The 226,203-nt window shown below is 43.2% G+C and overlaps 2 protein-coding genes and 1 long non-coding RNA gene across 5 annotated transcripts; 1 reads left to right on the plus strand and 2 right to left on the minus strand.

Moving 5' to 3' along the window:
• Positions 1 to 97,197: 97,197 nt before the first annotated feature.
• On the minus strand, positions 97,198 to 202,683 carry mthfs (5,10-methenyltetrahydrofolate synthetase (5-formyltetrahydrofolate cyclo-ligase)). 3 transcript variants are annotated; one of them, XM_072278387.1, is made up of 3 exons: positions 187,646 to 187,794; positions 178,856 to 179,117; positions 97,198 to 98,921 (listed from the first exon to the last, which is right to left on the minus strand). In XM_072278387.1, the coding sequence occupies exons 1-3, from the start codon at positions 187,754 to 187,756 to the stop codon at positions 98,722 to 98,724; spliced, it is 573 nt and encodes a 190-aa protein (XP_072134488.1). In that variant the 5' UTR covers positions 187,757 to 187,794; the 3' UTR covers positions 97,198 to 98,721. The 3 variants fall into 3 exon arrangements, with proteins under 3 accessions (XP_072134488.1, XP_072134489.1, XP_072134487.1); XM_072278388.1 differs by lacking the exons at positions 97,198 to 98,921; positions 187,646 to 187,794 and adding exons at positions 144,038 to 145,427; positions 202,597 to 202,683; XM_072278386.1 differs by lacking the exon at positions 97,198 to 98,921 and adding an exon at positions 144,038 to 145,427.
• Positions 149,357 to 158,724, plus strand: LOC140209481 (uncharacterized). The gene is made up of 4 exons (XR_011888994.1): positions 149,357 to 149,443; positions 149,525 to 149,602; positions 154,175 to 154,265; positions 157,097 to 158,724. It is a non-coding gene; the product is annotated as an uncharacterized lncRNA (long non-coding RNA).
• LOC140209838 (bcl-2-related protein A1-like) lies at positions 202,474 to 204,252 on the minus strand. The gene is made up of 2 exons (XM_072278389.1): positions 203,732 to 204,252; positions 202,474 to 202,753 (listed from the first exon to the last, which is right to left on the minus strand). The coding sequence occupies exons 1-2, from the start codon at positions 204,152 to 204,154 to the stop codon at positions 202,640 to 202,642; spliced, it is 537 nt and encodes a 178-aa protein (XP_072134490.1). The 5' UTR covers positions 204,155 to 204,252; the 3' UTR covers positions 202,474 to 202,639.
• Positions 204,253 to 226,203: the final 21,951 nt, after the last annotated feature.

Consider the following 226,203-nt stretch of genomic DNA (forward strand, 5'->3'; position numbering starts at 1 on the left):
GAGAAATTTGGTAACCTTTTGACCCAAGAATTAAAGTCATTCTTTACCATCTGGACATCCCACCTTAAACATGTCAGCGCAGTCTGATCTCGTTTATGACTAGATCAACGTGATGTGGAGAAGGAGACCTCACGTTGTCAGTGCAGGGCTTGTGAATTTGCCCCTTTAATATGTGCAAATATGGAATACATGCATTTCACCATAGTTATCGATCATTAGCTGTGAACTATAAAGTGTGTTCAGTCCTGCAATCCCACGTGAAAACTGTGAACTATTACAACTGAAATGAATAATTTTGCATATAATCAGAAAATAAACAGAAATGAATGTAATACCACTTTGAGCATTATAGTGTATAAAATTATTCAAAATCATTCCAACTGCTACTCTGAAATGGTACGTTATCTGTGTAAATCATCAAAATAATAGGTGACAAGCTGATAATAGGAGCAAATTAATCTGTCACACAAACTTGAAGGAAAGTCCATCACCAGTCCTTTGCCGCAGGAAAGCCCAGATGAAAATATGCTGAAATATTGAAGTTACTTTCCAATTCATACTCTACTCTGACTGGAGTAGGATGATCAGCACTTTACAGCAAAAAAAGCAGGGCTAGGATGGTTTGGATAAGGACGTATGGGCCAGATAAACCTGAATTGTGGGGGTGAAGTTGCTTCCCCAGCGACTGTACCACCTGCCTTCATTGAATGAATAAGCATTCAACAGTCCTGAAGATTCAATCAAATGTGTGGAGCAAATGGCCCGCTCTACAAACCTGCGAGGCCTGCACACCTGGGACAATCCCCTGAACTGGTGGTTCCCACAAACCCTGACTCAGGGAATAACCCCACGAGGTTACCCTGCAGCCCCACGGGAGCAGGGGGAAACATGTCAACTTAGCATCCTAAATCAAGACTCATAATCCCCACACTGCCCAGTACCAAAAACAGAAAAAATGCTCGCTTGTTATTCCTTCCATTGCTGGGATGGGAATTCAGCACGCCAATGGGAATTTAGAATGCCTATGGGAATGGGTTAGAGTGAGTGTGGTGTGAGGAATGGGAACTTTACCGGCTGTGTGGGACAGCCTCAGACGTGCCTAGGATACACCCTGGGATACCCATCCAATGGATTCAGCTAGTGACGCTACACGTTGTACTGGGACATTGGCAGGACGTGGAATGGTGGGGATGAAAGGGTCAAAATTAGGAATGTAGAGCCCCCAGAGGAGCAGAACCAATGTTTTTCCTTTCCTAGGGTTTGGACACTTCAGCAGATCAGTGAACACTATACAGCACCCCCTCTGCTTAGCAGATCAGGCAGCATCTATGGAAAAGGGAAAAAAAACAGTCGATGGTTCAGGCCAAAATCCTTCAGCAAGTCTCGCCACATATGTTGCCTGACATATTGAGTTCCTCTAGTATTTTATGTCTGTTACTCTGGATTTTCAGCAACTGCAGAATCTCTTGTGGTTATGACTCCCTCTGCTCTCCTGGATGTTTCCATAATTAAATGCATTTCAAATGGCGGTAGTCCGTCATTACTAAGCTGGTGCCTTCATTTGGAGTCAACTCCTTGTGTAACGCTGAGCTCTCAGTTCAGGGCCACTGGCCAGCATGGTCTAGAATAGACACATACACCGGAGGTGAGACTGCACTCTCCTTCATTTGAATTAGATGTAATTATGGATACCTCATTTGTGTCCAACTTAATCAAATAGCCCCTTCTCCTCTCCAATATTATCTTGGTTAATGTAATATTCTAGGAAAATGGAAAAGTAATGGATAGCATTTTAATACTCTGTTATTTTCCCTGTGTTGGCGCGTGGCCAAGTGGTTAAGGCGTTCGTCTAGTGATTTGAAGGTCGCTAGTTCGCGCCTTGGCTGAAGCAGTGTGTTGTGTCCCTGAGCAAGGCACTTAACCACACATTGCTCTGCAACGACACCGGCGCCAAGCTGTATCGGCCCTAGTGCCCTTCTCTTGGACAACATTGGTGTCGTGGAGAGGGGAGACTTGCAGCATGGGCAACTGCTGGTCTTCCATACAACCTTGCCCAGGCCTGTGCCCTGGAAATATTCTAAGGCACAAATCCATGGTCTCATGAGACTAACGATACCTATTAAAAAATATTTCCCCTGTGAATTTTTTGCTGCACCATTCCAGACATCTGTCTTGAATGACACTAAACAAGAGGTAATTACTTGGTTAGATGCAGAGAATTCAACTAGGGCATATATGGGACTTGGTTTTTATCGGCTGCAACCTTCCCCAACCCCATCTCTCAGTACAAGGTGAGTAAGAAGACAGTAGATTTAAAATGCTGTTTTATAAAAGGTTGGAATAGATGTCTTTATCCAGCTGACTCCAAGCCTTGACCTGCATCTACAAAGACACAATAGAAATTTCTTTGGATTAGTGAATTTTTAAAGATCAGCTCTGCAATATATAGGACTGAATTGGAGCAGGGTATAGGAAACACGCGGAAAAAAGCCTATGGAATATTACAGGCAGCCCACTGAGACAGAAGTTCCTCATTTATCTTCTCCATGGACTGCTCCAGGTTAAAGCTACAACTAACATGGTTAACAAGGGAAGGGAAACTAATGGAAATAGCCAGTAATTTAAAACAAATTCTCTACTGGATGTGGCTGTGTGGATGATATTTCTCAGTCAAGGCATCAGGGCCAGGGACACAGTCATGTTCGGGGAGAGTTGGTGAGACAAGACATGACACATGTCAGAGAGAAAGATAAGAGCAAAGGGTTTCACTAGGATTAGTTTAGTCTCCCCTTGGCAGAGGCCAAAGAGAGCCCTATTAGAAGTTTGTAAAATGATGAGAGGTATGGGTAGGGTAGATAGCTGGTATCTATTTTCCTCAGTCAAATGCTAGAGAGAGCGCATTTATGATGAGAGAAGCCAAGTTCAAAGGAGATCGGCATGGCAAGTTTTAGTGCAGAGAATAGTGGGAGCCTGGATGTGCTTCCAGTGATGTTAGTGGAGACAAATATGATAGAGGCATTTATGTGGCTCCCAGATAAGCACGTGACTATGCAGAGAATGGAGGGATATGGACAGAAGGGATTAGCTTAGGCATTTAGCTTTGAGCCTAAGTAGTTGAACACAACCTCACGGAATGTACTGTTCCACGTCTATGTTGAAACGGAAGGCTCCACCGAGCTGAATGACAATCTCTTGAGGCTGTGGTAACTGTGACACATTTCTCATGTGGAGGAGCCACCTGTTTTGCTGAACACTTCGAACCTCTCACCAGCTGTTGTCACCAATAACTCACATTCTGCTCTTTTCTGCAACTAATCACGTTTTATTTGCTGTTATGAACGGGGTCCTTTGTACATTGTGTAATAGTACATGTCAGCAGTCCACGGCACAGCTCTCCTCAGAGTGTGGTTATTGGCCGCAGTGAGCAGCGGGCAGGCGCTAGCTTTACAGCATCCGAGGGCTAACACGGCGACTCAGACATCTACTGTGAAAAATCTGATTTCCACTATTGTAACTTTCGATAGCAGCATCCAAACGATTTTCAGCATGTCAAAGGTTACTGAGAGAATAGACCTGTGGAGCACAAATGATTTCTGGTCCCTCAGAATGACAATGGTCATGTTGCCCCACCGTCCTCATTTCCAGTGCCCTTGTTTGCATAAGGACTTTCCAGGCTGCTTCAGGCCATTGTCAGTTTCACAGCAAGTAAGAAGACAATGCAGATAGAAATGTCTGTGCACCCCAGCATCTGCCCTCAAGGGGCGTGGCCCCAGCGAACTGCTAAAAGTGTTCTGTCTCGGTCTTCAGCAGGATGGAGAGGCCCTGGGCAAGGGAATAGGTGCTGGAGGCCAGATCAGCAAGCAAGCTTGCTGGCAGGGAAGTAAGGGGGAACTGCAAACAGGGTTGTCGCTGGCGAGAAGGTCTCCAGGAAGAATCACGGCCAATATGTGTAGTAGTACCCTGTTTCCCAGGGCAGGAATAGCAAACACCAGAGTGCATTTGTACAAAGTTAAGGGAGAGAAGTTTAGGGGAGACATCAGGGGTAAGATTTTTACACAAAGGGTTGTGGGTGCCTGGAATGACTTGGCAGGGATGGTGGTGGAGGCTAAAACATTAGGGGTATTTAAGAGCTTCTTGGACAGGCACATGGATTAAAGAAAAATAGAGGGTTACGGGGTAGTGTGGGTTTAGTACTTTTTTTTAAGGAATATAAAGATCGGCACAACATCGAGGGACGAAGGGCCTGTATTGTGCTGTAGTATTCTAGTGTCTAGTGTCCAGTGTCTAGTCTTAGAGGTTTTACCCTCCCTTGATATCTCAGGATCACAGCCTGTGATCAGAATTTGGCTCAGACTGAATAAAAGGGCTGGGAAACTTGCTTGGGCCTTAAGGGATCTTTTAGAGGTATTAAAAACCAATTGTACAGGGAATGTCCATTGATGGCCACCTCCAAAGCAGCTTGGGTGTATTTTTACCCAAAATGCTCCAGAAAGGTTAGTTGCCTTGGAACTGATTGATAAGAAAATCACATTCAATATTAAAGTCTGGTCAGATTTCCAGAGTGGTGTGGGATAACCTTGGGAATAGTTGTTATTGTGCCTCACAGGGATAAAGTCAATACTAAGACTGGAACATTTTGCAAATCAATCTTTCTTCTTAGATTATTAAGTTTGACTTACAGCTCTCCAGCTTCAAAGGAACAACCTGTTTACCACTTTATTCTATATCACTGACTGCTACGTCTTCAAGAGCCTTCTACTCCTCATCACTTCGTCAAATCAGTAAAGTCCTTAATGTCCAGTGTATCAAGAACAAACTGGAATATGGGAGCAGGAGTTGGCCACCTCGGCCCTTAGACCTGCCCAGTCTTTCAGTGTCAGCATTGCTGACCCACAACTGCCTCATGTCCTTTTCTGTGCTCGTTCCCAATAGCCATCCATTCCTCGATCTTTCAAAAATATACTGTATCGTCCTCCACTCTAAATATTTCCAATGACGCAGCCTCCACAATCAGCTGGGGCAGAGAATTCAGAGTCTCACCATCTTCTGCATAAAAAAAATTCTAAGGCCAGTCTTGAAACTATGACTTGTGTTTCTATAACCTATGACCTTGTAACTCTGCCCCCTCACTTCGGAGTATCCCATGATTTGAATGAGGGTGACCTCATTGAAACAACACATTCCAGGAGCCACAATAGGACAGATTTGGCCCCTGGAACATGTTGTGTCAATGAGATTACTCACCAAACTTCCAAAGAATATAGTGTGATTTCGACCTGTTTAGTATTTCTTTATAGGATAACCCTCTCATCCCAAGGATTAGCCTAGTGAATCTCCTTAACACTTTGTCCAGTGTGACTATATTCTTTCCCACTTAAGGGGACCAAAATCATGAACAGTCCTCCAAGCCTGGCCTCACTAGCAATTTATACGATTGTGAGAATACTTCCCTGCTTCATAACTTCAAAGCCTTTGCAATGAAGGGCATGGGACCATTTGTCCTTTCAACTACCTGCTGCACCTTCCTGCTTCCTTGTGTCTGACTTGTGATACAAGTATTCCTCTGTACTCCACTCATTTACAGTTCTGCTCCATGTTGACAACAGTCAGCATCAGGAGAGAGGAACTAATGCTTTTTATTAAAATCTTTAAAAATTTTTAAAAATAATACCTACACTAAAAAAAACAAAACAAAACAAAACAGAGGCTAGGCTGCCATGTTTCATTAGTTAAAATCATTATTTGTCATTAACTCCACTCCTCTATACACAAACAAAAAGTTATTGAAAAGGATTCGGATTAGTCAGCATATGAAAACGTTGAATAAATGGCCTCCGAGTTTCTTCAAATTTAACCGAAGAATCGATAGTGCCACTCCTAATTTTTTCCAAGTTTAAACATGTTATAGTTTGGGAAAACCATTGGAATGTAGTAGGAGGATTAGAATCTTTCCATTTAAATAAAATGGATCTTCTGGCTATTAATGTAACAAATGCAATCAAACGCCAGGCTGAAGAGGATAAATGATTAGAGTCTATCACTGGTAATCCAAAAATTGCAGTAATAGGATGAGGTTGTAAATCAACACACAAAACTACTGAAATAACATCAAAAATGTCTTTCCAATATTTTTCCAAAACAGGGCCAGACCAGAACATATGTGTCAAGGAAGCTACCTCAGAATTACATCTGTCACAGACAGGATTTATATGGCAATAAAAACGAGCTAACTTATCCTCGGACATATGGGCCCTATGAACCACCTTAAATTGTATCAGAGCGTGTCTAGCACACATTGAAGAAGTGTTAACTAGTTGGAGAATTTTCTCCCATTTCTCCATGGGTAAAGATGCCTGAAGTTCTCTTTCCCATTCATTCTTAATTTTATCAGATATACCTAGATGTATTTTCATTATTAAATCATAAATAATTGCTATTAAACTCTTCTGATAGGGATTTAAACCTAAAATTTTTTCTGTAATTTCAGTTTGATGTGGTATCAGAAAAGTAGGTAAAATAACATTCAAAAAGTTTCTAATCAGTAAATATCTGAAAAAATGTGATCTGGGCAAATTATATTTATTAGACAACTGTTCAAAAGACATGAAACAATTATCCATGAATAAATCATGAAAACATTTTATTCCCTTCATTTTCCATAAAAGAAAAGCTTGATCAATTCTGGATGGTTGGAAAAAAATTGGATATAATAGGACTTGATAGGATAAATTTATTCAATCCAAAAATTTACGAAATTGAAACTTTAGATTCTATTATTGGGCAATTAATATTCGATATCTAACGTTTTGGACACAAGATTTGGATGAAATTTAGTGTCCACGATGGGTGAACCTGGAGGGCGAGTCTGTACAAGGGTTCTCATTGGCTTCTATTTTAGGGGCTTCGCTTCCCTTTGCACTTACTAAACTGAATAAACAAACGATTAATCCAATAATTAAACATACAATACGAATATAGTTTCAATTTCGTAAATTTTTTGGAACTAATGCTTTCAGCCAGAAACGATTTCCTTCAAAGAATTAGTCTCCAGAGATCTCACATCCACATGATGGTTAAGTTCCACATCATTCGCCCAGGAATTCATACACAGGAAAGCTAAGGTAAAAATATCATTTTGGGTAAAAACTAACACAATTTATTGAGAGCACCAGTCAGTAGAAAGATGTGACATAGGACTGGAAGATATTGAAACCTTGTGGGTTGAGTTCAGAACCTGCAAAGACAAAAGGACCCCGATGACAGTTATATACAGGCCTCCTAATAGTAGCTGTGATGTGGACTACAGATTACAACAGGAAATAGAAAAGGTGTGTCAAAAGGGCAATGTTATGATAGTCATGGGAGATTTCAACATGCAAGTTGATTGGGAAAATCCAGTTGGCAATGGATCTCAAAAGAGTGAGTTTATTGAATACCTACAAGATGGCTTTTTAGAGTTTTTATTGTTGAGCCTGTTAGGAATCAGCTATACTGGATTGGGTGTTAGATAATGAACTGGAAGCAATTAGGGAGCTTAAGGTAAAGGAGTCAGTGATCACAATATGATTGAATTCAACTTGAAATTTGATAGAGAGAAAGTAAGTCTGATGTTGTCATGGTCCAGTCTGTGAAGTCTGCATTCCGGTTCACAGTTCGGTCCGTTGATTCCTTATTCTGGGTTTTCCTGCTTTCCCTTGTTCCATTGGGTGCCTTAATTGAGGCACCTGATTCTCGTTTTGGGCTGGCACATAAATACCTCTCAAACCAAGGATTCCCTGCCGGACTGTTCCCTTCTCCTTCCTTCTGAAGCCCCGCCTGCATCCCCGTCAAGTTCAACTGCCGGAGTGAGACGGGAGCCTTGCCACAACAAGATAAGGAACTATCTATTGTTGAGTTTGGAACTATCTCTTTGTGTCCCTATGTTTAGTGTCCGTGTCAAAGAAGAGTCCTGGCCCTAGGTCCTGTTCCCAAGGAGGGGTCATGACTCTGTGTAAAGTCCCAGCCCTAAGTCCTGTTCCCAAGGAGGGGTCCTGGCTCTGTGTTCTGTGTTCCAAGTTCCAGGCTCCATGTTCCAGTCCTGTCCAAGTCAAGGCTTTGTGTTCTCGTCCTGTCCATGTGCCTCGTCCAGTCCAGGAGTCCTTCATCCAGTCCAGGAGTTCTTCGGCAGTTCCCTCGGCAAGAGTCCTCAGCAGTCATCCCGGCCCTGCATCCTAGAAAGGGTCCTGGCCCTGCGCTCCAAGGAGGAGTGCTGGCTCCATACCCAAGAGCCTAACCAAACATAGTCCAAGAGTCTCGTCCTACCCTGGAGTACCTTGTTCAGTCCAAGGTACTGATGAGGGTTGGATATAGGACTGCTAGAAAATGAGGCCAGAGAAATAATAACTGGGGACAAGGAGATGGCAAATGAACTAAATAAGTATTTTGCATCAGTTGTCACTGTAGAAGAGTCTAGAAGTGTGTCAGATGTTGAAGGGTTTAAGGGAAGAGAAGTGAGTGCAGTTACGATTGCAAGGGCGAAGGTGCTTAAAAAGCTGAAAGACCTAAGGGTACGCAGACCTGATAACTGCATCCTAGGGTTCAGAAAGAGGTAGTGTAGAGATTGTGGAGGCATTAGTAATGATCTTTCAAAGATTATTGGACTCTGGTGTCAGAGGACTGGAAAATTGCAAATGTCACTCCACTCTTTAAGAAAGGAGGAAGGCAGCAGAAAGGAAATTATAGCCCAGTGGTTCTGACCTCAGTGGTTGGGAAGATATTAGAGTCAATTGCTAAGGATGAGTTTATGGAGTACTTGGTGACACAGGGTAAGATAGGACAAAGTCAGCATGATTTTCTTAAGGGAAAATCTTACCTGACGAACCTGTTGGAATTCTTTAAAGAGATTACAAGTAGGATAGATAAAGGAGATGTAGTGGTTGTTGTATATTTAGACTTTCAGAAGGCCTTTGTCAAGGTACCACACATGAGACTGCTTACTAATTAAGAGCCCATGGTATTACAGGAAAGTTACTGACATGATTAGAGCATTGGCTGATTGGTAGGAGGCAGCAAGTGGGAGTAAAAGGATCCTTTTCTGGTTGGCTGCCAGTGACTAGTGGTGTTCTGCAGAGGTTGATGTCGGGATCGCTTCATTTTACAATGTATATCAACGATTTAGATGATGGAATAGATGGCTTTGTTACAAAGTTTGCAGATGATAGGAAGATTGGTGGAGGGGCAGGTAGTGTTGAGGAAACAGGAAGGCTGCAGAAGGACTTAGATTAGGAGAATGGGCGAGAAAGTGGCAAATAAAATACAATGTTGGAAAATGCATGGTCACACACTTTGGTAGTGGAAATAATGTGGATCCAAAAGTCTGAGGTGCAAAGGGACTCGGGAGTCCTGTGGAGAACACCCTAAAGGTCAATTTGCAATATGAGTTGGTGTTGACGAAGGCAAATGCAATGTTAGCATTCATTTCAAGAGGTCTAGAATACAAAAGCAGGGAGGTGATGCTGAGGTTTTATAAGTCACTGGTGAGGTCTCACCTTGAGTATTGTGAACAGTTTTGGGCTCCTCATCTAAGAACAAAATGTGCTGGCATCGGAGAGAGTTCAGAGGAGGTTCACAAGGATGATTCTGGGAGTGAAAGGTTTATCATACGAGGAATGTTTGATGGCTCTGGGTCTGTATCTGCTGGAATTTAGAAGGATGAGGAGGGAACACATTAAAACCTTTTGAATGTTGAAAGGACTAGACAGAGTAGCTGTGGAAAAGATGTTTCCCATGGTGGGGGAGTCCAGAACAAGAGGTCACAGCCTTAGGATAAGGGGATGTCCATTTAAAAAAGAAACGTGGAGAGATTTCTTTAGCCAGAGGGTGGTGAATTTGTGGAATTTGTTACCACAGGCAGCTGTGTAGGCCAGGTCATTGGGTGTATTTAAGGCAAAGATTGATAGGTACTTGATTGGTCATGGCATCAAAGGTTACAGGGAGAAGGCCAGGGAGTGGTGCTGAGGAGGGGAAGAAAGAATCAGCCAAGATTGAATGGTGGAGCAGACTTGAAGGGCCAAATGGCCTAATTCTGCCCCTATGTCTTATGGTCTAAATAGATGTATCCAAGGAGTACTTGGGACAGTTTCTCCATCAGCTCTGTAACCTATCCTGTGGATCTGTAAGTTTACAGGTGCCTTCTGAGGTGAAGTGGTAAGTTTAGTTAGTTAGTTCAGGATCAGTCCTGGCTGTATTCTTTGTCCCAAGGCTTAGAGTCATAGAAGCATAAAGCAGGGAAATAGGCCTTTCAGCTAACCATTCAAGCTTCAGTTGGTTTAACTGTAAACTCTCTGGATTAAGACAAAAAAACAGCGTGAGCTTTTAGGGCCAAGACTTCATGGTGGGGGTGATATCGACAGAGGTTTTCAATTGTGAGCTTTCATAAAGAATGCAGCATACCAGAGTTATCTCCTGTTAGCTCTCTTAAATATAAAAATGTAGCAGTGATAGCATCACAACGTAATTCTTTAAAGTAATCTGGAAGATAAAGTAAAAAACTGATACAAAATATTTTTCTTATGATGCAGACACTGATCGGTGATAATAGGATGGTGAGAAACAGTCTAGTCTATCAGCAACAGACACCATCATGGAAGTAATGGAGTCTGATAGTCCCATGGTCCGATAGAGTCTGTTAATACTGTATTCATCTTCCTGGGTGGTTGCCATTGTCTATTAGTTACTGAGATGTAAAAATAGGGGAGATTGAAAAACAATGTTTTGCTAAAGATAAAGTATGTACTAAAGAGAATTAGTACAGCTTCTGATGCTCTCAAATCTGGAAATGAAAATAAATTGTGTTATTTCCTTTCCAAAGGGGCATTTTTACTTTAGCTTTTCTACACAGGGGTGAGTGAATGGAACTTAACCAATATTTCATTATCATGTGGATGCCAGTATGTTCCTCTGGAGTCTGATTGTTTGAAAGAAATTGTTTCAAGTTAGCAGTATCAGTTCTTGTCTCCTGATGCTGATTTTTCTCAACATGGTGCAAAACTGCAAATTAGTTTTTTTTTAATTTTGCTTTTGAAGACAGTTCAGTGTTGCATAAGTAGAAACATTCCCTTCCCACCTCTTCCTCTACCAACCTAGAAACAGCTCTGATGAGGTATCTTATTGTACTCAACATCTTTTTTTCTTTCTTTGCTGGGACAGTAGGCTGATCTTTAGCTTAATAGAAAATAGATTTATCTCTGATGACAAATCACTGTCCTATCGAGTAATTACCAGTAAACTTCCATAATTCACTGTCTGACCATTAGGAAATGCCAATGCAAACACGAGGAAATCTGCAGATGCTGGAAATTCAAGCAACATGCACAAAGTGCTGGTGGAATGCAGCAGGCCAGGCAGCATCTATAGGAAGAAGCACAGTCGACGTTTCAAGCCGAGACCCTTCATCAGGACTAACTGAAGGAAGAGCTAGTAAGAGATTTGAAAGTTGGAGGGGGAGGGGGCGATCCAAAATGATAGGAGAAGACAGGAGGGGGAGGGATGGAGCCAAGAGCTGGACAGGTGGTTGGCAAAAGGGATACAACACTGGAGAAGGGGGAGGATCATGGGACGGGAGGCCTAAGGAGAAAGAAAGGGGGAGGGGAGTGCCCGAGGAAGATGGAGAGAAGGCAAGGAGTTATAGTGACAGGGACAGAGAGAGAAAAAAAGAGAGAGAGAGAAAAAAGGGAAAAAAATTTTTAAACGAAATAAATAAATAAATAAATAAATAGATAAATAAGGGATGGGGTACAAAGGGGGGTGGGGCATTAATGGAATTAGAGAAGTCAATGTTCATGCCATCAGGTTGGAGGCTACCCAGGCGGAATATAAGGTGTTGTTCCTCCAACCTGAGTGTGGCTTCAGCTTGACAGTAGAGGAGGCCGTGGATAGACATATCAGAATGGGAATGGGATGTGGAATTAAAATGTGTGGCCACTGGGAGATCCTGCTTTCTCTGGCGGACAGAGCATAGGTGTTCAGCCAACGGCTCAGTGCCTGACTCACCAACTGATGTTTCCTACCATCTTCTGTCCACTAGCAGCAACTCTCAGTTCTCATCCTCACTTGAAACTTCCTGGTTCGTTGGAATGTTATCCCGTACTATATAAAAACATGAAGCAAAATTGCTGAAATAATATCTGATGGTTTGGAAATCCTATTAGTCTGGCACCACCAAATTCCCATCTGTGCTGGACTAACAGTGTTGGGCTGTGTTTGGAGATGAGGAGCAAGTTACAACTATCAGTTACATCAATTCATTAAATGCTGCAAAACTTTTTAGCTTGATTGGTATTGGTTGTTTCCTGAAGGTTCCCATTGCATCTCCTCATTGTGTAAAACAGTCCATACCTGTAGGCAACAAAGCCTAGACAACATTTGGACGTGGGTTGATAAGTGGCATGTGACACGACTAAGCCCCTACTAAAAACCCCTACTAAACAAGAAAAACCCATTAGGTGTTGAACCCCAGAGCCATGCATCATACAAAAAGCTTCTAAAGATGAACATTAAACTGCCAGCAAGAAAAAAGATGTACCAAAAATTTACAATTAGATCGTGGAGGTAATCTATCAATTAAGTCAAATGATAATATCAAGCAAATGAACCCCATCTTCTCTCAAAATCAAACATAGGTTCAAAGGTTCAATTTCTAATTTTCTCCAAACTAAGACATAGCATCACTTGAGAGAACCATTGTGACAAAGTGGGAGCCGATGTATCCTTCCACTTCAACAAAATGGCCCTCCTAGCTATCAATATAACAAATGCAATAACATGTTGGTTAGACAAAGAGATACCACGGATATTTTGAGGAATTATTCCAAAAAGCACAGTTAATTTGTTAGGTTGTAAATTAATTTTAAGTGCTTCATAAATTGCTGAAAAAACTGACTTCCATGGCGGAGGATTGGATGCAGATTCTGAAGCTGGTTAACTCTTCTTCGAGCTGTGCTAGTCATTCACTGATTCAATTTAAAGTTGTACATCTTTACCATTTGACAAAGGAGAGACTGTCTAAAATGTTTCCTAATGTTGATAGTTATTGTGATAGATGTAAAACTGAGACAGCTACACTGACACACATGTTTTGGTCTTGTTCTATACTGGAACAGTTCTGGAGGTCAGTTTTTTTTTCGGACAATTTTTTTTTTGAGTCCCCACATTCTATGGGTCACCATTCACCAGACTGACCCAGCTACATAAATCGCGCAGTTCTAAGGCCAGATCAGAAGCTGGATGTCATGACTGATCCTCACAAAGCCTAAGTCCCTTCATGATGTAAGCCAGAGCCTGAGCTCAGCATCAGCAGCTCTCGAAAATTTGACACTGTCCAGGTCGAAGCACCCCTTCAACCATCCATTCACTGCCTCGAACTCTGACGCATAGTGTGTGTGCCACCTGCAAAATTTACTGCAGTTTCTTGCCTAGGCTGTTCCCACAGAATCTTTCACACCTGTGAATCTCTCCCTCCAGGAAGATGTAGGAGAGATGTCATCCACATATTCCCCTGCAAGTCACACACCATCTGAACAGTCCTCCCTCACCACTGAGTCAACACATTGGAAGAGCACTGTGGGAGGGAGCCCTTCCAGCAGGACTGTCGTGGTTTGGGAGGGTAACATGTCCCCACTTTGACGGGCAGCAAACGTTGGCCTTGTCAAAGATGCCCAATCCAAAAGATAAATCAAACAGAAACCTTTTGCTGAGCCTGGCTCCTGATACCCCAGCTCGGGCAAACATCTTGCCAGCGAGTAATTTGTCAAGCGTCATCGGTATTTTGTACCTGCAGTAAACTGAAAGACGGTGTTGGCTCATTCCGCTGAATTACCCTTCATCAGGTAATTACCACAAACTCCTCGCCACCAACCCTTATCCCACTATCCCCTCCCCCACTAACCCTTCTCCCACCCGCCTCTTCCCCACAAGCCCTTCCCCTGTAAACATCAACCCCACCCCGTCACAGGAATTGGAATATCTTGATAGTACTCAGCAGGTCGGGCAATAACTGTGGAAAGAGAAACGCAGAGATGGGTATCTAATTCCACCTCCTTTGGCACTAGATGTGTACCAGATAAGAACCACTCTCCGGGAAAAATCTTAGTTCTACTGTCTGAGTGTCCCCAGAATTCCCTGATTTTATTTGAATACATTTAGTGACTTGTCTTCCAGTGCTATCCATGACAAAAGGCCGCCCCAGCCCCCTGAATCCAGAAATCCTCTTGATCTGTTTGGTCAGGATAACATATAAATTGATACTTAAGACATCAGGTTCCTGAACTGGCAGGAATAACTTCAATAACCACAGCTTTGAGCTGATTCTATGACCTAAAGACTCACTTTCAAGGGCTGTTTACAACTGGTGTTCTCAGTATTATTTACACAGCTTGTCCTCTTTTACACATTGGTTGCTTGTCAGTCTTTGCTGTTTGTGTATAGTTTTTTGTAAAATTCAGTTGCAAATGCCTGTAAACGCCTGCATGAAAATGAATATCAGGGTAGCATATAATAATATAAATATACATTTTTAATTCAAATTTTTATTATTACTTATCCTTATTTTACAAAGCAGCACAGCATATCACAGAGCAGAAACAGTACAGCATATTTACACAGCCATCCCATGAGAGGAAAACTTATAAACAGAATAAATAAAACTTAGAAACAGAAAGAAGTTCTAATTTAAGTTTAAATTAACATAAAACCAAAACCGGTCCCACGTGTCTTGCACTTTCCCCTCACTGTTAATCCTTCCCAACATGTGTTCATATGATGAAATCTGAATCATTTCCTCAGTCCATTCCTTCACAATGGGACATCTGGGTTTTTTCCAGTTTTGCAATATAATTCTTGCAGCTGTGATGAGACCCACCTTTAAAATAGTAAATTGTCATTGTTTACATTAAGTATCATTGTCCTATCATCCAGGAGACAAAGTCGTGGACACAAGGACAGTGTGGAACCCGACCAACTCCCCAACAGATCAAGAACTTCAAGAACTTTACACTAAAATGGACGAACCATAGGGCACTCCCAAATCATGTGAAGATATGACTTTCACTTTGGGGTTCTCGCGTTTGGCTGTCATTCATTTTTTGGGGCACTTCTCTGTTTGCGTGGATGTTTGCAAAGAAAAAGCATTTCAGGATGTATATTGTATACATTTCTCTGACTAAATTGGACCTTTGAACCTTTGAACCCCTGTGTGAAAACCTTACCCCTCAGATCTCCTTTACACTTCTCCCCTCTAACCTCAAACCTGTGGCCTGTAGTTCTAGACCCACCCACTCCCCCTTGCCCTAGTAAAAAGATGAAGTATAAGTTGAGAAGGGTAGAAATTTTACAGGTTGAGTGAAAAGTTTTCTACACAGGGAATGGTGGCTATCCGGAGCAAACTGCCAGAAGAACTGGTAGAGGCAGGTTCAACAACAATTTTGAGAAGACATTTCTCTAGGTACACGAAGAGGGTAAGGTTTAAGAGGATGTGGGCCAAATGCAGGCAAAGGGGACCAGCTGAGGATGGGTGAGGAGCCTGTTCTCATGCCATAGAACTCCATGACCTGCCAAGGTTGCCCCTCAGGCTCCTACATTCTGGTGATGGAGGGGGCACAGCAGGGGAAAGTAGAGGCAACAGCAGTGGGGATGGGCACCATCTGTATCATTGGCATCAGAAACCTGCCAGAGAGTAACGTGAGCACTCATTCCTGGTCTCAACCTCCTGCAGCACAGTCTGAGAATTATGTTTTGCTTTTACAAAAAAATACTTGGATGCTTGCTAAATATCCCAGTCTGGATAGGTTCATTCCAAATGCAGCTTCAATCTGTGCCTCACCAGGGATCTCAGACGTATAACCAGGTCCCCCATAATCCCTGGCTACACCCCAATCCCCACCACCACCACCATATTCCACCTGACCCAGCTTGAAACAGTGATCACCGAGATAGACAGTGTCCCGATCAGTAGCTGCAGGGCAGGAATACTTTCAACCCTGGACCCATTGAGAAACTCTTAATAATTCCCATCCAGCCTCAAGCATTGAGAAACAGACAGGCAGAATATCTGCAGAAACAGTAGCTCCTGAACAAACAAGCCTTTCAACAATGCTCATTTGCAGTTTCTTCTGTAAATAAATACATTTTGCACTTTTTACATTTTAATTACTCTGGAGGTAGTTACTGGCTGGCAGGTTTTTAACATAGATCAGAAATGTTCTGCTGTCGGGGAAACTTGTATTCATTAGCTGAGCACTCAGGCTGTGACGCTATCACCCTGTTTCAAATTCAACTGATGTTCAGCTGCAGAGAAAATTGGGCTGTGTCACGGCTGGAGAAGAGAAACTTGTTTGTAAGAACAGAGCAAAGTGGTTGGAGAACAGTATGTGAAATATAATAATTTGTTCTAAATAATCCTCAGCAAAAATTAGCCTTGGAATGCATTGGCGTCTAACCCTGGGCACAAACCTGATTGTCAACAGCTGACCAGCAAACAGACTGCACAAATTACGTTGTTGAAGCGCACTGGAAATTCCAGTGCATCCCCAGAGAGTACCAACACACCAAAACTGCCAGTGTATCCCCAGAGAGCACCGATGCACTGGGAATGCTGGTGTATCCTCAGAGAGCACTGATGCACTGGGAATGCTGGTGTATCCTCAGAGAGCACCAACACACCAAAACTGCCAGTGTATCCCCAGAGAGCACCAACACACTGGAAATGCCCGTGTATCCCCGGAGAGCACCGATGCACTGGAAATGCCGGTGTATCCCCAGTGAGTACCGGCACATTGGAAATGCCAGTGTATCCCCGGAGAGCACCGATGCACTGGAAATGCCGGTGTATCCCCAGAGTGCATCAGCGCATTGGAAATACCACCAGTGCACCCCCAGGCAGGAACAACATCCTGGGAATGCCAGTGCATCTCCAGTGAGGACCAGCACTTTGAAAACACTTTCCGTGCACCCCTAGAAAGGACTCATACACGGAAACACCAGTGTGTTCCCACAACTGTTGACACAGGTGGGTGACACAGAAGATGCAAACTGAACACCATTAGTGGAGCAAACAAGTTCACTGTGTGTACTTACAGGTTGGGCAGAGACACACAGTGACAAAACACATTCGTTTTTAGTTTTTACAAGTAGCCTTCAGCAACCTTTTAAGTACTCCTTCCAGGTAAGACACTTCACCTGCGAATCTGCTGAGGTCATCTATTGTGCCTGGTGCTCCCAATGTGGCCTCCTGTACGATGCTGAGACCCATCGTAAATGTAAATGCCAAGATGAGGTTACCCTTAGGGTGGAGGAGCAACATCTTATATTCCGTCAGAGTAGCCTCCAACCTGATGACATAATTATTAATTTCTACTTCCGATAAAAAAAAATTTCCTCCCCCATCCCCTCTTCCTCTATTCCCCACTCTGGCCTTTTACTTCTTTCCACCTGCCAAGCACCTCCCTCTGGGTCCCCTCCTGCTTCTCTTTCTCCTATTGTCCACTCTCCTCTCCTATCAGATTTCTTCTTCTCCAGCCCTTCACCTTTCTTCATCTATCTGGCCTGGCTTCATCTATCACCTTTCAGCTAGCCTCCTTCCCCTCCCCCACCTTTTTAATCTAGCGCTTCCCCCTTTTCTTGTCAGTCCTGAAGAAGCGTCTCGCTCCAAAATATTGACCGTCTATTCATTTCCACAGATGCTGCCTGACTAGCTGAGTTCCTCCATCATTTTGTGTGTGTTGTTCTAGGTTTCCAGCATCTACGGAATTTCTCGTGTGTATGACTTTTGAAAGACTGCTGTTTAGCTTCTGTCTGCCCGGAAGTGTGGCCTCAGGTTTCACACACACGCATCTACCGACTGCAATTCAGTGGCAGCTTCAGGTTTCCAGTCATGCTGCCCATGGGCCTCACCGTGGAGAATCCGATCAGTTCAGCAACAGAGTGTGTCAGTGTACTGTCGATGCCAATGAGTGTGTCAGTGTACTGTAGATACAAATGAGTGTGTCAGTGTACTGTAGATGCCGATCAGTGTGTCAGTGTACTGTAGATACAAATGAGTGTGTCAGTGTACTGTAGATACAAATGAGTGTGTCAGTGTACTGTAGATGCCGATCAGTGTGTCAGTGTACTGTAGGTGCCAATGAGTGTGTCAGTGTACTGGAGATACAAATGAGTGTGTCAGTGTACTGTAGATACAAATGAGTGTGTCAGTGTACTGTAGATGCCGATCAGTGTGTCAGTGTACTGTAGGTGCCAATGAGTGTGTCAGTGTACTGTAGATACAAATGAGTGTGTCAGTGTACTATAGATGCCGATCAGTGTGTCAGTGTACTGTAGGTGCCAATGAGTGTGTCAGTGTACTGTAGATACAAATGAGTGTGTCAGTGTACTGTCGATGCCGATCAGTGTGTCAGTGTACTGTAGGTGCCAATGAGTGTGTCAGTGTACTGTAGGTGCCAATGAGTGTGTCAGTGTACTGTAGATACAAATGAGTGTGTCAGTATACTGTAGATGCCGATCAGTGTGTCAGTGTACTGTAGGTGCCAAGGCCAATGAGGACCTGAAGCACTTCTGCCTCTGAATAAACAACCATTGGGTGCAAATTTGAGGGCTTGATTAGTCTTTCTAAAGAAAATCCCTTCAATGCAGTTTGTCCAACATCTTCTGCCTGTGGCTCTTCTGTTAGCGTGAGAAACCCAGATGAAGAAAGAAGACCTTTCCCACAGTTGCAGCTTAATGAACTGGATCTGACTTGAGCCAGCCCACACCCCAAGCTCACCCCAAACCTATGCGCAACTTCCTAAGCTTCCTTGATCTATTCTAATTATGCAAATCCAAAACTCAAGACCTGTTAAGCATCTTGTGTGTCTGGCCTACACAGGCAGGCACCACCCAGTCTCCACCTGGCTAAAAGGAGTCACCTGCCATTCATTTTCAACTCATCACCTGCAGCCTATTTAAACCCAGCTCCCATCCAAAATCCCTCTTCACTCATACAAACCAAGCAGCCTCAACCATTTGCTCCTGGACTTCAGTTACCTTGTTGCCTTGTCATGTTAAGTATCTGTCCTCTCTGGTTTTGTGACCCCTTGATTTTCCACCTTCTGGCCAGACATTCCTTCTCATCTCTGTTTTAATTTTCTCTAATAACTGGAGACAATTAAAAGCCACTGAAGTAGATTTAAATATTACATGCAATTTAAAGGAATATATATATTTTTTTAAGTATAGTTATCTTACATATAAACTCTTCTTGGGCTTCCAGCCAGGTACAGGTATCAAGCTTAACAGACATTTTGATGACAAACTCGGCCATCTTCGTCAGGGATGATGCCTGGCCACGTCTTGTCTGATGGTACATATACCCCTGATATTACATCCTTCCTGATTGGTTGAGGAGTAATCAATCAGGTTTCCACTGTTCCACTTTGGTTACAAAGGAATTCCAGTTCTTACTTAGAACAAGACTTCATCTCTGTTAAAATTCTTGTTCTCAATTCTTATTTCAATGGCTTCCTACAAATGGCAGTCCCAAAAGTTACTGGCACGCCACAGAAGTTTGGTGTTGTTTTAGACAAGATATTTATCTTGTCTAAATTAATAAAAGTCCAAAATATAAATTAGCATTAAGAGAAAAAAGTAAACCACCTAAATTTTGCATCAAGATCAGTGACTGCATTCACATCAGAGGGAGTTCGCCAGGTTATCAGCCTGGCTGGGGTTGACCAGAAGGACTGTCTTGCGTTGAGGTATTTGAAGGAGGACAGATGCTCTGGCATCTCACTTCCATCATCTCCTGACCTTGTACGTTACAATGCTCACTCATGGAATTCAGAATGCACTGACACCCACACTGCAAGTGGTTCACCCAGGAGCACTGGCCAACCAGTGCACAAGAAGACCTGTGATTTTCTGCAGTGGAAGCTTTTGTACTTAAATAAAGTACTTTCAGCCTCAGGTGTGTGCGGAGTAGTCATCGGGAAATGTTCCTGAGTCACTGTTGTTATTCGTTGGTTTCAAAGGACATTTGTTATCAAAGTATGTAAATAGTACACAACCCTGAGATTCAGCTTCCTCACAGACAGCCACAAAGCAAAGAACCACAGAACCTGTTCAAAGAGAAGACCTCAGGCACCCCTCCATGTGCAAAAAAAAAGCAACAAAAAATAAATGAGCAGAAACACAGAATATAAAGCACAAAATCAAAAGGCATATTTAAGTTCAGCTCAGTGTTTATTATCTGTAGGCCACTCTGATTCAAACATCGCCCAAAAAAATGGCAACAAAAAAAAGGAGCGATCAGAAACTAGAACACATCATAAATGTGAATTAGTCCACAATCCACAGACCGTGCCGATTAATCCTTGCTCCGGCATCATCCTCCGACAGCACTGAGGGAGAGAGAGATCACTCAGTGCAAGGACCTTCCCTCGGCAGCAGCGAGGGAGAGGCTGGTAGAGAGTGCTGAACACTCACTCGCCCTCAGCACCTGCCTCCATGATTTCAATCTTCCTTGGTTCTTTAATCAGTGAGAGGTGGGGTCAATCATGGGCTCCTGCCCTGCCTCCAGGCTTCCTGAGCTCCATGCCACACACAGCCTTGTGCGATCCTCTCAGAGGCAGCAAGGCCCGAAAACTCACCAGCAGAATGTAGATAACAGGTTCTAACAGTGGCAGGTCCATGGAAAAAATAAAAACAAGACATCACAGAGGTGCAGGGAGTTGCTCCGTGAACTGTCTTGAGGATCTCTCCTTTGCTAGCGTTATTCTTCCGGAAGAATGCATACATCCTCGGAGACGTTTCTTGTCGAAGAAACTAGTGAGGGAAGATAGATTACTCTACAGAGCTAAAAATCTGCAGTGCTTGAGGTGCTTTCCTCTAGTCCTAATTCTGACGTTTCACCAGATAAAGACATTACATGAGCTTGCAGTTTACAATCTCAAAAAGCAGTTAACTTTGTTCAAATGAATTCTTTTGGGAAGAGATCCAGCATATTTCTACATATGATAAGAACATAAAAGACTGTCCGGCTGAAGAGAAGTATGGATTAATTATCTTTCAAAGGGATCCTGATTCCACATTACTGCACCATTCTCCCAGTTCCCTCATTCATTACTTCCTTCCTTCCACCTGTTGTGTTTGCCCCACCACCACTCTCCTTCTCTCTCTCTCTCTCTTTCCACCCACCCCTCATTCTCTCTCTCCTCCCCACACACTCTCTTTCTCTCTCACCCTCTGTCTCTTTCGCCCTCTCTCTACCCCTCTCCCCTCTGTCTCTCTCCTCTATCCCCCTCTCTCCCCACTCCCTCCCCTCTCTCCCTCCCCCTCTCCCTTCCTCTCTCCCTCCCTCCTTCTCTCCCTCCCTCTCTCTCTCTCCCTCTCTCTTTCTCTCTATCACTCTCTATTTTCCTCTCTCTCTCTTTCCTTATCTCTCTCCCCTCCCCCTCTCCCTCTCCCCCTCTTTCCCCTCCATCTTTACCCCTCCCTCTTTCTCCCCCTCACTCTCTCCCTCCCTTCTCTCCCTCTCTCCCTCTCTCTCTTCCTCTCTTTCCTTCTCTCTCTTCCTCTCTCACTTTATTTTCCTCTCTCTCTCTTTCACATATTTATTCCTCTCTGCAGATCTCATCAATACCACACCAGTACTGTGTTTCTGTTTTTCAAATTAATCTACAATATGTGTTAATAATTTCTTATCGAGGGTTGCAATTAGTCAGGCAGATAGCAAGCTGGCTACCAAAGAGACAGTGGATGATAAATGTAAGTCTCATTCTGGCCGGAGTGCAGAGATTAGTAGCACTCAATTTGCAAAAAGAGAAAGTGTCAGAAATTGAAACTATTGTTTCAAAAGGACACCTACCTCAGGACTGTCTGAGAAGGTGTAGGATAAAATGCAACTGTTCAGCACAGCATGATTTCAGCATGGAGTGAAAACTTACGTAGAAAGATGATAATACAGTTTTCCTGTGAAGAATTCATAGGCTGACATATTGGCCTCATCACTAGCCACAGGTGAGGTGCCAATAGACTGGAGGGTAGCGAATGCTGTGCCTTTGTTTAAGAAGAGAGGTAGGAGAAACTTGCATCTACAGACCAGTAAGTCTAACATCTGTGGTGGGTAAGTTTCTGGAGAAGACACTGAGGGATAACAAATGGACTTCGTCAAAGCCTTTGATAAGTTTCCACATGGCAGGATGCTCTGGAAGTTTAAGTCACATGGGATCCAGGGACAGACAGCTAACTGGTTTGATGGTAGAAAGCAGAAAGTAATGGCTGCTTCTCAGACTGGAGTCTCGTGGTGTGCCCCAAGAGTCAGTGCCGGGCCGTTTGTCATTTATATCAGTACAGGGCATGGCTAGAAAATTTTATAGGTAATATTGCAGAGAATAAAGAAGGTTATCAAAAATTAGAGGGGAATCTTAATCAGCTGAGTTAGTGGCCGAGACAACTCATATTTATCTGGATTAAATTCCAATTGGAAGTGTGAGATGTTGCATTTGGAAAGTCAAATCCAGATAGGACTTTCACTGCAAAAGGCAAGGCCATGGGGTGTGTTGTAGAACAGAGGGACCCTGGAATACATGGTTCCCTGAAAGTGGAGTCACAGGTAGACAGGATAGTAAAGGTGCTGGCCTTCAACAGTCAGAGCACTGAGTATAAAAGTTGGGAGGTCGTGGAGCATTTCTACAGGATGTTGGTGAGGTTATACTTTCAGCATTGTGTTCAGTTATGGTCACCCTGGTTTAGGAAAATGTTATTACAGTAAGGTGGAAAGAGTGAAGAAAAGTTTTACAAGGATGCTTACAGCCTTGTGGGCCAAATGGCCTATTCCTGTACTGTATTCTTCTATGTTTCGTGTTCTTTGCAGCCAGAACTTGAAGGACTGGGTTATTGGGAGAGGTTGGGCAGCCTAGGACTTTATGCTTTAGACCATACAAGACTGAGATGTGATCTCACCAAGCTGTAGAAAAGCATGAGAGGCAGATAAAGTGAATGCAATCAGTTTTTTTTTCCCCAAGAGATGTGAATTTGAAGGTTGAAGGTGAGAGGGAATGATTTAGACCATGTAAGACCATAATATATAGGAGCAGAAGTAGGCCCATCAATCCTGCTCCACCATTCAAACATGGGCTGATCCAATTCTTCCAGTCAAACCCAATCCCCTGCTTTCTCCCCATACCCTTTGATGCTCTGGCTAATCAAGAACCTATCTATCTAAATGCACCCAATGACTTCACCTCCACTGCCACTCGTGGCAACAAATTCCACAGATTTACCACCCTCTGACTAAAGTAATTTCTCTGCCTCTCTGTTCTAAATGGACACCCTTCAATCCTGATGTCGTGCCCTCTTGTCCTAGACTCCCATACCATGGGAAATACAAACATAACTTTTCCATATCTAATCTGTTCAGGCCTTTTAACATTCGGAATGTTTCGATGAGATCTCCCCTCATTCTCCTGAACTCCAGGGAATACAGCCCAAGAGCTGCCGGCATTCCTCATACGGTAACCCTTTCATTCCTGGAATCATTCTTGTGAATCTTGTCTGAACCCTCTCCAATGTCAGTATATCCTTTCTGAAATAAGGAGCCCAAAACTGCACACAATACTCCAAGTGTGGTCTCACAAGTGCCTTATAGAGCCTCAACATCACATCCCTGCTCTTATATTCTATACCTCTAGAAATGAATGCCAATGTTGCATTCGCCTTCAGCACCACTGACTCAACCTGAAGGTTAACCTTTAGGGTATCCTGCACAAGGACTCCCAAGTCCCTTTGCCTCTCTGCAGTTTGAATTCTCTCCCCATCTGCCCATTTACTTCTTCCACCAAAGTGAATGACCATACACTTCCTAATATTGTATTTCATTTGCCACTTTTTGCCCATTCCCCTAAACTATCTAAGTCTCTCTGCAGGCTCTGTGTTTCCTCAACACTACCCGCTCCTCCACCTATCGTTGTATCATCGGCGAATTTAGCCACAAATCCATTCATCCCATAGTCCAAATCATTGACATACATCATACAAAGCAGTGGTCCCAACACTGACCCCTGTGAAACTCCGCTGGTAACCGGCAGCCAGCCAGAATAGGATCCTTTTATTCCCACTCTGTTTTCTGCCAATGCTCCAACCATGCTAGTAACTTCCCCGTAATTCCATGGGTTCTGATCTTGCTAAGCAGCCTCATGTGCGGCACCTTGTCAAAGGTCTTCTGAAATCCATGTACACCACATCTATTGCATTTCCTTTGTCTACCCTGCTTGTAATTTCCTCAAAAAATTGCAGTTAAGTTAGTCAGGCAGTATTTTCTTTTCTGGAAAGCATGCTGGCTTTGGCCTATCTTGTCATGTGCCTCCAGGTACTCCAAAATCTCATTCCTAACAATCGATTCCAACAATTTCCCAACCACTGATGTCAGGCTAACAGAACTATAGATTATTTTCTGCTGCCTCCCACTCTTCTTAAATAGTGGAGTAACATTTGCAATTTTCCAGTCATCTGGTACAATGCCAGAATCTATCAATTCTTGAAAGATCATTGTTGATGCCTCTGCAATCTCTCCAGCTATTTCCTTCAGAACCCAAGGGTGCATTCCATCAGGTCCAGGAGATTTATCCACCCTCAGACCATTAAGCTTCCTGAGCACCTTCTCAGACATAATTTTCACTGCACATACTTCACTTTCCTGACACTTTGAATGTCCGGTATACTGCAGATGTCTTCCACTGTGAAGACTGATGCAAAATACGCATTCCGTTCCTCTGCCATCTCTGCATCTCTCATTACAATATCTCCAGTGTCATTTTCTATTGGTCCTATATCTACTCTCGACTCTCTTTTACCCTTTATATATTTAAAAAAGCTTTTAGTATCTTCTTCGATATTAGCCTCCAGCTTCCTTTCATAATTCATCTTTTCCTTCCTAATGACCTTCTTAGTTTCCTTGTGCAAGATTTTAAAAGCTTCCCAATCCTCTATCTTCCCACTAGCTTTGGCTTCCTGGTATGCCCTCTTTTTTGCTTTTACTTTGGCTCTGACTTTACTTGTCAGCCACAGTCTTGTCCTTCTTCTATTTGAAAATTTCTACTTATTTGGAATATATCTGTCTTGCATTTCCCTCATTTTTCACAGAATCTCCAGCCATTGCTGCTTTGCTGTCCTTCCTGCTGGCGTCCCTATCCAGTCAACTTTGGCCAGTTCCCCTCTCATACCATTGTAATTTCCTTTATTCCACTGAAATACCGACACATTAGAATTAAGTTTCAGTAAACTTTAGTAAGAAGAATACGTGGATAGGCAACTCTCTTATACAAAGAGTGGTATCTACTGTATCTGCTAGAGGAGGCAGTTGAGGCAAGGGCAATTTTTAAAAGGCATTTTGACAGCTACATGGATCAGAAAAGTTTAGAATGTTGTTGGCCAAATGGTGGCAAATACAGCTAGCTTGGATGGGGCATTTTACTCCACATGGGTCAGATGGGCTGAAGGCCCATTGCATGATTCTATTACTCTAAAGGGTTTTTTTGGGCTTGTAAACTGGAGTCTCCTGTATTTATTGTAAACAAAAAGGAATGCGGCTCTTGATAAATCCTTCAAGCTCAGTAATATTTTATTTCTCTAAACTCATATGTCCTCCAGAAAATATCGATACACAGATAACCGCACCATGAATGGTCCCAAGCCTGGCTGCGAAAGGAGGTGGGGAGGAGTTGGGCATGGGGCTCGCAACCCCATCCCGTCAAAGCCCAGAGCTGCAGGAATGGCCTCGTCCCTGGGAGAGGATGAGCTACGCCTGGGGTTACTTGAAAGAGTGGTCCAGGATGGGGCCCTCTGGCGATCTGCTTTCGACAGCTTGAGCCCCAATAAGGGTGATAGGCTAAAGCAGGGTGTAGATCTAATTCAGCTCAATTACAAAGTTAAGAAACGAGAATTAGCCAGGGTGAAATAGGAAACTGGATCAAAAGTTGGGGGTGGAAGAAAAGCAGTGGCAGACATTTAAAGAGATATTTCACAATTCTCAGTAATGCTGCAGTATTTTCCACTGAGGAATAAGGACCTTGAAAAGGATAATCCATCATGGCTAACCAAGATGGCATCAAATTGAAAGTGCCAAATAACACAAAGGTTAGTGATTGGTTAGAAGATGGGTAACATTTTGGAAACCAGCAGGGGGTGACTAAAAACAAGAAATAGATTGTAAGAGAACAAGTTAATGAGAGCTTCCCCAGTATAAATGACAAATAAGGTAATTCAGATAAACATCACGGTCTCAGCCCAAAAAGTTAACTGTTCCCCTCCATAGATGCTGCCTGACCTGCTGAGTTCCTCCAGCATTTTGTGTGTATACTCAAGTAAACACTGGTCCTTTGGAGTATGAAACTGTGGAATTAATCATGGGAGGTAAGAAAATGATAGCGTCTTTAAGCAATTCTTTTTACATTTTTTTTGGTAAGACATTAAAAGTATCAGAATAAGAGCAGAAATTCAAGGGCAAAAGGAACCGAGGAACTTTGACCAATCATAATTACCAAAGTAAACAGTTCATCAAACTAATGGGACCAAAGACTGGTGTGTACTCTGGGCCTGGCAGTCTGCACTTTAGAGTGTTAGAAATGATTCTCACACTGGTTGTGATCTTTCAATGTCGAAAGGTCTTGACCCGAAACATCGACTGGCTGTTCCTCTTCACAGATGCTTTCTGACCTCCAGCAGTCTGCTTGTTATTCCAGATTCTAGTATCAGCCATCCCTTATGTGAGTTGGAAAACCACAAATGAAATCCCCACCCTCCCCAAACGCCACACAATGAAGACAAGGGCAGAAAATGAGAAATCCTGGATCAGTAAGTCTGATGCTTGAATCCATTATTGAGGAATTGATGGCAAACGATTCACTGAAAGTCAACATGCCCTTATGAGAAGAACATGGTTTTCTGAGGATTTAATGAGCAGCATGGATGCAGGGGAACCAGCAGATGGAATTGGATGAAAGTATATGGAGCACTGTCACAAGAAAGCAGCACCCATCATCAAAGCCATATTCACGAACAGTATTACCACCCTACAGCCATCAGGCTCCTGAACTGGCATGGATAACTTCAATCAACACAACTTTGAACTGATTCTACAACCTACAGACTCACTTTCAAGGACTCCTTACAACTCATGTTCTCAGTTTGCCTTTATTTGCACTTTGGTTGCTTGTCTATTTTTGTCAGTTAGTGTATAGCTTTTCATAAATTCTATTCTATTTCTTTATTTTCCTGAAAATGCCTGCAAGGAAATTAATCTCAAGGTAGAATGTGGTAACATAGAGATACTTTGATAATAAATTTAATTTGAACTTTGAACTTTGGATTTCCAGAAGGCAAATCAGTAAGATGTAAAATATGCCACAGAATACCTCAGGATGCTAAGAAGTAGTTAATAAGGGCAGGGAATTAGCTGTTGGAAAACAGAATTGGGATAAATGGATCACTTACCATTTGGCAAGTTGTGATTAGAGGACAAAGGTCAGTGCTTGAGGCTCTACTACCAACAATCTATGTTAATGACTTGGACGAAGGAAGCACATTAGTTGACAGGATGTGAGCTGGGTGGGTTAGCAAGTTCTGGGAAAGACATGAAGTGGCTACAAAGTGATACTGAGATCTGGCAGGGCATAATATTAGGTTATAAAAGGAAATAGATTATAAAAGTGGAAAGGCCTCATTGCTGTTGTACCTGGGGTGCTAAGATCTTACCTGGAGAACAGTTTTACACTCATCCTGTAAGGAAGAAAGTATTTTTAGTGAAAGCAGCTCAAAGAAGATTCAAAAATTTGACTCATGGGAGAAAGGATTGTCTTCTGAGAATGATTATGAGGTTGTGCCTGTACACCAGAGAATTCAGAGGAGGGAGGAGCTGATATGTCTGAAACTTAAGGGGTGCTGAGATTACCTGACAGGCTAAATGTTGAAGAGCTGTTTCTTCTCATGGTGAGAACCTAAAAGCACGCAGGCATAACTTCAGAATGAAGGATCACCAATTAAAGAAACATGCAGAGGAATTTCTTCCCTCATAGGGCAATGAATCAAAATTCTCCAACCCAGACAAGGTATGCAAACTGAGCCACTGAGTATACTAAAGCAAACACAAGGAAATCTGCAGATGCTGGAAATTCAAGCAACACACACAAAATGCTGGTGAATGCAGCAGGCCAAGCAGCATCTATTGGAAGAGGTACAGTCGACGTTTTGGGCCAAGACCCTTCGTCAGGACTAACTGAAAGAAGAGGTAGTAAGAGATTTGAAAGTGGAAGGGGGAGGGGGAGATCCGAAATGATAGGAGAAGACAGGAAGGGGAAGGATGGAGCTAAGAGCTGGTAAGTTGATTGGCAAAAAGGATACCAGGCTGGAGAAGGGAGAGGATCATGGGACGGGAGGCCTAAGGAGAAAGAAAAAGGCTAAAGACTAAAATACTAAAGACTGAGATTGACAAACTTTGGTCTATGGGGAGGTGAGGGAATCAAGTGGAAGAGTGATGGTAAGTTCGAGATCAATCAGCTGAGCTCTTAGTGAATGGTGCAGCCAGTTTGAGGGCCCTCGCGAGCTTACTCTCAGTCTTATCTTCTCACATTCTGGTAAGAATTTCAGAAATGAGAAAAGGTCAACAGAGAAATAAATAGATAACGGCAGAATGCAGTATACAATGGAAAGGGAATGTTCAATCCATATTCTTATTCCACTTGACTTTCCTTCTATCCTTGTTCACCTAATTCCACCAGTGCAAATTTATTTATCTCTCATTTCCTGTTTAGTCTTTCCTTAAGTGCACCTGCATACTTCACCTCAAGTATTCCCTGCTGTGGCGGCAGATCCATATTCTCATCATTCTCCAGGTAAAGAATGTTCTTCTGAAATCTCTACTTGTTTTTCAGTGCCTAACGTATTAATACGTATTAATAGTCTGTTGCTATGACACACCTGAAAATGTTTCCTCTGTCATTTTCTCCATCAACATTAGTACTTTAAGGATCTCAATGTTTCACTTCTCTTGCAAGGTGAAGTGTAACCCAAACAGTGCCCTTGCACTGGTGTCAATGTTTATCTTGTTGTTCTGGTGTTATCCCTATATCTCAGCTTCCATCCCCTCCAGATCTTATAAATCTATTTTAAAATGTGACATCCACATGTTTCTACTGTTCTTGTCAAGAATAAGATATAGGAGCAGAATTAGATGATTTGACCTATCTACGTTGCCATTTGAAAAAGGCTGATTATTATCAACCTCATCTCCCAGCCTCTCCCCATAACCTGTAACCTCCTTGTCAATCTAGAATCTATCAGTCTCTGCCTTAAAGACCCCAAATGCCTTGCCTCCGCAGCCCTCTGTGGCAACAAATTTCACAGACTCATCACCTTGTGGCTGAAGAAATTCCTCCTAACCTCAGTTGTAAAGGGGTATTGTTTTTTCCTGGATCCTGGAATCTCCTACTAATGGAAACATCCTCTATCTGTCCACTCCATCAAGACCTTTCATTATCCAGTAGGTTTCAATAAGATCTCCCCTCATCCTTCTGAACTTCATCAAGTACAGGTGCAGAGACATCAAACACTTCTCATATGTGAAAACTTTTATTTCTGAGGACATTCCTGCAAACCTCCTCTGGACTCCTTTCAGGACCCAAAATTGTTCACAATATTCCAAGTGTGAGATTTCCAATGTCTTATAAAGCCTCACTGGTAGGTCATTATCTTTCAGCTCAAGTCATCATTAAAAAATGTTAACATTGAGTCCCACTGGAGAGTTTCAGCCCGAAACATCGACTGTTAACTCTTTTCTATAGATGCTGCCTGGTCTGCTGAATTCCTCCAGCATTTTGTGTGTGTAACATTGCACTTTCCTTCTTTACAACTGACTCAACCTGCAAGTCAACTTTAAGAGAATGTTGAACCAGAACTACCAAATTTCATTGCATCTCAATTTCTGCATTGTCTCCCCATTTAGAAAGTAGTCTACACCTTTATTCATCTGAGCAAAGTACATAAGCCCACACTTCCCTACGCTGCATTCCAGATGCCACTTCTTTGCCACTCTTCCCCAAACCTGTCTAAGATCTTCCACAGACTCCCTCCCTCTGTGACACTATCTGTTCCCCCACCTACTTTGGCATCATTTGCAAACTTGGCCTCAGGTGCCAACATTTTCCTTCAACCTGATCGTGAAAGCAATAAGTTCAAAAGCAAGGCCACATCATCATTCCTCCCCCAAAGCTTCAGCTCAGCTTCAGTAGGCTCCCAGTTAGAGTGGGGTCTTCCCAATTAGTCCATCTACTTGACTGACCAAGAACCATTCAACCTGTGTCAGTTCCTTGCTCAAACCACGGTCACCCAACCTCATTGGTGAACTATAGTATTCAAGGGGCTTTCTGACATATGTGTCCTTGGAGCCAAGCTCCAATTTATCATCAGCAACTAAAGAATCTCTTGTGTTGCCAAGTTATCATCAACCATTTACTAAAGTGATGTGAGGATGACCTCCAATCAACATAGAAACATAGAAACATAGAAAATAGGTGCAGGAGTAGGCCATTCGGCCCTTCGAGTCTGCACCACCATTTATTATGATCATGGCTGATCATCCAACTCAGAACACCGCCCCAGCCTTCCCTCCATACCCCCTGACCCCCGTAGCCACAAGGGCCATATCTAACTCCCTCTTAAATATAGCCAATGAACTGGCCTCAACTGTTTCCTGTGGCAGAGAATTCCACAGATCCACCACTCTCTGTGTGAAGAAGTTTTTCCTCATCTCGGTCCTAAAAGGCTTCCCCTCTATCCTCAAACTGTGACCCCTCGTTCTAGACTTCCCCAACATCGGGAACAATCTTTCTGCATCTAGCCTGTCCAATCCCTTTAGGATCTTATACGTTTCAATCAGATCCCCCCTCAATCTTCTAAATTCCAACGAGTACAAGCCCAGTTCATCCATTCTTTCTTCATATGAAAGTCCTGCCATCCCAGGAATCAATCTGGTGAACCTTCTCTGTACTCCCTCTATGGCAAGGATGTCTTTCCTCAGATTAGGGGACCAAAACTGCACACAATACTCCAGGTGCGGTCTCACCAAGGCCTTGTACAACTGCAGTAGTACCTCCCTGCTCCTGTACTCAAATCCTCTCGCTATAAATGCCAGCATACCATTCGCCTTTTTCACCGCCTGCTGTACCTGCATGCCCACTTTCAATGACTGGTGTATAATGACACCCAGGTCTCGTTGCACCTCCCCTTTTCCTAATCGGCCACCATTCAGATAATAATCTGTTTTCCTATTTTTGCCACCAAAGTGGATAACTTCACATTTATCCACATTAAATTGCATCTGCCATGAATTTGCCCATTCATCCAACCTATCCAAGTCACCCTGCATCCTCTTAGCATCCTCCTCACAGCTAACACTGCCACCCAGCTTCGTGTCATCCGCAAACTTGGAGATGCTGCATTTAATTCCCTCATCCAAGTCATTAATATATATTGTAAACAACTGGGGTCCCAGCACTGAGCCTTGCGGTACCCCACTAGTCACCCCTGCCATTCTGAAAAGGTCCCGTTTATTCCCACTCTTTGCTTCCTGTCTGCTAACCAACTCTCCACCCACACCAATACCTTACCCCCAATACCGTGTGCTTTAAGTTTGCACACTAATCTCCTGTGTGGGACCTTGTCAAAATCCTTCTGAAAATCCAAATATACCACATCCACTGGTTCTCCCCTATCCACTCTACTAGTTACATCCTCAAAAAATTCTATGAGATTCGTCAGACATGATTTTCCTTTCACAAATCCATGCTGACTTTGTCCGATCATTTCACTGCTTTCCAAATGTGCTGTTATCACATCCTTGATAACTGACTCCAGCAGTTCCCCCACCACCGACGTTAGGCTAACCGGTCTATAATTTCCCGGTTTCTCTCTCCCTCCTTTTTTAAAAAGTGGACTTACATTAGCCACCCTCCAATCCTCAGGAACTAGTCCAGAATCTAACGAGTTTTGAAAAATTATCACTAATGCATCCACTATTTCTTGGGCTACTTCCTTAAGCACCCTGGGATGCAGACCATCTGTCCCTGGGGATTTATCTGCCTTCAATCCCTTCAATTTACCTAACACCACTTCCCTACTAACATGTATTTCGCTCAGTTCCTCCATCTCACTGGACCCTCTGTCCCCTACTATTCCCGGAAGATTATTTATGTCCTCCTTAGTGAAGACAGAACCAAAGTAATTATTCAATTGGTCTGCCATGTCCTTGCTCCCCATAATCAACTCACCTGTTTCTGCCTGCAGGGGACCTACATTTGTCTTTACCAGTCTTTTCCTTCTTACATATCTATAAAAGCTTTTACAGTCCATTTTTATGTTGCCTGCCAGTTTTCTCTCATAATCTTTTTTCCCCTTCCTAATTAAGCCCTTTGTCCTCCTCTGCTGAACTCTGAATTTCTCCCAGTCCTCAGGTGAGCCACTTTCTCTGGCTAATTTGTATGCTGCTTCTTTGGAATTGATACTATCCCTAATTTCTCTTGTCAGCCACGGGTGCACTACCTTCCTTGATTTATTCTTTTGCCAAACTGGGATGAACATTTGTTGCAGTTCATCCATGCAACTTTTAAATGCTTGCCATTGCATATCCACCATCAATCCTTTAAGTGTCATTTGCCAGTCTATCTTAGCTAATTCACGTCTCATACCTTCAAAGTTACCCCTCTTTAAGTTCAGAACCTTTGTTTCTGAATTAACTAATCAACATCCATAAAACTAAGATGCTTCACCAATCTGCTGCTGGCTCTTTAACACGTCCTTGACAATAAATGTGCACGATATGACACCAGAAAATGTGGATCATGTCAGTGAAGGTAGGCAGCCATAATGAAATTTACCATCGCCTTCATTGCACCTGGGCAGCCTTTAGCCGACTGAGGAAAAGTGGGTCTGAAGATGGAGAAATTGAGATTAGCACACAGCTCATTGCTAGCAGGCTGCTGAAATCCGCACCACTGGAACACCTGACAGATCTATCTGCAGGTGCAGCCTGGAAGATGTGTGTCTTCGGGGCGCGGCCCCATGGATGATCCAGTTCCTCGCCAATGTCACCGACTAAAGCATCGCAGGAGATTGAAACATCGAGATAGTGCTGCTGTTAGAATACCCCTGCGCTCTCTCGCGCGTGCTCTCTCTCTCTCCTTCCCCATCCCCCTCTCCCTCCCTCTCCCCCTCTTCCTCTCCCTCCCTCCTTCTCCCGCTTTCCCTCATCTGTCAGTCCTCAAGTCCGGGGAGTTGCACAAGTAACGCGGCAGATTGTAACGCTGATATAACGAGCTGCTGTTCTTCCGCACTCGCTGTTGCAAGAACCATATCGCTCTCTCCTTCACTAGTGAGGAAGAGCCTATCCGAGATGGCGAAGTGTTGGGATGGACGGCAGTATTTTGACGGACTCTGGATCATGGTCTCTTTGGGGGCTTTGCGGTTGCTGGATGGTGGGTGGTGGGGGCTCGGTGCTTTGCTGGAGCACATGGTGTTGGGGAGGGTTTATACTTTTGCTGATGCTTGTGCGTGGGGGGGGCTTGGGGTTTCTTGTAATGAAGTTTCTGTCATTCATTCTGTGGGGTTTTTTGTTCCATGGATGCATGTGAAGAATAAAAATTTCAGGTTGTATACTGAATATATTCCCAGATATTATATTAAACAATTTGAGCCACTTGCAACAGGAACCTTGTAGACTCGTGGGGTCATAGAGGGAGAGAGATAGTATAGAAACAGAACCTTCAGCTCACTAAATCCACACCGACCATCAAACATCCATTTATACCAATCCTTCATCAATTCCATTTTCATCCTGCTCACGTTCCGGACTGCAGGCTGACCCCTCCCCCCTGTATATCAATGGCTTCTCAGTAGAGACAGTCAGGAGCACCAAGGTGTGCACGTTACTGTCAATCTCACCCCGACCAGCAAGCCAGCAAGAGAGGACACCAGTGGCTCTACATCCCTGAGGTGTCTGACGAACGCTTCCACTCACCTCCCATCCTCACCACATTCTACTGGAGCATCACTGAGAGTGTCTTGACCAGCTGCATCACCGTCTGGTATGGGAATCGCCACGTATCAGATTGCCAGACCCTGCAACAGGTAGTGTTGACTATGAAAACATCATTGATCAGAAGCACTGCATATTCAGTGCCTCCACCATTGTCAGTGATCCCTCCCATCCTTCCCACAATCTCTTTGAGCTCCTGTTATCAGGCAGAAGAGACCACAGTAAAGGACCCAGTATTATCAGGCTGGGTAACAGCTTCTTCCCTGAGCTGTTAGACTTCTTAACATCCTGATGGCACCCAGCACCAGTGCACCTCCTGTCTGGGTGCCTTGCCCACCAGACTCCCAGACTCCCAGACTCCCTGACTCACTGTCATCCTGCACTGGGCTCTTCTCATTTTTTGGTGCTACTGTTTCACATTTTGATATAATTGCTTGTTTTATTACAATAGTGCCAGTAATGTGTATCCTCTCACTCCAGCTTGTACTCAAGTCGCAATGGAGCACAGAACTTAAACCTCTAGTTGCCTGGATTGATGCAGCCCCATTGACTTAACATATGCAAACATCTCATGGTCACTTTATGCAAACCATATCTCAATCTGTTGGCCACCTTGTGCTTTCAACTTCAATTTATTGCTTGCAATTTACAATAACAACTTAAGACTGGTTCTTGCATGAGTTAATATCTGATATATTCAAATAACTCCAGGACACTCCCTAGATGCTGGAAACATTCAGCAGGTCAAGCAGCATCTGCAGAGAGAAAGCAGTTAATATTTCAGGTCATAGACTCTTCATCAGAAATTGACAAAAGTCCCCAACCAGAAATGTGAACTTTAACAGCTGCTGCGTGTTTCAGGATTTCGTTTTCATTTCAGACTTCCAGCACTTGCAATATTTTTGATGTTCGCAGTCAATTGGCTCTTTTAGGCAGGCCACATTCCTCACATGCCTGACACAGACTCCTGAAACAGGGACTCTGTTCTGATCTCTGACATGAGAAGAGGTTATCAGGTGGACAGAGGAAAAGATACAAGGATGTCTTGAAGAAATGCAACATCCACACGAGCCCCTGGAGATCCCTGATTAATGACTGCTTTGAAAGTGGAAAAGGCACCTTGAGTTCATGCCTTGGAAGTATATGAGGTGGTGGAAGGAGGGCAGAATCTCTCAATGTTCTTATCCTGCCTCCCTTTTGGGCATCTGCCTAGACTATGGGTTGACTCTGCACGTCTCATAAGGCCTCATTAGCCACTTTAGAACAATAGAGTCAGGCTAGAACTCTGTGGAACAAGAAGAAGATATGCTTCTTCAGGACTGGTCACTGTTTTCCATTTCCATCCCTTCAGAAACAAACGGTCATCTTTGTTTGCTATTTTATAGCATTAGCAACCTGTGGTGAAAATTTGTGTACTGCATCCATTTTTTTTTCATCCCCCAATCTTATTTTTCAAGTAATATCTGACCTCTGAGAAAAAAAATTACTCTGAAGTGTGTTGTAATTCCAAACTGAGCAGTTAATGCATGCCCGATACCACTTCCTTCCGACCTCTAACTGAATGGCTGGCTTTCAGCACCCCTACATCCAGTTCTACAGCTGTGATTTCCACACAACCACCTGACTATCCTTTAACACCAACTCTCTGCCACCCTCACCCACTGTATTTTTAAATCACTTCCAAATTCAGAAGCACAACCAGCCTGGTTTTATGTCATTCATGTCAGTTATATTTCTGTTAATTAAAGTTCCTTTTACAAATTCTCTTCCAATGTGTGAATTGGTTGTAATTGCTCATCAAAAAAGAATTCCAAACCCTGATCAACTGCAGAGTTTAATGAAATGCTGTCAACAAAAGTATCTCAAGCACCAATCTGCTTTATTTAACCTATTTCCAAAAAGAATACACATTGCCTTTAGACCTGAGCAGAACCTTTGAGTACCCCTGGTCAGAAGAAGGTATCACACCTCCAAACCTTTTCTGAAGCCTGATACTGTATTTTGGCATAATCGATTAACTGGACTCTGAAAACTCAAGCTCATTCCTCGATCATAATTTACTTACTTGTGCACAAAGACAACACAGTGAATTCTGAACAGAGAAATGCCACTTTTATACAAAATTGACAAACAGTTACAGATATTGACCATTTAGTAAGCTATGTACAGTACGTTTGAATTGCAAGATTAATCGCCATTCACAATGCACGTGTTAAAAGTCAAAAGAAACCACAAGCTAACAACCGATTATACTTTTATGTTAATAAAGTCATTGTCCCTTATTTGGTGGATGTGTTTCATATTTTTCTGTTACATTCTTACTCCATCTCCAGTAAGCAGAATGGCTCCAGTAACCTGCTATGCAAAGGGAAGCTTAGCTCTTCAAAGACCTTTCTTGCCCAGGCTGTTTGCACTCTGTCAGCAATCTATCCTTGCCTGGACATTGCGTTAATCCTTATAACCATATAACCAGATAAAAATTACAGCACGGAAACGGGCCATCTCGGCCCTTCTAGTCTATGCCGAACTCTTACTCTCACCTAGTCCCACTGACCTGCACTCAGCCCATAACCTTCCATTCCTTTCCTGTCCATATATCTATCCAATTTCACTTTAAGTGACAACATCGAACCTACCTCAACCACTTCTGCTGGAAGCTCGTTCCACACAGCCACCATTCTCTGAGTAAAGAAGTTCCCCCTCATGTTACCCCTAAACTTTTGCCCTTTAACTCTCAACTCATGTCATCTTGTTTGAATCTCTCCCACTCTCAATCGAAAAAGCCCATCCACGTCAACTTTATCTATCCCCCTCATAATTTTAAATACCTCTATCAAGTCCCCCCTCAACCTTCTATGTTCCAAAGAATGAAGACCCAACTTGTTTAACCTTTCTCTGTAACTTAGGAGATGAAACCCAGGTAACATTCTAGTAAATTTTCCCTGTACTCTCTCAATTTTGTTGACATCTTTCCTATAATTCAGTGACCAGAACTGTACCCAATACTCCAAATTTGGCCTTAGCAATGCCTTGTACAATTTCAACATTACATCCCAACTCCTATACTCAATGCTCTGATTTATAAAGGCCAGCATACCAAAAGTTTTCTTCACCACCCTATCCACATGAGATTCCACCTTCAGGGAACTATGCACCATTATTCCTAGATCCCTCTGTTCTACTGCATACTTCAATGCCCTACCATTTACCATGTATGTCCTATTTTGATTAGTCCTACCAAAATGTAGTGCCTCACATTTATCAGCATTAAACTCCACCTGCTATCTTTCAGCCCACTCTTCTAACTGGCCTAAATCTCTCTACAAGCTTTGAAAACCTACTTCATTATCCACAACTCCAACTATCTTAGTATCATCTGCATACTTAGTAATCCAATTTACCACCCTATCATCCAGGTTATTAATATATATGACAAACAACATTGGACCCAGTACAGATCCCTGAGGCACACCACTAGACACCGACATCCAATCTGACACACAGTTATCCACCACTACTCTCTGGCGTCTCCCATCCAGCCACTGCTGAATCCATTTTACTACTTCAATATTAATACCTAACGATTGAACCTTCCTCATTAATCTTCCATGTAGAACCTTGTCAAAGGTCTTTCTGAAGTCCATGTAGACAACATCCTTGCCTTACTGCAGCTTCCACAAATTCAACAATCTTGGGAGCCACATGGAATCTGTTATGGGAGCTTGGAGAATGATACAGTTGGACCCCAAGTTTCATTGATTCATGTGTTTGCATATTATATACCACGAGAAAAGTTTCAGCTCACACGGTGCTTAGTGTCCATTGAGGTCTCAAAATCCAGTCAATTAGTCACCAGCCTCATTTCTCATTAGAAAGGCATCGAAAAAAGCTTATAACATTGTGCCCAGAAGAATGCACGAGAATTGGCCCAGGACACAGAAATCCCCGAGAACTTCAGAGAAAGTTGTGCCCATTGCTCACTGTTACTTTTTAAGTAAATTAGCTGTTTGTGCATTTAATAGAAGTGTACAGATTAGAGACTTCACAAAACCAACAACTCCAGGGAATTTGGAAATACTGCTGGTGACAGGTATTCCTCACTTGGATAAAGTACAGAAACTGCTTAACCTTTGGATCAATGAAGTGTCCAATCACTTCAAAGCCTCCCCCAGTCAAACAGTTGGGACAAGTGGAGTTTGAAGGTATCAAGGACGGGGGGAGTGATCAATTGATTAATTCTCTCCATGGATACAAATATACATGGATCTTGTGCAGCTTGTCACGTCCAGCATTGACAGAGAGGCAGAGGAAGAAAGAGCCAGATGAGAAAGCCATCATCTCAACAGCCAAAGACCATAAACTTGAGTGAAGAAATTGTGGACCATAACCCCATTGTTTCTATCCCCAAACTTTCATGAAATTGATTCTTCCAGTTACACTGTTTCAATTTTCTATTGTTTTTCAGGAATTCATTGTCCATATAATTGAGGATTTGATTAAATTGGCAAATGGGAAAGTTTGAGAGGTTGGAAGATGACAGAGAATGGATTGAAAACTAGGGGTATAGAAAGACACTGGAAGGTTCAAGAATGATCAATAATAGATCTGGGAGGTTGTAAAATAACAGAGACAGGCCTGGAAGTTGGAGAGTAATAGGGAAAGGACAGAGAGGTGAGTCAATATTAGAGCTAGGATTGCAAGATTGAACATTAGTGGGGAATGGATTGAAAGAGGTGAAGTGATGGAAATTTGGAAGGTTTGAGTATGATGAGAAATTGTATAATGGTGTCAGAATTGGGTGGTTGACCAACGTTGAGGAACTGATTTAGAAGCTGCAGAAAGGGGAACAAATTGGGAGGCTGGAGAATATTGGTAGCAATTTTGAAAGGCAGTGAATGACAATGGCAGAATTGGAATGAAGAAGATTTGAAATGATGGAGACAGAACTGGGAGCTTGCTGTGTAATAGAGATGGTCAGGGGGTGAATTGGAAGATGGGGGATTGTTGCAAAAGAGTTTTGTGAAATTTTGAGGGATGATGCAAGGAATGGAAAACTCTTAGTATGTCACATAATTAGTAAACCATTGTAAACTTTTGTAATCATTTCCATTTACAGATCAAAAAACCCACTGCTACCAAAATAATCCGCAAAACCTGGATGGAATATTCATTCCTCATGCCTTTTTATCATTTGGGCACAGATCATAGGACATGTACTGTATCATAACCTCTTGTGTCTATTTATAATGTTCTTGGACACGTTTGTCAAATATTTGCTGCCTATAAGGAGATCTAGCATCAGGTTAAATAACATCGGTGGTCAAGCAAGTCTGTCTCTTTCTCTGTCTCTCTCCATGGACACTGCCCAATCAGCTGAGTGCTTATATTGCCAGGTATTGTAGGATTCTCCATCAAGTTCAGTCTCCATGGAACGCCAACAGCCTCAAAGTTTCTAAGATTCAAAGTACACTTATTATCAAAGTGCATATGCAGTATACAAATCTGATATGTGGAACAGACAGTCACGAAACAAGGAAGAACCATGGAACCAACCCGTTCAAAGAAAAATATCAAACACCAACACTCCTCCCCCGACAAGCAAAAAACACTTGCACAAACGGCAACAAAAAGAACAAACAAAAACACAGAATTTAAAACACAATATAGGCATACTTCAGTTCAATTCAGCTCAGCGTTCATTATCCGCAAAACACCCCAGTTCAAAAATCGTCTAAAAGGAGTAACAGAAAAGAGCGACGATAACTAGAACTAGAAATAGAACACATCATAAAAACTGCATTATAGTCCAAACCTACAATCTGTGTCAATTAAACCTTGCACTGGCACCATCCGCTGACAGCATCGCGGGAAAGAGAGATCAGTTGAGTGAAAGGACCTTCCCTTGGGATCAGCGAGCAACTTCACCCACAAACGCAAGGAAGGAAGAAGACATGTACAACACTTGCCCAAAGATTATGTAACTTGATGATTAGTTATCATGCATTTGGCATATTGCATACATCAGCATGTCTTTTTTAGAATGTTATCTTTCTGCAAGGATCAGCCAGCAGTGGTCAACAACAGAGGTAAGGCGAGCCGTGGTTTCCCAGTTATTAAGATTAGATGAATTCCATCATGGACAGGTGGTGTCAACCCAACATTTTGTTTTGATCTACAATACTTCAGGCAGGCATTAGGTAATTTTCTTATCAAGATGGCAGAAGATACAACTTAACCACAATGGGTGCACCCCTAATATTATTACATCATTGAATTAGTCTAAGCAAACAAATAAACAACTAATTCATTGTGAGATCATCCAAAATGGCCAAGCTCTGTGAGTAGCCATCTTTTTATTAGTGTTGTTGGATAGTTCTCCAGGCAGCAGGTGGTGCTATTTCCCAATGTAAAGGTGCACTTTGTGGTATTTAAACAGTGTGCATGGGGTCCGAGGGCCCCAACGTTACCACAGTCAAATTGGTCCTATCACTGCAACCAAATGAAAAGGAAGTGTGGAGCTACATTCTGATACCTAAGACATTAAACCTAATGTGATATTGCAACGACAAAGTAATTGTAACCACCACACCCTGCTGGGTCTGCACAGCAAGCTGGATATAAATGAGCAGGCAGGATCTAAAGATCCAAGGGTGACCTTAATGACTTCTCAGACTTGGGGAAGAAGTGTTCCTCAGGGATTGGTACTGGAAATACTGCCATTCAAAATTTTCTCTAATAATCTGAATTTAGCAGTCAGAAGATGTTTCCAGAGTTTTTGGGCTGGTGTCAGATTGGAACATACAGTTAATTTTAAAAAATGTCATTTAATTTCAGGAATAAATAGGACTCTGTAATGTAATGCAAAAATGTAATATTTGAACTAACTGTAGCATTTCACTCACTGATGCAGAAAGCACACATTCTGTCTAGGTAACACATTGTATATTCTCCAAAAGCAAATCGAATATGAGCCACAAGTCTTACAATGTAATTAAGAATATGAACTCTGTGTGTATTAGGAGTAACACAAACTAGAATGTGACCAAATAAGAGTAACTATTAATAACTTTATAGAATGGACAAGTAATTGGCATGAATTTAAATAAAAATATAGAACAGTTAGGCAGACAATTCTCATATTGTTTTGGTAATAAAAGTCAAAATGGGTAGAGAAACAGTGGGATGTAGACTCACAGAAACATACGTCAAATAAAACAGCAGTTAATGAGGCTTAACAAGGCAATGAGCTCAAGCACAAGTATTCATTTCTAGTGGGACAAAATGATCAACAGGGAAGTTAAATTGGTGTCCAACTTCAGTAAGACAACGCTTGCGTCTAGTGCATAAATGCAAATAAGGTTCACGGGGTGGCCCGCAGAACAGAAAATTCTCAGCAAAAGAGAACAGGTCAAACAGACCATGACATGTAGAAAGAGATTGGTGATATCAAGTCCAAGTTTAGTTATAATTTAACTGCATACAAAAATAGCCAAACAAAACAGTATTCTTCCAGGGCCAAGGTGCAAAACACATTACCAACAGTATACAGCACACTGCACATAAAACATGGCACAAATAGCACATATTTCAGAAAAACATGCAATCACAAAGGAAAATATATAACCCAAGTCCCTGGGAGGCACACATGTAGACTGGCCTGGTCCAGCCTGTTCTTCCACTGTGCGAACACTGGAGGGCAGCAAAAAAAGGTGATTTTGATAGATCATCACAGAAAAAATGTTTCCATCCAAAACCAGTGGTCATAAATATAGTAAACACAAAAAGTGAATTCAAAAACAGCACAGCATACCGAGAATAGTAGGGAAGTAGGATGTGTGATCTCAGGCCATACAGACAGCCTGTAATTTGGTCTGCAGAAAGTGAGAGGAACAGAAGGAGATAATGTTCATGACACACTACAGGAGGAGCTGAATGCTCTGGAGAGGGTGCAGACGGGATTCATTGGGATGGTGTTCTGGGAGGATTTTAACTGTGAGAAGATGATTTGTTCTGCTTTGAGCAGAGGAGAATGGAGGGGAGAGCTCTGGCTGAAATCTTCAGCATTGGTGTTTCTAATCAAAGGGCATTGATTTAAGCAAAGGAGTAGGAGATTTAGAGAGCATTAGAGATAGAACATCTTATACCCAAATGATAAAGTGCACTGTCTGAGGGTGTGGTGGAGGCCAAGTTCATCACAACTTTTGAGATGTACTTAGATGGGCACTTTCCTGTAGCATTTATGGCTTCAAAGAAAGAGTGCCAAGACAAATAAAGAGTGCCAAGAACTGGGATTAGTACAGTTAGGTAGTTGATAGCCAGCTGGTACACAGAACTTTAAGGTCAGCTATTGGTGGACAGGATTTGGTTAGGCTTCTATCTAAGGGAGAAATTAATTGGACCATCCTGGGTGAGATGGTGGAGCAGACAGATTGTACGTCCAATGTGAAGATGAGTTGGTTGGGACCAGGAAAAATTATCTGTTTCCCACGGTTGAAATGTCTAATACCACAGGGCATGCATTGAAGGTGAGAGGGGGCAGGTTTAAGGGGGCTGTGAGGGATAAGTTTTTTACTCAGAAAGTGGTGATGCCTGGAATGCACTGCCTGGTATGGTGGTAGAGGGAAATACATTGGAGGATTTGAACAGATGTTTGGATAGACACATGAATGTAAAATTTCTATTTTAACTTCATCAGTCCACAGGGCTTGTTTCCAAAATGCATCAGGCTTGTTCAGATGTTCCTTTGAACCTTTTGAATAGAACTTTTTGGCCGCAATGAGCAAAGGTATGTTTGGAGAAAAAAATACACCTCAAAATCCACAATAGACTACCTCAAGAGACGCAAGCTGAAGGTTTTGCCTTGGCCCTCACAGATCCAGACCTAAATATCATCAAGAATCTGTGGATAGACCTCAAAAGAGCAGTGCATGCAAGACAGCCCAAGAATCTCACAGAACTAGAAGCCTTTTGCAAGGAAGAATGGGCAAAAATCACCCAAACAAGAATTGAAAGACTTTTAGCTGGCTACAAAAACCATTTACAAGCTGTGATACTTGTCAAAGGGGGTGTTACTAAGTACTGGCCATGTCGGGTGCCCAAACTTTTGCTTCAGGCCCTTTTCCTTTTTTGTTATTTTGAAACTGTAAAAGATGGAAATAAAAAAGTTTTCTTGCTTAAAATATTAAAGAAATGCGTCATCTTTAACTTTATGCCTTTTGGAAATCAGTTCGTCTTTTACTCGCTTAGCTACTCACAGTAACATAAATTTTGACCGGGGTGCCCAAACTTTTGCATCCATTGTATTCTGATTTTATTTCTGTTTTCCAGCATCTGCAGCTTTTTGCTTCTCTTCCTGCTCTTGAGCCTGAAGTACTTTCCAACTTTGACACTGTAGCCAGGGGTTACGAGAAGATAATGCTTCATTTAACTCTGCTGGATGCAATGTTGCCACCTTCTATTTATATACAAAACAAGTACAGTTTCTGGTCATTAATAAAAAAAGACAACTGATGGTGCAGTTAATCCTGATCAATTTAAAATAGGTCAATCAAAGGTAAAATCCTACAAAGACTTCATGTGCTTCATCATCAGGAAGAGCAACATCTCATATTCCATCTGAGAAACCTTCAACCTGATGGCATGAACATCGATTTCTCCTTCTAGAAAAAAGGAATTCCTAACACCTATCCTCTTCCTCTATTCCCACTATGGCCTCTTACCTCTTCTCACCTGTCAATCACCTCCCCCAGGATCCTCTCCACCTTTCCTTTCTCCTATGGTCCACTCTCCTCTCCAATTAGATTCTTTCCACTCCAGCCCTTCACCTTTCCAACCCACTTGGTTTCACCTATCATCTTTCTTCCCCTTGCCCCATTTTTTTATTCCGGAGTCTTCCCCCTGCCTTTCCAGACCTGAAGAAACTCTGACTATTTATTCATTTCCATAGATGCTGCCTGACCCACTGCGTTCCTGCAATATTTTGTGTCTGTTGCTTTGGATTTCCTGCATCTGCAGACTTTCTTATTTATGCTGAGCTTCACGAAGATGGCTTAATTTAGGTGTTTGGGTAAACAGCTTCTCAGGACTAGGCAGCAATCTCTTTGGCCCTGCCAGCTGGCACCTCACAAAGCTCGAATGGCTTTGCATCTTTTTCTTCTCTGTCTCTTATTCATTTCAGCTCCCACGCCTGACAGAAACGTTCAGCTCCCCGGACTGTCAATAGTGTTGGTCTTTGCCCTAATTCTCAGAGAACATGCACTTGAGAATTAGCATTTCTCCAGAAAGTACATTTGTCTGAGGAACAGCTTTTATTTATCCTTTACTCTTGTAACCAATATGGTTTCTATACACCAGAATCAAATTCCATATCATTAATAATTGAACAGCACATACACAGGTCTCAAAAGTACTTCACTAAAATATCTAAAAAATCAGAGTCAAGACAAGGAAGATACTGGGAAGAGGGGTGGAATTTTTTAGGAAAGAGACATTGAAGGGATGGCCCTCAAAGGTGAGTACGGGAGGGGGGTAGGAAGTACAAGCATTTGGAAACTGACCAGCATTGGTGACACTGATACTTAAAGTTAACTTGCTCGAGTAATAATGACATGCCCACCAGTGCTCAACAACATCTGTGAAATTCCAAAGGAATATTCTGCATGACTGGCCGCAGTACCAATAAGCTGGAAACTTCCGTTGAAGTGAGATGTGCAAGGGATACATTGCTGCAATCCTAGTGATCTGGATGAAGAAGCTGAGCAGATCAGAAGGCCCAGGTAGTGCAAATGTTCTTATGATACTTCATCACACTCAGCGCTCTGCAATAAAACCATTCACTCACATCAGGTATTACAATGAATCTTCAGAAAGTAAACTGCAGTCAAGCCATCTACAATGATTTTAATTTATGTCTCCAAGAAGGCCTGTCCAGAAACAATGAAGGAAGGAGATTAACAAATGGCTTTCAGTAAGGATCATTGAAGAAATTGGGGTAAAGAACGCAGAGTCTTGGCCAGTCCCTTAGATCCCAGAGACCTGCTGGTGAGTCTATTTACAGATATCCTTAACTTCTCCCTACTCCAGCCTGAGGTTCCCACCTGCTTTAAGAAGACCTGGGTCATGGCAGACACCATCTCCCTGGCTTGGAGCATCTGGACAACAAAAGTTGCAAAATACACCTGCTGGCGCTACTTGGACACGTCTTCAGTGATGAACCCGGGGTCATAGGGTGTTTCAGATCTTTAATCATCAGACACCCCTCCCCGGTCGACCCAGCCGGGGGTGATCAGCCCCCGACTTGCATCCAAGTGGCGCACTAATACACGGATCCCCCCCTCCGGATCCACAGCCACCGCAAGGCCTTTCCAGCAGCCTCCAGAACATTCTTGGTGGCTCTTCTGCACTGCAGTCATTTAACTCCAAGGAGTTTTAGAGTCGGCAGTAATGAATGGCCAGCAAAGCCCCGGGACCCAACTTCGACTGGCTCACAGCGAGCTCTCCAGCCATTGCTCCAGCATCCTGTAACGAGATCTGTGTATCTAGCCCTCTTGCACTCATTGGCCTCTTCAATCCGGTCTTCCCAGGGGACAGTAAGTTCCAGCAGGACCACTTGCTTTGTAGACTCTGATATTAACCCCATGTCCGGGTGGGGCGAAGTGGCTGTGATGTTCTCTGGGAACTTGAGCTGCCTCCGTGGGTCGACTTGGAGCTGCCAGTCTCGTTCAGTGGCAAGAAGCCCTCCCGAGGAGCTAGGCCAATGTTGAGCCTTCTCCCTCGCTCTAATAAAGGTGATGGACTGTTTGGGAGCGTGCTGATTTTTGCCGTCTTGAATCGCTGTGCTGATTGTGTCCACCATAGACCTTAGGACTTGGTCGTGGTGCCAGCGGTATTGCCCTTCCCCCAACGCCTTTGGGTTGCAACTTAGGATATGCTCCAAGGTGCCCCTCTTCTGGCACAGTTGGCATGCTGGAGTGTTTGCCATGCCCCACCTGGCAGGTTGGCCGGGCTTGGGAGAACGTCGTAGGCAGATTGGATGAGAAACTTGATGTGCAATGGTTCGGCTCTCCAGAGCTCTGTCCAGGTGAACCTGAAAAGATTCTATATCAGATAGTTATTTACTTACTATGGCTTCTCTTCCAACGCAATAATTCAAATTTACCTCACCTCCATATTTCCATACCACAACTCTGCATCCCCTCCTAGGTGTAAACATCACTAGCAATCTTTTCTAGTCCAGCCTTCTGCATGCTATTTCCAAGAAAGCTCACCAATGCCTCTACTTCCTCAGAAGGCTAAGGAAATCTGTCACAACCCCAGTGATTCTTACCATTTTTTTTCTGATGCACGATAGAAAGCATCTTATCGGAGTACATCACAGGCTGGTGTACCAACTGCACTGCCCAAAACTGCAAGAAGTTGCAAAGAACACAGCCCAGTCTATCGCAAAAACCAGCCTCCCCTCCACTGGCACCATCTATACCTCCTGCTTCCTTGGGAAAGCAGCTAAAATAATCAAGGACCCCTCTCAAACCAATAATTCTCTCTTCCCCACCCCCCCATCAGGCAGAAAAGTATAAAAATTTGAAAACTTGTACCAGTCTCTTGAAAGGACCTCTTAGACATTAAGGATAAACTCTCGATTTCCATATCTATCGCATTGTGGCTCTTGCATTTTATTTGTTTACATGAGTTGTACTTTCGCTGTAACATTATATTCTACAATCTGCTGACTTTTTACTACCTAGATGTACAGATGTATGAAATGTTTTGAAGAGATGGCATGCATACAAAATCTTTTCACTGTATCTTAGTACATGCGGCAATAGTACAACAGTACCAATCTGTGACTTCCGAATGCCTCACATGAAGGTGGGGCTCACTGTCATGTTCCTCACTCAGAACCACTCCAACAGGCTGATGACTTCCGCTGAAGGTGAGAGCACTTCATAGAGTCACAGAGTTACACAACTTAGAAACAAGACTTGTGGCCCAGCTCAAGCTTGCCAGCCAAGTCACTGAACAGAGCTAGTCCTATTTGCCTGTGTTTCACCTGCACCCCTCTACACTTGCCCTATTGATCTAACTATCCAAATACCGTTCAAATGTAGTAATTGGTCCTACCTCCACCACTTCCTCTAGTAGCATTCCATGTACTCACCAGTTTCTGTGTGAATAAATTTGCTCCTCAGTTCCCTTCCACTCTTAGTTCAAATCTATGCCCTTTAGTTTTGGATTCCCCTACTCCGAGGAAAAGGGCTTTGGTTACTCTCGCCCTGGATCCCATGTGATCTAACTTTCCAGCTAGGCCTACCATAAGTATCTTGTCAAAGTCCATGTAACGTCTATTGCACTTCCCTCAATAATCTTTTCTGGTCACATTTCAAAAAACTCAGTCAAATTTGTGGAACATGTTTTCCAATGCACAAAGCCATGCTGACTACTCCTAAACAGCCCTTGATATTCCAGATGATATAGATGCTATCTTTGAATCTCCTCCAATAATTTACACACAGCTGGCTTAGGCACTAGTCTGCAGTTCCCAGGCATTTTCTTGCAGCCTTTCTTAAACAAAGGCACAACATCTACTGCATGGATTTGGCATTGGCTTGCCCACATAAAGCAGACTGAGGCAGTTGATGGAGACTATTCTGTCTGGAGGTCAGTGATTCACCGTCTTCCACAGCGATCTGTTCTGGACAAGGAAATGGAAGGGTGGGTTCAAACAGCAAGATCAGTGGTGCTGTTGATAGTGTTGTAGGTTACAGTGGCATAGACAAGATGCAGATATGGACAGAGAAGTGACAAATGGAGTTCAATCTGGGTAAATGTGAAGTGATGCACTTTTGAAGGTTGAATTGAAGGCAGAGTACCAAGTTAATAACAGGATTCTTAACTATGTGGGGTCAATGTCTACAGATCCCTCAAAGTTTCTGAACAGATTGATAGGGTGGATATGAAAGCATATGCTGTTTTGCCTTTCATTAGTGTGGCGCCCAAGTTCAAGAGCTACAAGATAATATTGCAGCTTTATGGAAGCCTGGATATCATACTTGGAGTATTATATTCAGTTCTGATCAACTCATTATAGGAAGGATGTGGAAGCTTCAGAGGAGGGTGCAGAGGAGATTTACAGGATAATGCCTGGATTAGAGAGCATGTCTTATGAGGATGGGTTGAACGAGCCAGGGTTTTTCTCTCTTGGAGCTGAGGAGAATGAGAAGCAATTTGATAGAGGTGTACAAGATGACATGAAGCATAGAGTATATAGCCAACACTTTCTTCCCTGGGCAGTAATGGCCAATACCTAAAGACATCCATTTACAGTGAGTGGAGAAATGTTTAGGGGAGATGCCAGAGGTAGGTTTTTACACAGAGGGAGCTGGCTGTCTAGAACAGAGTACCAGGGGTGGTGGTAGAGGCTGATACAGTAGGGACATTTAAGAGACTCTTAGATAAACACATGGAAGTGATAAAATTAGAGGGTTGTGGGCTGTGTAAGGAAGAAGCATTAGATTCATCATGGAATAGGTTTATATCGGTTGACAAAATATCACAAGCCAGAGGATCTGTACATGCTATACTGTGTGTTCTATATTCTATGTTCTAAAATTAGCCACCCTTCAGTCTTCCATCACCTCACTCATGGCTATCGATGATACAAATACATCTCTACAAGGTGACCCTCTTTTTTCTGTATCTTCCCATGATATCCTATGATACACTTGATCAGTCCCAAGGAATTTATCTACATTAATGTGTCCTATGGCTTCCAGTATCTCCTCTTCTATGGCGTGGACTCTCTTCAATCTCCATGTCTTTCTCCATGGTAATTGCTAACTCCCATCTCCCCAGACAGACTCTTTACTCCCAGTTGAAGGAAGGTCAGTGAGCTCCTGTTAGGCAAAGGAAACGCTTCAAAGACATCACCAAAATCAGTCTGAAGAAATTCCATGTTACATCTAAAAACTGGGAAGACATTGCACTCAACAGATACAGTTGGAGGAAATCTGTTCAAAAAGGAGCTGTGCTACATGAGAACAACCTCAGAGAGCAAACAGCAGGGAACAAAGAGTAGCTGCGAATGGAGAGACAGAACAAAATTAATCATCATATCCAGGCGCCTTTGGCACCTTTGGCACCTTTTGAGGACCTGATCAATGGTTTGACCATGTCAATGTGGACCCTGTTGGTCCTCTTCTCCCCCGCAAGCCCCCACAGTTTCACACACCTCCTTACCGTGGTAGACCGTACCACCTGGTGGCCAGAGGTCAACCCTCCAGCACTGATGATGGCCGCAGAATGATTCGGGCGTTCCTCAACACCTGAATTGGTGGCCTGTGCAAGCAGTTTCACCTTTCCTTAAAGGAGGATGAGTGTTGGCATGATCGTCTCCCGTGGGTCCTGCTGGGGCTCAGAACAGTTGTCCACAGCTGAGCTGGTATACGGGCAGCCATTATGAGTGCCAGGAGATTTTATTCCAGATGTCGCGGCTGCCTGGTTAGACCCTCAACAGCGTTCCATCCTCCTCGGTAAATACAGTTCCTTTGCAGCTATTCCTACCTCCCATCATGGCTCACTGTTCAGTTGCTGTCGACCTACATCCTGCCTCGTTTGTTTTGTCAGCCGTGATGCTCACCAAAAGGCCCCCTTTCAATTGCCCGTTCCGTGTTCTCATGGAACGTAACCTGAACATACTTCAGTAGATCACCTTAAACTGGCCCACCAACATTTGGAGTATTCCTCTGCCACACTCCTGCTGTCACGGCGTGACCATGAGAGTGTTAACACACCCCTGGACGAGCCAGGGGCTCCTGCTGTTCCTCCACCGGTGGAACACAGGACCCGAGCTGGGCAGATCGTCCAAGCTCCAGACAGGCTCACAGCGCCAGTTTTAGTGAATTCTGGGGGAGCCTGTGTAGGGTGACGCAAATGGTGGAAATGTACCTAATTCACAACCACCAACATTGAGTTGAGATTTCACTTTAAGAGGCTTGTCTGACGTGATGATGTAATTACTAAAAGGGTTTTAGAGCACTTTGTGTTCAGGTTTCAGAGTTGAATAAATACGTTACGGTTTTTTCTTAAACATGAAATGCCTCACGCAGTTTTGTTTGCAAGGACCTACAATATTACCACTGTTGTTCTGGCTGTGTTGTGCCAGCGCTCAGCTCGAGCGGGTGAAGAGCACATTGGATTCTCCTGGGAGACGTGCACTGGAATCTCCCTGCAGGGTGATTGAGACAGAGGTTCCACCCAGGAAAATGGCACGGCGTTTGCTGATGGCCCAAGTACACGGGGAAGGCAAAGCAGCAAAATGAACAGTTTACTGAGTTTTAATAAGGACCTTGCAGAACAGGGCTGCTAACTAAAACTCTCAAACTACAATGGTACACCATCGCTGAGGCTCGGAAGCAGTAAATTAATACTAAATTAATATTAATTTACTTGACTAAACTGAAACGAAAGGAAGGGTGTTAAATACAAGCACAAAGAACCCCTGATTGGCTGGAATGCGCATAGTCACGAATAGGATTGCTCAACCCTTTCAGCTGCCCACCTGTGAGGGCACCCAGACTCCACGGCACGGTCCGTGGTTGTGACAGGAGTTGTGCATGCACCTCCAGGACCTTCTTCTCATCTTTCATGTTGAGCCGCACGTTGAGAGGATAGAAACCTTTGCTGTGGCAGGGAAGTCCAAGTTCCTCCATGGACCTGATTACAACAGGGCAAGGGGAGTCCCCAGCGGAGGAAATCCAAGCAACCAAGATGCCATCAGCTCCACACTGAGATCAAGTCAAAAAAAACTCCCTGAAATTACAGAGTCTGGGTGTTCTCACTGATGCAGTGTGAACTCAAATGTTGGGGTGTCAAGCAAATGAATGATAGGGCCCTGGGAAGTGTGGTCGAATAATGAGACTTAGAAGTCCATGTACGTAGCTCCTGGAGTGATGTCACAGCTGAAGAAGATTTTTAGCCATGACAATGAATATAGAAGTTGTGATGTTATGTTGCAGCTGTAAACATAGAAACGTAGAAAATAGGTGCAGGAGTAGGCCATTCAGCCCTTCAAGCCTGCACCGCCATTCAGTATGATCATGGCTGATCATCCAACTCAGAACCCTGTCCCTGCCTTCTCTCCATACCCCCTGATCCCTTTAGCCACAAGGGCCATATCTAACTCCTTCTTAAATATAGCCAATGAACTGGCCTCAACTATTTCCTGTGGCAGAGAATTCCACAGATTCACCACCCTCTGTGTGAAGAAGTTTTTCCTAATCTCGGTCCTAAAAGGCTTCCCCTTTATCCTCAAACTGTGACCCCTCATTCTGGACTTCCCCGACATCGGGAACAACCTTCCTGCATCTAGCCTGTCCAATCCCTTTAGGATTTTATATGTTTCAATAAGATCCCCCTCAATCTTCTAAATTCCAACAAGTATAAGCCTAGCCGTTCCAGTCTTTCATCATATGAAAGTCCTGCCATCCCAGGAATCAATCTGGTGAACCTTCTTTGTACTCCCTCTATGGCAAGAATGTCTTTCCTCAGATTAGGGGACTAAAACTGCACACAATACTCCAGGTGTGGTCTCACCAAGGCCTTGTACAACTGCAGTAGTACCTCCCTGCTCCTGTACTCGAATCCTCTCGCTATAAGTGCCAGCATACCATTCGCCTTTTTCACCGCCTGCTGTACCTGCATGCCCACTTTCAATGACTGGTGTATAATGACACCCAGGTCTCGTTGCACCTCCCCTTTTCCTAATCGGCCACCATTCAGATAATAATCTGTTTTCCTGTTTTTGCCACCAAAGTGGATAACCTCACATTTATCCACATTAAATTGCATCTGCCATGAATTTGCCCACTCACCTAACCTATCCAAGTCACCCTGCATCCCCTTAGCATCCTCCTCACAGCTAACACTGCCGCCCAGCTTCGTGTCATCCGCAAACTTGGAGGTGCTGCATTTAATTCCCTCGTCTAAGTGATTAATATATATTGTAAACAACTGGGGTCCCACACTGAGCCTTACGGTACCCCCCTAGTCACTGCCTGCCATTCTGAAAAGGTCCTGTTTATTCCCACTCTTTGCTTCCTGTCTGCCAACCAATTCTCTATCCACATCAATACCATACCCCCAGTACCGTGTGCTTTAAGTTTGCATGCTAATCTCCTGTGTGGGACCTTGTCAAAAGCTTTTTGAAAATCCAAATATATCACATCCACTGGTTCTCTCCTATCCACTCTACTAGTTACATCCTAAAAAATTCTATGAGATTCATCAGACATGATTTTCCTTTCACAAATCCATGCTGACTTTGTCCGATGATTTCACCGCTTTCCAAATGTGCTGTTATCACATCTTTGATAACTGATTAGCATTTTCTCCACCACTGATGTTAGGCTAACCAGTCTATAATTCACTGGTTTCTCTCTCCCTCCTTTTTTAAAAAGGGGGGTTACATTAGCCACCCTCCAATCCTCAGGAACTAGTCCAGAATCAAAAGAGTTTGGAAAAAAGATGTTTGTCAGGCAGCACTTGTCAGGCACACACATAAAAGTTGCTGGTGAACGCAGCAGGCCAGGCAGCATCTCGAGGAAGAGGTATGAGTATTGTCTTTTGGTCTGTTGTTGTGTGAATGAAGTCACCGGAGAAAAGTACGAGTAGATACGAAGCAGCCTCTTTATTCAACAAAACAAGGTACAGCAGGCATCACATGGAGACACTCTCAGTCGAAAGGTCCGCCTATGTCCAGCATGACACACATTTTATGTGCTAAAGAACAAAGAAAATTCAGGACATCCATTTACATTCTTCCCACCACTACACCCGAAACAAGAGCTCATCATTACCGCGTCCATGCCGTGGAAGGTTGACTGGACTCGTGCATATGCAGACAATCAGCTAAGTGCCTGTTTCCTGCTCAGCCTGGTCTGTGAATCTATTCAGAGCTGCATTAAAATCAAATCCACGTCACATATTCAGGTGTGAAGAATAGTAGACAAAGTCATTTGTTAAATGTAAACGTGCCAAACCCAGAAGTCACTCTAACAGGTCACCCTGAGGGAGGGAAGATGCCAGTAAGCTTGAAAGAATGCAGGAAAGCTTTACAAGGAGGTTGCCAGACCAGAGGGACTGAGTTACAGGGAGAGATTTTGCACAGTAGGACTTCATTCCTTGGAGTTTTGGAGACTGTAGAGGTGTATAAAATAATGAGGGGCGTAGTGTAGGTCGGGTGAATGCACAGAGTTGAGGAATCAGTGGGCATAGGTTTAAGGTGAGAGGGGAAAGATTTCAAAGAGATTTGAAGGGCAACTTTTTCACATAGAAGGTGGGTACATGTATGGAGCTGGTTGCTAGAGGATGTCGTTGAGGCAGTACAATAACAACAGATAAATATATTTGGGTAGGAAAGGTTTAGACTTTAGAGGGGTTTGGGTCAAACACTGGCAAATGGTTTTAATTGTAAGCAATCTCCACTGGGATCCACATGATCCTCTACAGTGCGGGCATCTGCTAGGCACTGCATTCAATGCATTTCTCTTCAGTGTTATCCAAGGCCACACTACATCAGCATGGTGAAAAGTTGTTGCTACGCAAGGTTGTCCCACCGGGCATTCAAGTGCCCCCTCCCTTGGGGAACTTCACATGCGGCAGGAGGAGCTAATTGGGGGCAGCATAATGCATGTCATCAGAGTTCAGGCAGCGCAAGACAGCAGATCTTTGGAAAGCTACCCAGCACAAAACTAGTCAACAGAAGCAACAACAGATAGATGGTAAAAAGAAAATCACAGAGCACTGCAAATTTATTCTTCAGCTAATCGCACGGCTCGTTCATTTCCTTCGATTTGTGTTCATGTGCCAGTAAGGCAGATGTTCAAACTGTAACTTACGTATTAAACTCTTGATGCATTAGCTTCTTCAAAGTACTTTGCACAGCAAATAATTCAAACACAACTCACTGACACATCGGTTATCACTGTGGATGTGCTCAGCAAATCGAAAATGAATAAGAGGGCTTGTCTAAATGTACAAAATATCTCATAAAATAGCACAACAAATCAGAAACGCAAAAGAAAAAAAAACATGCTAGAAAGCAGAAATAAAAACAAAATATGCCAGAAAGACTGAGGAGTCAGGCAGCCTCTGTGGGGAGATAAACCGAGCTATGGTCAGGTCAGTGACCCCTCCACCAGAGTTCTGTTTTTTTTCCCACAGTTGCCGCTTGACCTGCTGACCATTTTGAGCATTATGTGTTTTTGTGTTGGTAATAGATCAGAACTAAAAGGAGAGCCAAGATTATAGTAGTTTGGCTCTTTTTAATTATCTGGTCCTGGAAATTCTTGCCTAGAAGAGCATGCAGCAGGAAGAAGATAAGACTGACCATGAGCTTGACCATTGTTTCACTTTGGTAATGCCCTGCCCTTCCCCACAGGCTGATGCAAATTATGCATTCAGCCATTACACACAGTATGCAGCAATGCAAACTCTGTCCAGGAACCTAAAGTATAACTTTAATTTCCTGTCTAAGCTAACAGGCCTGGAAGACCTATCAGTCAGTCTTCTAGTAGCCTCATGGTCCAATGTCAGTCAGCTACCATAAAGGTTTGCATGCAGCAATGTACTCAGCAGGAAGCAGCCCCACAGCTGAGTAGCGTTCTGGAGGAAAAACAATGAGGAGGAACCGAAAGCTTATGTTTGCTGTTCTTCAGTCGTTTAGTCGAGTCCGACTCTTCGCGACCTCATGGACTATAGGGTCCATACAGCACGATACGGAGGTAGAGTGCGAGGCCTTTCTTCTGTGCAGATACTGCTACTGGGACCCGGCTGGGTTTGAAGTCAGGACGATCTGTCTTGAAGTCTACTATGCCACCAGCCGCCTTTATGTAGTTCTGCTTTAGTGGTATTGGATAAATGTGTCATGTAGCTGTTGTCAGTCACTTGGTAAATGAAGGCAATGCACTGGCTGATAATTGCAGAAGTTATCAGTGCTCTGATGATGTCTCCTCGTATGGTGATGAAACGTTTGCAAATGGATTGTCAAGATTGAAGAACAACTCATCCCAACAGCAGATGATCTTTAAGCCAACCAGACTGGGTGAAAAATCATTCGAATTAAGGAAGATGTTCTTAAAATTGAGTGATAATGCTGTAAACTGGTTGCAATTGGCCCTGCAAAAGGAGGAATTATTGTATCCCTATCAGGCAGAGCAATCAAAGTTTCAAAAAGACGTGACGGAGAAAGGGGCCATTTTAGCACAATATATTTGCACTTGCCCACTTTTGTTCTTTAAAGAATTCAGTACTTTTAACTACATTTGTCACTTCAGCTCATTTGCAAAAAGGTTTGGGGTGATAATCAGAGAAAGCACATTCCTGAAGTTAACCACCTCAAGTCCCCTGTAGATAAACTGGTGTTGACTGACAACCTTAAACTCACCCTTCTCTACAAAGTGAGATGCAGCTTTAGGTAGGATTATGGTGGGAATGTGCAGGGTGTAGAAGGGGTGGAACAGCAGCTAGAAGCCACAACTCACTAACCTGCATGTTCTCTTATTTCCTACTCAACCCTTACATGCTGGGCACAGGCCCTGGCAAGGAGTGGATGGGGTTAGGGTGATGGGGTCATTCCTGGGACTGGAAACGGAGGAGAGAGACACTGCTGTAACTGGGAGAAAGGTACATAAATCACAACCACTGACACTGAGCTGGAGCTCCGCTTTAAGAGGCTGGTCTGATGTGATGATGGCTATATGTAACGGGTTTTTTGCATGCTTTGTGTTCAGATTTTGTGGTGTTCAATAAAAGAGATGCTATGGCTTTTCTGAAATACAAAACACCTCCACCATTTTATTTGTGAAAACCTACACAGTGAAAGTCTTTTACAGCTACAAAATGTAATTCTGCATTTGATTACAATTTTAAACCAATTGGCCATTTGAAAGTTTAGAGATACTCAGCTGATACAAGGATCTGTTAGCCAGTACTAAGTTCAGTGAAGTCTGGCATCGTAAGTCCCTCAGGTTTATTGTCCACATCCCGCACCCTGACATAAAAGAGATGGAACTAGCAGGCTTTTTCCACCTTTACCATCAAAAGGTTAACTCCACTGGGACACCGGAGGCGAAGCAGGTCTCTTTGTGCCCCCTGAGTGATGGACGAGCAGGGGCTCAAGCTGCTTCCTGTGCTTCCTGCCACCTGTAGTGTTTCTTGGCAGTCTCAGGATGAATGTGCCCTCCCGATCCCTGATCCAGCCTTAGTGGTCCTAGGAAGATGGTCCAGTGGATGAGAATGTGGTTTGTTTGCTGATGGAATAGTAACATAATCTAGGAATGAAGCCCTTCAAATAGAGATAACTAATTTTATGCTCTGGGATTGTCAGCAGGGCTGGGGAAACTCTGGATTAAGAATGAAACAATGAAGAATGCAAGTCTTTCTTAAAATCCAGTTTTAGTTCACAGTTTGATCTTGTCTGGTGTTAATGAGGATCCAAACTTTGCTATAGGTGCTAAACCCACAGAAGTAACACCCAAAACCGTTTTGGTGCAGTGGTGTCTGTGAGCTCCTCACACCCATAACACTGAGAGCTGTGGGGGTCAGGGTGTAAGGAGAAGACATGCGGGATGTGGGACACAGTCCAAGAGATTGTACTGAGGCAGGCCAGAGGAGAAAATGCCTGGCCTGCTAATCCACCAAGAGGAGTTTGATTTGACCTCCTCACGTACACACTGCCACTCCTCAGCCAGGCTTTGTGACTCTCCACTCCCTGTCAGATACCGGGGCCCAAAATGAGGCCCTCCTGGTGGTGCCTTGATGTGTCCAGGTAAGTGGAGCAGTTCCGATGAAAAGCCTTCAAACTGAAACATTAACTCCATTTCTCTTATCACAAATGCTGAATACTTACAACAGCTCTAAAATTCGGTGAAGTCCTCCCATAATTTTAGCAATGAACGTTGCTTAAGTGTAACTGAAGTTCAGGCAAGGAATGTTTGAAGGCTTTGTCCAGAACCTCAGCAGAACAATGGCCAGGAAGGATGAAAGTCAGCAGATTATTACAGATGTAAAATCTTAGCAGCACCTGTAGAGTGAAACGGACGATCAACATTTTGGGTTGAGGCACTTCATCTGGACTGCCAGATAGAGGGGAGATGTCCAGTATAAAAAGGAGGAGGGAAGGGATGGAGCATAAGCTGGGAGTGATAGATGGATCCAGATGAGAATGTTTGCTTGGCCATGTTCTCTTTCCTTTGTATACAACAGCATCAGAAGCTCATCAACTATGGGCCAAAATTCCTTGAACTTACTTCAACTATAGTTATTGAGGACTCTGATGTTGTCCACCAGCTCCCACAAGACCTCAGCTGTGTTGCCCTGTATGTTACAATTTCTTTTATTTAATTGTGAACGAGTTCTTACAACCTGTTATTCAAGTGACTGCTTCTATCCCAGACAAAGCAGGATCTGCCAGAAACACTCAGTAGGTGAGGCAAAATTGATGGAGAGAGTCATCATCTCAGGTTCATAACACTTCATTTGAACTTTACTTTCAGATGGGCAGTAGCATCCCCAGCAACTAGGCCACCTTCAAGAAGTGATGCCTCAAAAAGGTGGCATCCATCATTAAAGACCCCCAGGACATGCCCTCTTCCCATTGCTACCATCAGGGAGGAGCTACAGGAGTCTGAAGACACACGCTCAACGATTCAGGAATAGCTTCTTCCCCTCTGCCATCAGATTTCTGAAAGGACGTTGAATCCTCGAACACTACTTCACTAATTTTTTTTCTATTTTTGCACTACTTATTTACTTTAACTTCTTAAATATATATGCTGCATATACTTCTTGCAGTAATCTACGGTTTTTATTATGTCGAGGAAGTTGTAACATTCACTTTGCCTCCTCAAAGTGTCCGTGTGGATTAGTGGACCTAGAGGGAGATATTTCAAATGATGAAGGTAAATGTTACAGATTATTTTTCCATTTTGGGAAAGGGTAAAGCTAGAGGCTGTAAATGAGAGGGAAGTGAATAATAAAGGAGAGAACTCAGAGGAAACTTTACACATGACAGTTGTGGCTGATCTCCCTCAGGCCTTGATTTCTCTTTTATGCCACTTCAGCATAAACCTCAATTCCCTGATCTTTCAAACATTTATCTACCTTCATTTTAAATACTTGCAGAAACCAATCCTCCACAACCTTTTGTGAAAAGTAATTTCTGTGTGCCTTAGCGTTAAATGATCACTTCCTAATCTTGCAACTGTGATCCCGCTTTCGAGATATCCCCATAAGTGGAAACATCTTACATCTACCCTACCCTAGGCCATTGGGATCTTCAGTGTTTCATTTAGATCAACCATCATCCAACTAAACTCCAAAGAATACATACCCAATATCATTAGCCTCTCATGATAGTACACCCCTCTCATCCTAGGAATTAGTCTGTGAGCTTTCAATGCTACTATATCCTTTCATAAAAACTGCAATACTCAAGTATGTCTTCACCAACACCCTATATAATTCTAGAAATGTCTCCCTTTTTCTAAACTTCAAACCCCTTGTAATAAAGGTCAATATGCCATATGACCCTCTAGCATCTCCTGAATCTTCTTTGGCATTCATGAAAAAGAAACCCAGCTCACTCTGTGCTTAACTCATTCATTAGTCTCACTCAACTAAGCTAAGGGTCTGCCTTTTGATTTCTCTTATCAAGTTGCATGACCTCACACTTGCCAAATTTTTACCTACTCACTCAGTTTATCTTCATTTTGTTATAGACTCACAAAATCCTTAATGCAACATGCCCTCCTGCCTCCTTATGTCATTGGCAAACTTGGTCACTTACATTCTGCCTCCTTCCTGCAGGTCATTGACAGAAATGGGAAAAAACTGGTCTGCGCTGGCCTATTAAGGACAATACTTATCATACAGAACACCAAATCCGTATTTTCATCATGTCACTTTAATAGTACAGAATCCATTATCATTCAGACACAACCCTATGATTCATGTGATTTTATCACAGATTCCAACCAATAAGTTTGCAACAGTGCAAAGGCTTTAAACTGGCTTCAGTAGACCTGGAGCTTGGAGCTGGCCACTTCACAAAACTTAGTCTCGAACGACACTTCACCCTGGAAGGTTAGTGAGTTTGGGGCAGGACAGAAGATGACACTTACACAATTCTCATCCTTATTTTCAAATCTGCCCAACTGCCTTGCTGTAAAACCCCAAACTCAGCATGATAGGGTCACCAAACAAAGCTCAAAGCTCAGTGTGACACAATCAATAGTAGGTGGAACAAGGAACTTGGGAATACTTTATCCAAAGGTGGTATGCATGTGGAACTGGAAACACAAAGAGAAATTAACTTCATTGGTGTATCTAAGCGGAAGCTGATAAAGAGCTTGAGGGAGAGGGGAACAAATGGAGTTACAGAGCAAGTCAACTGAACTTGAGTGGGCACAGGATGATAACTGGAGCAGTTTGTCTTGATGAATGAATTTGACATCTGGGTCTTCCTTTAATGAAACTGTGTTCTCCAGCTTGGCACAGTTGCTCAGGTACTTGGGTCAATGGATCATCATCATCATCATCATCATCATCATCATCAGGTGCCGTGCCCAGTTTGAGCTTTGACTGCCATGGCCCACACACTCCTGTTTTGGGTCAAGTGGATCAATTCATTGGTATTCATTTCCAGTTCTCTGGCTGCTGTCTCCATCATCATTTGTCTTTGCCTTCCTCTTGCTTTCTTTCCTTCAATCTTTCCCATAATTACCATGCATTCTAACTCCTCTTTCTTAATCACATGTCCAATGAAGTTACGTTGCCTTTTCATGATCTCATACACTATTTCTCTTTTTGTGTTTGCTCTGTTCATGACATCCTCGTTAGATATTCATTTCATCCATAATATTCTTTGCCTCCTCCTCAAAAACCACATCTCTGCTGCTACAATACGTTTCCTCATGTTACTAGATATTGTCCAACATTCTGAGCCATATAACATAACTGGATAAACATAACATTTCAGTACTCTGAGGTGGGTTGTCATGCCTAGTTTAGTGTTGGTCAGTATACTCTTCATTCTCGTAAAGGTGTCTTTTGCCATCCCTATTCTTCTTTTGAAGTCCATGTCACACCTGCCATCTGACCTCACCCAGCTTCCTAAGCAGTAAAAGTTCTGTACTTATTCTATGCCTTCCCTGTTTATTCTCAGCCTGCAGATAGAATTCTCCTTTTTTTTGGATATCGCCATACATTCTGTCTTTTTGTAATTGATAGATAGATCCATTTTTGCACTTTCTTCAACAATTATATCAATTAAGTTTTGTAGTTCTTCCTCCGTACTTGCAATTAACACAGTGTCATCTGCATATCTGAAATTATTGATGTTTTCACCCCCAACTTCGATTCCCAAGATGCCTCTTACTTTTTGTAATATTGTTTCACTGTCCACATTAAATAAATGTGTATTTATTATAAATAAATGTATTATTTATAATATAAATATATACTTATGATAAATAAAATATAAATAAAAAGGTCAATGGATAGTTCTTCCAAATGTGATCCTCACTGTTAGTTGTTCTCTTGGGCCAGTTCCCGTACAGTAGGGCTCCTGCTCTGCAGGATTAATGATCCAGCCTCCAGCATTTCTGAGGCAGTCGTCCTGAGATAGCAAGTGGTCTTCTTCTTGGAAGCATCCTCTTTCATTATGACCACGTGTAACTTGGTGTATGATGGTATTGAGACAACACTCCCTTCCACATGTCGGTGTTTTGCTGATGTTGGCTTCATCTTCACTCCATCTCCAACACTTGGAGGTGACAGGCTGCTGACACTTCTGCTGTCACAGTGTGATTGTCTGGCCACCCAATTACCATCCTCCATGTCTTCACACATAGTTCTGGCAGCCTTCCTGTTGCTAGAAGCTGGATTATTGTTCATCTCGGCACAGGAGTGCTCATTACCTTGTGGGCTGGGGCGTTAGGGAAGGATAGTAAGCTCAAAGTGGGGACTTCACAGCATTCTCTGCCTTCCTCTACTCCGTAGGTGGTGAGGTGATGCTGTGTAGCATTATCAAAGTGGCCTGTCATTAGAGCGTACTGTGCCCATTATCCATGGTCTACACATCTACAGCTTCACTTCTCTAAACGGCTCTAAGAGACCATCAATGATCTTGAAGAATAGTCAGCAGACAACACACATTCTGCATTCTTGTTTTTCTTCTCATAACTTGATGTTCTGATGTCTGACATGATCTGACCAGATGGCACACAAACAAGTATTTTCACTACCTCGTGGTACATTTGTCAGTGATAAACTAATACCGATAGCAATGCCTTTCCTTCCGTTGCTCGGGCAGACCAGATCCACCTCTTCCCCAGGAATGCATCTGAGTGTTGAGGAGACTGAAACATTTTCTTTGGATTGCTTATTTTTAGATATCTGCTGGTGTCAAACTTCTGTACATGTTGCTATTGTCCCCATTCAACCCTAGCCAGGAAATGCATCCCTCCTCCTGCGGAAGCAGCTGTTCACCTCCCTGTACGAGGAATGCATGCACTCGATAATATTGTTCCATTACAGCGGTGAATGACCCTGCTCCACCCGCCTCTGACGTGCAAATGTGGTCTGAGGACATATTCAGCCGCACACCATGACTCTTTCCATCCTGTCGAAAGAATGCATTTCAACCGTTGTACTATTCCGTCCTCCAATAGATTCCTCAGCCTCTGCTTCAATGATGGAGATACTGGGATATTTTTCACAAATTCTAAAAACAGCTGTCAGACAGCATCCAGAGAACTCCTTATTTTAGGTTTCCAGTATCAGCAATCATTCTCTTTTCATTTTAATTTACTGTAACATCTACTACCCTGAGATTCATTTTCTTGCAGGCATTCACAGTAGAACAAATAAATGCAACAGAATCAATGAAAAACTGCACCCAGTGGATCTCTGTGAAGAGTATGAATTTCAGGTTGTATACTGTATACTTTCTCTGATATTAAAAGGATCCTAAAGACTGACGAACAACCAATAGTCATTTGTTACTTTCATGGTACAAATCTCTGCTGAAGGGAATTAAGGCATAAACTGGGAAATGTCATTGTGGTAAAATATCAACCATAATCATCATAAATAGAAGGCCTAAAAGGCTGGTAGTCCTCAGTAAGTTATAATTACCCATAACATTTCAACTACGCTGACTCTCAACACTGATGTTCCCCAGGGTTGTGTATTCAGTCTCCAGCCCTACTCCCTGTATACCCATAATTGTGTGGCCCCAATACAGTGCCATTTGATCTTCATGTTCCTCAGTTATCAACTAGGTCAACAACAACGATTAGCTGGTGTGCTGGATACTGAACCTCTATGGAGGAGAATAAACAGTCAATACTTCAGGTCGAAACCTTTCATCGAGGCTCACGATCGTCCAGCTGAAGGGTCTCGGCCCGAAAGGTCCTCTGCTTATTCATCTCCATGGATGCTGTTGTGCAAGATTTCTAGCATCTGCTGAATCGCTTGTGTTTAAGATAGTGAACCTTGTGTCAATGGTACCAGTACAACAACCTAACTGTTAACTGCAACAAGATAAAAGAGCTGACTGTTCACATTAGGTAGCCATAGTGGTGAACACAACCTTGTCCTCATTAATGATGCTGCTAAAGAGATGGGTGACAGCATCAAATTCCTTAGCATCCACATCACCAGCAGCCTCACCTGGTCCCTTCTCAATGAGGCAGTGATCAAGGAGCTCATCGGCATAATTACTTTCTTGGGTTGTGTTGTGTATTTAATATTGCAGTAATATTTGAGCAATATTGTAAATATTTTGCTCGATTAAGCATTCTTTATTGTTTACATAATTCATTACAAGTGACATTAAAAGTACGTTGTGACATGCGCCATTGCACCACTACATCATATGAGTGTGTCTCAGTAACATAATTAAACTAAGCATGCACATTCTCCCAGTCTCCCTGTGCTTTTGTGCAATTAGTTTTATGTTTTGTCATTACAAAACAGAACAGTAGTGAAGAGTAAGCTTTAAACAAACCCAAAATGACTACCTGCCTGTTAAAGAGCAGCAAGACATTTGAGTTTTTAAAAAAAGCAGACGCAGATGAACTTAGGTTCATAAACTTTAGGTTTAAATGTGAAACTTCCAGAAAATGCAACAAAGTAGGACTATAGAGAAAGCATGTCGGGCAGACAATAATAAATGGACTGCACAAGGTACAGAAAAAGATAAAAAGTCAAGTTGCAGTTTCAAAAAGAAAATGTGAAACCCAACGTCAATTAGTTATATCAGACTGCACTACCCTTCTCTCAAAGGGTAACGGGTCACCCCGTTGTCTAGTATGTAACAAGCATTGGATAAGTAATATGGCTAATATCAGAAGAGAACATCAAATTAATTAAACTGGAATCTGACACTGCTTGGCTGGTACAGTCATTCCACAAAATGGGGTTGAATGACATTTAAAAAATACTGAACTGAAGCCTGCAGATATCCAACAAAGAATTTATACTCAGAAAGGATAACTCCTGTGGGAATGACAAACATAACAGTGAAATGCAATAACCAACAAGTCACATTAGGCTTGTTTGTGGTAAAAAGATGAGGGCCATCTTTATGGGGTCATAACTGGCTGAGCCAACTATAGCTTGATTGGAGATCCATCCACCATTTACATGCCACAACACTTGCAACAGAGTCAACTGAAAGCGAATTAAGAAAGGTCCTGGATGGTGCCACAGTACTGTTCAAAGATGGCACTGGAAAACAAACAAATCAAGGATAAAACTGTGCTAAATGGAAGTGCCACATCGACATTTTTAAAAGCCTATAGTGTCCCTTATACCATCTGTGATAAAGTACCCAGTGAGCTAGATCAAATGGAGGCTGAAGGAATTTTTTCGAAATTTGAGTGGAGCCTATGGGCAATGTCAGTTGTCCCAGTAGCCAGGAGGAATGGGTCTGTCAGGATCTGTGGTGATCTTAAAGTCACCATCAACCCAGTACTGAAAGTAGATCAATACCCTCTGCCCAGGGTATAGGATATCATCCTTTCTGGAGGAAAACACTTCTGCAAAGTGAACAGCTGAGGCCTACCTACAGATGGAGATGGTCCAAAGTGTTTCTCACCATAAACACTCACAAAAAGCATTATCACTATAACAGGTTTATTTTTGGAGTAGTATCTGCGCCTGCACTCCAGCAGAAAGCTAGGGACCAAGTGCTGTGAGGCTGCCCAGGCACTCAGTGTTTCCTAGATGACTTCATTGTCACCAGTGAGGGTGACAAGGAACATCTCCAAAATCTCAAGACAGCATTAAAAAGATTAGAAGGCTATGGCCTCAGGGAGCAATGCAACAAGTGTGAATTCTTTAAACCAAGCATCACTTACTGTGATCACACCACTGACGCAGGAGATTTAGATAAGTGTGCTGAAAAAGTTCAAGCACTGGTGCATGCCCCAAGGCTAAAGGACATGTCATAGTTGTGGTCCTTTTGGGATTTGTCAAATACTATAACAGGCTCTTGCCAAACCTGGCTACTGTTCTCCATCTCTTGAACCAATTATTGGAGGTCGGGAAGAAATGGCAATAGAAAAAACAGTGTGAGGTGGCTTTTTAAAAGGTAAAGGAAATGCTGATACCTGACACTGTCCTCACACATTATGATCCACAGCACCCAGAGAAGCTTGCCTATAATACTTCGCCTTATGGTATAGATGCAGTCATGTCACATGTTATGAGTGATGGAAGTGAATGCCTCATTGCCTTCGCATCATAGTCCCTTTGCAGAGAAAAATTTTGCATAGATTGATGGAGAGGCCTTGAGTCTGATTTGGGGTATAAAACATTTCATCCAGTTTCTTGTATGGAGGAGAGTTTACCTTCATTACTGATCATCAACCACAAGTGTTCAATTTCAATCCACAGATGGGAGTTCTAACAGTGGCAGCGTAAGTGCAGAGATGGGCTCTATTTCTTGGAGGACTCAAGTGCGAGATCGAATCCAAGAGGACAACTATCACGAAAATGCTGATGGATTGTCCTGTTTACACTTGGAAAAGAAAGTACCTGAAAATTTTGCAAAAGAAGACCCTCCTCTTAACATATTCTTGAGTACAGTGTCAGATGTCACTATTTCCTTTGGAAAGCCACCTCACACTATTTCTTCCATTTTTTTCCCAATCTGTAATAATCACTTCAAAGGGTGAAAGACAGTAGTCAGGTTTGGTAGGAACCTGTTATAGTACTTGACTTATCTTACAATGGACCACAACTGACATGTGCTTTAGCCTTGGGGCTTCCAGCACTGCTTGAATTTTCTCAGCACACTTGTGTAATTCTTGTGTGTCAATGGTGTGACCACAGTAAGTGATGCTTGGTTTAAAGAATACACACTTGTTGCATTGCGCTCTGAGTCCATACTTGTTCTAATTTTGAACACTGTCTTCAGAATTTGGAATTTCTTTGTCACCCTCGCTGGTGACGATGAAGTCATCCAGGGGACACTGAGTGGCTGGACAGCCCCACAGCTCTTGGTCCATAGCTTTCTGCTGGCGTGCAGGTGGAGATGCTGCTCCAAAAATAAGCCTATTATAGTGATAAAGCACTTTCTGAGAAGCATTTTGGTCTCTTCTTCCTTTTCCATTGGTAGGTAGGTCTCAGCTAAGTCCACTTTGCTGAAGTGTTCTCCACCAGAAAGGTTTGCAAAGATATCCTCTATCCTGGTACTGATCTACTTTCAGTGGGCTAATTGTAACCTTAATATCGCCACACATCCTGATAGATCAATTCTTCTTAGCTACAGGGATCACTGGCATTGCCCATGGGCACCAATGCAACCAGATGAGCTTTGCAAAAATTGGCTGTGGCATTTTCATCTAATACCATTTTACCCTTTTGAGTTTTCCAATCCCATCCTTGAAGCTTGTTGCATCATCTGGTACCTTTATTAATTTGTTTTGAATTGGGCCTAGTGCAGGGGTGTGGCATTCAAATGGTGGATGGATCCATTCAAATTGAGGAGGAGGGAGGAGAAGATGGCAACGCGACGCAGCGCACGCAGCCGTTCCGAATGATATTGTATGTATTAACTAGGGGCCATGCACAATCCTGATTTGATGGAGACAGCCATGAGAAGCACGGAGGAACACCTGAGGAAACTTCTGAAACGCCCGTTTCGCTGCCGCTGCTACTGTGCAATCCAGGATCTCTGGAGGGGAAGGCCCCAAATTCTCGGCTTTGCCTATTGCCTATTGCCTATTGCCGGGGCCTGGGTCGAAGCGCTAGGCAGAGATGGTGCTCAGTGCTCGGTGTCGGAGAGCTGGTCGGAGGCGCGGAGTTTTCGGACAGACTTGGAGTCGGACTGTGGTCGGATGCTTCCAGGATGCTGCATCGGCAAGTTTGCAGCGCTGGAGGTTCACCGTCTGCACGGGATGATGGGACTTTCGAGAGACTTTGAGACCTTCTACCGTGCCCGTGGTTTGTTCTTTATCAAATTACGGTATTGCTTTGCACTGTTGTAACTATATGTTATAATTATGTGGTTTTTGTCAGTTTTTCAGTCGGTTTGTCATGTGTTTCTGTGATACCATTCTGGAGAAACATTGTATCATTTCTTAATGCATGCTTTACTAAATGACAGTAAAAGAGGAGTGTGTGTCCTCATAATCTTATCTAATCTAATCTAATCTTCACTGTAGTTTTAGATGTCTCTGCCAATTAGTTCCCCACAATCCTGGCTCTCCTGATTTATCACATTCAAGTCTAATGTGACTTATTGGTGGTTGTATTTCACTTTTATGAATATTATTCCCAAAGGAGTTATCTTTTCTCCAGTATGGGTTCTTAGTTTGATATCTGCTGGATTCAGTTCGGAATCCTTGAAGTGCCATTCAAACTCATTTTGTGGAATGACTGAAAGATCCAAGTCAGTGTCCAATTCCATTCTAATTAATTTGCTGCTCAATTCTGGTGTAAGCCATATTGCTTGTCACTTGTTAGTTTGCACATAGTAAATCTCAAGGCTACGCAGTCCTGTGTCATCCACATCATTATCAGTTTTTTCATCAATAGTATGCAAAACTGCAGCTTAACTTTTCATCTTTTTCTCTTCCCTGTGCAGTCCATTTATTTCTGTCTGCCTGACATGCTCTTTGTATGTGTCCTACTTTGTTGCATTTTCTGCAAGTTTCACCTTTAAACCTGCATTGGTCTGGTGTATATGAACCTCTGCCATGATGGTAATGCAATTTGTTCGAGCAGAATGGCTTCTGTTTAGCTGTTACAATTTTGTTCACGCTCACTTGTAACTGACTGCAACTTGATTGTATCTCCATCTGCTGTTTCCATTGAAACAGTGATTTCAGCTGCTCTTTGAAATGTGAGTTGTGCTTCAGTTAGGAGAAATTTTTGAATGCTTTCTTGTAAAATTCTACAAACTAAACAATCTCTCAGTGCATCATTAAACCTATTATAGAACTGACAATGCTCGTACAATTTCTTCATCTCAGTACGTAAGCTGAAATGGTCACCTGTGCCCTTTGCTTCCTGAATTAATATCAGGAAAGCTCATTTCAGCTAGTTTGGTTGGACCAGCCAAACCTCTATGTAAACTGCATGCCTTTCAAACTAATGCATTCAGCAAAACTGGCACTTATTTTTCATTGGTTATTTTATTTGCTTCAAAATACCGCTCAATTTACTCAATGTACATCAGCCAGTTATCTTTTGTGCACTCATACGAGTCAATCTTTCCATTGTAGTCAGCCATTTCTGTGTTTTTATTTATTATTATTATCACCCAGGACTCATTGTTTAGGAATTGAGAATTTCGTCTATTTTCTGCCCTTTTTTTTCTCAAATGTTTCATTGCACTTCAACAGGTAGGTAGTTATTTTTTGTTTGATTAAAGATTCTTCGTCACCACTGTTATGTTTTGTAACTCCAAAACATAAAACCAATCAAAAGAAAAACATGGGAGCCTGAGGATAAAACATGTCTACTTTGCTTTTACATTTCTCAGGCACTCAAAAATAATGTAATGGTGTAGTAACATATGCCATTCACTTACTTCGTACATATAACCCAAAATGTGTTATGTAAACAACAAAGAATGCTTAATCAAACAATATGTTTACAATATTTTTTAAATCTTACTGAAATATTAAATACACAACAGATGCCTGCCACCCTAGCCATTATTTTACCTTCTGGGAGAAGATCCAGGAGATTGATAGCTCAGACACACAGACCAGGAGCTTGATAACCCAGACATTTGATTAATTTTATGTCTTGGGGTTATAAAACATAGCAGTGGCATTAAGGAAGTTTTAAATGAATCTGAGACAACGACCTAGCTGTTGAAGAGCAGGGAGATGGTCAAGTTTTTAAAAAGTTCAGGGAGACTTCTGAATTTTAAAAAAGTGCAGCACATGTTTCTTTAGAAACGGTCGAATAAAAAAAAGGCAGAAAGCAGATGATACTCATGGGATCAGAAACAGTGAGTACCAAGTGATAATAATAATAAATTAAAAATGCAGAAATGGCTACTAAATCAGAAAGATAGACTCATTCAATTGCACAAAAGATAACTGGCTGAAGTATACTGAGTGAATTGAACAGTATTTTCAAACAAATGAAACTGTTTCTTTCTCACTTCCACCAGAATTCTGAAACAATTACCTCTCTCACAAAGTAATCAGATTCAATTCTACCCCTCTCAATTATTCCATTATTGACACTTTTGCAGTTCTTTTTGCACCACATCAGACTTCGATTCCACCTACTGTTTCACACTCATTGTATCTGTTATTACCATATATACTATTTACTTTATGAGCTTCACACATGCGAGGAATTGCTTTGCTATCTGCTACATATGATTATAAGCCGATCTAATCTAATCTTATTCCTAAACACAAGAGATTCTGCAAAAACTGAAAAGCTAGAGAAACACGCACAAAATGCTGGAGGAGCTTAATAAATCAGGCCTACTCTTATTTCTAATGTTCTCTTGGAAACAGAAAGATGCCACACAGACAATGTCCAGTGTGGGAGGGGAGGGGGTGCAGGAAGAAAATTATTAGTTGTATTCTTTACTGAAGTGATCTATAAAATAACCTTACTTCTGTACCCACTACGGTTTCCTACCATAGACCACTGTTGGGATTTCTCAAATGTTTCGTTAATTAACAAACTCTGTCATTCATATTTAAAGAAGTACTTTTACTTCATAATCTTCAAAAGGTCAGTAAAATTTATAGCCCTCATAACAGCAAAGATTCCTCATAATTTTAACTAGATAGCCACTTTTATCATATTTTGAAATGTCACATTGTCCATAAGTATGTATGAGCTCATTACTTGCATGGATCCAAACCATTCCTTGCCTGGCCACCTGACCAGATTGATAGCATGGCAACCACTTGAACTTAATTTATGGGGAATTACAATTTATGCAACACATTAAAATTGCCAGCAATTGAATAAATGAACTTGATAAGCACATTTCTTCTAAGCATTTTTCCTACTAAAACCCTGAAAATGGGTTTTTTTTATTTAGGATCAAAGAACCCCAAGTCATTGTATACATACTTCAAGAGCCAGAGGATAACTAGGGAGAGGGTGAAACAACTCAAGGATAAAGGTGGCTGGAGGTGGAGGATATGGATATGATCCTAAATGACTACTTCACATCAGTATTCAACAAGGAGAAGGACATGGGGGATAGTGAGATCAGTGCAAAGCCAACTAATATGTTAGGGCATTTTAAGATAAAGAAAGAAGTTGATATGTCCACATGGATTTTAGGAAGTTACTCGACAAGGTTCCTCATGGGAGGTTCATCAAGAAGATTAAGATGTATGGGATTCACAGTGAATTGGCCATTTGGCTCACTCACAGAAGACAGAGGGTAGTGCCCAAAGGGTTTTATTCTGGCTGGAGTCCATGAGGAGTGGTGTTACACAGGGGTCCGTACTGGGACCTCTGCTGTTTGTGATATATACAAATGACTTGGATAAAAAAATGGATGGGTGGGTTAGTAAGCTTGCTGATGACACATAGACTGGTGGTGGTATGGACGGTGCAGAAGGTTGCCAAGGGATACAATGAAAAATACATTGTTGCAGATATGCACAAGAATTGGCAGATGAAGTTTAATCCAGGTGTTGCACTTTGAGAGATCAAGTGTGAAGGGAAAGTACAGCGGGGCCCTTACCAGTGTTGATGCGCAAAAGAAACTTGAAGTCCAAGTTCATACCTCGCTGTAAGTGGTTGCACAGGTCAACAGGATGATAGAGAAGGCATATGCCTGCCTTCGCTTTATTGGTCAAGAGGTAGTCAGTTACATTGCAGTTTTATAAAACTCCGGTTGACCACATTTGGGTATTACATTCATTTCTTATAGGAAGGATGTGGAGCCTTTGGAGAGGGTGCAGAAGAGTTTCACTAGGATGATGCCAGGACTAAAGGGCATGTGCAGTAAGGAGAGGTTAGACAAACTTTTTTTTTCTGGAGCAGCAGAGGCTAAGGGGGAACCTGATAGAAATTTATAAAATTATTCGAGGCACAGATAGAGTAGACACCCAATATCTTTATCTCAGGGTTGATATGTCCAATATTAGAGTGCAGGTATTTAAGGTGAGATAGGAACATTCAAAAAAGATGTGTGGGGCAAATATTTTTTCATATACAGAGAGCAATGGGTGCCTGGAGCAGACTGCCAAGGGAGATACAATAGTGTCTTTTGAGATGCTCTTAAATAAGCTGATGAATATGGATCATATGTGGGCAGCAAGGATCTGGTGTCATTAGGGCAATTGTTCTGGCACAACATGGTTGGCCAAAGGCTTGCTCCTCTGCTGCAGTGTTCTCTGTTCTAGGGTTCAGCCTGACTCACCGAATGTCCCTAGCATTTTCTGTCTTTAGTTATGTAAATGTAGATCCTGTTCCTAATGAGTGTTTCCTTAGTGGAACTGAACACACAGGTTACCACGACTGGTTACTACATGGCACCCTTGAAGAAACGTAAAGCTGGCTAAGAAAACAGCATTTTCTGTTTTTATCTCAAAAGCCTTAAGTGCGCATCAGTGCAAGTAAACGTGTGCATTAGTACAGGTGAACTGCATGTCATGTAAATATTTGTTGAATTTAGTGCATATTAGCCAGCTGGTGGCGTAGTGACATCAGCGCCGGACTTCGGAGCGAAGGCTCTCAAGTTCGAATCCAGCCAGCTCCCTTGCACGCTTTCCATCCGTGAGGGGTTGAGCGTCGAGCTAGCAACTTGGCCTCGTAAAAGTAAGAAAGCTTGCTAAAAAAACAGCGTCCTGATGGCTCCACTCAGAGTTAAGGGTTTTCTTCTTCTTCTTCTTCTTCTTCTTAGTGCATATTGCACCCAAGAGGTTGGGTTCTCAAGTTACATATTTGATAGAACATATTTAAGGATGTAAAGTTTTGGAATCTCTGGACCTTCAGCAAGAAATTTACTGGTTGTTCTTTGGGTTGGGAATTTTGTACTCTTCCAGACTACTGCTCTTTAAAACTGTTGAAAAAGTGCGGCACATGCAGCTCGTGTCTGATTTCTGCCCATCTTCCACGGTAGGAGCAAAGGAAATTCCCGCAGGAACGGCAGATCCTGGAATAAGTCACCCTCGGCGAGGATTGCTGGGGATAGGAGGAAGATTAGAAATTCATCCAATACCAGAGGGAAAACTGAATTTCACAAGTAGTGGGAGCTGGAACAGATGGCTCCTGACATGTGGGCACTGTGTAAGGATATTAGTTGCTGACACACATGCTGCATAATTAATAAATATTGGATTTATTTAAATGATCATAATCCCCAAGGAACTGACAGTACAAATCAATGTGAAATGTACAACCCAGTATTACGTTGCACTCTGAAACCAGACAGAGTGTATAGCTGTTAATTAAGAACAACATTGGCTTTAAGATTTTCAGGGCATTGGAATATATCACTTGCAATTAAACATGTAATTTTTTTAAAAAGATACCCTGGTTTTCTTGCTTAGGTACAAATAGAGTTGGAAATGCTGCTTTTCACAAAGTGGACTAAATTTAAGTCAGAGACCATACAGTTAGGGGTCATTATGAATTCATTTTGACCAGTCTGCAGTTTATGTGAAAACAGAATTCTGCAGGGGTGGTGCGGATATAAAAATTTTGCTTTCAAAGTCAGGGCCTGAGAATATACCGTCCTGTTTTTAACACAGATGCCATTTACAACACAGCCACTTTCAGAAATAAATACCACAATAAAATGACTATAAGGACCCCCTTTCTCTGTGAGACTGCCAAAGAGAAATGTGTACAGAGAGTGATCTGTCATGTCAGAAGAGAAACATAAAAGACAGTCTTCAATTAATGGATGAGCCAGATGGTGCCAAGGAGAAGGCGGTGAGAGGGGATTTGATGTATTAGCAGGAAGTAATAAAATCATCCCTCGCTGTTCGGACAGCATGAGGAGCTACAGAAAGCAATAAGGACACAGGTGGAAGCAAAGAGGGAAAATAAGGTGCTGACAGTAGAAATGAGCAAAAGAAAATGACAGAGTGGGGCAGTGATGCAGGATATGATGGAATGACTGAACAAAATGATGTGGATAACCAAGAAAAGCCATGAGTTTCAGAATTTCTACATTTTACATGGTTTTCTTATGTATGCACACATATATGTGATTAAATCAGCAATTGAAAATTAGCACAATATTACTATCGTTATAACCATGGTCTTAGATAATGTGCAACACCACAAAGAAAAAAATGCCTGAGGTCACCTGATGCAAACTTTTCACAGTTCATATATATTAACTCACCTATTATTAGCAACAATTTAAGACAAAAAGAGCAGCATCAAGGACACTACCTATTTCCAAACTGCACTAATGCCATGCCTTTAATACAGTAAACAGTCCCAGATTGATATACAAGAGTACTATCAACAGCTGTTTGACACCAAGTACATGAGGAAGGGTAATAAATAGCTGAAAGCTTGGTCCAAGAGGTAAGTTTTAAAGAGTATCTTAAAGGAGTCAAAATAAATAGAGTGACAGTGGTGCCTTAGGAATTCCAGAGCTTGGGCCTTCAACAACCAAAGGCAAGGCTGTGAATGATAACATGGTTAACACTGCATACAGTCACCAGGACACAGATGGAACAGAATCAGGTTTATATCACCAACATATGTTGTGAATTCCGTTAACTTTGGACTAGCAGTACACTGCAATAGTGATAAATATAGAAAATAAAACTGAATTACAGTTCATATATATATATATACACACACATCTATAGATCTGTACAAAAAAAACAGGTATGACTTGTGGAGGGCTACTTCAAGAGCAAAGGTACAATTCCGAGTAAGGTTGGAGGCGACATCGGATGCACGTCAACTCTGGCAGGGTTTGCAAGACATTACTTCCTACAAAGCAAAACCCAATAGCATGAATGGCAGTGGTGCTTCATCTCTAGATGAACTCAATGCCTTCTATGCCCGTTTTGAAAGGGAGAATATAACTACAGCTGTGAAGGTCCCTGCTGCACCCAATGACCCTGTGAGCTCTGTCCTGGAGGCCAATATTAGGCTGCCTTTAAGGAGAGTGAACCCTCACAAGGCGGCAGACCCCACTGGAGTACCTGGTAAGGCTCTGAACTCGAGCCAACCAGCTGGTGGGAGTATTCAAGAACAATTTCAATCTCTCACTGCTACAGACAGAAGTTCCCTCCTGCTTCAAAATGGCAACAGTTATACCAGTGCCTAAGAAGAATAATGTGAGCTGCCTTGATGACTATCGTCCAGTAGCACTCACATCTACAGTGATGAAATGCTTTAAGAGGTTGTTCATGACTAGACTGAACTCCTGCCTCAGCAAGGACCTGGACCCACTGCAATTTGCTTATCGTCACAATAGGTCAACGGCAGACGCAATCTCATTGGCTCTTCACACAGTCAAGTCAAGTCACTTTTATTGTCATTTCAACCATAACCGCTGGTACAGTACACAGTAAAAATGAAACAGCGTTCCTCCAGGACCATAGTGCTACATGAAACAACACAAAACTACACCAGACTACCTGAAACAACACAAAACTACATTAGACTTCAGACCTACACGGGACTACATAAAGTGCACAAAACAGTGCAAGACAGTACAATAATTAATAAACAAGACAATAGGCACAGTAATGACTTGGGGGAAGAAACTGTTAACACAGTCTGGTCGTGAGAGCCCAAATGTGTGAAATAAAAGGTTTATTAGTCTATGTTAGTAAATACACTGCTGTTAGTATTGTAAGATACAATGCAGAATACAATACAAAAAGTTAAGGTGTTTTTTTCAATTTATGTCATGATTGTTGCACTGTAAGAAGAGCATACCTAGAGGTATTGTTTTGTTAATTCACAGTGTTGTAAAAAAACATCTTGAGAAGGGGTATGTAATGTATTGTGTGAGTATTCGTCGTGACAGAGTGCGTATGACGTCAGGACCTGAGAAGTAAAAATGGAAGTCTGTTGAATAAATGTGGTTGTTCAATCTACAGCGCTGTCTGAGTCACATCAATATTACATTTTGCCAGATGGCAGGAGGGAGAGGAGTTTGTATGAGGGGCGTGTGGGGTCCTTCACAATGCTGTTAGCTTTGTGGATGCACTTATATCAGTTGGACAATATGACATCTATGATAGGATGCTGTTCGTTGACTATAGCTTGGCATTTAACACTATCAGAGGAGCGGCGCGACGCAGCGTGCAGCGGCCTCTCCAGTGATGAATATCTGTTATTTGTCAAGTAGGGTGCTGTGCACAATTCTGATTTGATGGAGGTAGACGTGAGAGCACGGAGGAACATCTGGAGAAACTTCTGAAATGCCTATTTCGCTGCTGCTGCTACTGTGTGATCCAGAATCTCTGAAGGGGAAGGCCCCGAGTCCTCAGCTTTGCCTGTTGCTTGGCAGCCGGGGCGGGGTGGAAGCGCTCGGCAGAGGTGGTGCTCGGTGCTTGGTGTTGGAGGCTCGAAGTTTTCAGACGGATTCAGAGTCGGCTGTGGTCGGGTGCTTCCAGGATGCTGCATCAGCAAGTTTGCGGCGCTGGAGGTTCATGGCAGGGAGAGTTTCTCCCTTCAACCGTCTGCATGAGATGATGGGCTATCGAGACTGTGAGACTTTTTTTTACCGTGCCCGTGGTCTGCTCTTTATCAAATTACAGTATTGCTTTGTACTGTTGTAACTATATGTTATAATTATGTGGTTTTTGTCAGTTTTAGTCTTGGTCTGTCTTGTGTTTCTGTGATATCATACTGGAGGAACATTGTATCATTTCTTAATGCATGCATTTCTAAATGACAATAAATGAGGACTGAGTGTCTAATCTAATCTAATCTAATCATTCCCACAATCCTGATCAATAAACTACAAACCTGGGCCTCTGTACCTCCCTCTGCAATTGGATCCTTGACTTCCTAACCAGAAGACCACAATATGTGCAGATTGATGATAACATCTCCTCCTCGCTGACAATCAAAATTGGTGCACCTCAGGGATGTGAGCTTAGCCCGCTGCTCTACTCTCTATATACCCATGACTGTGTGGCTAGGCATAGCTCAAATGCCATCTATAAATTTGGTGAAGATACAACAGTAGTTGGCAGAATCTCAGACAGAGATGAGAGGGCATACAGAAGAAAGATATACCAGCTAATTGAGTGGTGTCACAGCAACAACCTTGTACTCATTACTAGTAAGCAGAAAGAACTGTTTGTGGACTTCAGGAAGGGTAAGACAAAGGAACATGAAGCAATCCTCATAGAGGGATCAGAAGTGAAGAGAGTGAGCAGCTTCAGGTTTCTGGGTGTCAAGATCTCTGAGGATCTAACCTGGTCCCAACATATCAATGCAGCTATAAAGAAGGCAAGACAGTGGCTTTACTTCATTAGGAGTTTGAAGAGATGTGGTTTGTCAACTAAAACACTCAAAAACTTCTATAGATGTACCGTGGAGAGCATTCTGACAGGCTGCATCACTGTCTGGTATGGGAAGGGAGGTGCTACTGCACAGGATCGAAAGCTACAGAAAGTTGTAAAACTAGTCAGTTCCATCTTGGGCACCAGCCTCTGTGTTATCCAAGCCTTCTTCAAGGAGCAGTTACTCAGAAAGGCTACCTCCATTATTAGGGACCCCATCACCCAGGACATTCCCTCTTCTCATTGCTACTGCCAGGTACATTAATCTGAAGGCACACACTCAGCAATTCAGGAACAGCTTCTTCCCCACTGCCATCTGATTCCTAAATAGTCTTCCGTTTCCTTCTAGAAAATTGACCTAACAATTTCTTCTCCTCCACCACCCTCCTCTATCTGGCAGAACTGGCTCTCACCCTCAACAATTTCTTCTTTGGCTCCTCCCATGTCCTTCAGCTCCATAGAGTAGCCATAAGCACCCACATGGGCCCCAGCAATGCCTGTGTTTTGTCAACTACGTGGAACAGTCCATGTTCCAAGCTGGTAAGGCTCTACAACTCTATCTATGCTACATTGACAATGGCATCGGTGCTGCTTCCTGCAGCCATGCCGGGCTTGTCAATTTCATCAACTATAACTTAAACTTTCACCCTGCCCTCAAGTTTACTTGGTCCATCTCTTTCTCCATCTCCCTGTCCTCTATCTCCAGAGACAGACCATCTACTGACATCTTTTTACAAGCCTATTGACTATACCCAGCTTGGGAAATACCCAGCTTCCCTACTTGGGCAAATGCTACCCTTTTATCTCAGTTCTTCCATCTCTGCCACATCCGTTGTCAGGATCCGGCTTTCCATTCCAGAACATCTGAGATGTCCTCCTTCTTCAAAGAACGGAGTTTCCCTTCCACCATTATCGATGCTGCCCTCACCCGCACCTCCTCCATTTCCCAGACATCTGCCCTCACTCCATTTTCTTGCTGCTATAACAGGGATAAAGTTCCCTTTGTTCTTACCTACCACTCCACAAGCCTCCATATCAAACACATCATTTGCTGTAACTTCCACCATCTTCAATGGGATCACACTATCAAACATATTTTTACCTCCTTTATGCAGGACACAACACTTGGCTCTCCCCACTGATCTCCCTCCTGACATTTATCCCTGTAAGTACTACAGCTCCTCCCTCATCATCATTCAGAGCCTCAAACAGTCCTTCCAGGTAAGATGATGGCATGAACATTGATTTGTCTAACTTTTAGTAACCACACCCCCTCTCCCTTCTCCCTTTTTCCACATCCCATTCTGCCTCCCCTCCCACCCCTTCTCTTCTCCTCACCCTCCCATCACCTCCCTCTGGTGCCCCACCTCCTTTCCTATTCCCCATGTCCCACTCTCCTCTTTTATCAGATTCCTTCTTCTTCAGTCCTTTACCTCTTCCATCTATCACCTCCTAGCTCCTTACTTCAAACCCCTCCCCGTCCACTCAGCTTCTCCCTCACCTGGTTTCACCTATCACCTGACAGCTTGTTCTCCTTCCCCTCACCCCCACCTTCTTATTCTGGCTTCTCCCTGCTTCCTTTCCAGTGCTGATGAAGAGTCTTGATCAAAAACTCGACTGTTTATTCTTCTCCATAGACGCTGCCCGACCTGCTGAGTCCCTCTGGCATTTTTGTGTGTGTTGCATCAACAAATGCAACTTGTTGAGAGTTCTGCAAGACCTCCAAATAAAATAAGAAAGATATAGAGGAATATATTGTCCTTGCTACAAGTTAATCTGGTTAACTTCAGTACATTCATCCTGAGCACACGTACCATTAATATGGCACTGTTGGGGGCATCTTTAATTCTTAAGACTTCTTAAACAGGTCACTTGTTCAATAAGTAGCATCAGCAGTTTTTGACACTTACACTAGCCTACAGATTCCTTTTAGGATTTTTCACTGAAACCTCAATGAAATCAAGAGCCAACGCTGTACGGCCCTGACCAATGAAACTGAAGAATCCATACAGAGACATCTGGCATTGAAACAGGAGGGGCAAGTTGGAATAGTGATTTGAATATCTGATCAGGCATGGAAAGAGGAATGGTAGAGAGGAAAGAGAGGGCTATGAGACAGGACTAGAAAGGCAAACAGGATATTTAAATCTGCTTCAATCTGATGGCATGAGACTCCACAATTGCACAAGTTATGTTCAGAGAGTTTGATTAAAAGTAATGATAACTAATTGTGCTACTAACTGGACATGTGGACAAAACTAAACAAGACCTGTTTTGGGCTTTGCATGTCCTTTAGACTGGATTCAGTTTCATGATTTTCACTCATTAATCTATAAATCAGATGACTCTACATACATTGGAATCCCCGTGGCAACTCTGGCCTCACCCTATTGGAGATATTCCATTTGTCCTATCCAATACTTTCCCACCCTCTCTTCAACTTAACACGTTTTAAGTCGCTTTTCTCTCTTCCCCGTTCCAACCTGAAACATTGGCTCTGTTTTTCTCTCCACAGATGCTGCATGACCTGCTGTGCATTTCCAGCATTTTGCGGTTTTATTTCAGATTTCCAGCATTTGCAATTTATTTTGATTTCCAACCCTGTCATGTCCTGGACAGATTAGTTTTTATCTGAGGCAGCTTTATCCTTCTGAATGCATGGTCAGATAATGCTGCTATCAGATACTCTGCTATCAAATGCCTTCAGGAGCAGAAAGGAATTCAGGCAGTATTGCCTCGATTTATGCTTTTTATTTGAAAATGCTGTAAACAAGTCACAGTCTATTGTCTAGATAACGAGAATGAAGGTCTGTAGTCTGTCAGTTACAACAAAAACCATCTCAAGTATCAACAACAGATTTTCAAAGTATAGGAGTGCCGTGTATTTAATATTCCAGTAATATTTGAGTGATATTATATATGTATCCGTTGATTAAGCATTCTTGTTCATTTAAATAATTCATTACAGGTTATATGTATTGTGAATTGTATATGTCATCAAGCTACTACGTAATATATGCACACCTCACTTAAAATAAACTTAGTTAGACCGCATTCCCAGACTCCCGTGTCTTCGTTTGAATTAGTTTAATATTTTGAAATTTACAGAACATAACAATGAGGGACAAGTGGTTCAGAGTATGAAGTGAGTGAGTGCTCAGAAAAGGACAAACTTCTTGATTGATCACAAGAAAGAGGAAGAATGAGAAGATTTTCCTGCAATATAAACGAAAAAGAAAAATGAAAAAAAAAATAGCTGCAGATGCTGGTAATCTGAAGTTTGCAGTGATTTAGGATGACATTTAAAACTTTGACAAGCTTCTATAGGTGTGTGGTGGAGAGCACTTTGACTGGTAGCATCACGTCCTGGTGGGGAAACACCAATGCCCTTGCATGGAAAACCTTGCAAAAAGTAGTGGATGTGGCCCAGTTCCTCAGGGGTAAAGCCGTCCGCACCACTGGGCAATCTACATGGAGTGCTGTCACAGGAAAGCAGCATCCATCATCAGAGACTCCCACTATCCAAGCCATGCTCTCTTTTCCCTCCTGCTATCAGGAGGGTGGTACAGGAGCCTCAGGACCCACATCAGTAAGTTCAGTAACAGTTATTACCCCTCAACCATCACGTGATAACTTTACTCGCCCCACCACTGAGCTGTTCCCACAACTCATGGACTCGTCATCTAATGTTCTCGATATTTATTGCTTATATATTTATTTTCTTTTATATTTGCGCAGTTTGTTGTCTTTTGCATATTGGTTGTTTGTCCATCCTGTTGGGCACAGTCTCTCACTGATTCTATTATGTTCTTGGGCTTACTGTGAATGCCCACAAGAAAATGAATTTCAGGGATGCATACGGTGACATATAAGTACTCTGATAATAAATATACTTTGAGCTTTTCTTGAAATACAAATACAAAGTCGTGTAAACACTCAGCATGTGTAACGAGAGAAAATGTCAACATGTTAGGCTGAAGACCTTTCATCAAAAAACAATGTTGAAGTTCTGATGAAGGGCCTTTGATTACTTCTCTCTCTCTGTAGGTGCTAGCTGAGCCACACTGGGTATTTAGGCCCTTGACCTAAAACATTAATTACTTCTCTCTCTCTGTAGGTGCTAGCTGAGCCACACTGGATATTTCCAGCATTTACCGTGTTTGTCTCTGCTTCAACAACCAGGGATCCTTGTAGCTAGTTGATCCACAGCACCTTCCGGGCTGAAACAGGTGATCGAGCACCTGGAAGTGAGGCTGGCCGGGGAGCTCTGTGCATTTCCCCGGAGGGCTGTGCTGTTATCCTGCCTCACACAGGTGCTTCAACACCCTGCTGGTGGAATGGTCTTTGGGAAGAAAATGCCAAATGAGCAGCAACCAACAACGTGGGATGAAAGTGGCCTGTAGTCTGAACAAATTAACATCCTGTCTTGGTATTTGGGCACAAAATGCCTTTTCGAAATTAGGTATTTTTGCGGTAGGATGGCACCATTTTGATCCCCATTTCACCTGGAATGAATCAGAATCAGGTTTATTATCTCTGTCTTGAATGACATAACATTGTCGCTTTGCAGCAGCAACACAACACAAAAGTGTAAAATTACCTGAAATTACAAAATAGGTAAATAGTGCAAAGGAGTTAAGGGGTAGTGTTCATGGGCTCATGGACCATTCAGAAATCTGATTGTGGAAAGGAGGAAGCTGATATTAAATCATTGAGTGTGGGTTTTCAGGCTCCTGCACATCCTCCCCAGTGCAAGCAGAGCATTCCCTTCTTCAGACACTTCCTTTGAAGAAGTCCTCAAACTGTCAGTGCTGGTGACTTCAACATGGATGGGCTGGCCCTTGACCTGAGTGCTGGCTTCCTGTTTCACTGTGGTGTGAAGCTATCGTTTCTGCGCCCTCTTTGCTTTCTTACTAATGATACAGATGCAGGCCATTCAGCCCCTTGGTTCCATGCCAGCACCCAGTCCCTTTTCAAAATCAGAATCAGAATCACAGGCACACACTGTGAATTGTGTTACTTTGCGGCAGTAGTACATTGCAATACCATAAGACCATAAGACCATAAGACAAAGGAGTAGAAGTCGGCCATTCTGCCCATCGAGTCTACTCCGCCATTTTATCATGAGCTGATCCATTTTATCCTATTTAGTCCCACTGCCCCGCCTTTTCACCATAACCTTTGATGCCCTGGCTACTCAGATACCTATCAATCTCTGCCTTAAATACGCCCAATGACTTGGCCTCCACTGCTGCCCGTGGCAACAAATTCCATAGATTCACCACACTCTGACTAAAAAAATTTCTTCGCATTTCTGTTCTGAAAGGGCGCCCTTCAATCCTGAAGTCATGCCCTCTCGTACTAGACTCCCCCATCATGGGAAACAACTTTGCCACATCCACTCTGTCCATGCCTTTTAACATTCAAAATGTTTCTATGAGGTCTCCCCTCATTCTTCTAAACTCCAAGGAATACAGTCCAAGAGCGGACAAACGTTCCTCATATGTTAACCCTCTCATTCCTGGAATCATTCTCGTGAGTCTTCTCTGTACCCTCTCCAACGTCAGCACATCCTTTCTTGAGTAAGGACACCAAAACTGCCCACAGTACTCCAAGTGAGGTCTCACTAGCGCCTTATAGAGCCTCAACATCACATCCCTGCTCCTATACTCTATTCCTCTAGAAATGAATGCCAACATTGCATTCGCCTTCTTCACTACTGACTCAACCTGGAGGTTAACTTTAAGGGAATCCTGTACGAGGACTCCCAAGTGCCGTTGCATCTCAGAACTTTGAATTCTTTCTCCATTTAAATAATAGTCTGCCCGTTTATTTTTTCTGCCAAAGTGCATAACCACACACTTTCCAACATTGTACTTCATTTGCCACTTCTCTGCCCATTCTTCCAATTTATCCAAGTCTCTCTGCAGACTCTCCGTTTCCTCAGCACTACCGGCCCCTCCACCTATCTTTGTATCGTCAGCAAACTTAGCCACAAAGCCATCTATTCCATAATCCAGATCGTTGATGTACAATGTAAAAAGGAGTGGCCCCAACACTGATCCCTGTGGAACACCACTGGTAACCGGCAGCCAACCAGAATAGGATCCCTTTATTCCCACTCTCTGTTTCCTGCCAATCAGCCAACGCTCTATCCACGTATGTAACTTTCCCGTAATTCCATGGGCTCTTATCTTGTTAAGTAGCCTCATGTGTGGCACCTTGTCAAACACCTTCTGAAAATCCAAATATACAACATTCACTGCATCTCCCTTGTCTAGCCTACTGGTAATTTCCTCAAAAAATTGTAATAGGTTTGTCAGGCAGGATTTTCCTTTAAGGAATCCATGCTGAGTTCTGCCTATCTTGTCATATGCCTCCAAGTACTCTGTAACCTCATCCTTGACAATCGACTCCAACAACTTCCCAACCACCGACGTCAAGCTAACAGGTCTATAGTTTCCTTTTTGCTTCCTTGCCCCTTTCTTAAATAGCGGAGTGATATTTGCAATCTTCCAGTCTTCCGGAACCATGCCAGAATCTATCAACTTTCGAAAGATCATCGCTAATGCCTCCGCAATCTCTACAGCTACTTCCTTCAGATCACGAGGGTGCATTCCATCTGGTCCGGGAGATTTATCGACCTTTAGCCTATTCAGCTTCCTGTGTACTTTCTCTGTCGTAATTGTGACTGCGCTCACTTCTCTTCCCTGCAACCCTTGAGTGTCCAGTATCCTGCTGTCTTCCTCAGTGAAGAATGATGCAAAATACTTGTTCAGTTCCTCTGCCATCTCCTCATCTCCCATTACAATTTCTCCAGTATCATTTTCTATCGGTCCTATATCTACTCTCACCTGTCTTTTACTCTTTATATACTTGAAAAAGCTTTTAGTATCCTCTTTGATATTATTTCTTTCCTTTCATAGTTAATCTTTTATCTCTTAATGACCTTCTTGGTTTCCTTTTGTAAGGTTTTAAAAACTTCCCAATCCTCTGTCTTCCCACTAATTTTTTCTTCCTTGTATGCCCTCTCCTTTGCTTTAACCTTGGCTTTGACTTCTCTTGTCAACCACGGTTGCATCCTTTTTCCACTCGAAAATTTCTTTTTTGGAATATACCTGTCTTGCACCTTCCTCATTTTTCGCATAAACTCCAGCCACTGCTGCTCTGCTGTCTTTCCCGCCAGTGTCTCTTTCCAGTCAACTTTGGCCAGTTCCTCTCTCATGCCACTGTAATTTCCTTTACTCCACTGAAACACCGACACATCAGATTTCGGCTTCTCTTTTTCTAATTTCACAGTGAACTCAATCATGTTATGATCACTGTCTCCTAAGGGTTCCTTCACCTCAGTCTCTCCAATCACCTCCGGTTCATTACACAATACCCAATCCAGTACAGCCGATCCCCTAGTGGGCTCAACAACAAGCTGTTCTAATAAGCCATCTCGCAGACATTCTACAAATTCTCTGTCTTGAGATCCAGTGCTGACCTGATTTTTCCAATCTACTCGCATGTTAAAATCCCCCACAATTATCATAACACTGCCCTTCTGACAAGCCTTTTCTATTTCCAGTTGTAATTTGTAGTCCGCATCCCTGCAGCTGTTTGGAGGCCTATAAATAACTGCCATCAGGATCTTTTTACCCCTGCTATTCCTTAGCTCAACCCATAAAGATTCTGCACCTTCCAATCCTATATCACCTCTTTCTAACGATTTAATATCATTTCTTACCAATAAAGCCACGCCTCCCCCTCTGCCTATCTTCCTATCCTTCCGATACATAATAATAAAAAATACAAATTACAATAAGAAAAAGATAGGTATATAATTACATTAAATAAGTAGTGCCAAAAGAGAGCAAAAATAACAGTGAGCTAATGTTCATAGGTTCATTGTCCATTCCGAAATCTAACAGTGAAGGGGAAGAAGCTGTTCCTAAAACATTAAATGTGTGTTCTCAGGCTCCTCCTTCATCTCCTTCATGGTAGCAATGAGAAAATGGCATGTCCTGGGTGATGGGGGTTCTTAATGATGGTTGCAGCCTTTTCAAGGCATCGTCTTTCGAAGATGTCCTCAATACCTTGAGGGGTCTCAGTCTGAAACTTTGAGTCTTTATTCCTTTCCATAGATGCTGCCTGACCTGTTGAGTTCCTCCAGCATGTTTTATGTATTACAGAGACTGAAAAGTGCCAATGTTCAGGCAACCTGGATCCCTAGATACTAACTACCCGTATTGAAAGTTGCCACTGACTGATCCTGACATAAGACTAATGTTGGCCACAAGTAAAGATGTCTTACTCCAATTATATAGGGCACTGATAAGGCCTGGAACATTTGCCATAGTGTGCAACAAATTGATCTATGGGATACTGTACAAGGCAAAAGTAAATAGCATAGGTCTTTAAATTCTTGAGTTTCAGAGAATGTGAAGTGCTTTCATTGAGGTAAACAACATCCTTCTAGAGTTTGATGTGGTGGATAAGGGAGAACTGGAGTGATTACATAGAAATATAGAAAACCTACAGCACGATACAGGCCCTTTGGCCCGCAAAGCTGTGCCGAACATGTCCTTACCTTAGAAATTACCGAGGGTTACCCATGGCCCTCTATTTTTCTAAGCTCCATGTACCTATCCAGGAGTCTCTTAAAAGACCCTATCGTATCCACCTCCACCACCATCACCGGCAGCCCATTCCACGCACTCACCACTCTCTGCATAAAAAACTTACCCCTGACATCTCCTCTGTACCTACTTCCAAGCACCTTAAAACTGTGCCCTCTCATGCTAGTCATTCAGCCCTGGGAGAAAGCTTCTGACTATCCACATGATCAATGTCTCTCATCACCTTATACACCTCTACTAGGTCACCTCTCATCCTCTGTCACTCCAAGGAGAAAAGGCCGAGTTCATTCAACTTATTCTCATAAGGCATGCTCCCCAATCCAGGCAACTTCATCCTTTCCGCATCCTTCCTGTAGTGAGGCGACCAGAACTGAGCACAGTGCTCCAAGTGGGGTCTGACCATGGCCCTATATAGCTGCAACATTACCTCTTGGCTCCTAAACTCAATCCCACAATTGATGAAGGCCAATGCACCGTATGCTTTCTTAACCACAGAGTCAACCTGCGAAGCAGCTTTGAGTGTCCTGTGGACTCGGACACCAAGATCCCTCTGATCCTGCACACTGCCAAGAGTCTTACCATTAATAATATATTCTGCCATCATATTTGACCTACTAAAATGAACCACCTCACACTTATCTGGGTTGAACTCCATCTGCCACTTCTCAGCCCAGTTTTGCATCCTATCAATGTCCCGCTGAAACCTCTGACAGCCCTCCACACTATCCACAACACCTCCAACCTTTGTGTCATCAGCAAATTTACTAACTCATCCCTCCACTTCCTCATCCAGGTCATTTATAAAAATCACAAAGAGTAGAGGTCCCAGAACAGATCCCTGAGGCAAACCACTGGTCACCGGCCTCCATGCAGAATTTGACCCATCTACAACCACTTTTTGCCTTCTGTGGGCAAGCCAGTTCTGGATCCACAAAGCAATGTCCTCTTGGATCCCATGCCTGCTTACTTTCTCAATAAGCCTTGCATGGTGCACCTTATCAAATGCCTTGCTGAAATTCATATACACTACATCTACTGCTCTACCTTCATCAATGTGGTTAGTCACATCCACAAGAAAATCAATCAGGCTCGTAAGGCATGACCTGCCTTTGACAAAGCCATGCTGACTATTCCTAATCATATTATGCCTCTCCAAATGTTCGTAAATCCTGCCTCTCAGGATCTTCTCCATCAACTTACCAACCACTGAATTAAGACTCACCGGTCTATAATTTCCTGGACTATCTCTACTCCCTTTCTTCAATAAGGGAACAACATCCACAGCCCTCTAATTCTTCAGAACCTCTCCCATCCCCATTGATGATGCAAAGATCATTGCCAGAGGCTCAGCAATCTCCTCCCTTGCCTCCCACAGTAGCCTAGGGTACACCTGGTCCAGTCCCGGTGACTTATCCAACTTGATGCTTTCCAAAAACTCCAGCACATCCTCTTCCTTAATATCTACATGCTCAAGCTTTTCAGTCCACTGTAAGTCATCCCTACAATCGCCAAGATCCTTTTCCGTAGTGAATACTGAAGCAAAGTATTCATTAAGTATCTCTGCTATCTCCTTTAGTTCCATACATACTTTTCCACTGTCACACTTGATTAGTCCTATTCTCTCATGTCTTATCCTCTTGCTCTTCACATACTTGTAGAATGCCTTGGGGTTTTTCTTAATCCTGCCTGACAAGGCGTTCTCATGGCCCCTTCTGGCTCTCCTAACTTCATTCTTAAGCTCCTTCCTGCTAGCCTTATGATCTTCTAGATCTCTATCATTACCTAGTTTTTTGAACCTTTCGCAAGCTCTTCTTTTCTTCTTGACTAGATGTACAGCCTTTGTACTCCTCGGTTCCTGTACCCTGCCATCCTTTCCCTCTCTCATTGGAACGTACCTATGCAGAACTCCACGTAAATATCTCCCGAACATTTACCACATTTTTTCCGTATATTTCCCTGAGAACATCTGTTCCCAATTTATGCTTCCAAGTTCCTGCCTGATAGCCTCATATTTCGCCTTACTCCATTTAAAGGCTTTCCTAACGTCTGTTCCTATCTCTCTGCAAAACTATGGTAAAGGAGATAGAATTGTGATCACTATCTCCAAAATGCTCTCCCACTGAGAGATTTGACACCTGACCAGGTTAATTTCCCAATTCCAGATCAAGTACAGCCTCTTCTCCTGTAGGTTTATCTACATACTGTGTCAAGAAACCTTCCTGAACACACCTAACAAATTCCACCCCATCTAAACCCCTCGCTGTAGGAACATGCCAATCAATATATGGGAAATTAAAATCTCCTACCGCAACAACCCTGTTATTATTACACCTTTCTAGAATCTGTCTCCCTATCTGCTCCTCGATGTCCCTGTTACTATAGGGTGGTGTATAATAAACACCCAGTAGAGTTATTGATCCCTTCCTGTTCCTAACTTCCTGCCAAAGAGACTCAGTAGACAATCCCTCTATGACTTCCTCCTTTTCTGCAGTCGTGACACGACCTCTGAGCAACAGTGTCACGCCCTCACCTCTTTTGGCTCCCTCTCTATCCTTTCTGAAACATCTAAAACCTGGCACTCAAAGTAACCATTCCTGCCCCTGAGCCATCCAAGTCTCTGTAATGGCCACAACATCATAGCTCCAAGTACTGGTCCACGCTCTAAGCTCATCCGCTTTGTTCATAATACTCCTTGCATTAAAATAGACACATTATCAAACCATCGGTCTGAGCGCGTCCCTTCTCTATCACCTGCCTATCCTCCCTCTTGCACTGTCTCCAAGCTTTCTCTATTTGTGAGCCAACTGCCCCTTCCTCCGTCTCTTCAGTTCGATTCCCACCCCCCAGCAATTCTAGTTTAAACTCTCCCCCATAACCTTTGCAATCTCAGAATGAGGAGTCGGCCACTCAGGAATGAGAACTGTCCCCACTTGGAGTGTGGTGAATCATTAAAGCGCATTCCCCAATCAACACTGGAGGCTCACGGTAGGTTCAAGACAGAGATCAATAGATTTTCGGATATTGAAGGAACCAAACACAGCTATTATGGTCATTCTGGATATTCACCCTTACAGAATTAACAAATCACCACTGAAAGATTTGAATATAAAATTCATTCTCAAGGAAATTGTGCATAAAGAAAGTAAATAAGTCAACATAAGAATTATATCTTTGCAATTTGTGCTTCTTGACCCAGGCACAGATGAAATGGCTTCTTGTTGCAGATCCGCAGGCTGTAACTCAGGGGCTGCCTGTACAGTCTGTTCTCTCTAAGCTGCACAGGTGCACGGCCGCGTGGTAACGGAAATGCTTCCACACACATAGACTTTGTTGCCACGCAGCTGGAATAAAAGCAGATGAGAAAAAGTTTACAAAATGTGGAAGGGATCGTTGGCCTGTACTGTGGGGGTACAACAGTAAAATGGTGTTGTGACCCTATTGAATGCCGGAGCAGGAATGAGGGGCTGAATGGCCTCCTCTTGCTGTACTTACCAGACTCACTCCAAAGTCCCAGCATGCCTGCTATCACTAACCCTCTCTTCTCTTCAACCCCCTGAAGCCCACCTTGGCAGAGGACTGGTTGTTTCTTTGTGTACAGTGCACGCAACACAGCAGGACTGTGACTGAAGCAGCCACAGCTACAACACTTAACAGTCATAGAGCACCTGCTATACATTGCTGCACTAAAGCACGTGTGTGTGTGTGTGTGTGTGTGTGTGTGTGTTTGTGTGCAAACGGGCTGTCGTGTTTACTACATTCCAGCTATTGCTGTTGCTGATGGGTTGAGTACTGTTTTGGGAGACCCTGAGTTCAGGAGCAGTGAGAACTCTTCACAGCCTGACCTTTTCTCCAGGTCAGTGTGGCAACCAATCGCCTTTTAACTTTCTCAGACAGACTCAAAACATTTGGCCAATTTCTCTATCAATGAAGGGCGAGAAAAACAGTATGAATCAGCGCATAAGAGGGAGATTGAAAATCTGACGGCGTGGTGCCACAACAACAACCTCTCGCTCAATGTCAGCAAGACCGAGGGGCTGATTATTGATTTCAGGAGGAGGAAACCAAAGGTCCAAGAGCCAGATCTCATCAGATGCTATTATTTTGCAGGGCCTGAGCCCAGCACGTAAGTGCAATTATGAAGGAAGCACAGCAGCTCTTTTACTTCCTTAGGAGGTTGTGAAGATTCAGCATGACATCTAAAACTTTGACAAACTCCTATACAGAACGGAAACTGACACTTTAGCGAACTTACCCATGCTGACAGAAGAGCCTAACTAAGCTGGTCACATTTGCCTGGATTAAGCCTACTACTACTACTACTACTACTACTACATCAACTCAGGCCTAGGGGGCCGGCATCGGGCACGATGACGGACTCTCCACTTCTCTCTCTCCCTCATCAGTGCATTCAGTTCATCTACATTAGCCGCGCCGCTGTCTTCTACGAGCGTGTTGACCATAGTCTTGGAAGGGCGCCCAGGGTTCATCTCCCACACTTGGGCTCCCATATGATGACTAGACTGGCAGGTAGCTCGGGGTGGCGTAGACAGTGCCCGGCTAGTTGCAGTCTTCTCACCTTGGTTTTAGTGGTGAGCATCGGTAGGTTGTTATAGAGCTCGACGTTCATCATGTGCTGTTGCCAACTCATGTCAAGAGCCATCCGGAGCATTCGTGTACAGCAACCATCTAGAGACTTTCACATTGTCTTGGTGAGTGTCCACGTCTGGCATCCATATGTGAGAATGGACTCTTATGACTGCTATGAAAATCCTCTTTTTAAGCCCTCTGGTCAGGTTCGACTTCCAGATTTCCTTCATGTCATTCATAGCCCTCCACGCCAGCGCCTTCCGTATCTTTATGTCCTCCTCCAAACTCATCATTCTTGACCCAAGGTACTTGTAGTCAAAGACTTTCTTAATGATATCATTCTTTACGGTCTTGAGAATACCTTCGTCACAGTTAAACCATGTACTCTGTCTTTTTAGCGTTTAGGTGAAGTCCAACTTTATTGCACTCAATTTCCATTTTTGTCAGTAGCTGCTGTGCTTCCTCCATCTGGTCAGAGAGCAGGACTATGTCATCTGCAAAATTGAGATCTGTGAGCGTAACTGGTGTGACTTTTTTGGTTTGTCCTGGTTTTATGGTAAAACCAAAGTTGTCACAATCTTTGGTAGCTTGACACAGAGCGTAATCAAGGACGATTATAAAGATGTAGGGTGCCAGAGTGTCTCCTTGCAGCACACCAGCTCGGAGCTCGAACACTGCTGTTTCTCCGTCTGGTGATACAACTTTCGCCATGGTTTTGGTATAGCTGGACTCTATTGCTCTCAGTAAATGGTCTGGCACTCCGTAAGCTTTCAGGATCTTCAGCATTTTACCTTGGTGAATGGAGTCAAAAGCTTTGCCACATCTCTGTGTACCTTTCCTATCCATATTTCTGTCAAAATATCTTCTAAACATCTCAGCTATCTCCCATGGCAGTTCTTTCATATTGTTCATCGTTATGTGCTGTGTCATATGATGTAGATAATCATGGTCTTTCCATGACCATGATTGTTCTTGGCAAATTTTTCTACAGAAGTGGTTTCACATTGCCTTCTTCAAGTCAATGTCTTTACAAGACAGGTGACTTCAGCCATTACCAACACTCTTCAGAGAGTGTCTGCCTGGTGTCAGTGTTCGCATAACCAGGACTTCTGATATGCATCAGCTGCTCCCGTGGCTTCGCGTGACCCTGATTGGTAAGGAGGTGGGGTCTAGGCAGGTGTTACGCCTTGCCCAAGGGTGACCTGCAGGCTAACGGAGGGAAGGAGTGCTTTACACTTCCCTTGGTACAAGGAGATCTGCAGGAATGTGTAGTTAGCCCCCCCCCCGGTTCTACTCGCTTTATACCTATGACCGTGTGGCTAAGTACAGCTCCAACACCATATACAAGTTTGCTATTGACATCACTGTTGTGGGCTCTATCAAAGGGGGTGATGAATCAGCACACAGGAGGGAGATTGAAAAGTTGGTTATGTGGTGTAATAACAACAATCTCTCAGTCAATGTCGATAAGACCAAGGAACTGATTGTAGACTTCAGGAAAGGGAAAGCAGAGGTCCATGAGCCAGTAATCATCGAGGATCAGAGGTGGAGAAGATCAGTAACTGTAAAATCCTGGGTGTCACTATCTCAGAGGACCTGTCCTGGACCCATCATATAGATGTAATTGCGAAGAAAGCACAACAGCACCTCTACTTCCTCAGGAGTCTTTGGCATGTCATCGAAAACCTTGGCAAACTTCTATAGATGTGTGGTGGAAAGTGTGCTGATTGGCTGCATTGCAGCCTGGTATGGGAACACCAATGCCCTTGAATGGAAAATCCTACAAAAGGTAGTGGATTCAGCCCAGTACATCATGGGTAAACCATCCTAACTATTGAGCACATCTACATGAAACATTGCCGTAGAAAAGCAGCAACCATCATCAAAGATCCTCACCACCCAGACCTTGCTCTTTTCTCGCTGCTGCCATCAGGTAGAAAGTACAGGCGCCTCAGGACTTGCACTGGCAAGTTCAAGAACAGTTACTATCCCTCACCCATCAGGCTCCTGAACAAAAGGGGATAGCTACACTCATTTAAGGACTCTTATATTGTTAATTCATGTGTGTTATTTATTGCTATTTATTTATTTTGCATAGTTTACAGTTAAAACTTCCTGATGTTTACAGTTCACAGTTATTGTTCTACAGATTTGCAAAGTAATAAATTTTACTTCAGACTTTGAACTTTGGTAGAGACATTATCTCCACCCCAACTTTCATATACTCACTAAAAGAAACATACCCCTCAGGCCTGCTTTAAAGCATTGCTCTTTCACTTTAAACCTACACCCTCCAGTTTCAGACTCTGTTGTAAGCTGTGTTGAGGTGTTCTAGGAATGTGAAAGGTGACAGAAATCCAGTTTAATAATTACTGCACTTCATTATCCATGAACGGAAATTCTTGTTCATGTTCGTTTCCTGCTGGAATAATATCAATTCCAAGAAACCTGTAGTTATAAAGACCGGAAATTCTTTGGACATAATTCCTTGACATTGTAAGAGATTACAATGATTGCCCACAGCGGTCTATAATTTTGCCAAAGACACTCTCGTAGACTCCTGGTTGTGCTGTTGATGTTGGTGTTCTTTAGTAGAAGTAACCTGGCCTTTGTACTGGTGTCTGCTGGTGACCAAGGGATCCCAGCTATTTGCAGAGCACAACTTGGCCCGAACCAAGTTCCCAGAAATGGAGCAGTCATTTCTATTCCCGAGTTCTGTGAAACTGTGCCCTCTGTTTGTTGCACCAAGCAAAGGGTGTGACTGACCACAAACACGTCTCTGTTCCCTTTTACAATGTAGTGGGGGGGGGGGGTGAACGTGTGTGCTCCAAAGAGAAAACACGGTAAAACATTACATTATGCATGTATCACCAATAATACAGTAAGACTCTGATAACCTGCTAATTAATGACCCAGAAATTCCAATGCTTTGGGATCTGGCTTACCAGATAAGGTTTGTACAGTTCCCTGACTTTCACCAAAGCACCTTATCCTATGTTCCCCCAACAAGTTACTAGGATTCTGGTTCCCAGCCAATCTCTGGAGCCTGGTCCTCATATTCCCCAACCAATCATTGAATCCATAGTCCCCATACTCGGGCCTTGCTCCATACTCCCAGCCAATCACTGGGGCATGGCTCCATACTCCCAGCCAGTCACTGGGGCCTGGCTCCATACTCCCAGCCAATCACTGGGGCCTTGCTCCATACTCCCAGCCAATCACTGGGGCATGGCTCCATACTCCCAGCCAGTCATTGGGGCCTGGCTCCATACTCCCAGCCAATCACTGGGGCCTTGCTCCATACTCCCAGCCAATCACTGGGGCCTTGCTCCATACTCCCAGCCAATCACTGGGGCCATTTTCCATACTCCCAGCCAACCACTGGGGCCTTGTTCCATACTCCCCAGCCAATCACTGGGTCCATGTTCCATACTCCCAGCCAATCACTGGGGCCTTGCTCCATACTCCCCAGCCAATCACTGGGGCCTTGCTAGGGGATCGGCTGTACTGGATTGGGTATTGTGTAATGAACCGGAGGTGATTAGAGAGATTGAGGTGAAGGAACCCTTAGGAGGCAGTGATCATAACATGATTGAGTTCACTGTGAAATTTGAAAAAGAGAAGCCAAAATCTGATGTGTCAGTATTTCAGTGGAGTAAAGGAAATTACAGTGGCATGAGAGAGGAACTGGCCAAAGTTGACTGGAAGGGGACACTGGCGAGAAAGACAGCAGAACAGCAGTGGCTGGAGTTTATGCGAGAAGTGAGGAAGGTGCAAGACAGGTATATTCCAAAAAGGAAGAAATTTTCAAATGGAAAAAGGATGCAACCGTGGTTGACAAGAGAAGTCAAAGCCAAAGTTAAAGCACAGGAGAGGACTTAGAAGGAAGCAAAAATTAGTGGGAAGACAGAGGATTGGGAAGTTTTTAAAACATTACAAAAGAAAACTAAGTAGGTCATTAAGAGGGAAAAGATTAACTATGAAAGGAAGCTAGCAAATAATATCAAAGAGGATACTAAAAGCTTTTTCAAGTATATAAAGAGTAAAAGACAGGTGAGAGTAGATATAGGACCGATAGAAAATGATGCTGGAGAAATTGTAATGGGAGATAAGGAGATGGTACAGGAACTGAACGAGTACTTTGCATCAGTCTTCACTGAGGAAGACATCAGCAGTATACCGGACACTCAGGGGTGGCAGGGAAGAGAAGTGTGCACAGTCACAATTACGATAGAGAAAGTACTCAGGAAGCTGAATAGTCTAAAGGTAGATAAATCTCCTGGACCAGATGGAATGCACCCGCGTGTTCTGAAAGAAGTAACTGTGGAGATTGCGGAGGCATTAGCGATGATCTTTCAAAAGTCGATAGATTCTGGCATGGTTCCGGAGGACTGGAAGATTGCAAATGTCACTCCGCTATTTAAAAAGGGGGCAAGGAAGCAAAAAGGAAACTATAGACCTGCTAGCTTGACGTCGGTGGTTGGGAAGTTGCTGGAGTCGATTGTCAAGGATGAGGTTACAGAGTACCTGGAGGCATATGACAAGATAGGCAGAACTCAGCATGGATTCCTTAAAGGGAAATCCTGCCTGACAAACCTATTACAATTTTTTGAGGAAATTACCAGTAGGCTAGACAAGGGAGTTGCAGTGGATGTTGTATATTTGGATTTTCAGAAGTCCTTTGACAAGGTGCCACACATGAGGCTACTTAACAAGATAAGAGCCCATGGAATTACGGGAAAGTTACATACGTGGATAGAGCATTGGCTGATTGGCAGGAAACAGAGATTGGGAATAAAGGGATCCTATTCTGGTTGGCTGCCGGTTACCAGTGGTGTTCCACAGGGATCAGTGTTGGGGCCGCTTCTTTTTACATTGTACATCAACGATCTGGATTATGGAATAGATGGCTTTGTGGCTAAGTTTGCTGATGATACGAAGATAGGTGGAGGGGCTGGTAGAGCTGAGGAAACGGAGAATCTGCAGAGAGACTTGGATAGATTGGAAGAATGGGCAAAGAAGTGGCAAATGAAGTACAATGTTGGAAAGTGTATGGTTATGCACTTCGGCAGAAAAAATAAACGGGCAGACTATTATTTAAATGGGGAAATAATTCAAAGTTCTGAGATGCAATGGGACTTGGGAGTCCTCGTACAGGATACCCTTAAGGTTACCTCCAGGTTGAGTCAGTAGTGAAGAAGGCGAATGCAATGTTGGCATTCATTTCTAGAGGAATAAAGTATAGGAGCAGGGATGTGATGTTGAGGCTCTATAAGGTGCTGGTGAGACCTCACTTGGAGTACTGTGGGCAGTTTTGGTCTCCTTATTTAAGAAAGGATGTACTGATGTTGGAGAGGGTACAGAGAAGATTCACTAGAATGATTCCGGGAATGAAAGGGTTAACATATGAGGAACGTTTGTCTGCCCTTGGACTGTATTCCTTGGAGTTTAGAAGAATGAGGGGAGACCTTATAGAAACATTTCCAATGTTGAAAGGCATGGGCAGAGTGGATGTGGCAAAGTTGTTTCCCATGATGGGGGAGTCTAGTACGAGAAGGCATGACTTAAGGATTGAAGGGCGCCCATTCAGAACAGAAATGCAAAGAAATTTTTTTAGTCAGAGTGTGGTGAATCTATGGAATTTGTTGCCACGGGCAGCAGTGGAGGCCAAGTCATTGGGTATATTTAAGGCAGAGATTGATAGGTATCTGAGTAGCCAGGGCATCAAAGGTTATGGTGAGAAGGCGAGGGAGTGGGACTAAATGGGTGAATGGATCAGCTCATGATAAAATGGTGGAGCAGACTCGATGGGCAGAATGGCCGACTTCTGCTCCTTTGTCTTATGGTCTTATATCCCCAACCAATCTCTGGGGCCCTGCCCCCCATAACACACAACAAATCTCTGGAGCCCTGATCGCCATACTGTCTAACCAATCACTGGAGTTCTGCACCATACTCTCCTGCCAGCCACTGGGACCATGACCCCCATATTTCCCAACCAATCACTGAGGCCATGGTCCTCATACTCCCCAGCCAATCACTGCAGTCCTGACACCACCTATATGTCCTTCCACTCACTGGAGTCTCGGTTCCTGTACCCCCTCCAAACTGAACTCGTTCTGTTGGACACTTTCCCTTGAAACTTAGCGTGTTTCCTGAAACGTTGCTGCATTATACATGTGTTTGAAAAGGGAATTAAGAGGTTAATGGAATATTAATGAAGTAGAATCTAATAGTCTGGAAAATCAGCTGGTCTGCAATACTGAAGTTCTGAGAGTTTCAGAGTTATGATGTGCTGTTAAAGAGTGCAGCATCCATTTCATTTTCTATGTTCACTTCTTCAAATTATTGCCATTTTACAGAGGTTCAACTGACTTTATGCAAAATAATAACAGAGGGTTCTGTACGACTTTTCTTTCTCTATTTCTCCATTGAATGCTGTCCCTTCTTATACATATTTCCAAACTGTGAACATAATTTTCCAACTTATATTCTGTGTTTGTCGGTATTCCACATGGATTTTATTAAAGTCTATGGTGAATTGCTCTGTCAGGAAGGGTTATCTTTATTCATGTACTCTGCTGCACTGATAGAATTTAGTCGCCATTAGAAAGAACTGCCCAACAACCTGACACTCATCCAGTCTTTCTGTGTACAATGACACTATGCAATACTCTCAAGCTAAAACATACAGATTGCTTTATTTAGCTATATTGCAGTAAAACAAGAAGGATTTTGCAATCTGACATGCCAGACCAGCAAACAATTCTCTCTCTCTCTCTCTTGATGAGATCTATGAATTGTGAACTCCTTCCATGCACTGTTCAATCCTCATAGGAAAACATTACAGAGCCATGGAGTAACATTCGTAAATTGTCACATGATAATGTTTGCTATTCTTCCTCGCACAACTTTAAAAGGATGGGAAGGCTAAAGCTGTAAACTAATTTCTTTAAATGCTTAAAATAGTATCACTGACACATAGCTAACTAAGTTAATAGAAAACTAAGTTGACTTAGTTAATAGAAAACGGAATATTGGGAACAGTGGATTAGCTGTCGGAGGACTCTATACTCAGTGAATCTCTCTCTCCCCCCCACCCTCCTTCCCTCTCTCCCACCTCTCCCCACCTTCTCTCCCTCCCTGCCTCTCTCTCCCTCTCTCCTTCTTTCTCCCTCCTTCTCTCTCCCTCTCTCTCTTGCTCCCTCCCTCACCTCTTCCTCTCTCTCTCTCTCATTTGCTGCTGATTCTCAAGTCAGAGAACTTGAAGCAAAGTGAGGCAGCAGACTTTATCAGTGTAATCAGCGAGTTATACTGTTTTTGTCTCCGCTCTCACTGAGTGACAGCTCTCAGCCCCTTTCTTAGGGAGAGAGGGAGGGCCTGTCGCATGTTGAATTGTCGGAAGAACGATTAGTTCTCCTGTACTGTAGACCATGGTCTCTCTCTGGGGCTTTGCAATTGCTTGCTTGGACGGTGGTGGCTGCTGATGATTTTTGCTGCAATAAGTGGGGGAGGGGAGGGTTGATGCTTTTCTTTGCTTGTGCATGGGAGGGGGAGAATGGGGTGGCTTTGGGATTCTAACATTTTTACTGTCATTCTTTGGGGGAACTCCTATTTTCATGGATTTCTGCGAGGAGCGAGAGTTTCAGGTTATACATTGTAAACATTCTCTGATATTAAACAGAACTATTGAACTACTGAAAGAAATGCCAAAAATCTCCCGTCAAGTTGGTGAATTTTAAATGGTGAGGGGAAGACAGAGAATTCCAGAGTTTAGAGGCAAGGCAGGGAATGGACAGATGCCACTCCTGGGGCAAAGGGATGGTGACGGGTTGAAGGAGGTTTCAGTGATGTGGATACTGAGCTGTAGTCAAAGTCAAAGCTGGGTTTATTGTCATATGCACAAGTACACGTATGCATAGTTACAATGACAGAGTTACCTGCGTCAGCAGCATATTGCATCAGATAAGTCATCATCATCATCATCACCATCATCATCATCATCATCATCACCATCATCAGGTGCCGTGCCCAGTTTGAGCTTTGACTGCCATGGCCCACACACTCCTGTTTTGGGTCAAGTGGATCAATTCATTGGTATTCATTTCCAGTTCTCTGGCTGCTGTCTCCATCATCATTTGTCTTTGCCTTCCTCTTGCTTTCTTCCCTCAATCTTTCCCATAATTACCGTGCATTCTAACTCCTCTTTCCTAATCACATGTCCAATAAAGTTACGTTGCCTTTTCATGATCTCATACATTATTTCTCTTTTTGTGCTTGCTCTGTTCATGACATCCTCGTTAGATATTTGTTTTGTCCATGATATTCTTTGCAGCATCCTCCTCAAAAACCACATCTCTGCTGCTTCAATTTGTTTCCTCATGTTACTAGATATTGTCCAACATTCTGAGCCATGTAACATAACTGGATAAACATAATATTTCAGTACTCTGAGGCGGGTTGTCATGCCTAGTTTAGTTTGGTCAGTATACTCTTCATTCTCATAAAGGTGTCTTTTGCCATCCCTATTCTTCTTTTGATGTCCAAGTCGCACCTGCCATCTGATGTCACCCAGCTTCCTAAGTAGCAAAAGTTCTGTACTTGTTTTATGTCTTCCCCATTTATTCTCAGCCTGCAGGTAGCATTCTCCTTCTTTTTGGATATCACCATACATTCTCCCTTTTTTCCGTTGATAGATAGACCCATTTTTGCACTTTCTTCAACAATCATATCAATTAAGTTTTGTAGTTCTTCAATGTACTTGCAATTAGCACAGTGTCATCTGCATATCTGAAATTATTGATGCCAACTTTGATTCCCAAGATGTCTCTTATTTTTTGTAATATTGTTTCACTGTCCACATTAAATAAATCAGAGGAGAAAACACACCCTTGTCTAACACTTCTCTTGATTTTCATCTATTCTTACAGCGGCAGTTTGTTTTCAGTACAGATTTCTGATTAGGCGGAGGTGGTTCGAATCTGATCTAGAGTTTCCTGTAATATTTCAAATAACTTATTGTGCTTCACTTTATCAAATGCTTTTGTGTAGTCGATAAAACAAACAAATCTTTTTGCATTTGAATAGCTCATTCTGATAGTATCCTTAACATCAATATTGCGTTTCTTGTACCTTTGTCTTTCACAAAACCACGTTGTTCTTTACCTGTTTCAGTTTGTGTCTTACTTTCAGCTCTTATCATCAAAATTCTTAAAAGTATCTTGGTGATATGACTCATTAAACTTATGGTCCTATGTAATTCACATCTATTGCTCCAGGTTTCTTAGGAAGAGTGATAAATATTGATTTTTTCATCTCTTCTGGTATTATTCCAGTCTCATAAATGTCATTGATTAAATCAGTAAGTTTTTCAATTCCATAATCTTCAAGGGCAATAATTTGTTCTATTATTAATTCATTAGGACCTGTTGCCTTTCATCTTACTTATTGCATTACAAACTTCAGATTTTAAAATACTTGGACCTTCGAAGTTCTTCTTAATTTCTGGTTTTTCGCCTCGATTGTCTTCAAACAATTCCTGAATATACTCAGCCCATCTGTTCATAATCTCATCTTTTTCCATAATGTTGGTACCGTCCTTTGCTTTCAAACATCCACCTGAAGAACAGAGGAGCTTTTTACCAGTGATATTCTTGATTTGATCAGATAAGTAGCATTCCCAAAACAAATATAAATTTGAAAAAATGTTTATAGGAAAGAACATAATTGGAACAAAAAAAACACAAAGTCAATTTCAGTGCACACCTGAAGATTTGAGTTGAATCACACAGGGCAGTCCAGCACTGACTGTAATGATGCCTGGGCCCACCTCTTCAAAGTGAAGGCATTTTCTGGGGCCAATCCTTCATTTCAGTTAACTGGATATCCATTTCTTCCCTTTGTCGATTGCTTTACAAATGCCCCATGAGTTCGGTCCACAAAGTAGTCATAGCGTGAGGCTCCATTGCCACTTGTGGCCTATCAGAGATGGATTCCCACCTCTTCAGGGATGGGAAGTTTATACTTAAGTCACTGACAAACAGAATAGGTCAGAGGTCATTGCCCATGCTCTGCTTGCCCTCTTCACTGGAAGTTGAGGCGCTACTAGGTGTTCAGAATCAGAATCAGATTTACTGTCGCTGAACTATATCGTGAAAGTTGTTGCCATGCAGTAGCAAGAAATAAGGACTACTATAAGTTACCAAAATAAAAAAATACTGCAAAAGATGGGCTCATGGGTTCATCAACCAATCAGAAATCTTATGGTGGAGGGATAGAAGCTGTTACTAAAGCATTGAATGTGGGTATTCAGGCTCCTGAACCTTCTTTCTAATGGCAGTAATGAGACAAGAGTATGTACCAGGTGGTGTAGAGTGGCTGTTGTTTAGGAATAGAACCATTACTACATGTGTTTGCTGCTTCGGGGATGCGCGTGAGTTGTGATGTTTACTTCAGACCCTGGTTTTGTTCACACCTGAAAATTTGAGCAGAATCACAAAGGCCAGCCCAGCACTGATTGTAATAATGATTAAACTTGCCTCTCAAGCTGGGGGGAGGTGTTCCGGGTCCAACTCATAAATGTCATTGATAAATTCAGTAAGATTTTCAATTCCATAATCTTCAAGGGCAATAGAATAAACCAAGGAAGGTAGTGCACCCATGGTTGACAAGAGAAATTAGGGATAGTATCAGTTCCAAAGAAGAAATATACAAATTGGCCAGAAAAAGTGGCACACCTGAGGACTGGGAGAAATTCAGAGTCCAGTAGAGGAGGACAAAGGGCTTAATTAGGAAAGGGGAAAAAAAAGATTATGAGAGAAAACTGGCAGGGAACATAAAAACTGACTGTAAAAGCTTTTATAGATATGTGAAAAGAAAAAGATTGGTTAAGACAAATGTAGGTCCCCTGCAGACAGAAACAGGTGAATTGATCATGGGGAACAAGGACAAGGCAGACCAATTGAATAACTACTTTGGTTCTGTCCTCACTAAGGAGGACATAAATAATCTTTCGGAAATAGTAGGGGACCGAGGGTCTAGAGAGATGGAGGAACTGAAGGAAATACATGTTAGTAGGGAAGTGGTGTTAGGTAAATTGAAGGGATTAAAGGCAGATAAATCCCCAGGGCCAGGTGGTCTGCATCCTAGAGTGCTTAAGGAAGTAGACCAAGAAATAGTGGATGCATTAGTGATAATTTTTCAAAACTCTTTTGATTCTGGACTAGTTCCTGAGGATTGGAGGGTGGCTAATGTAACCCCGCTTTTTAAAAAAGGAGGGAGAGAGAAACCGGAGAATTGTAGACAGGTTAGCCTAACATCGGTGGTGGGAAAAATGCTAGAGTCAGTTATCAAAGATGTGATAACAGCACATTTGGAAAGCGGTGAAATCATTGGACAAAGTCAGCATGGATTTGTGAAAGGAAAATCATGTCTGACGAATTTCATAGAATTTTTTGAGGATGTAACTAGTAGAGTGGATAGGGAAGAACCAGTGGATGTGGTATATTTGGATTTTCAAAAGGCTTTTGACAAGGTTCCGCACAGGAGATTAGTGTGCAAACTTAAAGCACATGGTATTGGGGGTATGGTATTGATGTGGATGGAGAATTGGTTGGCAGACAGGAAGCAAAGAGTGGGAATAAATGGGACCTTTTCAGAATGGCAGGCAGTGACTAGTGGGGTACCACAACGCTCAGTGCTGGGACCCCAGTTGTTTACAATATATATTAATGACTTAGACGAGGGAATTAAATGCAGCATTTCCAAGTTTGTGGATGACACGAAGCTGGGCGGCAGTGTTAGCTGTGAGGAGGAAACTAAGAGGATGCAGGGTGACTTGGATAGGTTAGGTGAGTGGGCAAATTCATGGCAGATGCAATTTAATGTGGATAAATGTGAGGTTATCCACTTTGGTGGCAAAAACAGGAAAACAGATTATTATCTGAATCGTGGCCAATTAGGAAAAGGGGAGGTGCAATGAGACCTGGGTGTCATTGTACACTAGTCATTGAAAGCGGGCATGCAGGTACAGCAGGTGGTGAAAAAGGCGAATGGTATGCTGGCATTCATAGCAAGCGGATTGGAGTACAGAAGCAGGGAGGTACTACTGCAGTTGTACAAGGCCTTGGTGAGACCACACCTGGAGTATTGTGTGCAGTTTTGGTCCCCTAATCTGAGGAAAGACATTCTTGCCATAGAGGGAGTACAAAGAAGGTTCACCAGATTGACTCCTGGGATGGCAGGACTTTCATATAATGAAAGACTGGATCCACTAGGCTTATACCCGCTGGAATTTAGAAGATTGAGGGGGGGTCTTATTGAAATGTATAAAATCCTAAAGGGATTGGACAGGTTAGATGCAGGAAGATTGTTCCCAATGTTGGGGAAGTCCAGAACAAGGAGTCACAGTTTAAGGATAAAGGGGAAGCCTTTTAGGACTGAGATGAGGAAAAACTTCTTCACACAGACAGTGGTGAATCTGTGGAACTCTCTGCCACAGGAAACAGTTGAGGCCAGTTCATTAGCTATATTTAAGAAGGAGTTAGATATGGCCCTTGTGGCTACGGGGATCAGGGGGTATGGAGGGAAGGCTGGTGCAGGGTTCTGAGTTGGATGATCAGCCATGATCATAATAAATGGCGGTGCAGGCTCGAAGGGCTGAATGGCCTACTCCTGCACCTATTGTCTATGTTTCTATGTTTGTGGCTGAAGGGATCAGGGGGTATGGAGAGAAGGCAGGTACAGGGTTCTGAGTTGGATGATCAGCCATGATCATACTGAATGGCAGTGCAGGCTCGAAGGGCCAAATGGCCTACTCCTGCACCTATTTTCTATGTTTCTAACTCTTTGTTTGCTTCAAACAAATATCCATTTGTACACTTTGTTTTCTATTTTACAGATGCCCCATGAATCTGGCCATCCTAGCACTCACTGCCCAGGATAGGGAAACCCATTGGAGCCCAGTCTTTTTCCTGCATCATTTTTTAAAACAGTCGCACGACATTTCCTGCTTTCCAATTTACTAGGACCTGCCCAGAGTCCAGAGAATTTGGATAAGTTATCACAAATGTACCTGCTATAACTTCTGCCATTTCTTTCAGTAACCTGGGATGCACCCATCAGGACCAGGGGATTTGTCTATTGTTAGGCCCACTAGTTTGCTCATTGCTACCTCTTTAGTGACGTCAATTGTCAACGTCTTCAGCTATATAACTTTTCTCTTTGGCATGTTAGATGTGTCCGCCATCATGAAGACTGCCACAAAATTGCCGATCAAGGCCATGGCCATTTCCACAATATCCAATATTAATTCCTCACTTTCATCTTCCAAGGGACCTACTTTCACTTTGGCCATCCTCTTTTGATTTAGATAATTATAAAAACTTTTACTATCTTCTGTGCTAGTTTACTTTTATAATCTAAATACCCACTTCTTTATTGCTTGCTCAGTGGTTCTTTGTTGTTTTTAAAATTTTCCCAATTTTCCCATTTCCCACTATTCTTTCAACTTTGATGCCTTCCTTTATCCAAGGCTGCCTCTCCCCACTCTGATTGTCCTTGCTTTTAATTGGAATATATTAAAGAGTACCTTAAAAATCTTTTGGAAAGTCTTCCACTGTTCCTCAACTATACCACTATATAGCCTGTTTTCTCAGACTACCATAAACATGAAAAACCTACAGATGCTGGAAATCCAGAGCAACACACACAAAATACTGGAAGAACTCAGTAGGTCAGGCAGCATCTATGGAAACAGTCAACGTTTTAGGCCGAGTCCCTTCTTTGGAACTGAAAATGAAGGGGAAGACGCCAAAATTGAAAGGTGGTGGGGAGGGGAAGGAGGATGGCAAGAAGGTGATAGGTGAAGCCAGTTGGATGGGAAAGATAAAGGACTGGAGAAGAAGGAACCTAATAGGGGAGAAGAGGAGAAAGGGAAGGAGGAGGGACCCAGGGGAAGTGATAGGCAGGTGAGAAGAAGTGGAAGGCCAGATTGGGGAATCGAAGAAGAGGGGAGGGGAAGGGAAATTTTTTTCTAAGTTCACGTTAGCCAGCTCTTGTCTCATCCCGTTGTCCCTTGCTTGGGCATAATACACTGGTTTTAGATCAAATTATTGTACCATCCATTTGTATGAGAAATTGAATCATAGTGATTTTTCTTTCCAAGAGGATCCTTAACAACAAAATTGTTAATTTTACTTGTCTCATTGCACAGGACTAAGGTAGCATATTGCCTTGAAAGTTCACTAACATGTTGTTCAGGAAAGCTATCAACAGATGTATCCTCAAGGGCGCATCAACCAGCTCGATTTGCCATTACGTTCTTACATGCATCAGATATTTCTTGGCTCATTGCCCATGTCACTGTGAAGTTACTAACCGGTGGTCTGTAGACAACTCCTGCTGTGGTGTTTGCCTAAACTATTCCTAACCTCTACCCAGATGGACTCAGCATTCTACTCCTGAGCCCATATCACAACCTTAATTAAGAGTGCTACCCCACCGTCCTTACCTTCCTGCCTATCCTTCCGTATTACCTGCTAACCTTCAAGATTTAATTCCCAACCATCTCCGCCCTGCAAGCATGTTTCTGTAATGAACACTAAATCATTATAACCCCAGTGACACAAGCTCACTGACCTTGTTTAAAACACCACAGACATTCAGATAAAGCGCCTTTTTAGATATTTTTCTCACCTTATGCACAATATACAAAGTCACTCACCCAGGCCTCACACACAGATCCCTGATGTCCGAATCAGAATCAGGTTTATTATCACCGGCATGTGTTGTGGAATTTGTTAACTTAGCAGCAGCAGCTCAATGTGATACATAATATAGAAGAAGAAAAAAAAAGAAAAAATGATAATAAATAAATCAATCAATTACAGTATATGTATATTCAATAGATAAAAATCATACAAAAACAGAAATAATATTTATTAAAAAAGTGAGGTGGTGTTCATGGGTTCAATGTCCATTTAGGAGTCGGGTGGCAGAGGGGAAGAAGCTGTTCCTGAATCGCTGAGTGTGTGCCTTCAGGCCTTTGTACCTCCTACCTGATGGTAACAGTGAGAAAAGGGCATGTCCTGGGTGCCAGGGGTCCTTAATAATGGATGCTGCCTTTCTGAGACATCACTCCTTGAAGGTGTCCTGGGTACTTTGTAGATTAGTACCCAAGATGGAGCTGACTATCAGCAGTTGTGAGCTAACACCACCTCCTGAAGGCTCCCCTCCAAACAGACGTATCACAGGTCTACCATTGTCACTGGAGTTAAATGCTGACATTCCCTCCCCAATAGCAGAGTGGGAGCACCTTCCACAGGAGGACAACAGTAGATCATCACCCCCTCCTCAAGGGCAATGAGGGCTGGTCCTACACATAGTGATGGGGATGGATGCTCCAGCAGTTGCTGAGTTTGAGATGTCCTGCACCATGTACAGTTTCACTGATCGTCCTTAGAACAGCACCTTTCTGTGGGACTGCGCTCGAGGCCACGCTGGAAGAAAGAGCACATCTACTCTGCATTCTTACCGGCCACAGGGAGGAATATGCCCAGATCATCTCTCATCCTTCATCGCTCCACACTGTACTGACCTCCCATAAGCTCCCAAACTCTGGTGCACCCTCCTACTCCAGTGTTCACCGCACCTCTTGGCATGAGCCATCCACCCCACCTCTGCTCACACCTCACCCTGACTGCCTGCCTGCCAGCCTGCCTACAAACTCCTATCTTCTGACAAGTTGCTCCCAGTTATTTCCCCTTCAATCTGTAGATGTGCTGAAGTCTGTAGTCCAAATCTTCCAGAAAACAGGCCCAGCCCACTGATGCCTTGTGGTGCCGCGTACAGTGTTGTGTCCTTGTACAGAACACCGAGCAGCATAGATTCTGTTGGGAAATGTGCAAAATTTAGTCACGTGTGCCTGAGGCTGTTACATGCACTCTGCTCTGTACCATTCTGTGCACCTTTCTAGGAGCTTCAGAATCTCAGGGCAGAGGGATTTATGATCCCATTGCACTGGGCACATCAGTTCTGGAAAGCCATGAAATATGTTACCAACACTAGCAGATCAGACAGCATCTGTGGAGAGAGAAACATGGTCAATGGTCTTTCATCTGAACTAAGGACAGAAAGCTTAGGTTCTCCAGCGAGTTCCTAGAGCTGTTAGGGACAACTAACAAACATCAGTCTGTATCTCTGTGAGTAATACATGTTTAGAGTTAAAAAGAGATTTGTTAGGATAAATGCAGGGAAGATACTTTCATTGTATCTTAGACAAGGATTTTAAAAACGTTGACTGTTCGTTTCCATGGATGCTGCCCAACCTACTGAGTTCCTCCAGTGTGTTCTGAGTGATGCTTTGACCCCAGCACAACAAGTTGATACAGCTTTAAATGCTGAGCAAGCACTGAATTATGATACTGTGAAGCAGCATATATTGAAGGTGTATGAATTGGTTCCGGAGGCGTATGGAGAAAGATTCAGAAATTTGAAGAAATCTGTGGAAAAAACTTACATGGAATTTGCCTACAAGAAATTTGTGTGTTTTAAGACCATAAGACCATAAAACAAAGGAGCAGAAGTCGGCCATTCAGCCCATCGAGTCTGCTCCGCCATTTTATCATGAGCTGATCCATTCTCCCATTTAGTCCCACTCCCCTGCCTTCTCACCATAACCTTTGATGCCCTGGCTACTCAGATACCTATCAATCTCTGCCTTAAATACACCCAATGACTTGGCCTCCACTGCTGCCCGTGGCAACAAATTCCATAGACTCACCACCCTCTGACTAAAAAAATTTCTTCGCATTTCTGTTCTGAATGGGTGCCCTTCAATCCTTAAGTCATGCCCTCTCGTACTAGACTCCCCCATCATGGGAAACAACTTTGCCACATCCACTCTGTTCATGCCTTTCAACATTTGAAATATTTCTATGAGGTCTCTCCTCATTCTTCTAAACTCCAAGGAATACAGTCCAAGAGTGGACAAATGTTCCTCATATGTTAACCCTCTCATTCCCGGAATCATTCTAGTGAATCTTCTCTGTACCTTCTCCAACGTCAGCACATCCTTTCTTAAATAAGGAGACCAAAACTGCCCACAGTACTCCAAGTGAGGTCTCACCAGCGCCTTATAGAGCCTCAACATCACATCCCTGCTCCTATACTCTATTCCTGTAGGAATGAATGCCAACATTGCATTCGCCTTCTTCACTACTGACTCAACCTAGAAGTTAACCTTAGGGGTATCCTGTATGAGGACTCCCAAGTCCCGTTGCATCTCAGAACTTTGAATTCTCTCCCCATTTAAATAATGGTCTGCCAAAGTGCATAACCATACACTTTCCAACATTGTATTTCATTTGCCACTTCTTTGCCCATTCTTCCAATCTATCCAAGTCTCTCTGCAGACTCTCCATTTCCTCGGCACTACCAGCCCTTCCACCTATCTTCGTATCATCAGCAATCTTAGCCACAAAGCAATCTATTCCATAATCCAAATCGTTGATGTACAATGTAAAAAGGAGTGGCCTCAACACGGACCCCTGTGGAACACCACTGGTAACCGGCAGCCAACCAGAATAGGATCCCTGTATTCCCACTCTCTGTTTCCTGCCAATCAGCCAACTCTCTATCCACGTATGTAACTTTCCACTAATTCCATGGGCTCTTATCTTGTTAAGTAGCCTCACGTGTGGCACCTTGTTAAAGGCCTTCTGAAAATCCAAGTATACAACATCCACTGCATCTCCCTTGTCTAGCCTACTGGTAATTTCCTCAAAAAATTGTAATAGGTTTGTCAGGCAGGATTTTCCTTTAAGGAATCCATGCTGAGTTCTGCCTATCTTGTCATATGCCTCCAAGTACTCTGTAACCTCATCCTTGACAATCGACTCCAACAACTTCCCAACCACTGATGTCAAGTTAACAGGTCTATAATTTTCTTTTTGCTTCCTTGCCCCCTTCTTAAATAGCGGAGTGACATTTGCAATCTTCCAGTCCTCCGGAACCATGCCAGAATCTATCAACTTTTGAAAGATCATCACTAATGCCTCCGCAATCTCCACAGCTACTTCCTTCAGAACACATGGGTGCATTCCAGCTGGTCGGGGAGATTTATCTACCTTTAGGCTATTCAGCTTCCTAAGTACTTTCTCTGTCGTACTGCGCACACTTCTCTTCCCTGCCACCCTTGAGTGTTCGGTATACTGCTGATGTCTTCCTCAGTGAAGACTGATGCAAAATACTCGTTCAGTTCCTCTGCCATCTCCTTATCTCCCATTACAATTTCTCCAGCATCATTTTCTATCGGTCCTATATCTACTCTCACCTGTCTTTTACTCTTTATATACTTGAAAAAACTTTTAGTATCCTCTTTGATATTATTTGCTAGCTTCCTTTCATAGTTAATCTTTTCCCTCTTAATGACCTTCTTAGTTTCCTCTCGTAAGGTTTCAAAAACTTCCCAATCCTCTGTCTTCCCACTAATTTTTGCTCCCTTGTATGCCCTCTCCTTTGCTTTAACTTTGGCTTTGACTTTTGAGAGATGGGTTTCCTCTAAAAATGTGAATGGGGAGTATAATAAATTAAAAGAGTTGATTTAACTGGAGGAATTTAAAAGGAGCATTCCTGTTGAAGTAAGGATATACCTAAATGAAAGGGACACCGCTACATTGCAGGAGTCTGCTAAATTAACTGATGAGTATACTTTAATTCGTAAGAATAAATTTTCTCCAAGTAGGACTTTTAAAAGGAGAAATAGCACAGAGAGTCAAGGTAAACCAGAAATTAAATCTGAAGTTAGAGAGAAAGGTAAGGATGAAGGGAGACATGTGAAGGAAAGACATTTTGGCATTATTTGTAAATATTGTAAGTTTTTCCTGATGTACATTTGGCAATAAAGCCTGTTTTCCTGAGGAACCACAGAGAGATTCTAACACGGATTCTTCCTGTGTTGTAACCCGAGCTATGGCTAAGAAGACTGAGGTACAGGATGAGGTTGTTACCTATGGCTGTTCAACTCAGGATGCGAATTTTGAGGATGTGTCAGAAACTTTCTTACCTTCATTATTTGATCAGGATTTTGGTAGTAGGTCTGACCAGGAAGATTTATCTTTATCGCAGGAAGGAGATGATAGCAGAACAGGGTGGAGATTCTGAGATAGTTAAATTAAAGGAACAAGCTCTTCCAGATAGTGAAATTGAGAAGGTGCCAGTAGGATATTATTTTGAAAAGGGAGTATTAATGAGAAAGTGGAGATCACCTACAATTCCTGCAAGTGAGGAATGGGTAGTTAATCACCAGATAGTTGTTCCTAAAGTTTATCGAAATGAGATTTTAACTATGGCTCATAGTAATCCTTTGGGTGGTCATCTAAGTGTAAAGAAAACTATGAACAAGGTTTTTAAACATTTTTATTGGCCTAGTTTAAGAAAAGATGTGGCGACATTTTGCATAACGTGTCATATGTGTCAAATTGTGGGTAAACCTAATCAAGTTACTCCAGTATTTGGTGAGCCGTTTTCCAAAATTATTATAGATTGTGTAGGCCCAAAATTATTATAGATTGTGCCAAAAACTAAAACTGGATATCAATATTTGTTGACCATTATGTGCACAGCGTCTAGGTTTCCAGAGGCAATACTTCTTAGAAATATAACAGCCAAAACTGTGACAAAGGCTCTTATAAAATTTTTTACTTATTTTGGGTTGCCTAAGGAAATACAATCAGATCAAAGTAGTAATTTTATGTCTGGATTGTTTCAGCAGATACTTTATAAATTGGGAGCAAAACAGATTACCTCATCTGCATATCATCCAGAATATCAAGGAGCCTTTGAAAGATTCCATTCTACCCTTAAAAATATAATTAGGACTTATTGTTTGGAAAATGAAAAGGACTGGGATGAAGAAGTACATTTACTACTTTTTGCAGTAAGAGAGGCGGTGCAGGAATCATTAGGTTTTAGTCCTTTTGAACTTGTGTTTGGACATAGAGTTCAAGGACCTTTGGCGTTGTTAAAGGAGCAGTGGATTAATAAAGAGGTACACACTAATTTGTTGGATTATGTTTTGAAATTTAAAGAAAGATTACATAAAGTTTGTAGCTTGGCCAAGGAAAATTTAAAACCAGCTCAAGGGAAGATAAAAACTTGGTATGATAAGGATGCTAGAATGAGGTCATTTAAGCCTGGAGATAAGGTGTTGGTTCTTTTCCCGGTGCAAACGAACCAATTACAAGCTAAATTTCACGGTCCCTATGAGATTATATCTAAAGTAAATGATGTGGATTACGTGATAAAAACTCCAGATCGAGGAAAGCCAACACAACTGTGTCATATAAATATGAATGAGAGAGAAGCTGCTACTATGACTTGTGGTCAATAATGAGTCTGATCTTACTAAAAACTTAATGAATGATTCATCTGAAACTCATTTTAAACCCAATATTATTTCTGCCAGGTTACCAAATTCAAAAATTCTGGAAAATATTGATGAGAAATTAGCTCATTTACAGCCAGAGCAGAGAGAGCAGATGAAACAGTTAATTTTTAAATATAGGGATTTATTTCCAGACGTTCCTAGAAGAACCACCGTAGCTACACATGATGTAGATGTTGGAGATGCAAAACCCATATAACAACATCCATATCGGATGAGTAGGGAAAAATGTGAACTTGCTGAACAATAAATTAAGTATCATAGTCATAGTCATAGTCATACTTTATTGATCCCGGGGGAAATTGGTTTTCGTTACAGTTGCACCATAAATAATAAATAGTAATAGAACCATAAATAATTAAATAGTAATATGTAAATTATGCCAGTAAATTATGAAATAAGTCCAGGACCAGCCTATTGGCTCAGGGTGTCTGACCCTCCAAGGGAGGAGTTGTAAGTTTGATGGCAACAGGCAGGAATGACTTCCTATGACGCTCTGTGTTGCATCTTGGTGGAATGAGTCTCTGGCTGAATGTACTCCTGTGCCCAACCAGTACATTATGTAGTGGATGGGAGACATTGACCAAGATGGCATACAACTTAGACAGCATCCTCTTTTCAGACACCACCGTGAGAGAGTCCAGTTCCATCCCCACAACATCACTGGCCTTACGGATGAGTTTGTTGATTCTGTTGGTGTCTGCTACCCTCAGCCTGCTACCCCAGCACACAACAGCAAACGTGATAGCACTGGCCACCACAGACACGTAGAACATCCTCAGCATCGTCCGGCAGATGTTAAAGGACCTCAGTCTCCTCAGGAAATAGAGACAGCTCTGACCCTTCTTGTAGACAGCTTCAGTGTTCTTTGACCAGTCCAGTTTATTGTCAATTCGTATCCCCAGGTATTTGTAATCCTCCACCATGTCCACACTGACCCCCTGGATGGAAACAGGGGTCATCGGTACCTTAGCTCTCCTCAGGTCTATCACCAGCTCCTTAGTCTTTTTCACATTAAGCTGCAGATAATTCTGCTCACACCATGTGACAAAGTTTCCTACCGTAGCCCTGTACTCAGCCTCATCTCCCTTGCTGATGCATCCAACTATGACAGAGTCATCCAAAAACTTCTGAAGATGACAAGACTCTGTGCAGTAATTGAAGTCCGAGGAGTAAATGGTGAAGAGAAAGGGAGACAAGACAGTCCCCTGTGGAGCCCCAGTGCTGCTGATCACTCTGTCGGACACACAGTGTTGCAAGCACACGTACTGTGGTCTGCCAGTCAGGTAATCAAGAATCCATGATACCAGGAAAGCATCCACCTGCATCGCTGTCAGCTTCTCCCCCAGCAGAGCAGGGCAGATGGCGTTGAACACACTGGAGAAGTCAAAAAACATGACTCTCACAGTGCTCGCTGGCTTGTCCAGGTGGGCATAGACACGGTTCAGCAGGTAGACGATGGCATCCTCAACTCCTAGTCGGGGCTGGTAGGCGAACTGGAGGAGATCTAAGTGTGGCCTGACCATAGGCCAGAGCAGCTCCAGAACAAGTCTCTCCAGGGTCTTCATGATGTGGGAGATCAATGCCACCAGTCTGTAGTCATTGAGGCCGCTGGGGCGTGGCGTCTTCGGCACAGGGACGAGGCAGGACGCCTTCCACAGTACAGGAACCCTCCGGAGCCTCAGGCTCAGGTTGGATACATGGCGAAGTACTCCACATAGCTGAGGGGCACAGGCTTTGAGCACCCTGGTACTGACACCATCCGGTCCTGCAGCCTTGCTTGGGTTGAGACGTTTCAGCTGTCTTCTCACCAGTAGAGCTGTGAAGCCCACCATGGTGGTTTCATGTGGGGAAGGGGTATAGTCATGAGAGCAGGGTGGGGGACTGTGAGGAGGAGTAGGAAGGGGGAGTGGAATATGTGTTGGTTGGGGGCCGACAACAGATGGCTCATGTGTGGGATGGGCAGGGGCCACAATGTCAAATCTGTTAAAAGAACAGGTTAAGTTCGTTGGCCCTGTCCACATTGCTTTCCGCTCCTCTGTTGCTAGTTTGCTGGAACCCAGCGATGGTCCTCATCCCCCTCCAGACCTCTCTCATGTTGTTCTGCTGGAGTTTCCACTCAAGCTTCCTCTTGTAACTGTCTTTAGCCTCCCTGATCCTGGCTTTGAGGTCCCTCTGTATTGCCCTCAGCTTGTCCCTATTTCCATCTCTAAACGACCTCTTTTTAGCGTTCTATGTGCTAGAGAATAATATTATTAGACATTCTAATTCGAATTGGAGTTCACTGTGTGTTATGGTGCCGAAGCCAGACAATAGTATTAGGTTTTGTACAGATTACAGGAAGGTGAATACTGTGACAAAAACTGATGCATATCCAATCCCTAGGGTAGATGATTGTGTGGATAAAGTTGGACAAGCCAAATTCCTTACAAAGGTTGATTTGTTAATAGGTTATTGGTGTGTTCCATTAACTGATAGAGGTAGAGAGATTTCTGCATTTGTAACCCCATCTGGGCTATATGAATATAATGTTCTTCCATTTGGAATGAAGAATGCACCAGGTACTTTCCAAAAGATGATTAATAGTGTGATTCATGGGTTAAAAGATACAGATGCCTATATTGACGATTTAGTTACAGGAAATAATACGTGGAAAGCACATATTACTGCGGTGGAGAAACTATTTGAGAGACTTTCAAAAGCAAACTTAACTATTAACTTAGCTAAAAATGAATTTGGCCATGCCACAGTGACCTACCTTGGTTATGTTGTGGGTCAAGGAAAATTAGCTCCTGTTCAGGCAAAAGTTCTGGTAATTTTAGAAGTACCCACTCCAACCGGTAGGAAAACTCTTCGAAGATTCTTGGGTATGGTAGGATATTACAGAAAATTTTGGAAGAATTTTGTGAACATTGCTCTTCCATTAACTAACTTCTTGAAGAAAAATGAAAAGTTCATTTGGACATAACCTTGTCAAGAGGCCTTTGATAAATTGAAAACTATAGTATGTAGTTAACCTGTGCTCAAATCCCCTGACTTTGGAAAATCATTTTCATTCGCTGCAGATGCTAGTGATTAAGCTGCAGGAGCAGTGTTACTTCAAAGAGATGAGTGTAATGAAGTTGATCATCCGGTAGCTTACTTTTCTAAGAAATTTAATGCCTATCAAAGGAATTATTCAACAAAAGAAAATGAATTATTATCTCTTGTGTTGGCTTTACAACATCTTGAAGTGTACGCTGGTACTACTCAGAAACCACTCATAGTTTACACCGATCATAATCCGTTAATGTTTTTGAGTAAGATGAAAAACAAAAATAGAAGATTATTAAATTGGAGTTTGATGTTACAGGAGTATAATATTTTGATAACCCATATTAAAGGTGAAGATAATGTGATCGCTGATTGTCTATCTAGATGTTAAATGTACAATGTAATTTTTTTATGGAGTGATATTTTAACCTTTGTAACACTCCTACTGTATATTAGTTTGTAAGGTGCTGTATGATGATACTGTGTATGTTGTAAATTTTATACATTTGTTTTTTCTGTAAATAGTTAATTGTTAAAATTTTGCTCTTAAAAGACCAAAAATTGTTTTTGAAGGAAGGTGTTACATACCTCATGGATATCTTGTGGCTGTCTTATGAGGATGATGTAATGGTCTTTTGGAGGTCACATGATGTAATTTTCCCGCTGATGTGAGGTCACGTGATGATATGTTCACCACGGGTATAAAAGGAGACCCCTGGGGTGACACAGTTATTTTTCCAATTAGAACGATAGCCAGATACTCCGCTCCGCTGCGTATTTGCTTTATGACACAATTTCCATTTAAAATGGAATTTTACGTTCTATTGGAAGGTACAACAGTGTTAGGCTGGCAGTTTAGTCGATCACTGCCAGGTTGTTGATGTATCTTTTCAGTAGTATTGGAGAGTGAAGACAGGAACCTGAAGGAGTCTTTCGACGGTTGAAAGGATCGACCATTATTGAAATTGTTCAAGAAAAAGTGATCTGCAAGAGATAGCCTCTACTAAAAGTGGCAGAAAAGGCTGTTCAGGATCTAGTATCTAGAGGGAAGGTCAGTGCCTTTAAACCGTTTCATTTCTGTCGTCGTGAATCCTGCGGACAAGGCAGGATCCGGCTGGGACTGGTGTGACGTCATGTCTTCGAGGAACTCTTTACTTCAGGAAAGTCTCTCCTAATTGACCGTATAAATCTCTTGGGGTTTCGAATTTACCACTCTAAGAACTGTGTTTGAATTTACCGCTTTAAGAACTGTTTTCGCATGTACCGCTTTAAGAACTAGTACTGAGAGACGGTTTGTTAAGTGGCCGCATAGCAGTTTACTTCCGGTTAAGATTTTCGTTTGTTTATTTTTTTATATATTGAGCAGAGTTTAATAAGTGTTTGATTGTTTTATAAAACCTGACTCAATTCAATTCTATATTCATTGTTGCCAGTCACATGACAGTTTCATGATCAACTCATCGTGGGGCACAGATGTGATGGTTCTGTCCCAGTTCTGCTCACCCAATCTAGAAAATCTAGTAGCCAAATGTCATCCATTTTATAAGCCGAGGAAGTTTTCCACTATCATCTTGGTAGCGGCATACACTCCACTTCAGGCCAATGTCAGGCAGGGACTGGAGGAGCTGAGCACTATAATCCTCAGGCACGAAACACTCCACCTTGACGCCACCCCTATCACTGTGGGGGTTTTCAACCAAGCCAACTTGAAGAACTCTCAACAACTACCACCAACCTATCTCTTGTGGAATCAGCAGAGACAATGCACCTTACCACGGTTATACCACCATCAAGAATGCTTACCGTGCCATGCTGTGTCACCAACTTCATCAAGACCTGTGCGGATGAGTCTGTGCCTTCGGGAACATACCAAGCATAGCCAAGCCAGAAGCCGCGAATGAACCAGGAGATTCGCAGACCGGTGAGGGATAGATCTGTGGAATCCAAGACCGGTGATCCAGAACCACACAAAAGTCCAAGTACAAGGGCTACTTTAAAAGTGAAAAGGTAATTTTGATTGAAGACAGAGACTGAATCAGATGCACGTCGACTCTGTCAGGGTTTGCAGGTCATTACTTCCTACAAAGTGAAACCCAACAACATGAATGACAGTCATGCCTCACTCCCAGATGAGCTCAATGCCTTTTAAGCACACTTTGAAAGGGAGAATAAAACTACAGCAGTGTGAATCCCTGCAGCATTTGGCGACCCTGTGAGCTTTGTTTCGGAAGCCGATGTCAGAACATCTTTCGAGAGGGTGAACACTCGCAAGGCGTCAGACCCTGATCTGGTAGGGCTCTGAAAACCTATGCCCACCTTCTGGCAGGCATGTTCAAGAACTTCTTTAATCTCTCATTGCTGCAGCTAGAGGCTCCCACTTGCTTCAAAAGGGTGAAAATCACACCAGAAGAACAGGGTGAACAGATTCAATGACTGTTGCCCAGTTGCACTCGCATCAGTTGTGACAAAGTGCTTTGAGATGTTGCTCATTACCAGAATGAACTCCTGCCTAAGCAGGGACCTGCACCCACTGCACTTTGCCTGTCGTCACAATAGGTCTACAGAGGATGTACTCTCACTGGCTCTCCACACAGTCTTGGATCTCCTGGACAACAGCAATACCTACATCAGGCTGCTGTTTATTGATTACAGCTCAGCGTTCAACACCATCACGTCCTCAGTAATAATCAACGAGCTCCAAAACCAGGGCTCTGTACCTGGCTCTGCAACTGAATCCTTGACTTCCTCATCAGGAGACCACAGTCAGTGCAGAGCAGAAATAACCTGTCTTCCTCGCTGACAATCAACACTGGAGTAGCCCACTACACTACTCTCTCTACACCCAGAACTGTGTATCCACGCACAGCTCACATACCATCTACAAATTTGCCAATGACACTATTGTTGGCAGGATTTCAGATGGTGACAAGGAGGCATACGGGATTGAGATAGATCAGCTATTTGAGTGGTGTCACAACAACAACCTTGCACTCAGTAAACTCTTGCACCAAGAAATTGATTATGGGCTTCAGGGAGGGAGAGTGGAGTGAACACACACCAGTCCTCATCGAGGGATCAGCAGTGGAAAGGGTGATCAGTTTCAGGTTCCTGGGTGTCAACATCTCTGAAGATCTATCCTGAGCCACACATATTGATGAAATTACAAAGAATATTACACAGTGGTTATATTTCATCAGGAGTGTGAGGAAAGTCACCAAAGACCCTTGCAAATTTCTACAGATGCACTGTGGAGAGCACTCTCACTGGTTGCATTGCCTTCTGGTATGGAGGTGCCACCGCACAAGATCACAAAAAGCTGCAGAAATTTGTGAACTCAGCCAGCTCCATCATGGGGACCAGCTTCCACAGGATGGAGGACATCTTTAATAGGTGGCATCTCGCGTTAAGGACCCCCTTTCCTCCTTGAGGGGGAGGTACGGATCCTAAAGTCACACAGTCAATGTTTTTGAACAGCTTCTTCTCTTCCGCAATCTGATTTCTAAATGGTTAATGAACATTACCTCAGTATTTTTGTGAATAACTACCTCAGTATGTTTTATCTGTCTTACTCTCTTTTTGAACTACTTATTTAATTTAATTTTTTTTTACTATTTCTTATTGTAATTCTAACATGCTGTAAGGTTTCACTGATAATGTAATGGTTTCTCTGTAGAAGCAAAGGTTTGGTTATGACTAGAGATTACGGGGTTTGGAATGCTGTTGTTCTTTCTTGTGAGTCTGGAAGACAGATTTTTCATGGGCTTTTGCTGGGGAGAGATGAGGAGAGAAGACGCGAATGGAGAGAACTGGTAGACTGCCGGACGGGGTGAACTTGGAGCGAGGGTCCGAAGGGCAGCAACGATCGGAGGAGTTCGATGGTCGACAACCGGCTTATCAGTGAGTTCCAACACTGAGCAATAGACTGTTTCATAAGAATGGGCCTTTTACTTTTTTTTTCATTTTCTTTGCTAACCATATAGACAAAGTAAGAATTATAAAGCTTAATCGTTTAATCGCATATTTTGTACTGTTTGTTATTTCGTGGTACTGATTTGTAACAGAGGACGCATCATGCAGCATCCACCCAAATGAAATTCCTTGTATGGCTGGGCTGGGGTCTATCACCCCCTATATTAAGCCACAAGCCGAAGCGAAAGTTACAATTGTGGGGGCTCGTCCGGGATTGATTCCGTTGGATGTTGTGTGATTACCTTGAGCAATGAACCAGTGGGGCAGATATTTGTACTCCAGATGAATTGTTAATTCTCCTGTTAAGTACTGTTAAAGTTGCAATTGTGGGGGGATGTTTGATAAAATGGCTGGTGCAGCTCTCGTTTTAATGCAGACCAGTGCTGAGGTAGCGGTAGCTGGAGGTGGAGATTTCAAAGACAGGGTTTTATCGTTTCTGAGAAGGAGGGGACAGATTTGGAATGTCTAATTAGTCCACATATCCCGGTGAAGAGTGAGAATTCTCTGTTAGTATCCGTCCTTACTTCTCTGGCGAATAAATGGAAAAATCAGATTCAAAGTCCCAGTTAGGGCAGGCTCTGCCTATTCTCTGGAACAACGCCCACCCCTAAAGGGGAGGAGGAGTATGAGACTTGGGCGGAGCAGATCTCTCAGTTGTTAGACGAGTGGCAGTGCTCTGATGGTGAGATTGGTTGGAAGTTTGAGTGGGCGGGATGCTGACGTTGTGAGAGCTCTCAGGTTGCGGTATCCCTTAGCGACAGCTGCCAATTACATGCAAGCACTGGACAATGCTTTTGGCCCGACTGGAAGCCCAATGGAGCTCATGATGGGGTTTCAAAACATGCATCAGGAGAAGGGGGAGAAGCTTTCTGTTTTTATTTTTCGGCTGGAGAGGGAGTTAAATTGCTTGCAGCGCAGAGGGGTCATTCAGGCGGCTGAGATGGATCAGTTAAGAATGGACCAGATAGTTAAGGGTGCCCAGTCCCAGGACCTGATTGCTTGGGGTCTCCAACAGCCTCGTAAGACATGTCCCCCTCCATCTTTTGTTGAGCTGATCAGAGAGGTACGGAAGAGGAGGATGCGTTGGAGACGCGGGAGGGCTCCGTCACCAGGGTACAGTCCTCGGTAGTAGTCCACAGACCACAGATAGCCTACCCCGGGGAGTGGTAAAGGAGATTGTGGCAGAGTTGAGAATGGAGATACGTCAGCTGTTATCAGCGGGTGTGACCCGCCCCCCCCCCATATGATGGGGCTGATGGGGGGTGGATCCCCCAAGGGGACGAACAATGTGGAGGGCTGCTGGCAGCAGGTGTCACACCAGAAGGAGAGTGAGCCCCCGGGGATCTAAGCAGAGAGAGTTGTTGGGAAAAGCTGAAGGAGACCCAGTGAAAGAACAACCTGGTGTCTCTGGGCGAACACGTTCCCAGCAATATACCAAGGAACCCCTGAAAGCAAAAGGCCCAATTCCTGAAGGCTTAGTGGGTCCATGCTCCAGTGTGTCGCTACAGATAGAGGGTATTTATGCTAAAGCCGTACTCGACACTAGGTCACAGGTCACGTTGTTTTACCGTTCGTTTTACAACTGGTATCTGAAGCATTTACCATTGACACCATTCAGGGCACTGGAGATCTGGAGGCTTAGTGCTAGTGATTATCCATATGACGGTTATTTGTCAGTGAAGTTGGAGTTTGCAGAGGCCAATGTGAAAATATCTGAGGTCCTTGATACATTGGTGCTGGTTTGCCGGACCCTGTTGAGAAGGGCGGCGTTTCAATTCTGGTGGGGATCAACACCCCTCTTGTGAGGAGGCTCATGGGGGCCTGCAAGGAGAAGGCTGGCGAGAGCTTTCTGGGAACATTGTCTGTGTACCCGGGGTTTCGAGCTGCTTTTGAGGAAGTGTGTGGCTGCATCAGGCCAGATACCGAACTTAGACAAGGGACTGTGAAGTTCACCCATTCAAAGCCAATGGTAGTACGGCCCAGGGAAGTAGTGAGAGTGATGGGGACCCCCAAATTTCTCAGAGTGCCTGAGAGTGAAGCCCTCTTAGTGAACGCTCCGGAAGACCACGAGGAGGAGTCGGGATTTCCTGATGGGCTACTGGTGAGGCCCAAATTACAGAAGGCCTCGGTTGTACAGGAACGCAGGATGGCAGTGATTGTCAGGAACACTACGAAGAGGGAGGTTACCTTCAAGTGGAGGATGCCCCTGGCGCGTTTGTTCCCGGTGGCGATAATGTCTAGTGTCCCTGTGAGACAAGCCGGAGAGAAACTATTGGAAAAGGGGGAAAGTTGACCGCTGAGTTATTCAACTTCAGGGATTCCCCGGTTCCTGTGGGTTGGAAGAGGAGGCTGGTATAAGAGATGTTGAAGCTAGAAGGCATCTTTTCCACTGACGAGTTTGATGTGGGTTGTTCCAAGAGCACGCGTCAGACTATCCGGGTGACCGAGGATACCCCGTTCAGAGAAAGGGCGTGGCGACTGGCCCCTGCAGAGGTGGAAGACGTTCAGCAATATTAGTGTAAGTTGAAGGAAGCTGGGATCATCACCGAGTCCCAAAGCCCCTATGCGTCCCCAGTAGTAGTGGCCCAAAAGAAGAATGGGAAGGTACAGATATGTGTGGACTATAGGACTCTGAACAGGTACACCATCCCTGACCAGTATACTGTCCCAAGGATTGAAGACATGCTGGACTGTCTGAGTGGTGCAAAGTGGTTCAGTATGCTGGACTTGAGGAGTGGATATTACCAGATCCCCATCAGTGACACTGACAAAGAGAAAACGGCATTTATATGTCCCTGGGATTTTTCCAGTTCGAAAGGATGCCCCAGGACATCTCAGGAGCTCCTGCAGACTTCCAGCAGGTCATAGAGAAGGTGGTGGGGCATATGAACTTGCTTGAGGTATTGGTATATCTGAATAACCAAATAGTATTTGGATCCACCTTGGAAGAACATGAAGCGAGGCTGCTGAAGGTGCTGGGCCACCCAAAAGCTGAAGGGTTAAAACTTTCCCTGGACAAGTGCCAGTTCGGCCAAACGTCTGTTAGCTACATTGGGCACATAGTCTCATGATTGGGGTAGCTACAGACCCATCTAAGATCGAGGCTGTGACCACTTGGCCAAGACCCCACACTGTGAGCGCTCTGCTGTCATTCCTTGGGTTCTGTGGTTACTATCGGAGGTTTGTGAAAGACTAACCGAAGGTGAGTCACCTTTTGAATCAGCTTCTGTGTGGGTATCCTCCCTTGGGGAAGAAAGGAACAGGAAAAAAGGCCAGGAGGGTAGGGAATATCTTAGCCTGTCGGAGTCCTTTGGACCGAGGTAGGATGCAAAATGTGAGGAGGCCTTTCAGTCCATGAAGGAACTGCTGACCCAGGTACCGGTGCTGACTTTTGCGGACCCCCAATTACCGTATGTACTGCACACAGATGCCAGCCGAGAGGGTTTAGGGGGCATCCTGTATCTGGATCAGGGCTCCCGGTTGAGGCCCATTGCATTTGTCAGCTGGAGTCTGTTGCCCTCCGAGGAAAAACTATCCCACGCATAAAGTTGAAATTTCTGGCGTTGAAATGGGCGGTGGTGGATAAGCTGAGGGACTACCTCTGTGGGGCCAAGTTTGAGGTGAGGAAGGACAACAACCTCCTAACTTATATCCTGACCTTGGCAAAACTGGATGCCACAGGCCATCGATGGTTGGCGGCGTTGTCTGCCTATGATTTCAGCCTGAAGTACCGGCCGGGAAGCAGGAACATTGATGCTGACGCTTTGTCCCGACGTGCACATGAGAGGCTGGTCAGGGACGAGGAGTGGGAGAGAGTTCCTGCCCCTGTGTCAGTTTGCCATCACCATGAAGGCAGAGGAAAAGGAGGGGCAGGAGTGAACGGTGGATCAACTGGGGGCTTCTGTTGACATCATCCCCCAAGTTTATTGTAACCTGACTGCTTTGAAGACACATCAGCTGTCGGAATTGAGTTCTAGGGAAGTGGCAGCTGCTCAGCGAGATGATCTGGGCATTGGTACCATTTGGGCAGCACTTGAAAAGGGAGACATGGCTCAGGCGGAAAGGATGAAACACACATTGGTGCCTCCATTACTACGAGAATGGCCTCGGTTGGAGTTGAAGAACCAGATCTTATACCGGGTCACGTCACCCCCAGAGCGACCTTGGCATTGCAGCTGGTTCTGCCCGAGAAGTATCGGAGGATGGCGTTGAAATCACTTCATGATGATTCTGGACTTTTGGGGTTGGAAAAGACCTATGAATTGCACAGAGACCAGTTTTATTGGCCCCGAATGAAGTTGGAGGTCGAAGAATACTGCAAGTCATGCATTCGCTGCATACGGCAGAAGACACTGCCTACGCGGGCAGCTCCCTTGTCCCACCTGCAGATTGCGGGGCCTCTGGACTTGGTGTGTATGGATTTCCTGTCAATAGAACCCGATGTCAGCAACTCGACGAATGTCTTAGTCATCACAGACCACTACACCAGATATGCTCAGGCTTTTCCTACCAAGGACCAGAGTGTGTCTACGGTGGCAAAATTGTTATGGGAGAAGTATTTCATTTATTATGGCCTTCCCAGGTGAATACATAGTTATCCAAGACAGGATTTTGAGAGCAGGCTCATCCATGAGTTACTGGGCATGCTTGGAGTCGAGAAGTCGAGGACCACACCCTATCACCTGCAGGGTGATCCCCAGCCAGAGAGGTTTAATCGGACCTTGCTAGACATGCTAGGGACCCTGGAGATCAGCAAGAAGAGCAGGTGGAGTCAACATACTGGGCACCTGGTTCACAGTTATAATTATACACGAAATGAAGCTACTGTGTACTCGCCATATTATCTGATGTTTGGGTGCAAGGCAAGGTTGCCCATTGACCTTTGTTTTGGGACTAATGAGGGTGACTTACCACCAAGGACTTATCTGAAGTATGTGTCTGACATGAGAAGAGAGTTGAAAAGGGCTTATGAATTCGCTGGGGTCGCGGCTGCCAAGCAGAATCAAGGGAATAAGAGGAAGTATGATCAAAAGGTGAGGTTCTCCCAACTCCTGCCAGGTGACTGAGTCCTCATAAGGAATTTGGGGCTACCTGGAAAGCATAAGTTGGCTGACCACTGGGGCAGCTAAGCCCTAAGTGGTGGAGAGTCAGATGCCAAACCTACTAGCTTTCCAGTAAAACCAAAGGATAGGAATGGGCCTGTCAAGATTCTCCGTCAGAACCACCTGCTGCCCCGGGACAAGAGGAGCAGGTAGACCCAGAGCCCGACTTGGAGCCTCCACCTAGTAAGAGGACTCAGCGGAAACATGGGGCAACAGCAGGGCCCACAGCAAGTGAGGCTGGGCTGGGCCCCGCCCCTGGGAGGGATAATGATTGGGAGGATGATGATCTGGATGTGTGGTACGTGCTGCCTGTCGCTAACTCCCCAGCGAATGAGGAAGAGACTCCCGACCCTTCTCCCATTGAGACAGGTGAAGTGGGGGGGGGGGTGCTATCTGTGGGCAGCCTAGGTTACAGCGGGACTCTGCAAGGGAGGAAGCAGGGCCTGGCCACGGGACAGAGGGCTCCGAGTTGCAGGCGGACATGAGTGGTGGGTCGGGGGAGGCCTCGCCAGGTAGACCGGAAGTATCCCCAGTAGTGTCGGAACCTGAAGAGTTAGATGATGGGGTGTGGAGGTCTCGGAGAATTAGGATACCACTGGATAGGTTGGCCTACGTAGCACCAGGGGAACAGAGTGTGACCCCTACTGTGTTGAGGAGCTACGTCACTGCATTTTACACCTGGATTTTGCTTTGTGTTTTGCAGGAAGGATTGGCAAATTATCTCAATGTCATGAGGACATGACTAAATTTGGTGAGGGTAGAGTGTAACATGCTGTAAGGTTTCACTGATAATGTAATGTTTTCTCTGTAGCAGCAATGTTTGAGTTATGACTAGAGATAACGGGGTTTGGAATGGTGTTATTCTTTCGTGTGAGTCTGGAAGAGACTACCCCCGACCCACAGTCTTTTGCCGGGGAGAGATGAGGAGAGAAGACGTGAATGGAGAGAGTTGGTAGACCGCCAGACGGGGTGGATTTGGAGCGAGGATCCAAAGGGCAGTGACAATTGGAGGAGGTTGATGGTCGACAACTGGCTTATCAGTGAGCTTCAACATTGCTCAATAGACTGTTTCATAAGAGTGGGCTCCTTTTCTTGACGAAGGGTCTCGGCCTGAAACGTCGACTGTACCTCTTCCTAGAGATGCTGCCTGGCCTGCTGTGTTCACCAGCAATTTTTATGTGTGTCGCTTGAATTTCCAGCATCTGCAGATTTCCTCGTGTTTTCCTTTTCTTTTTTTTTTCATTTTCTTTACTAACCATATAGTCAAAGTAAGAATTATAAAGCTTAATCGTTTAATCGCATATTGTGTACTGTTTGTTATTTCGGAGTACTGATTTGTGACAGAGGACACATTGCACAGCATCCACCCAAACGAGATTTCTTAAGTTAGGCTGGGCCGGGGGCTATCACCCCCTATATTAAGCCGCTAGCCGAAGTGAGAGTTACATAGTCTATAGTTTTTTATTATACATTGCAACGTACTGCTGTTGCAAAACTACAAATTTCATGACATATGCCAGTGATAGTAAACCTGATTCTGATCTGATTAGTTACAGACAAAAAGCATAGGAATCGATGTTTGTTCTCAGGTTGGGGGCCATTGAGCAGTGGGGCACTGCAGGGACGGGTTCCAGAGTTCCAGATGTTCATCGTTTATACCAGTGACCTGGTCAAGGGGATCAAAACTAATATTGATTCACATTTTCTGATGATACTTGGTTGTTATTCCTTGAGGCTTCTCTGCATCCTCCTCAAAGTGGGTTATGAGAATACAGAGACATCTCAGGCAATCTGGTATTGGAGGGGCTACTGCACAGGACCAAAGTTAAGTTGCAGAAAATTGTAAAATTAGTTAGCTCCCTCATGGGCACTAGCCTCCGTGGTATAGTCATAGTCATAGTCATAATCGTACTTTATTGATCCTGGGAGAAATTGGTTTTCGTTACAGTTGCACCATAAATAATTAAATAGTAATAAAACCATAAATAGTTAAATAGTAATATGTAAATTATGCCAGGAAGTAAGTTCAGGACCAACCTATTGGCTCAGGGTGTCTCCAAGGGAGGAGTTGTAAAGTTTGATGGCCACAGGCAGCAATGACTTCCTATGATGCTCAGTGCTGCATCTCGGTGGGATGAGTCTCTGGCTGAATGTACTCCTGTGCCCACCCAGTACATTATGTAGTGGATGGGAGACATTGACCAAGATGGCATGCAACTTAGACAGCATCCTCTTTTCAGACACCACCGTCAGAGCGTCCAGTTCCATCCCCACAACATCACTGGCCTTATGAATGAGTCTGTTGATTCTGTTGGTGTTTGCTACCCTCAGTCTGCTGCCCCAGCACACAACAGAATATCCAAGGCATATTCAAGGAGCGATGCCTCACAAAGGTGGCATCCATCATTAGAGATCCCCATCAGCCAGGACATGCCACCTTCTCATCGTTACCATCAGGAAAGAGACACATAAGCCGAAAGGCACACACTCAACGATTCAGAAACAGCTTCTTCCCCTCTGCCATATGATTTCTGAATGGACATTGGACATTTAATCCATAAGCACTACCTCATTACTTTTTTTAGTCCTGATTTTGAACTACTTATTTAATTTAACTGGGATGTATGGGGTGTCAGGAAGGGGTAGCACCTCTGGTTGGGGAACATGTCACGTCCTTTTCAGGGCGGTTAGTCCACGTTTGGTCCCCACCTGGCACTCAGTTCTCACCTGTGGCTCCCCGTAGCTGTTTGCATGCGACAGCGGCCACACCCCAGGCAACGGCTTCGACAAGCTGGCTAAACCAGGTGAGGGTAGCTGATGGGTCTCAAACCCTCGGTGAGATAGGGAGTTGTCTATCCCAGCATGTGAAGACAGACTCCGGCGGATTGAGCGGACGAGACCAATGGAAGGTCCAACGGTCAAGAAGGCGGTCTCTGCAAGCGTCGTGGAACGTGTAGAGCAGGACAAGACACAGAAGACGTCCTGGTCATCCATTGAGCCTAGTCCCATCTCCAGCCATCTCGACTCTGTCTTGCCACTGGATCCAGATGGGAATTGGGAAGAGAGAGTGAGGCTGACGCTGCGCAACTCTCCCTCACTTAAATCCAAATCACGCGCTAGTCTCGACACCATCATAATGGTGTCGGGGTCCTCATCGACGTCAACGATGGACGAACAACTAATTTAACTATTTAGTATTTACAGTATATATACTTACTGCAATTCACAGTTTTTTTCTATATTATTATGTATTGCATTGTACCGCTGCTGCAAAGTTAACAAATGTCATTACATACGACAGTGATATTACCCTGGTTCTGATCTACACAGCTGAAGTAAATTGGCAAGGACATGGCTGAAGGAACAGGTTGACGAAAAGAAGAAAATTTAAAATAGAAGGAAAGTGTATTCTTTTTTAAAAAGTGAGATTAGGGAAGACGATTGGAGTTCAGAGGGACGAGGGTATTCAAGCATACAAATCACCGAAGATTAATGTGCGGGGAGAGTAAGCAATTGTGAAGGTCAATAGTAACTTAGCCTTTACTGCAATAGGATTTGAGTACAAGAGTTGATACATCTTGCTCCAATTATATTGAGCACTGGGAGATGGCACCTGTGTACAGGTCAGGTCTCCCTTCCTAGGGTATGATATACTTACCATGGAGGCTGAATCCTGGGAAAAGGAGGATTTAGCAGACAGCGCTGACTCTGAAAATCAGAATCAGGTTTATAAGCACCGACATACATCATGAAGTTTGTTCTGCAGCAGCAGGACAATGCAAGGCATAAAAACTACTGCATGTAACAAAAGTAAGTAAATAATGCAAAAGACAAATAACAAGATGGTGTTAATGAGTTCATGGCCTATCCAGAAATCTGAGGGTGGGGGTGAGAAGCTGTTCCTAAAACATTGGGTGTGGGTCTTCAGGAACCTGTACTTCTTCCCTGATTGTGTAAGGTGGAAAGGGTTTGTTCGGGTAGTGAGGGCCTTTAATGATGGATGACCCCTTCTTCAGTCACTGTCTCTTGAAGATATCCTCGATGGTGAGGAGGGTTGTGTCCATGAAAGAAATTCTACAACCCCCTGCAGCTGCCTGTGATCCTCCGCATTGAGGCTTCCTATCGAGATGTGATGCAATAGTCAGAATGCTCTGCACGGGACATCTGTAGAAATGTGCAAATCTTTGGTGACAGAAAAATCTCCACAAACACCTCATGAAGTAGAGCTGCTGGTATGCCTTCTTGAGGTCTCTCGTGTTAAGCAGAATTTTTCAATGAGGCCTGACAAGGTAGATGTGGAGCAGATGCAAACTGTTAAAATCAGATGATAAGAGGTTGGCCTGTCAACACTAGGTAGGAAGAAATTTCTTCAACAAGAGGGTGGCAAATGTTTGAAATTCTCTGGCGAAAAGAGCTTTGAACTCCTTATTGGGGGAAAAATGCTCTTGCTACAAGAGGGACTGCAACGAAGGATTATTAGCCTGGTTCTTGGAATGGCTGGACTAAGGCATAAGGAGAGAATGGGTTAGGTAGTGAAGCATAGAAGAATGAAATCTATAACATTGCAACAAGACCAGACAGATGAGATGCAAGGAGGATGTTCCCTTTGGCAGGAGAATCCATGACCAAAGCTCACAGCCTCAACCGACAGTAATTACCAAACAGTCATTTAGAGACATTGGGAAATTTTCTACAACCAGAAAATGGTGAGTGTGGGGAATTCTCTGCCACATAAGGCCAAATCATCAAATATCTTCAAGAAGGAGGTAGATTTACAAATACTAAAAAGTTCAAGATGTATGCAGAGAAAGTGAGAACAGAGCCCTGGACAGCCATGGCCATATAGAATGCTAGCATAGGAGAGAAAGGCCCAACAGCCTTTTCTCTCCTGTTCTCTATGTTTCCTTGTTTTACATAGCCCCTGGAACACAACGTATTCAAAGTCAGAGATAGATTACAGGAATCAACGAACAAGGGGTTAGTACAGGAGGTAGAGCTGAGGCAAAAAGCCCTATGTGATCTTATTAATTGCCAGGCTAGAAAAGAGGAACTGAAAGGCCTGCTTTTATTTCTTATATTGACCAGTTAACAGTGAGCTTCAGCGGGTGACAAAGTTCTTCACAAATAATGAGGGACGTTTGGAGTGTGGTCACTGTGCTAAGAGCAGCTGCAAGTATGTTCTCCAACAGCAAACCCCACAAACAGCAACGTGGCAATGACCAAGTACAGTAATCTTCTTGACTGAGGTGCGTAGAGTAAGTGCAGACCAGGACCGCACTGACAACCAGCCTCCTCTTCCCAAAGATAACATGTTTATCATGGTCCCACACAGGAGATTAGTGTGCAAACTTAAAGCACACGGTATTGGGGGTATGGTATTGATGTGGATAGAGAATTGGTTGGCAGACAGGAAGTAAAGAGTGGGAATAAACGGGACCTTTTCAGAATGGCAGGCAGTGACTAGTGGGGTACCGTAAGGCTCAGTGCTGGGACCCCAGTTGTTTACAATATATATTAATGACTTAGATGAGGGAATTAAATGCAGCATCTCCAAGTTTGCGGATGACACAAAGCTGGGCGGCGGTGTTAACTGTGAGGAGGATGCTAAGAGGTTGCAGGGTGACTTGGATAGGTTAGGTGAGTGGGCAAATTCATGGCAGATGCAATTTAATGTGGATAAATGTGAGGTTATCCACTTTGGTGGCAAAAACAGGAAAACAGATAATTATCTGAATGGTGGCCAATTAGGGAAAGGGGAGGTGCAACGAGACCTGGGTGTCATTATACACCAGTCATTGAAAGTGGGCATGCAGGTACAGCAGGCGGTGAAAAAGGCGAATGGTATGCTGGCATTCATAGCAAGCGGATTGGAGTACAGGAGCAGGGAGGTACTACTGCAGTTGTACAAGGCCTTGGTGAGACCACACCTGGAGTATTGTGTGCAGTTTTGGTCCCCTAATCTGAGGAAAGACATTCTTGCCATAGAGGGAGTACAAAGAAGGTTCACCAGATTGATTCCTGGGATGGCAGGATTTTCATATGATGAAAGACTGGATCGACCAGGCTTATACTCGTTGGAATTTAGAAGATTGAGGGGGGATCTTATTGAAACATATAAAATCCTAAAGGGATTGGACAGGCTAGATGCAGGAAGATTGTTCCCGATGTTGGAGAAGTCCAGAACGAGGGGTCACAGTTTGAGGATAAAGGGGAAGCCTTTTAGGACTGAAATGAGGAAAAACTTCTTCACACAGAGAGTGGTGAATCTGTGGAATTCTCTGCCACAGGAAACAGTTGAGGCCAGTTCATTGGCCATATTTAAGAGGGAGTTAGATATGGCCCTTGTGGCTAAAGGGATCAGGGGGTATGGAGGGAAGGCTGGTACAGGGTTCTGAGTTGGATGATCAGCCATGATCATACTGAATGGCGGTGCAGGGGCCAAATGGCCTACTCCTGCACCTCTTTTCTATGTTTCTATGTTTCTATCTTATTTCCCATTCACTGGATAGAGAGATATTACAAAAAGACTACACTGGATTCAGTGCAGACTTGATGGTGCACTGCGGCCCTAGTACTGCACTGGAGGATATCATCTCATTCACATCGGTTGTCCCCAACAAAGATGGTTGTGGCTGCTAGGGGTCGATCATCCCAGTTCCAGGACATCACTGAAGAGTTCCACAAGACAGTGACTAAGGCTCAACCATCTTCAGCTGCTTCATCATTGACCCTCCTTCCATCTTAAGGTAAGGAGTAGGGGTGTTCACTGATAACTGTTCCTCCACACATGAAGCAGCCCATGCCTGCAGGCAGCAAGACCAAGGCAATATTCTGGATTGGGCGAATTAGGGGCAAGAAATGTATCAGATAAGTTCCAAGTAAAATCCGTCTCCAACACAAAAGTATTTAACAACCTAGGCTTGAGGTACAATGGCATTACCATCACTCACTTCCCCTGAGGGTCACTACTGACCTGAAACTCTACCGTACCAGCCACGTAAATACTATGGCTAAAAAGGAAGCTTCAACAACTCTCAAGAAACTGAATATCATCCAGGATAAGTCAGTTTGCCTGATTGGCACTCTGCCCACCATCCTAAGTATTCATTCCCTCCAGCACCAGCATCCTGTGGCTGCAGTCTGTACCATCTGCAAGAAGGTCTGAAGTTACTCTCCCATGCTACTCTGGCAGCATCCCCTAAACCCACAACATCTCCCAAAGAGGATAGGGATAATTGTCGCAAGGGAGTGTTGGGAGAGGACCCAAATGTAAGACACAGACATTGAAGTACTAGGAACAGGACAAGGTTTATCAAGAAAGCAAGGGGAGTCAGGAAGGAACGATGCTGGACATGAACACAGGCCCTGAGCGAGACAAGGACACCGGGCTTGGGCTAGGACTAAGACTAGGAAAGCGAGACCAGGACAAGGAACTTGGAACTAGGAGCCTGGGCTAGGACTCTGAGCCAGAGACTGGACAGGGACCCGGAACCTGCGTCTTGACTCGGGCTTGGACCCCGGATCCAGGTGAGGACGAGACATGGCTACAGGACTGAACGTGGAACTCCTGCATAGAACAAGGCACATGGGCAGGACGAGAACGAGAACACAAAGCCTTGACTTGGACAGGACAAGGTCCTTGGACGTGGCTTGGACAGGACGAGAGACTCCAGGAGAGGATGAGGGAACTCCAGCACTGGGCTGGGCGAAGTATTCCTGGGCTGGGTGAGGAATCTCCAGCATAGGGCGAGGAATCTCCAGCACTGGGCTGGGCTAGGAACTCCTGGGCTGGGCGAAGAATCTCCAGGACAGGACGTGGCTCTTGAACTAGATTTGGCTTGGCTCTTGGACTTGGCTGGGTTAGGCTCTAGGGTACAGAGCCAGGACTCCTCCTTGGAGCGCAGGACCGGGACCCTTTCTAGGACGCAGCGCCAGGACCCTTTCTTGGACGCAGGACTGGGACCCTTTCTAGCACACAGTGCCGAGACCCTTTCTTGGACGCAGGGCCGGGACCCTTTCTAGGACACTTGCCAAGGGAATTGCCGAGGTAAACTGCCGTGGGACTCCTGGACTGGACGAGAGACTCCTAGACTGGACGAGGCACACGGACAGGACGAGAACACAAAGCCTTGACTTGGACAGGACTGGAACATGGCACCTAGAAACTGGAACACAGGAACACAGAACACAGAGCTGGGACCCTTCCTTGGGAACAGGACTTAGGGCCAGGACTTTACACAGAGTCAGGACCCCTCCTAGGGAACAGGACCTAGGGCTGGGACTCTTCTTTGACACGGACACAAAACATGGGGACACAAAGAGATAGTTCCAAACTCAGCGATAGATAGATCCTTATCTTGGCATGGCAAGGCTCTGGGCTCACTCCGGCAGTTGAACTTGACGAGGATGCAGGCGAGGCTTCAGAAGGAAGGGGAAGGGAACAGTCCAGAAAGGAATCCTTGGTTTGAGAGGTATTTATGTTCCAGCCCAAAACAAGAATCAGGTGCCTCAAATAAGGCACCCAATGGAATAAGGGAAAACAAGAAAACCCAGAATAAGGCATCGATGGACCGGATCGTGAACCAGAATGCGGAGTTCACGGACCGGACCATGACAATAATAGGTGCATGGACCACCACCTCATGCAAGTTCCCCTCCACCATCTCGACTTGGAAAGATATCACCAATGTCTCATAGAGCAGACACCGCTGCCTGAAATTTCTTCCCTTGGTTTCCACGTCACCCTGTCATATTTCTAAGTTCTACCTATATAGCATCAGTGCCTTCATCATCACTGGTTCAAAATCGTGGAACTCTCTCTGAAACAGTACTGTGGGAGCTCACTCACCAGAGCAGCCTTCTTGGTGGCTCATCGCTAAATCATCTAGGGGAATTAGATAACAAATGGTGGCCTTGTGAATGTGGGAGATACAGACACCAAAAATGAATATTTTTTAAAAATGCAAAGAAAAAAATGTTACTATAGAATGGATTTGCACAACTCCATTCATTAGTATTAAATCCATGGGTATAGTTTTGTCTTTCTTGCCCTGGTCAACATGAAATCTCACTTGGTTGATTTAATGCAAAGCTGCATATCAGATCATAAACTCTGTTTACTAATTGATTGCACAGAACTCCCAACCTGTCACTAATGCTTCGACAATTTGCCTTTCCCATATTAGTCGGAACAAAAGAATATATTTCATATTTTCAATTGACTTGTTACACAGATAACATTTGCAAAATGTCACTTGTTATTGTTGATTTATGCTCAGCCACTTTCCAGAAGGAACAAATTAGCAACTACAAATTGGCTGTAAAGTAGTGTCCACCACTTGGTTTGAACCTGTTCTCTTATCAAGGTCAGAGTTAAAGTGATTTAGTCAGCCCACTATGATCTTTCCATAAACAAACAAGACATAACTCATGTTTAAATTTATGCCAGACTTGCAAAGTTACACCAAAAGCAGTGAGAGAACCGTGTAATTACCTCCTTTCCCAATTGAGGACGAAGTATTTTCAGGCCACATTGCTTTGTGATACAGCTGTCTGATCAGGAGCAGGTTGTAAACTTTACTCCTACAAATGAAATTCAATGCTAGATGTTGTACTTACCCTGAGCACACTTTCAAAGGCAGTCAGATCACAGCCAACAGTTCAGATTTTCTGTATTAATTGAATTGGCACACAGGTCGTTTTAACTTTTGCAGGAGTCCATTAATCTGTCACTAATGTGATTACTACCACCTCAGTATAGTCATCATGTGTATGCAACCTTAATGAGAAAGAGATTTACTCTGCTGTACAAATCTTTCTTTTAATTTACACAGAATCTGAGTGAGACATTTCTGTAGAAGAGTGAGCAGGATTACTTCATGGATTTTGACTATTGACACCATTTTGATGTCTCTCTCATTGACAACTAGTTTGAAGGTCAATACAGGGGTGTACAAGATGGAACATCATCCCCCAGTGCTTAGGCAAGGTGAAGGTATCTGGGTCAGGCTATTCTTTATGTGAGGTGCAATAAAAGTGCAAATTGCGGCCACTTCAGTGGAAGGTGCATCCCTGAGGTTTAGGTTTATCACTAAGTAGGCATCAGTGAATGGCCACGCAACTCTCAAGGACCTGGCTGTCTCACCCCTACTAGACAGAGAGCCATGGGCAGCAGATGCTGAGGTCAGCTGCACAACACCCTGATAGCCTTCTGATAGCTCATACATCAATGCTATTATCCACTTTTCATTACTGAATGATAAGATGGACTCTTGACCTCACAAGATACCTCATTATGATCTGGCATCATCATCATCATCATCATCAGGTACCGTGCCCAGTTTGAGCTTTGACTACCATGGCCCACACACTCCTGTTTCGGGTCAAGTGGATCAATTCATTAGTATTCATTTCCAGTTCTCTGTCTGCTGTCTCCATCATCATTTATCTTTGCCTTCCTCTTGCTTTCTTCCCTTCAATCTTTCCCATAATTACCGTGCATTCTAACTCCTCTTTCCCAATCACATGTCCAATGAAGTTACATTGCCTTTTCATGATCTCATACATTATTTCTCTTTTCGTGCTTGCTGTGTTCATGACATTCTCATATTTGTTTCATCCATGATATTCTTTGCATCCTCCGCAAAAACCACATCTCTGCTGCTTCAATTTGTTTCCTCATGTTACTAGATACTGTCCAACGTTCTGAGCCATATAACATAACTGGATAAACGTAACATTTCAGTGCTCTGAGGCGGGTTGTCATGCCTAGTTATGTTGGTTATGATCTGGCACTTCATTGTTTACTGGCATTGCACTTCCTATGTAGCTTTTGCACTTTATTCTGCATTATTTTAGCTTGTTGTGCCTCAGTGTACTATGTAATGATTTCACCTGTATCAACAGTCTGCAAGACAAGCTTTTCACTGTATCTTGGTTCATATGACAATAGTAAACCAATGCTAGTTTCAATAATATATCTGATGATGAGATAAAGCTAAAACAAATGGAAATAATTTCTAAAATACTTAAGATTTCAAAAACCTTTACAAAATAATTTATAATCTCAATTTATTAATTAAAACATTAAAATTAATTGAAATAGAAGAAATGGGGAAAAGCCACTTACTTTAACTTCTCCTTTTATAGATGGTAAAGACCTCCCCGCGACTGAGCGCATCTACACAGAGTGCTGTCACAGGAAAGCAGCATCCCACCATCCAGGCTCTGCTTACTGTACAGGAGCCGCATGAGCCACATCACCAGGTTCAGGAACAGTTATTACCCCTCAACCATCAGGCTCCTGAACCAGCATGGATACCTTCTCTTGCCCTATCACTGAACTGTTCCCACAACCTATTAACTCACTATCAAGGACTCTTTATCTCATGTTCGCAATATTTATTGTTTATTTATTTGTTTATTTGAATTTTGTATTTGCTGTTTGTTGATTTTTGCACATTGGCTGTTTGTCCATCCTGCTGGATGTGCTCGTTCCCTGATTCTATTGTATTTCTTGTATTTACTGTGATTGCCTGCAAGATAATGAACCTTGGGGTTGTATATTGTGACATATATGTATTTTGATAATAAATTTACTTTGAACTTTGAATTCCACCCAAGTGATCGGGTCTTACTGATGCTCCAGCCATGGCGTGATTGGGGTAAAGCTGAGAGGACAGACACAAGCTGCACATGTGTCCTCAGCTCAGGGTGTTACACAACAACCTGGACTTGGGGATGGGGGTGGAGGGGGCAAGAAAAGATGTACCTACATCTGACCAGCATGTTCTAAACAACACTGCTGCCGTGCAGTAGGATTTAGAGATGTCTTACTCCAGTTATATACAGCCGGCAGATTTGGTACCCAGACTATTGTGTATAGATCTGGTCTCCCTTCCTCGGGTATTAAATGATTGCTGCTGAGGGGCTACAACAAAGTTTCAGCAAATTGATTCCCAGGATAAGGAGGCAATAAGCAGACAGGTTTAGCAGAACAAAAGGTGACCTCGTTGAAACATAAAAGATTCCTGAGGCCTAAGAGGGTAGGTGCAAGGGTTATTATTCTGTGAGTGAGGTGTCTTGAAACAGCAGTCACAATCAAATAGGTACATGCTACGCCAACTGTTTTCTGCTCCACTTAGCCTGGAACCTTCACTCTTAGAAACAATCCTGTCCATGAAAGAGTCGCACAGTTTATCTGTGTTTAACCTTCCTTTCAGCATTTATGGCCTGTAAAGAATGACCCGGTTTGTCCAGTCCAGCAAGATAACTTTCAAAATGGGGTTGAAAAAGAAAAGTATTCAGGGTGACAGAGAGTGAACAGATATGTGGGAGAGTTGCTCGAAGAGCCAGGATTGACATAATCGTCAGACATGGGACCATCCTGGGGAATCTCTGCAACCTCTCGCAGGCCTTCCCAACAGCACAGCTCCATGCCTCCTCCAGGATGTGTGATCTGTTATCTGTAGGGGAACAGACAGACCCTTGGGACAAACTGTTCCTCTTTCTGCTTCTTCCAGCTGATGAGCCCAGTTCAAGTTAATGAGAGAGGTGGGATTCACTGGGCAGGTGACTCTGAGACTGGGAAAATTGAGATTGGGAGGCACAAAGGAAATGTTCTGGATTGGCTTGTGAAGAGAACCGGTCCCTATGAGCTCATTTATCTTTATTTCCAAATCCTGCCCCTTTTTAACCCTTTGCTGTCAGTGATCATACAAGTTGCTAATCCCATGAATGGGCAAGAATTGCAGGAGAGTTTTGGGACTCCCAGGAAGTGTCCCCAAGCACCCATTGGGAGCCAAAGGGGAGCACTCAGAATCAATAGCCAGCTTCTTGTATTTCAACACAACAGAAATAGTTGTCTGGCTCCTTCCACAAGGAAAGTGTCCCAGGTATTCTTGGAAACTCTTCAAAGAAAGTATGAATTATTAGGAGAAGGGTAGCTTCATAGATGAAGGGTTTACAGTTGGTCTAACAGACCAGAAGGAGCCAAGGCTCAGTGAGGCACACAGACTTTCCATGGCAAACATAACTGCTTAAAATGTGACCAAGGCGATCAATTGAATTTGAGGAGGAAACTACAGCACTATGTGGCACTTTCTTTCACCAATGACAACTTACTCAGTCCAGCAAAATGAACACACCTAAACTGGTTTAATATAGCAATGGCAAACTGTAAGGACAGGCTCTAAATCCATTGCTTTTCTTATCCAGCAAGCATTGCTGAAGTCACCCAATTTTCACCTTACAAGGTGAATAGATTAGGAACTGAGAAACATGCTTCTCACAGCTTTCTGATGCTTCAGGTACTCGATTTTTCATTGTGGTTGCTTGAGTCCATGTGTATCCACATATTTGCAAAAACAAGTTTTGATGTAGTACAGAATTATGTTTTGAAAATATAATTAATTATATGTTTCAAAATAAGAAATCCTTTTGAGTTACAGTACACATTATTTATGCATGAACTAAACTGATGTGCTTATGGGTACATGCCTATCCTTGCAAGAGAAAACCTCACTGCAAAATAACTAACTAGTATCACTGACAAAGACCTCATTTCATTGCTCCCTCTCCAGAACATGACTTCTAATGCTCGGTCCACTGAAGCCCAACGTTAAAGACACAACCCTAGCACCAACGCAGCCACACAGGCTATGTGGCTAATTGGCACATTCCTTTCAATGATATCAGTGCAACTATATAGCTCAGCATTTCTTACGCACAAACTTCACAGAAACCCTCGATTGAAAGTTGATGGGATGCAAAGGATGGATAAGCAGAAAGAATGCATGGGATATAGTTGGAACATAGATGTGTCTTCCAGCTGGATTTCATACTTCCATGTAATATAGAGGCTATTTGGCCCATTAGATCTATATGAATACTATAGCAACCCATCAATCCCAATTCCCAACTCATTTCCATGTAACCTCTCCTCTGTCACACGCCTATGAACTCGCCAATGATCCTCCTGCCATCCACTTACACCAGGGACAACTTACAGTGGCCAATTGATCAATCTTGGAGACCTGGGAAGAAATGAAAGCACACAGAGGTAACCCATATGGTCATGGGGAGAACATGCAAACTCCACGCCAGCAGCACTGGGGTCAGGATCAAAGCCAAGTCAATGGACCTGTGAGGTACCTGCTATGTCACTGTGCTACCCTGGCAGTGCATGTAACTGATGGAATTGTCAGTATCTTAGGCCTCTGCTATGGCCAGAGTTATAGCAAGTTAACCATAATAATGTGTAATTGTACTATTGAGAGATTATTTGGGACAATGATCCCAAATAATCCCATAACAATGATGCTTGGTTGGCTTAGTTTTTATGCCTGTGTCTACAAAATGGCAGCTAAATCATCTTCACTAACTTTGCTACAGAATACATTATAATAAATTGATTGTCAATTCCCCTTTGATTTTGTAAACTGCAATTTCCTATAACTCTAAATTTCAACTACACAAACGGGATGTCAGGAGGTCAGGTGCTGGCAAACTTGACTGCTCAGTCTGCCGGGATGATTGACATTTGGTGGAGAGGAGGGACTCAGATGTGCTAAGAGACAAATAACATTCCACCCCTCACTCTACCACAGGCATGTTAGTCTATGCAGTGTGTCACACACTCATGAGAATAGGGTCAAAGGCAAGTGTAAATAAGTTGTATGCTCTTAGGGTTTTTTTTATTTTACTTAATCTTCATGTTTTTAATTAATCTCTATCATGTAAACATGTACTTATGAAGCATCGAATGAAGCAACATAGAAACAGGCACTTCAGCACTTCAGCCAACCACGTCCATGTTAGCCTTCAAGTTTCTGTCTATATCACTTCCATTTACCAGGATTTTGTCCATAGCCTTCTATGGCTTGGCAATTCAAATCCTCGTTGTAATTATTCAAGAGATGTGGGCTTCATAGGATGAGCCAGCATTTAATTATCCATCTTAATTGGCTTTGAGAGGTGCTAGTGAACCACTGCATTCCTTAAAATGTTATGGATAAACCTCCAGAATTTTGACCCAATGACGGTGAAATATCTCCAAGACAGGATGATGCATGTCTAAAGGGAAGCTTCCAGGTTCCCATTTTTTGCTGCCCGTGTCCTTCTAACTGGTAGAAGGTTTGGAAGGTGCTGTCTTAAGAAGTGTTGGTGAGATGCTGCAGTATGTTTGCAGATATTACGGACTGCTGCCTCTGTGCATCCAGACACTTCTTAAATGTGTGGGAGTACCTGCCTCCAACTTTTCAGGCAGTGTGCTCCAGACTGCAAACACACTCTGGGTGAAAAGGTCCTTTCTCAAATGCCCCTGTGAACCTTGTCATCTTAAATCTATTCCCTCTTGCTTTAGGCACCAAAGTAGCCTTATTGTATTTTATTTCATTTTTAATATGGTCATCTTTTCATTACTTAAATCTATTTCAACTGTTTTAAATGCCTCTTGATTGTAAGAAACGTGAAAAGTTAGACATTCCTTGATGACCTGACAAAGAAGTATCTTTTTCCGTCCACCAGCATCTCCTGATAGCCACCGATTTCAATTCTACTTCCCATTCCCAGTCCAACATGTCAATCCATGGCCTCTTCTTCTGCTGCAATGAGGCCACACTTGGGTTGGAGGAACAACACCTTATATTCCATCTGGGTAGCCTCCAATCTGATGGCATGAACATCAATTTCTCGAACTTCCTGTAATTGCCCCCTCCCCTCTCCTTTACCATTTCCCGTTCCCATTTCCTTCTCTCACCTTATCTCCTTATCTGCCTATCACATCCTTCTGGTGCTCCACCCCTTCCCTTATTTCCATGGCCTTCTGTCCTCTCCTATCAGAGTCCCCCTTCTCCAACCCGTTACCTCTTTCACCAGCTCTTTACTTCATCTCCTCCCTCTCTTCCAGTTTCACATATCACCTACCACCTTGTACTTCTTCCTCCTCTCCCTCCACCTTCTCATTCTTTCTCCTCTTTCTTTCCAGTCCAGATGAAGGGTCTTGGCCTGAAATGTCAACACTGACTCTTTTCCATAGGTGCTGCCTGGCCTGCTGAGCTCCTCCAGCATTTTGTGTGTGCTGCTTTGGATTTCCTGCATCTGCAGGTCTTCTCATGTTTGTGAAAAAGGTATCTGAGTGATTTCGAGCAAGGTCTCAGGATCAGCCACCTGAGACTAAGATGCCGTTTCTGCCTGGTCTGCAGCAGTGATTCCATGACAATCCCTGAATCTATGAAGCAAAAAGTGTGGCCACAGAAGTGGCACAGGGTTCTGGCACAACTGATCTAGCATTGTCCTTATTTCCGTCCAGAACATGCAGAGAATGCAAGTACTGTAGAGCAGTGAAACATTTGGGAATAGGGGAAGGTGGAAAAATTGATTAGGAACATGAGGGGTAACTTTTTCACTGGGTAGGTGGTCTATATATGGAAAGAGCTGCCAGAAGAAATGCTTAAGGCAGATACATTAATGTTTAGAAGTTACTTGGACAGGTACACAGATAGGAAATGTTTGGAGGGATATGAGCCAAGACAAGCTTAGATGGGAATCTTGATCGACATGAACCACTTGGGCTGAAGAGTCTGTTTCCAAACTGTACAACTCTATGAGACCAAAATACAAATCATTAAAACTAACAGACAGTTGAAGAAAGCAGAAGGTTAGCAACCTGTTGGCTTTTACCTCAAGTGGGCTGGAATGCAAAGGGGAGGAAGTCACAGTTCAAATATGTGGAGTCTTTATCAGTCCACCTCTGGAGCCTTGTTTGTTCATTGAAAGTCTGATAAAATGTCATCAACTTGAAATTTAGTCACTGTTTGTTTTCCCACAGTTACTATGTGATCTGTTGGCTGTTTCCAGAAATATTTTCTCTGGAGATCTGTATACTGTTCTAGGAACCAACATCAGGGAACCTATTTTGGCCTTGCAGAGAATGCTCTTCAGATTCACTAGAATACTAAATAAGGTTAAAGTGGTAAATTATGATGACAGGGTAAATAAATGTGATATATTCCTTGAGTGGAGGAGGCTGAAGAGTAATCTGACTTTCCTGTATGAAAAGGACTGTCTATGATGGATACAGAGAAACTTGGAACAAACTTCCGCAGGAAGCTCCAGCTGCAAGTGTGGGAACGTAGGATGGAAGGGTAATGAAGGGATGGCTGAGTATGCGGTGTGGTGGAGAGTAAGTAAACTTGGGGGCTTTGTAGAGGGAACGCTGTATGTGGGATAGGCTGGTTTGTGGTTTGTGGAGAAGGAAGGATGGGAGCTTATTACATAGGGTGGAGTGATCAGGTATGATGGGGGGATGTAAGATACTGGTTGGTAATTGGAATTTCAACAGTAAGCTAGATTTATTTTTGTTGAGTGGGCACTCTTGGTTAGTGGTTTTTGAAGGCTGTGGAACCTATTGGTTGGTGAATTTGCAGGATCTGGGGATTTCCCCATCAGCTTCACTTGGACTGGACACTAATTATGTCAAAGGTTTTGAAAAATTCCAGGGTGAGCTCATTCTTTGTAGTACTGATGAAGATAGGTTTGTCACTGATCAACACGAGGATGCAGTCATAGAACATAGATAGAACACCCATGGTGGGTATAGTTTACAGTAGCTCGATTGCAGAAATGGGAACCAGCAGACAATGTATTATATTTATATGTATTATATTTTCTTTTTTCCTTTCAGTTCTTTAAGAACAACTTGATAACATCCACAGTCGGAGCAAGTTTATCCTATTGAGCCTGTCCAACCTCAGGATCTCCTCTAAAATAGTCAGGCTTTTGGTCGCAGCCTCAATCAATTCTTTCACTAGTATCCGCAGTTTGGACTATCTGATGGGAGCTTTCATCTTGCTGTGTAAGCAAACACAGTGAGACAGCCCTGTCTGGAGGGCTTTCAAGCAGAACAGAGCAGCCCCCACAAGGTTACAATTTCTACCCACCAGGGACCCCCACAGACATCTGTTCCCCAGATCATAACATGGATTCTGCCCATGTAAAGACATGGTCATTACAATGTAACTCCAAGGGAAATGCAGGGAACCGTGCAAATGCAGGGAATATGTGCAAATATGGTTAGATTAATTAGTCACTGTAAATCGCCCCCAGTGCATAGTTGATCGAATATGGAGGGTAGAATTGATGGGAAAGGTTTAGCTCTCATTCAGTACATGGTGCACACTTTATAATGTTCAATACAGTGCTCAGTGTATTGTGTTGTAGTTCCTCTCTAGTATCCCGTGTACAATGTTCAGTTGTAACGAGCCCTCCTTCAGTCCCATTCAGTGTTCTGGAAGTGCCTGCTGCACTGCTAAAGAAAGAAATTAAAATTCATGCTGTGTCAACATGCTGTTGTAAAGCATTAGCGTCATACCCTGCGGAGCGTAGGGAACACAATGAGAGAAAATCTGGATCAATGACTGTTACTTCTGCTGCAGCCCCTTTATGAATGTTAAATAGGAGGAGAGCAAGATTGTAAAGAACTTATGCTGTGTATGCGATGTGTACAGGTCTATGATATGTAGATAAGTTAGAAAGAATAATAAATTATACAAAACTGTGCCAAGTTGAGAATAGCTTGTTAACCAGACAGCTTGCTGATGAACTGGGGAAGGAACATAAGTTTTTGGTTATTGGAACATATGCAATTGACAAAAGTTCACCAAATATAACTCGGAGGGTGTTCAACTAAAATTACATACACACAGTAGCACAGTGACAGTGGGACCTTTAAAATCCTCCCCTTCTATTCTTGGCCTCTGCATGAGTGGCTCAGCAGGAAACTTTTTTGTTTCCAGCTAAGGTCCAATTCTAATGTGGCGGTTGGATCCTAAGGCACACAATGCGTACGATACTGCTGGTGGTCAGTATCCTTCACACAGGAACTGAAGTACTGGTGTTATGTGCCACTGTCACACTCCATTTAACGTTATAACTATATATTTTGCAGTTACAGCAAATGATCAGTTAGATAAAAAGGGGTAGAAAAACGGTTTAAATTCCAGCATTTCTTCCTGACAAAGCACATCTAGATGTCATTCACATGGAAAAGACCTAAACCACTTTACGTACAGGACATTTTATCAATTGCAGACCAGAAAACAAATTGTCTCTCCCCTTCGACAATCACCCTGTTTGTGTAGCCACATGCCCCATCTCAATGAGCACACAGTTGGTAGCTGAGAGGACCTTTATTCCTGGCTGCTTGGCAGCTACAGGTTTCTGACATTGTACACAAAAGCCATGACAAAAGGAAACAAAGTGATGGATTGCCGTTAAAGCAAAGCCCTAAAAGTGCTTCTGTCTCTCTCTCTCATGCTAAGTTTTTCCTCATTTCCAAGTTCATCCCACCTCCACCTCAGCAATCTCCATCTTCTCAGTCAGTTTCTCAGAGTCGGCAGGAGAACAGGCTTACTCTCTCGTGTTATGGGCTTTGAGGTGTCTGATGAAGCCAAGGTGGAAGCCACAGGCGGGAATCATAGCACAGAAGCAGAACTTATCAGCACATCTCATCCACGCTGACCATATCCTCCTACATTAATCCCATCTTCCACTTTAAGAACCATTCTTTCTTATCTAAGTACCTGTCCAAACACCATATAAACAACCTAATTTTTAGTCTCTGTGCCCACTATCTAGTCAAGTAGCTCGTTCCAGATAATCAGCACCCTCTATGTGAAAAATTTACCTCTCAAATCCCCTTTAAATTTTTCCACTCTCACCTGAAGCCTGTACCCTACTCTCCAGCCTTGGTAAAACTACCTTACTATGCTCCTTATTATTTTATAAACATCTATAATGTCAGCCTCCAGTGTTCTAATGTTAATAAACCCACTCTATCTAATCCCTCCCTATAACAGTCCTCCAATCCAGGCCACATGCTGGGGAGTCTCTTCCGCGCTCTCTCTGTTGCAGCCTTCCTTTAGTGTGGTGACCAGAACTGTGCTACTATCGGGCAACAACTCATGCTCAATGCCTCAGCCTATAAAGGCAAGCATTCCAAAAGACTTTCTTGCTACTCTATTCACGTCACCACTTTCAGGAAGCCATAGACCCAAGATTTCTCTGTTTATCAACTCTCTTACGGTCCCTGCCATTTACACTATGTGTCCTATCAGAATGTAACCCTCCCTCCCCACCCCTCCCAAATGCACTATTTCAAACTTGTCTGGATTAAATTCAATCTGCCATTGCTCCATTCAACTGCTCAGATGGTCCATGTCCCTCTGTGTCCTTAGACAGCTATCTTCTCAATGACTCCACCAAATTTTGTGTCATCTGCAAACTTGCTCACCTTATCCTACATTCTCATCCATTCATGTATATGAACAACGAATGCTCATTGCACTGATCCCTGAGATACACCTCTTGTTACAGATTTCCAATCAGAAGAACACCCACCACGCCCAATGCAATGCTGTTACAGCTCGGGTTGTCATAGTACAGAGCTCAATTCCAATACTGTCTATAAGAAGTTTGCATGTTCATTCGGTATTGGTTTTCTCTGGGTGTTCCAGTTTCCTCCCACAGTCCAAAGACATACCAGTTAGTAGGTTAATTGACCATTGTAAATTGTCCTGGATTAAACTAGGGTGAAACAGATGGGTTCCTGGGCAGTGCAGACCTTTTCTGTGCTGTATCTCTAAATAAATAACTTACTAAACTCTCTGCCTCCTATCACCAAACTGATTTTGGATTCAGTTTGCCAACACACCCTATATCCCTCTTTGCTGGTGAAAAAGCTCTGTCAGTGTAGATTGACACGTCCATTGTATCCTGGATAATAGACTACCTGATTGGCAGATCAGTTTGTGTGGCTTCAGAGCTGTGTGTCAAACATGGCTATAAGCAGCACTGTGGTCCCACAGGGGACTGTGTTGGCCCCCTTCCTGTATAACTCGGACTTTAGATACAACACTGAATCATATCATCTGCAGAAATTCCCTGGTGACTCAGCAATAGTTGATTATATAAAGGGAGGACGGGAGGATGGGTGGAGAACTTTGTTGAATGGTGCAAGCTGAAGCATCTGCAGCTCAACATCAGTAAGACAAAGGAGATGGTGATGGAGTCAGGAAGACTAAGCCTGCACTGCTCCCTGTTACTATTGACGGTGAAGACGTGGATGCGGTGAGGACCTACAAGTACCTGGGGGTACACCTGGATGACAGACTTGAATGGAGCAGCAATGCAGAGGCTGTGTACAAGAAAGACCAGACTCGCCTCTAGTTCCTGGGGAGACCGAGGTCCTTTAGACTGAGCAGGCCTCTCTCTCACATGTTCTACCAGGCTGTCGTTGCCAGTACAATCTCCTATACGGTGCTGTGCTGGTGAAATGGCATCAATACAGGTGATGCCAACAGGCTCAATAAACTGATTAGAAAAGCTGGCTCTATTATACAAATCAATCTGGGAATACTGGAGGCTTTGGTGGAAGAAAGGACCCCATGGAAAATCCTGGTAATTCTGGAGAATGTTTCTCACCGTCTGCATGCCACCTTGCCTGAACGGAGGAGTGCTTTTAGTAATAGACTAAGACAATTGTGCTGCTCCAAAGAGCGCTATATGAGGTCATCCTTACCCTTGACCATTAAGCTCTAGTCAAGCTATAGTCAGGGAAGTGATTACCCACTTCTGTTAGACAGTTTAAGGTAACTTATTTTTTATTCTTTCTTACTTCTCTTCTAATATTTGTATATCTGTGCAATTGTGATGCTACTGTGACACTGTAATTTTCCTTTAGGATCAATAAAGTATGTACCTATCTATTCTTTGTGCCTAACATTCTGAACCAGTCTACTATGAGGGACCTTGTCAAAAGCCTTACAAAAATCAATTAGACAACCAAGCAACATTAGTTATCCTCCAGTCCTCAGTCACCTCACCTGTGGCTAAGACTATTTTAAATATCTATCCAAGGGCCTCTGCAATTTTGGCACTAGCCTCTCATAAGGTCCAAGTGTGGAGTGGATTGCAGCAGACCAGAATGCCATTGCCAACAAGTCCACTGATAAGTACATCTGCATCATAGACCTTGATATGGTTGTCATGTAGAACTGGTGTTAAACAGTGCAGGAACAGAAAGTGGAGGCCAGAGCCAGACTTACAACATCATGATGTGTAATTTCATAGAACAATGAAGAATGAGTTTTCTTGTTTTACTAGAACAAAGAAATAATTGAACAAGTTGCTATAGCAAATCTTTTTATTAATTTAAAACATTAAATTAAAATGTTAATTAAAGATGTATTTTATTTTCTTCATTTAAAAATATATAAATGTATTTATTTATTTTTCAACATACAGCACCGAGTAGGCCCTTCTGGCCCTTCACTGTAAATACAGAGTTGATTCCATTTAATTGGGACACATCAGGAACAGTACATTTTGATCTACTTAAGCAGCTGCCCCTATTAGCCAAAGTTTCATGAAATTAATAAAAAAGTATAAAAAAGACAAACTAGTCTTTAACTCATTAACAAATTACTTAGATGAAATACAGAACAAATCAGAACACTATCAATACTACCATAGTACTATATAACTGTATGATTAGTTTCTAATAATTATTGACGGAGGAATTCCACATACATTGCCATGTTCTTTTGACTGACCGCAAATAAACAAAATTAGCTCATGTAGATAATGGACTGCCTTCAACAATGCTGTCCGATGATTGCAACCTCCAAATCTTCATTTTCATTGTAATATTCAAGATGATTGTCAGTACCTTCAAATTCTTCATAGTTCCTAACTTGTTGAAATAGTGAAATCCTCTCATTTTCACTCCCGCCGCTTCTGGCATCTCCAACCCTGAATGCTTGAAATCACAGTGAGCAAAACAATTCTACATTGTCTTACTGCTTATCTCTTGCCAACCATCAGTGACAAAATCACTGCTTTTTGAACACAATCACACGCAACTGACACTATTTAAAAACTGTTTGCTCTAGGCACGGTGCAGTATGTGTCTGACACTACTTAGAAATTGTTCGGCAACAATCTCCTGCCCAATTAAGTGCTATAGTGTCCCAAATAAAGAAAAGGAATCACAGCTAGATTCTGTTCTTTAAGTTGTCCCGAATAAGCAGCTGCACCCATTAACCAATGGCCCAATTAATCAGAATCCTCTGTATTTTTCAAGCTTTATGAAGCAATTCCTTAGGTATACTCTATTTCTTATCATCTGCACCATCAATGTTTTTCACAACAGATCAGCAGAAATTGAGATTGCTTTCCTATTAAAATTAAACAATTTTTGCAATTAAGTGATTATTCTTTTCAACATTCATGGATAATTAGTGTCCTTTATTTAAAATGAACTTCCTGTCTAATCCACAGGCTCTGATGGACTCACCCATGGCATCTCGTACAACACTTCATCAATTGGTTTATCACTTTCAGTTATAGGCACTAGATCACATATCTGCTCCTTGAAGGCCAAGGCAATAGTGTAGGGTCTGCCCTTTGGATGCGTCACACAACGCTCCAGGTAAGTGTCATAGTAACCTTTCCCTCTTCCCAATCTGTTACCATGTTTGTCGAAACCAAGACCGGGCATTAGGATTAGATCAAGGCCTCCTGTTTGAAAGAGAAAATAATATTAATGACCTAACAATGCCAAGGTTAAGAGAGCACTATGCTATAACTGCATGTCAGAAGAGAGTTGCTAGCTAAGGAACCTGCAGAAATACACTCAGTGAGTACATGTTTGGGGTCTTCTGCTGCTGTAAGGTTCAAGGTTTGACATGTTGTGCATTCTGAGATGTTCCGATGCACACCACTGTTGTAACACGTGGTTATTTGACTTACTGTCACCTTCCTGTCAGCTTAAACCAGTCTAGTCATTCTCCTCTGATCCCTCTCATTAACAAGGCATTCTCATCCACAGAACTGCCCCTCAGTGGGTTTTTTTGTTTTTGTTTTTCACACCATTCTCTGTAAACTCTGGAGACTGTTATGCATTAACATCCCAGGGGATCAGCAGTTTCTGAATACTCAAACCACCCCATCTGGCACCAAAGTCACTTAGATCACATTTCTTCCCCATTCTGATGTTTGGTCTGAACAACAACTGAACCGCTTGACCACATCTATATGTTTTTATGCTTTGAGTTGACTGATCAGATATTTACATACAATGGGTGTACCAAATAAAGTGGTCACTGAGTGTACATCGGTTTTTCTTTTTCATTTGTTGCATGGGCTGCTGTCAAATCTTTTTGTAGTATAGCTGTGTCATTTTTATTCAATACAGTAGAAAAAGATAGTATAAAACAACAATGTAAGGATTTAGTAAAGTTTAATAAAGCTGCTGTGAAATATCTCAGGATTTTAATTAAAAATAATGCAAGTTGTCATTGTTGCCCTTGGGATATCTGTTGAGCCAACAAAATTACAGTTAACTCCTTGTCTAACATACCTCTGTTGATGTGGAGGTATTAGACTGCTTAGACAATGATACTGACAAGGGAACGCTGGACAGGACATTCTAGAAAAAGCTCTGCACAACTTTAAGAAATAATAAAACAAAGCCCTGGTATCCTAAAGGTAAAAATTTTGCAGATGAGGAAAACTGTAGTAAGAACAGAAAATACTCACATTTTAGGCCTTTCATTAGAAATAAATATAAACTTTTTTAAGACAAGAAATAAGTGACACTATTATTAGTTTCAGAAAATGTGAAAGGTTGAGAAAATATAAAGGTTACTGTTAACAGATTTGTAAAAATGTCATTTTCATCTTTTTCATGGTATTTTAAGGTTTTTTTACAGTTGCTTACTTGTATCAGATGAACAGATTTCTGAACATTAATGGATATTGGGATAATAGAGTATACCAGCCATTATCTTGTTGCTGGCAGAATTTCAGAAAGCTTGCACTCAGCATCAGACAGATCAGGAAACTGATTGTGGACATCAGGAAGAGAAAGCTCCGAGAACACACACCAGTCTTCATCGAGGAATCAGCAATGGAAAGGTTGAGCAGCTTCAAGTTCCCAGATGTCAATCCTGGGCCCAACATGTTGATACAATTATGAAGGGGACATGCCAGCAGCCAGAGTTGCAAGAAAAAGTTTGTGAACCCTTTGCAATTACCTGCTTTTCTGCATTAATTACTCATAAAATGTGGTCTGATCTTGCGGTCACAATAATAGACAAACACAATCTGCCAAAACTAATAACACACAAACAATTGTACTCCTTCATCAATACTGACAACACCATTTAAATAATTAAAGTCTAAGTTCAAAAAAAAGTATCTGAACCTCAGGGGATAATGTCTTCTACAAATGCTATTTGGAGTCCGGTGTTCCAATCAATGAGATGACATTGGAGGTGGGAGTTGTACAGATGCCCTGCCCTATAAAAAAGACACACAAAGTCAGGTTACTAAGAGCCTGCTCTTCTCAAAATAGATTTCCTTATGTACACCATGCCTCGATCAAAACAACTTTCAGAGGACCTTATTAGAATTGTAGAGATAGATCAAGCTGGAAAAAGCTACAAAAGCATTTCGAAAGATCTGAGTGTTCATCAGTCCACAGTAAGAGAAATTGTCTACAAATGGAGGAAACTCAGTACTGATGCTACTTTCCCTAGGAGCGGGCATCCTGCAAAGATCACACCAACAGCACAACATACAATGCTGAAGGAGGTGAAAAAGAACCCAAGGGTAACAGAAAAGACCTGCAGAAATCTCTACAACTTGCTAAAGTCTCTGTTCATCTGTCCACTATAAGAAAAACACTGAACAAGAATTTTGTTCATAGAAGGACACCATGGATGAACCCACTGCTCTCCAACAAAAACATTGCTGCACGTCTCACAAGAGACCACCTGGATATTCCACAACACTGCTGGGACAATGTTCTGCGGACAAATGAGACAAAAGTTGAAATTTTTGGCAGAAGTGCATACCGCTGTGCTTGGAGGAAGAGCAGCACTACACACCAACACTAAAACCTCATCCCTCTGTGAAGCGTAGTAGAAGGAGCATCATGGTTTGGGGCTGCTTTGCTGCCTCAGCGCCTGGACAATTTGCAATTGTTGAGGGAACAATTTACAGGAGAAAGTCAGGATAGTGGTCCGTCATCTGAAGCTTAATACAAGTTGGATGATACAACAAAACAATGATCCAAAACACAAGAATAAACCAACAACAGAATGGCTTAAAAAGAAGAAAATTCATGTTTTGGAATGGCCAAGTCAGGGTCCGGGCCTTAACCAATTAAGATGTTGTGACATGACCTGAAGAGAGTTCTCCCAGAAATATTGATGAATAGAAACAATTTTGTTTGGAGGAATGGTCTAAAATTCCTCCTCGTCATTGTGCAAGTTTGATAAGCAGCTACAGGAAACATTCGGTGAAGGTTACTGCCACTTAAGAAGGTTCTACTAGTTATTAAATACAAGGTGTCACATACTTTTTCCTGCCTGCTGTAAGTGATGAAACAATGCATTCAATAAAGACATGAAAAGTACAATTGTTTGTGTGTTTTTAGTTTAGGCAGATGTGTTTGTACAATACCCCGACTTGGGCGAAGATCAGACCACATTTTATGAGTAATTAATACAAAAAACCAGGCAATTGCAAAGTATTGGCAAACTATTTCTTACAACTGTATATTTCATTAGATGTTGGAGTAGATTTGGTATATCACCAAGGTCTCTAACAAATTGTGGTGAGCATTCTGACTGGTTGCATGACCATCTGGTATGCGGGCACCAATGTACAGAATCAGAAAATGCTACAGAGGGTTGCAAACTTAGTCAGCTCCATCATGGGCGATGCATCAAGAATGCAACAGCCATCATTAAAGACCTTCATCATCCAGGAAATGTCCTCTTCTCATTATTAACATCAATGAGGAGGTACAAGAGCCTGAAGACACACACTCAACATTTTAGGAACAGCATATCCCTCTCCACCATCGGGTTTCTGAACAGTTATTGAATACACAAACACTATCAGTACTTTTCTCTCTTTCTGCACTACTTTTTTTAAATATATATACCTCGTTGTAACTTATAGGAAGTTTTATGTATTGCACTGTATTGTTACTGCAAAACAACAAATTTTGTAACATGTCAGAGATAATAAACCTGATTCTGATCTTCAAACAACAGTGGAATTTGCTCCTGCTCCAGTTTGTTATGTAACTTAGAAGAGGGTTAGGGGGATCAAAAGCTCCTCTAATAAAAATGCTTTGGGGAAGAAGAACTGGAAGCTAGCTGGAGAGGATAGGTCAAGATGAAGATGTTAAGGTTATTATGTTTGTGCACGTGTGAGGTGACAATAGCACTGTCCTTTTCAGATGACCGTACAGGCTACATTTTGTTTAGCAACAGTGTCACAGCCTGGCAGACTCTGGAAACTGTGCCTAAACATTTAGGGCTTATTTATCAATTTAAAAAAAACTGCTACCAAGGAGGTGGGACTTATACATTTGGAGGAAGGGTTAAGATCTTATCAAAATCTCATCCTATAATGCTTAAAAGGTGAGATCAAGGAAGAATTACAAACTACAGAACCTGAAGTCCGAACACACAAGTTGAACAAGAAGTGAAGAGAAGAACGTTGCTCTGCTGAAAATGGTATGTGAAGTTGCACCAGCAACATTTTAAGAATGTGTTTCTTTATGGATAACTTAGAGTATGTGCTTTATTTTATTTCAGAGAAACCTGCTGTATTTGATCCTCTTTCACTGTATCTGTCAATCCAGCACACTGGAGAATGATATTGAAGATTTTCTGGTAAGGACAGAAAATTAAATGCTTACATTTTCTTACATTCAGTTTGGCTTACACTAGTTATTTCTTTCTCTGTCAGCTTCCCTTCCTGTCATAATCTTTCAGTCTATTTTTCACTCTTTTCCTTCACCTTTGACTCTCTGTATTTATCTTTGATTTGGCATCAGCTTTCTGTAACTCACCAGCTTGCCTCTACTTGGAGCTGTATTTCCCCTTCTTTTCTCTTTCTTCTAGTCCTATGTTCCTTTTCTCCTTCTATGTTTATTCTTTTTTCACCTTATTTTTTCTTTCTCTCTGACTCCCTTTTTAGCTGTTTCCTACATATCCTATCTCAACCGGCACCTCATCCAATTCTATCTTTGTTTTGGAACCCCAGCTTGGCCATGTCCCTTCCTAACCATGCAATTTCCACTGCAAAAGTTGTTCTACATAACCCATGACAGAAGCAAGACAGATATATCCTGGGGTAACAGCTAAAAGTAATTTTGTACTTTAAACTTCATGGCAATACGAAGTTTAAAAAATAAGAGTACTTTCTTACTCCATCCATTAGGCAAAGCTCAGGTTCTCTGTTTGGAGAAGAGGGAATTGTGAACAAGCATCAAAAGCCTTCAAAATTACGCAAGCGTCAGGAGAGAAATTTTTCCCATTGACAAGTTAGTTAAGAACTTGGTACAAAGGCTGAATGTGATTGGTTAAAAAGACAAAAGGTGAAAGGGGTAATTTTACACAAGCAGTAATTAGTATCTGGAATGGACTGCACAGAAAAAGAAGATTCAATTTGTACTAATTAAAACAGAGATAGATAAATACCTGGAAGGAAATATTCTGCAGAAGAAAATAGAAAGTACTGGGAAGTGGGATCAACTACACTGTTGTTACAATGACGCCTTGTAAAGTGACGGTCAAATGGTCCCCTTCCAATCTATAACACAAGAAAATCTGCAGATGTTGAAAATCCAAAGGAACACACACAAAATGCTCTAAGAACTCAGCAGGCCACACAGCATCTGACTTCTTCCCCTTCCTTTCCAATCCTGATGAAGAGTTGCGGCCTGAAACATTGACTGTTGACTCTTTTCCATTGATGCTGCCTGACCTGCTGAGCTCCTCTAGCATTTTGTGTGTGTTGCTTCCTTCTAATCTATAATACTTTCGTGATGCAGGACGGAAGTTTTCTTAAGTGCCAACCCAGTTTGAGCTGATTTTGAAATTGTTTAAATATAAAAAACATAGGACAGGTTGCACTGTGAGGGGGACCAATATCCTGGCAGGGAGGTTTGCAAAGGCTATTGGGGAGAGTTTAAACCAGAATTGCTGGGGGGTGGGAACCGAACTGAAGCAACGGAGGAAAGGGAGGTTGGCTCACAAATACAGGAAGCTTGGAGACAGTGCGAAAAGGAGTATAGGCAGGTGATAGAGAAGGGATGGACTCAGACCAATGGTTTGAGATGTGCCTATTTTAATGCGAGGAGTATTATGAATAAAGTGGATGACCTTAGAGCGTGGATCAGCACTCGGAGCTATGATGTTGTGGCCATTACAGAGACTTGGATGGTGCAGGGGCAGGAATGGCTACTTCAAGTACCAGGCTTTAGATGTTTCAGAAAGGACAGGGAGGGAGGGAAAAGAGGTGGGGGCACAGCACTGTTGATCAGAGATAGTGTCACGGCAGCAGAAAAGCAGGAAGACATGGAGGGGTTGTCTACGGAGTCTCTGTGGGTGGAAGTTAGGAATAGGAAGGGGTCAATAACTCTACTGGGTGTTTTTTTATAGACCACTCAATAGTAACAGGGACATCGAGGAGCAGATAGGGAGACAGATTCTGGAAAGGAGTTGTTGTGGTGGGAGATTTTAATTTCCCAAATATCGATTGGAATCTCCCTAGAGTGAAGGATTTAGATGGGGTGGAGTTTGTTAGATGTGTTCAGGAAGGTTTCCTGACACAACATGTAGATAAGCCTACAAGAGGAAAGGCTATACTTGATCTGGTATTGGGAAATGAAACTGGTCAGGTGTCAGATCTCTCAATGGGACAGCATTTTGGAGATAGTAATCACAATTCTATCTCCTTTACCATAGCATTGGAGAGGGATAGGAACAGACAAGTTAGGGAAACATTTAATTGGAGTAAGGGAAAATATGAGGCAGGAACTTTGAAGCACAAATTGGGGACAGAAGCTCTCAGGGAAATGTACGGAAGAAATGTGACAAATGTTGAGGGGATATCTGTGTGGAGTTCTGCATAGATACATTCCAATGAGACAGGGAAAGGATGATAGGGTACAGGAACCATGGTGTACAAAGGCCATTGTAAATCTAGTCAAGAAGAAAGGAAGAGCTTACGAAAGGTTCAAAAAACTAGGTAATGATAGAGATCTAGAAGATTATAAGGCTAGCAGGAAGGAGCTTAAGAATGAAGTTAGGAGAGCCAGAAGGTGCCTTGGCGGACAGGATGAAGGAAAACCCCAAGGCATTCTACAAGTATGTGAAGCGCAAGAGGATAAGACGTGAGAGAATAGGACCAATCAAGTGTGACAGTGGAAAAGTGCGTATGAAACCTGAGGAGTTGACAAAGGTACTTAATGAATACTTCGCTTCAGTATTCACTACAGAAAAGGATCTTGGCGATTGTGGGGATGACTTGCAGCAGACTGAAAAGCTTGAGCATGTAGATATTAAGGAAGAGGATGTGCTGGAGCATCAAGTTGGATAAGTCACCAGGACTGGACAGGATGAACTCCAGGCTACTGTGGGAAGCGAGGGAGGAGATTGTTGCGCCTCTGGTGATGATCTTTGCATCATCAATGAGGACAGGAGAGGTTCCGGAGGATTGGAGGGTTGCAGATGTTCTTCCCTTATTCAAGAAAGGGAGTAGGGATAGCCCAGGAAATTATAGACCAATGAGTCTTACTTCAGTGATTGGTAAGTTGATGGAAAAGATCTTGAGAGGCAGGATTTATGAACATTTGGAGAGGTATAATATGATTAGGAATAGTCAGCATGGCTTTGTCAAAGGCAGGTCGTGCCTTACGAGCCTTAATTGAGTTTTTTGAGGATGTGACTAAACACATTGATGAAGGTAGAGCAGTAGATGTAGAGTATATGGATTTCAGCAAGGCATTTGATAAGAAACCCCATGCAATGCTTATTGAGAAAGTAAGGAGGCATGGGATCCAAGGGGACATTGCTTTGTGGATCCAGAACTGGCTTGCCTACAGAAGGCAAAGAGTGTTTGTAGAAGGGTCATATTCTGCATGGAGGCCGGTGAACAGTGGTTTGCCTCAGAGATCTGTTCTGGCACCCCTACTCTTCGTGATTTTTATAAATGACCTGGATGAGGAAGTGGAGGGACGGGTTAGTAAATTTGCTGATGACACAAAGGTTGGGGGTGTTGTAGATAGTGTGGAGGGCTGTCAGAGGCTACAGCGGGACATTGATAGGATGCAAAACTGGGCTGAGAAGTGGCAGATGGAGTTCAACCCAGATAAGTGTGAGGTGGTTCATTTCGGTAGGTCAAATATGATGGCAGAATACAGCATTAATGGCAAGACTCTTGGCAGTGTGGAGGATCAGAGGGATCTTGGGGTCCAAGTCCATAGAACACTCAAAGCTGCTACACAGGTTGACTCTGTAGTTAAGAAGGCATACAAAGCATTGGCCTTCATCAATCGTGGGATTGAGTTTAAGAGCAGAGAGGTAATGTTGCAGCTATATAGGACGCTGGTCAGACCCCACTTGGAGCACTGTGCTCAATTCTGGTCGCCTCACTACAGGAATGACGTGGAAACCATAGAAAGGGTGCAGAGGAGATTTACAAAGATGTTGCCTGGACAGCGTACCTTTTAAAATAGGCCTTTTCTCCTTGGAACGATGGAGGATGAGAGGTGACCTGATAGAGGTATACAAAATAATGAGAGCCATTGATCGTGTGGATAGTCAGAGGCTTTTTCCCAGGGCTGAAATAGCTAGCACAAGAGGGCATAGTTTTAAGGTGCTCGGAAGTAGGTACAGAGGAGATGTCAGGGGTAAGTTTTTTCTTATGCATAGAGCGGTGAGAGTGTGGAATGGGCTGCTGGCGGCAGCGGTGGAGGAAGAAACGATGGGGCCTTTTAAGAGATTCCTGGATGGATACATGGAGTTTAGAAAAATAGAGGACTATGGGTAAGCCTAGGTAGTTCTAAGGCAAGGACATGTTCGGCACAGCTTTGTGGGCCGAAGAGCCTGTGTTGTGCTGTAGGTTTTTTATGTTTCTATGTTTAAATTTGAGTTGGAAAAAAACTGGATGTAGTTCTATAATGCACATGGCCAATATTATGTGGAAACCAGTGCACGTGAAAATCCATAAAGGAGTATGAAAAACTGCTTTGGTGGGAGGTATTCTCCATAGAGTAGCTCAAAGGAATACAAAGGAATATCTGCCCCTTCTTTAGCATTTAACATACCCTATTCTTTTGTGTAATGCCTTAAAGTGTTAAAATCTTGGTTTGGTAGACAAGAATTCCACACAGTTTGGAGGCTTATCTAAATTTTCTGACAGTAAGTGTTTTCTTCCAATTTTTAAAATGGTTCCAGGACACAACCGATGAAGAAGTAGACATAGAACCACTGAAAGTGATCTCCGAGGCAAAAGCCGGAAGTGCACCTGCTTGCGGTTGCTGGGGTGGTGAGTCTTTATCTGCAAGAAGATAGTTCATAGGTGGAACAATGGTTGCTTGTCATGAATCCCAACTGATGCATAATAAGTGATCTATTGCAGCGGTCCCCAACCACCGGGCCGCAAAGCATGCGCTACCGGGCCGCGAGGAAGCGATATGATTTGGCGATAGGAGTCAGTGCACCTTTCCTCATTCCCTGTCACGCTCTGTTGAGCCATTACGCACGCGAGGTCATTACCCGCGCGTCATCCATGTCAGCGCGGGAAGAAGAACAACTCCTCGAACTTGCAAATGACGGCGGGATGAAGAGTATGTTTGACATAACATCTCTGCCGGTATTCTGGATCAAAGTCAAGGCTGAAAATCCTGAGGTAGCCACGAAAGCACTGAAAACGTTGCTTCCATTTCCAACATATCTCTGCAATGAATGCAACGAAAACTAAATTGCGGAACAGACTGGACATAAGGAACCCCCTTCGAGTATCGCTGTCTCCCATCACCCCTTGATGGCACCATCTTGGTGCAGGGAAACAAGCCCAGGGCTCCCACTGATTCAGCGATATTGGTGCATTGCAATGATTTTATATGTTCAAATGGGGAAAATATGTGCTGTGTGTTTAATATCCAAACGTTACTTAAAATGTTATGATACTATTGACTTACTTATATAACCATTTAACAATTACAGCACGAAAACAGGCCGTCTCTGTTCTTCTAGTCCGTGCCGAACGCTACTCTCACCTAGTCCCACCGACCCGCACTCAGCCCATGACCTTCCATTCCTTTCCTGTCCATATACCTATTCAATTTTTCTTTAAATGATAATATCGAACCTGCTTCTGCCACTTCTACCGGAAGCTCATTCAACACTTACTTCAAGCTCACCTGATAATTGACTTATCACTATATTCATGCAAGGAAAATATGCGCTGTGTTTAATATTAAATTCGTTAGATAAACCCTTTTAGAAACGAAACTGAGTGTATTAGCCACTTATCACCGACATTCCGGTCGTGATTCACACCCCTCCCCCAAACAGAATCGCCAAAAAGGATTTGCAGGAAGGGGGGGGGAGAATCGGAAGGTCGCGATGCGCATGCGCACTTGCGCCCGCGCAAGGCTTCATGGTCATTGTAGTCTTTTGGGGTAAACACCACGTACTTGACTGCTACTCTTGTCCGTTGGCAACCCTACCCTCTTCCCCTCCCGCCCCCCCCCCCCCCCCCCCCCCCCCGGGGGTTGGCCGGTCCGCAAGAATATTGTCAATGTTAAACCGGTCCACAGTGCAGAAAAGGTTGGGGACCCCTGATCTATTGAAACATTCACATCTAATGTCAAATTTAACAAAGGCACTAAATGTGGTTTTAGAATCTCCAGGTTGGGACAGGAGGATTTCCATCTGGTGGATGGCCATTGAATCTTCCGCAGATGGAACAGATGTGGGATGAAGTCAGTTTAGATCCTGGTTTACTGATTTCCAAAGTTGAATATTAATATCCAAATAGGGAACTGGATGTTACTGTGAAGCACACACTTTTGTCACTTCTGTGTTAACTCAATCTCAAACTGATAGGACCTGTAGCTGCTTGGATATGATGTCCCGCTGAAATTTCTCGTCCTGAAACGTCAACTGCTTTTCCTGTCCATAGATGCTGCCTGACTTGCTGAGTTCCTCCAGCATCTTATGTGCATTGCTCAAGATTTCCAGCATCTGCAGGATACCATGCTTAGGAAGTACAGTATCCTAAGAGTTTTCCAACTCTTTATTGAGAACCATGACTGAATCTCTCCCTTAATCACCTTATCAAGGATAGTACATTACGGATCATACATAATTTCTGAATGAAAGAGTTCTTTCATGTCTTCTTTCATTCTTTTTACAATAACTAAAATTCTGTCTGTATACTGACACTTCAACCAATGGTAATTTTTTAAATTTACTATATCTAGGTACAGAAGTCCTTGCTTCACTTATATTGACTGCTTGTGCACTTCTATTTTGCCTTTTCATTTCCCCTCTAATGTTTTCATATGCAGTCTGGTTGTATACAATATTAATCCAACATCTGCATTACATCCCCCCCTCTTCTGATTCACCTTGCTCTCATCCCTGTAGTTACTCAGGAAGCTCCAGCTTTGATTAACATGTCCTTTTGTCACATGAATGCACCCATAAATGGTATTCAAGATCATTAGCACACAAACATAAGAAGTGATGTACTGTATATTAATTACCTCATGACATTTGTATTGGAAATGAAAGGAAGCGAACAGCACTCTGGGTCAAAAGTGTTTAATTGGAGGAAGACTGTTTCAAAGAAAAAACAATGAATAATATAAAATAAGCACCCTTTATAGAGGATATGCAACACTCTCTGACTCTTGTATCCCAGTTCAGGCAATACATTAGGTATTAATGTACCTAATCTATCTATTCCACTCTCTAACTCTTGCAGCCCAGTTCAGGCAATATATTAGTATGAACATACAGACAACTGCATTCCAGAAAGAGACTGTACTAAGAGATTAGGGGGGAACTGCAAGAAAATGAGTTGACAGAGTCCCTCTTCAGCACATCAGTATAAAAGTGAGAAAATGGGGTAAGTTCAGATGGTGAAAGAAATTACAACCCTCCAAATTCTATTCATTCAGTGACTCAATGCAGACCTCTCTGTTAATGTCAGCATTTGCTGACCACTCCAAATATACTTAAATATTCTCTGCCTATAAATCAGGTGGTAGGGGCTCCACTCTTTGATTATTGCATCCTCAATTAGGACAGAAAGTGGAATTAGTTGTATTGACATTGAATTCTACTCTACAATTTTTATTTTCACAGGCTTTCGTGTGGCATTTGATGTACAAAGCTCCACAATGAATCATATGGTGATACCCGGAAGATCCATAGTTTTTAATAAGATCAATCTCAACCTGGGCAGGGCATACAACAGGCATTCTGGGATGTTTGTGACTCCCAGACCTGGCATATATTTCTTCAGTTATTCTTCGCTGCCATTCAGAGGGCTGCATACTGATGTGGTCCTGGTGAAGAACGGACAGAAAATCAGTAAGATCCACAGTGTGCTTTCAAGGAATGCCAGCCAGCTTGCTAGCAAGAATGCAATATTGCAACTCAGAAAAGGAGATCATGTGTGGGTCCATCTTGAAAACGGGAAACTCTGGAGCAGAGATGGATCAGTTAGTTTTCAGGGATTCCTACTGACTCCCTTTTACTAAGTAGCCAGCTGAAAATGTCAGGGCCATTCTTATTGCTGCAGCACAAGAGCTTGATGGAGTAGAAGGCAACATATCAAGCAAGCCACTGAATATTATTTCTGTAGTCAGAAAATAGCAAGCCTAATTTTACATGCAAGGAATTTGTCTCACCACACTGAAAAGAAAATGGGCTGTCCCTGGCAATCACAGGTGATTTCAAGTGAAGTCGTGCTTTAAAAATGCTTAATAGTTTGCGCTTTTGCAGTATGTGCTTGAAACATTGATTTAGTTCACAGATAGTGGCTGAGTTCGAGGCAAAACAAGAAGCTAGTTAAACAGAATAACCAAAAGGGGGAAACAAAGGCACAAACCACTGAAGACTGTGAGTGGAAGTTAAATTAAGACCTGCTCAGCCGAGATACAAGATAATTCCATCTTCAAAGATACAAAGATGATGCACACAAACTGTATTTTTAATAATGTAATCAGTAGCTTTCGCTGTTTGCAAATTCATCAATAAAAACCAAAGTACTGGCACTGGAGTTTGCGTACAATTTTCACAAAACAAATAATGACTTCTGATTTTAACTAAAATGTCACCAAAATAATGGAAGGTTATAAATATTGCAATTAGCTTTAGGAACTCCATCTTAAACCAATGATTTGAGGATGGGAGGTAATGATAGGATCGGACCATGATTAGAAACTTTTTCCATGGACTGAGCCATACCCCATCAGAGAGTAAGCAGCCACTGAGGAGTGACAGGAAGGCAAGTTGGGGGTGGGGAATGTGAGGAGAGTCTGGAGGCAGAGTTGGAGAAAAAGTTGGAATGGGAAATCTATGGAGGATGGGGTGGGAAGAAAGTTGGAATGGGAAACCTTTGGAGGATGGGGAGGGTAGAAAAGAGAGAAGAGAGAAAGAGAGAAAGAGAGAGAGAGAGAGAGAGATTTTGACCTTAATCCAATCAAATATGGCAAGACCTCAAGATTGCTGTCCATCATCACTCCCCAAGTACTTAAAGCAATTTTACACAGAGGAATGGGTAAATTTTGCTCCTTCATGTTGTGCAAAGCTTATCCAAAAAGACTGCTGGCTGCAATCGCTGCGAGGGGTAATTCAACCAAGTACTGAGCAAAGGGGGATGAATACTTTTGAACTGCTATCATTTCAGTTTTTGATTTTTTAGATTTTCATGCTTTACAATTATCGGTTTTTTTTTTGGTCTACTGTGAAAAAAGAAGCATGTGATTCACGAATAAAATTCTCAGTTAAATTGATCAAAACCCCTGCTTGTAACACTCATTTATGTGATCAAACGGTTAGGGGCTGATTGCTTTTACAAGGCACTTTGTAGTAGTTATCTAAATGCAATGTGATTCCAAAAGATGTCATAGAAGACAAACATGAGATGAACAGAATGGATTGTTCTAGTCAACAACGGAGGAACTCAGCAGGCCAGGCAGCATCTAGGGAAAGTTGATTAGTGAAAGAGATACAGAGCTGGAGAAGGGGAAATCTAATAGGAGAGGACAGAAGACCATGGAAGAAAGAAAAGGGGGCAGTGCACCAGAGCAAAGTGAGGGGCAGGTAAGGAGAAAAGGTGAGAAGGAAAAGGGAATGGTGAAGTGGGGGGGGGGGGGGGGTGGAATTACTGGAAGTTAGAGAAATCAATGTTCACTTCCCCTTCTCCAGCCCTGTATCTCTTTCACCAATCAACTTCCCAGTTCTTTACTTCAACCCTCCCCAACCACTCCCCCGTCTCATCTGCCACCTTGTGGGTCTTCCTCCCCTCCCCCACCTGCTAGCTCTGACTCCTCGTCTTTTTTTTCTGTTATGTACCCCGTAACTGGGTTGCCAAACCAGCAGAAATGGATCACTCAGTTGGAGTCTGGATTACTAGAACTAAGGAAGTTTTATTTAAGAAACAAGCAACACAGTAATCGAAAGGATAATAAATGCAACAGTTCAGCAATGATAAACATACATGTACACAGAATTAAGGTAACAGCATCAATCAAGCTCTATCGTTGTCTAGGGATAAATGACCAATTTCAAAGTGACACAAAGTTCAGTCCAATTTAGTAGTTCAGTTCGCAGTAATCGTTGCCATGGCGATGGACAATGTGGGGGAGAGAGAGAGAGAGAACGACTGATCATTCAGAAACGGATTCCACTCACAGACCGGCGATAATTGCTCACAAGCAGCTTTTGGGCAGGTCCTTGGTGATGTCACCTGAGGTCACCGACTGTGACCCCTCCTCCAGATGTGGTCGATCCTCTGCAGTGAACCCGGCACCCAAGCAAGGGCGGACACACACCGGGTTCCCGCTGATCGTACCTTTCCACCCCGTGCGTTGTCCGGTACTTCCCACCGACTCGTGAGAGGCGCACCGCTTCCAGGGTCTCGTTACCTCGGGTGTCGTGTGTCCTGCCTTAGCAAACCTGTCCCTTTTTATCCCCCTGCTGGGGTATCGCCTGTCCATCACTTCAAACAGTTCAGGGTTCAAAGGGGGAGCCGCTCCAGACAGCTCTCTCTCTCTCCCGTCCCTTCATTACACATCTCCAGACGCTGCTCCATTGTTCCTTATCTCTCCTTCCCCTGAGGACAGGTGGCAGACCAACTGCTGATCTCACAGGACAGCTAACATCTATGTGTATTCTCGTCACATTTCCTTCAGTCCTGATAAAAGATCTCAGCCCGAAACGTTGACTATACTCTTTTCCATAGATGCTGCCTGGCCCGCTGAGTTCCTCCAGCATTTTGCGTGTGTTGCTTGGATTTCCAGCGTCTGCAGATTTTCTCTTGTTTGGATTGTTCCAGTGACAATGAATGAGACAGTAATTCCATTCAAGCTTGACAGCAGAGCCCAGGTGAATCAGTTGGCCATGGAAGATGACAGGATTCTCAAGGTTAAGAGCAAGATTTACCAATGCTGTTTGTCTTTATCGAGAACAAATATAACAAGGATAACTAAGCACATCTTTCCCTCCATCCTACTTTTCACATTCCACAGGGTTCGCTCCCTACACGACTTCCTTGTCTGCTCGTTCCCCCCACCGCCCCCCCCCCCCGATCTCCCTCCTGGTGTTTATCCTTGCAAGCAGAACAAGTGCCACACCGCCCCTACACCTCCTCCCTCACTACCATTCAGGGCCCTAAACAGTCCTTCCAGGTGAAGCAACACTTCTCCTGTAAGTCTGTTGGGGGTCATCTACTGTATCTGGTGCTCATGCTGCGGCTTCTCATATATTGGTAAGACCCGATGTAGATTAGAAGAACACTTCACCGAGCACCCACGTTCCATCCGTCAAAAAAGGAGGGTCTCCCAGTAGCCACCCATTTTAATTCTACTTCCCATTCCCATTCCGACAAGTCAGTCCATGGCTTCCTCTACAGATACGATGAGGTCACACTCACGTTGGAAGAGCAACGCCTTATATTGTCTATATAACCTCCAACCTGATGGCGTGAACGTTGATTTCTCGAACTTCTGGTAATTTCTCCCCCACTTCCTTCACAAGTCCCCACTTGTTTCCCTCTCTCATCTCATCTCCTTACTTGCCAAGCACCCCCTCTGGTGCTCCTCTTCCTTCCCTTTCTTCCATGGTCTTCTATGATCAGATTCTCCCTTCTCCAGCCCTTTATCTCTTTCACCAATCAACTTCCCAGCTTTTTACTTCACCCATGCCCCTCTCCTGGTTTCACCTATCACCTACTACCTTGTATTTCTTCCTCCCCTCACCCCCATTCTGACTCTGACCTCCCCTTTTTTACCAGTCCTAATGAAGGGTCTCGGCCCAAAACATCGACTGATTACTCTTTTCCATAGATGCTGCCTGGCCTGCTGAGTTCCTCCAGCATTTTGTGTGAGTTGATGTAGTGGAAGATACTCCTTAAATTGTAACAATCTATAATGTCCTGCAAAATAAGATGATGAGGGCAGTGGAAAGTTGCCTGATATAAAAATGAATTCTGATTTGGTTAGTGATGGGGGAAGCAGTGAGAGGTCCCATTTTTCCTGCTGATACTACCTCAGTATCCCCATCTTACTGAACCAATTATCTTCCACTAATACCCGCTCACTTGCTCTCTCCCCAGAGGAGACACCAATCGCATCTGCAGAAAATTAAATTCTTTAGTTCACCTCAGGGTGGTGCATCACAGGAGAATGTGCTTTAGAGGAGCACTGCAAACTATGCCCCTCACTGCTCCTTACCAAAATTTTCCAGTCCAACTTCTGTACCCATTCAGCACAGAGTAACATTAGATCCACCCAACTTCAGATTTTCTAACAAAATGCCAGTAATCTAAAATGTTAATATATATCCCTCTCTCTTCAACTGAGATAAGTCAACAGTTCTTTTTTCATTTCTAATGAGATCTGACATCCATCCTAAAAAGTGTGCATAAGATTTGGCCACAATATTAAATACCTGTCACATCAACCCCTAGCCTCCTCTGAAATATCAGACCTGTGCCAGTGGTTGTTGGGGAGGATAAAATATACAAGGTAATTTCAATTTACTATCATAAATAGGTTTGTATAGTAGAGAGTATCAGGATTCCAGAGAATTCTGTAACAGGGCGATAGAACACTTTAGCACCCCATCTTTCTTCTGAGCATAAGCCAGCCTTCCAGAGTAAATATCAAATTCAACAATTTCAGGCAATTCACTCACTCATTTTATAACGAGTGATCAGTTCCACTGCATCTGTGACATTAATTCTCTCCAATAATACCTGCCTGATGTTAACTGCATTTCATACCTTTTACATGTTCCTTTATTTTCTTTCTAACTTTCCTCACTAACCTAACAACTTATTGGCTTCATCCATAGCTTATCATTGTGGCAAGACTAACCACCCACTGTCAAAAGAGACGCAAGTGACTGATGGTGCTGTAATTTGGAGCGAAACAAAACTCAGCAGGTAGAGGAGCATCCATAGGGGTAAAGGAATTATCAACGTTTCATGCTGAAACCCTGCATCATGAGTTCAAGGCAGCACAGTAGCGTAATGGTTAGCACAACCAGCTGTAAGACTGAGGTTTGATTTACGCCACTGTCTGTAAGGGTTTATACGTTCTCCCTGTGACCACATGGGTTTCCTCTGGGTGCTCCAGTTTCCTCCCACATTCCAAAGTCTTACAGTTGAATTGTGAACATGCTATGTTTGTGCCTTAAGCGTGGCAACAGTTGCAGGATGTCCAATACAACCTTCACTGATTTGATTTGATGCAAAACGACACATTTCACTGCATGTTTCGATGTACATATGACAAATAAAGCCAATCCTTAATTTTATAGAACATAGAACATTGAATAGTACAGCACAGTATAGGCCCTTCGGCCCACAATGTTGTGCCGACCCTCAAACCTTGCCTCCCATATAACCCCCCATCTTAAATTTCCCCATATACCTGTCTAGTAGTCTCTTAAATTTCATTAGTGTATCTGCCTCCACCACTGACTCAGGCAGTGTATTCCACACACCAACCACTCTGAGTAAAAAACCTTCCTCTAATACCCCCCTTCAACTTCCCACCCCTTACCTTAAAGCCATATCCTCTTGTATTGAGCAGTGGTGCCCTGGGGAAGAGGCGCTGGCTATCCACTCTATCTATTCCTCTTAATATCTTGTGTACCTCTATTATGTCTCCTCTCATCCTCCTTCTCTCCAAAGAGTAAAGCCCTAGCTTCCTTTATCTCTGATCATAATCCATACTCTCTAAACCAGGCAGCATCCTGGTAAACTCGAGGAAATCTGCAGATGATGGAATTTCAAGCCACACACATAAAAGTTGCTGGTGGCAGGCCAGGCAACCTGTTCCATTCACCAGCAACTTTTATGTGTGAGGCATCCTGGTAAATCTCCTCTGTACCCTTTCCAATGCTTCCACATCCTTCCTACAGAAACATCAACAGATCCTTTCCCCTGCAACTGCTGCTTGACCGACTGAGATTTTCCAGCAGCTTGTCAGGTCCCAACCTGTCAAAGATGCTTCCTATCCAAGCTTCCCCATTTCCAATTCAAAACTAATTTGATTTCCCTTTTCCTTGCATTTGAGGGCCACGGTAACTCCCTTTCTACAGAAGCTGCTTGACCTGCTAAGTGTATACAGCATTCTCTATTTTTATTTATTTATAACACCAGGAGATTCACCATGGTGTTGTTGGAGGTGGAATCATTCAGTTGTGCACAGAAACTGGACAGGCTGGGTTTGTAGAAGCCTGGAGACCTTGAATATTTATTCACCAAGATATCTAATACCTCCTCCTTTTCCATGACAATTTGCTCCAGAATTTCATCAACCTTAACTATCCCTGAAATCTTTAACTACAAAGTCCTTCTCTATTATAAACACAAATGAAAATAAATCATCTGGCTCCAGGCACAGATTACCAGATAGGCCCCATGGTTTTCAATGGGACTCACTTGACCTTATCCACCAGTGTTATTTTATCTCCACTTCCTGTTCTCCTATCTTTTCTTTGTTCCTCCACAGCCCCCTCCCACAATCTTTATACTCCCGAACGGCCTTCGCTTCATTCAGATTTCTGTACCCACCATTACCCACTTTATTTTTCTTTATTCAACTCCCAAATATTATTTGACATATGAGCTTCTTTGGGTCTGCTGGCCCTAACATTCATCCCTATATGAACAAGTTCCATGTTTTAATTGTTGAATGACTCTCACTGGTTGCATGTAGTTTCCTGCAAGTAGTTACAACTGTTTCATTTTTCCCAGATTTTGTTTTATCATTTAGAAGTCAGCTTTCCTGTAAGTTAGGACTTTGTTCCTATTGTTAACAATTTTAATACCAACAGAGTTATCGTCATTGTCTCTAAAATGCTCTCGAACAGGAAAATGATGCTCTGGAGTGGCATGTATTCCGAGACCACCTGCCTGGCTTTCTTCCTCTGCCTGGTGGTCAGTCATTCCCTCCCTGCCTTTGTTCCTTAAGCTTTGAAGTTAAGTCTCAGCACTGTTATGCCTTCAGGAATCAAGAGATCAAGCTGGTCAAACCAGTGACATTCACTACAGATGTGGTCATCCCGACCACAAGGAATGCTTCAGAATTCCCAAAGGCTGCAAGTCATACCAGACATTAGGGATCTTGCTTCCAGCCAAAGTTTTAATGAAAAAGTTGAATTATCCCATCAGCCCACCCTCAGCAATGCCGCTTCATTCACTGCAGTCCACACCGGCAACTGCTGTGTACATGCTGTGGTTTCTCAGCCTCTCTCTTCAAAAATTCAAACAACATTAGCCTAGTCAGCTGACTTCACTTTCTTTCAGATATAAGTTCTCAGTAGTTTTCACAATAAACACTGAAGAACTGATTGGGCTTTAATTAACTGTTGATTCAAGCAGCTTTTTAAGTTGAAGGATGCCTAAAAAGTGAGAGACCATCATATTTGGTTGCAAGGCCAAGTTAACTTTTGATTTAACTGAAGTAATCTTATACCCTGAAATTTGACTTATAAGCAGCTTCACCTTGATTTAGACTCACTACATAAAATCACCTCATTGATACTAGAACTCCAAAAGTGCATATATTCAAAGGTGGATTGCACTATTATCTTTCTGACACTTTCACTGATATAAACACTGTTACAGTGGTTCAGCCCGCACCACCACGAATTGCTTAAAACACAGTTGTAATGCAGCAGAATGGCTGCACTACCTCACAGAATTCAATGTTATAGCACAAAAACAGCCAGCTCAAAAATCCTGAAAACAACAGCTTACAAGCAGGTCTCTGTTCAAAATCAGGACTTCCACAAAGAAACAGGGGTAACCATCAGCAAAAGCAGGCTACTCCATGGAAGTCAGCACCAAGAGCAGTTCACAAAAACCTGTAGTGCACTGCCATCTGCTGGGAGACATTCAGAATTTTCAATGACCATGACATGTCAACAATGGAGGGAGAAGGTAAAATAAATTAGAATAATTACATATGTGATAATTATTTATAAAGTTATAGAAACATAGAAAATAGGTGCAAGAGTAGGCCACTCGGCCCTTCGAGCCTGCACCGCCATTTATTATGATCATGGCTGATCATCCAACTCAGAACTCCGCCCCAGCCTCCCCTCCATACCCCCTGATCCCCGTAGCCACAAGGGCCATATCTAACTCCTTCTCAAATATAGCCAATGAACTGGCCTCAACTGTTTCCTGTGGCAGAGAATTCCACAGATTCACCACTCTCTGTGTGAAGAAGTTTTTCCTAATCTCGGTCCTAAAAGGCTTCCCCTTTATCCTCAAACTGTGACCCCTTGTTCTGGACTTCCCCAACATCGGGAACAATCTTCCTGCATCTAGCCTGTCCAATTCCTTTAGGATTTTATACGTTTCAATCAGATCCCGCCTCAATCTTCTAAATTCCAACGAGTACAAGCCGAGTTCATCCAGTCTTTCTTCATATGAAAGTCCTGCCATCCCAGGAATCAATCTGGTGAACCTTCTTTGTACTCCCTCTATGGCAAGGATGTCTTTCCTCAGATTAGGGGACCAAAACTGCACACAATACTCCAGGTGTGGTCTCACCAAGGCCTTGTACAACTGTAGTAGTACCTCCCTGCTCCTGTACTCGAATCCTCTCACTAAAATGCCAGCATACCATTCGCCTTTTTCACCGCCTGCTGTACTTGCATGCCCACTTTCAATGACTGGTGTATGACACCCAGGTCTCGTTGCACCTCCCCTTTTCCTAATCGGCCACCATTCAGATAATAATCTGTTTTCCTATTTTTGCCACCAAAGTGGATAACTTCACATTTATCCACATTAAATTGCATCTGCCATGAATTTGCCCACTCACCCAACCTATCCAAGTCACTCTGCATCCTCTTAGCATCCTCCTCACAGCTAACACTGCCACCCAGCTTCGTGTCATCCGCAAACTTGGAGATGCTGCATTTAATTCCCTCATCCAAGTCATTAATATATATTGTAACCAACTGGGGTCCCAGCACTGAGCCTTGCAGTACCCCAACTATAAAAAATAAAGGCTACTTAAGTGTCCCTATGCAGAAAAATAGGGATTGGCCATTCTGATGAAAGGCTCTGCCCAGAAGTGAAATTATATTGAATTGTTCTGCAATATATTTAACATACACAGATCCAAGTTCTTTTATTGAAATGGCCACAAGTTGGATTTGGTCACATTGTTTCAGTATGCCTCTCACAATACCCTCTCCAGTCCACAGGGGACTAGCGACACCCTAATGCTGGTTCCCTTTACTGTAGCTTAGTTAACAGCAACCTTGTCCCCGAGTCAAAGTCTTTGGTTTTGTGATCCGCCTGAGAACAGTATACAAAAGAATCTTGTTTGACAATCTAGTCCAGCAGCAGGATGTCACAGCGTCACGTTAAACTAACCCCTTCTGTTCTCTTCCAGATCAATGTGAAAGATCACGTTGCATAATGTCAAAGAAAGTCAAAAGCATTCTCTTCACTAAGAACAGAACAAATAGAAGCAAGGGTAGTAAAGGACCATTTGACCCTCATGCTTGCTCCACCAGTTAATAAAAACCTGATAGATATTTCATGTCGGCACTGCATTCCTGCACAAAATCCATGTCCCTTGATTCAGGAGGAACTAAAAGCCTTCTGATCTTTGTAACACATGCAAAATGCTGGAGAAACTCAGAGGCCAGACAGCATCAATGGAAAAGAGTAAACAGTCGACAAGTAAACCTGCTGAAGGGTGTCAACCCGAAATGCTGCCTGTTTACGCTTTGCCAGAGGAGCTGCCTGACCTGCTGAGTTCCTTCAGTATTTTGTGTGTGTTGCTCGGACTTATAGCATCGACAGATATTCTAGTCTCAGCCTACTGATCTCAGTTCAGTGACTTGAGTCACCACACCCTCTTGGGAAGCAAGTTCCCAAGATTTAACAGCAACTGAGTGCAGAAAGAAAGAGAGAGAGATTCGAGTGTGAGAGAGAGTGAGAGAGTGTGAGAGTGCGTGTGCGCGCTAGTTAGAAAACAAAGGTAATGTTCCATATGAGAAAGGACATACTAAGTAAGAGATGAGATCTAACATAGGTATGAAATTGAAACTGTGTGGGGAAAGGGAAGTGCTTGAGGGAACACATAGAGATAGGATTGCAATCAACTGCTGGGGTTGGTGGAGCCAGAGATAGGATCCATGATGGTGGTGAGAAGTGGAGAGATCACATTACTTGGTCAGACTGATGCCATTTAAGTTACATAGAGGATGGCATCTTACAGAGTGGAGATAAACTCCTCCATGGACCATGCATATGCAAATGAATTTTGTGGAGATGGACAGAGTGAGGTGAATACCTGGAATACCTGGAATGAATTACCTCCACTGCTTAAAGATGTGTTGCTTACCACATTTAAGTAGTATCTAGGATTGCACTTGAATCAGCTTAAGCATAGAAAGCTCTCCCAGTCAGCATGGACAAGGTGGGTTGAACGGCCTGCCAAGAAAACCAAGGTAGCATGCCTGAACAACTGGTGCCCTGTCGCACTCACCTCAATTTTAAGCAAATGCTTTGAGATGCTGGTTAAAGACATCTGCAGCATCCTACCAACCACATTGGACTGACGGAACCAGTCTACCAATGATGCCATAGCCACACCACTACACATCGTCCTCGCTCACCTGGAGAAGAGGGATGCATACGTTTGAATGCTGTTCTTGGACTACAGTTCAGCATTCAACACCATAATTCCCTCCAGACTTGACAGGAAGCTCAGAGACCTCAGCCTGCATCCCACCTTGTGCAGCTGAATCCTAGACTTCTTATCGGATCACCGACAGGTGGTAAGGTCGGGCCCCTCATTTCTGCCCCCCAGGGTTGTGTCCTGAGTCCCCTTCTCTACTCCCTTTACACCCATGACTGTACTGACACACACAGCTCCAATTTGCTGATCAAATTTGCAGATGACACGACTTTGATCAGCCTTATTTCTACCGGTAATGAGTCAGCCTGGAGGAGAGGTTGACACCCTGACACAGTAGTGCCAGGATAACAACCTCTCCCTCAATGTCAAAAAAGCCAGAGCTGAGTATGGATTACGGGAGGAATGGAGACAGGCTCGGCCGATCAACATCAATGGTTCTGCAGTTGAGAGGGTGAGTAGTTTCAAGTTCCTCAGTATACACATCACCGCAGATCTCACCTGGACTGTACACACTGGTTTTGTGGCAAAAAAAGCACAACAGCTTCTCTTCCACCTCAGGCGACTGAAGAAGTTCGGCATGGACTCCCAAATCCTCAAGACCTTCTACAGGGCCACCAATGAGAGTACCCTGACTGGCTGTATCACCGCCTGGTACAGGAATTGCACAGCTGGGCACTGCAGAGAGTGGTATGGACAGAATGGGCATTTGTGGGTGTGAACTTCCCTCATTTGAGGACATTTATAGCAGCAGGTGCAGAAAGAAGGCCTGGAGATAATCGGGGACACAAATCACCCCAACCATAAACGGCTTCAACTGCTTCTGTCTGGCAAACAGCTCCACACCATTAAAGCCATGACCAACAGGCTACAGGACAGCTTCTTTCCACAAGCCACTAAACTTTTAAATTCACATGTCCGTACATTGCAACAGAGTCATAACACAAAGATGTTTACTCCCTCACGTTGTGATAGATGTAAGATTTAAATAAACTCTAATTCTAATTCCACGCTGTACGATTCTACGACTCTATGAGAAACACAGAAACATAGAAAACCTACAGCACAAAACAGGCCCTTTGGCCCACAATGTTGTGCCGAACATGTCCCTACCTTAGAAATTACTAGGGTTACCTATAGCCCTCTAATTTTTCTAAGAAATGTGTGTTCAAGCAGCTATAAACAAAAGGGCAATATATCCCCAAAGTCCTTCAAACAATTGGCTATCCCAATACATGATCAAGTTAGAGAATCATAGTACAGCATAGAATAAGGCCCTTTGACTCATACTTGTCCATGTCAACCAAATGTATATTCAAATTAATGCCAATTCCTAACACTTGACCATATCCCACTTTCCAACTTAGTTAATCTTTCCTATAACATGGTGACCAAAACTGAACACAATACTACAAGTGTGGTCTCATCAGCATCTTGTACGATTGCAACATAACCTCTCAACTTCTATATTTGGTGCCCTGACTGATGAAGGCAGCATGCCAAGGGCTTACATCACCACCTTGACCACTGGTGATGCCATTTAAGAGAACTGCGTACCTGTACTCTGTACCCATTTTACAACTGTATCCAGGACCCTTACATTCAATGTAAAAATCCTACCTTGATTTACCTTTCTAAAACATAACACTCCACACATCTGAATTAATTTCCATTTGCCATTCCTCTACCTACTCACCCAGTTGATCTTGATACTCATCTTCACTGTGTGACACCATCTACTTTCATGTCATTTGCAAACACATTAACTATTCCTCATATATTCTCATCCAAATCATTAATACAGAATACAATTAGCAAACGGCCCAGTGCTTTCAGTCCTCAGTCTGAGAAGTATTATCCTGTTTTTATTATCCACTTTTATCCTGTTTCCTATCACGCAAACAATTTTGTATCCAGTTTGCTAGCTATGCAATCTAACCTTCCAGAGCAGCCAACCAAACAAAACCTTACCAAAACTCTTACTGAAATCCATATATACGACATCTACTACCTACCCTTCATGTCAATCTTTTCCTCACTTCATCAAAAACCTAAATCAAATTTGTATCACAAAATCTCCCATGCATGAAGCCATGCTGGCTACCCGTAATCAATCTTTGCTTTTCCAGATGTAAGAAATCTTATCCCTCAGAATGCTTTCCAGCAATTCATCTACTACAGACATTAGGCTAATGGATCAACAAATACCAAGACTTTTAATTATAGTCTTTTTTAAATAAAGGCACATTTGCTATCCTCTAGTTTTCCAGCTCTCACCAGATGTTACAAATATCTCAGTGAGTGCTCTCACAATTTCTTCTCTAGCTTCCCATAATGTTGTTGGATATACAATATAACCATGTAACATATAACAATTACAGCACAGAAACAGGCCATCTCGGCCCTTCTGGTCCGTGCCGAACTCTTATTCTCACCTAGTCCCACCAACCTGCACTCAACCCATAACCCTCCATTCCTTTCCTGTCCATATATCTATCCAATTTAACTTTAAATGACAACATCGAACCTGCCTCAACCACTTCTGCTGGAAGCCCGTTCCACACAGCTACCACTCTCTGAGTAAAGAAATTCCCGCTCATGTCACCCTTAAACTTTTGCCCTTTAACTCTCAACTCATGTCCTCTTGTTTGAATCTCCCCGCGTCTCAATGGACAATACCTTGTCCAGATCTGGAGATTTATATATCTTCCTAAACATTAACACATACTCTTCTGTAAAATGAACTGTTCCCAAAACATCTCTACTCACATTGTCAGGCTCTCAAGTCTTCACATTTCTTCATGGTAAAATAGAGGAAAAATAATCATTGAGAACTCTGCCTGCTCCAGTCTTGGATTTCTGGTCTCTGAAGGTCACTGTTCCCTCTAAGCTGCGCGGATGTGCAACTCCACAGTAACTGAAATGCTCCCATATGCAGCCTTTGTTGCTGCGCAGCTAGAATTTTCTTTTATATAATGTTAATAGTGAAATATCCTGTAATTATGTGTTAATGAATAATGCATAAATTTTCTAAATATTAAACATTTGAGACATTTTAGAGCTTCAACATTTTTATATTGTGTGTTTCAAGTTACAACATTGTTACAAATTGTAACAATAAACACAGAATGGAAGGCGAAACAAGACACCCAAAATGCTGGAGGAACTCAGCAGGCCAGGCAGCATCTGTGGAAAAAAGTACAGTACTGCACTTTTTTCCATAGATGCTGCCAATCTGCTGAGTTCCTTCAACATTTTGGGTGTGTGCTTGGATTTCCAGCATCTGCAGATTTTCTCTTATTTATGGAAGTCGTACGCTCATTGTTAATAATCCGCCGCTTCACTGAATGCCGACACCATTTACTTGTGTTGACTTATGGTTTATGGTTGCTTGATGTGAAAAATTCTATACTGTATTCTGACATCGTTGGGACATTTCAAGCTTCAAGTGCTGACTACAAACTTGGATTTAGTCTTATGAATTCAGTCAAATGTAAATCTAGACACAGACTAGAAGTTGAACATTTGGTTGATCTATTAAGGATTACAATATATTTTTCACTTAAATGCAAAATTAACCTGGTCAGTGTGTGAGACCCTCCTTTTGTCGGGGTCAACCATGGATATTGCATCCTAGCTGTCTACATGATACGCAAGCCAGCACATACACCAGAGTGGTACAATATGGAGAGCAAGCTGTTGCCCATGTAACAAGCTTCCCCTCTCCATAGCTGATGAATCCAAAGAAACGACAGAGACCAATACAGTTTGGCACCAGCAGCGTCACAGGAGTTGCCAGTCAGCATTGAATTCAAAGTAGGACTGCTTTTGGTACTTCAGCTCAGGTTTTTCTTCGGGGTTTACTCCCGAAACCTTCTCCATGAGTGGGCATAGCCATAAGGCAGTGGAAGCTTGAGATGAACTGCCAGCCACAGCTGATGAGCACCTTCTGCCTGAAACAAATGGTTTTAAGGCACCAGTAACCCACCTTTACCCCTTCCCTTGTCAGAAATAGTTCCACCAGACTTAGTAGCTAAGTCACATGTGAAGGCCAGGAGCTGAACTTGGTTGTCAGAGGCTATTTGAGGTGCACGCCATTGAGAGCATTTAATAGGTAGTGGAAGCTTACCCCATTACCACACCCAGCTATTAGAACTTTAAGGAAGTGTTTATAGACAGTGGATTTGTAATAAAGACAGACAAGAAAAAGTTTACGAAATGTAAAAGATTTTTTTGTTGTACCGTATTTCATTATACTCTTCAGTTAATAAATAAAATCAAAAGTATGCAATTTTTCAATTTTCATTCTAAATATTCATAGTATGCATATTGCAAAAAAATTTCATTTTAAGTGCTGAGCAGTTTTCAGGCTATGTAAATATTTCCTGCTCAGAGCAATGGTTTGTTCATGCAGTTGTAAAACAAAATATAGGGGAAACTTTGCTGAGGGACCTTATTTTCCCTTTATATACTTTAAAAATCTTTTGGGATTCTCCTTAATTTTCTCTGCAAACCCACCTCATGGCCCAACACTGCCCTCTTAATTTCACTTTTGCATATATTCCAGCATCCTCTCTATATTTCCAATGGCTCACTTGATTCCAGCTGTCTGTATCTGACCCAAGCCTCTTTTTATTCTTGAGCAGAGTTACAATATCCCTTAATATCCAAGGTTTCCTACTCCCAGCACCTTTGCCTTTTCTTCTCCACGGATTGTCACCTCATCATGGTGGAGAAACTTGTGTGGTCCTGTGATCCCGAGAGCAATGTCCTCTGGAGCTATGCTCCTGATGAGGTCACTCATGGTGGTAAGGTCGAGGGTAAGGTCGAGGGTGAGGTCCCTGACAAAGAACAATTCAACCAAGACCTCAACAGTGGAACAGGTGGACGAAGTTACTTCGAATTCAACGGCTGTGAAGGCAGATGAAGGCTGCAACAAATCCATCAGCTCCAATCGTCGTGGTTTCCATGCCACTGGAATCAGTTGGTTGATTTGTGAAGTATCATGTGCTTCTTGGAGTGCAACATCAAGTACACGTTAAACAAATACACGCACAGATGTCTTCACTCTGTGGGCCACTTCTTCAGAACGAAGACCATTATCCTTGATCTCGAGGGATAGCCACGACGACGACCTTTGCCTTTCACCTTAATAGGAACATGAATAAAAGCAGAATCTTTCTGCATCTCAGACAACATTTGTGGAAAGAGGAAAAGTTAAGGCCTGAGGTCAAAGGCCCTTGAGCAGAACTGAGAAAGAAAGAAGTTAGTCAGTCAAGATATCAGAGAAGGTAGGAGACCACAATGGGTGGAACAAAGGAAATTCCACTTATTGTTAAAATTACATGGCACTTAAAATCAAATTAAGCTTCTTTGTCTGTGTAATGTTGTTAATGTTGTACAATCTCGCCCACTGTGACAAGCCCAGCAGACCAGATGCTTTTTATATAATAAAAAAGGCAAGCAATAATGACCACTTCCATACAAACAAAGAGACAGAGCAAATTATCTAAAATTGAACAACATTACATTGAGTACTGCAGGCTGTAATATGAGGTATCATTCCTTGAGTTTGCATTGGACTTTATTGTGACATCTTAGGAGGCAGCACACAGACAGAAAGGTCAGAGTAGGAGTAAAGCTCAGGTTTACTCTTGCAGACTGAGTGGATGGGTGGAGAAAAACAACCACACAATCCAGACTTGTTTTCTCCAGTTTAGAAATGCAAACGCTCTGTAGTGTACATTGGTTTGGATGGAGTGCAAGTGAAACACCTCTCCACTGAAAAAGACTGCCTGAATCCCAGATAATGAAAAGGGAAGATGTGAAAGTATGGGTCTTGCAACTCCCTCCTCCAATGTACAGAAAGCACATTGATAGCTGAGGAGTGGACCAAGAGACTATAAAGAAAGCGATTCCAATAAAATGCTGAAAGCATATCCGGTGATGGAATCTTGTTGGAACCAACAGACATCCCCTAGAATTTTCTTTATTTTATTACCGGGTGTCTTAATCTGCTTTAATTTAGATTTCCAAAATCTAGGATTTTAGAATTATTTATTCTTTAAAATAATGTTGTTTAATGGATAACAGAGAAATCTATAATTGTAAACACACAAAACTAGGAAGATGACTAATGTAAAATAAGATCTGGGGATGGAAGAGATGTCACAGAGGTATTTACAGACTTTGTATAAGTCTTAACAGTTGCGGCAAAAACTAGGTCAAGATTTAATTAAATAAATGGATGTGGGGAGAGAGGAAGCAGCTGGGCCATGGAATATGTTCAGCAATTAGGATTAGGATTTTTTTATCTGAAGATTAAATGTCATCATAACGGTATTGTCTGCATTTTCTGTTGTCATAATACAACTCTATGCATTCTATAAAATAACTTTGATTTTATTTTAACTCTAAATCACTTCCAGTTTAAGGTGGTGCTACTGAAGATGTGACAGCTCACTGGTAGTTTGAAAGCAAAGGAATTCAGTAAGAGCCATTATTAACACTTTTTATCACCGCAAGCAATGAAGAAATGAGCAAAGGCAAAGTGAATTTGCAGGAAGTACCCTGCTGTTGCGCTGCAAAATCGACGCATTTAGAGTTCAAGCCATGCTGGTTGGAATGAATGATACAGAGGGGAGAAGATGGGACAGAAGAGTTGCAATGCTCGTTCAACTAACCTTGGTATGGGAGTTGGGGATCGCTCTAAACATCAAGCCAAATTGGAGAGGTCAAGAATGGCTTCTTCAGCAGTGAAATCCAAGTCCAAAGCAATTTGATGAGAGGTGTGTTGAAAGCCCAGAGCGACTCACTGCAGCCAGGCCTGGGTCCTAATGCAAAGTACAATCCATTGTTTGGATAATCTAAATGTCGGTCCATATAGACTGGAAAGGCAGGGTGTCAAGAGAAGGACAAGGTTGGATCGCTCAGGGTGCTAAGCCAATTCAGAGAGGTCAAGAATGTCTCCCTCAGCAGCAAAATCTAGGTCAGAGTGATTCGCCGGCGGCAGGGCCCAGCTCCTAGTGTGAAATTCAGACAATTGAAATGCCAGCCCAGATAGACTGGGGCACCTCCCTCTGCGACACTAAGGTTGTAAAACTGCCCCCATTGCTGCACTTCATGTCTGCGAACTCTGCGGCCATTTATGCTACTAATATACTGAACTTAACACTGAGGCTATGGGCCAACTCCAGGCTGCTCCAAGGACACAATTTGGTTCAGAATGCTGTTGTTGGTGTTTATATGATTTGTTTTGTGTTTTTTTTGTCTCTGTGAGCAAAGGGAGGGACGATTGGTCTCTTTTTTTAAATTGGGTTCTTTCGAGTTCCTTGCTTTGCAACTGCACCTCACAATGAAGGGAAGAAATCAAGATGATCTGAGGAGGATCTGCGAAGCTCTATTTCAGTTATAATTATGCATAAGCAATTTTATTATTAAGAGAATCTTTATTGAAGCAAGAAGCTAATACTAGAATTTTCTCACAAATCAATAGCAGGACAAATTATTACATAGATTATATCAGCGGTCCCCAACCACCGGGCCATGAGGAAACGATACCAGTCAGCTGCACTGTCACGCATCGTTGAACTGGAACATAGGGTTGCCAACTGTCCCATATTAGCCGGGACATCCCATATATTGGGCTAAATTGGTTTGTCTTGTATTTCCCCCGCTAAGGTAAAGCATTCCTATGAAACCTTTTGTGCCGAAATGGTGTGAAGCGAAGAAGCAATTACCATTAATTTATAAGGGAAAAATTTTTGAGCATTTCCACACCCAAAAAATAACCTACCAAATCATACCAAATAACACATAAAACCAAAAATAACACTAACACATAGTAAAAGCAGGAATGATATGATAAATACACAGCCTATATAAAGTAGAAATAATGTATGCACAGTATAGTCGGGAAGATGAAGGCAAAAGCGATTTGTGGGGGGAAAAATCAGCACGTATGCACATGCGCACACAGGTGCAAGGCTTCATGGTCATGGTAGATTTGACTTTTGACTGCTACTTTTGTCCCTTATTTGGGAGTGAGAAAGTAGGAAACCCTAACTGTAAAAGACATGGTGAGGTGAGTTTAACCCTACTTGAACACCGCCTCCCCCCCCCCCCACACCCAGGTCGGCCAGTCTGCAAGAATATTGTCAATATTAAACCGGTCCGCGGTGCAAAAAAGGTTGGGGACCCCTGGATTATATTAAACTACAGGAGGAATCCCAATAGCACAATGAAACAGACTGACACTCTGGATAAATGTGAGGTAATACATTAAGAAAGAAAGAACATCGTTTAAGCATCTTATCACAAGAAAAAAATACAAAAAATAAAAAGTCACCAAGGTTAAAATAAAGTCATAAGTAATTATTTTACAAGTTAGGGCTTAGTTTTATATAAGATTGCCAACTGTAGCGGGTTTTAGAAGTTATCCAGTTTGGTTGCAAGAATAGAAAAGCAGAATATTGTGTAAACAGAGAGAGACTACAGAATGGTAAAGACAGGTCTAACAGTCCCCATTCAAAAAACACAGAAAGTCTGCAAGTTGGTGCAACAAACAACAGATCAACCATGATAAAATGGCAGAGCCACTCAATAAGCCAAATGGCTTAATTCTCCTCCTATATTTTATAATTAGGAACACAAATGGTGCATTGGCCTTTATGACAAAGTAAGGAAGTCTTGCTGCAACTGTTCAAGAAATCGGTGAAACAACACTCTGGATACACTTTTTACACTTTGGTGTCCTTGCTTAAGGAGGGATGTAATTGCATAGAAGCAGTTCAACGTGGTTCCTATTAAGTTGTAAACACAGAAGGAGAATATCACGTGCCTTTCATGGTCTTTTTTTCAAGTAAGTCAATTGTCTTCAAAAAGGAAAAGTTCCAAAAGCCATAAGAATCAGATAGAAGAGTAGACTTAGAAAAGTTAAAGATTGGAGAGAACGTGGAGAGACTCTGATTAGGCTGTCAGATATTAAAGGATATCTAGAAGGAGCAGCAGAGTGAAATTAGATCTGGAAAATATAAAAGAATATTGTGAATACTAGACACACCTCCCCAGTTTCAGTGCACAGCCTTGTATATCCAGTGTGCAATGAAGTGCTTCACATGAGAAGTGCAGTGCATTAGAACGGCATCATTTTATACCTGTCTGCTGCTGAAACCATATCAGATGCACAATGTGACTCAGGCCAGCAAGTGTCAGCTTGAATTTCCAGTGATATGGAGCGATTTTCTACTTCAATCTCATAGCTTTATTTTATCCGCAAGAAAATGGACAGATTATTTTTTTTTACAGTGAATCAAACAGCAATCTGAAACCAGAGCAAGTAGGCAATATTTGGGCACTGCTGAGGAACCTGTGGGCAATATTCTGTCACCTTGTCCAGAAATAAAACAAGACCCCAACATCATTTATCTAAATGTGTTCTATTTCATTTGAAACACTATAGGCCAACAAGCAGCTTTCTTTAGACCCAAAGAGTTGTAAATATCACCTTTTTGGAATTCCAGTCACACATTTTGCCATCCTTTCTCTTTTGACTTTTATAAAAAGGATCGAGTGCTTTCCCAACATATCTGATGAATAAATTCTTCTCAGGCTTCCAGCCGGGTACAGGCATAGATTTTAACCGATGTTTCAATGACAAACTGCCACCTTCATCAGGGATGAAGCTTAGGCATGTCTAGTCCGGTGGTATATATACCCCCATCATCCGTCCCTCCTGTTTGGTTAGTCCTCGTCCAATCAGGTTTCCACTGTCCCACCTTGTTTACAATCGAATTCCACTTAAATACAATAGTACTTACAGTTACTAAGAAATTGAGGTTTCACTAACGATGCAAAGACAGATTTTAGGTCATTAGTTTTGGTAAGCAACCAAAGTTCATATTAACCAAATTCTATGTTGGTGAAAATATAACAAAGTAACAAAGCAAATAACCAGCAGAACAATACGGACAGAAGCTTAAAACCATGAATTACTTCTTGAAAACATACATTCTTTTCTGTTTCATTAATAATCAAGCCAGATTTTCACCACAGTGAACCAATCATGGGTGAAGTTCACATACCTTAAAGTGAATTATTTTAGCAAACAAAACTGAATTGGAGGAATAGGCAACAGACACAAAATGCTTGAGGAACTCAGCAAACCAGGCAGCATCTATGCAAACGAGTAGACAGTTGACGCTTCGGGCCGAGACCTTCAGCTGGGTGCTGCCTGGCCTGCTGAGTTCCTCCAGCATTTTGTGGTGTGTTGCTTGGATTTCCAGCGTCTGCCGATTTTCTCTTGTTTGTGATTGGAGAAATAGGTATTTCTTACTTGGGGGTATAGTGGTCAGAAGAGGAAAACAGTTGTAGGGCTGGAAGAGGTCATGAGAAAAGGGAAACGCTACTTGAACACAGATGAATTATCAAGATCAGGAGTTTGCTGCTTTAGCAGTCAACATTGTTCACCCAGCAGAGGGATTAGGTTAACGAAGGGTGGAAGGTGGGAGCCCAGCAATGACAACATTGAGTAAGGAAGTCTGGAGGAAATAAACCCACGGATGAGGATTTCACCAGAACCTGCGCTCAGTCAGTGCAAGGGCATATAAGAATACAGGAAACCAATGTCTGTTTCAAAGACCAATGCCTGGGTCAAGCAGAGCATTGAAGATTTAAAGTGTTTGAAATCTTAAAGCTATTAATTGCAAGTTTAACAAACCTGTGTTTAAAGCCTCCTCAAGCAAATCATCTTCAGCAGGTTGCTGAATATTCCAGGATGTCACAGGCAGGTTGCAGATTTCCTCAACTGAGCTAAGCTTTACCATATCCATATGGTTGCTTCCAGTCTTGTACCGTGGAATGAAGCACTCTTTGCTACTCTGGAAAACGTCTTTTATTATATCTTCTGTCTGAATTTCATCAGACATGCTCAAAAAGACAGCAATTCTTTGGCAGTTCTGGTATTTGGGATGAGCCAATAACTGAAAGAAAAAGCAGATAGAAGTAATATAGAAAGCCACATGGAAGTTTTAATTAGATCAGTCGGCTAATCTAACAGTTGAAGGAGCCAACACGTAGTCATGATTTGAGATCACCTCTTTGAAAGGGTAGTGGAATCAAGTTCAATAATAATTTTCAAATGAGAATTGACCAATTACGTAAGAAATATATAGCAACGCAGCAATCAGTAAAGACAAAGTTCAAAGTAAATTTATTATCGAAGTACATATATGTCACCACATGCGACTCTGAGATTCATTTTCTTGCAGGCGTTCACAGTAGATACAAGGAAGCATAACAGAATCAATGAAAAAAATATACAGTCAGCCCTCTTTATCCGCGAGGGATTGGTTCCGAGACCCCCTTGCGGATAAGAAAAAACGCGGATGCGCGAGTCCCTTATTTAACCTGTCTCAGTGTGGGTGAACTTTAGGACCCAGGGCAGCACAGGACCCGCCACCCGCAGTGTTTCTGCTCCGTTGACTTATAATACCTAATACAATGTAAATGCTATGTAAATAGTTGTTATACTGTATTGTTTAGGGAATAATGACAAGATAAAAAAGGCTGTACATGTTCAGTACAGACGCAACCATCGTAGCTCTTCTGGGAACGCCGATGCCGCCGTGGTATCAGCTGATTCTGATTCTCCAGTGATCTTTAAGTTCTTGAGGCTGTAGCACTTTACACAGCCAGCCATCCCTAGTGCTAACACTTCCACGAATTTCAGCTTCTTTCTGCTTTACTGTGCGAATCCTTGATTCGTTCTAACCGACCTTACGGCCCACTTCAGAATGCGACATGCCACTTTTCAAAAGATCTAATATTTCTAATTTCTCGGCGAGAGATAGCACTTTACACTCCCTCATTGCTTTGACCACGTAATTGCTTTTTAGGAGCCATTTTTTCACAGAAACAAAGTAGCGAATGAACGAGACGTGAGGTAAACAATGCTTGAACGAGTGCTGGAGAGAGAACTTCCGGGTTTCCCCAATTCGCAGTTGGTTGAATTCGCACATGCGGAACTCGCGGATTAAGGAGGGCCGACTGTACACAAAGCCAGACAAACAACCAATGTGCAAAAGATAAACAGTGCCAAAGCAAAACTAACAAAATAATAACAATAAATAATTAAATAATACTGAGAACATGAGTTATGGAGTCCTTAAAAGTGAGTCCATAGTTTGTGGAATCAGTTCAGTGTTGAGGTAAGTGAAGTTATCCAAGCTGGTTCAGGAGCCTGATGGTTGAAAGGTAATAACTGTTCCTGAACCTGGTGGTGGGGGACCTAAAGATCCAGCAACACCAGTGCCCTGTAAAGCTGTGTCCTCAATTCTTTGCTATACTCCCTACACAGTCAAAAATGTGTTGCCAAATTCTGTTCTAACTTCACCCTTGTGGGCCATTCCCAAACAACAGACAGAAATAGAGAGTCCAGCAGCAATGTGTCCAGACAACAACCTCTTCTTCAGTATCAGCAAAATGAAGAAGCTAGTCAATGACTTCAGGAAGTGGAGTGGAGAACATACCTATGTAAATGGTGCTGAGGTGAAAATAGTTGAGAGCTTCAAGTTCATCAAATATTTCAGCTCGAGTCATCAAAGTCATCATTTAAAGTATAAACAGCAGAGAGCTACAAACACAGCCCAGTCCATCACACTCATCAGCCTCACCTCCATTGACTTTGTCTACATTTCCCACTGCCTCAAAGAGCAGATAATGTTAACAAGGAACCCCCTCTTCATTCTCTCTCCTCTTCCCCTACCCCTCAAACAGCAGAAGATACAAGTGTTTGAGAGCACGTACCACCATACTCAAGGACAGCTTCTATCCCACTGTTATTAGACTCATACTTTAAAAAATAAGATCCTGGTCTTTCAATGTACCATATTAAGACTTTTGCACTTTATTTTTTGATTTGCATTGCACTTTATCTGCAACACCATATTGTGCATTCTGCATTCTTTTTATTAGCATGAACGATCAGTTTTCTCAATCACTATCTATCTGATGGCTGTTTACTTATTTCCCTGCTCTTCTAAACATGAAAGAAAATATGAATTCAGTCATACAGTACCTGTGCAAGTCTTAGGCACATATAAATGGCTAGGGTGCCGAAGACTTTTGTATAGTAGGGTAGGCAGCCATCAATCCCAGGGGACCATGGGTTTGCACCTCTGGTGGACTATGTCCTCCCCAGGGCGCAAGCCCGAGCGAAAAGATTTGAAGAACCATTGCCCGTGCAGCAGGTTTCCCCTCTCCACGTCACTGATGTAATCCAAAGGAAGGGCAAGCGCCAATACAGCTTGGCACCAGTGTCGTTGCAGAGGCTGCCAGAGTGAAGTTGTAAACAATACCAAACTGCTTTAGTTCCAAATTTCTTCCTCGGGGTTTACTCCCAAAGCCTTTCCCATGTGTGGGTATGGCCACAAGGCAGCGGAGGTTTAAAATCAGTTTTCCATTTCTTTGGTGGGCTGCTGTCCAAGGCTGACGAGCCCCAGCTGCCTGAAGCAACTGGTTTTGAGGCACCAGTGGTCCGCATTTGCCCCTTCTCTTGTCAGTAGAAACAGTCCCACTGGGCCTAGTAGCTAAGCAACACGTGAAGACCAAGAGTTGGACTTGATTGTCAGAGGCTGTTAGTGACGCACTTCATAGGTAGTGGGAGCTTATCCCCACTACCACCCCCGGCTATGACAACCTTAGGAACCTTTACAGTAGTGTAGTAATTTTATGTCTTGCATTGTACTGCTGCTTCAAAAAAAAAAGCAAATTTCATGACGTATGTGAGTGGTGATCAACCTGATTCTGATATAGTCTCTCTTGTGGACTGAGAGTGGGAAGGAAGCAGGGAGAGGGAGGGGAATCATGTTTGGGGAAAGAGGAAGGGAGAGGAGAGGGAGCAGGAAGTACCAGAGAGACATTCTGTAATGACTAATAAACCAATTATTTGGAATCAAATGACATTGTCTGGTGTCTCAGGGCTGGGTGTGTCTGCACCCGTACCACAACCCGCCCCGGTACTCCTTCTCTGCCACCTGTCCCACAGCACTCCACTCTCGCCATCCCCAAGATCCTTTGCTCCTGCCAGATTTTGACAAATACAGTATATGCAAAAGTCTTCGGCATCCTAGCTATATACATATGTCAAGACTTTTGCACAGTACTGTATGTATAAAGTCACAAATATGCAGCCTGAAGGAAGATTGTTTGAATTGATGCTGGTGTTCACAGATTTGGTTAATCAAGATGGCATTGAGGTTTACAGGAATGGAAATCTAGTATTCATTTTGTCAATGACCAAAAAGGATCTTGTATCTTCCTTCTTAATCAGCAAGATCTGTTTGCTCATGGGCATAAAAAGAAAGCATTTCATTTGTATCTTGTGATAAGTAAGGTCATCCTTTATAGTCATAAAGCACAGCAGCATAGAATTAGGCCCTTCCGTGTCAAACAGCTATTCTGCCTAGATCAGGGGTTCCCAGCCATTTTTATGCCATGGACCCCCTACCGTTAACCAAGGAGTCCATGGACATCAGGTTGAGAATCCCAGGCCTAGACCATGGACCTGCACCTAACCCACAGCCCTCCATACCCCTCCCATCCATGTACTTATTCAAACAACTCTTAAAGTGTTGCAATCAAATCCACGTCCACCACTTCTGCTGGTAGCTCATTCCACACTCATAGCTCCCTCTGAGTGAAGATGTTCCCCTCAGGTTCCCCTTAAATCTTTCACTTTTCACCCTTTCCAATTGTAGTCTCACCCAACTTCAGAACTGGACAGACTACTCCAGATTTGGCCTCACTGGAGTTTTACATAACGTCAACATAACATCCCAACAAAACATTCAGTTCTTTGCGGGAATGGGACCTGCTCTCAGAGTTTCACGACTGGCCATTATTCGACATGCCAAGGGCACAGCCTAATAGCTCAGCTCACCTTCAGAGGGCCAAGATCTCATAGCTCTGGAGACGGGCGGATTAAAAGTCAGTGTCTCAGCAGGCAATCAGTGTGTCATGGGAGCCAGAAGATCTATGGCTGTGTGCACAGAGACCTGAGATCTTTGGGCACAGAGCTCTGAAAAAGCGACGCAACGGACTTAAAACATCGTAAACCAGCCAGTTGTTTGTCTCCCTTTTCGCTGTGAAATGGAGACACCTCTTTCTCCCTTGTTAGGGGGAGAAACAGAGAGCCTGTGGTATGTCGAATACCAGGTGAACAAGTAGTCTTTGGGGTACTGCAAGTCTGTGTCTTTGCTGTTGCTTTGCTATACACTTGAGTGCTCAGTGGTGCGCACCGTTGCTTTTTTTTTGCTGGTGGGAGGAGGGAGATCATTGCTTGCTGCTGCTTACGCACGGAAGGGAGGGAGGGGAGCTGGGGGGAACTTTGGGGTTCTAACATTTAACTGTCATTCATTCTTTGGGGGTACTCCTCTGGTTTTGTGGGTGGTGAAGAAAAAGCATTTCAGGATGTATATTGTATACATTTGTCTGACATTAAATGTACCTTTGAAACCTTGAAACCTTTGAACTCCTGCACTAAATGCTCTGATTTAAGAAAGTCAATGCGATAAGGATTCTGTGGACGCGATAGAGACACGCAGGTGGTATATTGCCTCCCAGGTATCAGGGTCAAGAATATTCCAGATCCTGTCCTCAGCATTCTAAAGGGGGGAGGGGGAGCTGCCAGAAGTACAGTATTGGTACATATTGGCTTCAATGACAAAGGTAGGAAAGGTGAGGAGGTCCTGAAGAGAGATTTTAAGGAGATAGACAGAAGGCTGAAAAACAGGACCATCAGGATAGTAATCTCTGGATTGCTACCTGTGCCACATGCCTCTGAGGGTGAGAATAGGTGCATTTGGCAGATAAATGGGTGGCTGAGAACTGGTGCATGGAGCACAATTTCAGATTTCTGGATCATTGGGATCTCTTCTGGGGAAACTACAACCTGTATAAAAGGGACGGGATACCCCTGAACTTGAGGGGGACCAATCTCCTTGCGGGCAGGTTTGCTAAGGCTATTCAGGAGAGTTTAAACTAACCTGACAGGGGATGGGAACCGGAGTGATAGGGCAGTTTGTTTACACACAGAAGTAGTGTGTAGTGAGACTGCTAGCAAGATAGGCTAGAGCAAAATTGCAGTCAACAGGATGAGTTGCAATGTAAAAGATGGACAAAATTGAAAAGAGTGATGAATACAGAACTGAAGGTGTTATACTTGAATGCACACAGTATGCGGAACAAGGTAGATGAACTTGTAGCATAGTTACAGATTGGCAGGTATGATATAATGGGCACCACTGAGTTGTAGCTGGAAGACAATTATGCAGTGCCTATAAAAAGTTTTCATTCCCCTTGAAGGTTTTCACGTTTTGTTTTACAACATTGAATTACAGTGCATTTAATTTGGCTTTCTTGACACAGATCAACAGAAAAAGACTCAAACTCTTCTCAGGCCTCAAACCAGGTACAGGTAACAATTATAACCAACGTTTCGATGACAAATGCTGCCATCATCTTCAAGGACAATGCCTGGACATGTCTGGTCAGGTGGTATTTATACCCCTGCATTCCATCCCTCCTGATTGGTTAGTCCTCATCCAATCAGGTCTCTGCACTCCTACCTTGTTTACAATCCAATTCCAGTTGTCCATCTTTGTTAAAAAGCTTTTCTTCTAGTTTTATTTCAATGACTTCCTTTACTAAGTGGTCCCAAAAGCCACTGGCATGGCACAGTAGTTTTGATTTCCTTCACCTTGTAGCCATTCTGTATAACAGCCACCATTACGCTTCCCCAACGTAGGTAGCCTCCAACCTGATGGCATGAACATTGACTTCTCTAACTTCCGCTAATGCCCCACCTCCCCCTCGTACCCCATCCATTATTTATTTATATACACACATTCTTTCGCTCTCTCTCCTTTTTCTCTCTCTGTCCCTCTGGCTATACCCCTTGCCCATCCTCTGGGTTCCCCCCCCCCTTTTCCTTCTCCCTGGGCCTCCTGTCCCATGATCCTCTCATATCCCTTTTGCCAATCACCTGTCCAGCTCTTGGCTCCATCCCTCCCCCTCCTGTCTTCTTCTACCATTTTGGATCTCCCCCTCCCCCTCCCCATTTTCAAATCTCTTACTAGCTCTTCCTTCAGTCAGTCCTGACGAAGGGTCTCGGCCCGAAACGTCGACTGTACCTCTTCCTAGAGATGCTGCCTGGCCTGCTGCGTTCACCAGCAACTTTGATGTGTGTTGCTTGAATTTCCAGCATCTGCAGAATTCCTTATGTTTACGTGGAGCAGTTCTTTCTACTTTGATTAACCATGCAAACACTATTTCGGATCCGGAGAGTCTGAAGGAGGTAATAACGCACAATTTTCTACAGAATTACACACAATGTTCCTACAGAATGGCTACAAGGTGAAGGAAACCAACTGGACCCTTAAAAGGGCTGACAGAAAAACCAGGAAACCCAACAATGAGGAACCCATCTCTACCGCCTGTCTTCCCCATGTTTCCCACGGTTTCTGGAAGGATCACCAGGATCCTGAAGAAATACTGGATTAATATTACCCACAAACCTGTAAGGAAGCTCAAGTCACAGCTTATGCAGGTCAATGACGACTTGGGACTCAAGGTCAGCGGGAGTTTCAGGATTCCCTAATTGGCCAGATGGAATGCACAGCGGAAACCCACATCAAGGAGCACAGCAGGTATATCTCTTTGGGTTATCCAGAGAAATCGGCGGTAGCAGAACAATTGCATTTGCAATGGCCATACGATTGACTATGATGGCACAAAATTACTCTGCCATACCTATGGCATTTGAGACTGCCTAGTAAACAAAGCGATTTCAAGTGAGTTTTTTTTTCGAACAGGGGCTTTGTCTTTTCCCCTCTCCCATAAAGCTATGACTGGTGAAGCACTCGGACAACAGTCACTGTATGCACAGTTTCTCCCAAGTCATCCACTGAACCTTGTAACGACTCCAAAGTTGTCATAAGTCTCTTGGTGGCCTCCCTCACTAGTCTCCTTCTTGCATGGTCACTCAGTCTTTAAGGATGGCCTGCTCTAGGATGTAATGTTGAGGCTTCCTAAGGCACTGATGAGCAGTTATGAGTCTATTATCAAAGAAAGGATGTGACATTGGAGAAGGTTCAAAGGGAGTTTGCAAAAATAATTCAGGGATTGTCACATGAAGAGCATTTGATGGCTCTGGACATGTATTCACTTGAATTCAGAAGAATGAGGAGAATCGCATTGAGACCTATCGAATGTTGAAAGCCCTTGATAAGACTGGATGTATAAAGGATGTCTCCTATGGTGGGGTGTCTAGGAGAACACAGTCTCAGAAGAGAGGGATGTCCATCTAGAACAGAGACGAGGAGGAATTTCTTTAGTCAGAGAATGAATCTGTGGAATTCATTATCACGTGTGGCTGTGGAGGTCAAGTCACTGGGTAGTTTTAAGGCAGAGGTTGATAATTTATTGATTAGTCAGGGCATGAAGGGTTATGGAGAGAAAGCAGGAGACTGGGGCTGAGTGGGAAATGGACCAACCATGATGAAATGGCAGTGCAGACAAGATGCACCAAATGGCCTAATTCTGCTCCTGTATCTTATGGTCTATGATCTTAAAAGAAAATGTGTCGTCAGTATTGAGTTTGAACCGAAGAAATAAACATGAGCAATTTTTATTACTGCCACAAAACAATTGTAATTATTTGGTGATTAATTGCATCAGTGAGGATAGCATGGTTTATGTATTCTACGTGGACAACAGTAATAATTTTAAAGAGGCAAAAAAATATCAGCCCACAGAATCCACACAATTTGGTGACATGAGGTCAAGGCTTGTCATGTGTACCAACAATCAGAATGGGAATGAGTGATGGAGGTAAGATTGACAAAACTGCAAATGACACAAGAATTAGTGCTGCTGTTGTAGAGTTGTCTCGTTTTTACTGTGTACTGTACCAGCAGTTATGGTCGAAATGACAATAAAAAGTGACGTGACTTGACTTGATTTGAGTTGGCCAGTGTAGAAACTGGCTGTTCAGCCCTCGACAATCATGCCAAACTTTCAGTCCTGATGAAGAATCTCGATTGGTCTTTTCCCTCCATAGGCATTCACCTCGCAGTGTGCCTGATCTGCTGAGTCCCTCGAGCATTCTGTATGTGTTATCCATCTACACTAATCCAATTTGCCTATATAAGGGCCGTGTCCTTCTATATTTTGCATATTTAATGCCCCACTAAACGCTGGCATTGAGGAATATTATTTTTAGTGAGGAATAATATTGAGTGGGTGAAAAGGGCGAGGAGTGCAGACAGATCATAAAACCCATGAGGAACGACTGTTAAGATAAGGCATATTCTGAGGAACGGAGCTTCGGTGCACAAGCCCCAGGTCGCTGAGGCTGGTGGCACAGGGAAATAAGAAGGCACACGAGTGTTGTCTTCAATGGCCTCAGCACCAAACCATCCCGGGAGGGTTGGGCGGACCCCATACTCACCTGCCGGCTCACAGCCACCGACTGCCTATGCTTCTCGGTGTCGCTCAGCGCCGCTACCCTCCGCTTCATCTCCAGGCGCAAAGCCTTCTTGGCGGCCCGTAACGCGGCCATGTTCCCCCGTCGTAGTCCATCAGCACCGAGGCCCCGCCCAACGCGCACACGTGTGCACGCCCCCTTCACCTCCCGCGGACACGCACGGGCACAACTTCCTCGCGACTACGCGGGCTCGGGGGCGCGCTTCGTTCTCCCGCTTGCCGTGACCTTTTAATAATTTTCAGATTGTCCAGTTTCAATTTAACGTTGTGGTCTTGTTGCTGATAGTCAGTGTTTCAATGCCATGTCTCACACACCTTTACTCATCTCTCTCTTTACAAAGACTCCGATTTATCTCTGTATCACTGTCGTTCCTCAGATTTACTCCAGTCCTAAACTATCTGCCCACTAGGATGCTCCTGTCACTTACGGTGTGGTGTGACCAAATTAGTTACCAGTTAAGGGGCTAAGTTTCCTTTTGTCACCTATGAGATTTCAACTTTATTTGCTATATTTATGTTTTTAAAAGTGCCATTTTTTCTTTGAAACCCAGTGTCATCTTATTGTTCAGAACAGATCTGTGAGATTCTCACTAGCAAAAGTAAATTAGTATTAGCCAAACCCAAATTTATGCTTTTCACAATATTGGTCAGGTAAACCCTCACTCTAACTTAAACAAAAAGAGCGAATAGAACTTTGAACAGAAATCTACAGCACATTACAGGCCCTCAGCCCATAATATTGTGCCGATCATGCAACCTACCCTAGAAACTGCTTAGAACTTCCCTACCGCATAGCCCTGTATTTTTCTAAGCTCCATGTACCTATCTAAGAGTCTCTTAAAAGACCCTAGTGTCTCCGTCTCCATCACCATTGCATCCACCATTCTCTGTGGAAAAACATACCTCTGACATCCCCCTTGTATCTACTTCCAAGCAGCTTAAAACTATGCCCCTTGTGTAAGCCATTTCAGCCCCGGGAAAAAGCCCCTGACTATCCACACAATCAACGCCTCTCATCATCTTATACACCTCTATCAGGTCACTTCTCATCCTCCGTTGCTCCAAGGAGAAAAGGCCAAGTTCACTCAACCTATTCTCATAAGGCATGTTCTCCAATCCAGGCAAAATCCTTGTAAATCTCTTCAGCACCCTCTCTATAGTATCCACATACTTCCTGTAGTCAGGTGACCAGAACCGAACGCAGTACTCCAGGTGGGGTCTGATCAAGGTCTTATATAGCGTTAACATTACATCACAGCTCTTGAACTCAATCCCATGGTTGATGAAGGCCAACACACCATACACCTTCTTAACCACACTGTCAACCTACGCAGCAGCTTTGAGTGTCCTATGGCCACAGACCCCAAGATCTCTCTGTTCCTCCACACTGCCAAGAGTCATACCATTAATATTATATTCCGTCTTCAAATTTGACCTACCAAAATGAACCACTTTATACTTATCTGGGTAGAACTCCATCTGCCACTCCTCAGTCCAGTTCTGCATCCTATCAATGTCCCACTGTAACCTCTGACAACCCTTCAGACTATCCACAACACCCCAACCTTTGTGTCATCAGCAAACTTACTAACCCACCCCCCTACTCCCTCATCCAGGTCATTTATAAAAATCATGAAGAGGATGGGTCCCAGAACAAATCCCTGCAGAATGCCATTGGTCACCGTCCTCCATGCAGAATATGAACCATTTACAATCACCTTTTGTCTTCTGTGGGCAAGCTAATTTTGGATCCACAAAGCAAGGTCCCCTTGGATCCCATGCCTCCTTACTTTCTGAATGAGCCTTGCATTGGGAACCTTATCAAATGCCTGACTGAAATACATATACACTACATCTACTGCTCTACCTTCATCAATGTGTTTAGTCACATCCTCCAAAAATTCAATCAGGCTCTTAAGGCACAACCTACCTTTGACAAAGCCATGCTGACTATTCCTAATCATATTATGCCTCTCCAAATGCTCATAAATCCTGCCTCCCAGGATCTTCTCCAACAACTCGTCCACCACTAAAGTCAGACTCACTGGTCTATAATTTCCTTGAAAAAGGGAACAACATTTGCAACCCTCCATTCCTCCATTACCTCTCCCGTCCCTATTGATGATGCAATGATCATTGTCAGAAGCTCAGCAATCTCCTCCCTCACTTCCCACAGTAGCCTGGGTACATCTCTTCCAGACCCAGCAACTTATCTAACTTAATGCTTTTCAAAAGCTCCAGCACATCATCTTTCTTAATATCTATATACTCAAGCGTTTTAGTCTACTGTAAGTCATCCCCACAATTATCAAGGTCCTTTTCCCCGGTGAATACTGAAGCAAAGTATTCATTAAGTACCTCTGCTACCTCCTCCAACTCCGTGCACATTTCCACTATTACTCTTGATTGGTCCAATTCTCACACGGCTCATCCTCTTGCTCTTCACATACTTGTAGAATGCCTTCGGGTTTTCATTAATCCCGCTCACCAAGGCCTTCCCATAGTCCTTTCTAGCCCTAATTTCATTTTTAAGCTCCTTCCTGGCAACCTTGTAATTTTCTAGAGCTCTAACAGTCCCTAGTTTCTTGAATCTTTTCTTTTCTTCTTATATAGATTTTCTACCTACATCGTACACCACAGTACTTTTAACCTAACATCCTTTCCTGCCTTAATGGAACATACCTATGCAAGACACCATGCAAATATTCCCTGAATATTTGCCACATTTCTGTCATGCATTACCCTGAGAACATCTGCTCCCAAGTTTCTGCCTAATAGTGTCATATTTCCAATTAAATGTTTTCCCAAATTGTCTGCTCCTATCCGCTCCAGTGCTATGGTAAAGGAGATAGAGTTGTGATCACTATCTCCAAAATGCCCTCCCACTGAGGGATCTGACACCTGACCAGGTTCATTTCCCAATACCAGATCAAGTACAGCTTCTCCTCTAGTTGGCTTATCTACATATTACGCCAGTTAACCTTCCTGAACACACCTAACAAACTCCACCCCATCTAAACCCCTTGCTCTAAGGAGATGCCAATCAATATAAGGAAAGTTAAAATCACTCATCACAACAACCCTGTTATTATTGCACCATTACAGAATCTGCCTCCCTATCTGTTCCTCGATGTAGCTGTTACTATTGGGGGGTCTATAAAAAACACCCAGTAGAGTTATTGCCCCCCTTCCTGTTTCTGACTTCCACCCACACTGACTCAGTAGACAATCCCTCCATGACTTCCTCCTTTTCTACAGCCCTGATACTATCCCTGATTAGCAATGCCACTTTCCCACTTCTTTTTCCTCCCTCCCTGTCCTTTTTGAAACACTTAAAGCCCAGCACCCGAAGCAGCCATTCCTGCCTTTGAGATATCCAAGTCTCCGTAATGGCCACAACATCATAGTTCCACATATTGATCTACGCTCTAAGTTCATCCGCCTTGTTTATGATGCTTCTTGCATTAAAATAGACACGTCTCAAACCATCTGACTGTGCATCTTTGCTCTGTCATCTGCCTGTCCTTCACCACAAACTCCCTACAAACTGTCTCCACTTGTGCGCCAACCGCCCCATCCTCTGCCTCTTCAGTTCAGTTCCCACTAACCCTAATTCTAAACATTATATCATAATGCAAACTGCACATCAGATTTAACAGAAACAAATGCACACAAGATTTAACAAAATGGTAATATGCAGAGGCTAAGAAGTCTGGGGTTATCTGCACTGTGAAAAGTTAAAGCATTACTTAAGAAACACACATAAAAGTTGCTGGTGAGCGCAACCTCCCTCCCTCCCCCTCCTGTCTTCTCCTATCATCTCAGATCTCCCCCTCCCCCTCCCACTTCCAAATCTCTTACTATCTCTTCTTTCAGTTAGTCCTAACGAAGGGTCTCGGCCCGAAACGTCAACTGTACCTCTTCCTATAGATGCTGCCTGGCCTGCTGTGTTCACCAACAATTTTTATGTGTGTTGCTTGAAATTCCAGCATCTGCAGATTTCCTCGTGTAAGCATTACTTCAAAATTATAGAGTACTTGGAGTAATTGAAAAAAGAATAAATATTGGCGGAAAGGTCAATAACCAGAGATTCAAATAATCTACACGGATATCAAGGGTATGGGATTTTTTACACTGCATGCTGAAGGTAGAGAGAGAGATTATTGAATGTTTGCAGGAAGTTGGGACAGAGCCAGAGTGCAAAGTACTGGGTAGCTCTTTCTCAGATCCAACATATATGAGGCTTATTTTATGTGGGTACATTCTGCTAAGCAAATTACAGGCCAGGAGCTGAACATTTAATCACATCTATGTTGGGTGTTGAAGAGATGGGGGTTGGTGATATGGTTGTAATAACAGAAGACGCAACTGGCTTTGGGATATCGATGAGCAATTGTCATTCACATTCCAGTCACTCTCTCACAATTCAACAAGTTCCAAATTCACTGTTCATTGCTCACTCAGACTCACTACTGAGTCCTATGTCCTTCCTGGGAACTTGCCTCCACTACCATCCTGTGACCCTCTCACCCCGTCTCTTCTCCTCACCTGCCTAACACCTCCCTCTGGATCCTCTCTTCCTTTCCTTTCTTCGATGATCCACTGTTCCCTCCTATTGGATTCCTCCTTCTTCAGCTCATTACCTCTCCCATTTATCCCCTCTCAGCTTCTTACTTCATTTCCTTCCCCTCAGCTGCTCTAACCTATCACCTGTCAGCATGTACTCCTTCCCCTAACCCCACCCTCTTATTCTGCCTTCCGCCCTCTTCCTTTCCAGTCCCGATGAAAGAGCTCGGCCTGAAATGTTAACTGTTTATTTCCCCCCACAGATGCTGCCTAACTTGCTGAGTTTCTCTAGCACTTCGTATGTGCTGTTCGCTATTTCTTTGACATAAACAAGCTACCATTCCAAGCTTTGGAAACAAAAGCTCAAAAAGCAAGCAAAATGGAACCATAGATTTTGCTACAAATTACATGTTACTTTATTTCTGTAATAACAACCTGCAAAGTACCAAATGTGTCCCCGAGAACACAGAGTTGGGGCTTGAGAGCAGAATTAGAAGGGGTAAAGAGCTAAGCAAGGATTTTGTTGAAGGGTATTCAGACAAATTTGAGTGCCAGGTATGGATAGAATGAATCAGGAAGGAGGTAGAGTCACAGTGTCATTGAGCTACAGAGGCTCATCTCGTCCATACCCACCATGATGCCCATCTACAGTAATCCCACTTGTCTCCAATAGGCCCATCTCTCTCTCTCTACTCCTTTCGTAATCAAGTACCCATCCAAATGCTTTTAAAAGATTCTCGTTGTTTCACCCTCAACCACTTCATCAGGCAGCCCCTTCCATATAACTACCAGCCGCTCTGCAAAAATCTTGCACCTCAGACCCCTTTTAAATTTCTCCCCTCTCACATTAAACCTATACCTACTAAATTTGAATTAATCAGGTTTAATATCACTGGCATACAGTATGCCATGACATTTCCTGTTTTGCAGCAGCAGTTCATTGCAATACACAATAAAAAATATAAATCACAATAAGGAATACAAGAATTAAATGAAAACAGTAGTGCAAATAGAGAGTAAAAATAGAGATCATGCAAAAGGTTCATTGTCCATTCAGAAACCTAATGGTGGAGGAGAAGCTACTCCTGCAAGGTTGATGTAGTGTATTTCATATTTCAGCAATATTTGAGTAATATTGAAAATATTGTTTGTTTAGGCATTCCTTGTTTGTTTACATAATTGATTCTGAGTTATATGTAAGAAGTACATGAATAGATACATCATTACACCATCGCGTCATATGTGCGCAACTCACTAAAACAAAAAGGGAAAAGAAAAACTAAGAAGGCAAGTATCCTGGCTCCTATGTTTTTCTTTCAGATAGTTTCTGGAGATATGAAACACAACAGCAGGAACGAGGAAGCTTTAAAATTAACCTCAGACAACTACCTACCTGTTGAAGCACAGCACATTTTTCTTTGAAAGGGGAAAGAGACATTCAAGTATTTTTTTAAAAGCCAGAAGCAGATGAAATTAATAAGCAGCAAGTATGGCCTTGGGTTCATAAACAGTGAGTACTGGGTGATTACAATAATATATTTTTAAAAAGCAGAAAAGGCTGGCTACATCAGACAAACAGATATGACTGATTGCACAACAGATAACTGGATGATGTATACTGAACAAATTAAGCTGTATTTTGAAGTAAATGAAACAGCTGATGAAAAATGAGTCCCACTGTTGCTGAGTGCAATGGGTGGAAAAGCATACAGTATGCTTTGAAGTTTAACTGCTCCAACCAAATCAGCCGTAATAAGCTTTGCTGATATTGTGAATGTAATCAGGAACATTTAGAACCAAAACCATTGTTGATTGCAGAACGCATTAAGGTTTCATAAGTGGAATCAAAAGGAAAGGGAGTCTATTTCAGCTTATGTGACTAAATTGAAGAAATTGTCAGAGCATTACCAGTTCAGTAATGGGCTTAATGATGCTCTAAGAGATTGTTTACTTTGTGGATTCTTACAAGAAAGTATTCAGAAGCAGCTCCCTACTGAAGCACAACTCACATTTAAAACAGCAGTTGAAATTGCCCTATCAATGGAAAGAGCAGCTAGAGATGCTGTGGAGTTGCAGTCAAGAATAAAAGTGAGCGCAAACAAAATTGCGACACCTTAAGCAGAAACCTGCCTGGCTGAGCAAATTGTTTTACCGTTGAGCAGGGGCTCACATACACCAGACTAATGCAGGTTTAAGGGCTAAACCTGCAGAAAATGCAACGAAGTAGGACACATACAAAGAACATATCAGGCAGACAAAAATAAATGGACAAATAGTTGAGGCAGATTGTGTTTGTCTATTATTGTGACTTAGAAGAAGATCAAACCACGTTTTATGAGTAATGAATGCAGAAAACCAAGACATTGCAAAGGGTTCACAAACTTTTTCTTGCAATTGTACTTCAAGTGCAACTGAACCAACATTTTGTACAGTGCAACCTGATGTCCCCACTTACTCATAGTGTCTTAGTCTATGAAGGCAAGAATGCCAAAATAGTTTTTTCACTACCTTATACACCTAACTTGAACCACAAAGTTTCTCTGTATATCAAACCCTAAGGCCCCTTTCATTTACTGTCCTGCCATCGCTTGACATCACAAAATTTATTACTTCATTCTTATCTGGTCTGAATTTCTGCACCCTACCCAAACTTCCATCTGATTTCAGGCCCTGTGTAAACTTAGATAACCTCATTTGCTATCATTGCCTCCACTATTTTTTTGTTTTGCCAGCAAACTCACTAATCAGACCACCAACATTCTCAGCCAAGTCATTTATATATGTCAAACAAAGGTCTCAGCACCTTTGCCTGAGGTGCATCACAGGTTACTGATTTCCAGTCAGTAAAGCAAACATTTGTCACTGCCATCTACCTCCAGTCACCAAACAAAGACAATTCTTTCACCCAAATACCTTGGATTTTATGTGGTTTATCTGGCACAGCATGTGAATTTACACCAAAATTCTAGCTAAAGTCTACGTATACCACCACACCCTTCATTAATTTTCTTGGAACTTCTTTTTTTGAGGAAGCAACTATCAGATTTCTGAGATAGGAGTTCCCCTGCATAAAAACATGCTGACTTCCTCTAAGGCGTCCCTGCCTTTCCAAGCAATAAAACTGCACCCAAGAAATGTTTCCAATAATTCCTAGACTGCTAAATGCAAGGCACACTGGCCTGAGATTTCCTGATTTATTCCTACTGCCCTTTTTGAATGACGGAATAACATTTGCTATCCTTTAGTCTTCTGGTACATCAACTGGAGCTAACAAAGTGTACAAGCATAAGAGTGCACCAACAAGTTGAATCAGACTAAGAAAACAGGATAAGATTAAAGAGAATAAAGCACAAAGTGGAAGACAATTCACTTATCACCAGGCCATTTTCTCCCACACCATCCCCGACTTATCAGCTCAGGGGAACCAGGCCATTGTCTCCCACACAATCACCAACCTTATCAGCTCTGGGGAACCAGACCATTGTCTCCCACACCATCACTGACCTTATCAGCTCAGGGGATCTCCCAACCACTGCCACCAACCTAACAGTTCCCACACCCCGCACTTCCCATTTCTACCTCCTACCCAAGATCCACAAACCTGCCTGTCCAGGTAGGCCCATTGTTTCAGCTTGCCCGTGCCCCACCAAACTCATTTCTGCATATCTGGACACTGTTTTATCCCCTTTTGTTCAATCCCTTCCCACCTATGTTCATGACTCTTCTCATGCTCTGGATTTTTTCAATGATTTCAAGTTCCCTGGCCCCCATCGTCTTATTTTCACCATGGATGTCCAATCCGTATATACCTCCATCCCCCACCAGGAAAGTCTCAAAGCTCTTTGCTTCTTTTTGGATTCCAGACCTAACCAGTTCCCCTCTACCACCACTCTCCTCCGTCCAGCGGAATTGGTCCTTACTCTTAATAATTTCTCTTTTAGCTCCTCCTGCTTCCTCCAAACTAAAAGTGTAGCCATGGGCACCAGTATGGGTCCCAGCTATGCCTGCCTTTTTGTTGGCTATGTGGAACAGTCCATATTCTAAGCCTACACTAGTATCTGTCCCCCAATGTTCCTTCACTATATCGACGACTGCATTGGCACTGCTTCCTGCACGCATGCTGAGCTTGTTGACTTCATCAACTTTGCCTCCAACTTTCAACCTGCCCTCAAGTTTACCTGGTCCATTTCTGACGCTTCCCTCCCCTTCCTTGACCTCTCTGTCTCTATCTCTGGAGACAGCTTATCTACTGATGTCTACTATAAGCCCATGGACTCTCACAGCTACCTGGACTATTCCTCTTCCCACCCTGTTACTTGTAAAAATGCCAACCCCTTCTCGCAATTCCTCTATCTCCACCACATCTGCTCTCGGGATGAGGCTTTTCATTCCAGGACGAAGGAGATATCTTCCTTTTTTGAAGAAAGGGGCTTCCCTCCCTCCACCATCAACTCTGCCCTCAAATGCATCTCTCCCATTTCATGCAATCTGCTCTCACCCCATCCTCCCACCACCCCACTAGGAATAGGGTTCCTCTTGTCCTCACCTACCACCCCACCAGCCTCTGGGTCCAACATATAATTCTCCGTAACTTCCGCCGTCTCCAACGGGATCCCACCACCAGGCACATCTTTCCCTCCCCCCCCCCCCGCACTTTCTGCTTTCCGCAGGGACCGCTCCCTACACGACTCCCTTGTCCATTTGACCACCATCCCTTCCCAGCGATCGCCCTCCTGGCACTTATCCTTGTAAGCAGAACAAGTGCTACACATGCTCTTACACTTCCTCCCTCACCACCATTCAGGGCCCCAGACAGTCCTTCCAGCTGAGGCGACACTTCACCTGTGAGTCGGCTGGTGTGATATACTGTGTCCGGTGCTCCCGTTGTGGCCTTCTATATATTGGTGAGACCCGACGCTGGCTGGGAGACCATTTCACTGAACGCCTACGCTCTGTATGTCAGAGGAAGCAGGATCTCCCTGTGGCCACACATTTTAATTCCACGTCCCATTCCCATTCCGATATATCAATCCATGGCCTCCTCTACTGTCAAGATGAAGTCACACTCAGGTTGGAGGAACAACACTTCATATTCCGTTTGGGTAGCCTCCAACCTGATGGCATGAACATTTATTTCACTAACTTCCATTAATGTCCCTCCTCCCCTTCTTACCCCATCCCTAATTTATTATTTTTTAAATATTTTACATATTTGTTTTCTTTTTTCTCTCTTTCCCTCTCACAATAACTCCTTGTCTATTCTCTATCTTCCTCTGGTGCTCCTCTCCCCCTTTCTTTCTTCCAAAGCCTTCTGTTCCATGATCCTCTCCCTTCTCCAGCCTTGTATCCCTTTTTGCCAATCTGCTTCCCAGCTCTTGGCTTCATCCCTCTCCCTCCTGTCTTCTCCTATCATTTCGGGTCTCCCACTTTCAAATCTCTTACTATCTCTTTTTTCCGTTAATCCTGACAAAGAGACTCGACCCAAAACGTCGACTGTACTTCTTCCTTCAGATACCGCCCGGCCTGTTGCACTCCACCAGCATTTTGTGTGTGTTGCTTGAGACAATTCATGTTAGATATTAGCCTAAGCATTTTATTGAGGTCCGTGATAATAGAAATGCCAAAACTAGATTCGATTTTACCATGAAGTGTGGTAAATAATGTTGATGAACAACAGGCACTGATGGTCATTTGGGAAGACAATGTGACTGCAATTATAGAAATTTGGCTGAAAAAGGAGCAAAACTGGACGTTATATATTCAGGGAGGCAAAGTGTTCTGGAAGGTCGGGAAGGAACGAGAGAGCGGTAGAGAGAACGTAACTGAGGGCTCAAAGAGAGAATTTGGTTACTGCTAAACAACAGTGGAGGGAAACAAAAACAAGCTATGTGTTTGGCTGCAACTACAAAGCAAAGCAAAAACAAGGCTGATTATAGATATAAAAAGCAAAGGACCTTTTTTATTTTTATCTTCCCCAGTATCTCTTTCATCATTGAGGACTTCCCCCCACCTTTGTCTTTCATGGGAATGTGCTTTAAAACTATTTATTCCTTTTAAAGTCAGCATTTCTTCTGGTAATGTGCTGCCTATCTAGTTTCAAATTAATGATTCATTCTCAACTCACAGAAAATTGTTTTGGCATCTCTATTATCACAGACCTTCCAAGCAGTATTTTTTCCTCTCCATTTCCTTTTTCTATTGCTAACCTGGTGTTATCACGATCTCTGAAAATTAAAATAAGCAAGGTACAAATGAAGAAATATTACCTGCAAGAGTGTTCTGTGGGCATAATAAGCAAGTAGTATTCAAGAATTGGTGCATGGAGGAGCTGGACTACAGAGGACAAAAATGGGAACTTGCATACAGATGTGATTGTTTTGTATCTGTCTTCACCAGGGAAGATGTTGCTTCTACAGTAATGGTAAAGGATAAGGTAGTTGTGATACAAGATATACTAAAACAGGGGTTCCTAACTTGGGGTTCATGGACCCCTTGCTTAATTTTATTCATCCATGGCATAAAAAAGGTTGGGAGCCCTTGCCTTAGAAGATGATCACAAGGAGGTGTTGAAAACTAGATTGAACCTGGTGTACATAAGTAACCAGACCAGAAGAGGACATTGGGGATTCTGAGCCAATCATAGAGAATTGACCACAATATCTCACTGTTCTTCAGTTGTGCTGGTGATGGCTGAGAATTAACAAGTAACGCATGTTATTCCCTCCTTCAAGGGATGGAGTGAGGATAAGCCATGGAATTACAGACCATTCGGTTTAACCTCAGTGATGGGAAAGCTTTCAGAAACATTACTCTGAGACAGGATACGTAATTACCTGGAGGGGAGATGGATTAAAGGCAAGTCAGCCATAATTAATGTGTTAAGGGCAATTTGTAAACTAATAACATAGAACTGTTTGATAATGCAGTGGACTTGATGTACGTTACCAAATAGAAGGGAAAACTTAAGGTCTGGAGACTAAAGGGATTGTAGATGCTGAAATTGGAGCGGTAAAACACACTACTGAAGGGACTCAGCAGATCAGGTAGCATCTATTGAATGAAAGAGACAGTCAGCTTTTTGGGTCTAGACCCTTCATTGTGATCTGAAAGATTCAAAGATGCCTTGCACATTCCCACTGACTCCTGCGTACCTCTATTCAAAGTGGAGAAGGAGCATTTCTATTGGTATGGAGAACCTCTAGGCTATACTTTAGGAGCACACAGAGGCCCTGTGCAGAGTAATACAACTTAGAAACAGACCCTTCTTCCCAACTTGTTTATGCCAACTATGGTACCCACCCAGCTAGTCCCATTATCTTAAACTATCCACCTACCCACCTCATCAGCCACCTCCCATATTAGACACTGCAATTCCCACTCATTAACTACCTCAGCAACCCACAAAGCCAGAGTGAAGGCAAGTCTTCAAATCCAAAGGACCACCTAAAAAAGGCAGATAGACTTCCAGCAGGCTTCTGATAAGATGCCAATTAGAACTTATTATTAAAGTTGAATCACATGGCATAAAATGGGCATTGATAGCACACGTATGAAGCTAACTAAGTAACAGACAACAAGCTATTGTGGTGAATAGTTGTTTTTCACAGCAGGAAGTTTTTTTAAAAATTTATTTATGAGATGTAGACATCGCCAGCTAAGCCAGCATTTATAGCCCATCCCTAGTTGCCCTTGAGAAGGTGCTGATGAGCTCCCTTCTTGAACCGCTGCAGTCCCTGAGGTGCAGGTCCACCCACAGTGCTGTTAGGGAGGGAATTCTATGATTTTGACCCAGCAACAATGAAGGAACAATGATATGTTTCTAAGTCAAGATGGAGAGTGACTTGGAGGGGGATTTCCAAGTAGTGGTGTTCCCAGGTATCTGCCATTCTCATCCTTCTAGACGGTAGTATTTGTGGGTCTGGAAGGTGCTGCCTTAGGAACTCTGGTGTGTTGTTGCAGCGCATCATGTAGATAGTACACACTGCTGAATCTGTTCATTGATGGTGGAAGGATTGGATGCTTGTGGAAGAGGTACCAATCAAGTTGGCTGCCTTGTACTGGATGGTGTCAAGCTTCTTGCATGTTGATGGAGCTGTACTCATCCAGGCAAGTAGCAAGCATTCCATTACACTCCTGCTCTAAGCCTTGCAGATGGTGGACAGGATTTGGAGTCAGCAAGTGAGATACACACTGCAGGATTCCTAGCCTTTGATCTGCTCTGGTAGCCACTGTGTTTATATGGCTAGACCAGGATGTTGCTAATAGGAGACTCAGTGATGGTGATGCCACTGAATGTCAAGGGACAATGGTTAGAGCCTCTCTTGTTGGAGATTGTCATTGCCTGGCACTTCCGTGGCTTGAATGTTACTTGCCACTTGACAGCCAAAGCCTGGATATTGCCCATGTCCTGCTGCATTTGGTTATGAACTGCTTCGCTATCTGAGGAGTCATGAATAGTGTAGAACAATGTACAGTCATCTGCGAACAACCCCACTTCTGACCTTATGACAGAAGTTCATTGATGAAGCAGCTGAAGATGGTTTCCCTAGGACACTTCCCTGAGGAAATCCTGCAGTGATGTCGAGGATTGAGATGATTGACCTCCAACTATCTTCCTTTGTGTGAGGTACAATTCCAGCCAGCGGAGGTTTTTGCCCCCCCCACTTCCCCCATTTCCATTGACTCCATTTTAGCTGGGGCACGTTGATCCCATACTCTGTCAAACACTGCCTTGATGTTGAGGGCTAGCACTCTCACCTCACCTCTGGTATTTAGCTCTTTGGTCCATGTTTGGACCAAGGGGGTGATGAGGTCAGGAGCTGAGTGGCCTTGACGGAACCCAAGCTGGGCATCCATAAGCAGGTTATTGCCGAGTAGGTGCTGCATGATAGCACTGTTGATGACCCCTTCCATTACTCTGCAGATTATTGAGAGTAGGCTGATAGGGTGGTAGTTAGCTGGGTTGGACTTGTCCTGTTCCTTATGTACAGGACATACCTGGGCTATTTTCCACATTGCTGGGTAGATGCTGGTGTTGTAGCTGTACTGGAACAGCTTGGCTAGTGGAGTGGCAAGTTCTGGAGCACAAGTCTTCAGGACTATTGCCAAGATTTTGTCTGGGCCCATAGCCTTTGCAGTATCCAGCACTTTCAGTGGTTTCTTGATAGCACATGGAGTGAATCAGATTGGCTACATAGAGACATCTGGGATGCTGGGACTTCTGGAGGGAGCCAAGCTGGATAATCTACTCTGCATTTCTGACTGAAGATTGTTGCAAATGCCTCAGCCTAAAGGCTGATTTATACTTCTGCATCAAATCGATGCCGTAGGTACAGCATAGCCGCAAACCCTACGCAGAGCCTACGTGGATACCTACGCCGTAGCCTAATGCGCACCTCTCCCAAAATGTAACCACGCATCACAGCAATGCAGACCACAACAACTGTGATTGGTCCACTTGGTAGCATCGCATTTCCTCCTACGCTGCAATAGCTTCCCATTGGGCGACTGAAGGGCAGGGAAGGAACTCTGGCTGCAATGCTTTCCATAAAGCTTTACAAGCTAGACCTCCGAAATTATGGAGGACATATTTCACTTTTATGAAAAAAGATGCTCGCTTTAAACTTGTATAACCCCGAGAAAGATTACCATGACCATGAAGCCTTGCATGGGCAGGTGTGTGCGCATGCGTGACGTGCGCGAATTGCGGAGTGATGCAGACACACCAACGCACAAGTATAAATGCTCACAACAGCGTTGCCCACTTGCGTAGGCTACGGCGCAAGCCTTGACATCAGCCTTTATCTTTTGCACAGGTGTGCTGGGCTCCTCTATCATTGAGGACAGGGATATTTGTGGAGCCGCTTCCTCCAGCGAGTTTGATTGTCCACCACCATTCACGACTACAAGTGAAGCTTCATTCCTTAGGGTTGGTGTTAAGATCATTCCTTATTTTGTTCTCTTAATGACCCAGAATTGGAAATATGCAGATGGCTCAAAATCTAGGAAAGTTCATGGGCTATGAACAGAAGTGATAAATTGCACACATGGAGTATTGAAATGGATGTAAAATTGTACATGAAAGGAAATATACAAACAAATATTACTTGCTCCTTACATATTTAAATAAAGCAACCCAAATTCAAATTGAGTTCATGAAAGGAAATATACAAACAAATATTACTTGCTCCTTACATATTTAAATAAAGCAACCCAAATTCAAATTGCTACAAAATAAATCTGATTTTATTGCACTTAAACACCTCATCTTTGCTTGGATTCAACAAACTTCACAAAAGTTAATTAGTCCAAGTCCTGTACCAGGTTCTCAATTCAAGGCAGAATGTTCACCTGCTGCATCAGTTTCTAATGTGCAAAGTCTACTGCCACATCTTCACTGCTGGTAGATCACAAAGGAAAAAGCAGCAACTATCCCCGTTACAGCAGCTATCTTGGCATAGAAGTGCGGATTCTTTTTCTCCTGGAAGTGTTCCACAAAGCCCTTCTCCTGTTTAAAAAAAGTACATACACTCAGTGGCCATTTTAGGTACATCTGTTCCTTAATGCAAATACTAATAAGCCAATCATGTGACAGCAAATCAATGCACAAAAACATGCAGACATGGTCAAGAGGGTCACTTGTTGTTCAAAGCAAACATCAGAAATGGAAAGAAATACGATCAAAGTGAATTTGACTGTGGAATGATTGTTGGTGCCAGATGAAGTGGTTTGAGTATCTTAGAAACTGCTGATCTCCTGGGAATTTAATACATGAGTGTGTAGAGAATGGTGTGGAAAAACAAAACATCCAGTGAGCAGTAGCAGTTTCTTTTGGGGGGGATATATATAGAAATAAAAGAGGAGAATAGCCAGACTGGTTCAAGCTGACAGAAGGTTATCACACATTACAACAGCAGTGTGTAGAACATCATCTGAGAACACATAACACATTGAACCTCGGAGTGGATGGGCTACAGCAGCAGAAGACCAGGAACATACACTCAGTAGTCACTTTGTTAGGTACAGGAGGTGTCTAACAGAGTGGTCACAGTGTATATACACCAATGAATGTAGCAAATCATTTCTCACGTTTCCACATATTTCTTCCTACACAGGACCAGTTTTACAATTCCTGATACTAATTGCTATCCTACATGACAAAAGCATATTGTGTTCCTTCTCTTCAGCCCTAATAATTTCAACTTCAAAAACTCCAGATCTGTCAAGTCAGTTTTTAACAAATTATTAAACCACATTAACCCTGCCTAATCATGTTGTGTGCTGTTGTGGTACTAAACCAGCAAAATGAACCAGCTGACTCATACCAGCTCGCAAGTAAGAAGTGGAACTTAGCCACTACTCTGGTGTGGGAAATGCTACCATAATATTTAACGGACAATCCATCTCCAATTTAAATACAAAAGATGATGAGGTGATTACGTGAACGGACACGTTAGATCAGACTGCGACAAAAGTTTACTCTTACCCAGCCACCGTTGTTCTTGATCCAGGCGCCTTTGTGAGTCCAGGTGTACTGAGCCACCCACTGAGCTACGCCCTCAACCAGCTCTCGCTCCGGGACGCCTTTCTCTTTCAGGTGCCTGACCAGGATTCCACAGAAGGCGAACAGAGTCACAATCCTTCCCCAGTTATCAATTCCGTCCGAGTAAACTTCTCTCATCAGGTTGGGGAGCACTCGTTGTGCCTCCTCAAGAGAGCTTAAGTTGAGACTATCTATACAACGCTCCAACTCCTGGCCGGATGCATACAAGGAGGAGCCAGATCTGCGCAGGGTTTCTGCCACACTGTTGGCTGCTGGCTGAGACTGTGAACCGTGTAACACAAAGCGAAAATAATCGTCCGCCAAAAAGTAGCAGAATCCTTCGGAGTTTGGCTGTTGGTAACCCATAATATTTACAGGTGTTTACCGTCCAACGAACAGCAGTAAAGAAAGCCCTACATCCTTGGTCTATTATATTCACTGCCCACGACAATGGTGGGACTTCCCATCAGCTGACGTAGAGAAATGGCTAGACCCAATTTCCGTTTAAAAGCGCCTTACGCTGACCTCAAGTGGAAATAACAACCCGATGCAGTTGCCCTTTCTGGAATACACGTATTTTTTTTTCCTCAGAAGTTATTTAAAACTTAGTTTCTGAGTACTTTCTCCCACCTTTATTTAATCTCAGTTCTAAATATTAGCTACTTAAATAGTTTGGAAGAGGAAAAAAAGAGCCTACGGTACACAATGATAATCTTTCTTGAGCTTTTACACCAACTCAGCCAAAAATGGTTTGAAATGCAGAACCATCAGTGTGAGCACTGCATGAATTAACACACACACTCACACTCTCTCTCTTTCTCTCTCTCTCTCTCTCTCACACACACACACACACACACACACACACACACACACACACACACACACACACTCACTAACTACTGGAGGAACTAGGCAGGTAAGGCTGCATCTACCGAAGGGTATAAAGATCTGTTTTAGTGAAGTGGATTAAGAGACCAATATTTACTTATAGAGATACAGCACAAAGTAGGCCTTTCCGGCCCTTTGAAATGCCCTGCCCACCAATCCCCGATCAGAATCAGGTTTATTATCATCGGCATGTGTACACCATGGATACCTTAGGGAGATGGTGCGTAGAACTGACACCATGGATACCTCAGGGAAATGGTGTACAGAATTGGTGCGATAGATGCCTCAGGGACATGGTGATTTGAACGCCGGAACAAATGGATTGAAAAGGCAGTGTGCTGGGACCAGAGGCAAGGGCAAGGCCAGTTCTGCTCGCTGATCCGCGACGTTGGCTCCGCTCTTGGTTGCACTGAGGCTGTGGCCTGCTCTGGCTGCTCTATGCTTCATGTCTGAGTACTCACTTTCACTCTCAATGCTATCACTTACTTTTCTTGTTTGCATGATTTGTTTTTTTTTTCCTGTCTCTCTGCACATTGGGTGTTTATTGGAACACACACAAAAAATGCTGGTGAACGCAGCAGGCCAGGCAGCATCTCTAGGAAGAGGTACAGTCGACGTTTCAGGCCGAGTCCCTTCGTCAGGACTAACTGAAAGAAGAGATAGTAAGAGATTTGAAAATGGGGAGGGGGAGGGGGAGATCCAAAATGATAGGAGAAGACAGGAGGAGGAGGGTTGGAGCTAAGAGCTGGGAAGTTGATTGGCAAGAAGATACAAGGCTGGAGAAGGGAGAGGATCATAGGACAGGAGGCCTAGGGAGAAAGAAAGGGGGAGGGGGAGAAAAATCCAGAGGATGGGCAATGAGTTATAGTGAGAAGGACAGAGATAGAAAAAAGAGAGGGGAAAAAGGGGAAAATAAGTAAATAAATATATAAGGGATGGGGTACGAAGGGGAGGTGGGGCATTAACGGAAGTTAGAGAAGTCGATGTTCATGCCATCAAGTTGGAGGCTACCCAGACGGAATATAAGGTGTTGTTTCTCCAACCTGAGTATGGCTTCATCTGGACAGTAGAGGAGGCTGTGGATAGACATATGGGAATGGGACGTGGAATTAAAATGTGTGACCATTGGGAGATCCTGCTTTCTCTGGCGGACAGAGCGTAGGTGTTCAGCGAAATGGTCTCCCAGCCTGCGTCGGGTCTCACCAATATATAGAAGGCCGCATCGGGAGCACCGGACGCAGTATATCACCCAGCCGACTCACTGGTGAAGTGTCGCCTCACCTGGAAGGACTGTCTGGGGCCCTGAATGGTGGTGAGGGAGGAAGTGTAAGGGCATGTGTAGCACTTGTTCCACTTGCAAGGATAAGTGCCGGGGGGGAGATCAATGGGAGGGGAGGGGAGGGGATGGGGGGGACGAATGGACAAGGGAGTTGCGTAGGGAGCAATCCCCGCGGAAAGCAGAAGGGAGGGAGGGAAAGATGTGCTTAGTGGTGGGATCCCGTTGGAGGTGGTGGAAGTTATGGAGAATTATATGTTGAACCCGGAGGCTGGTGGAGTGGTAGGTGAGGACAAGAGGAACCGTATCCCTAGTGGGGTGGAGGGAGGATGGAGTGAGAACAGATGTGCGTGAAATGGGGGAGATGCATTTGAGAGCAGAGTTGATGGTGGAGGAAGGGATGCCCCTTTCTTTGAAAAAGGAGGACATCTCCCTCGTCCTGGAATGAAAAGTCTCATCCTGAGAGCAGATGCGGCGGAGATGGAGGAATTGCGAGAAGGGGATGGCATTTCTGCAAGAGACAGGGTGGGAAGAGGAATAGTCCAGGTAGCTGTGAGAGTCCGTATGCTTATAGTAGACATCAGTAGATAAGCTGTCTCCAGAGATAGAGACAGAAAGATCAAGAAAGGGGAGGGAGGTGTTGAAAATGCACCAGGTAAACTTGAGGTTGGAGGCAAAGTTAATGAAGTCAGCGAGCTCAGCATGCGTGCAGGAAGCAGCGCCAATGCAGTCGTCGATGTAGCGAAGGAAAAGTGGGGAACAGATACCAGTATAAGCTTGGAACATGGATTGTTCCACAAAGTCAACAAAAAGACAGGCATAGTTGGGACCCATACGAGTGCCCATGGCTACACCTTTAGTTTGGAGGAAGTGGGAGGAGCCAAAGGAGGAATTATTAAGAGTAAGGACTAATTCCACTGGAAGGAGGAGAGTGGTGGTAGAGGGGAACTGGTTAGGTCTGGAATCCAAAAAGAAGCGAAGAGCTTTGAGACCTTCCTGGTGGGGGATGGAGGTATATAGGGACTGGACATCCATGGTGAAAATAAAGCGGTGGGGGCCAGGGAACTTAAAATCATTGAAAAAATTCAGAGCATGAGAAGAGTCACAAATATAGGTGGGAAGGGATTGAACGAGGGGGGATAAAACAGTGTTGAGGTATGCAGAAGTGAGTTCAGTGGGGCAGGAGCAAGCTGAGACAATAGGTCTACCTGGACAGGCAGGTATGTGGATCTTGGGTAGGAGGTAGAAACGGGAAGTGCGAGGTGTGGGAACTATGAGGTTGGTAGCAGTGGTTGGGAGATCCCCTGAGCTGATAAAATTAGTGATGGCGTGGGAGGCAATGGCCTGGTGCTCCTTAGTGGGGTCACGATCAAGGGGTAAATAAGAGGAGGTATCCGTGAGTTGTCGCTGTGCTTCAGCAAGGTAGAGGTCAGTACGCCAAACTACAACAGCACCCCCCTTATCAGCGGGTTTTATAGTAAGGTTAGGATTAGTGCGGAGGGAGTGGAGAGCAGAGCTTTCGGAAGGAGTGAGGTTGGAATTGGAACAAGCAGGGCCGGACTTTATGCTGGGCTGCAGCCCAGGGGCCAGAGCTGCAGAGGGGCTCAAAATAGGTAGCTATCATCATGGCAGACAAAAAAAAAAGTATGAGAGCTGAGCACAGCAAAGAGAAAAGAAACAAGAAGAAGAGGACCATCAAAAAGAAGCACGAAAAAAGACATTGAAATTAACAGAATTTTTTAAACCTGTTCTCGATGATGCAGCAGTACCATTGCTCTTGTTACAGTCTAAGACCGGTGGACAAATGGAGACTTGTTCAACAGCTAGTGCTAGCACCAGCATTAGCACAGGACCACCGTCCTTGCCACAGTCAGCAGCTAACGTTGAAGAGGCAGAGAGCATGACGTTGGGATTCCCAATCACAGAGGCTTCTGAACAACCATGTCGGGCCGCCGTTAGTGTTAACGTTACCACACTACTGAGGATCCTTACAGCACTGATCCTGCTCGCTGGGGAAAGGAAACGTTAGATGATTCAGTCCAAGCCTACTGGGCTAAGAAAGGGCCGGAGTCCTGCCAGCATAAGGATGTGGATATCAAAGCTTTGGAACGAGTATACAAACAGCAGAGACGTTTTTTCTCCAAATTTCACTTCAAACACGAGGTTGTAAATGGTGAGTACATATCAGGGCAATGGCTCCTATATTCCCCTCCCACCGGCTGTGTGTTTTGTTTTGCATGCCGCATCTTCAGTGATGCTAACTGTCAGTCCATCTTCGAAACTGGCTTTAGTGACTGGAACCATGCCGCTGAGTGCATAGGAGAGCATGAAAATAGCAAACACCACAGGAAAATGATACAGACCTAAGTTACACTTGCCTCTGACAGCGGAAGAATAGATACAGAACTGCAAAAACAGTTCGAGTCAGAGTGTGTCTACTGGACCGACGTATAGAGAAGAGTGTTGGTGGTTGTGAAGTTTTTGGTCGAGAGGGGACTGGCTATCCGAGGCTCCAGTGATATATTTGGCATGCCTGATAACGGCAACTACATAGGCTCAGATCCACAATGGGACAGGTACAGGCTGAGTCATCTTAGTCTGATGTCACTTGAAATGACCTTGTTTGGAAACTGGACTTTAGTGATCTGATCACGGACTTTGCTGCGAAGAAATCCAGAAGAATTAGGCTTTAATTTTGAAAAACAAGCATCTGACTTTGTAAATATCTAGGCTTGTGTGTCAGTGCTGTTCCTGTTTTTGTGGCAATAGGCTAATAGTTGACTGTTTACAAACATAGTAAGTAATAAGTGGTCTTTACTCTGCAAGCCACGTAGTACAGCAATAGGTTAGTATGTGCTAGATCTCATTTTTCAAAAAGATTGTTGGAGTATTGTCAAGTTTCCTAGTTTGTCATAGTGCTATCTCTCTTGGCCTTTTTGTCTCTCATTTCCATTTTACTTTCTCAGAACACACGGTCGAGAAAAATATCTAGATAAAAATGCTTTGGTATTGTTTGAGAAATAAGCCCTATGGTATGTGCAGCAATAGCTAAATAAAGATTTAAGATTGGGTACATCATACTTTGTCTCCCTCATAACTTTACTAAGCCAACTAAGCTTTGGTTAATTTTTGAGTGCTTTCAATGCTGTCCTTCAAACTAAGAATCTGCATTACTTTCTGTCCTCCCTCTTAAGGCCTGTAAGCTTATAGCCTACGTATTGTACTAAACCAATGTCTTGGTCCACAGCTTTGATATTTAGACCAGTACGACCTTTGCTCTTGTTCTTGTCTTTTTTTTGCTTGGTACAGCAACATATTACAGTGTCGGCAGGGTCCCATCAGGGCCTCCAGCCTAGGGGCCCAGGCCCCATTAAATCCAGCCCTTGGAACAAGGTGTGGTGAAGTCGAGACGGTTGATGTCCCATCGGCAGTTAGCAATAAAGAGATCCAGGGTAGGCAGAAGACCAGAGCAGGGTGTCCATGAAGAGGAAGAGGGTTGAAGACAGGAGAAGGGGTCATCGGTGGGGGTGAGAGAGTCCTTGCCAGAGAAGTAGGCTCGAAGACAGAGGCGGCGGAAGAAGAGTTCAGCATCATGGCGAACGCGGAACTCGCTGATGTTTGGGTGAAGGGGGACATCATCCCCTCCAACCTTCAACTCTCTGAGGCAGAGTGCTCTGTCCTCAGTAAGGGCCTTACCTTTGTCCCCATTTGCCCACACCCCAGCGAGTCCTGCGTTCACCATGACGTGATTTATTACACAATCAGTTCTGTAAGAATCTATGCAAGAAAGTATGAATACACCAGTCTGCTTCTCAAATTATTCCCAGTGGTACCATAGCTGGTTCAGCCTCAACATTACTTCTCCATTCTTTCTCCCTGGAACACCCCCAGCTTCTGGTTTAGCATCTACTGAAAGCCGAGTTTTCCCAGACCAATGTTAGTGGACGATTTCATAGAAACATGGAAAACCTACAGCACAATACAGGCCCTTCGGCCCACAAAGCTGTGCCGAACGTGTCCTTACCTTAGAAATGACTAGGCTTACCTATAGCCCTCTATTTTTCTAAGCTCCATGTACCTATCCAAAAGTCTCTTAAAAGACCCTGTCATATCCGCCTCCACCACCGTTGCTGGCAGCCCATTCCACGCACTCACCACTCTCTGAGCAAAAAACTTACCCTTGACATCTCCTCTGTACCTGCTCCCCAGCACCTTAAACCTGCTTCCTCATGTGGCAACCATTTCAGCCCTGGGAAAAAGCCTCTGACTATCCACACGATCAATGCCTCTCATCATCTTATACACCTCTATCAGGTCACCTCTCATCCTCTGTCACTCCAAGGAGAAAAGGCCGAGTTCACTCAACCTATTCCGATAAGGCATGCTCCCCAATCCTAGCAACATCCTTGTAAATCTCCTCTGCAGCCTTTCTATGGCTTCCACATCCTTCCTGTAATAAGGCAACCAGAACTGAACACAGTACTCCAAGTGGGGTCTGACCAGGGTCCTATATAGATGCAACATTACCTCTCGGCTCCTAAATTCAGTTCCTCGATTGATGAAGGCCAATACACCGTATGCCTTCTTAACCACAGAGTCAATGTGCGCAGCTGCTTTGAGCATCCTATGGACTTGGACCCCAAGATCCCCCTGATGCTCCACACTGCCAATAGTCTTACCATTAATACTATATCCTGCCATCATACTTGACCTACCAAAATGAACCACCTCACACTTATCTGGGTTGAACTCCATCTGCCACTTCTCAGCCCAGTTTTGCATCCTATCAATGTCCTGCTATAACCTCTGACAGCCCTCCACGCTATCCACAACACCTCCAACCTTTGTGTCCTCGGCAAACTTACTAACCCATCCCTCCACTTCCTCATCCAGGTCATTTATAACAATCACGAAGAGTAAGGTTCCCAGAACAGATCCCTGAGGCACTCCACTGGTGACCGACCTCCATGCAGAATATGACCCGTCTACAACCACTCTTTGCCTTCTGTGGGCAAGCCAGTTCTGGATCCATAAAACAATGTCCCCTTGGATCCCATACCTCCTTACTTTCTCAATAGTCTGGCATGGGGTCCAAGGAGACATTGCTTTGTGGATCCAGAACTTATCAAATGCCTTGCTGAAATCCATATACACTACATCTACTGCTCTTCCTTCATCAATGTGTTTAGTCACATTCTCAAAAAATCCAATCAGGCTCGTAAGGCACGACCTGCACTTCACAAAGCCATGCTGACTCTTCCTAGTCATATTATACCTCTCCAAATGTTCATAAATCCTGCCTCTCAGGATCTTCTCCATCAAATTACTGAGGTAAGATTCATTGGTCTATAATTTCCTGGGCTATCTCTATTCCCTTTCTTGAATGAAGGAACAACATCTGCAACCCTCCAATCCTCCGGAGCCTCTCCCGTCCCCATTGATGAAGCAAAGATCATCACCAGAGGCTCAGCAATCTCCTCCCTCGCCTCCCACAGTAGCCTGGGGTACATCTCATCCGGTCCCGGCGACTTATCCAACTTGACGCTTTCCAAAAGCTCCAGCACATCCTCTTTCTTAATATCTACATGCTCAAGCTTTTCAGTCTGCTGCAAGTCATCACTACAATCACCAAGATCCTTTTCCATAGTGAATACTGAAGTAAAGTATTCATTAAGTACCTCTGCTATTTCCTCCGGTTCCATACACACTTTCCAACTGTCACACTTGATAGGTCCTATTCTTTCACGTCTTATCCTCTTGCTTTTCACATACTTGTAGAATGCCTTGTGGTTTTCGTTAATCCTGCCCACCAAGGCCTTCTCATGGCCCCTTCTGGCTCTCCTAATTTCCTACTTAAGCTCCTTCCTATTAGCCTTATAATCTTCTAGATCTGTAGTATTACCTAGCTCTCTGAACCTTTTGTAAGCTTTTCTTTTCTTCTTGACTAGATTTATTACAGCCTTTGTACACCACGGTTCCTGTACCCTACCATAACTTCCCTGTCTCATTGAAACATACCTATGCAGAACTCCATGCAAATATCCCCTGAACGTTTGCCACATTTCTTCTGTACTTTTCCCGACTTAAGCTTCCAATTTCCTGCCTGATAGCCTCATAATACCCCTTACTCCAATTAAACGCTTTTCTAACTTGTCTGTTCCTATCTCTCTCCAATGCTATTGTAAAGGAGATAGAATTATGATCACTATCTCCAAAATGCTCTTCCACTGAGAGATCTGACACCTGACCAGGTTCACTTCCCAAAACCAAGTCAAGTACAGCCTCTCCCCTTGTAGGCTTATCTACATATTGTGTCATGTTCTCTGGTTATTTGTGTTATGATTGCTTCTGGGACCTTGTTGTAAATAAACTGACTGTCTCATTTGAAAACATACAACAGTCATTGGTGTGAACTGCTCTGAGATATTCCAAGAATGTAAAAGGCATAAAAAGGAAGGTTTTCATTTTAATTCCACTTGAGTTGGGCACTTTCATTTCCTTTATTGGTTTAAGTAGAAACAATGTACAATTCTTAAGAAAATATTTTTGCGATATTTATTGCTATAATTATACTCTATTCTTGGTTATTGCTATATTTATACTCTATTCTTGGTTGGTGCAACTGTAACGAAACCCAATTTCCCTCAGGATCAATAAAGTATGACTATGACTACTTTATGGACAAAACAGAGATAGAAGAGTCTGCAGATGCTGGAAATCTGAAGTAACGTACAAGCACTGAAGGAATTCTGTGTGTCAGGCAGTATCTAAAGAGGGAAATGGACAGTCGATGTTTCAGGTTGGGACCTTTCATAAGGAAAAGGGGAAATAGCCAATATAAAAAGGTGGAGGGGTGAGCTGGAGCAAAAGCAGGCAGCTGATAGGTAGATCCACATGAAGGGATATGATAGGCAGGTTAGGGAGGGGGAGAGGGGGATGAAGGGAGAAACTGAGAGGCGATAGGTGGAAATAGAAATGGGCTGAAGAAAAAGGACCATGGAATAAAAGGAAAGAGGTAGGGAGAGACATTTGTGGAAGGAAGAAGTGGATGATGGGAAGATACAAAGGTCAGGGAATGGGAAATAGATGCGGTCAGTGGATAAAGAAAATCCAGGAGAGACATAGGGGAGTGGTTACCAGAAGTTTGAGAAATTGATGTTCATGTCATCAGAAATACGGGGTGGTGTTCTTCTAAGCTGTGTGTAGCATCAGCTTGGTAGTAAAGGAGACCAGGGACAGACACAGTGGTGTGGAAATGGGAAGAGGAATTAAAATGGCTGGCCACCAGGAGATCCTGGCTGGTGCAGCAGATGGAGTGAAGATGCTCAACAAAGCCATCCGCCAGCCTGCAATGGGGCTCAGTAATGGAGTGGAGGCCACACCAGGAGCACCAGATGCAAAAAGTGACACCAATGGATTCCGCATGTGAAGAACTGCCTCACCTGGAAGAACTATTTAGGGCCCCAAATTGTAGTGAGGGAGGAGGCGTAGAACTTCATGCAGATGGGAAGCAATGAGTGGACAAGGGAGTCACTGAGTGACCACAGCCTGCAGGGAAAGATGTGCCTGGTGATGGGATCCCACTAAAATAGCGGAGCTTGCAGAGAATGATGCGTTGGATGCCAAGGCTCATTGGCTAGTAGGTGAGGACAAGAGGGACGCTATCCCCATTATATCATGGAGGGGTTGGGGGGGGGAATGAAGCAAGGGCAGATGTATATGGGAAATAGGAGAGATGCAGGCGAGGGAAGTAGTGATGTCAAGACAGTTAATGTCTCATCAGCAGCTAGGAATGAAAAGATCCAGAGTTGTTAGAAGGACAGAGAGGGGGTGTCCAAGAGGAACAGAAAGACTTGAGACAGGAAAAAGTCTCATCAATGTGGTGGGGTGGGGGGGGGGGAAGAAACCCTTGCTGAAAAAATAGTCATGGAGGCAGAGGCAACACTCGAAGAGCTCATTGTCATGGTGGGCAGGGATCTTGTTGAGGTGTTGTCACAAGGGGATGAGGTAAGGCCCCTGCTGAGGACAGAATATCCTGCCTCTGGGAAGGGAGGTGGGAAGGAATAGGGAAGACACAGCAGGGCTTGAAGCTAGGGTCAGGGAAAGTAGGGTGGGAGGAAGGGGAGGGATCAAGGGGAAGAATGTAATTTACTTTCAGTGTTTTGATGCCTAACCATTTATGACATCAATATAAAATCCACATTACTGATAACATTCAAAACCCAGACCAGATGTATCACATCCGTTTATCGAAGCATGTGATCTCATTACTATAGTTAGGATTAAAATAGCACCAGCTGCTTTTAAAAATAAAAAACCCATGAAATGATTCAGCATCGTACTGTCCAGCGAAGGCACTTTGCTGCTTTCATACCGTAAAGCTGAGTCTAAGAACTTAAAAGAAGGTGCAGTGAAATGCAGAGATATATCTCTGGTCCTTAGATTGATGTACTATATCAGAAATATAAACCCAGATGATGGTGAAACTATCTGTACTTCCCACCGCTGTATCATGAAACTGACAGTAATTTAACAGTTTTTACATCCGTGTGCAAATGCAGAAGTCACAAAGCTGCTATCAGTGATTCAATTGAGCAAGTAGCCTGTAGAGTTATACCTGATTCATTACAGAATCCAACCAGGGAGTGAAATTTTGGACAAATTGCCCATCACTTAGAGCTCAACAAAGAATTACCAGTCATAAACTACCTCTATGGCTCAATTGTGTGTAGTTAGGAGGAGATGTAAGGTCTTTTCTCCTATTGATGTAAGTGGAAAAGGAATAGTTGAGATATTAAAGAATTTGACATTTAAAAAGACAATCAATTTTTTCATTGATTCAACTCTTAAACCTTTCAAAGATTTGAAATTTTAAAAAGTGGTTTATTAATTTGGATTTTTACAGCATTTAAAAGTGATTAAAATGTTTTGAGATTTATTGTGTTTTCAAGTTTAAAACACATTCAAAATCTTCTAAAATATCTCAGCTGTACTCAAAAAGATTTAGGAGCCTTCGTCTGGGATTGTGATTTTAGTTTCTCGGCCTGAAGTGTTGACTGTTTATTCTGTGATGCTGTCTGACTGCTGAGTTCCTCCAGCATTGTGTGTGTGGCTTTGGATTTCCAGCATCTGCAGATTTTCCGCTCCCTCTTTGTAGCTGGGTGTGGTTTTGACCATCCTACCTGATGTTTCTTTTGTACCATCCTTCATTTACTATAGACAATAGGTACAGGAATAGGCCATTCGGCCCTTTGAGCCAGCACCACCATTCACTGTGATCATGGCTGATCATCCACAATCAGTATCCAGTTCCTGCCTTATCCCCATAACCTTTGATTCCGCTATCTTTAAGAGCTCTATCCACCTCTTTTTTGAAAGCACCCAGAGACTTGGCCTCCACTGCCTTCTGGGGCAGAGCATTCCATATATCCACCACTCTCTGGGTGAAAAAGTTTTTCCTCAACTCCGTTCTAAATGGCCTACCCCTAATTCTTAAACTGTGGCCTCTGGTTCTGGACTCACCCATCAGCAGGAACATGCTTCCTGCCTGCAGTGTGTCCAATCCCTTAATAATCTTATATGTTTCAATAAGATCCCCTCTCAGCCTTCTAAATTCCAGAGTATACAAGCCCAGTCACTCCAATCTTTTGACATATGACAGTCCCGCCATCCCAGGAATTAACCTTGTGAGCCTACGCTGCACTCCCTCAATAGCAAGAATGTCCTTCCTCAAATTTGGAGACCAAAACTGCACACAGTACTCCAGGTGTGGTCTCACCAGGGCCCTGTACAGCTACAGAAGGACCTCTTTGCTCTTATACACAATTCCCCTTATTATGAAGGCCAGCATGCCATTAGCTTTCTTCACTGCCTACTGTACTTGCATGCTTGTTTTCAGTGACTGATGTACAAGAACACCTAGATCTCGTTGTGCTTTCCCTTTTCCTAACTTGACTCCATTTGGATAATAATCTGCCTTCCTGTTCTTACCACCAAAGTGCATAACCTCACATTTATACACACTAAACTGCATCTGCCATGCATCTGCCCAATCACCCAGCCTGTCCAAGTCACCCTGCATTCTCATAACATCCTCCTCACATTTCACACTGCCACCTAGCTTTGTGTCATCGGCAAATTTGCTAATGTTACTTTTAATTCCCTCATCTAAATCATTAATATATATTGTAAACAGCTGCGGTCCCAGCACTGAACCCTGTGGTACCCCACTGGTCACCGCCTGCCATTCCAAAAGGGACCCATTAATCGCTACTCTTTGTTTTCTGTCAGCCAGCCAATTTTCAATCCATGTCAGTACTCTGCCCCCAATACCATGTGCCCTAATTTTGCCCACTAATCTCCTATATGGGACTTTATCAAAGGCTTTCTGAAAGTCCAGGTACACCACATCCACTGGCTCTCCCTTGTCCATTTTCATAGTTATTCCCTTGTCCATTTTCATAGTTACATCCTCAAAAAATTCCAGAAGATTAGTCAAGCACGATTTCCCCTTCGTAAATCCATGCTGACTCGGACCAATCCTGTTACTACTATCCAGATGTGTCGTAATTTCATCTTTTATAATTGACTCCAGCATCTTTCCCACCACCGACATCAGGCTAACCGGTCTATAATTCCCTGTTTTCTCTCTTCCTCCCTTCTTGAAGAGAGGGACAACATTAGCCACCCTCCAATCCACAGGAACTGATCCTGAATCTATAGAACATTGGAAAATAATTACCAATGCGTCCACGATTTCTAAAGCTACCTCCTTAAGTACCCTGGGATGCAGACCATCAGGTCCCGGGGACTTATCAGCCTTCAGACCCAACAGCCTATCCAACACCATTTCCTGCCCAATATAAATTTTCTTCAATTCATCCATTACCCTAGGTCTTTTGGCCACTATTACATCTGGGAGATTGCTTGTGTCTTCCCTAGTGAAGACAGATCCAAAGTACCTGTTCAACTCATCTGCCATTTCCTTGTTCCCCATTTACTCTTCCGAATCGTTCCAGCATTTTGTGCACATTCCCTATGGGAAGGTTACAATAACTGTATATTTCTTTACAGAAGTCAAACTTCAGGAACTACAAGAGTAGGCCATTCACTGGAATCATGGCTGATCCAACATTCCTCAGTCCACTTTCCTGCCCTTTTTCCATAATCCTTTACTCCCTTATAAAGTAGAAATTTATCTCTCTCAGTCTTAAATGTACAAAAAAGACTTTGCCCAACATCTCTGTGATTAGGAGTTCCAAAGATTCTGAAATTTCAAGAAAATAAGTTCTTCCTCATTTTTATCGTAAATGGATTTCACCCTATTATTCTGAAACCATGTCCTCTGATTCTGAACTTTCCAATGTAAGGAAACTTCCCTGCAGCTTTTATCTTGTCTAGTCTCTAAGAAAATGATATATTTCAATAAACTCACCCTGTCGTCTTCTAAACTCCAATGAGTAGAGTCCCGACATGTTTAATGTTTCTTCATTATATAACCCTTCAACAACCAATCCAATTCTAGCTTCTTTGAATGGTCTCCAATGAAGGCACCTCTCTAAAAAGGGATACCAAAGTTGTTCTCGGTATTACAGATGTTGTCTCACCAGTGCCTTGAATATGTGTAATGAGACCTCCCTGCTTTATGACTCTAACCCCCCCCCCACCCCAGCCAAGATAAGGGCCAACATTCCATTGGCCTTCCCTCATTGCTGCAGTCAGAGGTTCTCACCTGCTTCATAAGGGCAACAATCATACCAGTGTTCAAAAAGAGCAGGGTGAGCTGTCTCAGTGACTATCACCCAGTAGCACTCACATCTAATGTGATGGAGTGCTTTGAGAGTTTGGTCATGGCTAGAACTAACTCCTGCCTAAGCAAGGACATGGGCCCACTGCTATTTGCCTGTCGCCACAATAGGTCTACAGCAGATGCAACCGCACTGGCTCTCCACTCGGCCGTGGATCACCTGGACAATACCAATACCTACGTCATGCTTCTGTTTACTGATACAGCTCAGTGTTCTACACCATCAGACCCTCAGTTCTAATCAACAAGCTCCAAAAATGCCTGTAGGACTAAGGGATTGATTGTGGACTTTAGGAAGGGGGAGTTGAGGGAACACACAACAGCCCTCATCGAGGGATCAGCAGTCGAAAGAGTGAGCAGTTTCAAGTTCCTGGGTGTCAACATCTCTGAGGATCTATGCTGGCCAACATATTGATGCAATTACAATGAAGGCACAACTGAGGCTATATTTCATTAGAAGATTGAGGAGAATTTGGTATGTCACCAAAGACGCTCACAAATTTCAACAGATGTACCATGGAGAGCATTCTAACTCATTGCATCACCGTCCGGTATGGAGGGGCCACTGCACAGGACTGGAAAAAGCTGCAGAAAGTTGTAAGCTTAGTCAGCTCCATCATGGGCTCTAGTCTTTCCAGCACACAGGACACCTTCAAAAGGTGATGTCTCAAGAAGGACCATCATTAAGGACCCCATCACCCAGGACATGCCCTCTTCTCATTGCCGCCATCAAGTAGGAGGTACAGGAGCTTGAAGCCACACACTTGATATTTCCAGAACAGCTTCTTCTCCTCTGCCATCAGATTTCTGAAGACAATGAACTTTTGAACACTACCTTAGTGTTTATTCTGTCTCTTCCTGCACTACTTATTTAATATAGTTTTTTTCTTTATATATACTTCTTATTGTAATTCATGATGAATTAGTAATAGAACGAATTATCGCCCTTGAAGATTATGGAATTGAAAAACTTACTGATTGAATCAATGACATTTATGAGACTGGAATAATAGCAGAAGAGATTTTAAAAAATCAGTATTTATTTCCTAAGAAACCTGGAGCAATAGAATGTGAATTACATAGGACCATAAGTTTAATGAGTCATATCACTAAGATACTTCTAAGAATTTTAATGACAAGAGCTAAAAGTAAGATACAAGCTGAAATAGGTAAAGAACAACGTGGTTTTGTGAAAGACAAGGGTACAAGAAGCATGATATTGATGCTAAGGATACTATCAGAATGAGCTATTCAAGTGCAAAAAGATTTGTTTGTTTTATCAACTACACAAAAGCATTTGATAAAATAAAACACAATAAGTTATTTGAAATATTACAGGAAACTCTAGATCTAGATTTGAAAGACCTCCACCTAATCAGAAATCTGCACTGGGAACAAAGTGCCACTGTAAGAATAGATGGAGAAGTGAGTCAGTTTATGAAAATCAAGAAAGGTGTTAGACAAGGGTATGTTTTCTGCCTTGATTTGTTTAATGTGTATAGTGAAACAATATTACAAAAAATAAGAGACATCTTGGGAATCAAAGTTGGAAGTGAAAACATCAATAAATTCAGATATGTGGATGACACTGTTAATTGCAAGTACAGAGGAAGAACTACAAAACTTAATTGATATAGCTGTTGAAGAAAGTGCAAAAATGGGTCTATCTATCAATCACAAAAAGACAGAATGTATGGTGATATCCAAAAAGAAGGAGAATCCTATCTGCAGGCTGAAAATAAATGGGGAAGACATAAAACAAGTATAGAACTTTTGCTACTTAGGAAGCTGGGTGACATCAGATGGCATGTGCGACTTAGACATCAAAAGAAGAATAGGGATGGCAAAAGACACCTTTATGAGAATGAAGAGTATACTTTCCAACACTAAGCTAGGCATGACAACCCGCCTCAGAGTACTGAAGTACTACATTTATCCAGTTGTGTTATATGGATCAGAATGTTGGACAATATCTCGTAAAATGAGGAAACATATTGAAGCAGCAGAGATGTGGTTTTTGAGGAGGATGCAAAGAATATCATGGACAAAACGAATATCTAATGAGGATGTTATGAAAAGAGCAAGCATAAAAAGAGAAATAATGTATGAGATCATGAGAAGGTAACGTAACTTCATTGGACATGTGATTAGGAAAGAGGAGTTAGAATGCATGGTAATTATGGGAAAGATTGAAGGGGAGAAAGTAAGAGGAAGGCAAAGACAAATGATGATGGAGACAGCAGCCAGAGAACTGAAAATGAATACCAATGAATTGATCCACTTGACCCGAAACAGGAGTGTGTGGGCCATGGCAGTCAAAGCTCAAACTCAAACTGGGCATGGCACCTGATGATGATGATGACATCTGATGATGATGATGATTGTAATTCATAGCTTTTATTATTATATACTGCAATGTACTGTTGCAAAACAACAAATTCCATGACATATGCCAATGACATTAAACCTGATTCAGATTCTACCATGCGTTGTACTTGTGTGCCAACTTTCTGTGTTTTGTGTACAAGGGCCTCCAAATCCCTCTGTGTTTTGTCTCTTCCTGCACTACTTATTTAATATAATTTTTTTCTTTATATATACTTCTTATTGTAATTCATGATGAATTAGTAATAGAACAAATTATCGCCCTTGAAGATTATGGAATTGAAAAACTTACTGATTTAATCAATAACATTTGTGAGACTGGAATAATACCAGAAGGGATGAAAAAATCAGTATTTATCACTTTTCCTAAGAAACCTGGAGCGTAGAATGTATGATGATGATGATGATGATGAGGACTTATCTGATGATGATGATGATGATTGTAATTCATAGCTTTTATTATTATATACTGCAATGTACTGCTGCAAAACAACAAATTTCATGACATATGCCAATGACATTAAACCTGATTCAGATTCTACTATGCGTTGTACTTGTGTGCCAACTTTCTGTGTTTTGTGTACAAGGGCCTCCAAATCCCTCTGTGTTACAGATCTCTGCAGTCTTTTTTTGTTTAAGCAATACAGGGTTTCTCCAGGTTGGATAAGAGTCCTGAGGACTGTCTGTTCACTGAACTTTCAGTACATCGAAAGCAATTACCCCAAAAATTCTAATGAGAAATCATTAGCCTTGACAGCTCCTGGGGACAAATTTGCAAAGAATAGACTGGGGAAAGTCAGTGTAGGTAGTAGGAGTTGTTACCAGCAAGTGAATGGTGCCAAATGTTTGACTGAATACAGCCTGGGAGGGGTGACAAAGGGGCTGATCTGCCAGTTCACAAGAAAACTATCAGAAGTTTAACAAAAGGAAGTGTGCGTTAACAAGTGTCAAACAGTCAGGAAGTTATGTTACAAATTTATAAAATTCTGGTTAGGCTCCATCTGGAGCATTGCATTCAATTCTGGTCATGGCCGTGTGCTCAGAGTCTATGCAGGGCAGTTGGCCGGGGTCTTCACGGACATTTTTAATCTGTCCCTGGCCTAGGCAGTTGTCTCCACAAGCTTCAAGGTTGTCACCATCGTGCCAGTGCCGAAGCATTCCGCTGCCACGGGCCTGAATAACTTCCGCCCAGTTGCTCTCACCCCCATCATTGCAAAGTGCTTTGAGAGACTGGTTCTATCACATCTGAAATCCTGTCTGCCCACTACCCTGGACCCCCATCAATTTGCATACTGCACCAACAGGTCAACAGAGGATGCCATCTCCACAGCACTTCACTCTGCCCTGACCCACCTGGACAGCCCCAACTCTTATGTCAGAATGCTGTTCATTGACTTTAGCTCGGCATTCAATACTATGATCCCCTCTAAGCTGATTGCCAAACTTCGCAGCTTAGTATCAGCTCATCCTTCTGCAAATGGACCTTGGACTTTCTGACTAACAGACCCCAATCAGTTAAGATAGACAACCTCTCCTCCACTCTCACCCTGAACATCCACGTGCCTCAAGGCTGTGTGCTGAGCCCTCTTCTGTACTCCCTTTTCACCTATGACTGCGTTCCTGTACATGGTTCTAACTCCACAATCCAGGTCCCAGATGACACCATGGTGGTTGGCCTGATCAGAGGGGATGACGAGACGGCCTACAGGTACGAGGTCCAGCACCTGGCCGCATGGTGTGCCGACAACAACCTGGCCCTTAACACTGAGAAGACCAAGGAGATCATCGTGGACTTCAGGCATGCTAGGAGCCACACTCACGTCCCCATCTAGATCAACGGAGCTGTAGTGGAGCATGTATCAAGCTTCAAATTCCTTGGTGTCCATATTTCCGAGGATCTCACCTGGTCTCTGAACTCCTCCATCCTGATCAAAAAGGTACAACAGCGCCTTTATTTCCTGCGGAGCATCAAGAACGCTCACCTCTGTCCCAGGATACTGACAGACTTTCACCGCTGTACCATTGAGAGCATACTCACCAACTGCATCTCAGCGTGGTATGGCAATTGTCCCATATCGGACTGCAAAGCACTCCAGCAGGTGGTGAAAACTGCCCAGCAGATTATCAGCACCCAATTGCCCACCATTGAGAACATATACCATAAACGCTGCCTGGGCAGGGCGAAAAGCATTATCAAGGATGCATCTCACCGTAACCATGGACTTTTCACTCTCCTCCCATCTGGTAGGCGCCACAGGAGCCTCCACTCCCGCACCGGCAGGCACAGGAAGAGCTTCTTCCCTGAGGCTGTGATGCTGCTGAACCTCGCATCACAGCGCTAAGCAGTGTTGCACCCATATTGTACTGTCTCAGTACTTTTATATTTGTGTGCTGTAGCACTTACTTTTTATTCACAGTTATTTTGTAAATAACATTATTCTTTGCATTTCTGGTCAAATGCTAAATGCATTTTATTGGCTTTGTATCTGTACTTGGCACAATGACAATGAAGTTGAATCTAATCTAATCTGTTATAGAAAGCATGTGGAGACTTTGGAGAAAGTGCAGCAGAGATTCGCTAGGAGACTGCCGAGACTGGAAGGCATGCATCCTGAGCAAAGGTTTCTCTGGAATAGCAAAGGCTGAGGGAAGTTTATGAGATTATGAGAAGTATAGATGGAGTAGACAGCGTTCTTGCGCCCCGGGGTTGAAGTGTCTAATACTAAACAGCATGTATTTATGGTGAAAAGGGTAAATTCAAAGGAGATGCACAGATAATGTTTTTTATTAACACGGTGAGTAGTAGGTGCCTCGAACAAGCTGCCAGTAATGGCGGTGGAGGCAAGTGCAATAGAGGCATTTCAGAGGCTCTCAGACAGACACATGAATGTGAAGGAAATAGAGAGATATGGAGCTATGTAGCCATGGGCACTTGCATGGGTCCCAGCAATGCCTGCCTATTTGTTGAAACAGTGTATGTTCCAAACCTAAACATGTATCACTCCCTAACTTTTTCTACACTACATCAACGACTGCGTTAGTGCTGTTTCTTGCACCCATGCTGAGCTCGTTGACTTCATCAACTTTGCCTCCAACTTCCACCCTGCCCTCAAATTTACCTGGTCCATTTCTGACATCTCTCTCCCCTTTTTTGATCTCTCAGTCTCTATCTCTGGAGACAGCTTACCTACTGATGTCTATTATAAACCCATTGACTCTCATGGCTACCTAGACTATAGCCCTTCCCATCCCGTTACTTGTAAACTCTCCCTCCCTCAACTCCTCCGTCTCTGTCGCATTTGCTCTCAGGATGAGGCTTTTCTTTCCAGAACTAAGGAGATATCCTCCTTCTACAAAGAAAGGGGCTTCTCTTCCTCTTCCATCTAAGCTGCCCTCAACCACATCTCTTTCATTTTGCGCATGTTTACCCCCACCCCATCCTCCCGCCATCGCACCAGGGATAGGGTTCTTCTTGTCCTCACCTACCACCCTACCAGCCTCTGCGTCCAGCACCTAATTCTCCAAATCTTCCGCCATCTCCAGTGGGATCCCAGCACCAAGCACATCTTTCCCAACCCCCCACCCGCCACACTTTCTGCTTTCTGCAATTTCCCCTTCCTAAAGAACTGCCGATATGGCATAATTGAACCACGATTTTCCAAATGTCCTGCAAATCCTTCCTTCATTTTTAACATTTTTCCAATAATGGATGTTAAGTTTATTGGCCTATAATTGCTCACTTGTTGCTTCCCTCCCTTTCTGAATGGGGGGTGTCTCACTGGCAGTTTTCCAATCCTCTGGTACCACTGCAGCTCTGGCAGCTGGCCACGCTCTGTAACAAAGTGCCCACTGGCTTGTAGCTTGTTGGATAAATAACAGGAACACACATTGTTTTGAGTAGGCTTCAAAATCTGGAATTTCTTAAAAGTGCAAATAATTACAAATTTTTTAGCACAAATTTACTAAGTACAGCTAAGATGACATGAGATGCAAAGTTCTCAACAAGTAGTTACATGGTTTTTGAATGTTCCAAAGATAAAGGCATAGTCAAACACAAAGATGAGAACTCAGATCTGAGTTGGCAATCAACTAACTCAGATTTAAGTATCTGAATTGTTTAAAAAAGAACAGCAGATAAAAAAGCCAACTCAAAGCAAGAGGCTTGGACATGCAAAACTTCATGTTTCAGTAGGGGAAGGATATTACAATCACCTGAAGTTAAAAAAATAAGCACAGTCTAGGTTTTATCAACAACTGAATTAATACAGGAGGAGAAAAGTATTATGGAAATGGAAATGGATTGTCTTTGCAATGGGGAAATAATGGGATTGGACCCCTTTTGCCATATTGTTTCTACACTTAAGGAATCACCAATTATCAACTCTTTATTAGGATCATCTCCCAAACTTTAGGAAGAGGATGTTAGTTCATTTCAAGTTTGATTAGGATCTACAATAAGTTCATAAGTTTATTACTTATTCACACATAAGTTTTTTTTTACAGCATCTAGGCATCCATGCCTATGCTGGGATGTATTTGCCATACCTAATTGTCTTTAAGACTATGGCAGAGAGCCACCTTCATCAACACGTTCCAGTTGAAATGTTGCAGCTGTGCAGTTGAAACCCCTGGTTTCCTTGGCTGCATAAGTCTAGGGGAAGACAGCCTGGTGAGGTTGAGGCACTCTCCCATACCAAACCCCTGTTTGTGTGGCTGCTGTGTCATTTGGTACCCTGTTACAAAATTAGTGCCGTGAAATAACAGACAGTACACCACATACGATTAAAAGACTATATTTATGAATCTTAATTTGACTAAAGGGTTAGTAAAGAAAAGAACAAAAAAGGAAAGGGCCCATTTTAATGAAACAGTCAAATGTGCACAAGTTGGAGCTCAGTCTCTCCATAGTCACCGATCCTCAATCAATCTCGCCCATGGCTTCGTTGAATCACGGTCCCGCTCCAGATCAATTCCTACGGCCTCTTCTCTCCTGTGTCTTCCCTCTTCATCTCCTCTCAAACAAAAGCCCCAAGCCCAACCTTAGTGTCCCTCACCAGAGAAACCTCCCCTTAATCCGACCATCCTAAATGGATGGCACACATTTCTCCTCATCTCTTATCTTCAACAATAAACCAAACAAGCTGAAAACAGAATGGGCTGCTCTTACAGACCTGCTAAATTAAATACATACAGCATAACAGTAAAAATATGAACCAGGACATTACACAATGGAATATGGTATTTAAAACAATGAAGAAATGGTGATATATATCCAAATCAGAAATCTGCAAGACTTAAAGATCTTTATCCTTGTCTTCCTTGCTGGTAGAGGTCACAGGTTTGAAAGCCAGCATAAACTAGGCAAATGACTGGAATGATTGTAGATGACCCACTGTATAGCCATTGTGCAAATAAGCGTTTAGGGTACTTGGTGGAGTTCCACTCAATCAGGCTGCTTGGTTCAGAATTACAATGATTTTCTTGAGTGTGTTGGTCCTGTACCTACCCATCCACTTTCTGACTTACGCTGTTAGATTGCAGATTCAAGGTGCCCTTGTACACTTGTTACTTATCACCTACTTGCAGGTGAATCATGCAGCCAGGTAGGCAAATAGCCGTTAGCTTTGATTGTGAGAGAATTGGAGGGCTTACTGTAATTGATAAGACTACATCTAGAGAGTATTGTATGCAATTACCTTGGGACTGCAGGGATGGCAGATTTGCCATTCAAGCAGATATTGAGTTGCATAACAACTACCTCAATATTCTTGGTCTCTTTTTGCACTACTTATTTTTCTTTATATATCTTTATAGTATTTATTATGTATTACACTGTACTGTCGCCAAAAAACAAAAAAAATCACATCATATGTCAGTGATATTAAACCTGATTATGATTCTGATTAGGCCTGTATGCTCTAGAGTTTAGAGATCTCAATGAAACTTACTCAATTCCAACAATGTTTGACAGACTGGATGCAGGAAAATCAGCAGTTCGTGAATTCAAAGCTCATTTCCAGAAGTGTGGCACCATCTCCAGTCATAATTGGATATCAAGAC

The sequence above is a fragment of the Mobula birostris genome, chromosome 14 (genome assembly GCF_030028105.1).
Source record: "Mobula birostris isolate sMobBir1 chromosome 14, sMobBir1.hap1, whole genome shotgun sequence".
NCBI lineage: Eukaryota > Metazoa > Chordata > Chondrichthyes > Myliobatiformes > Myliobatidae > Mobula > Mobula birostris.

Coding starts and splice junctions, on each gene's coding strand:
- mthfs (XM_072278386.1), bottom strand. CDS start 187,756: ATGGCCGCGTTACGGGCCGCCAAGAAGGCTTTGCGCCTGGAGATGAAG. Junction 179,118..187,645: donor CGGTGGCTGTGAGCCGGCAG/GTGAGTATGGGG, acceptor TTTTTCTTTCAG/TTATTGGCTCATCCCAAATA. Junction 145,428..178,855: donor TGAGGAGGCTTTAAACACAG/GTTTGTTAAACT, acceptor TCTTTCAAACAG/GAGGCCTTGATCTAATCCTA.
- LOC140209838 (XM_072278389.1), bottom strand. CDS start 204,154: ATGGGTTACCAACAGCCAAACTCCGAAGGATTCTGCTACTTTTTGGCG. Junction 202,754..203,731: donor TCAAGAACAACGGTGGCTGG/GTAAGAGTAAAC, acceptor TTTTTTAAACAG/GAGAAGGGCTTTGTGGAACA.